General features: G+C 44.9%; 6 protein-coding genes and 3 long non-coding RNA genes across 33 annotated transcripts; 3 read left to right on the forward strand and 6 right to left on the reverse strand.

The window, feature by feature from the left end:
* Nucleotides 1-13,533: 13,533 nt before the first annotated feature.
* Nucleotides 13,534-102,629, reverse strand: PSMD1 (proteasome 26S subunit, non-ATPase 1). The gene is made up of 25 exons (XM_017679753.3): nucleotides 102,446-102,629; nucleotides 99,592-99,635; nucleotides 98,896-98,969; nucleotides 98,541-98,710; nucleotides 95,073-95,278; nucleotides 92,836-92,979; nucleotides 90,582-90,808; nucleotides 85,686-85,746; nucleotides 84,612-84,740; nucleotides 83,225-83,313; nucleotides 82,726-82,804; nucleotides 81,934-82,107; nucleotides 80,247-80,358; nucleotides 79,514-79,710; nucleotides 78,443-78,538; nucleotides 77,545-77,609; nucleotides 43,115-43,229; nucleotides 39,784-39,900; nucleotides 32,796-32,898; nucleotides 28,960-29,129; nucleotides 27,151-27,243; nucleotides 25,614-25,700; nucleotides 24,882-25,028; nucleotides 15,296-15,451; nucleotides 13,534-13,748 (listed from the first exon to the last, which is right to left on the reverse strand). Exons 1-24 carry the CDS (start codon nucleotides 102,459-102,461, stop codon nucleotides 15,305-15,307), a joined length of 2,862 nt encoding a protein of 953 aa, XP_017535242.1. The 5' UTR covers nucleotides 102,462-102,629; the 3' UTR covers nucleotides 13,534-13,748; nucleotides 15,296-15,304.
* On the forward strand, nucleotides 54,280-77,519 carry HTR2B (5-hydroxytryptamine receptor 2B). 3 transcript variants are annotated; one of them, XM_017679754.3, is made up of 4 exons: nucleotides 54,280-55,467; nucleotides 56,408-57,014; nucleotides 66,642-66,842; nucleotides 70,321-77,519. In XM_017679754.3, the coding sequence occupies exons 2-4, from the start codon at nucleotides 56,597-56,599 to the stop codon at nucleotides 71,214-71,216; spliced, it is 1,515 nt and encodes a 504-aa protein (XP_017535243.3). In that variant the 5' UTR covers nucleotides 54,280-55,467; nucleotides 56,408-56,596; the 3' UTR covers nucleotides 71,217-77,519. The 3 variants fall into 3 exon arrangements, with proteins under 3 accessions (XP_017535243.3, XP_073074096.1, XP_073074097.1); XM_073217995.1 differs by having other exon boundaries at nucleotides 54,282-55,467; nucleotides 56,768-57,014; XM_073217996.1 differs by having other exon boundaries at nucleotides 54,283-55,467; nucleotides 56,955-57,014.
* LOC140844925 (uncharacterized) lies at nucleotides 63,241-66,631 on the reverse strand. The gene is made up of 2 exons (XR_012123468.1): nucleotides 65,061-66,631; nucleotides 63,241-63,660 (listed from the first exon to the last, which is right to left on the reverse strand). It is a non-coding gene; the product is annotated as an uncharacterized lncRNA (long non-coding RNA).
* Nucleotides 102,630-110,740: 8,111 nt separating the features above from the next.
* C12H2orf72 (chromosome 12 C2orf72 homolog) lies at nucleotides 110,741-116,960 on the reverse strand. 3 transcript variants are annotated; one of them, XM_036997811.2, is made up of 3 exons: nucleotides 116,129-116,960; nucleotides 114,813-114,923; nucleotides 110,741-112,746 (listed from the first exon to the last, which is right to left on the reverse strand). In XM_036997811.2, the coding sequence occupies exons 1-3, from the start codon at nucleotides 116,958-116,960 to the stop codon at nucleotides 112,607-112,609; spliced, it is 1,083 nt and encodes a 360-aa protein (XP_036853706.2). In that variant the 3' UTR covers nucleotides 110,741-112,606. The 3 variants fall into 3 exon arrangements, with proteins under 3 accessions (XP_036853706.2, XP_036853705.2, XP_036853707.2); XM_036997810.2 differs by having other exon boundaries at nucleotides 114,813-114,926; XM_036997812.2 differs by lacking the exon at nucleotides 114,813-114,923.
* LOC108409281 (uncharacterized) lies at nucleotides 116,913-127,339 on the forward strand. 2 transcript variants are annotated; one of them, XR_012123469.1, is made up of 3 exons: nucleotides 116,913-117,051; nucleotides 120,683-120,803; nucleotides 126,753-127,339. It is a non-coding gene; the product is annotated as an uncharacterized lncRNA (long non-coding RNA). The 2 variants fall into 2 exon arrangements; XR_001856187.3 differs by lacking the exon at nucleotides 116,913-117,051 and adding an exon at nucleotides 118,232-118,663.
* Nucleotides 127,340-139,044: 11,705 nt separating this feature from the next.
* SPATA3 (spermatogenesis associated 3) lies at nucleotides 139,045-154,454 on the reverse strand. The gene is made up of 5 exons (XM_036997782.2): nucleotides 154,431-154,454; nucleotides 153,459-154,209; nucleotides 145,553-145,724; nucleotides 143,213-143,356; nucleotides 139,045-139,236 (listed from the first exon to the last, which is right to left on the reverse strand). The coding sequence occupies exons 1-4, from the start codon at nucleotides 154,452-154,454 to the stop codon at nucleotides 143,251-143,253; spliced, it is 1,053 nt and encodes a 350-aa protein (XP_036853677.2). The 3' UTR covers nucleotides 139,045-139,236; nucleotides 143,213-143,250.
* Nucleotides 154,455-166,898: 12,444 nt separating this feature from the next.
* GPR55 (G protein-coupled receptor 55) lies at nucleotides 166,899-219,045 on the forward strand. Of its 19 annotated transcripts, none has more exons than XM_073217997.1 (3): nucleotides 166,907-167,016; nucleotides 203,178-203,294; nucleotides 215,295-219,045. In XM_073217997.1, exons 1-3 carry the CDS (start codon nucleotides 166,989-166,991, stop codon nucleotides 216,266-216,268), a joined length of 1,119 nt encoding a protein of 372 aa, XP_073074098.1. In that variant the 5' UTR covers nucleotides 166,907-166,988; the 3' UTR covers nucleotides 216,269-219,045. The 19 variants fall into 19 exon arrangements, 6 of the variants coding, with proteins under 6 accessions (XP_017516307.1, XP_073074098.1, XP_036853695.1 ...); XR_001853180.3 differs by lacking the exons at nucleotides 166,907-167,016; nucleotides 203,178-203,294; nucleotides 215,295-219,045 and adding exons at nucleotides 188,028-189,055; nucleotides 189,509-189,567; nucleotides 190,079-193,580; XR_012123471.1 differs by lacking the exons at nucleotides 166,907-167,016; nucleotides 203,178-203,294; nucleotides 215,295-219,045 and adding exons at nucleotides 188,028-189,055; nucleotides 189,509-189,567; nucleotides 191,414-193,580.
* Nucleotides 166,909-187,869, reverse strand: LOC108397453 (uncharacterized). The gene is made up of 4 exons (XR_005055751.2): nucleotides 187,532-187,869; nucleotides 169,123-169,503; nucleotides 167,446-168,489; nucleotides 166,909-166,984 (listed from the first exon to the last, which is right to left on the reverse strand). It is a non-coding gene; the product is annotated as an uncharacterized lncRNA (long non-coding RNA).
* A 23,844-nt stretch (nucleotides 219,046-242,889) lies between the features above and the next one.
* On the reverse strand, nucleotides 242,890-255,567 carry ITM2C (integral membrane protein 2C). 2 transcript variants are annotated; one of them, XM_017680065.3, is made up of 6 exons: nucleotides 255,337-255,565; nucleotides 248,106-248,246; nucleotides 246,313-246,501; nucleotides 245,201-245,311; nucleotides 244,529-244,679; nucleotides 242,890-244,046 (listed from the first exon to the last, which is right to left on the reverse strand). In XM_017680065.3, exons 1-6 carry the CDS (start codon nucleotides 255,460-255,462, stop codon nucleotides 243,955-243,957), a joined length of 810 nt encoding a protein of 269 aa, XP_017535554.2. In that variant the 5' UTR covers nucleotides 255,463-255,565; the 3' UTR covers nucleotides 242,890-243,954. The 2 variants fall into 2 exon arrangements, with proteins under 2 accessions (XP_017535554.2, XP_036853687.1); XM_036997792.2 differs by lacking the exon at nucleotides 248,106-248,246 and having other exon boundaries at nucleotides 255,337-255,567.
* Between the last annotated feature and the right edge of the window lie 24,588 nt (nucleotides 255,568-280,155).

Genomic DNA, 280,155 nt, shown 5'->3' on the forward strand with positions numbered 1-280,155 from the left:
ACAATGTATTGCCCACACGTGTGTAATGAGCTAGCCAGCCAGGGCCAGGTGAGAATCCTGGCCACAGGAACTTTGATTTTATTCACAACAACACATAAAGGAAGAGGGTGCAAACCCCCAAAGAGAGTAAGTTGGAGAGGGTGAAGCCACCTAAATTAAGCCCTGTAAGGCTGAGCCTCTCAGATAAACCTGGGAGCCAGCGGCACCAGCTTGTCCCAGAGCTCCTGCAGGGGGCGTTCAGACCAGGAACCTGTTTCTGAGCAAGCACAGGGCCTGGATCTAATCGGCAGGTTGAAGGAGGAACACACTGAAATACCAAGTGCAAATTAAAATGTAGAGATGCTGCTTTAGAAAAAAAAAACGGCCAACTTCCAGCAAAGTCTGGTTTTGGTCACTGCCCAAACTCATGATGTGTGGGGGATTCAGATCTCTGCCTCCCTGGTCTAGAGTCCACGTAGAGGAGGAACTGAGTCTTGGTATCTCCTGAGGGCTACTTGATTTGTTGCAAGGAGATCACCCTGGGTGGGAATATATAGCCCCCAAGGGAGCTGAGAGCAAAAAAAAAAAAAAGCGGGGAAGACTGGGAAGTGGTGGAGACCAGACCATCTATCCTGGCCCTGAATGTCATCCTTCCTTGCCCTGTCCCAGGGATGTGAGTCACATCACAGCCCCCAGTAGTTCTGTGGCCTGGATGAAGTTGGCAAAAAGACCCAGGCCTTAAAATGGACTTCCAGAAGAGCAAATCTGGTTCCAAGGTCATTTCAAAGCAAGCACACTTCTGCAGAGATTGGTGGGACTCTCCTCTGTGGTGTTCATAAACACAGACACAGACATGGATACAGACATGGATACAAAAATAAGATTTTTAGCCAGGAATATCACTAATTTTCTAAGCAAGTTAAACACTGTACATTGCATGGCATGTGAAGTGAGCACAGAGCAGAAATGCTAAAGTATTGGGGTGGTTTCCGGGCAGGCTGACACACCCTGAGGACCAGCAAGACGTGGCACCCACAGATCTTTTGTTACCTGACTGCCCCTGTCTTTTGGATGGAAAGCTGCAGAAGGGATTCCTGTGACCCACTAAGCATGGCCTGGCCTCAGTGCTGTCAGCCTGAACAGCAGTCCTACTTGCCCCAAATCGCCTTTTCATTATGATTACTGCTTTCACTGTGAGACCTACATGTGGACTAGAGGGGAGTGTGCGACAAAGTGGGCTCCTAAACAAATCATTGATTAGTCTTAACAAACAGAATGCTTCAGGAGGCGCATTGTAGTCACATCAAATGTTTTTACCTTTCTCCCCACCAATAATGAATGACCCATGAGCTCAGGTGAACCTGAGGTCAAGGCTAAGATGTTGAAGGATGAAGCCCTTTACTGCCAACAGACATGCCAAACCCAGAGTGAGACTGTGGTTGGTGAGGAGAGAATTTATAAGGACGGGCTCCGGCATTCCCCAAATGTGCTCTTGGGAACTTGTTAGAAATGCACGTTCTCAGGCTCCGTCCAGGCCTGCTGGCTCAGAAACTCTGGGGTCCAGCGATCTAGACGACTCGGTGGGCTCCCCAGTGTGGGGAACCACTGGGCTGAAGAGTCTCGGGCAGAGCGCAGGGAGCGTCTGGGGCCCCGAGGCCAGACCCGCGGGGCACGGCGGGCAGGGCTCCGGCGGAGGCAGCCCCGCCCGCGGCCCTGGAAGAAACTAGCAGGGCAGTTTTCTCCCAGGGGCCCGAATCTTGGGGGCGAGGGTCGCCACAGTGACCTCCGGCTAGGAAGGACGGGGCCAGCGGCGGTCTGGGGCAGAGCCTTAGGGAGCGGCAGTCCTACCGGCCCGGCCCCGGCGGAGATTCGGCTCCTGTCTGGGCCGCGGCAGCGCTGCCTCCCCGCCCAGGGCGGCCACTTCCAGGAAGCCGGACTCGGCGGTGCCCGCCCGTCGGGCCGAACGCGGAAAGAGTCCCAGAGTTCACACGCGCTCGGGAGCAGAGACAGTCCCCGCGCGGGAGACCTGGGCGCCACTGTGTCCCTCCCAACACCCGCCCCCAGGCCACCAGCTTCCCACCCTGCCAGCCCCCAGCCCCTGACCCGAGAGGAAGCTGGGGCAGGGACACTGGAGCTGCCTGGGGGCAGCAGCCCGAGCAGACGTCCGCCTTCCCCATTGCAAGCTCTCCCTTTAGTCTGGCCACTGCCTTTTCCCTCCCTGCCTCTGCTCCTTACAGGCAGACCAAGACTCCTCTTCTCCAGTGACAGAAGCCCGGCTGGAAACAGCCTAAGCCAAGAGCGACTCGTTGGCTGGAATCAGTGACGTGTGAGGTGGAGTTGGCCTGGCGCAGAGCTTGAAGCAGGGCTCCAGCAATGCCTCCAGCTCTGCGCTGGCCTCTCTTCCCTTCTGGGCCCTGCCTTTGGCTTTGTGTGGGACAGGCCTCTCTGTGGCTAGGCCTGTAAGGTGTCAGCCCCCGGGGGGCAGTGGTGGCCTGCACTGAAATAACCCAGTGGGAAGGTTCTCACTGGAGTTTAGGGGCCATGGGTGTCTGCTTCCAGTCCTCCCAGAGGTGGCTGCACCCTGCCCTTGCCTTTCTGAAATACCTGTGTGTAAACAGGGTAAAGCCCCCTTCTTTGCCGAGTGTGTTCACGCTGATCATTTCGCTTGCAAGGGGTAGTCTGGACCTGCACAGGCATCCTGGGTGGCCCCTTCCCAGGCCTGCCTGCCTACCCAGGAGGTGGAACTCTCCAGCAATAGGACAACAGGAGGGGCATGGCCCCATGCCCCGGCCCAGCTCTGCCACCCCCTCCTCCTTCTCACTGCCAGTCAGGAGAGTGGCCTGGTTCTCCTCTGATTCCATACTGGGCCAGGTCCCAGGAGGGCTCGTCAAGAGCCAGTGGGGAGGTGCCAAAGTAGGCAGAGATGTTGGACTAGCATCTTGTCCAGGCTCAGGAGCTTCTTGTAAATAAAGTTACGTTGCCCACTCCCCTGAGTATTTTCAGCCTCCGCTTTGAGTTGAGGCTCAGAAGCTGTCCAGGAAATGTGATATGAACCCTGTCTATCTCGTGGGTTCAGGCAGTATGGTCCAGCTCAGGGCCTGGTGCAGAGCCGACAGGTCAGCCTGCAGGAGCCTGGGGACATCCTGGACACTGATACCATAAAGCTGGGTGTGAACAGAAGGGGCAGTAGCACCGGATACTGCAACAACCCGGGGCTTGGACAGCTGCTCTCTGGGCCCTCGGTGTACAGGCAGTCACGACTTGCACAGCAAGAGTGTGTGCCCCACCATGCAGGGGAACACTTGGCAGTTGCCTTCCAGTTCCATCTGCTGTGGCACCCCAGGTCCTTCCTCAAGGAGGAGCCCTAGGAGCAGAGCCATCGTGGAGCCACAGGCCTCCAGGACAGCGGACCAAAGGTTCTGGCGTCAGCGGGACCACCTTAAAACACACATGCGGAGTGAGAGAAGTCCATGGGAGGGGACCTCCTGCTGTCAAGGGCCCCTAGTCCACCCCTCTGGAGCCCCCGGGCAGGGGAAGCATGAGCGGCCCAGGCTGGGCAGTGCCCTTGCTCTGGGCCTCTTGGCTGACGGGGGCTGACGAGGAGATCCTCTGAGTCTGTAGGTTTCCCTGCTGGGCCGTGAGTGGTGAGGCCAACCAACCAAGGCCAGCCAGGGAGAGGACAGGGTCCCATTTGCATGGAGATGAAGGACATTTCTTTCTCCAGATTTCTTTTGTAGGCTGAGCACTAAGTTTTTTAGGAGGAACTTGGATAGGTCCTTTGGGGCGAGGGTGGGGTGAGGAGCGGATGGAGCTCTGCTTTCCTAGGGGGTGCTGATCCCCATGGCCTTTTTTGCATCTGAGCACTGTGGCGGGTGCAGGTTGTGGGGTCAGGGTCAGCTGGGCCTGACCAGAAGTGCCCTGTAATAGAAAGGGATTCAGAGTCAGGGAGGAAGGGAGCCGGCAGGCAGGGTGCTGCTCTGGAGAGGATGGCAGTGCTGACTTCCTCCGAGAGGATTTGGGGGCCGGAAGTGTCTAAGAGGCAGGATGGTTACTGTGGGGCGGGCAGTATTGTGCCCCAGTGTCCTTTCTCCCCTTTACTAGTAGTAATAACACCTGGGCACATGGTTCCCTAGCTTTAGCTGTGTCACTCACTCCTTCTCTGCCTCTGTCAAGACACAGCCTTCTTTCCGTCTGGGTCTGTGTCCTTGCCTCTTCTACTGGGCGGTTCAGCTCTGGCCACGGGGATGAAAGCAGAAATGACGTGCATAACATATGGGAAGTGTCCATTGGGAGAGGGTTGTGCCCTCTCCTTTGTCCTTCTTGGCAGCTAGAATGCTGATGTATGGTTGGGAGCACAGGCCCCACGTGGGACCTGAGAAAGGACCCCATGCACAGCAGCTCTCTTAGTTTGCTGGGGCCACTGTAACAAATTTTCACTTAAGAAAACAAATGTGTTTTCTCACAGTTTAGGAGGCGAGAAGTCCTGAAATCAGGGTATCAGCAGGGCTGGTTCCTTCTGGAGGCTCCGACAGGGAACTGTTCCGTGCTTCCAGCTTCTGGTGGTTGCCAGTGATCCTTGGCGTTCCCTAGCTGTAGTTGCATCACTCACTCCATCTCTGCCTCTGTCGAGACACGGCCTTCCCTCTGTCTGTGCCTGTATCCTTGTCTCTTCTTATAAGGACAGCATTGGGTTTAAGGCCTCCCCTACTCTAGTGTGACCTCATCTTAGCCAGTTATATCTGCAAGGATCCCAGCCTAAATAAGGTCACCCTCTGAGGTTCTGGTGAACATGCATTCTGGGGGGACACTATTCAGCTCAGTACACAGCACAACAGGATAGAGGAAGCATGCGTTGCAACATCACCGAGGCACACCAGGCCAGCCTGGCCCTGACTATCTGCAGAGCTGATGTACAGAGGGAAACAAACATCTGTCTTATTTAAACTGCTATCACCTTGGTTGTTCAGAGACATGTGGTCAAATATAATTCACATCAATATAGCTCCTCAGAACCCCTCATACCACTGACATATTTCTTTGGGGGGGATTCTGGGTGAGTGAGTCCCCTTTATAGATGGGTGCAGGTTGAAAAATGGGGACAGAGTGCCTGGTTGCTGGAGCCTGAGGAGGAGAAGGGGCAGCTGACATCTGCCTGGCCCCAATCTGGCCGCAGAAGCCCTCAGGGCTCTGGTCTGTCCTGACCCACATTTTCTGACCCGTCTGTCCCCTGGAAATGTGTGTGCACCTGTCTGGAGGGTTGTGGACAGGTAATGTTCCTTATTTGCACTTGAAAGTCTGGCTTGCTCTGGATCCTCTCATCAGGGGCTCCTGGGGGCAGGGGGCACAGTGGAGCTCCAGCTCCAGCAGGGGGCCCTCTCCTGGGAGGCTGCTCTACCCACCCCCTCCACAGCCCCCACGCACCTCCCTCTGGGAAGCTGTGAGAGCTGCAGGCGCCAGCCAGGGGAGGGCATTCATTTTCTCTGCCTGCTCAGCCCTCTCATGTCCTTATAGGGTAGAGGCTGCAGCCAGCGGAGGCTAGGCCTGCTGGGAAGAGCAGAGAGGCAGACGTCAGGGGGGTGGCTGCCCTGGGTGGTGAGTCTCCACCTTCCCAGACCCCCTTAATCACATGCTCTGTCATATCCTCTTTCCTGTCCTAAAATGAAATTCGCAGATAATAAAACCTACTTACCCACGTAATTTTAAAATAATCATTACAACGCTTTAACCATAATAAAAAGAAGAAATGAAAGGAAAGCAATTTATTAAAAAATAATATGTATTTCCATGTGGAAGTGCTTGGGCCAATACACGAGAAGACATGAAAAGAAGTCTGATGCGTGTGGCCTGGGCCGTCACTGCCGCTGGAGGGCCACAGGGGTGCGGTGGCGGCCGCTCAGGAGCACACAGCTGATGTGTTTCCAAAATGATGAACAGCTCTGGGTAAAATTCTGAACTAGACCAAAACCAATCTTAGTCCAGCTGCACACTGCAAGGCATCCAGTGCGGGGGGCTTCCACAAGCAGCCAAGCGGGTTCCCCGGTCGTCGTGGAAACTCAGATGTCCCCAGGGTGGAAAATGCCTCCTTGCTAGGGGAAGTCAAGTCATGCGCCTGCTGAGAGCCTCTGCTCCAGGCCGTGGGAGTGGAGGGATCAGAGCACGAACTGACCAAGGCCAGCTCGGGAGCTAACAACCTGGGGCGGGAAGAGCACGGCTCCTCTTCTAGTGCCCTTCTTGCGTCAAATGCCAGAAATTCAACTCCTAGTGGCTTGTGTTTTGCTTAAGCAAAGAAGAGAACTTGTTGCTCAAAGAACTCCCAGCACGGAGGGAGCAGCACAGCTGGATTCAGGAATCACCTGACGCCTCCTGCATTTACCTCTTAGCTCGGCTTCCTCGGGGTCGGTGTCACATTTGGAAGGTAAAAAGCGTGTGGTTCCCAGTAGCTGGAGCAGATGTCCCAGAATTGGGTCTTGTGGTTGGGATTGGCCCGACCCAGTCACTGTGGCCTGTGGTTGGGATGTGTTGACTGCTGTCTGGGCCCAGCTAGAAGGTGGCCAGTTCCTCAAGGAGAAATGAAGGTTACCAGTTACCAGAAGGAATGCAAATGGTGGCTGGGCTGCCACAGTTACAGAAGTTCACCAGAGAACAGGGGACTGACGAGGGAGGGAGCTCCTCAGGTCCTCTCTGACGTGGTGTGGAAGTATCCAGTCATCAGCGCAGTTAACTGTCACAGTTCGGGGTGGTCCCATCAGCTCTGCTCTCAGATGCAATGCTTTTCCGTATTCCTTGTCTGTATCAGCTCCATGGCCAGAGCATAATTATTTGAACCAGAGGCTTGAGAATGCTGAGGGACTGAGCACAGATCACAAATCTCTGCTCGGGGCTGGATTAGGACCTTTAAAGACTCTAAGCACTGAAATGATTTTGGTGCCTCCACTCCCCTCTCCCCTTTCCCCCCTTTAAAGATGGAAACATTTCTAAGCCACAAAATAAATGTAAGGAAGTCTAACAACTTGTTCATTTTTCCCATTAAAAATATTTCAATTGCAAATATATGTTGATCAAATTATTTTAAGAAAAATGAAATTTTGTCCTGGGCCTCTGCTATGCTGGCTCCAGCAGTGCCCTGCCTGCTGACGGGAAATCAGGCCTGTCTCGCTTGACCCTGCAGCATGGCCGTCTCACCTTCCCCTTGCTGCTGGCCGAGGTGTCCCTGGACTGACTGAACACAGTTCCCCTGAGAGCACCGAAGAGAGGGGAGGCTGAGGCACCCTCAGCCCGAGGGGCCAGCCTGCAGCCTGGGTTCCCAGGGCAAGGACGGACTGGATGGCGTCCACACACAGGTGCTGTCTGCTCGGGTAAATGAGATGTGCATGGATCTCCCTGGGTCACTGGGGGCCGCAGAGCCTAAGGTTGGGGGCCGCAGTGCGGGGCTTCCCAGAGCAAGTGGTCATCATGGCTGCCTCTGCTGGCTCTCTTGGCCTCTCTGCTCCGTGGTTTGCCCATCACAGGGCTCTGGGAAAGACAGCAAGAAGTATCTCGTACAATGCGCTGCTGCCACAGTTAGACAAGTTCCCAGGCCTTTTTGATGGTGCATAGCAATCACCGGTGGAATGTAGGCGAGCCTGGAGACGGGGAGCCAGCAGGCCTGCTGCCACATACTACTTGCACTACCGAGAGACTGTGCCGGAGGCCACAGCATGACATGCTCCCGTGTCTTCTGCCCCTTAGTCCATTTGATTTGGGTTTTGGAGTCCTTTCGTTTTGGGAGCATGTTGTGTCTGCAGGTATGTTGACACACCGTGAGTAGTGAGGTCTGTTGTTACCCCGGAGACCTCCATCTTCTGAGGAGGGCTTTTGCTGATGGCTATGGTGTTGGAGGGGTGCTGGGGTCCTCACTCTCCTCATATCCACACCCCATCTAGACAGCAAGGGGACTCAGGGCTTCTGGAGGCAGCTTTGTGTAGGACAGTGTCTCAGGACCATCTGTGTCACAATCACCTGAGGGCTGGCCAAACTGGCTGGGTTTCTGAGCTGGACTCCAGATCTGCTGAATCACTGGCAAGGTGGCTAAAATATAAGCAAAAGCAAATGCAAAAACAAAAGAAACAGGTATAGTGGCCAGACAGACCTGGGTTTGAATTCCAGTCTTGTAAACTATGTGTTCGTATCCTCCCTAAGCCTTGCTTTCTGGAAAATGGGGATAGTAATACTTACTCACAATACCACTGTGAGGATTGAGAATGGTGATGTGAAGAGTTGGAGCGGAGAGTGGACCCCAGAACCCCGAGCAGCATGCCCCACTGTGCCTGGTCTGGTCACTGTCACTGTGACCGCCACAACAGCCATGAGCAGTGAGGCAGAGCCCCAGCGGCTGGCCCACCCTCACCAAGCTGGGCACTGGGCAGCAGTGGCCCTGTCAGTGGGACAAGGTTATTGCGGTGAAGGTTTGGGGAACAGCAAAATGGTTCCATGTCAGAAATGGAAGTGGTGTAATCAACAGGAGCCACACAAAGGAAGATGTATTCGTATAGCAGATTGCTACCAGGAAGAGTGACTCCAGGAAGTGTTGCAGGGCAGAGGATGGAGAGACTGGAGTTTGATGTGATTGAAGGAGAAAGGTTGCAGAGGCAGATGTTAGGGACTGGGTGGAGTTCCTGTGCAGGGCAGACCATAACCATTATGGACACTGTCCATGTTGCAGCGCCCTCCACACATGACCTTCAGAAATACCAGAATGGCAAGAGTGTGGAAAGAATGAGGGGCTGGGGCATGCCTGTGGAGGCTAGCGCACCAGTGCCACCCTATGACCAGGGGGCTGTCCGTTCACCTGTCTGTCTAATACTAAGTGTCTACAATGAGCCAGGAACTGCTCCGGGCACTAGGAATACAATAGTCATCAAAAGCAAATCCCTTGTCCTCATGAAGTTACATGCTAATTGGGGGAGACAGACAGTAAACACAAAGAAACACCATGGATAAAAACAAGTCAGGATCAAGGACATCAGACTCCCCAGGCTAAAGCAATTATTTAATCTGAAACCAATAGGCATTATTTATCAAACACTGTAACAGGGACTTTGAGGGATACTTTGGGGATTGACCTTAAGGACCTTATTTATAGACTGGCTGGGAAATGAGAACCCTATACACACAGGAAACCATTGCAGATCCACGAATTGCCTTGCCGACCATGTGTCGCACATGCCTAACATCTGTGCAGAGGAGAGATTGATCACTGGGGCTGGTACTGAGATATAAGCAAATACCCGCATCAGACTTCTGACTCAGGACAAAGAAGAAGGGAAATTACTAAGGGACCCACCACCCACCCTTACTTTGGAGAGGTTAGTTCATACCCAGCATAACCAGAAGACCTTGGATGCTTGTATACCTCTTAAATCCTTAGAGCATGAATCAGGGCTTCTGATAGATCCTGGCACATAAGTAAGAGACTGTCACACCAGGTCATGGGAATACGACTTGATGGGAAACTATCTCTGTCCAGCTGTTTGCCAAGTCCTAGCTCTGTGTAATGCCCAAGATCTTTGAAGGTAATTATCTTCTGGATACAATTTTATTATAAACATATAACTCACTGATCTGAAAACACGGAGTGCACGCACCAGAGCAACTGCCCAGATCATAGCAAACAGATGGGAAATGCCCATCAACAGTGTTGTAGAGACTGTGTATTTGGAAATACTGCTTTTGTTGACAATCCCTTTCTGAAAAGGCATCCTGGCTGGAGGAAGACACTGACGTGGAGCAGGGAATGGATCCAGGATAGACAAAGGAATGGCATTTGCCATTTGTCTGTTGCCCTGTTGGATCAAACAAACCCAGAAAATTAATAGGCCACAGACCAGCTTAATGGAAAGATGAACTGGAAACACAACTGTAAAGATGGCTCCGGCTCTTGATGTTAGACAGGTGGTGTCCTCATGTGTAAGATGAGGGGTTAGGGCCACACCATTCTGATTCAATTAAAATTTAGTGAATGCCTACTCAAGTGCTAGGTTTTCTTAACAACTTATCTGAAGACAATAGAATCTACCTCATAGAGTGGTTGTGAGGGTACATGGGATTCTCAGCAGAGTCTAGCACACAGTAAGCATGTAATAATTAGCTATTTTCTTTTAATACCCCTAACAGCCTTGAGGTAAACATTATTCTCTCTGCACAGATGAAGAAACCACTAAGGGACAAGATCAAGATCTGAACCAAAGCCTGAGGCCAGAGTCTACCATTTCCCCATTTTGCAGTTTGGCTCAGAAGGGCTCTTATATCTTTTAATTGTTAAAAATGAGAGGAACTTGAAAAAAAGCCTTGAAAGAAGGAATTTGAACTCTAGAAACAATCATGCTAAGCTACTTCTAAGGGATTTTCTGTGAAGAGTCAAGTGTTTCCTTGATGATGAGGATAAGGAGTCGGGAGGGGTCTGGGACAAAGCCTTAAGAGCCGGTTGGCCTGGGATCATGTCTTCTCAGGTCAGGCTGGTTATAGGTTTCAGAGGCACGATCTTGCCTACACACACAAAGAAAAGCCAGGGCTCCCAAGGGTAGAACCAAAATGGAAAAACAGTCCTTAGCGAGAGAGTGTAGTCACTGCAGGAGAGGAGTAAGAGCCATTCAGACCCCGGGGAGGGCAGCATCTAGACAGATGAATCACCTCCTACGTGCCGTGAACTGCTCTGCTAGTGCTCAGCTGTGGCTCTCATTCTCTGCAGGTAGTCAATGAATATGTCATCACACACTATATGCTGGAGAAATAACAGTGAGGAAGACAAATGTAGGGGGGGAGACGGGCAAGTTAACTCATCAATGCATGAAGATACGGTGTAATAACAACACTAGGGGCAAAACTGGATGCCAGAGAGAAGGACATTGTCCAGCTCTGGAGGGGGAAATTGCGGAGGGTTTCTTGGAGGAAGTCTCTTTAAGCTGAGACTGAAAGAACTGGAAGACTGACCAGACCTAGAAAGAGTGGGTGGCAGTGAAGAGCCAAGGGTAGTTAAGGCAGAGAGGGAATAGTATGTGTGAAGGCCAGGAGATGACGGAAAGCCTGGCCCCTTGGAAGAAGTGAAAGTGGTTCAGAACATGAGGTGGGCGAAGAGTGAAGAAATGGGAGACTGGAGAGGTGAGCAGCAGCTGAAGCCTTGTATAGCTATGTTATATTAAATATTAAACATATTAAAGAATTTGGGCATGACTCCACAAAAAACCAGTGATGTTAAGCAGACCAGTATGATTTGCTTTAGAAAGGTGTTCGGAGGAGTAGAGTGGGCCAGGTCTCAAGGGAAATAGTTATGTACTTGAACTAGGGTAGTGAACAGTGAGTACGGAGAATGGATAAATTGGCGAGATACCTGAGGAACACCGAGTGAAGAGTGCAGTCTGGGTCTCTGGTGTGGACCACCAGATGGAAGAGTTGTCATTAGCCCCAACGAAGAGAAGGGAGGGATGCTGGATGTGCTTTGTATGCACTGTTTAAAGTTGCCTGTGAGGCAGCCCAGTGTGGATTCCGAGTGGCTGTGCGAACTCAGATGAAAGGTATGGGAAGGACGTGGACTGGGAGTCATCAGCACAAAAACAGTGAATGCAGGTGTGGGATGGATGAGGCTGCTTGGAGAGTGGGCAGACCCAGAACACCAAAGACCAAATTCTAAGGAAGACGAGAGTTAAAAAGTAGTCAGGAGGGGGCCTGCCAGAGCCCAAGGGTCCCCGCACAAACAAATGCTCAAATAAAGATAAGTATTTGTTCAATTCATTAAATGAAGAGGAGGTCAGAGACAGGAGGAAAGACTCGCCATTGAGGCCCGGGAATGAGTACTTTTAAGACAGTCAGCAGTCCTTTATCTGCAGATGGGTGGATGAGTGGATTCTAGGATTAAGTCCAGTCTAAAGTCAAGTTTCTTCTAAAGTCAAGTTGTGCATCCCACTTGCCTTCACCTCTGAAACCGTGACAATGCCCCAATGACAACACCAGGGAGTAATCGCTGCCATTCCCTTTTCTGCATCTTCTAGTGAATCTTGTCAATTCTAGCTCCTATCCTGTCTTCATATATAACTTTATTTCATCCTATTCTGTTTCATTTTGGATTTCTTTGCTCCTTGATTCTCTCTCAGTGCTATGCATATCCTAGGAAATCTCCTAGGAGAAAAAAAAATTAGGAAAACAGATATAATCTGATCCAAGTGACCAGTTTACTTTATAGCTTGCATTTTTTAAAGCTATAACCGCAAGCCTTAAGACCAAAATTCTAACCTGCGAATTCTAAACTGCACTACTGGGAACCACTGCTGACTGCTCTCTAAAATGCAATCTGTTATTTTGGAAGGAATTTCCTAACTGGCCAGATGCCAGTGACTGTATCATCTCTCACATTCGACTCAATTTTGGACAGTGACATCACTGAGATACTTCTGTTTTTTAAACATTTCATATACTAAGGGAAATGTTAGAGATAACTGTCTGGAATCCAAGCAATTTTAAGAGCTTGAACAGGAAGAACATAGCTAATGAGAGGATAGGAAATGAGATAATCTCTTTTATACAATCATCAGATATTGAGGAAACAAATTTACAAAGGAGGGAAAACAATGAAATTAACCAATGAGTGGAGCCACCCTTTGGGATCAGTAACCTTTAGACCCAGACCTGACCACAAAGCCGTGGTCCGTGAATGTATTAGAGCTGACCTATCCAGGAGTTTGTTTCCTTGAAGAATACATTTTTTTCCACTCAGACTATATCCCAAACTAAGAAGTGAAATAATCAAGGTTGGAGCAAAGAGCCATTCATGTACAAATGTTGGAAACTACCTACTTATATTTTATTATATCGAAGGCCAAGATACACACACAAAAAACCCAAACCCCCAAATCTGGCTTACTGCCATGTCCCAGTAAATCAGAGAGGTCCATTTCATATGCCAAGAACACAAGAAGGGGTAGTTGTCAGAGTACTGATCTTGCCTGCTTATTTCAAAAGCCCAGCATCCCAAAGAGGCCTGATAATACAGAAATCAAAATTGTATTTGTCAAAACACATCAAATTGTATACAGTTCAAGCTTCTGCATTTTTATTATATTTAAATTATACCTCAATAAAAAAATGAAAGAAATGGAAAAGGAGAAAGTACATTATCAGATCCTGTGGCTAAATGAAACTAAATTTATATCTATTGTCCCAAACAGGGTGAAAAGCAGGAAACAATAAGCAGCTTATTTAAAAAAAAATGCTCTGAGTTGCCTACATGGACTGCATTTCCCCTGGATTATTACAGGGGGCTTGTTTAGTTAAAGTGATGGCACCCTACACCCTCAATCCTATTTAACAACAACAAAGGATTCTGGGAGTGATGAACAAGGGCTATTTTTTTTTAAATACTCTATTATAAACTAGTTTAAGTTTTTCATCAATATGAAGGTCAAGCATACTCATCCTAGCATCAGGGATTTAGCTCTCTGAGTTTAGGCAGTTCATGGTGGGGGAAAGGGTATAAGATGCATTTATTTAAAATCCAGCTGGAAAACAAAAGTCTTTGTCCATCCGGAGATTTTAATATATTTATTTGAAAACCAAGTTCTGTGAAAGAGCACACTAAATAGTCATATATTTTCTCTTTGACCAAAGACTTGGAGACAAGGTTCTTCAGGTCAGCGCAGAGGCAATGATACATGCAGTGAACAGCAGGTCTCAGCATGAATTTCCTCACAGGCATCCCCAATATGAGCCTGGACAATCTTCTTCAGAAGAGCAATGAGATCCTGGGGAAGGGGGGAGAGGGGAAAGCTAAGGTCATTCTTTAACAATATTCCTTTTTTTTTAAAACTACTAGCTGTTAAGTCTAAAACTAGCCCCTAATCCTGTTTATGTAGCCCTAATATGCCAGTTTATGCTGAGATAGATTACATTTTTCAGACTTCTTTTGGACTGAGTATTTTATCCTTCTGAAAACCTAGTAAGAACTCAATTTCCAACTTAGTATTTCTAAGCCATTTTGTAGCTGACTGCCCTGAAAGACTTAATCAGGGGGTTTTCAATAAGGTATTGTGAGTGGCTAATGTAAGTCATTTCAGTTGTGCATAGAGACTGCGCATCATATTAATATTATTATTAATATTACATAATAATACTGTTATGGGTTGGTTGGGTAAAGCTTAGGAAACCATCAACGGCTGAAAGATAATTTTCAAAAGTAATATTAGATACCAGGGAAATAAGTTATAAATCTCTCCCTCTCTAAGGTCCAAACTGTCTGTCAGAGGCTTGAATATATTTTCCACCTAATGGCAACATTTCAGCCTTCATATCTTAGATTTCTGTAAAAGTTTTCATTAATTGCTAGTCAGTGCCTAATATTCATGTTGCTAGATTTGCAACCGGACATTCACGTGTATTTTTCTTTGGTCAAATGTAATGATACTGTTCTTATTTAAATAGTAGAATAAATTCCTTTTTATTTTATTAAAAAATACAGTGTATTTTTACTAGGGTGGAATTGAGAACCTTGACTATATAGTTTATATGCATGTTAAAATGTGTGATAACTAAAAAAAGGGGGGATGGGTGGGGAATAGGAATGACAATTTTGTGAAACCAGATTATTCTAGTCTTTTGCACCTAAAGCCCCCCTTCAACATTGTTGGAACACTAGTATAATAATTATCTTTATCAACTGGCCAAAGTTCTTCACTACAGTCCAAGCAATCCCAAAGTACATGTAAGCACTGTCCCACACACATTAGTCATTCAACAGCTTCACTGAATAAATGAATATTACGCTTTTAGTGCCAAAAGTATTGTCAAGGAAGGGAAGAGAGAGAATTAAGAAGTTGGATCTGTGCTACTCAAAGTATGATCTACATACCAGAGCTCCAAACGCTAACTGACCCGCAACAAGGAGCTTACATCAAACTGTAAATCAAATCTATCACTGAGCAAACTGTCAGTTCAGCTGACTTTTCTGGGGGTTAGGGGGTAGAATGGCTTCTTCAATGAAGGAAGGATTGATTTAGATGTACATTCTGGAGCAAGCTCCCTACCTCATGGCCCTCGAACATAGTCTGTAGACTAACCACTTTGATAAGCATTGGTAGAACACTAGAGCATAAGAAAGTCAAAGAAGAAAGAAAAAAGAATTGATGGTTATGAATGTAGGAAGAGGTCAAGCAAGGGGGGAATTTTAATACTATTTAGTTAAATAGGGATTAAACACAAAAGTAATAGAAAGATGAGAAAATAACCCTTCATAAAACATTTGTGAAGTATTGACAAAGATTTCCTTTGATACAAAACTTTGTTTCGCACATACCTCTGATCTTTAATCATCAATATACTCAAATGGTTCTGGGGGTTCTGGTTCTTGTTCCTCTTCCTCAATTTTTGGGCCATGGGCTGCCACAGGTTCCACCAGCTCTTCAGTGTCTTCACTGGTGTCCTTCAGAATGATAATGCCTCCAATGGAGAGCTATAAACACAGAGCAGAGAGTAAAGAAGCATGAGCTCCACTCCTACTTCCAGGCAGCTCCAGAATCCAGAGTGAATATTTGTTAAATGGCACCTTAAGACTACTTGAGTGATGTGGAAGTAAAGAACTGAGGTTGAACTACACTTTCCTAGATCAGAGTGAGGAAACTGGGGCATTTGTGCCTGTGTGATCCTACACCAGTGATTTAACCAGGCCACTCAAGGGTAAGAAGGGGCTGATAAGATCTTTGCACCTATTCCTTCAGGTTAGTGTCAGGCCTGAATGAGGGAAGCAATGTCAATGTGCATTATTAAGGATAAAGATAGCTATAATCTATAGAGTATTTACAAACTTAACCCAGTGGCTCTGGGTGGTAGAACATTTGGTACTGTTCTATTTGGATGATGCACCCCAATTTAAGAAGACTAGTCCCCAGTATCAGCCTCAGTCTGACCGTAGGAAGAATGTTTACTGTCCAAATATGGTATTCTAATGCCTTGCTACTCAACACATGGTCCTGGACCAGAAACATCATTATCACCTGGGAGCTTGTTAGAAATACAAACACTTGGCCCTACCCTCAATCTACAGAATCTGCATTTAACAAGATGCACACTAAAGTTTGAGAAGCACACTAGTCTAACGGACACTTGATTATTTGTGAGAAAACTATACTTTTGGACACAAAAGCAATCTAGGATGAAAGGCCAACTTTTAACTTTTCTCTAGTAATTTCAGAATGACAGAGAGAACACAAATATCAGAGGCATCTGAGTGTTTTCCACTTTTAATCTACAAATCCAAGTGACGCACAACAATGAAGAAATAATGAGAAACAAAAAGGAGGTAGAGAATAGAAGCGATTCTACTAAGCTCCCTCCTAACCATACCAGCAAAAGGTAAATTCAAACACCAAATGATTCAGCCCTTTCTCATGTGCTAATCTTATTCTATTTGCTTGCCTGTGTCAAAGGAAATGGAAGGCTGCTCTGTGTAATTAAATCAGTTAACAGTGGCAGGGCACATCTGGAAAAAACATATTTCTGCCAAACCACATTACTGGGAAGGAAAAGCAGCACAGCACATTAGCTAAATGATTCACGTGTGTATAAGCATCCCTTCAGTTCAACCTAATCTGATTTTTACTCATCAGAACTCTGTCCTGCTATGCTGTACAAATGGTGTGCCTTTGTGCATTCTTTTTATTTCCCTTTCCTCAACACACACACAACCACACACATTACTTTCTAATTCTTCCCTTAAATAGTTCGCTTTTCTTGAAGAGGAGCCATTTTATGAGTGGACCCTGCCTTTACTACCAATATTCACCCAAGAACAATTGGAGTACATGGCTATTATTCTAAACCTCCACAGCCTAGTTTACTTGAACCTTCTAAAGGACCAAATGGAGATGAATCTTCTACCAGAAGAAAATACCCATGTTCCCAAAAGGACTTCCTATATTTTGGAAACATATGGCTGTGGGTTACAACGGTACTATTTCATGCTTAACTCGAATGAAATAATCCAGATTCTGCAACATAATTAACGCATACAAAGAGGTTTTTATAGCTACAATGGTTTAGGTTTATTAATGGCTTGTATGTTAGTAAAAGTTCACACTCTAAGCAGAGAAGATAAGACATTCTGTTTTCTGAGAAGGCTAGGGGTAACTGAAGACACAGGTAATGAGACACTTCCTCTTGATAAGCATCCTGCACACCCTGTGAGGCATCTTTTAGGACGGAAGGAAACAGAGTGGGAATGCTACTCCACCTTCAAACCTATAGTTGCCTCTTTCAAATGCAGTGTCTGAGAAGGGTCTCATGACCCTGCCTGTCTGCCACTGAGGGTACAGGAGTAAGCTGGGGAAAACCCTTTTATCATTGCACATACACAGAGGCAGTCTTTTTAAACTGAGATATAATTTATATAACATAAATTAATTCTTTTAAAGTATACAATTTGGTATATTCACAGAATTGTACAACTACTTCCACTACCTAATCAAGGACAAAATTAATCAATCCAAAAGGAACTGCGTACCTACTAGCAGTCACTCTCCATTTTTTCTTCCTCCCAGCCCCCATCTCTTAACTTCTTTCTCTATGGATTTGCCTATCCTGGACATTTCATGTAAATGGAATCATACAATATGTGTCCTCTGTGTCTGACTTTCTTCACTTAGCATAATGTTTTCAAGCTTCACACATGTTGTAGCATGAGTCATCAGTACATCTTCTTTTTTGGTGACTAATATTTCATTGCATGTATCACTTTTTCTATCCATTCACCAGTTGATGGAGACTTAAGTTGTTTCTACTTTTTGGCTATTATGTACAAAGCTGATATGAACATTAGTGTACAAGTGTTTGCTTGGACAGTTTTCATTCTCTTGGGCATATATACTTAGGACCAGAACTGCTGGTTTGTAGAAGTCTACATTTAACTTTTTGAGGAATTGCCAAACTGGTTTCCACTGAGGCTGCAAGTTTACATTCCCACCAGTACTATATGAGGGTACCAGTTTTTTCACATCCTTGCTAACTTTAATTTGCAGATCTGTTGTCTGTTTTTTGATTACATCCATCCTAATGGATATGATATGGTATATCTCTTTGTGGTTTTGGTTTACATTTCCCTAAAGACTAATGATATTAAACATCTTTTCATGTGTTTATTGGCCATTTGTTTATCTTCTATGGAGAAATGTCTACTCAAATCTTTTTCTCATTTAAAAAGTTTGTCTTATTATTAAGTTCTAAGGGTTCTTTATATATTTTAGATACAAGTCTCTTATTAGATAATGTTATTTTAAAATATTTTCTCCTATTCTCTGGGTTGTCTTTTCACTTTCTTCGGTCTTTTGCAAGCAACACAAAATATTTTCTATCTGATAAGGCCCAGAATCTTTTTCATTGTTGTTGCTTGTGTCTTAGGTATCATATATAAGAAAACACTGCCTGATCCAAGATCATGAAAACTTACATGTATGTTTTCTTCTAAAGGTTTTATAATTTTAGCTCTTAACATTTAAGTCTTTGATCCATTTTTCAATTAATTTTTATGTATGATATGAGGGAGAGGTCCAACCTAATTCTTTTGCAGATGGTATCTAGTTGTCCCAGCACCATTCCTTGAAAGGACTTTTCTTTGCCCAGTGAATGGTCTTAGCATCCTTGTCAAAAATCAGTTGACCATAACTGTATGGGTTTATTTCTGGACTCACAATTCCATCAATCTGCATGTCAACCCTTATGCCAATATCACAGTCTTGGTTACTAAAGCTTGTAGTAAATTTTGAAATGGAAGTGTGAGTCGTTCAACTTTTTCTTTTTCAAGATTGTTTTAGCTATTCTGGATCCCTTGCATTTTCACATGCTCTGCTTGTCAATTCCCACAAAAAAGTCAGCTGGGATTTTAATAAAGATTGTGCTAAATCTGTACATAAAATCTGAGTACTGCAATCTTAAAAATATTGAATCATCCAATCCAAACATCAACTATTGATCTGTAGTTTTCTTTTTTTGTGATGTCTTTGCCTGGTTTTATTATCAAAGTAATATTGACCTTATGGGGCGTTGGATAGTGTTCCTTGCTCTTCCATTTCTTAGATTTTGTAAAGGGTTGGTGTTAATTTTCTTTAAGTGTTTGACAGAATCAACCAATTAAACTATTTGGCCCTGGACTTTCCTTTGTACTTTTTCTGATTATTAATTCAATCTCTTCATTTGTTTTTGCTTCATTCACATTTTCTATTTCTTCTTAAGTCAGTTATAGTAGTTTGTGTCTTTCTAGGAATTTGTTCATTTAATTTAATTTATTGGCATACATGTTATTCACAGTATTCTCTTACAATCATTTTTATTTCTGTAAGATTTATAGTAATGTCCCCTCTGTTTCCTGATTTTAGTAATTTGAGTATTCCCTCTTTTTTTTGATTAAATAGGAATCTGCCAATATAGTAAGAATAATTATAATAAACATTTATTACATACATATTATGTGCCAGACATGGTTCTAGATGCTTATATGAATAACTTTATAACATGCCTGGTATAAATATCTACAATATTTATATTACTATAGATAGTAACATATCTATAGTAATGAATTACTTTGAACAATTATTATTATTATTAACCCTCATTTTTATAGAGGAAAAAATAGAATCATAGAGAAATTAAGTAATTTGTTAGCAATCCAGGGCTAATACAATTTTTTTTAGTCTTTCTTTTAATAGACTTTATTTTTAATAGCAGCTTTAGATTCATAGCAAACTGACTGGAAAGTATAGTGATTTCCAATGTATCCCTGGTCCCACTAATGCTTAGCTTTTTAAAAGACCCTACCATAGTGGTATATTTGCTATAATTGATGGACTTACATTAATACAACATTATCACTTGAAGTCCATAGTTTACATTACGGTTCATTCTCAGTGTGACATGTATTCTATGAGTTTGGACAAATATATAATGACATGTATCTACCATTATATTGTAGAGATTAGTTCTACTACCCTAAAAATCCTTTATGATCCACTTTGTTATCCCTTCCTCCCATCTTCTCTCCTTTTTTCTTGCTCAATCTAGGTAAAAGTTTGTCATTTTGTTGGTCTTTTTATAAGAGATCCAACTTTTGGTTTTGTTGATTTTCTGTTGTTTTTCTATTCTCTATTTCATTAATTTCTGCTCTAATTTTATTCCTTCCTTCTACCTGATTCTGGCACAGTTTTCACTTCTTTCTTCTAATTTAAGGTGGAAGGTTTATTTATTGATATGACACCTTATTTGAGATCTTTTAAAATATAGGTGTTTCTAGATATTTTCCTCTAAGCACTACATTCACTTAATCATCTAAGTTTTGGCATGTTGTATTTCTGTTCCTCCCAAAACACTTTCTAATTTTCCATGTGATTTATTCTCTTACTCACTGGTTATTTAGAAGTGTGTTGTTTCATTTCCACAAGTTCGTGATTTCACCAAATTGCTTTCTAATTTTGTTCCACTGTGGTCAGAGAACAAATACTGTGCAACTTCAACTACTTTATTTAAATTTATTGAGACTCGTTTTTTGGCCTAATATATGGTATATTCTGGAGAACGTTCTATGTGCACTTAAGAATGGGTGGGTGTTCCATAGATGTGTTTAGGTTTAGTTGGTTTATGTTATTTAAGTCTTTTCTGCCTAGTTGTTCTATCCATTATTGAAAGTAGGGTACTGAAGTCTCCAACTAATGTCTATTTCTCACTTTACTTCTGTTAGTTTTTGCTTCAATGATTTTGGCACTCTGTTATTAGGCATAGATATTTATAACTGTTTTATCTTCCTGATCATTTTATAATATGTTGTGTATCTTTTGCAAAAATTTTTGTCTTAAAGTCTATTTTAGCATAGCTGCTCAGTTCTCTTTCAGTTACTGTTTGCATGGGATATCTTTTCCCATCCTTCTGCTTTCAATTGATTTGTGTTTTTGAATCTAAAGTATGTTTCTTGTAGAGAGCCTATAGTGGGATCATTTTCTTTCTTATCCATTTGGTCAATCCCTGCCTTTTAATTAGGGTGTTTAATCCATTTACATCTCATGTAATTACTAGTAAGGTAGGATTTCCTGCTGTTGTTTTCTGTATATCAGATATTTTTGTTCCTCTATTCTTCCACTGCTGGCTTCTTTGGTAAATAGATATTTTCTAGGGTACTACTTTAATTTCCTGATTGTTTCTTTCAGTCTACTTTTTCAGTTATTTTCTTACTCAATTAAGAAAATTTGGGGTTGCTTTGGGGTTACAATTAATATTTTAATCTAATTTGAAAAATTAGCAACTTAATTTCACTAGTATATGAAAACTGTACTCCAGTATAGCTAGGTTTCCCCAGTCCTTTGTGTTGTTATTGTTAAAGACTGGATGTCTGTGTACCCTAAAATGTGTACACTGAAATCCTAACCCCCAAAGTGATAGTATTAGGAGGTGGGCCTTTAGGAGGCCAAAGTCGTGAGGGTGAAGCCCTCATTAATGGAATTAGTGCCCTTGTAAGAAGAGACATGAAAAGATCCTGTTTCCCCTCTCTCTGCTGTCATATGAGGATATGAGGAGAAGAAAGTCACCTATAAACTAGGATGAGGGCATCTACCAAGAACCCAATCATGCTGGTACCCTGATCTTGGATTTTTATCCAGCCTCCAGAATTTTAAGAAATAAGTGTTTGCTCTTTAAGCCACCCAGGCTTAAATGGCAGGTGGCAATTTGCTATAGCAGCCAGAACTAAGATATATTGTAATTCAAGTTACATTTTTAAACAGTGTGTACATGTAAACACAAATTTATGAGTTTCTTATTTCTGTCTTTTAAGTCAGGAGAAAAAAGGTTACAAAAATACATTTATATTACCTTTTATATTTATCTCTGCAGTTACATTTTACTGTTACTCTTAATTTTTTCATGTGGATTCAATTTACTCTCTGGTGTCCTTTCATTTCAGTCTGAAAGGTTCACCTTATTTTTTTTGTATGGTAGGAATTTCTTGTATAGCAGGTTGGCTAGCAACAAATTCTCTTGGTTTTTATCTGGAATTGTCTTAATTTTACCTTCATCTTGAAGGACAGTTTTGCTGGATACAGAAATTTTGGGTAAGAATTCTTTTCTTTCAGCACTTTGAATCATCAAAGAAAGTCGTCCTACTGCCTCTGGTCTCCATCGTTTCTGATGACCAATCAGCTATCGATCTTACTGAGGCTCTTGATACATGATGAGTTGCTTCTCTCTTGCTGCTGCTCAAGGCATCCCTTTCTGTCTTTTAAGAGTTGGATTATGAGGTATCTAGGTGTAGATCTCTTTGAGTTTATCACACTTGGATTCACTGAGCCTCTTGGATATGTAGATTAATGTTATTCATTAAATCTGGGAAGATTTAGGTCATTATTTATTCAAATATTCTTCAATCCTTTTCTCTTTCTTTTTGGGACTTCTGTTATCCCATTCTGTGTATACTGTTACGCTTGATGGTGTTCCACAGGTTTCCGAAACCCTGCTCACATTTCTTCATCCTCTTTATTTTTGGCTATTCCTCAACTGACCTATCTTCAAGTCTGTTCAAATCAGCTGTTTAGCAACACTAGTGAAAGTTTCATTTCAGTACTGTATTAAAAAATTTTTTTTTTACTCTACTTTTCAACTTTGGAATATCTTTTATTTTTTATAGTGATTATTTTTATAAATTCTATCTTTTTGCTGATATCACAATTTGTTGAGACATCATTGTTATACTTTAGTTCTTTGAGGACATTTTAAATAGTTGATTTAGTCTGCCTGTTAAGTCTATTGTCTAGGCTTCCTTAGGAACAGTTTGTTAATTGCTTTTTTTCCTGTGTATTGGCCACATTTTACTTTTTTGCAGGTCTTGCATTTTTTGTTGAACACTGGACTTTTAATCATATAATGTGGCAACTCTGGAAATCAGATTCTTCCTCTTCAGGTTTATTGTTGTTTGCTTTGTGACTTTTTTGAACTATTTCTTTAAAGTCTGTATTTTCTGCTTCATGTGACCATTGAAGTCTCTACTCAGTTCAGTGGTCAGCTAGTGACCACAGAGGGATTTTCTTAAACAGCACCAGTAAGTCTCCCAATCTTTGGTAAGGGGCTGTGTATGTGTTGAGGATACCTTCAACATTCAGCCAGGCAGCTGGCAATTCTCCCCTAGCTTTTGCTTCTTGCTTGTACAGAGAAAGGCAGTCTTTTGACTCAGAGATGGACAACTGTTACAGCTTCCTCTGACTTTTAAGTAAATATTCAATAGTTGTGTGCTAATATATCTGTTCTGTCTATAATTGCACTTCACCTGGCAAGAGCAGTTTCTAGATGGTGAGTATATATTCTCTATACACATGCCACTTAGATGAACTAGGTTGCAGATGAGACAGCGACTGCATTTAAGGTGTCTACTGGTGGTTCTATCAATTCACTCATTCAATACCACAGACCAAGGAGTTAGATCCTAGTAATGTAAAACAGGAGGTAGGAGAAGATCTTCTTCAAGCTCTTCTCACCTTCCTGGCTTGACTGCTGCTACCTATAAATGTCTGGTTGGTTTGTCATCAACACCAAGTACAGCTGACCCTTGAACAACATGGGTTTGAACAGCATGAGTCCACTTATATGTGGATTTTTTCAATATATTGGAACATTTTTTGGAGATCTGCAACAATTTGAAAAAACATTTTCTTTTCTCTAGTTTACTTTATTGTAGGAATACAGCACATAATACATATAATATAAAATATATGTGTTAATCAACTGTTTATGTTATCAGTAAGACTTCCAATCAACAGCAGACTATTAGTAAGTTTTTGGGGAGTCAAAAGTTATACATGGATTTTCAACTGTGAGTCATCAGCACCCCTAACCCCCATGTGTTTAGGGGTCAACTGTTAATATTTATTGAGGGTTTACCATGTGCCAAACATTGTTGTAGGTATTTTACATATAAAGACCTATTTAATCTTTATAACATTATCACCATCCCAATTTTATAGATGAGAAAAATGAAACACGAAGACTCGTCTCAGTCACACAGCTAAGAAATGGCAGTCAGAATACAAAGTCAGTTCTGCCCAATCCCAGCTCTTTGTCAGTAAGTACAGCCATCATTCATTCCCTGACTTTGTATCCTCTAGCTGATAACTTAGTCAGGTGAGATCTTGGTTCACACTTGTAGGTAAGAATTGCCTTCCACTCACAACCATCAGGGACCACCTTCAAGCTGATGAAAACAGGTTTTATTTTTTATAAGGATCTAGAAATCTCATCTATGACATTTTAGACAGGCCAGGATCTAGACGTATTAAATATGTCTACTAATGGCTCTCTAGTTTTCAATTTACAACAACCTGGAAAATAAAGACATTATCATGCTCAAATTTCTGATCAGTATTTATTTCTAATATGAAACATTCTGCCTTAGCCTGAAGATCCTTTTCGAATTATAAAATTAAGTGCTGTAAGTGCTTATGTATTAACTTTATTACTCTGTTCAGCCTTTGCCACACTCCTGTGAGGTAGGGAAATTCTTATTTTACGGTGGAGGAAACTGAGGCAAAGAGAGGTTTAGTATACCTGATCTAAGGTCACAAAGGCTATAGATGGTGAATTAGGATTCTAACTCAGTATATCTGCTTCTAGAGTCTTTGCTCCCAATCATTGTGCTGTATTAGGCTTCAGCTTAAGCCTCTGGTAGATTTAGGATTTTTACAGGATTACACAAAGAAAAGAAAAGCTCCCCTGAATCTATGGAATGTTCTCTCTTTGGCTAAGAGATTTATTAAGACAGTTTTCTCTAACGCTTTGGAGATTTATCCTTCTCTATCAATATTCCACTGTCCTATGATTACTGTGCCCCTAGTATATATAGCTAAGGACCACTGATAACTTACTGGTTTGAAAGGCTGGTATCTGCAGGTCTCTGGCATGGTCAGGACCTTAAGCTGCGCAGGCATAACTCGGGCTGGGTTATCCAATAACTGGAAGTTTGGCTCAGGTTCTTTTTTCTTCTCTTTTTCTTCCTTTTTCTCTGCCTCATCCTAGAGAATATAAAAAGATAGCCCAGTAAAGATTCGTTTTTATTCCACATTACTAAATAAAGTTTGGTAAGTTTACTAAGCAGCTATTAGGTGCAGAAAGTAGTTAGGATTAGATATAATGGAAGTACAACTAAAGTGAAACCAGACTCATAGGATGGAGAGGTAACCGTGCTTGGGGTTGAGGGTGGTATTTAAACTTGGCTTTAAAGGATGAGAAGGTCAGCCGAGATCAGAAAAAGAGGGTCTATTTCAACAAATGATACCTTTGACTGAAAGGGCCTTTCTTCCACCATCACCTCAGCTGTCTGCTGAAAATCCTACTCTGCCCTTCAAAACACCTTTAGTTGTCATTTCCTCCAAGTTCTCATTCCTGTTTTGTATCCTTCTATTTTTCCCACAATGGATATAATTTCTAAAATCTCTTCCAATTAAAATTATATGAATCTCTATGCTTGGAACACAATAATTATTTAAAGGAAGCTAAGAGCAAGATACAAGAATGTTTAAGTATTAGATGCTATTGGAAAATCTAGACCATGACAGAGATAGACATATCAACTCATATAACCACTAGGCTGTACCTACCACTTCCATCTTCTCCTCCTCCTTTTTTTCTTTTTCTTTTTCCTTTTTTTTAGCCTTGGCAGTAATTGATAACACAGCAGTAGAAACCTAGAAGAAGTAAACAGGGTAAATGGCTGTAACCTTACCTACATACAAATGTATAAGCCCAAAGAGACTCAGCTATACAATATTGTTCTGTTTCCTAGCAGTAAGCATAACAAAGAACAAAGTAATCAAGGAATAAATGGGAAAAGTAAGCAGGACATATATGCACACAATTTACTACTACGGTCATCATGTGAACCTTTCATTCCAGTAAGTTTTTTAATATAACTCTAAGTTTTAAAACTGTAGCTTACCCCAGACATGGATTTGCTATCATGAACTTCTAAGACAAGTATTTGGATGCTCTATACTTTTTTACTTAACAGGGAAAAGTACTGAAAGATAAAACTTTTCTTCAAACCTAGTAATAAAAGCTATTCTCACTGGACTAGATGCTGTAAATGGTAACATGCAGTGGGTGAGTAGCCTGGAATTATCCTCCTTGATGGGTGGGTATTACTGAATTCAAAAGGGAAACAAGAACTATGAAAGGCAGGGCAGTATTGGTTTAAAGCTGACTTTGTTTCAGATAAAAAAGTGGGGCATCTGAAGCATAACTAATAACATAAGATGTTGTTAAAGGATATTCATCACCCACCACCCTCAAATTTGGTCAATCATAAAATTATTCCTACTTACACATAAAATTTATAGCAAGTAATCAACTAGCTAATACAGAACATTATCTTGTGAGAAAGAATCATTTTCCTCAACACAGATGTCATAAAGGATAAATTTGCTGAGAAAATTTCAGGGACAAGTGCAGCTCTCTAATTCACCACAGTTCAATTTAACACATATGAGTGTCATTATAGGCTATTAGAATATAAAGGAATATAAACTGGTTATATCAATTCTGAAAGGAAATTGAGTTAATACATATAAAAAGTGTGCATTACTTTTGATCATGCAATTCCATATATCCTATAGATATACTTGTACAAGTACACAGAATATACATATATGAAGACTCTTAATCCAGTCTCCTTTGTAACAGTGACAAATGTGAAATAACCTTCAATGTCCATCTGGTAAGGATCTGGTAAGATAAATAATGGTATATACATAAGGGCTTTGCTCTGCAGCTTTGGAAAAAATGATATCCAGACACATTGAAAGTTTTGAAGATTAATTGTTAAGGTGAAAACAGTAAGATGCAGAACAGTATGTGGAAAGTAATTCTATTTGTGGTATTAAAAAGTATTGATATATGCAGAAAAAACATTTGGAGGAATTCACAAATTGTGACTTCTGCAACATGGGGCTTAGAAGACCAGGAGAGAAAAAGGGCTTTTACTTTATATTCTTCTGTAATGCTAGATTTTACCATAATAAGTATTACTTTTAAGATAGCTAATTTAAAACATAATAATATTCAGAACAAACCAAAGTAAAACATTAAGCAGCTCCTTTATATAAGCACAAATGCTGCTCAAAGGAGCAAAGAACCTACCTTTTCTTTTTCTTTTTCTTTTGGAACTTCCAGAGGGGCAGGATACGCAAATGTGGATGGTTTACAGTTTGATTTATACTGAACTTTTGGCATCTGAAGAAATGAAAGAATATTCCCCCTTTATTAAAATAATCAAAATCAAGATTTAAGTACTCTATGCTCTTAACAAGCATACAAATACAAAGGGATGCCAGAAGTTTCAATCCAGGCTAAATATTCAATTATAGAGCTATTTAATTATATTATCATTCCTCCCTTAAAGTATCTCTCTTCTTTCACTGAATTAGTTTTGAGGTGCTTTATGGAATTACCTGCAGTTCCCTATACTTTCCTGAAGCTCTGTGCCTTTGAACAGGCATCCCTGACCATGTACCCTGTTTCCATGGGTTAAGCCCAATTCATGGTGTGAGAATGAGATAAACTCTTATCTCCTTTGTAAAGTGTTACTGGTTATTAGCCTGAATATTTAACTTACATGTCCTTTTCTTGTATCACGCTAACAACCTATATGAGTTTGTATATAGTTTCTATACCATATAATCACTCCTTATAAGGGTCTACCATGAGCCTGCTGTAAAAGTCAGCTTCACATTACTTAATGACCAGGTTTAAAGTTCTCTAGTCTGAACTTCTATTTACACAAATTTCATTAACAGAGAATGGTAATAAGCACGTAAACATTTACTAGGACAAGAAATCTTGTGGTTGCCATCCCACTTTCATTGTAAAGAATGGAAACAGAGATTCTAAAGTTGTGTGCCAGAGGAAAAGCTTCCTAAAGATTCTACAGGATGTTTAACCGCAATGTTAAGGGTTAGGGATTGGGAAGCCAAAAGATACTTGTTTTCAGAGATAAAACTGCTCCACATTTACAGATGTGAGTAGTTTAATACTGAAACAGTTAAAGGATAATCGTTTGTACAGCTATACTGAAAAAAATCAACTAAATGAACTACTACAATATTCATCAACCACTTTTTTGCCTAAAATTTTTCCACTGTGAATATTTAACAGAACGTTTTAACAATAGTGATGATCACACATACAAGAGTTCTTTAAAGGTCAAAGGGCCTCTGAGAGGATGAAACATGAGGTGAATAATCAGACTGAGAAAGACTGAGAAAGACTTAAGCACAAACCCCAGAAAGATGGGGTGATGTTAGGGGATATATATCCTTAAGTCTCTTGACTTAAGTGACTAGTTTCTTTCTGTCAGATTCCCTGGCTTCTCCTCACTGAAGGTCTTGTTTTCTGCTACTATCAACGGGACATCCTCCTATTTTATTTTTCCCTTTAGTAACAATCCTTCTTCCATCAAATACTCTAGCATCATGTAACTCTGAAGCACATCCCTGTCTCAAATCCTTACTAAGATTTACTTTAGGTCCTTTTCTCCTTGCCCCAGTTATTCCAGTAGTTTAGCTTTTGGACTGACAGTTTACCAGAATATTGTTTCTAGAACACAAATGTCATTTATCTGCACAAAATCCTCCAACAGCTCCCACAGACCTACAGTATCAAATAAAATTCATCAGAGTGGTCTATATAAAGCCTTTTCATATTTTTACATTTTACTCCCTTTCTCTCAATTGATTTATCTATATAGTTAGAAAGGAGACTTGATTTTCCAAACTTCTACTGATATAACACATTTCACTCAACAAGGTGATGATGCAGTTTGAAGGGGAAAAACTTTACTGATGAGATGCCAAGTCAAACTTTAAAATTTCATGAAAATCCTTTTGAGTGGGTGGTGAGTAGGATATGAAAAAGAAGATATACTATAAAAACTAGGTCTCACAAACATACCTTTAAGTCCTTGTTAAGGCCAATGACACAGGTAGGGGTATAAGCCAATGATAGGAAGTGTGAAAGAGGAAACCAGAACCAAAATTGGGTAAAGACAAGGACACCAACCACAGAAGGCATATGGGTGTGCCCAGTCCTGGACTGTAAGGAAATTGTGACATTATGGCCACCTGTAGAAAAAGAGAGACACCATGAACATGTAGGGCAATAAAAAGATTTAAGTACCACTACAGGGAAACATTTGGTGATTATCTTAGGGGCACAGTTCAAAAAACCTTCACAGAATTAGCTAGCCAGTAGAATTAGACATTAGTGAGCTAACTAGGGTCTCCAAAGCTGGAAGCACTGTATTTTAACTGGACTCAGGTTAAATCTAGACCTTCTTTCTATGCTAAGTTTTCTATGCCAAAAACAGCCTGAAGGATATAAAGATTATATGCTAAATTAAATATTAACCTATATTATATACTGGCTTTTGATGTACTAATAAAAGTAAAATTTTAGGTGTAAATACATTGTATTTGCAAACAATAGCAAAGAGGCAAAAGTAGATATATTTGTTTAGTTTTATTCATGTCTGAATGTAGGCAGCTTCAACCTTACTAGCCTTGTGATCCTGGATAAGTCACTTTATCTCTGGAAGTTTTTTTCCCATTGGCAAAATGAGGGATTGAACTTGAGCACTTAACTAGAACACTACCACTAACAGAATAAAAATTTTAATCTCAGTTTTTGGTCAAATTTCTTTTTTGAGGAAGTACAATGAAATCAGAGCTAATTCTATTTAATTAAAATTTTTAGGCAGTTGAGAGAGTATATGGCTTGGAATCTGGTCTATTCACCTACCTCTTACCATACCACCTAGACTATCCCTTGAGGAACTATAGAGAAACACAGTTTGAGAGGTAAGATCCAAGCATTAGGTAGACAGCTGGATCTTTACTGGGCCCTTGTAAGGCTGAACCAGTCAGGTAAAAGAATTTGAAAAGCTGGACTGGAAGCAGTGGGGACTGAAACAAACTGGGAAGTTCATGTTCCATTTAAAGAAAGGACATATTACTAGGAGTTCAGGTCTAGGGTCACTAGGTAATTTTGTTTTTAAAAGTAGACTTTGGTCTGGGTTTTATTGAAAACTTTGCAAATTTTGCTAGGTAGACAGACCAAAACATGTATATTTGGCCCAGGAGCAGCTGTGTTGCAATCTTTGGTCTATATGGTAACAGTGTTAGTGCGGGACCCAAAACTTTGAGATATAAATCTTTTAGTTAATATAATATAGCCTATAAAAATGGGGCTTCTTTGTGCCTTTCACAATCCTATTTTGAATTCCAATTCTAGATTCCCATGGCTCACAATTCACTTTTCTTCATCTCAGTATGGCACAGATTCCTTCCTGTTTTTCCTGGAGTTAGGTAGTGAGTACTAACTTTACTGAAACAAAAAACATTTTAATTTTTTTTATAGGAATCAGGGTTATACTGTTCAACAAATAATTAAACTTTTTTAATACTCCACTACAGATATTTCATTTAAGGTTTTATCTGGGGAAAAAAATCAGGTATATTTTAATTTTATTTTTCCAACAGGGAAGAGTTGTATGCATTTATTGTCTACTTGTACTCTTTCCTACTTGAACCCCCATCTTTGAATGCTTATTCCATACTGAGAATTTTGAACAAAATGCCAAAAAAAAAAAAAATACCAAGGAGCCTCCAGTCTAAGGTAACTAGATAATTAGAATAAGGTATAAAGTATTATGATCGATAAAAATCTGGGTACTGGTGGGAACATACAGCTAAGCACAGTACCTAAGCCAGGGTGAGGGGTGGGAGGGGTAGAAAAAGATGGGGGAAAAGGCTTCCTAGTGAATGTGATATTTGACCTAAGTTTTGAAGTTTCTGAATTTTTTATTTCAGAGAAACCTATTTTCCCCAGACTTAGAAACTAAACTAGCCCTTTGTTCTACCAGTCTGAGATTTAATATAAAACTAGGGAGAATTTATCCTATTGATACTGTTTACACAGTTTTATAAACTTTGGTCATAAACCTTCTTAATCTTTGGCTTTTCTCTCTAAAGGGACCAAATCACTGAGTGAGTTCTCATGAACTTCAACTTCACTTATTCCTTTGAAGTTGCCCTCTCCAGATTTTCTCTATTTCCATTAACTTCTGCGAGACAGACTACAGGATTATAATTTTTATAATGTAGTTGCAGCACAGTTTTGTAGGAGCATAGGATATTAACAAAGTGAAAAGGTATAAGAGGATAATTTTATGCTCATAATAATAAACATGCCAGTACAGAACTATGTACCAAATAACACTAAAATACCTAAGGCAAAAACCATTATAAATAAACAGAGAAATAGAAAGCAGCATCAGAAGTTTATTGGTCCATGACAAATCAAAAAGATATATAAAGAGAGATGGAAGGAAGACAGACTGCAAGAAAAAGGAAGGAGGGGAAAACAGAGAGAGAGGACTTCTAGTAAGGATGACAGAATAAAGCTTAAAACATAGAATTATCCTCCCCAATCTTAACAAATAGCTCCAATATGCTAAAAACCAGCAAAAAACTGTAGTAGTCAGTGAACAAGTAAAGGGCTGTAGTCTAAAACAACAAACACGAAAGAATGGCAGCTAAAGAAAAAAACAAAAGATTACGGAGTAGTAAATTGTTATGCTAAACCATATTTAAAAACAAATTACCAAAAGTGACCTATCTGCAACGACTATATACTATATGATTCCAACTAAGCAACATCCTGGAAAAGGGGAGCTATAGAGACAATAAGGTCAGTGGTTGCCAAGGGGTTGTGGGGAGGAAAGGGATGAAATGCGGAACAAGGAGGATTTTTAGGGCAGTGAAACTATTCCATATGATAATGTAATGGTGGATACATGTCATTATACATTTGTCAAAACACATACAGGTGAACCTCAGTATAAACAAGGGACTGATAAGATGTTCATCTAATAAGAGAACTACTATGAAAATCTTGAGATACTATCCTTCACCTTTCAAGCTAGCAAAGATTAGTAAAAAAAGATTGTATTCCACATGGCTAGGGTACAGTAAAGAAAAGAATCACATACTTCAAGAATGAATAGGTATGCTCATTTCCTTTTACTCATTTCCTTTTGCTCATTAGTGACTGAGATGTCACTAATAATGGTTAAGGAATATGTCAAATGAACCCCAAGTCCCAGGTACTAAAGCACACCATGCGACCTTGGGAGGGGAGCCTGTCTCTTGAAATAAACCATGGTGTAGTGAAGAATGTGTATTTGGGAAACAGATGGCACAGTGTGCTATGCATTTATTAGGCAAATATTCATGTATCTTAGGATGATCTGGCTTCTAGAATATGTTTTAAACCTGATTTTTTCCTCAAAAAACTTCCAATATCAACTTGTTTAAAACTGAGATATATTAAGAAAATTAAAGAAAAAAATAACAGCCAGCACTCATTGAGCACTTACTTCACTAAGTGACAGGCATTATTCTAATTGCTTAACATGTAGTTTCAATCCTCCCAATCCTATAAGGTCTAGACTTTATAAGACAAGAAAGCAGACAGAGAGAGGAAAATAACTTCTTAAGGTTATAAAGCTGGCACTGGAAAGGGACTGAGATCCAAATTTGAAGAGTCAACATTCTTTTTACAACTTCACTAAATTATTTCTATGAACTGTAGGTGCCACATTTTCTCCAGGAATAATTTGCTCCATACTCAGTTTTTACTATGCCTATATGCCATACCAGTCAGAGCAGATAATTATTTCATTGGATTGAGTTTAAACAGAGAAATCTGGAAGACTCAAAAACATTTACCTGCATCTAGTATGCCCTGGGCCAGAATAGCGCCAAACTTGGCCATGACATCATCATGTTTATCATTGATGACTTTGGAATACAGCTGTCTGAACTGATTCACCTGAAGGAACAAGAAAAAGAATTATAGTTGAAACTTACTTTTTTGCTGTGTCATTTCAGAGCAGGCAACATATTGTTCAAATGGTAATGAAACATGAGTTTTGAATTTCACAACATTCAAGAGAGGAATATGGACCAGATTTGAAGATTTCCATGGTTGAAACCATGGCTATCATGACTTTTCTGGTGTGGGAGCACCAGTTCTGTTTTCAGTCCTCATTCCACGGTGGATGATTCAGACTTGAGGGAATGTGGAATGCAGTTTCACACTGCACCACCGCGAGTAAGCAGGCTTAAACTGTTCAAGCAAACGCTAAGTCTTTCATCGCGCTGCGAATCACAGCTACTCTGCTTCCTGTCACCCTTACAGATTTTCTAACAGTCACAGTCCTTCGATTCTACCTTAAAGTAAACTACCCTTCACTGAAGCTGAGAGGCGTATTTTGGATTTGGCGTATTCACATAAAAAGATTTTCATTATGCCTACACATGAATTTTTTGAGGAATGTCTTAAGAATTACTCTTACCAAAAGGAACACTCCAAAAATAGAACATGTGCTGACTTGTTTAGGGTGAGATTACTGGTAATTCTTGTTTGCTTCTTAATTCTTCCCTGTATTTTCTACAATTTTAATACATACTACTTTTTCATTAGAAAATAATATTTATAAAATATATGCTCTTATGAGAATATCTGTAATTCCTTTAAAACTGGGTGACAATAAGGGAACTATTTCATGCTTCTTCCACATCTTCCACTTGTTTTCCCGCAGTGCTTTTTAAGTGGTAGGCACCCAGGAAGAGGTCTGCTTATTCAAGAAGCACACAATCACGGAGCTCCCCAAAACTGCCAAAAGCAAGAAATACCAAAGTTGAGCTGCCTAACATAATGACTTTATCTGTTTTACATATATTTTCAGAACCTCTTCTCCTCTTCATTTTGTCTGGGTCTGGGAGGCCACCCTGTGTTGGAATACAGAATCATATAACCCTGGCTTATGAACACCTCTGCTCTTTAAGCCATCTGGGTAGGTTACTTAGCTTTTATGAGTCTCCGTTTCTTCATCTCTACAGGGCTTGTAGCACCTACCACATATGGCTGTTGTAAAGATTATATGAGGTCATGTATATGTAATATAACATGTAAAAGGCATTTTATAGTTCAATTAAGCATGGCTGTCTTACCATACCAGGGCAGAGTACTATACTAGTCCTCCCTGACTACTCTCTCTGCAACCTACATACAGCCAACAAAATGATATTCCTTAAACATGGCTCTAATATTTTATTTATAGGGAGCAAAAGAATGTGAAGGGACAAACAATGAACTAACTCTGTTACTACCCAGCATATGCCCATAAGAAAGCCACTTACTTTCTCTAACTATACAATCCAGCATGATTAGGTCATCACAAAATTCCCTTCCAGCTTAAAAAATCCTAAGGTTTGATACTTTTACTCTGGTTCAACAGGTCAAATTCCTTTGATTCTGAACTTATTTTAGATGAACACTTACATTACCTTATATAGGATGGAAATTTTATGTTCTAAAGGTTTACGAACTATTTCATGAACTTACAAAAAGAAACACTGGACAAAGCGTACGTTATAAGGAAGAATTTAAATATAAAAGGTACCCAAAATAATAGGAAAATATCAATGAAACTGAAAGATAGATTTAAAAAATGCAAATATATAATGGGCTTATCCAATTAAGTAGACTATTTAAAAAGCTAGTTGCTGTATATTATTTAAAAAGTTTTTTTCCTCACAATTTAATATTTAAGCAGCAGTAACTTAATTCTCATTATTAACATTCTTCATAAAGAATTATTGTTAGTAGCTTAGGATAGTAGGTTAGTAGGTTAGGATACCACTCTTATATGTCAGATAGCAAAATAAAGGATGGGGAGAAGGTAATAAAGCTCCTTGGAGTCATTTTTCTTGGTACCCATCACCTGGCCATGTCTCTTCCTGTCTGTTTTTTTTCTGTTTTCCTGGATATAGAAATGTAGCTGCCTATCAGGGATCAGTTTTAGAGTTTTTTTTCTTTTCTCTTGTTATGACATTATACTTTCTTTTAATATTTCAACTATAGGACTATAATTCCTTCCATGAAATCCTTGAGGCAAGATGAATTTTGGAATTCAGAATTTAGAAAGCTAACATGGTGTACATACTGTAAGTTATGACATACTCTCAGTGGAATGTGGGGGCAACATCCTATAATCAAACAAATTAATATTCTGAAGCAGCATAATGACTAAATATTTACACTATATAAGCTAAAGACTATAAATGAGTTCACAATAGGCCAGGTTCTGTGGCCAAATTAAACCTTAAAAACAAACAAACCTCTTCTAGTGTTCAGAGCTTTACAAGTTTTGAAATTGCAGATTAAGGGCTATGAACTTATATGATTTCTTTGTGGCTAGCTCCTAAATCTTTCTCAGTTCTGGCTTTTTTCATAGGCTCTCATCATATTTCCAGCTGATTTGCTTTCATCTCAAACTCAACATGCCTAAAATGAAGATCTTTATTCTTCTCTCAAGATATTCCTGTCAATGCTGTTATGATTTACCCATTATCAATATCCCAAATGATGTTTTCAGCTCTCTTGTCAATTTTATTAATATTATTTTGTTCATGGTAGTTGCTTGCAGCCCTTTCTTTACATTACCACTGACACCATTTGAGTCCAAGTCCCTATATTAAGGCAATAGTATGGTAACATAGATTACTATTTACAAATGTGTTATGCCATAAAGTATCACCTCTAATATAAAATTTCATGCTTGTAATTCCATCTTATAAGATCACATATTTCTCTACAGAAATATTCCTAGGTTACCATGATGGCTCACAAAAGCCTAATCTACTCAAACTGTAATTTATTTTAGAACACAAAAGCTTATCAGGGGTGGCCATATACAATCCTACTTCCAAAAGGGTACGTATCAGTGGTGGAAGTTTCGCCTGTAGCAAGCCTTAGGCCAGATGATATTAGGCTAGAAAACAGCACCAGAGCCTATTCTTACACTGTAATATTCTAATCTGATTCCCTATATAATACTTATAATGTACATGTTCAAATAACTGCTAAAGGTGTATTTCATTTAACAAGAAAAACAATAGGTCCTTCATAAAGAGTAGAATTGGGATCTTGAGAGAAAATAGCTCCAAAGACCTACAGAAGGACATTATTATAACTAAATCATTCTGAACTTCTGGTCTAAGGGCTTTCTAAATTGTGTTTGTAATCACAGACACACGTATATGGGGATGTATGCATGTTTCTGGGTTTTTGTGAGAGTAAGAAACTGACAGAACAAAAGCAACGTTGTACTGGACTTACTTAAACTAAGACCATAATGCATACATTTAAGTGTTAAGACAGCAATCTATAAAAGGATGTGACACATATTGTGATCACATAAAAAAGATTTCCTTTGGAAATTTCCATTGTGGATCTCATAAAATATCTCAGAAATGTCCCTTCTGGATTCTTTTCAGGAAGGGTTATAATCTTGAAATTAATACTTGATCTTTGATTTCAAGGCATTTCCACTTTACTGCTTGGACTGGCTTGCAACCTTGTGACTAGGACCCAGTATCCTTCAGAACTTACTTCTCTTCAAGCTTGTTAACAGCTTTTTCTTTTCCCCAAAATGTCACCTACCACCTCAAAAGAACATCAATGTTGTCTTGTTGGCAATTATCACATAAAAGAGAGATGATATAAGTTATAGTCCACAAATGTCTTTACCATGTGGCTTGATAGCAGAAAACAATGAAACAACTTAAAGAATTCATGAGCTGATTATCAATTTCACTCTAAGGGATAATGTTTCCTGAAAGAACAATTTAGTTCTACAGCATCACACACACTTTTGCTTTTACAGTAAGTGGGGAACACACTTAACTTTCCCCACCAAGTTAAATTAATGGCAAAGGCTATCAGCCATAATTGCATTTCAACATTCTTAATCAAAACCCAAGATTCTGATATAACCTGAAGATGAAAGTGTGCCCCATAGATTCCTATCAGTTAAGATCTGGTTTAACAATATTTCATGGAATGATTTAAAAAAATACTAATTATTTTAATTGCTATATATTTTTATTTTTTCTAAATATGAAAAAGTTTTTTTTTTTTGAGAGGGCATCTCTCATATTTATTGATCAAATGGTTGTTAACAACAATAAAATTCTGTATAGGGGGGTCAATGCTCAATGCACAATCATTAATCCATCTCAAGCCTAATTCTCGTCAGTCTCCAATCTTCTGAAGCATAACGAACAAGTTCTTACATGGTGAACGAGTTCTTACATAGTGAATAAGTTCTTACATGGTGAACAGTACAAGGGCAGTCATCACAGAAACTTTCGGTTTTGATCACGCATTATGAACTATAAACCATCAGGTCAAATATGAATATTCGTTTGATTTTTATACTTGATTTATATGTGGATCCCACATTTCTCCCTTTATTATTATTATTTTTATTTTTAATAAAATGCTGAAGTGGTAGGTAGATGCAAGATAAAGTTAGAAAACATAGTTTAGTGTTGTAAGAGAGCAATTGTAGATGATGAGGTGTGTGCCTGTAGACTATGTGCTAATCCGAGCTAGACAAGGGCAATAAAACATCCATGGATGCAGAAGCTTTCTCTCAAAACGGGGGGGTGGGGTGGGGGTGGGCGGGGGAGGTTCTAAGCTTCACCACTGTTGTTCCCCGATTTCTCACCTGATGGCCCCCCTGCGACTGTGCCTGTCTTAGGTTGTTCCTCCCTTGAGGAATCTTACCCGTCTCTGGCTAACCAATCATCTTCCGGGGCCATACAGGGAAATGTAAAGTTGGTAAGTGAGAGAGAAGCCATAAATATGAAAAAGTTTTAATTATTTGTTAGAATAAATGAATAAATAGTTGAATGTTTTTTTCAAACTACAGAGACTACCTTTCTCTACCCTCATTTCAAAGGACTCTGCCATTGCTGGTTGAGAGCTTATGTTTGTAAAATCCGTGAAACCCTATAGCAAAGTATGGAAGGTTGTAAAATATTTGTCTTGCTCACAATAAAAATAACCTGAAAGCAGCATGTGAGGTGTCCGTATATATTATCATTCGGGAGGTACATTCCCAAACATCCTTCTTTAATGACGTTACTAGGTTGGATAACCTCCTGCTGATAAAGGTCAGTAGATCAAAAGGAGAAATAAAAGATGCAAGAGCTACTCATATTATAACTGCTGTATATAAAAACAAAAGCCAAGAAGAAATGTGGTCTGTTTGAAAAGATGTTTACATTCTAGAAGATAAAATATATTAAGTAATATGTTATTAAAACAGATGAGAAGTCTGGTTCTATCTTTGTAATATCCAATATTTGGAAGTCTTAAAAATTATTTTGCCAGAGAAAGCAGCACTGGATAAAGTAAACAAAATGATAGCAACTGTTTAGAAACTGAAATCTATTAAACAAAGTTCCATAGAATGAGAATGAATAATCAATGAGTTCTGGAAATTCTTCTCTTTCCAACCCTCTCCCACCCATCTACTTGACTGAAAATAGGGTGTTTCTACATCTGCCTGAAGAGGCAGAAGACAGTTATGCCAATGCTGTTTTTTCCATTGTCAATTTTTCTGACTGCTGCTTATACAGGTGCATAATTAATGCCGTAACTTTAAGAAATAAAAGATCTGAAATTACTGCATAACATAGGCACACCTATTTAATACATCAAACATGATAATTTTTAGTAGATGTAAATAAGATCCATGCATTTTTCTGTTTCTCAATAAAATAAGAAGTTTTGGATGAGGTGCCAAGATTGATTGGGTATCAAACACTAACATGAGATCTGAGAGACTGAATTGAGGAAATTTGAAAATAGATGTCTCAACAGAGAATAACTGTACTATTTAAGGTGAGGATTTAACAATATAAGAATATGGGTAACTGCTGAACCACTGTGTTGTATACTTGAAACCAATATAAGATTGTATATCAACTGTACTTCAATAAAAAAAAATAGATGTCTCAAAATCTGTTATGAAGTCATCCTCATGTTATGTGAGGACTGGATTGTAGGAGGATGTGTGAAGAGGATTTCTATGGGGAAAGCTGGGCTGAGTCTTTCCCTCTCACTCCAAGACTAGAGATGGCTTCAGAGAGACCACCTGGAGAGTTTAATATGAGCAGTGGTCACTGTGCACTGACATCTCGCACATGTGAGAGGCAGTAGCTACTGACTGAGGCACCAGCAGAGAGACAGACACACAGAGAGGGGCAGAGAGGGAGAGAGAGAAGGAGGGGCAGGCATTATACTCCTACCTGCAGAAAGAACAAAACATATGCGGACAGATGTGGATCAAGGGGGAAAGAAAGTCATCCTGGAACCACCTGAAACGCTGCTAAGGAAGAAATGATATTCTAACAGAGAACCTGGATGTACTCATTTCTCAATGGAGACTGTAATCACTAAATAAACTGATTGTAGACTTTTTATTACCTTGGAATGATGGGTCAAAAAAGTCATGGACCACCTGAGTTTGCATCCTCCATTAGAGGAACAAGTTACGCACTGAATACATTTTAAAGGGAGAGTAGGAGGCAAAAATTAAAGTTAACTTTTAATATTTCATCAACCCATGAATTCTAATGTTTCAGGTATGGCTATATAGTTGAATTAACAAAGTGGCCTTAAATCTGCAAAAAATGCAATTAAAGAGTATTATACATTTAAGGTTTTTCCATTCTCCTATCTCTTTGCTTCCTGTGAGTTTAGTTGTCACTGTATTTGAGGTAAAAGTGTCCTCAGAAGAAGACAAGTTACTAAAGAAAAAACCCAGCTCCTTTCTAGAATATTTTTTTGTTTGCTCACCTTTGGACAAGTGATTTCAGTCTGCTGGATCATGATAAGAGCTGAAGCGATGAGAGCTCCTTGCCTCACATAGTTCACAGGGTCATTTGTCATTGGTTCCAGCAAATTAATTGCTTCCTGAAAGCATTAAAAAAACCCACAAATTTTGAAAGTTGATATAGCTGGATTTTCAAATTAGTTACTGTCATTCTCAGCCTATATTTTCATCTAACATTGTAATAAGTTAATTTGAGACTTGGAAGTAATAGTTCAAAATTTGGCATGCTAAAAGTTTCAATATAATGGATAGCAAGTAAAAAGGAAGCTTATAGAACAGGAGTGCTCTTGTCTTAAGGTCAAAGAGATCAAAAAGAAAGTAAGAGAAACTGGGATGTCTGATAAACATCAATTCTTTTCCAGGCCCAGTGGTAGGTATTTTACATCTTTTATCCTATATAATCCTCTTAATCCAAAAAAAACACAACCCAAAAAACCCAAAGCCACCCCTGCCCCCCCAAAAACAAAACCCAACAATACAGAACAATCTTTGTAACAAAGAAATAGGAAGGGGAAGAATTTTCCCCAAGTTCCATAAGTAGTAAACTCAGGCCAGTCTGATTCTGAAACCTGTATCAAGTATCCAACTTCCTTTAAATGGGTATGGTAAAGTCTTAGATGATTTTTATAAGACCTATTTAAAAACTAAATTGAAACAAAAAAAACAACAACAAAGGGAAACAAAACTCCCAAAACAAAAAGGAAGATAATACTTGCTATAGAATGGTAAAACAAATTAAAGCAACTAGGACTAGAACTGATGTCATGGTTACACTTCACAAAGCCACATGTGATGGGATTTTCCAAAATGTTTACCAGGATTTCCCCAATATTGTGTTCTTCAGAATATCAGTTCTATGAAAAAAGGATTCCTTGGTTAAATAAATTTGGGAGCTCTTACATTTGTCTTGCAGATTCAAAATGTATGTAGCTTATTAAAGGCTCTAGGAATCAAAAGCTCCAGGAAGCCTTATTAAAGAAATTATTCCAACTTTATCCCAGCATTTGTCCACTGTACTTGACCAAACACTCTTTTGCCCCATACAACTTGTACTTATACCCTGTAGGACTTTTGTTAAGTACCACTTTATAACACCCCCTTATAAGGTCGTTAGGTGGGTATAAATCTGGAGGAACAGAACAATGGGCTTTTAAGATTATCAGATTTATTTCTTAATACATTATGTCATTTCTCAAATATCCTTTGTTTCAAGGTAAAAGGAAGAATAAATTGAATCCTTTTATTGGGAAAATGACTTCTTTACTTGTGGATTACTGATTTATTTTTAACATCTAAGCTATTCACAGATTTTCTTTCTCCCCATTTCACTGAAAAAATGTAGTGACATGTGCGACATTGTACAACAGTTTTTCAAACATTATTCACATATTGACAATATTGTTTATGAAGCAGTCCTAGTAAAAGTATAACCAATTTTCCAACTTATAAAAGACATTAACTTGGCTTTGGAGGTATGTGGTATAACCTCAAGGATATATTTTAGAATAAAGACAAGTTTCAGGTTTTTAAGAAACAAAAATAATTAAAGCACTAAACCTCAGCTGGATAGGTATTGATACATAGACCATGCAAACTACCTAGAAATAAAACAGACTTGTTTAGTATGAGTAGTAAGACTTTTTAATTAAATTAACTTGTCAGAAGCTGTGTCTCAAAGAACATTTGCTCCTAGATATCATATTAAGTTCAGAATAATCTGGAAAGAAAAAAATTTAATTTACATTTAGCTTATGAGGCCTGATACAAACGCCTACCAAAGACCTGATGGGGAAAATATTTAATAAAACATCCAACTATATTTTCCCCTTGTTTATAGAACAGATACATCCAGGGAAAAAATGAAGGGCAATTTCTATAAAATACATTTTATATACACAATGATATTCTAATAAAATTTAAGATAGATTCTCACATAAGAAATTCTCCCCTAAGAGAAATGAAAACATTTTAAAAACAAAACTCTTGTGAGGGTAGAAACCATGTCCAACGTGTTTACCATCATATCTTTAAATGGTCTTCCCTCTATCAATTCATTCGACAAGTATTTACTGAAAATTTACTATGCACCAGGTCTGACTTCAGACTTAGCAATGAACATTCCGTTCTCAGGCACTTTGTATTTCAGCATAGAGGAGACAGACATTAAATAAACAGATATAAAATATGTCATGTGGTGATGCTGTGAAGAAAAATAAAGCAGGGCATGGAGAATGAATAAGAGTATTGGGAGGGGGTATCTCCCTATAAACTTTCTTGTCACATGCAGCGAAAATGCCTATTTTAATTCCTAGATTCAATAATGTTTTATTTGACTAGAAAAATTTATTTGTATCTAATCTAATACCCTTGGAGAAAAGACCAAGCAAATTAAAAGTTAATTCCTAGAATCAATCAACAGATTAATAACTGTGCTTTACTTTAGACAAGAGATGATAAAAAAGTGACTCCTCTTCTCTGGTGTAAAGACCCTGGGCACATAACCTGCATATGCTCTCGTTCTTTATGCTCCCATTGTTGTTATGCCCTCTCTGTCTCTGGTTAAAAGAAAAGTTCACCTTTTGGGGAGGTGGCCAAGGTGAGTGAGTATGTGCTATGGAAGGCAAATTTATGATTATGTCATTGCTGTGAATCAAGAATATTTGCTCTTTAAGCAGTAATATACTTCTTTATGAATCTCATGATGAATTATGTGACTAGAAAAGTTTATTTGTATTCAATCTAATATGCTGAGAGAATTTTTAAATCATCAACTTGTCTACCTGACTCTCTTGTCATTTTAAAAATAACTGGTTACCTATTATGTTTGTGATGAAAAAACAGGCAAATAGCAGTTATGTGATTTGCTTAAAATGGAAAAAAAAAATAATCAAACTGAATTGATTTTGGTGGCTTCAGACAACCTTTATTTCCACAACAGTAATTAAACAAACTAAACATGTGAAATAGCCATGTAAAATGACCAGAGTAATTCTTTAAAGAAAAAAATATTCTATCACCTTTTTTTTAAAGAAATCAATGTGTTCAAAAAGAAATTCAGCAGCATTGTTTCCAGTATAGACATACATGTAACTTTTTTTTGTTGGTGATTTGTTTTTAAACAGCTTTGAGCAATTCAGCGTAGTAAAGTAGGGAAATTCTAGGAAACTTTGTGGGGCAAGTTGAATCTTGCAGATCACAGAACACTTGCATTTTTATAGCTGTTACATAAACTTTTCTGTAAGGAAAACCAGTCTGGCGCCAGGAAAGAACTGACCCCATTGATTTGGGCTTTACCTTGTTTCCTGTACCGGCACAGCAGATGCCCAGGGCCATGGCAGCTCCGTAGCGCACATGTGGGTTGTAACTCTCCGACAACAACGACACAACACTGGGGCACTGTTCAGGGGTCCTGATTAGAAATAGAGAAAGTGAAGGCAGTGTTACAGGTAACATATTTTAAATCAAGAGGAAAGAATTTCACTAATTTTTAAAATGTTCTAGGAAACACAGTTCTATTTAACACAGAAGTTGCAAAATTAAAAATCTCCCACAGAATACTAATTATTGATATTAGAAAGCTATCTTCAACATTCAGAGAGTAAATGCAGAGAAAGAGAAAAGTTATGGTAATTCCTCAACCACACAATTCTGCATTATAGCATTAGTCACCCTCTAGTGCCTCTTACCTAGTGGGGGATAACCGTAACGGTGTGAGGGGCACACAGCTCTACACTCTACACTCTCCATTCTTACACTTCTGCTTACTCTGTGTTTTCTTCCCAAAGACAAGAGTCATTTATAATGAGACCCCAGGATATTTTCAAGGCTGCATGAGATTTAAATCTCCTAGAATTACTCTGTTTGAATAGCAAACTGGTGAATAAGCCTTGGTAATAAGGAAATTCAATTTTTTGTGTGGGTTGGTAAGAATAGGGAAATTGTTTTTCATCCATTTCATACTTGCAGCAAAGAAAAAACAAGACAGCCTTGATGAATGAAGTACCTGACCTCATCTTTAAAAGACCATCTTGTTAAAGTGGTTCCCCTTGAGGGGCAGTAGGATGAGGGTAGTAACTACGAGAGTGTAAGGGGAGTTTTTGGAAGGCTGGTAATGATCTTGGCAGCACAGCTGTGTTCAGCTGTGAAAATTCAAGTTGCAGGCTAATGATTATGTGCATTTTTTGGATGTATATTAATTACACTTCAATTAAAATAAAAAAACACTATCCATATATTACATTTCAATGGTTTTTTTTAAAGACTATCTTGTGAATGAAGGCAGAAAAAATATTCTATCATCTTTTTTTAAAGAAATCAATGTTTTCAAAAAGAAATTCAGACCAATTCAAATCAATAATTCTATGACGGAATTGTCCTCTAGCCTCAAACTCCAGTGAAGTATAGCCAACTTAATAACCACTGTCTATAAAAGTGGAGTTTTGTTATAAGGGAAGATTGGATTATTTCCTCTTATAACAGATGCAATCACTCTTTTTCAAAAATGTTCTCAGTGTGACTAAGCTATTTAGTATGAGTAATTTGGAAATAATACTGATGGCAACAATATACCAGTTTGGTGTTGTGAAAAAAGTGACAAACTAGGAAACAGAAGATCTGGGTTCTAGTCTTCGTTTTGCTAATTTCTTACTACTTGATATTGGGCAAGTCACATTTGTTTTCTGTAATTAGAGATAACTTGACATTCTAATGACAGGAATAATACAAAAACAAATGGGAAAGTAACTAAAAATACAGTAATAAATATGGCTTTCAGTTAATACATACTGAGGTAAATAACATAAGTTAATAAGAAGCCATAAAATCAAAAACCCATGTTTCTGGTTTCTGCTCTGTATCTAAATAATTGGGATCATTTAGGTTCAATTAATCAAACACTCTGGAGTCCTTTCCCCATCTGAAAAAAGAAGGAATGGGACTAGAAATTCCATAAGATCTGTAAAATAAGTTTACAATTCTATGGCTTTTAGAAATCAATCAATCATCAAGGGATTTACTTACTTATTTATTTATTGTAAGGTATCACTGATAAACAATCTTATGAAGGTTTCACACGAGCAACATTGTGGTTACTACATTCACCCATGTTATCGAGTCCCCCCCACCCCCACCCCATTGCAGTCACTGTCCATCAGCGTAGTAGGATGCTATAGAATCACTACTTTTCTTCTCTGTGCTATATTGCCTTCCCCATGACCCGCCTACATTAAGTGTATTAATCATAACGTCCTTTAATCCCTTTCTCCCTTCCTCTCCACCCCCACCCTCCCCTACCCCCTTCCCTAGTGTCTGTGAGTCTGCTGCTGTTCTGTTCCTTTTGTTTTGCTTTGTTCTTATACTCCACAAATGAGTGAAACTATTTGGTACTTGTCTTTCTCTGCCTGGCTTATTTCACTGAACATAATACCCTCTAGCTCCATCCATGTTGCAAATGGTAGGATTTGTTTTTTTCTTATGGCTGAGTAGTATTTCAATGTGTCTATGTACCACACCTTTATCCACTCATCTACTGATGGACACTTAGGCTGCTTCCATATCTTGGCTATTGTAAATAGTGCTGTGATAAACAGGGGTGCACATGTCTTTTTGAATCTGGGATCTTGTTTTCTTTGGGTAAATTCCTAGGAGTGGAATTCCTGGGTCAAATGGTATTCCTATTTTGAGTTTTTTGAGGAACCTTCATATTGCTTTCCACAATGGCTGAACTAATTTACAATCCTACCAAAGTGTAGGAGGGTTCCCTGTTCTCCACAGCCTTGCCAGCATTTGTTGTTCCTTGCCTTTTGGATGTTGGCCATCCTAACTGGTGTGAGGTGATCTAATCATAAAAGGTTTTAAATTGGTGTTCATTATTATAAGATATTACCTCATTAAGAAATACTCTTATGAAATAAAAATAAAATTTAAAGTGATTATTATTTACACCAAAGAGGTTGAAATTGTTCCACAGCTTGTAGTTGATAGCATCATTATTTACCTTTTATTTTTCATTCCTGTTAGGCTAAGAACTTAAAGCTCTGTCCATAATTTGACACCCAAATCCTTTAACAAACTAAAGCATTTTGGTCACCTGATTACAAATAAAACTACTTAAAACTGAACAGGTCTCAAGGGCCAAGGGCTGAGATTATATCTTCTATTATTTTTTATTGCCCATAAATTATTAGCACAATACTAGATATTAAAGATAAAATAATTTTTACTACTTAGTGAATGACAAAGGGAGCAAAACTAAGTTTTTATTCTAAACCAACAAGTATTTTCTACTAGGTTCGAGTCCTATTGGTTAACCAGTGGGAAAACTATCAAGCCCTTCCCTATTCTCCTTGCCCCTCAAGTTTATAACTCAGCTAGATGATCAAACAAGGGAGAGTTAACAAGTACCTGTGACTGTTACTTCATACAGGCTGAGTGTTTTTTAAATTTTATGTGCTTTCAAGTTCCCAGCAGAGACCAGCTAGGGAAGGCCTGCTTTAAAAAGTGAAACACACACTGAAGTAACTAAGTTCTGATTTGCTATTTTAATAAAATTTGTTGGTTTGCGGTGGCTAATAGTCATCTTGCTATGTTACTATTTGTACAAATCCTCCACAGAGCAGTAATTGTGCAAGGGCATTGCACACATCACTGCCATATCATCCAATAAACGGCACGTATGAATTCCTTTCTTTCAATATACTGGCTATTAACTACTGATTTTGTGCATCCTCAACATTAAATCGTATTAATAAATCAAGGTGCTTTCAAGCATATGGCATCTTTTTTCTAATCTATCTTCACTAGAAGAGGAAAAATAGAGCAATGTATATATAGGCAGAAACACTGTTATAAGCACATGGGGTCCCATCACAGTGGGAATTTGGTGAGGCCATAAATCTCAGGGTACTCCCTTGGCAGAATTACAAACTTATAATTCTCATTAATTAATTAATTGCCACAGGATTAACATAATGACAGTAATTTATAATACAGCCCTTTCTTTTACATCCTATCAACACATCAAAAACCTGAGCAGCATCCTGAATTTCAAAGTGCCCACTGAATGTCTTGAGCTAAATATACCACAAACACCTCAATCAACATACAGAATTTCACAGCAAGAGGCAACCCTCCCTAACCTGCTTCTCTTCCCACCAGGACCAATTCATCCTGCACACCCAGGAACCTCACTTCTTTCATCATTCTATTCCCTCACTCACCACATCTTATCTGCCACTAAGTCAAGTGAAACCCTTAAATTTTATTGTTTCCATTGCATGTTTCAGGCTCTAATCATCTCTCACTGGAAATAATAGTGATTCCTTAAATGATCTCTCTGCCTCCTTTCCCTCTGTTTTCAGTTTGCTGTGGTAGAGAGAACATGGGCTTGGAATCAGAAAGACCTGGATTCCAATTCTAGTGCAGCCATTTATTAACAGAGAGGCAATCACTAAATTTCTCTGAGCCTTAATTGTTTCATCCACAAAATGGTATCTACTCCATCTTACTCACACTGGGGAGAGCTGGTATCGTGACAAAACAGAATACTATAGCATAATCCCTGAAATCTGGATGCATAACTAAAACTGCCTTTGGATCAGAACCAGGAATTTGGTCACTACTGCTGCATTATGGGCTCTTATTTTTAAAAAAGGTAAGGTAACTCATGCCCAAAAGTTCATTCAAAACAAAATAAAACAAGCTGGATATTAACCCTAGAAAGCTGGTTAATATTCAGGGTTCTGACCTCCAGATGTCCTCATCAACTTCTAGGGGACTTACGGTACACAGAACACTTACCTGCTGCTTGGCTGTAGCAAGGGAAGGATATTCTAGGGAAAACTGACTCATAGCAAAGAGCTTATCCTAAATGTATTTTAAAACTTCATTTATTTTATGATCCTCACTTGTTAAAAAAGTATTACACTTAGAATAGGGCATTAATAATTTCATGAGGTTTAGAAAAAATTTCACTGGGGAACAAATATGCTGGGAGCCTAATGTAGAGCTTTACCTAGTTGACTACCATAAAGACTGAAAAAGGCTGTGAGGGCTATAAACTCAAAAGCACATAAAAAAATTCTTGTAAGTTTCTCAGTCTAATAACAATTCCAACTCTGATAGATTCTTCAGAAAGTGTTAAGACAAGAAATGACAAATTCCTTAATAAATTAGCTTAGACATTCAATCTTTTCAAGGGCACAATAAAACCATAATATTCTATGTTTACTTCAATTTTTCAGCAGGCAGCTCTAAAAAGATTAAAGAATCTTTCTAAGCAATGATTAGTATGCAAACATTCACTGAAGGCAAAATTTTTCCACATTAATCTTTATCCAAACATATACATATATACAATATATATGTATTTTACAGTTAATAAATTACAGTTAATAAATGAAATATAATTGTATCATCACCATTCTGCAGCCTGAAATGAATTAATGGACCCCAGCATAATTATCAGTGTGTACTAGCATCATGAAAAGAGAAACTAGACCTATGTGTACTGCAAGCCCTACCCCTCCAAAAACAAAAAAAAAAAAAGAGAAAGAGAAAGAGAAGCAAGAAAAAGTGAACCTGGATGCTCAATGCGACTAAGCCTCTAGATCCAACCATCAATTTACAGGAAATATAGAAGACCAAAAAACACATATTGTTACACATAGGGATGCAATAAGCAACATCCATGCTGTGGAAACTTGACAGTAATAATGGACTGATTTCTTCAATAAATATACTTTAAGGAAGAAAAAAAAAAGTGTCAAGGCAAGGCAAGAGATATATTACAAATTAAAAAAAAGTACACCAAATATTTTATAACAGTCCATTAGGCTTTCTTTCAATTATTTTAGATAATTCTGACACTCCCTAAATCTTAGTTTTTCTATATAAACATTTATATCTTAGATAACATCACAAAATAACTCCTATAGTTTGTTATAATACCCTTGGATCAGCATTTACAACAAAGTATTTAAATAACTAGTCCCTATCAGCAATAAAAGCTCATCTCTATGTGTCCAAGAACATATTTAGAAAAATAAATGTCTAGAATGGCCAAGTCACAGGATAACATGAGTTTTGTTTTACTGAGTGGGGGAAGGTAGAATGCAAGGAACTCAATACTTGGGAAACAATTTTACTAGCATAGAACGTGTTACCTATGACTTAGCTTTTTCACATATTTGTATTTTGATACGTTGAATGTAAAAGTATATTTACTGAGACAATTACAAATTTGCTGGCTATATTTGTTTTTAACAATGCTTTGAGTGTTTTGGCAACTTTCCTTGGTCTCCTCTATTTTTTGGTTAGTTTATAAAATTAAAACAGTGTTGTGCTCATCTGGGGGATGCTCCCTTTCCCCAAATAAGGTGGACATAGAGGTTAAAAAAAGTGTGGGGAGATATTTTTTGAACTTTGCTTTCACCACAATATAAAACAGAGGCATGAAATATTCATTATCAGGAAAATAACTAAGAAAGAAGAAAACAGTTTTGTTTCCCAAACTTGCTTTTGTCCAATGAAACTATATTCTAAGCTACTGCTATTTGTACTTTACTTTCATCAGTTTAGTACTTACTGAGAATCTGTCTACTATATGTAAAGTACCATGAGGAAAACAAAAACAAAACCACACAAATCTTGCCCTTAACCTTATAAACTTAGTACTACTTTTAATACATATATATCTTTTACCATCTTACTGGACTTTTGGAAACTAAAAAATTAGTATAGTTTAGAGAAGCTTTTGATATATGTCCAAACAGATTAACAGATTCTTTCAGGTGCTGCCAAAATAGGGCAAAAATATCTCAAAGAGGTGGGAAGAAGGATTTATAAGATATATACAAAGAAACTCCTAATTCAAATGTTTTTTCAATAATAAACATGGCTCTTAAAAATTTCAGACTGCATTCCTGGGCTGTTATCAACTTGTAGATTATTACAGACTTTACAAGTATTTTCTTGATTTTATAAAAGTGAACATAAATTACTTTTTTTCTCATCAAGCTTAACTCATTTCTGATATTTAAGTGTCCTGATGAAGAAAGCCCACTTCTAATAGCTGATGACAGTGATTACTGAAGAATTCTAGAGTTGAGCAAATTTACACCAAAGGTATTCGGGTCCTTTATGATCATGAACTCTAACTCCAGGTATAATGATTCTTTTGATTAAGGACATCATCATCATTTCAGCACATCAAGCTGTGCTACAGAGTTTCACTGACATTTAAAAAAATATCTCATTCTTTTGTTCTTGACAAAAGCATGTACAGTATGAGCAGCTCTCTGGCAATAACAACCTGGCAAAAACTGTCAGAATCAACCTCACGGAACTATGTAATATAGTCAAAAACTTCCAACAACCAGGGGGACAGCTTAAGGAAGCATGCTGCTTGTTTTAAGAGATCTCTGTGACGTTTAAACTGCCCACGTAACATCCCTACTCCCCAGTTTGGCAGGTGACAGGGGAGATGGTAGCAAAGGTGCTAGCATGTATTCCTGGTGCAGGCTGCTAATGAGAGGTAGCAATACGGGCCTTACTTCCACAGAATTATGTTTCAACCTGTGTGGAGGCTCCCTGAAGGACCAGTACAAAAGCTTGCCTTTGTTTCACCCAACTCAGAGTGTTCCCAGAACTAGAGTAACTTTCCAGGTGACATTTGTGAGAGACATTTAAAGGCAAGAAGTACTAGCTGTAGCACCCTGGGGCTCGGGGTAATAAGTCAGTCAGGTGACAGACAGACTGAAGAGTCTGGAAAGGAACAGGCTGGGAAAAGAGATATGTGGGGTATTAATAAGGGCTTTTAAAAGCTCCTGTTTCTACCAGGGGAAATGAGAAGACCACATGCATGCTCATGGTTGGATGCCTGCTCAGGAAAGGTCTGAGAAGACCCTCAACTGTCACCTCAAGCTCTGCATAAGCAGGAAGTGAAGGCTAAGGCAGTAGACGACCTGGCCAAGCCTTGGAGAAGTGCCCCAACACAAAGCCAATTTGAAAGAGGAGGAGAATAATTTTCTTTTCAAATTTTTTTTCTTTCCTTGGTTCTAGGTATTTAAGGAAACTGTCAAAACACCAGCTGACCACTAAGCTAAGAAAACACAGACTTCAGTGGCCATACATAGAATACAGACTTTATAAAACTACTTTGGAAAAGTCATGAAATAACTAACCAACAATTCACAAGCAGCAGTAACAAACCATTGGAGGAAGGAGAATCTTGATTTCCTCAGTCGCCACATTATAATATTAAAAATGTTCAGTTTCCAACAAAAATTATGAGGTATGCAAAGAAGAAACATAGCCCATTCACAGGAAAAGGAGAAATTAATAGAACCAGCCCCTGAGGAGGCCCAGGTATTGGACTTGAACAGTATCTTACATATGCTCAAAGAGCTAAAGGAAACCATGGCAAGTAAAACTAAAGGAAACAGGAGAACAATGTCTTATCAAGTAGAGAACAACAATAAAGAGGTGGAAATTATAAGAGGAGACCAAATCGAAATTCTGGAACTGAAAAGTACAAGTGAAATGAAAAATTTGCTAGAGGGTGTTCAAGAGCAGAACTGAGCAGGCAAAAGAAAGAATCAAGTTAAGTTAATTGAGATACAGTCTGAGGAGCAGAAAGAGCAAAGAATGAAGAACAATGAACAGAGACCTGTGGGACACCATCATGCACACCAACATATGCATAATGGTCCCAGAGGAGAAGGAGAGGGCAAGAGGGGCAGAAAGAACATTTAAAGAAATAATGGCCAAAAATTTCCCAAATTTTGATAAAAGACTAGAAACTCAACAAATTCCAAGCAGAACTCAAAGAGATCAGTGAACAAAAAAGACTACATTCTAGTAGGAAACAGGCATAAATAATAAATGATAAATTAAGTAAAAAGATAAAATATTAAGGAGAATAAAAAAAGTAAATCATGAGAGTGGTACTGGAGCTAGGAGAGGAGGGCATAATCCAGTATTAATTAGTGTAGTTAGGGCAGGTTTCAATGATAATGGGACCCTTAAGCAAAGACAGGAAGGCAGTGAGGGAGAAGCCAAGTGGCTATCTAGGAAGAGTGTATTAGGTAGAGGAAACAGCTTGTGCAAAGGCCCTATTGTGGATTGACGCCTGCCATATCTGAGGAGCAGCAAGGAGGCCAATGATGGTTTGAGTGTAGGAAAGAAGAGGAAGAATAGTTGAAAATAGGGACAGATCATTCAGGGCTTTATAGGAACTTTTGGCTTTTACTATGAGTCAAACAAAGGGGCATCAGAGGATTCTGAGCAAAGGATGATATTATTTGATTAATTTAAAAAGGTTATTTTGACTGCTCTACTGAGGATAGAGGGCAAAGGCAGAAGATCAGTTAAAAGGCTACCTATAAATCCAGTCAAGATTTGATGGTGACTTGGATAAGGTAGTAGTAGTACATGTGGTGGGAAAAAAGTCTGAATCTGGCATATACAGTTGACCCTTGAACAACACATCTTTTGAGGTATGCTGGTCAACTTACAAGAGAGTTTTTTCTTTCAATAAATATGTTGGAAATTTTTTGGAAATCTGTCAATTTGAAAAAACATTTTCTTTTCTGTAGCTTACTTTATTGTAAGAATACAATATACAATACATATAGCATACAAAACATGTTAACTGGCAATTTACGTTATTAGTAAGGCTTCTGGTCAACAGTAGTTAAGTTTCTGGGGAGTTAAAAGTTGATGTGAATTTTCAACTATATAGTGGTTGGTGCCCCTAACCCTCATGTATATATTGAAGGTAGAACCAACAAGATTTCCTGATAAAATTTCTGCATAAAATACAGGATGTCAGAGAGACTAGAAGGTGCAAATGTTTTTAACTGAGATAAAGAAACCAATGGAGCTCATATGCAAGTAAGGAGAAATTCAGTTTTGGACATTTTAAGTTTGAGATGATTTTTAGACATCTAAGGGAAATACTGAGTAGGTAACTGAACATAAGAGTTTGGAGTTTGAAGGAAAAGTCTAGGCTAGAGATACAAATTAGGGAGTTTTAGTACATAGACAGTTATTTAAAGCCATAAATGTTTAATGAGACCACCATGTACAGCTCTACCATGTCTGTATTATAATTACCAATATACTTGTTTGCACCCCTGATAAGGATATAAATTACACACGAGCAGAAAATGTTTATCTTGTTCATTGATTTATATTCATGAGCAAACTGAACTTAAAATGAATATTTCACGAATGAGTATGTTCTAGACACAATCTGCATATTATTAAAAATTCCTTATGGTTAATGTTTGATAATGATTATGACCGAGAAGAAAAAATGTCCTTGTCTGATATTTAAGCTGTCTTCTAAGACCTGTAAATGATATCAGACTGGCCTTTTAAATCAAAGATAAAATCTATTCAATAAATTAAAAAGGCATCAGGGATAAAGCTCAATTTTTTAGAAAAAAAATGCACCAATTAAGTTTTTTGGTTATGGTCAGATTAGAGTCTGATTTTCAAGCTGCTTTAGTAAGAATTAATTTATCTGGAGTTCTTTGTAAATGAGATATTCTACATAAATGAAGTTTCCAAATATTTGAAATCTCATTCTACCATTAAGAGTCATAATCTACCATTTTGGATCGGAACCTTTAAAAAATAATGTATTTCACATACCCCTGCTATCCAAAACAGAGCTGAATAAAGATGATTTAACCTTCTAAAAAATATGTGGAAGTCATCACTATGATATCAATTACTGTAGTACATAAGATTGTGAAGGGCTGAGTTATACAAGAGCTACAAGCCTCTATTCTGAGTAGACCACATGCCTATACTTTTAAATTCTGGTTTCTTTAGTTGACCCTGTTTGCTTTTATCTAAGTGCTTATCCTCCATTTAATTTGTTACTCTACTCTGGAGTAGGCAGGGAAATGTGTTAAAACTGTCTCAGTAGTACATTTATCACTAAACGTTCTTTTGTATTATTGAGATTTACCACCATGTGCAAACATTATTTTCATCAAAGGCGGGGAGAGCCAAGTTTTAGTGAGGGAGTGTGTGGAGTTAAAAAGGTTAGTGGAGACTTTTAAAGGTTGCCTTCTAACATGCATGGGATTTTAGAGCACAGGTCTTAGTTATTTGCCCACTTACAGATTCATCTACTCTTTTATTTACTTCGTTATTATTTGACTTTCTGATTCTCAGCTATGCTTCTAAAAAGTTGCCAAATAAGTAGTTGTTCTAACTGATTATGTCCTTCACCATTAAACTAATTTAAAAATACAAAATTAAAAGTAATCCAAGTACCAATTGTAAGTACTTTTAGTTAAGGATAAAAAAAAAAAAAGTGAGTGAATGCAGATAAAAAGGGTTAATATTGGCAAAGTATTGCAACAATAATAATTGTCATTTTTATAATATATTCAATTAAATTTTTTATCTATAAACTTGAATCAGTGAAGGCTTATTTCATACAAGTCTTTTCACTGAATAAAATGGTGCTATTTTCAGTCTGACATTATTTGTTTTACAGATCCGCAAATTTGCCTGCATAAGCATAGACGCCAAACTGTGATTCAGAATAAAGCAACATTTAAAAATATTTCCATATTTCTGAAGAGAAATTCAGGTACATTAAAATCCATCTGACTGCTCTTGAGTATTATTTTGTTTTCACCCAAAAATTTTAGCACCTATCTTTTCTAAAATATGAATTTTGAGTTAATAAAAACCCCAGCAAATACTGAATAAAATTTGAAGTGTTCAGCAGAACTGAAATGAACAAAGTATTTTCCAGTGCCTTTCACACAAGCTAAGGAATATAAATTTGAAACAGTAAGAGGGCACAAATGCTATTGCAATTCCAGAAATAATTAAAATATGAATGATTTATGATGATCTGTTATAGCATAGCTGTTAGGATTTTTACACTGATTTTCTGAAATAAAGCAGAAATATGTATTTCATTACATATCGTATACTCTTCCCAATATATGTGAGAAAATAAAACTGCCATGAACCAACTGCCAAATCCAGAGGTTATCTATTTAGAAACAAGGAATGAAAAAGTTTTTACTAAAACCTATGTATACATGTACAGTTCAGACCTTTCTGTGCTCTTCTATAAAAGGTTGCAACCAGAGCAAATTAATTGTGTTCCACAGCAAAGTATTAAAAAAGCTGGCTAAGAATCTTGTTTCACTACTATAAAATAGAACTCTGGAAATTCACAGGGCAGAATATTCACAGAATGAAAGCTGCAGAATCTCTAGACTGTATTTTATTTTTCTAAAGGAAAAACAGCCCAGGGTTAATTCAAAGAACTATCTTAAACTAAAATGACAGAGTTTACTACTATTCCCAAATAGTAAAGAGAGCTCTCAAGAATACAACTTGAATACAGGTCAAGAACCGGTTCAACATACTTAACTGGTAGTTTTATAAATTATAATGAATGCTGCTACTCCCTAAAAATGAATGTATCATAGAGGAAATAACCTCCTTGGAATGCCTGCAGTTATACAACACATTTGTTTTATTGCTTTCAAGCACCAGTGCTGGAAGCTCAGAATAAGTCTATGGGAGGAGGACTTCAGTCACAGCAGCAAGCAGGTCTACTGAGCAGATAAGATGATATGCTTGGGGAAATAACAAGCAAATAAGAGGTAAGTATTTAACAAATAAATACAGAATTAATCTAAAGGGCTTTTTTGTTCTTCAAAAACTGCTACCATAATCTTTAATTTCTATTCAGTGGTTTAAAAACTAAAATGAAATTTTTACCAGTGTTAATGGGGAGGTTTTTAATATGGCATTTGCAGATTTTATGAATAAATGGTTTAATTTTCCTCTTAGCTTCCTCTCCTTCCCAAGGAAGTTGGAAAAATTAAGGAAAAAAAATACTACTTAAAAAAATAACTGATTCAAATATGGCACCAAGTGATAAATTTAGAAAATATCTGTTGCAGAGACTTGCTTTCCTTGAAAGACAAAATTACTAAAAACAATTGTTAGGATCCTAGTTATACCCCTTTCCCCCGCTTCTCTCAAACTGAAGCAATTCTCAAATGCTTAAATGACAGTTTTATCAGTTTTAAGATAGATCTGATCAGACCCAATTACAAATAAGGATTCCTAGCTGGTATATCATTTATTTAGAACCTTGGAGTGTTTCTAGGGGGGTAGCCAGTGTATCCTAAAAGTTCTATTTATAATGATTTAGTGTTCTGAAATTTCTGTTCTGTATGTATTCTAAAGTAAAGGTAAAAAGACATGTAAGGGTCAGGGAACACTTGGATTTTTACTATAACCACCGAAAGAACTAATGTATCTCCTGTTTCATTAATTGAATCATATCAGGAATATATTTGTGGGGACTGGCTGCACTGTCACAAATGCAGAAGAGACCTACTGAAAAGGGAGGGGCTATTAAGTTCAAGTGTTTGCTTTTTAAAAATAAATAATGTAATCCATATATTTAATATTTAGGAGGAACTCTGGTATTCAAATTCAAATGACTCTACCACTCAATTCTTAACTACCACTACAGCAAAAAAAAAAAAAAAAAAGAGAGAGAGAAACTAATAAATAAGTCTTTTTTCACAGCTATTGGTTTCTTTCATCAAGCCTTCTGAAATCTGAACCTCTGCAGAATACTAAACACATGAACCTTACCTACAGACATGGACAGATGCATGAAAGCTCTCATTTTACCCAACTTGAAATTCTTCTAAAAGGAAGGAGTCAGCTTTGGCTTTGAATATTTGGCATGGGTACAATGCTTTAAAAGAGCAGATGACCAGCTTAGCTACTGACCATGCTGACCACTATCTGGAATCAGATCAAATCACAGAAAAACAGCGAATGGCTCTCTCTTATAGAATATCAGAACAAAGCACAATTCCTGAGCAAATTTTGCAAAGCTCATTTGATCACTTTATCTCTTCTAACTGGTCTGGATTACAGACAGAATCGATACCAGAGGAAATGAAACAGACTGGTGAAGAACAGGGAAATAAACTGCGCTGGGCAGCTCTTCTGATACTCATGGTGATAATACCCACAATTGGTGGAAACATCCTTGTTATTCTGGCTGTTTCACTGGAGAAAAAGCTGCAGTACGCTACCAATTATTTTCTAATGTCCCTGGCAGTGGCTGATTTGCTGGTTGGACTGTTTGTGATGCCGATTGCCCTCTTGACAATAATGTTTGGTAAGTATTTCACTTTGTTCCTGCCATCAAGCCACAGAACTATGATATGCTATTAGAGAAAGGGATACTCATTTAATCTTTTTTTTCATTTAATCTTTAAAGATAACTTGGATTATTTAAAGATACAGTTAGTAAATGGTCCTTCATTTTTCATCATTTTCTATGGTTGGTGATCAGTTTTAAAGACCAAAAAAAATACTTTTAGAAACAATTCTACTCCCTCCTCAGCCATCTAATAAAATCATTTAAAAAGTCATTCAAGTTAGCAATGCTCATAGTTTCTGCATACATTACCTAAAAATTACAGTGAAAAAAGACCTACACTTTCACTTTCTCATTTTCAGTACTTTTTTTCCTTGACAAAGCAATAGCTAGGACACTTCTGTGACAGTTACGTACTGGGTTAATTATTAGTGATATGGTTGAATTACTCAATTCAATTTAAATCACTAAACCCCAATTTAAAATTGAAATTGTTCTAAATTGAAATCTCTTTACAGTTTTTGTACTTTATAGAGTTAAACATAACTCTTACAAGTGTCATGTTAAGAAAAAACTATGTTTAGCTGCTGAAGGCAATGATCTGACTCAGAGTCTTCCCAGAGATGATACATCTGTTTAATTTCTATGATTTTTGACTGTCTGGGTCTTTGATATACGTAAGAGGACTATCAGACCTCTCAGCTATTAAAATAACTGACCAAAGCCTGAGTTACTACAATAAAAATACAGTTTGAAATCTAAGTTTGTTATAATAAAAAAAGAAGTAATTTCTGATTCAAGTAGATCATCTCTAGTTATAGAATCTGGGTAAACATGAACAATTCTGATGAATTATGAAAGCTCCCAAGAATCAGCATAGAGGATATTAATTTATTCACTGCTCGGCAGAAATAGAATGTATATTATAAGGTGAAGAAAAACTGCCACTCAAACTACTATTTTCAAGTTTAAATGCTACACTTTAGTAATTTTTATAACTAATTATAGAAAGATATTTAAAATTAAGTACTTGATCTCTCAAATATAATCAGATGGTAACAGGTTGAAGAACTTACTTACCATTTATGTAAATCAACATTTATCTAGGTTTTAAATTTTGTGGCAAGACAAGCAGTAATGAGTAAGGTTCTACTGCTTTAATAGTTTCTAATCATTAATATGACTATCTCCCTCCCTTTTATAAATTTGTAATCCTTTCAATAGTCTTGTTCTACTGGTAACCATGGAAAATAATTAAGAAATTTTACTCTAAAGGAGAACATAAAAATTTCTTAATTCTGAATAAAGTTTAAATGAAAGTAGGAACATTTATGAATATCTGGTGATTGTACAGCCATTTGATGCAAGCTCTCATCTCCATGCACTCAACAGTAGCTAAATGTGTAAAATCACACTCTTTAAACGGTGATTTGCAAGGCAGACAGAAAATATTAAAATGCTCACCTCATACTAACATAAAATTTAATTGATACATCATGTTGAATAAATGAAACTGAATGAGTTATGTAGAATTTTAACTTTAAAAATCCCTAAGTTTGTAAGTATCAAACACCTACTAGATGCAAAACCCTGTGGTAGATACTAAATTATCAGTTAACTAGTTAAGGAATCTTAAAAAGTTCTGAAGTTCCTTAAAGTAAGCTAACAAAACACAAAAACAGGTAAGAGAGATCATTCCATGTTTTCTATAGGAAAATAGACATCCAGCAGTAGAAAACTAAGCTTGCATTGCAAAACACAATCAACAGAACAGCAGTAGATTCATAGACACTGAGAAGTGACTAGTGCTTGCATGGAGGAGGGGTTGGGAAATAGAGGAGCACAAAAATTCTCAATCGTAACACAAGTTGGCCACGGGTATAGTAGGACAGCACAGAGAATATAGCCAATGAATCGGTAATATCTTTCTATGTTGACAGATAATAACTGCATTAGTGGGGGTGAGAATTTAATAACATGGATAACTGCTGAACCATTGTGTTGTATTATTTAAAACCAATATAAGATTGTTATCAACTGTACTTGAATAAAAACAGAAACAAAACCAGAACAGAAGAAAACTAGGCTTATATTAACATTTTTGGGGCCTAGGATATTCTTGCCACAAAGCTGAAAACCCAACATATTTTAATGTAAGTTATTTGGAGTGTCTTCCTATTTATGTCCTAAATAATTATATTTTAACCATGCTTCTTTCAGACGTTTACTTTTTAATTACAGAATAAAATCTTTCATGGCCCCAAATACTTTTACTATTAGTAATTAAGCTCTGTAGGGGGTTAGTAAATTTTTTAAAAATGAACATGGGAACTTAGCCACTATTTAAAATATTATTGCATTAATTACTGAAAACATTACTCTATTTCTATGCGAAAGTGTATGAGAAAATGCATGCTGTCCTCTAAAAACTTTCAAAATGCATTCATAAATTGGGGACTGCAGATATAAATGGGGACCTGACTTAAAATACAGATCTTTTCGATAGACTTTCACATGTTAACAAATACTAAGACTTCCTAAATTAATGTATTTGTAATAATTTCTGATAACTTTAAAAGGCAGGAGTGGATTTTGTGTATTTTTCCTTGCATAGGCATAATCTTCAGAACTTCTAAAGTTTGTACAAACAAGTGTACCTGGTTCTTTAAACATAAAAAGTTAACTATCACTATGAGTGATTTTAGTTATCTCTGGGAAATGCAATTAAAGTAACAGAAACTTTATACTGGCTAGTATTCTAATGGAATTAAGTTTTAAAAAAGGGGAGAACAGTGAAATTTTAATAGTGGCTCTTATACTGAGCAATATCACCAATGATTTATATAACATCTGAATATATAAATTGTTTGAATTCCTATTTTACCAAGATTAGGATAACTGGCATAACATGGCCTTTCAAATAAATTGTGTCATTTCAACTTCCATGCTGCTTCTTCCTTTCTAGGAACAGTGGAACTAAACCTTTACTTTACAGTTCTAGTTTTTTACTGTCTTACCTATAGTTCCTAAAATCCATGACCACAAAATAGATGCTTGTAACATAAGGTTTAAAAGTGCCTATGTTAACCTAAGACAGGCACAGTAGCAGGGGGGCCATCAGGACAGAAATTGGGGATCAACAGAGGTGAGGCTTAGAACCTCACCCCGTTTTGAGAGAAATCTGCTACATCTGTGGATGTTTTGCTGCCCTTGTCTAGCTTGGATTAATACTTAAGTCTACAGGCACACACCTGGTCATCTACATTTGCCCTCTTACAGCACTAAATTATGTTTTCTACCTTTATTTTGCATCTACCTACCACTTCAGCATTTTATTAAAAAAGTAATAATAATAATAATAATAAGGGAGAAATGTGGGATTCACATATAAATCAAGTATAAAAATCAAATGAATAATCATATCTGACTTGATTGTTTATAGTTCATGATGCGTGATCAAAACCGAAAGTTTCTGTGATGACTGCCCTTGCACTGTTCACCATGTAAGACCTTATTCACTGTGTAAGAACTTGTTCACCATGTAAGAACTTGTTCGTTATGCTTCAGAAGATTGGAGACTGTTGAGAATTAGGCTTGGGGTTGATTAATGATTGTGCATTGAGTCCCCTATACAGAATTTTATTATTGTTAACAACCATTTGATCAATAAATATGAGAGATGTCCTCCCAAAAAAAAAAAGTACCTATGTTAGAAATACTTGAGTGGGATGCAAAGGAAACTAGAACAAATGCCAACATAAGTAAGACAGGATGTTCACAGTTTAAGAACGCGTCTGAACTTTCCATATCTCATCAAATAAATACATGATTAAAAATGTAAAGGGAGAGAACATGGCATTTGATCATCCACTGGTCATTACTTGTTTATTTATAACTTAAGGTTTAATCCACATCTCATGAAACAGTATTTGTAGTGCAACTGAAAGGGCATAAAAAAATAACTGAAAGATGAGGGTATGACACAAGACACCCCAGGCTTTGAATACTGGTTCTTCTGTGTTGGCTTAGGTAAATCACTTTTATCAGAGTTGGATCTCTTTGTCTATAAAATAGGTATGCTAAATCTTACATCATAGATACCTTGTGAAATTGTCAAGTAGGGCCCAGCACTAAAAACTGGCAAGTATTGGTAGAGTATGCAAAGGGTTTATACACTGAAATATGTGATTTAGTTTAGATATGAGTCTGACCAGAGATGAAATAGATACATGGCAGTAAAAGAAAATATCAGGTACTCATTTATAGAGTGAAATGCTGCCCTACCAATTCTTAAATGAGGGAGCAAGGCAATTAAAGGCACTTCTTTTGGGAAAGTGGAAATTTTAAAAACCAACAAAAATTTTATAAGTATTAAGTCAACTGAAACATTAAAACACTATCCTATTAGACATCTAATCCAAGCATACTTCATATGCTCAAATGTAGTGGGAAAATAACAACAAAAACAAAACAAAAGCTCCGTAATAAAAATTTAGGCACTGATCTATGTCTCTCTTCTGGAAGATAAAAAAATATATATAAGAATCTCTGAGATTAAAAAAGTGTGTACTCATATACATAGGTCAAAATTCATCAAACTGTACATTAGGATTTCTGCAATTTATTGTACTTAACTAAAAAAAAATGTACTTGAAAACTGTGTCCTTTTTGGATGTCAGGGCTTTTAGGATTTGTCCTCAGTACGTTCATGAACTATTTACCTTGGTGAAAACTACAGACACAGTCCTCTTGGAATGTCCTTAAAAGTACCGTCTTTCAAATTCTCAAAAGCATATATATTATGTCCCAGACTTATAAATAATGTCAATTATTTTCTGAACTAATGATATAACTCAGATTTCAAACTAAAAAACTGCCTGAAGGTAAAGCAGCTTTCAGGTAAAATGAGTCTATCTCATTAAGAAACAGAGTTTCTGGTGACAAAAAAAAAACTCAGAATTTTGTACCAGTTAAGAATGCAAAAAACACAAAAAACCCAAACAACTAGGCATGGCAACGCACATAAGTTATTTACATTTCTTTGCCACATATACATAAAATAAATTTCAACTTTAGTAGAAGGCATACTTTCATGTCAAATTTAATTAAAAGTTAAACAGTTAAACATGTTTTCATGCCTTTTTTTCTTTGAAGTACAGCTTTAAGTTCAACTGGATGCATGCATTCTTGGTACAGCAGGAAGGAAGACAAATTTATTTTACACTGATGATAATGGCTTATTGTTCCTAAGTAAGAGTGTTTTAATGGCTGGGCTAGTTGGTTAGTTTCTGTCAAACAATAATAGTAATTAAGAACTAACATTTATTGAATGTTTTCACTATGCTATATATTGTTATAAATACTTTTCATGCATAACACTCAAGGGAACCCTATAAAATTGGTAGTAGTATCATCCCCATTTTACAAGAGAGGATACAGTAATAAATAAATGGCAGAGACATAATTTGAACCCAGAAGAAATGACTCTAGAATTCACACTCTTGAATCTTTATTACTCTGCTTTCTCAAATGAAATAAGAAATTTTATCAACCCAAACTATCATATTTGGCAAATAGCCAACATTTACATATTAAATAACTCTAACAAGATGACCATAGATTTTTTTCTCTAAGGGCAAGGCAGAATCCAGCATTTTTTAAGTTATATTTTATATTAAACGATACAGAATTATTTGGGTCTTAACCAATACTTATGTCAATACTTGAGACAATTGCCAGACCTCTTTTCTGAGGAAGATATTATCTGAGGCCCATTTCCTATTAAGTTGTTGAACCTTGTCTGGGAGACAAATAGAAACTTACATAACCGAATGGTAATTCTACCACCCCTTAGGAATAGTGGTATTTAAAGCATACAAGTCTTTATTTTAAACAGCAAAATATTTGTGCGAATATTTTTAGATAATAAACTGTCTATAACCCAAGACTCACCTAAATCTTGTTTTGCTCATGTAATTATCAATCTGTAATTATTTTAGGTGCTCAGAGAAATTTGGAAGTAGATAGAGGAAATAGGTAAAAAATGGGACTTGTGTTTTCAGATAAATTATGTTTTTTTTCTTTTTGTGGGACAACAAACACTACATAACTTAAAATTTTCCACCTCCTGTCTTAGGTTTTATGAAAAAGTTAAATTTTGAGACCCCCAAGCAGCAGTAATTAGTTTAGTTCAAATACCTGATAATTTCCCTTAAATTGACTTTTAGATACATTTTCCTCTTTCTTTTTATAAATCTATAGCTTCCATTTTAAATAATAAATTAAGTTCTAAGGGAAATAAGCTGGACATAACATACAACAACACATAAATGAACTTATAAATTCTTAAAACAAATTAAAACTCCTAATAAAATAACAGTTTTAAAATAGTTAACCTAACTCACTGTAACAGCTTAACCTCCTTCAGCTATTCTGAATAGTAAGAAACTTTTCTGATCTTCAGCTTATCAATTTAATACTAACTGAAGAAAACAATTTCAAGATGAAAACTACTTGAACTCGGAAAGGTCCCTTGAATGTCAAGAATTGTTTTTAATTTGTATAAATTCTTAGATTACCTGAATCTACTTAGGCAGTTACACCTTTTCTTCTTTTTGTTTTGTATAAAAGATTTCTATTAATTTAACGCAGTCGTTCATTACTTCTGTTAGTTTAAAAAAAAAAAGTCAATTTGTTAGTATTTCAGGAAACTTGAATCATAAAGTCCTATCTTTCTTAACCTGAAACCTTATAATGTACTTTTTTCTTAAGAAAATTCTACCATGTCTCAATATTTCTACTGTTAACAATAAGAAAGCGCTGACTCAAATAATAATAGCGACCTGCATTAATACCCACTTTGTTCTAAAACTGGAGTTTATAAAACACATTCATTCTATTGAAAAGCAAGGCTAAAACAAAACTTCATAGGCTTAATTAAATCAGAGCTTTCCTTTTAGCCCATAATTAGGAGTATGTGGATCAGAGAGTCTAATTCCAAAGACATGTACTTTTTATAGGAGAGTTCTGTTGTGACTTCCTGCTCACGGATAACTAGATTTATGACTAGAATTTTCCGAACCTTAATTTTTAAAAATGCAAACCATAATTAGAAGAGACAAGTTTAAATGATTAACAACCCATTTTAAAGATGATGGCATGCATTTAAAGAAAGGAAATCTAAGATATAAGACATGAATTATTTGCCTTTTAAAATCTTTAACTATGATCAACATCTGGTTGTAGCTCTAGATTTGAGTACTTTTCTACTTTCTACTCAGTCCTAACCTTTTGATTCAGGACAGTTCAGAATGAAGCCTCACTTTCAAGTATTTTCCACTGTTAACAGTTAAACATAAGTGATTCTTTTAACTCTATTTAAATTGTTAGTTTGCTTAAGATCAGATCAAAGAATACATCGCTGCTTTTGACTGTCCAAGATCCTTTTCCACTAATTACCAGAAAATCTGAATACTATGACTAAGAGGAAGAAAGTCTAATTCATTAGATTGTTTCTAACCACAGATTTCTCTGCCATGCTTTATTCATTCCTTTATTTTGAGAGGTCTCCCGTAAGTTCTTTTCTATAAGGCATTCTGAGTTGCTTATCTGATAACAGAGAATGTAGGTGCATCTTTTAAGATTCAAGACACAACCTTTCCCAGTCTTCTAAAGCAGTGCTTCTCAAACATTAATTTGCATACATAAGGCCAGATTCCCTGTGAAACTGTAGTCTGACTCACTGATCTGCAATGAGGCCCAAGAGCCTGCAGTTCTAACAAGTGTGCTGATCTAAAGGAGCACACTTCGAGTAGCAAGGTTCTAAGGAACACTTTCAATTTACACTGAAGTTTTAATAAATAAATGCTCCCTCTCATATTCAAAGACTTAATTGTACCTGAATTTACTCACCTGCAAAAATCAGTGATGTAATATTTAAGGTCCCTTCTAGCTCAATGACTCTGTAATTTATCATCTCCATTCCTTAATCCTCACCTTCCACCCCCAATTCAGTGACGTAGGAAAAGTTTGATTAATTTTCTTAATAGTATGAATTACTCCTACCTGATGCTTTAATCCTTTTTTAAGAAGTTGCTGAATACAGACTCAAGTGCCAAGCAACATTTATCCCTTATGAATAAAATTCATACTGATTTTGTTCCTATGAAGAAATAATTTAATATTTTGTTTAAGAATGATACACACCAACTCTGGAAACAGAAGATACCAAAAAGTGGATTTGTCAGCCTTTTTAAATGAAATATACAAATATTTTTCATTGAAATCCTACTTTACTCTTAAAAATTCAAGTCTTTCTAAAACTCTCTCCCTAAATAACAGTTTTTGTTTTTTTTTTGGTTTGGGATGCTAACCTCTCTGCCCCCAGGCTTCTTGAATTTAGACAGTTAACAACTGAAGGGTCTCTTGGTGCTCTGAAATCCTGAGATGGTTATCTTGGTCCACCTTCAATTATTCTAATCATTTTATACCTCTCAAAGTCATATGTACTTGGAAAAAAAGACAAGAAAAGAGGTTTGCATTTTGTCAATGGACATAAAACAATTAAACCACAAAAGGGATTTCGATAGCTCCTATGTATACCATTTGTTTCATGTAATTTGCGTTTATAGCAAGGTCTAAAATGTGTGTGTGTGTGCATGTGCGTGTTTTGGTAAAATGGACTGTAACTGAAATATTCTAGGGTGAACCCTAAAACAAATTTAAGCTTTTTTGAAACTACAAATGTGTAGATAGCAGATGTATGTATAGTGCATAATGTATCAAAACCACGTTAAGTGTAGATATTTGTCTGAAGTTAACTTTCTGTAAAACTATGTAGAATACTCAGTATCAATCTGAAATTTAAGAAAAGTTAATATTTCTAAAGTGTGTTAAGACTGTATGACATATGTAATAAGTGCTATTTCATACAGATTTGTTAAATAAAGTACTATGTCTAAATCCTGAAGTATCTTTTTAAGCCAAAGTCTATATTGCTTAATTATATTTCTAGTGCCTAGAATAAATGAAGGAAAATAGGATAATAACCCACTTCTCCTCAGAATAATTGATGTCATTCCTTTCACAAACTTTATTCAAGAACTATTTCTGTCAAATATCCCCCCACATCATTCCACTTATCTCCAAGTGAGGGTTTGCTATCGACAAGGATCATGCTGCTAGAAGAAAGCCAAAATTCCAGGCCTCATCAGACTCCTATTTGAACACTCTTTTTGCCACATTATAGTGTGTTTTCTCTTTTTTATGCACTAGCAGCTTAAAAATAAATTTTATTTGAATAACGAAGTTCAGTTGCAACCTGTGTAAATTTTTACAAGATCACAAAAGGAACAGACAAAAGAGCAAAGGTCAAAATGCTAAAAATGTTAAGCTGCTGATTTAGATAAAGGATTGTAATTATTACACAAAACAGAAGATGTATTTAAAAGGTATCACCTACAGAAATATATTTGATATTACTGACTCCATTATCTGAAGTTAAACATTATCTTATGGAGGTTAAGCCATAATATTTCAGATGAATGATTAAATAGGTTAAAAAATACGTATTACTTTAAAAAGAAAGAGCAGATTGAAGATTGCCATTTTGCAGAATATGTTTTTGTTTGTTTTTCTTTCTTCCAGAGGCTATGTGGCCCCTCCCACCTGTTCTATGTCCTGCCTGGTTATTTCTTGATGTTCTTTTTTCTACTGCATCCATCATGCATCTCTGTGCCATTTCAGTGGATCGTTACATTGCCATTAAAAAGCCAATCCAGGCTAATCAATACAACTCAAGAGCTACAGCACTCATCAAGATTACAGTGGTGTGGTTAATTTCAATAGGTATGTGGGGAATGTCAGGGTGTGGGGTGCTATATACAGGTTTTGGTTCCACTTAACTAGGAAAATACAAGGTCTTGGTAGGCTGTGAAACTCAGCATGAGAGGTCAAGGCAGCCTATGGACAGATCAACACAAGCTCCTTATGCCATTACATTCATCACATAGCTTCTAAATCATACTGTCAGCTAAAAGTGTGAAAATGCAGAAGCACATGTCCTCAGAAAGAACTATCTTTCCAGTATTCACTGGATATCATTCTACTTTGATTTTGACATGCAGGAAAACTAAGTCTGGAAGCAGTTTTCATATTTGGCAACAGACCATTATGGTAGGTATCATGCAGAATCCTGAAATTATACTAAAGTAACAAAAACTGAAATGCATCTTAAATCACACCTGAGAAGATAAAGAGGAAAGGAGAAAAAAGGAAAAAGCAAACTAAACATTTTGTATGCAGGTCTCAAAGATCATAAATTCATCTTGGAAGTCATATGTACAGACTAAAGGCAGGAAATGTGTTTTGAATATGTTTAATCAGAAGATTTTAGAGAGATGCAAATGATGTTCAGAAATGATTGGTAGAAATCATAGTTCTGTTTTATGCCCCTGTGCCATCTTTAATGCTCAAAGATAGCTGCTATTATAATCTTAGCATGAAGTACAAAATAAATAACTCAAACCACTCATAAAGTTAATATCAGAAAAACAATTACAATTACTATGATCATTAAAAATCTGACCAGCAGATTCACTTCTTCCTAGTAAAAAAAATTCAAAGAGGAGAAAATCAAGAGAGACCTGGAATGCTAAAAAGGAAGCAAGAAAAATATGTTGACTTCTCTCTAATCAGTGTAAGACCACTAGGACAAAAAAGCAGGAAAGCAAGACACTGAAATTGACCTTAATATTCCTGAAATAATGATACCAGGGCAAAGTATGGAGACAAAAGTAAGGAATGTTATTATTCTAGCTTGGGAAGAAATAAGGGTCAAGAAAAAGTCTATTCAGAATGGAGATAACTGCAAGCAGTGAGAAAAGGCTAGTTTGGGGGCAAAGGCTGACTGACAAGAGCATAAGAGGCCCCCCAAAAAAGGAAGCCAAGGAAAGGGCATGGGCAATAATGGGTGACAATTACCAAAATTTAAAGTGGAGAGGGGTAAAACTAAAGTAATTCAGGGCAAATGACACACATTTTTTTGGTAAGCTCACGGCAATGAAGGAGAGAAAAGGGGACAGTATGAGGGGTGCATATTGGGCTAGGGTAGGGGGAGTAGAGCAAAGGCTGGGAGGAAATAGGAAAAATGAATCCCTAAGAATTAAAACATTTGAGACTGTGAAATACAATGAAGTCAACAAACAAACAAACAGCCTCTCTAAGTGGTACCTCATGGATAACATGAATTATAAATTGATCAAATTTTTACTGAGTACCTATAATGTGCTAGGTACTACTACAAAGATGAATAAGAAAAAGAATCTTTACATTCAAGGACGGCAGATATGTACACAAATTAGACTAATATAGAATGTTAAGTATGCAGGAGGAAAAGAATTAAAAGATCCCCGATTTAGAGCTTTGGAAGGGATCTTATAAATCTACTTTTTCCTTTTATAGATGAGAAAAGAAACCTAAAGATTTAAAATACTTGGCTTAAAGACTATTACAACTTTTCAGAATCAAGCCAAAATCAATGCTCTTTTCATTTCATCACACTGTCTTACAGAATCAGTGACAATTCAGTAATTTTATAAATGGAAAAGCAGATGATGGGGTTAGTACAGTTTTTTCATTCCTCAAAGTGTTAAAAAGAGTTCACGTTCTTCTTCTGGATTTATGGTTATATACTAGGTAACACCTGGCAACAGTAAGGTCTGAAAGGAGAATAAGAGGGTAAGGGTATAAAAAGCATCAGTGAAAACTTAAATGTTATGGACCAACAAGCTGGTTGAGAAGGTAATGTGAGCCTTGATGGTGGTTAGCGGAATCTGGAAATAGAGAAGGAAGGATGGACTAGTGGTCTTAAGACAAGAAAGGGAAAAACCAAGAGTTCATGATTTTAGATATGGGATAGTTTTAAATGAACTTATGGATGCTTTAAGTTATAATAATAATATAAGTTAAGGAGTTCAAGAAATATAAAATTAAGGTATTAGAAGGACCATCAATGGGATAAAGTCATGGAAGATGATAGCAATGGAACAGTGGAGATGAAGACCACTTCAAGGTGCTGATACCACTAAGGAAGAAGGACAAGTGTCCTGGAGGTTGCAGATGACCTGGACGGAGATTAAAGTGCTATAAATGGATTAAATAGACTTCAAAACGGAAGTGTTTGGGAGGAAAGAACAGGGAAATTATTACCTGGAAGTAACAAGGGTCAGTCCACTAACTTTTTCTGCAAAGGGCAAGATAGTAAATATTTGGGGCTTGCAGTCTATGTGTCTTCTATTACAACTACTCAACTCCGCTGCAATAGTCCAAAAGTAGTCATAAACAATACATTAATGAATGGGAATGGCTGTGTTCTATTTACAAAAACAGAGGGTAGGTCAGATTTGGCCCTTCAGCTGTGGTTGGCTAATCCTTAATGTAGAACACTAAGTATACAGAATCCACTTTCTGACCTTGTACTTGAAGAGAAGTAGAAAAAGCAGTGACCTCCACTAGAGAGGTTTAAGGAAAACATTCTTGTCAAGGGCTCAATAGTTACCATAAAAAGGCTGTGTACATAATGGAGTACTTTAAGATTCATAAAACAATACAATGATTCTAGAGGTGTGTAAAGATCAATTCAGACTTACTTTTAAGTATTTGCTGTTTCAAAGGGAAAGGATTCAGACTAACCCTTGTGTATCTGATTTTCTAATAAGCTACTTCACTACACAAGATAATATTTAAATACCTACTTCATGGTATGTAAAGCATTAGAAAATTAAAATGAGATATCTTCCTTTCATATCTATTAAAGGAACCCTCGATCTTGAAGTCACAAGGAAAAGACATTCACAAATGTTAATATAATCTCAAAGATAATAAAACAGATATGTATTCAGAATCAAGATATTGCATGAGTGTACTCTGAAGTTTCTTTAGATTAAACTACATTGATATTAAGATAAAAGCAGCTTCTTTTCTGAATTCCTTTTCCTTAACCTGGGGTAGATGAACAAAAATAATTATGAGAAATGAAGAACAAATACAGCTGTAGGGAAGCTTTAATTATAAACCTGAAATCACTAACCAATCTATTTAAAAACACGTTTCTTACTTGGTTCTACTTGTCAAATCTTCCATTGATAAGTACTTTGACGGATTCTGCATTGAGAATACCAGAAATCACAATACACTGGGTTACTAAGTCACTAAATAACTCTAAGTAACCAACATAAACTCTAGACTCTAAGATAAACTCTAAGACTATAATCTAAGGGTCAAAGGTCATAGATTAACTCATTTTATCCTGTTTTCTCTTCCTTAGGCATTGCCATCCCAGTCCCTATTAAAGGGATAGAAGCTGATGTGAGTAACCCAAACAACATCACTTGTGGGCTGACAAAGGATCGTTTCAGCAATTTCATGCTCTTTGGCTCACTGGCTTCCTTCTTTATACCTCTAGTAATCATGATTGTCACCTACTTTCTCACTATCCATGCTTTACAGAAGAAAGCTTACTTAATCAAAAATAAGCCACCTCAACGCCTAACATGGCTGACTGTATCCACAGTTTTCCAAAGGGATAAAACCCCTTGCTCTTCACCTGAAAAAGTGGCAATGTTGGGTGGTTCTCACAAGGACAAAACTCTGTCCAACTCAAGTGATGACATACTTATGCGAAGAATGTCCACAGTTGGAAAAAAGTCAGTGCAGACCATTTCCAATGAACAGAGAGCCTCAAAGGTTCTAGGGATTGTGTTTTTCCTCTTTTTGCTTATGTGGTGCCCCTTTTTTATTACAAATATAACTTCAGTTTTATGTGATTCCTGTAACCAGACTACTCTCAAAATGCTCCTGGAGATATTTGTGTGGATAGGCTATGTTTCCTCAGGGGTGAATCCTTTGGTCTACACCCTCTTTAACAAGACATTTCGGGCTGCATTTGGCCGATACATCACCTGCAATTACCGGGCCACAAAATCAGTAAAAACTCTCAGAAAATGCTCCAGAAGTATCTACTTCCGGAACCCAATGGCAGAGAACTCTAAGTTTTTCATGAAACATGGAATTCGAAATGGGATTAATCCTGCCATGTATCAGAGCCCAATGAGGCTCCGAAGTTCAACGATTCAATCTTCATCAATCATTCTACTAGACACACTTCTCCTCACTGAAAATGATCAAAGTGACAAAACTGAAGAGCAAGTCAGTTATGTATAGCAGGAATGGCACAGTTTTCACCTAACTAATAATGAAGCAGATATAAATGTACCAAGAATTACACACAGAACTTCATGTCATATTATCAAATTATCTCTTTAAGAGTTGTGTGTTAAGATTATTCAATTTTCTTTATCTGGACAAAAATGCCCCATGAAAAAGAATCATTTTGTACAGCTGCAAATTAAAACAATCCAGCACTCTCATTAAATGTTAAGGTATTCAAAAGAAATAAAATTAAATAAATCATAAATTTCAGGCTAAAAAAATCCAATGTCATCCTAAGGATTTATTTTGTTCCTGTTGTATGGAAGGCTGTGCTAAGAATGAAATGAAACAAAAATAAGCACTAACTCACTCATGAAGGCCTTAAAAGTGTAAAGCATAGCACAGAACAACAGTGATAGTAACAGAAGACTAAAAATCAGTGCATAAAACAATGATCGCATCTGGAGGTAAGTTAAGATTGTCATTTATAGTCTGGCTTAGTTAAATGTAGTCATGATTTTGCTTTGATCATGCAACTGGATGGATGGTAGGGGTAGGAAGGACAGCCATTATTACACAAAATAAAAGGGTCTCAGAGGGAGAACTTTTTATTAAATGGCTGATACCAAACATCTACTTAGCAGAGGTGGGTCTACCAGAGTAAGAGAATGCAAATGAAATCACTCTAGGGTACCTGAACCTCATAAAGAACATGTGCAAACTGGAGACATGGAAACTTAATCTAGCAACCTAAACTTAAATGATCTCATAAACTGAGATCGTGGCTGCCCAAGCTTGCCCAAAGACTTGGTTGAACTTCTGAAGCAAAATTTTTTATTCAGCCTTTTATTATTTCATTTTGTATTGCTAGATCTGGGAATAAGTCATCTATGTTACCTAATAGCTAACTGATTGCATTTACAGAAGATACTTAATTTCTGAGCCCCCATTTCCTCACCTATATTTGGTAGGTTCTTAAGAGGATGAGTGCATGTGGGCACTCTGCAGATGGTAGTCAAATTCTATTTACTTTTGATATTTCATTTTCATACTACTCCAAAAAATGACAAACAAATTTAGGGTGAGGGGCTCTGCAGTAAAGTGTGTAGCTTAGCCTTTCCTTTTCAGGTTGGCCCAATCTATGCCTCGACCTATTGCTGTTCTATCACTGTCCCCTCCAGGAAACTCGGTTTAAGAAAATTACTTCAAGAAATGCCTTGGCTATGGAGCTCAGCATAAGTGAGCCAGGTACATACTCTCTAAATGGCAGAATCCTTCCCTCGAACATGGGTCTAAACGTATGGTTCTATGTCATCTGCCAGAAAGATTGTATATTCCAATTTAATTCCTCAATCATTGAAGCTTTAGGTACTTTTTCCCACTAGTCCTTTTTAGTAGTCTTAAGGGTGGTCTTACTCAGATAGGAGGCAAAATAATTCACATTCCAAAAAAAAAAAGTCATTATTCTCTATTTTGGTTCCAGTCTCTAATACAATGGATTTGGCTCATGTTAAAATTTATATTCTTGCCAAGTCATACGAGATTAAGTTTCCAGCTATTATTCTAACAGTATCCCAAACCGCATTTTATGTATCTGAAGGCATATATAGATAGTTGTTTCAGTAAATCAAAACACTAGAGATGGCAACCATACTGCCAAAAGTCTACCCCTAGACAGTCTAGATGAAAAGGTCTATCTTCCATATGCTCTACATTAACTCCTAATTTGTGAATATGTTTAAACATATACACACCTACAAAATTAACTATAAGACCTTAAACTATTCAGCTTCAATTCCTGGAAAAAAATCTTTTTTGCTTATATTTATCTGAGATCTTTCTACAGTTAATAAGATCATTCTAGTATTTCATAGTGACTAGAAAATGAAAGTCACTAAATATACATCTCCAATACAACACAAAACTTTAACCACTGACATATAACTGATACTGCTATTTAAGAATACTTTAAATCCATAAATCTGAAGCAAATCTCAGAAGTTAACCCCACCTATGGCAACAAAGGGACTCTACTTAATAGTCTTACTTTGAAAGAAAAGGAATAGCTTGTACCTCTTTAGAAGAAGAATAAAAAAAAAAACACATTTAATTCTATTTCACATTTGTTAATTAATGGAGAGGGGAAGACAAAGGTGTAGAGAAAAAAATGAAAGAGACAAAAATAAAACAAGGACGTTACAGCATCCAGAACAAAAACACCAAGATACTGAGGCAGAAACAGAAAACACTGGAGAACAGGTTATCATATCCTTAGTAGAAAGGAGAGAAACTTTCCAAATATCTTAGTCATTGAGTTATTGTAAAGATGATTCATGTACTTGGTGATAACTAGTTGATTGTTATCACAGCAAAGATAACCAGGGATTTCTTCAAATTCTGAGCATCTATAATGAGGCAACATTTTTACATTCCAGGAACCATTTTTTGTGGTCTAAAAAACATCTGCACCAAGAATCTCCCTCTAATCTTGTAAGATCTACCCATATCTGAAAGCACATTACAGCTGACCCTTGAACAACATGGGAGTTAGGGATTCTGACCCCCTGTGCAGTAGAAAACCTATGTACAACTTTTGACTCCTCCAAAACTTGTATTAATAGCATACTGTTGACCACAAGTCTCACTGATTACATAAAGTTAGTTAATACATATTTTGTGTATGTATTATAAACTATTCTTACAATAAAAGTAAGCCAGAGAAGAGAAAATGTTTTTCCAAATTGTTAAAAATCTCCAAAGAATTTTCCAATATATTGATTGAAAAAACCCCACACATCAGTGTGCCTGTTCAGGTCAAATCCATGTTGTTCAAGTGTCAACTACAATGTATACATTGAGAAATATTTAGTTTCATATTGTAACAGTTTAAGTCACAGCAAAGATAACCAGGGACCTCCAAGACTATCTAACTTTAAAAAAGGTCTATTATCAGATCATCAATTTGTTCAGCATTATAGCAACTTAATTTCAACAAGTATGTTAAGACCATTGCTTTTTTTTAACTTCTTTCTTCATTTTCTTTTCCAGTGTTGACTTAGAAACAGATTCTATTCAATTCCAACTGTATTTCAGCCAGTGCCTAGCACAGTACTGTACAGTTGTAATAAAATCTGCTGACTAGACTGATAACAATGGGACCAATAATCACCTATTTATTAGATAAAAAATGTACTACATTTATTTCATCTTGGTAAGAATGTTTTTCAACTTAGTTTTCTATTTTTATCACACACATTACAATTAACCCACAAACCACAGGAGAAAGAAATATTGAAAATACAACAATTCCCTGGACTATCTGAGAGTGAAGGAGTTAATTTACATGAGAATTTTTAGTTTCCCAAAGACAATTTTATCTTAGTTGCTATATCTATTTACTGACATGTTTTCAGTGTTCCTCTCCAATAAGTACTTAAAAAGTTTAAAAACTTAAGAAGAAATAAATCCTTAAAACATGGTTCAAGAAGGTGGAATGTTTATAGTTATTTTGAAAGCAACATCTAAAAGGGAAGAAATGTAAAATGGAGCACACATTAAGAAAGTAAATGACACATCAGAAACCATTTACGATTCTTAGTAGAAAGGAGAGAAACTACGAGGAAATTTCAGCATACAAATATTCTAAAAGAGCCACTCAGGTAGTAGTGTATCCATCATGAGACCTGTTTGGAATTTCAGTTCTACCATTTAAATCTATGACAAAGAGAATTTTATTGATTATTGTTTTGGGATTCAATTTCCTTCTCTTTTAAAAAAAATGAGAATATTCATTGATTTCCAACTTTCCTTCACCTTTAAAAATTCTCACTCCAGGGAAATAGCGCTAAAAAATTTAATGAACTTGGTTTTTGCTTCCTAGACAAGGTGATCACATTTAATTTTCTTCATCTATGAAGAAAAAAATCATCTCTCAAGTCTTTTCTAGTTTCTACTCCTTATAAGCACCATATAATGAAAGAAAACTCAGAATAGTCCCTTAGAAATAAGAAGCACATGAGCAACTCATTAGCTAGATGTGACAGTCCTAGATAGTAAGAGATCTTAGTAAAGCCTAAAGGCAGCTCATGGGAGACATCTGCTGCTGAACTGGGAATCTGGCATGTACATGAGCTACAGGAAATACAAAGGCAGACATGAATTTTGTTAATTTCATAGCAAAGCACTGTCACTAAGGAAGGAAAAGATAAATTTCATAAAGTTCAATTTCCTGTGACAGAATACACATACTACTCCACTGATTATATGAAATATAAAGTCACTAATAGTAAAAATTAATGGTTGACAATGAAGAACAAAACAAAGGAAGAGACCATCATGAGGATTCTTTATACATAAGCCCATAGTTACTATGGGTTCACCAAGAAGAATATACTTATTATCTAATTCTCTGATAAGAATTAAACAAATCTCTTTGGGTGACAATAATAAACCATTTTATTGTTTTTGCTCTTCATTAGTGTCTAAACTCTAGAGCAAAAACAGGAAAAGGTTGAGGTTACAGTCTGGCAAGAATGACATGCCAAGATGACTGGGAGGAAACAGAACCATTCCACTTCTATTTTGTTTCTATCTTTTAGCTCACGAGAATGATTTTTAGATCAGAAAGATAAAAAGTAACGTTGTTATGACTGACAAAAATGCAAAACAGGTGAAGAGACTGGCTGCCTTAAATGAATGCAAGTCTCTAAGCTAAATGAACCAGCTCCCTGAAATAGACCTTGTCAATGTAATTATGGTGCCACTGCTGACAAAATTTGAGGAAAAACAGAAAATGGCAAAGTTATAAAAAAGACTGCAAGTGGCAAAATATTCCAATGTTCAAAGACAGGAGAGGACTCCAGAAATTAAACGTATGGACTGCATTGCACATCTTTTGAAAAGATGTAGAATAATTTAATATACAAAGGTTTTATATCTTAGAAAAGGAATCAATGAACACCTGACACTTCTATGGGGTTACTAAAAAACAGTAATTATCAAGTAAGCACATATCCTGTATCGAAGGTACCAGATTAGTAGATCTGTGTAAATATTAGTCTTCAGGATTTAGTGAAGGCTTGCTCATTAGCATCTGTGAACAAGTTGGATAAATGAGGGTTTGAGGGTAACACAGTGAAGCAGTTTACTATTTGGCTGAAGAACTTCACTGAACAGAACTGCCTAGTGCAAGAAGATATCTATTAGCATGACATACACATCTGTGCTTTACTTTGCTCCTTTTTGCTTCCTCCGCTGGGATGATAGATGTTACAGAGAAGATCCTATAACCAGTTCACAGTGGATGTCAATAAAATATTTGTTGAATTATACTACAATTTTTACAACAAAGGTTCACTCCCAGGAACTTGGTATAGAAAATCAACACCAGAGATTAAAAGGACATGAGACTCATCTAACATGTATCTGGGGAACTTCCTTTATTGTATAATTTCATCATAAATAAGCTATAACAGGCTGTGTCCAAACAGAGCTAAAAGAAGTACTTTTAATTTTCCTTTGTTGTATTTTAAAAAGTACCTGAACTAAAACAAACAATGGTATTTGAGATTGGTGATAACCAGACAGTAAGAACTACAGCAAGAATTACTACTGCATCTACCACAACTAGTACAATCACCACTACTATCACAGGCTTTAAATAGCACTTACTAGTGCCAGACACTGTTCTAAGGGCTTTAGATATACTAATTTTCTTACTCATCAAAAACCACTCTTAAATTGGTACTTATTATCATGTCCATTTTACAGATTAGGAATCTGATGCTCAAAGGAGACTAAGTAATATGCCCAAAGTCATGTAGCAAGGAAATGGCATGGCCAAGATTTAGCAGATTGGTTTCAGATTATGTACTTCTAATCACAACTATAACTACTCTACCAAGAAAATCTCCAAATCTGTGAGTCCAAAATAATTTTTTAAATCTGCAAATTTTCACTCTTGCACTCAAAGCCTATTTACTCTCATTAAGGAGCTTCAAGAGCTCTACAAAGCTGAGTAAGAGACAGCATTCCATCTGAATTACCCATATACATGGAAAGGGGAAGTGGTGAAGGTGTTAGACTTGGATTTAAAAAATTAAGTGCATAAGCAGAATATTATGAAAAAATAAACAGAAGTAGTAATTCATTTTACTACTTCTCAAACAGGTTCTCAGATTCTCAAGATAACTCGTTTCTTTTTCAGTTGAACATTATTCATCTTACTGTTGAACAGTCCTCACTCTGAACCTGTATGTATTCCTCAACTATTCAGTTTTTGTTTAGTTACTGACTACAAAAAGAAATGGAATAAATAGAATCAGAAGTTAGAAATTATTACCTGAATAGGATGAACCCAAGCGATTCTACTGCGGCCCTCCTGACATCATCATTAACGTCACTGACCTAAGAAAAATTTAAAAGGACAATTACATTATACTATGCATTTTATTACTAGAATAAACTGATATATGAGGGCCACATTCAAATTTAAATTAGAACTCATCAACTTATTATTCCTTTATTAGAATATCTTTCCCCAGTTTAGAAAAGCTCATGAGAATTTATTTCAGGGCTTAGAAGCCTTAAAACTTGGTGAAGGTAAAGATGCAGGGCTACTTCTAAAGACAACTTTAGCTGCACTACAGCTTTTGTGGGCCATAGTGAACATACAACTATTCCTTCAATATTAATTAAAAAAAAATTACATCCCAAATTCAAGCAAGATACAAACATTTGGAACATTTCACATGCTGCAATTATAAAGGAATGACTTAAGTGGAAAAAGCCTGGGAAACATGGCTAGTGGCTTTTCTGTGCAGTGTCTCTTACATAACAGGGCATGCCCCTTAGGGGTACCTGGAAACTAACTTTCAGAGGCTATAAAAAGAAGTGGTTCTACTTGTTCATTAGATAGATGTCCCTATTCCATGGTGGCTACACAAACTCAAGTGGTCTTGTTCCTTGCATATAAAGGTGCCCTTGGAGTAGGGTTTCAGAAGTTGTACCCAAATGACTTTAGGACTTCCATTCATACTGACATATTATGATTCTGTACTACATCCTTCTGAAAATCTAAGTAAACCTGGTGCTAGGTTACTGTGTCTAGTAAATGAGAATTTGAACCTGAGACCACTGGCGGTGGTTATATGGTATGGGTGCTGTAGTCACTTAGACATTCAGTGTCCATCTACAAACTTTCCCTTTCACTCCTATCCAAGAAAGGTCAGAGTACTTACAGCAACATGTAGCAGGCGCCGAATAGCTTTGTTGTTACCAGAGCCACAGTAAGCCATGGCTACAGTATACATTCCAGATCTTCGAAGAATTGGGTCCTAAGAAAAAGTAATTCAACATCAATCAACAGCATATCATTTCAAAGAGTAAAATTCTACAGTCTTACAGGCATAGCTGCATCTACCACGAGAGTTGGTTTTAGGTAGGAAATGATGAACTCAAGGAGATCTACTTTGTGGTTGGTAGCTTTTCTAAACAAATGGGGAAATAAAAAACATTTAATACAGGAGGAATTAATTACTTTTAATTGTCAGTATTCTGTGCAACATGCCTATCTTGTCTCACACTTCCTAGGCAGTATAAACTCAAATCTAATGCTAATCTCAGTGTCCTATGACACTCAACTTCCATTTATCAGATGAACTACAAAGAAATTTGCTTCTAATTCCACATTCTAACTTCCTTTTACTTTATCATTTAATTATTGGGCACTGAGCAGTGAATGGAAGGGATATGGGGACTCGTAGTTGAGCAAGAGTTTTGCCAATCAATGACAGCAGTGGTTCTTTTTATCAGATCATAGAGGACAAGTCTGACTTACCACTGACTACCTACCACACACAAGACTATTATCAGAACAAAAGGCGATGGAAAAAACATCACCCCAATAAGTAAGTATATAGACTGGCAGTGGTTTTTGATGAAAAAGCAAGGAAGTCAACTTTGTCTTATTAAATAAATGATTATGGAATCACTCCCCAAATATAATTTTTAAAAGAAATCAACTTGCAAAGTTAAAAAGAACTTTCCTGGATCTGTTTATCTGAAAATCAATGATCTGAAGCCTTGATTAAATTTAAAAATCCTCTAATTAGTCCTGTTCACCTCTTCTAATCAGTGTTTTTCTTTCCTACATTCTATTAGGCTTTATAAATTTTCCAAGAAGTTTTACCAACAAATGCTAGGTGTTCTGACAGGATAAGAGAGAATTTCCACTGAAGTTAAATGTTTCTGTAAATACCAGAGATAACTGGAGGGTGGGGAGTACTAGGAAAAAAGGACAAATATCTCACCTTATCACGGCAGAGAGATTCAATGAGAGCATCAGCTTCTTCCATCCTTCCATACATCACCAATGCAATGCCTACTGCAAGGCCACGCAGAATCTTCTCATGTTGAGTTTCCTGTGCATAACCGACCATGTCCTCAATAGCCTGGGCATTTTTAGAGCCCAACATAACCAAACCTAAGGCCAGGCCAGCTGCTTCCCCTAGTGAGTAAAAAGTAAAACATTAAAGAAAAAAATTATGTATGTCAAGTCAATAAAACATACTATCAGAAGTGGCACCTATTAGCACCAACTATTAGCTTCTGATAGTATTTTTCCAAACCATCTGCTAAAAAGGAAGATATTTTATGTGGAGTACATCCATTTGTTTGTAACTATTTTCCTTTCACATCTTGACAGAATGCCCCATCAAATTCTACAGTTACTTCAAAGGAGGCTATGACATTTTTCCTACATTATCACCAAGCAGTATAGATAGCCCTATAATACAAGTAGATCACTCTAATAAATTCCTACTTGCAAAAATACAGAGAGATATACAGGATATTTCATTTAAAAAAGCCTATATATCACAAAATATATTTTCATAAGATGAGCTTGATAATTGGGGCAAAATCCATTCCCTCTACAAATAGAGAAATCCATTAGATTTTTAAGAGGCTACAAGATAGAGGTAGAAACAAATACGTTATATTTATTAACCCCAAAGTTTGTTGCCTTTGGAAAGAATCACCTACCTGTCACAGCATCGTCCTGATAAAGGTTTGTTTTTAGCAAATCATACACATCCTGGCGAGCGGTCCCCATGGCAGCCAAACCAAGGCCCAGACTGCCACCATGTCGAACGATCTAGGGAAAAAGCACGGGCTCCATTGATCTGGTATGCTGTACTGGTAATCCATGCTTTTATTCTAATTTAAAGATATACTGTGATATTAAACATGCAGAGCAGCAGACCTAGTGAGAATGATCAAAGGATTTGAGAATCAGAAAGCCAGTGGTAACCCCAGCAATGGTGCTTGCTGATGAAAATAATAATGACTTGAGAAGTAAACGAAAGAAAAGAAAGTGGAAAGACAGTACAGTCCTCTTTCTCTAAGTTTACATGAGGAGGGGAGAAAGATAACAACATTAAGAGGAAAGCTTTTTTTTAGGATAGGTGAGAGCTGAATATGGTTCTGGGCTGAGGAGAAGGTGGCAGCATAGAGGGAGACTGGAGAGAAAGAGAGAAGGAAAAGATCTAATGGAAAACAGTTGCGAAGAAAGTGGGAGAAAATGGGGTCAAGAGCAAAAGACTGTCTTTATTTGAAGAGGGACACTTTAGTGACCATCTGTCATTTTTGAATGCAGTCTCCTTTTATGGTGGTGACAGCATCCTAGTCTTGACTAGGGACTACTCCTCCCCCACTGGTTTGAGTCTTGGTGGAACTGTCGTTTAATCAGCTCTCACCTCCCATAGCCGAAGTGCAGTCCTGTGACCCAAGACAAGTCAAGTAGATACTCATTCTCAGAATTAAAATCTTTCTTAAGTGGAATGACCCAAGGACCAAAAACATTTCAAGTTCATTCATCCTGACAGTAGAGAACTGGAGAGACAATTGCATTGGTTCCTGTTATCAAGATCCCTAGAACTGCCCTGCCTCTTAACCTATGTGAGAACTGGTTCATCAGCTTTTCCTTTACTTATATAAGCCAATTCCTACTAAACCCTTGTTTAAGTTAGTCAGCAGAGGTTTCTATTTCTGGCAACCAAAGAGCTCTGATAAACTTTTTACTTGAGACCAGAGGATATTAAATAAAGGTAACTGTAAATGTATGTAAGATTTGTGGATAGGGGGCTCATCAGCTGAGACAGATCATCCTTTTGGCCTCAGTATCTTTTTACTGAAGTAGGACAAAATTTTCTGACTCACTTAGCTACTCTCATAATAGCCTTCTAAAACAGACTATTCTAACATGAAAGTTAAAGTCTAAAATCCTACTTCAGGGTTCCTTAAAATAAGAACAGGGTTATATAATGAGTTTTTCCAAAAGAATTACATTTAAAAATGATCAAATATCAAACAAGCAAGAGTCCTGATTCCTGAGAGAGTATATGCAATTTTTTTGGATCTTAGTTTCCTGTGAAATAATAGAATTAGAGTAAATGATAACCAGGGTCACTTATAGTGTTTGCAAAACTCTAAAGTATGGAACTATAACATGTATTTTACAAATACCTGGTACTTTTATTTTGCTTATCCACACAAGGTTTAAGAGGACTGAGAAGCACAATTTTTAGCTTATGGAGAAGGAAAGGAAACTGCCTTTAAAATTCATAGTCTTACAAAATTTCTATTCACCAAATAATTTAGAAAATTTAGAAATATACATTTTTCTGGGCTCTTAAGTAATGGAAATTTACTTTTCCATTCTAATACTTACATCATTGCTGGCATTCTTAAGCTGGTTAAGCAGATAGTCAATTATATCACCACCATGATTGGCGTGAATGAGACCTAATGCATAGAGACCTCCACCTTCCTGATAGGCTGATCCTGGAGAGGTGTCCTTGGGAAGGTATGTTGCCATTAACTGTAATGCTTCCTTCTCATGGCCCTGTAAATTTGAGCCACCACAAAGGTGTAAGAAAAAAGTGAGAGAAAAAAGATGTAACATTTTCTGTGACTACTGCCTTTCTCCAGAATGTCCACTCGCTGAAAGAGAATGAAGTGGGGCTCTCTCTTATACAACTTTACCACTCAAAGAAGACACCCTTTAAAAGAGTCACAGTGACTGCAATGGGGGGTGGGGGAGGACTTGATAATATGGGTAAATGTAGTAACCACAATGTTGCTCATGTGAAACCTTCATAAGATTGTGTATCAACAAATACCTTTAAAAAAAAAAGGCTCAGTCACATCCTGGTTAGAAATGAATGCTTCAATTTTTTCCCCCTTATTTTATAGTATTTCCCCAAATTCACGATAGAGAAATATACTTCAATTCATTCTCTGAGAAATGGCTTGGTCTTCACAGGAAAGGGTTTCTGCCTTTTATTAAAACAAACACACAATATGTATTTAAGTTTCTTATTTACTTTATCCTTCTCTGTAAGAGGATAGACTGATCCAATTTATTTGGATTTGTCACTGAATTAGAGCAAACTTTTATATTTTTTCTTAACTCCAGAAAAATTACTTCTGATGCCTACTTGTGCTTATCAGTGTATAGTACCTTATGAATTACACCCAAACTGGCTGTAGCTGTAAATTTGGCCCAGTTAGTAGCTCTGGCCAACCATTCCAAGTTATCCCTGTAAAAAGATAAAATTTAGTGATATTACTGAAATGAATTCCATTAAAGCTTTTTTATGAACACTGAAGTCAAAGCATTAAAATTTTACTTTGAACTATTACAAACTGTTTTACTTTAATGGACCTTAAGTTACTGATTTTACCTCCTAAGTTGTTCTTAATATTCTGAAGACTCTTTTTTTAACAAACGATATGTAATTCCACTATGAACAAAAGCAAATTTGTATTAAATTTCTGAGCTTAATATATTTCATTCAAAAGGGTAGGCATATGCAATAAAAAATATATAGAATAGCAAAAATAGAACCTGAAATTCAGGACTGGCAGGCAGGGGAAGCTCTCTGTATCCATGAAACAATTTCAAAAGAGTCTGTTACAGATGATCTTAAACCAAAGTGGAAATCTACAAGTATATTTACCTAAGAAACTGGTCACTGGTAGTCCCACAGTGCATAAAAGAGTTTGCTATAACGGTTGCTGTGTGACATACAGAATTCCTTACTGCATCCTACAATAACAAATATAGATTTTTATCATTGGCAAAGTATTTATACACATGCAAGCTTGCACAGGAACACAGAGAGACCCTCTTTGTGGTGAAAACATGAATAAATGAAACTGATATTTAAAATATGGATCTTAAGTATTTCTTTATAAAGATTAAACAGCTAGTTTATAAAAACAAGCAAGTCAATTTTATTTGTGGTCTTAACTTGAGCTCAGGAGATTTTATATAAGAATTTAGGTAGATTTCCTGTTTTTTTAGTTTCTGAATAGTTTGTCTTTTCTCTTCAGCACCCTGCCCAAAGTGTTAGGGTGATCTCAAGTGCAATGCTGCACCTCTGGCTGGCACTGCACCTTGGGCACTCATCAAGGTAATTTTGTGTATTTTTTTTTTTTGGTAACAATATAACTTTGTGTATTTTTAATGAGACTGTATTACAAAGATTAGCCTTAAATAACTGTCCTAAGTGCAAATTATGAAATTCTCTAAATTTTTGCCATTGTAAAAATTATATTAAAACTTTGGAGAAGCATGATTACATATGCTTCAACCAAATAACTGTTTAGTAATGGCTATGAAGAAAGAATGAATATGCAACTAGCAAAAATTCATGTAATGTGACAGAATACTTCATGGTTGTCACACGTTAAATTTCACACAACCAGTTCTTCATTATTTTGATTAAAAAAAAAAAGAATGAATGACCTTGAGAAAGCATACTGGATAAATATGACAGGAAAGGAAGAGTTTTTATACACATCTTTTCATTTTAGAACATTTTTGAACCAGATGAATATATCAGCTATTCAAAAATTAAAATTGGTAATTGTTAGGATCAGTACTTCAACAAAGGTAACAGTATCAAGTAACCTTTGTAAGGTTATTGCAAAAAAAAAAAACCCCAAACTATAAAAAAAAAAAATGAGTAAGACTGCTCTCAAGAAGTTCACAGTTCAGTGGGAAAGCAGACACATAAGCAAACGGTATTAATGTTCTGATTGTGTTATTTGTCCAAATGCTACATGTATATATTAAAAATAAAAGTTAGATTAAAAGCAAAAAAAAAGAAGCCACTGAACTTTCTGACAAAAGACTAGCAAAAAATAGAAGCCCAATCAATATATCCCCTTCTTCCTTGACAAGTACAGTTGTTTCTCCCATTATTTTCACAAAAACTTTATTTTCATGATCAGGAATAAAATGCAACAAAGTATTCAATAGGCAATAAATATAGGTACTTACATTAACAAAGAAATAAATATGAAATAAAAAGTCTCCATTATTGATGAATATCTACTTACCTTTGTGTTTTTTAGAATCATGAGATCTGTGTTATTGTTTCTTATTAAAAACTGTAGATGTAACTCAATAGCCATTTCACCACTTAAAATTTTAATCATTTTCAAAGTCTGGTCTTTGGGCTCTGGATTCTGCCAAAACAAACAAACAAACAAGAATGAAAATTCATACATTACTGAAACCCACTAAGCCAACTTTAACAGCCCAAAACCAGTGAAATTCACAGTCCATACACAGAACAAAACTCCCATTTTAACAGTAGGATCTAGAAAACTCATGTATCATTTACTTGAGAGAAAGAATAATTTATTAGATGCCACTGAGATATGACAACAGCTTGATGGAAGAATGCAATTCATTCTGAACTACCTTCCAAAAATAGTATCTTAATACTCAAAAAAAAAACCCAAACTATAAAAAAATAATTGCTGATCATATACAAGGAAAAATACTTTATATAGAGTAAACATAGGCAAGAAGCTATGTTTCTTTTAATCTACAACATCAAGGTAAGACTCTCTGCTCTCAAATTGAGGAAAATGAAAGCACCTTTAATCAACACATATATATATATATGACCTCATGAACTACCAAGCCATCAACCCAACCTTCTATCCCAGTGAAAAACAGTTGAAGTTTCTATACCTGAGCATCAGAAACCAAAAGTCCTGATGGACCAAGTACTTACATCAATCAGACCCACTGCTCTAACACTTACCCCATTCTTCCATACACCAGGAGTATTAAAAACAGCAAAGACAACTAAACTGTCCCCCTCTGTGGTAAGTTGCCATTTATTTGTTAGAGGCTATACTTTTTTCTCACCCTGTGACAGGTAATTCAGAGTTATTATGGACAGAATTCATTCTCTGATAAGGATCTCAGCTAAGTGCTTTTGGGGTCAGTCTTTAAAATTTCACTTTTTTATAGAAAATCCATTTTTATAAAAATGACTTTGGTATCAAATTTAATAATAAGCTCCATTAGAAAAGGTATATAACACTATTAAAACAATTTATAATAGACTGTGGGAATATATGTTAAGCCTCAACCTCAACTTCAAAAAGGACACGTACCGCTTCTGGTGTCTTTCCTACAAGTACACTACCTGCCTTTTCTTCTGTTTCCATTGAGTCACTAAAATGAAGAGAAACAACAGTTACTAATCTGATAAATCTTTTCTGAATAATATGTGTAGGTGATTTGTTATCAAATTTAAGATCTGAAACATGTCCAAATTAAGTATTTTGCAAGGAAAACACATTTATTTTGTAAATATTGCCATTATGAAACAGAAAAGAATCTATTAAGATGGAGGGAGTCCAGGTCATTGCATTTCCTCCAAATAAATTCATAAAACACCAAAGCAACTGACTAGGTTAGTAAAAATGCATGGACAATACAACAAAACCAAGTGACAAAAGTATCCCCTAAGTGTCCAAAACAGACTCAGGTGGAGATAACATCATCAGCTACAAGACCAGTTTGAAGTGGAACAGTTGTGCCCCAACAACTTTTAAAACTAACCAGCCAACACTCCCTTCTAGGTCAAAGCACTATACTGAGAAGAAAATGCTGGGCACAGAATATAAAGTAAGAGAGCAAAAACAAAAGAAAAAGAAGTCCTCAATAAAACCGGGAGGGAAAGGAAACAGAGTCAGCAGACCTCAGGAGAAAGACAGCATTTTGTTTAATCCTCCACAGACATAATAGAAAAGTTCTAGAGAGCAGTGAAATTAGGAAAACTATCCTAAACTAGCTTCCTTTGTAAAAATGTAGGAAAACTAAGTTCAGTAAAGATAAGCCATAGAAAATGACCAAAGTCAAATCTGATATAGTATTGTAAGAGAAAAAATTATGTCAAGAAAGATAAAAGAAAAACTATTATACAGAATATAAAAGAATATATTACAGAAATGAATAGAACTAGAGAAAAATCAGAAATGAAAGAAGGTAGTTCTTTCAGAAATGAAGACTATCACAGAAGGAACATGACAGCAAATAAACGCAGGGGCAGAAGGTAAGAAGAAAAACTTTTAAATCAAAAAGGAAGAAATCAAATGCTATCCCCCTAAGATCAGGAACAAAGTAAAGATGTTCACTCTTACCACATCTATCCAATAATGTACTAGAAATCCTAGCCCATGCACATAAACATGGGCATTAAAGTTATAAAAGAAGTAAAATTCTCTTTCTTCACAGATGATATGATTCCTATGTAAGAAAATTCTCTAAAAAGGCCTATAAAAAATTATTAGACCTATGAACTGATTTAAGCAAAACTGTAGGATTCAACATTAAAATAAAAAAGATCAATTGTATTTCTATATATTAGTAACAAACAACTAATTTGAAATTTAAACATGCTATAACAACAGCATCAAAAAGCATAATACACAGGAACAATTTTTTTTATTTCTAAGTCATAAGGATTGTTTTATTTATTTACTTATTAAGGTATCACTGATATACACTCTTATGAAGGGGTTTCACAAGAAAAACAATTATTCACCCTTATTATCGAGTCCCCCCCATACCCCACTGCAGTCACTGTCCATCTGTGTAGTAAGATGCCACATAGTCCGTATTTGTCTTCTCTGAGCTACACTATCATTCCCCGTGACCCCACACACACCATGTGCACCAATCATGATACCCCAAAATCCCCTTCTCCCTCCCTCCCTAACTCCTCTCCTTTGGTAACTACTAATCCTTTCTTGGAGTCTGTGAGTCTGCTGCTATTTTGTTCCTTCAGTTTTGCCTCGTTGTTATACTTACACAGGAACAAATTTAAGGAAATCTTTGCACTGAAATCTATGCAACAGAAAAATTAAAGAAAACCTAAATAAATGGAGAACAATACCGTGCTTATGGAGACCCAATTGTTAGATTATCAATTTGCTCCAAATTAAAGCAGTTCAATTCAATCTCAATTAGAATCCCCATGGATTTATAGAAACGCAAAAGAGCCCAGTGCGGAGGCACTGGGAGCAGAGCATGGGAGCAGGACCATCGGCTCCCTCCGCCCAGGTTTAGGTGAGTCCTGTTGGTGGGGATGGGGGATGGGGTGAGGGGCGGGAGCGGCGGCGAAAGCGGCGAGCCACCCTCCCCGTGGAGCCCAGGGTTGGGGTGGGAGGCGCGGGCGGCATGACCCCAGTGCCTCAGTGTCCCACTGGGGCGGGTTCTGCTGTTGGGCCGGGGGTCTCCAGGCACCATGCCTTGACCAAAGCCACAGCAAAGCTAGTGCGCTGGTCCGTGGCAATGTCGGCCACCCACCCAATCTAAGGAGTAGGCAGAGACAGAGAGTTCAAAGAAAGACAAAGCCAGGTAGGCTGAGGTTAAAGGGCTCTTTCGCCCCACTGAGGAAATAAAGGACTTGGAGGGCTGAATTTCGTCATTGAGAGACATGCAGATCATGGTACGGCTTATTAATAAGTTCAATAGTTCCAGCTCCAGCCTGGAAGAGAAGATGGCTGCACTCCTTGTTCTTGAATATTACATCCATCAGATGAATAATGCAAAGGACCTGCTTCCTTCGGTTGCCTTCAAGTGGCGATCAATGGGCTGAACAGGCAGAATCCCCAATGTGTCAGTTCATTACTGGCTGTCTCATTCTTTGAAATTTTTTGTAGCAAGCATTCTAAAGCAGTATGGTGCCGTTTAGGGCTCAGGTTGATCTGCTGGGTCAAATCCTTCATGGCTCTGAAGTCCTTCTTCATCTCCTCAGGGATGCCAGTCATGAAGGAAGCTCAGGCAGCAGCAGGATGTCCTTTCAGCGGCTTCCCTTAGGTTATTCTGTCTCTCACTGGGCCTGTGGATTAGCAGTGACTGGTCCCCTTCCTTAACAGTGATCCTATGGTTTTTGCTGTAGTACTCCAAGAATGTGATCTCCTTCCCATTAGACACTGTGAAGCTGTCTTTTGGAATCTTATTCCAACCCACACTGTTGTTGCAGGTTATGACAATATTGTCAACCAGAATCTTTTGAGCATTCATCCTGGAAGTTTTCTTTGTTCTGCTGATACATAGCATGTATGATGTCTAGCACAGAGTCATCTTGAAAGACCTTATGGGCGACATCAGCTAGCAGGCAAGGCCCAGCCCTTGGAACATGGAGACCAAACCCATAGACTCTCTTTGTGGTGGCCCACTCTCTGGCCTTGGGTCCCCTGGCTTTCTGACCAGGTCCTGCCCTGTCCAGAGCTAAGTCCAAAGGTTTAAGCACTTGTGGCCAAGAGCCTGGCATCTGTATACTCTGAGATGGGTGCACAGAGAAGAGTCCCTGAAGGGTGGGCAGACAGGTTCCACTGAAAGACTGCAGAGTACATGGGCATCAATCTAGTTTTGGTTACTAACCAGGATGTGAACCCTTGCCACTCCACAGGGCCTCAGGAAAAGCCTGAACAATCTTAGGGGAGAAAAAAGTTGTAACTGTATGTTTTCCATTACCTGATTTCAAGATTTACCATAAGGTTTGGTCCATAAAGATACTGTGGTACTGGTATAACGAAAGACAAAGAGATCAATGGAAAAGAACAGAGAAATCTATAAACACATATACATGGAACTGATTTTTGTCAAAAACTCCAATAAGGTAAGGACAGTCTTTGAAACAAATGGTAACATCCATATATTTAAACAAACTCTTTACCCCTACCTCATAGCATACACAATGTTTATAGCAGCCTTCTTTTTAATAACTAGTAACTAGAAACAACCCAAAAGCCCGTCAGTATAAAAATGAATAAACAACGCATAGAGATACACAATGAAATGCTACTCAGCAACAAAAAGCCATCAGTTACGGAGTCACTTAAAAACACAGATATGTCACAGACATTATGTTGAATGAAAAAAGCAGAAACAGAAGAATACACGTTATGTGATCCATTTTTATGAAGTTCAAAAACTGGCAAAACCAATCTGTGGTATTGGCAATCAAAACAGTGGCTGCTCAGAGATGGGGGGTAGAGGGTAGGGGAGGTTGCCCTCAAAGGGCAAGAGGGTAAGTTTCTGGGATAGTTACACAGGTGTTTATATTGTCAGAACACACTGAACTGTATAACTAAGATATGTGCATTTTTCTGTATTTAAATTACTGTTCAATTAAAAGAAGAAGAATTGAAGAGCTGAAAGAATTCAAAAGAAAGTGACAGATACAGCAGATAGGCAGAGAAAATCCAACTTACATATATGCCAAAGAAAAACAACTGGAGAAAAACAAAAACTTTAAAACTCAAGAAAAGCTTTGCTAAGGCAGGATTTATTTTTGGCGTTTTTGAGAACCATAAAGCAGCCAGTGAGATAGGAAGGCAGAGTGAGTTAAGGAAAAAAATAGTAAGAGATGAGGTGAAGAGTATGAGAAGACAGAGCATATAAAGCTTTATAGGCCACTTTCAAGATAGAAGATTTCGTATGAAATGTGGTGGTAAAGTATCAGAAGTTGAGAGGGTAGTGACACTTAGGTTTCAGAAGGATAACTCTACTGCTATGTGGACAACTTTAAAAAGAAATAAGAGGCATAACAAAGACACAGTTAAGCATTTTTAGTAAGTGGTCCAAATGTGTAACAAAATACAGGAAAATAAAATCTAATACTATATCAGCCTCAGATAAATATATATTTTAGTTCTAATAAAAGCACAAAAACTGAGAATATTTCTTACTTTCCAAACATTAACCCAAATATCTAAAATCTAGCTCACCTCCCTGTTTGCGATTTTTAATTTACTTGGTTAGATAGCACATATGTAATCTGGCAAGCCCCCTCAATCCGATAATCACTTCCATTTCTTTCCAGAAGAGTCCATTTCTTTGGTTTTCCTTAAAGCAGAGTGCAAAACAGAGCAATAGCCTTAATAAGACTTTATGAATCTATGAAAGCTAAGGGTGAAATTTATTTTTAGAATATGCTATGAATATTCCACCTACTCTCAAAATGAAAAAAGACTGTTCCATTAAGATACTTATACCTGTCTTTCTCTGATCCTGGAACGGTACCCGTATTGGTGGATCCGGGCACAGAAGCAATAGGTGTGCCAACAGTTCGAAGATTCTGGATTACAGACGACAAAAACTGCTGGCTAGCACTTTCATACAAATCAAAGCATATCTGATAAGCCATCAGGAGGTTGTCTTCCTTTACCAGTTTTTCTAAGATATCACTCACGGCCTGAGGATCATCTAAGAAAATTAAGCACTGAAACACAGATAAACAATTACACAATATTTGAAAACTCATCTACAAAATATTTAGAGAGTGACAAATAATCAACAGCAATAGGAAACGTTAAGCTATTAGCACAGGCAAACTGGGGCATAAGCAAACTAGTCTAGTCCAGCACTCCATTTCTGATCCCGGCACTAGACAGTTTTCCTGAAAATGGCATCTGCCTTCCTTAAGATAATCCATACAAATTATATTTACAACTCCTAATACTGTGCCAGGCATCAGCAGTATTCAATAACTGGTTGAATAAATCTTGGTTTCTTTAAATCTTAACCATAATTCATATCAAGTGCTCCTTAACTTGTATTTTCTGCTTTACCATAAATTGTGTGAGTCATTCATTCATTTAACACACATTGTATTGTGCTGGGTCAGGCCAAGACACACTAAAATGGCCATTTTGAAACATTTCTCTTACTACTCTTTTGATCTGCCATGTTTTAACAAAATTATCCATTAAATTTAGGATTTTCTTTTAAGAATTCGATGTAAATTTTCTTGCCCCCTTAAGTAGCAAATAACATTTCACAATAAACACAGTAATTGAAGTTATTATAATTGAGAACAGGAAATAATGGAAACAAAATATTAATGACCAATAATAGGGGAATGTTAAGTAAGGTAAAGTACCTCCACTGAATGACTATGGCACAATCAAGAAAAAGAACAAGAGTTTATGAAGAGTTACAACATGGAAAATTGTTGAATCGAAGGACATGTGTGTGGCGCGCACACACACACACACACACACACACACACACACACACACATATACACACACACACACACATATATATATATATATATATATATATATATATATAATTGATTCTGTTTGCTTCCAGAAAGGGAACTTGGGAGCCAAAAGAAAGGAAGTGGGAGGATGTTTCACTGTATACTCTCTGGCTCTTTTTTGAATTTTTAATCATGTGAATGAATTATTACCTGTTTAAAAAATATTTTAAAAATGTAAAACAAATTTTAAAAATATTTTAAAGGGACAAGGAATAAAAAGAGCTAAAAGAAATAAAATTGCCTTTGAGGACTAAAACTGAAATACACAGAGGAAAAGGGCAGAATACTGTTTTTCATTTAAGTTTTTAAAACTGATTAAAAACTATTAAGAAGCAAATAAAACTCCAGAAACCTCTACTGAGAAAACTGAAAGCAATACACTAAAACATTAAGTTGACCTTGGATATAAATTTGGATATTTTTCTTCTGGCTATTGCTATTTCAAACTTGCTTTAAAAGGTATTTAAAAAAATTTTTTAGAAAAGGATACATTAATCTAAGTTTTATAAATGTACAGAGAATGAAAACACATAATATGAACACATTATAGTGATAAAATGCTATGCTCTAAGCAGAATACAATTAATTTACACAGTATGATTAATTGTTAAAAAGCAAACCTACGCACTTCTAGATAATAAAATACAACATAGTCATTGAAAAGACATGTGGCTAATAAGTGGAAGACAAATATCCATGCATAACCTTTGGGAAAAGGCCCAGGGAAAGGGAAAGATACAGTTTTCCTTTTATATATTTTTTGTACTGTCTTAATTTTAAAATGTTAAAGCAAATTTCTACATGAAGAGATAAAATATACCCAAGTTTTGGTTGTGCCTGGGCAGTGAAACCAAAGATAATTTTTAAACTTGAATTTCTTTTTAGAATGACAACAAAGGTACTGGTTTTATTTTTAGTTCTACCTTTTATTTATTTATTTTTTTAACCTTGTTTCCAAAACTTCCATAAGTGCTTGAAATACTTTCAAAATGAAAAAAAGAACATAAAAAGAATGCATTATAACAAAATAGTTTTTTGGTTTTGTGAGATTCAGCTTATCAGTAAAAAGGAAAATAAATACATACCTTATCTTCTCAAGACTGTTGTAAATATCAGTTGAGAAACATAAGAAACCATTATAGCAATGTAACATAATGAGGCACAGCCCAGCAGAGTAGTGTAATGTAATCTAATGTAAGTACCTGACAAACATTGATGAAATCGGGTTTGTCCAAGTTCATGTAGATTTTAACTAAAACTCTTAGTACTTTATTCCGAAACTGTTTATTCTGCATTAAAGACATGCAAAGCTTGAGGCTATAAGCTAGCATTCCTGGGACATCATTCTGAAAGAGATAAAGATACATCATTATGTGGTCACTGAAACATTATGTTTATTTAGAAATTGAGTTATTTTAATCTAATTCTTGAATAGATAATTTTAATTAATTGAATTCTTTAGTCATTCTAGGCAGCTGAAGATTTGCTACTTAAGCAATACAACTTAAATTTTAACCATTTTAGATAAAAATCTTAGAAGAAATTATCTATTTCCCTGTCTTTATGAAAAATGGGTTGAAAACAATTTAATATTTAGTGATCATCCAGGATCATCACTATATGAACATACAGTATACTGTAATAGAGTAATGCTCTTATTATATAAAAAGATACATGAACTGTCCATATACTGAGTGGCTCTGTTTTTAAATTGTGTCTTCTGAAGTCCTGCCTCCAATCATGTTAGTCCTCATGACTTACTGCCTACCCTTGGTGGCCAGGAACACAAGGAGAAAGAACTGTTCTCCAGCTCTGAGTGACAAAAGCTTTGAGCGCTGTCAGTTCTTGCTGGTGCTTTCCCTGAGGAAATTTTGACTCCATTTTTTTGTAGTCCACCTTGTAGTTCTCCAAAGCCTATCCCGTACTGGAGATATGAACCTATAAAGTCCTTCACCATGAATAAGCATACTGGAAAGTACTACAGCAGTTATTTCTCAAAAAGCAAATTGTTACCTATCAGTATATAATGAAATCAACTTAATGCACTTAGCATTTTTTTGTAATGAAATACAATTTTAAAGCATCAGAGTTATATCACAAGTAGTCAAAACAGGTATTGTTTCATAAAACTTAAGTTATATCTATACGTATATGTGCACTGGTATGCAAAGTAGGATGAGTTTCTTATTCTGCTTTATTCTTTCTTTAAACATGTATCACTCCTTTACCTTCCATGTTTATCCACTCAACTCTCTATTCTCCCAGTGGATTGTTCCACATGGAAAGGAACTTTGTTCGTCTTGTTTGCTATTATATCCAATGTGCATTCAAAAAGTATTTGTTGAATGAATAAAAACAAATATTTTAATTCTATTCACATTAAGACAAGGGAAGGCTACAACCGCACACAGCTGAAACAGTAAAAAAAGGGCCATTCTACGACATTGGGTCGTTCATTCATTAACTCATGTAAACAAATCATACCACATTGCCTTAGGCTTTGGGGACACAGTGGTGAGCAAGGAACAAAGTACCTGTACTTATGGAAGTTATAATCTGGTGGGAAAGACAATGGTAAATACCTATTATTACAATTAATTAATTACTATGGTGGGGAACACTGAAAAAATACAGGGATCCAAGAAATTAACAAAAGATTTGGATCTTGTTTTGCAATAGGGGCTGAAGAGGTGGCTGGGATTGATGGAAGAATCTGTAAACAAGTGACAGTTAAGCTGACTGTGAATCTTGAATAGGAATAAGGTAGGGAAAGGAAAGAATATTTTTGGCAGAGGCAGTATTTTTGGCCATAGGAGTGGGGCAGGGAACATTTAAGAGCTGAGATAAGGTCAAAATGACTAGAGTGCAAAGAGCTAGCTCATGGAGGATAGGTGATGAGACAGGCAAAGTGGGCATGAGGTTCAATGTCCATTTACCTCAGCCTTGCACCTTTCTTACCACTTTGGTTGGTGATTTACAATTGTCACGATTATTGCCAAATACCACCAAACCAGGAATTGAGTTTGTAGATTTAGGCATAATAAATGTGTTAAATACTAGTTTGTCGATACAGTCATCTTAAAAAGGCAGGGTAATTTAAACAACTTCCACATGCAAGACCTCAAAGGAATACATGTGGTAAGATAAAAGCACATATACAATGACCATAAAACATAGCCAAGGTTCATATGAAAATACAAAAATAAAATATTTGGCAAAAGAGCACCTTATTTCTAAACTAGGTTTGTTTGCTTTTTTAAGACTAGAAGACAATTTAATTTAGCTAGTTGGAAGTATACTCTGAGAGAGAAAGCTCGTGGCCTGAGAGGTCAGGATCAGCTTAAACTAGATTTTTTCCACTTTCTATGAGATTTTTAGTTTGAATAATTTGTTCTGCTTATTCCCCAACAATAACAACTAAATCACATCATCTACCTACCGACTCCAGTATAGTCTTCTCAAAGATGTCCAGTCTTCGTGTCTCCAGAGCAATGCCAATAGCTTGCTTATACTTGTGATCATCTAGACATCGCTGGAACATTTTATTCACAATGCCTTCCAATCTCTGGTCAATTGTTTTTTTTTCTCCTTCAGGCAAATCTGCATTTTCCACACATTGTTTCGTGTAGTGATCAATGCATTTTGCTATGGAGAAAATAAAGTAATTCTGATCATCTTGTAAACTGTGCTAAAGGACAATGTGCCTAAATATTCATAATTATAAACATTTATGGCATGTGTAAGGCATAATAAGCAAATTTCAACATTTTTAAATGTTAGAAATTATACATTCAAATTAATATTTTTCACTACATAGTGGTTATACTGGAGGGCTTACATATTAATTCTAATAAATCTAACATTAACTAAAACATTTCTATCTTGTTACTTTATTTTGACCAAGCTATATTATTTAACTTGACTAGACAGACTGCTTATTGGCTATAAATAGCTGTTTCACTTTCAAAAATAAACATTTGTCATTACTGAAGACAGTGAAAAAGATCTATTTAAGCACTTATCACATGGCAATAAATTATTAGACTTCTTTACATTAGCAAAACAATTAGCTCCTTGAGAGTAGGGACCATGTCTGAATCACCTTTGTAGAATGGTGAAATGACCTGAAGTGTGTCACAGGTTCTAAATAAAGGCAATTTCAAAGATCTCCAAAAATTTTTCCAGCAATTGTAGCACATCACTTGAAATATTCATTGTCTCAATGTGAGGTGGGTGGGCCCTATTACACAGCCTCCCTCCCGAGGAGCCTGAAAATTTATGCAATGGTGTATGGGCACAGTTTGGCTTTCACCTTTCACAATGACTTGGGCGAATGGGGAGGATGACACAACACACTGAAGGGTGACAACAGCACACTTGATGAGAAACAGCTAAGTCTGTTTACAACTCATACTACTTCAGAAGCATACCTTAAATGTCTTAGGAACAACCAAAAAAGAGAATTTCCCTAAATCTCTTCCACCTTCATAAGGAAGACAAATAGCCACCCAAGCTGAATGACGTATACAGTAGTTATCCTTTCTATAACTCACTGGCTTGTTACTCTCCTTTTCAAAGAGAAGAAAGGGTACAAAGATTTATTAGATGTAAACTATAGCCCTAGGAAACAAATGATCTGAATTAACAGAAAGAATTGCTAGCCCACAGACTCCGAGACTCCAAGAATGAACAAGTGGTTATGAAAGGGGAGGGGTGTGGGAAGGCGGGTAGGGAGGGAGGGAGAAGGGGAAGGAGGGGTATTATGTTTAGTGCACATGGTGTGGGGGATCACATGGAGAACAGTGTAACACAGAGAAGGCACATAGTGGATCTGTGGCATCTTACTACACTGATGGACATGACTACATTGAGGTATGGGTGGGGACTTGACAATATGAGTAAATGTAGCAACCACATTGTTTTTTCATGTGAAACCTTCATAAGAGTGTATATCAATCATACCCTAATAAAAAAAAATTGCTAGCCCACTAGGTGACCCATGTTAAGTGGGACTATATTTCGAGGTGAGAAGACTCCACTAGGTCCTAAAGTGAGCTTTTTGAACTAAATGTAGTTAAGTGAGGAAACACTACTCCTAACCCACCAAAGAGGAATCTCAGAAATACAACATTGGGGGAGTTCTCCTTAGATCATAACTGAGGGGGAAAAAAATGTACCATCCAGGTTTCAAATGAGATTTCTGCTCTCACCAGGTTATTATCATAACTTTATCCCAGAATCTAGCCCCACTTCCAGCTGAAGTCTTACCATAACTGGGAGATGATTTACTAGTCTCAAATTTTCTGGATGTAGTGTTTATGATATTAAGATCCCAGAAAGTCATTCCCAAATTCTATTTTGTATATTCTTTCACAAATCTCACTGACATTTAAAAAAAAATCTATTCTAAGAGTCCCTACAAAACTAGAAAGATTAAATCCTACTTCCACACACAAAAAGAGCAAACAATACAGTGTTCAGACAGGGAAGGCACCTACTAACTCATAGCCCTTAATAGACTAAAAGTCCTGTTTAAGAGCATGACTTGTAAAATGGTAGTGCTGCAAGCCCTTTCAGATCACCTTGGAAAAAATGATCAACATTCATCAAAAAAGAAAAACCCTTCAAAGAAGAGAAAAGAGATTAGTGTATTTAACTCACCATTTCTAACTTAATGTAGGGAAAGTGCTCTGGTTTCAAATGATATCTATTCTTTAAAACCATCTGTTCTTTCCAAAGTCACAGATGAAAACTCCAATTCAATGAGCCCCAACAGCAATAAAAGTTAAATGCAACATTTTCACAACACCATGGCAAGAACTTAAAAATATGTGAACACAGAATCTACTTATAACTTCAAGGACAATTTAAAGTACCCTTTTGGACCACCTTGAGCAGCAATTTCTGAAAGAGAATATATGTTCTTCTTTTATGGGTTTAGGTGAATAATGTAGATTTCCTCTTTATCAGCAATTCAAACAATTATCTATACTGTACAGTCTTGACAGAGAACACACCCTTGGGCTTTCTATAACTATGAGCTAAAGCTTGATATTAGTAAAGGCATGTCTGAAGGACATGCAGCCCCTTTTTTCACCTACTAGACAGGACTTTTCAAACATTTTTAAAGCTACAAAATCTCCGAACAATATCTTGTAGAGCTGGTTTGACTTACAGATAGAAAACCCAAAGCCTTGCTTAGATGCTACCCTCTCACTTGAAAAGTAAAGAAACAAATGAGAAAACAATGGTTACCAGTAAAAACCGTAGTTTTAGAGTAAGTCTGAGTTTTAAAATTCTGACCCTCCTATTTAGTTAGCCATATGTCTTTATCATCTTGAAACTTGATTCTCTCATTTGTAAAACAGGGTGAGCTCCTTCCTCACAGGGCAGCTATGAAATAAACCATGCTCTGAAGAATGACTGACACAGTGCCGAGCACTGTGTTGGAGATACTCAATAATGGTTTCCTGTATTAGAAACAACTCTCTATATTGCTACCATTTCATTTCTGTTGATCATTATAATCTGAACAAAGTTTTTCATGTGATTTTCTTTGTTCACTGGAGTAGAGATACCCATAACCAGAGGTAACTCTCTTTGTGTTAAAATGGCTGTTTCTAAATAATTTCTTAGATTCATTCTTAAAATGTTTTGTGAGGGGCTTCATTAATTATTACTGCATAGATACAACTACTGTTCCTTACGACAAAAACCAGTAAAGCACAGGATTGGAAGGCAGATCTAAAAGCTCACCTGCATAAAATTATTGCAGAAAGATATGAACTTCTAATTAAAATGAAATTTGGCAGTAACACCAGAAAGTAATTCAGAAAAACAGAAAAAGTGATATGCACTACAGCAAGAAGCCAACAAGATAAAGCCTTACCAGACAGAAGATAATTACCTATAATAGTCTCCACATATTCAGAGTTATCATTGACATTGAAGAGGTCACCTGCTCCAAGTGCATAATTCAGAGACTCCTCAAAAGCCCCCAGGTGATAAAACACTTTAGATGCCACCAAGGCCGCAAATTGCCTACTTCGGAAACCTTCATCTTCATACAAAACTTCTCTGAAAGAAATTAGGAAGTATAGGCCTAGTTCAAACTGCAGTTTTCCTTAAAAGTCCAAAATCTAAATATTCAAGCCACAATTTAGTAGCAGTACATTTCTAAATGAATTCATAAGCCACAGACCCACATCCACAGATAATGAAGTTGATCTACTTTATTCTAATTTATAGAAATAATTTCTTACATTTTGTCTACAGACTCAGAAATTTCTGCCCAAAAGTCGTTGACAACTGCATTCAATTTGTGAAGTGCAAATTCCTGTAGAAGATAAAGCCAAAATTCAATTTTGAGACAGACTTACCATTATACACTTCCTTAAAAAAAAGTTCCCAACAAATCAATGACCAAATTTTCACTCATATTTACTAAAATTTTTAACCTACGACTAATATAAACATTTACCAACTAACTTCTATTTCCCCCAGGTTTATACATTTCCTGTATACAATTACAAATTATCAGACTAGCTACATAATGTCATTTCTTTCATAATGATAATTTTTCTTCTGTGAATATGCAAGATTACTAGTTTGGATATAAATGAATTCGGGTGTCCAGAGCCATCTGAAGTATATTCCAAACTCTTGCCAAATGAAATTAGTTTAAAAATATGTGACACACAAGAAACATTTTTTTTTGGTGCTGTTGATAAAACAGCTGGGGGAGGGGCTCTTCAGATGTCACATTGAGGTCTGTCTGAGCTTTGCTGAACTCCAGGAAAAACCAACTGGTGTTGCTGAAATACTGTCCTCTGGGGCTAGATTTCCATGACCAGGTAGGATGGCTATTTTAAATGATGTAAGATAACACAGATACCACTAAATTCAAAGTGCTTCATAGCACTCATATTAAACCCAGTTACTTTTTCTTCAACTCATACCTTAAGCTGTGGTTCTTCTTCATCCAGAAGAGAAATAATTCCAGCTATAAGGCAAACGGTATATCATGATTATGAAATATATGCTAAGACAGAAATTAACACTTAGTCAAAATATACCATAGTTGGAACAAGTAAGTATTTTTTGAGGGGTTATTCATTAGAAGAATGATTATTGTTCTTTAAAACTGTAAAGGTTTATATTTTGAAGTTTAATAATTAACTATGTTATTAAACCATTATAACACCACATATATCACATTATTTGCCTAATTCAATGGTTTTAAAAGTGTGGTCCCTGGACCAGTAGCATTAGCCAATGCCTGGAAACTTGTTAAAAATGTAAACTCTTGGGGGTGGCTCCACTTTCTTCCACAGCCAAACCTCCTGAAAAATTTAACAGTACATGTTGATCTCTTACTTGCCACTGTGTTCTTAGTGCCTAGGGAATAAACGGATGAATAAACTAATACACATTGGAACCATGATGGTACCCTGTTTAGCACCTGGGTCAGATCCTAAGCCATTGTGAGCTAAAGAATAGGAAACAAGGTGACAAAAGGTTTGGAGCAGAAGCTAGTAAGTAATCCAGTAAATGTAACAAATATACTTGACCCTTGAAGAAGGGTTTGAACTGTACAGGTTCACTTACATGAAGATTCCTTTCAACAAATATATTGGAAAAGTTATTGGAGATTTGCAAAAGTTTGAAAACATATTTTCTTCTTTTTGGCTTACTGTATTTTAAGAATACAGTATATAACATACAACATACAAAGTATATGTTAATTGACTATGTTATCAGTAGGGCTTCCAATCAACAGCAGGCTATTAGTAGTTAAGTTCTGGGGGGAGTCAAAAGTTTTACATAGATTTTCGACTATATAGGGGTTGGTGTCCCTAACCTCTGTGTTTTTCAACTGCACATTATATACTATCATCACAGAGTCTCAGAGCAGGAACTCAAAAATCACTACTCCTGCCACCCTCAACTGGTATAAATTCTCTCATATTCCCACCAACTGCTTTTCCAGCCTCTACCTAAAATACTCTAGGGACTGATTTACTGATTCGATTAGCTAACTAATTTTTTCATACAAGACATACTTTTGAACTTCTGCTTGGCAGTGTTCTAAGAATTATGAAAACAACAGGTTCCCCAGCCAAAGTTCTACAAGAGAAAGACAGTAATCAGGTACATAAACTAAGTAATTACAGGGCTGTGATGAATGGACGGGAAAGCTAAGGGGGAGAGAGGCAGCATGTTTTAAAAGATTGATCAGCAAAGAATAAAATTTGAGCTGGGACTGAAGATTGAGAAGCTAAAGGAAAACTTGAGGAAGAAGAGTCTAGAAAAAGGGACGAGAATGTAGAAAGGCCCTGAAGTAGGAGAGAAATGGGCATATTTAAGGAAGAAAAAAAAGGCCAGTGTGATGAGAGTGGGTGTAGTGAGTGAGGGAGAGTAGTACAAAACAAGGCAGGGTTTAGATCATGCAGGTCTTTCATTATAAGTCTGGACTTTATTCTAAACACAACAGAAAGCACTGGAGGATTTTAAGCAAGGAATGACATTATGTGATCAGTTTTAAAAAGAACACTCTGACTCCCAACAGTAATGGACAGTATAAGGCAACTGGATAAACATAATCTTAAGGCTGTTACAGTAACCCAGGCAAGAAATGAAGGCGGTTTGGGCTAAGAAGCAGCAAAGGTAAAGGATAGATTTGAAACAGAACACGGTCTACATTTCCAAGCGGCAAGAAACCTGATCAGAAAAGCTCTTTCTTATATTGAACTAAAACTTCTCCTGAATCTTTGCAACCTTTGGGGATAAAAGTCTAATTCCAGGTACCGGTGACTGTCTCCTCAAGGCTTTGAAAATAACTTAGTATGTCACCAGAATCTCCACCAATTTCTTTAAGCAATCCTCCTAAATAGACGGTTTTTAGTTCCTTAAAAGTGCAAGTTACAGTCTTCTGATCAGTTTGTTTATAACAAAGCACTTGTGGGACAAGTGTGGAGTAAAACAGGACGAGGAAAGGGTGTGTAAGCAGACAAGAAAACAGCGCACCAGGGCTGTGGACAGATACTGCACATCAACCTGTAGTGTGTGTGTGGTGGTGGTGGGGCTTGATTTCTACAGCTTATCCCATTTCAGAAGTCATTGCACGAATCTATGTACAACACGATTAAGTAGAGGAAACTTGCTCCGCACACCCACGAGTTCTTTCTTCAATGCAGAGTATTTACTGTGCGCCTCGCCTCAAAACCATAGGCTGGTTCTCAGATAACGCTGTCCTCAGGGTGCTGTCTTCTCTCAACACAAAGTTCTGTGGGTGCTTTAACTGAATACCCTTGGAACACACCCAGAAACCACCTCAAATCTAATTTCAGAGTTCACCCTAAGGAGAACGGAGCTGGGCCGGGTCCAGAAGCACTTACGGAGGAGTTCGGCTGCCTTACTGTCAGACTGCACAATCGAACATCCCAGGCCAACAACCTGCGAAGGGTTTAGACCGGGCGGCCCCACAGGGCCAACCTCGGGAGGGATAGAATTAAGGAAAATGCCTCTAGTCGGAGAAGAACCCAGAAAGCCCCTCGGGGCCGGGCACGGGGGTGTGGCTGAGCAGGGATGCCCAGGCGGCCGGCCCCGCGCGATTCCCCCGAGCCGGAGGGGATCCCGGGGCCCGCAGAGGCCCGGCCAGGCTGCCAGCCCCCGGCCCGGGGGTGGGTGCGGAGCAGCGAAGGGCCGCGCAGGCCGGGGCCCCGCCGGGAGGTGCCCAGTCACCGGCCCTGACTCAGCTAAAAGCCGGCGCGGCGGCTCCTCCCTTTCGGCGCCGGCTGCGGTCACACTCACCGGCTGAGGTGATCATGGCTGCGTCCCGCACTCGTCCACCCGCTTGCTTGCCGTCCCGGCTGCGCCGTGTATCTGTCAGCTCCCGGCCGGTGCACTCCACTGCGCCTCCTCGCTCCCCGGGTGCGCTGCTCAGTCAGTAGCCTGCTCAGGCCGCCGGCTCGCTTCTCACCCAGGACCCCGCCCGCCCCGAGCCTGCCCGCCGCCCTGCCTGCCACCCGGAGCGAATTCTCTGTCCTCCGGTCCTCGTGGTCCGGTCCGCCACTGCCGCCTCCCCGCCCTGCGTAGAAGGGTGCACAGAGAGATTCATTGTTTTCTCTAACTCTCCCCGAGGTCAGCGCTACCGCAGGGTTGGGGGACAGTCGTCAGCACGTGGGATCAGGCTTCAGAATAGCCACCCCTAGAGAGAGGCCCCCTACCGTCACCGGCCATTGCTGAGAGAAAGGGTGTTGAGAGAAGGTGCTCGCGGTTTTCGCAGCGCCACCTGCTGCTTGGGCGGTCTCCCTGTAGTGCCCCTTCCCCTCCCAGCCAAGCCCTTGGGGTATCGGTAGGGCAAAGACAAGTGATTTTCAAATTTTTAAAAAAAACAGTCCGTCTTAAAAAGAAATCTTCATAGAAATAATTTATTGTCATAATGAATCCCTAAGTGATCACTGGTTTATAATAAAGGTGAACAATGAAGGTTTTTGTTTACATTTGGAATAGTTAATAATAATAATCAATAATAATAGTTACAATTGGAATAATAATGAACAGTGTTCCAAAGGGAAAATTTTTTTTCCCCATTTTTGTCTTCCATCTACCCATATCCTCCCCCCAACACACATCATTGTGTTCTTGGTTTTTAATATATCTAATTTGAAGTGGCTCTTGTGACCACATGTGCAGTCTTATACCAACTTCAGTAGCCAACTCAACGGTCAGTACTCAGAAAGCTATAAGAAAGATTGGTGACAAAAGGTAGCATTTTTAAGCCAGTAACCTTGCATTGTCAAGCTACTGTCCCAGTGGATGGTGATCACTAGAGATTATTTCTGAGGCTTTCTCAAAACAATGCAGCATCATGGCACAAACCAGTATTTTGTGGTTGAATTAAACTTTGGTCAACAATAACGTATTTGAGCATACTGTGAATTTTTTTTAAAAAATTAGTATTCTTAAGTTATTGTTACTCAAATAAATCAGACATAATTATTGAACACTCTTGAAGAAACTGTACCTAGGATTTGTAAGACACTTTCCTAGGAAGCATGCATGAAAAATAAATAGGAGGGCTTGGGAATATCATTCACAGAGACACTTGGGCTGATCTCTGACATAAAGACACCTGTGTGCCCCAAACTCCTAGAGCAATCACAAACAAATGCTAACAGGTAATGTAAATGAGTGAGTAAGTCCTAGTGTAAGAAAATGCCAGTTCAACAGGCTGGAGACTGGCAGCTGAGTGTCAGGGAGGTAGTAGGGGGTGGTGGTGACTGTGACAAAATGAAGAGTAAGTGTCCCAGCTAAAGAGAGCAGTGGTCGCTCAGCTCCTGCAGTGTTGCCGTGAAAAAAATGTGGAGCTACCCTTGTGAGAGCTTATGATTTTTCTAAGAAAAGCCAGAAATCAGAAGTTCATGTGAAATCTGAATTTCAAATGTTGGAAACTTCGGTGAAGTGGGTGAAGGGGGTCACAAGGTACAAACTTATGGTTATAAGATAAGAAGTTCTGAGGATGTAATGTACAGCATGGTGACTATAGCTAACAATATTGTGTATTTGAAAGTTGCTAAAGAGTAAATCTTTAAAGTTCTGATCACAAGAAAAAAATTATAACCATGTGGTGACAGATGTTAACTACACTTATTGCGGTAATTATTTCACAATATGTGCATATACCAAAGCATTACGTTGTATGCCTAAAACTAATAGAATTCTATGTCAATTGTATCTCCATAAAAATATATAAATAAAGCTGGCAAACTAATTCAGAATATTTTAAAACAGAGAGGTGGCCAGTTTGCCTTCTCTGCTCTTCAAAGAGAAGACATTACGGGTGGACAATAGTGTCTCTGGCTTGAATGCTGTGTTTATAATTGCCACAACCTCATCTGAGCTGCAAGAGAACTCTGTGAGGCACCCCTTGCTCCTTTGGGACTCTGTTCCCCCACCTGGATGGCTGCCTCAGGCCTGTGGTTTCTCCCTCTCCATTCCATTCTGCACTCTTTAGTCAGAGCAATCTTTCAAAACTCAACTCTGACCACTGCTCTGCTCCTCGAAACCCTCAGCTCTTATCTTGGGCTTTATTCTTATGCTTTGTTCCTCTGTGTTTGACTCACACACCTACCAGACATCTCTGCTTGATTCTCCTTAACTCTATCACCTCAAAGCTGGACACACTATCCACACCCCACCCCACTCCCACTCCAATGCGGGTCTCCTGCCTCGATTTCAGTGTGGGTGCCCACCAGCTATTGAAGCAGGGTCCAGGGGTGTCCAGATCTGATCTCCCTAATATCTCTCACAGCAGCCCAGGATTGCATCTCAGTTCATTACCCACGGGTCTTGGCTGCCCCTCTTCTTTCCTGGCTACAACAGCTGTCAACAGTCTTGGCTTCCTGCTTACCATTTCACGATTCTCTGGCACATTCTTCATAGCCAGCCCAAAGCTTGATCAAAACCAAGGAAGACTAGGACTCTATCCTCCAAGCTCTTCCAATACTTCCATCCAACCCTGCTTACCATTCATTTTTATGTCCAAAGCCCTATTCCCTGGAATGACATGCTTTAGTCACCTGGAACTGCTGGAGCTCCCAGAGCAGACATGCAGTCATGTACCTTGTCTCTGATCTGCTCTTCCCTCTGTCTTCAAAACTTCCCCCACCTCTACCACCAACACATGACTTGAGTCCCAGTCAAGCAGCCCTCCTCTAGGAAGCCTTCCTTGATCACCCTATCCATATGTCTCCTTACAACCTTTACCCCACATAGCTATAATCACATCTCTTTGCCTATGTCCCAGTTGTTCACGGAACTACTCAAGGGCATGGTCATATCTTATTCATCTCAGTGTCCCCTAACTGCAAGTGTTAGGCACATAGTAGGTGCTCAATAAATGTTTGTTGGATGAATGGATTAATGCAGGGTCAGTTACTGGCACAAGGCTGGGATTCAGAACTATGTCTCCAAAACCCTTGCCCTCTCCAACACTTTAAAAGAGCTCTTTTTTCAGAGATTTAGGACATATTAAAATCACAGAAGAATTCTTACTCATTACTTGGCTGATAAATAACTATCTTCCTCCAAACTTAAGAGTGATACTAAGACAGGGACCGTGGGTGTAGTCAGAGTAGGGTAAGGGCCTCCGGAAAAAGACCCCTACCAAAACTCCTATTAAACAATTAAGCAAAGTCAAAGTCACATTAATTCTCTAAAGTAAAATATCAAACTAGGAACAAAGCATTCTTCAATGAAATTAGTTAAAACTAAAAAGCCAAGAGCAACTTGACCTAGAAGTTTTAATACTCCCCAGATAAAAAAAAGTATCTCAGCATAGCCTATATTTTCACTGTGTCAATTAAAACATACCATTGTAGGATGTACTTTAGCAGCTGCTCAAAGGCCCAGCTTATTCAGGAAGAATTCTATCTTAAAGCTAAGATTGCATTTTAATCAAACGGACAGTGGCTCAGCCCACCTTGGAGGCAAGGCAGTCTTGATTAATATGCTTCCAGACAGAAACTGACATCCTAAAAAAAAAAAATCAAAGCAGTAAATTTCTTGTGTAAAGCTAACTTTGAAAAATAACCCACTGATAAAAAAACTTAGTATCTTTTCAAAAATGAACATTTTGGGACCATCTGGCAGGTCTGCAGCCCTAGCCTTTTGTCTCTCAACCGCCTATAAATCCCCTGGACGACACACCACCTCGGGGCTCTCTTGTCCCCTCCTGGTGCAAGCCAGGAGCTTTTTCCTCTTATTTTATCTCTAAATAAAAAAAGCCTCTCACTTGCTCTCCTCCTTTGAGTGTTTGCGAGGTTCACTCTTTGACTCCGTGAGCAAGAACCGAGGCATCAATACAAGACATCTCAAAGGCCACCCGCGGTCAGCTGCGTGCTCCCACAGGTACTGGCTGGGCAGGGGCCTCTGGCAGGTGAGGAGAGAAGCCCGCACCTGCTTTCCGTGCCTGTGCGTCTCCCTTGAGGCGGATTCCGTCGCAGTTCTGCCGGGAACAGGCCTCGTGCGGCGCCCTCTAGTGGCCACAATATTCCCCAGAAGGCGGCGAATCCGCGAAGCGGCGAGCGCCCTGTAAGCACCCACCTCAATCCCTCAACCCCAGCAGCTTGGCATTTAAGTCCTGGCACTTAGAAGGGCTCGGTTGTCCTGTCGAGAACCGGGCTTGATTGCTTTTTGAGCTGCAGGGTGATGGGGTGGAAAGGACAGGCGTCGGAGCCAGGACATACGGGATCAAATCCCTGCGCTGCCACTTCGCCCTGCTGGGGTCGTGGGGTCGTCACCTGAGCCCTGCCGTAGTAGGGGCAGGTCCACCTACCTGGCAGGGCTGCTTGTGGGGGAGGGGCTCTAATCAGGGTTTGGCCTAGAAGAGCACTCAGTAAACCTCAGAGCTTCCGGCAGGCACTGGCCACGAGGCTGGAAGCTCTGGAGCCACATGCTTTCAGAGGAAATGCTTTGCTCATGGGAGCAGAGCTGGGATGCAGCCAGTGGCACCGACCTCCTGGGGTCCGAGGAAAACGCCTGGCTGGGGCTGCAATTGGCCTGGGTGGACTGAGGTGCAAAAGACCCTGGGAAGCCTTTGGAGACGCTGGGCTGCATTCCTTTTAAGTACGATGTTCAGGAAGGCAACTCCTATTTGGGGCAACCAGGAGGCTGCCCTGGACAAGCTGAAGCTAGAAACCACTCTCGCCCCACTCCTGGGGTGTCTGGGATGACCAACCAGCTCTGGTCAAGTGCCTGGGATGGGAGGGGCCACAGTGAAACCCCCAAGACAGGCCTCCTACACATTTCCAGAGTTCTAGACCCTCTCTGTCCCATCTGTTAGCCACTAGTCACAGGTGCTATTGCACATAAAAAATGTGGCTAGTGCAACCTAGGAACTGATTTGTCGTTTCACTCCATTGAAATGTAAAGACCCAATTTAGTTTTTAGAAAACTTTTAAGTATATTTGGAACAATCTGAGGATGTGAATCTATTTTTTCAGCTATACCTTTAACAAAATCTGAATACAGATCAAGTATTTGGGAGAAAAACTTAGTATCTGAATTGGGTTGTAAGTATAAAATTCTCACAGTATTTCAAAGATGCAAAATGTCTCACTAAATTTTTTTATATTTACAGTTGAAGTGATACTATTTTTGCCATACTGGGTTAAATAAAATACATTATTAAAATTCATTTCACCTATTTCTTTTTTTTCTAATGTGGCAGCTAGAAAACCTAAAGGTACATATGTGCCTAGTTCTCTTAGGCTGGGCTGATTTGGACCTAGCTGAGGTCTTGTCCCTGACCTCCCATTCAGGCCTGGCCCCGTGGCCTGGTTCACTGGTCTTGACTGCTCTTTGGTGCTGGTGCATGCTGGGCTGACGGTGCCTGCTGTCAGAAGTAGAACAGTCCGAAGGGGAGGCGTGGAGCTGAATATATGTACAACTCACTCTGAGAGGACGCCCCACGTTGGGCGCCAGATGTAACGTGCTGCTCATCTTCTTTGGGGGAAATGAGAGAACAAAAAACACAGACAGACAATGGCTGCAGCCCCGATGTGGCGCAGCACCTTTATTTTTATACTGCCTTTCTCGGACCTCAGCCAAGTGCTATAAACATCTCTTCCTTCTCAGCGGGGACAGGCCAGAGCACCTTGTTGATTTTCTTAGAAGCTGCCTGGTAAGCAGGGGCGGTGTTTTCACATATCCTCAAGGTCTCCCTATTCTCAGAGTGAGGAGTCTTGGCTCATCTTCGAGGACAAGATATATTTTTGTGGGCAGATAACTTCCAAGGACGGCACCGGTTGTTCTCAAGCCTGTGCTTTCCCGTGCTGCGTTCAGACCTGGGGGAAGGTGCTTTCCCATTCTGCCTACAAACATGTGAGAAGACAAAGGCCGTCCCCTACACTGGGCCCAACCAGACCAGGGCTCAGACGTAGCAGGTCAAGACCCACTCCTATCAGGGAGCAAGGGGCTGGGAGTGGCTGCCCGGGCAATGAGAGATTCTGGAGCAGGCAACGTACTTGGGACAGTAGGTGGCCATGGTTAGGGTCGTCTGGGGCTGGAGTAATAATCCGAGGCAACACTCTGCTCTGAGAAGACCTTGTTATCCACCGAGGGACAGATGGGTAACAGGACAGAGACCCAGTTTCTGCAACCAGGGCTCAGAATGAGGGCTTGGTCACCAGGACTAAGCTGAGTACCTAATTGCTCCAAATAAGCACAGAGCAGGACAGCAAGTAGCCTGACTTCACACTTAAGGTCTGAACTACTCCCCTAGGGTCTCTGAATTTCACCTGCCAAGGAACAAGCAGCAAGAGCCCCAGATGGGGCTGTGGAGCTCAGCGAGGAAGCCAGGTGGGGTTCTCAGTCTTGCCAAAGCCCTGGCACTAGAGTGGGCCCAGTGCCCAGCCTGACTTTGGACCAGAGCTATCCCACACCCTGGTCCCTTGGAGTTGGATTCTGAGATCCATGTAAACCAGTATGAGACCCAGTGGGGTGGGCTCTGCCTCTACTCCCAGGTAGGCAGCTGCACGTATAATGCAACCGGCGGGCTCTGGCTCAGGAACCGAAGGCATCGAGCATTCGTGCAGGATCTTGGTTGGCGACCCGCCTGCGCCCTGTTTCCCCTTGAACGTTAAGATTACTCAAGTGATAGCCTGTCCAGGCTCACTCCTTGATCCACTAACATACAAAACAGGTCAGAAGGTGATTATACACCCTTGGTTACAAAACAACCTGCTTCCTTCACTGTGCTGGCTGTGTCTGCCACCCGGACAGGACAAAGAGCAGGCCTCCTACACACATGGGAGCAGCCTGGCAGTGTGGGTCCGCTACACTTGGAAGTATAGAGTGCTTTCAGGTTGACAAGGCTGTCATCAACCTTCCCCAGTGAGGATGGGTCTTAGATCCTCTGCGCTGGGTAAGAGGGGCTTGTTTAGATCACAGGTTTGGGGGTCTCAGCCCTTAGCCCCTTTGCAAGTTTGTTCTATTTTGGGTTTGACAACCTATGGACTCCTCTTGTTTGGTAAGTCTGGGAGACAAATACTTTGAGAGGAGAGAAACTGTGACACAAATATTACAAAGAGCTCTTTGAAACTCAGTTAAGACCATTTTGTCTTTTAGATATGCGTGTGTGTGTGTGTGTGTGTGTATGCACACACACACACACACACACACACACACACACTCTTAAATGCCAAGCTAAATGCTATCTTTTAAAAAAATCTCTTTTTAAACATTTACTTTCCAGCTCATGTTTTCCAATCCCAGCCAACAGGGTTGTGGAGATGTCACCCAGGATGGGACTGGTGGACTTTCAGGCCAGACTATTCCAAAAGCTCCCACCACTTGCCCAGATGCCCTGCTCCCCAGGGCTCCTGTAAGAACACATTCTGAGAATAAAGGGGGAGATCCATTCTGTTTTCGGTAAGACAGCAATGAGGTACTGTTTGGTTTTATTAGATATAAATTACCAATTCAAGTCAGAAGCAGAACAACTAGTACCATATTAAAAAGATTAGTATCCAAGAGCCCAGACTGTGACCTGACTGGAGGCCCCTCACCAGTGGCTCCTGGTACCACTGACCCAGGCCAGGGCCTCTGCCCTCAGACAGGCCCACCAATCTTTGTGTTTTGTAAGGGTCTTTGGGGAAGGAACCCATCCCCAAGGCCATCCCTTCTGGCACTTAAGCCTGTCAGCTAGAAAACTGCTACTAGACTGTTTCTTAAAGGATGGTGCTTATCTTAGCCTTGGCTCAAAGAAGCCACAACAGGCCTCTAGGGATCTCAGCCCTGTGTTTATCAGTTGGGAAGCAGAACCTGAATCTTACTATTTAAAAAAGGCCTTCTTTCTAACAATTCACAGGAAATACTGAAGGTAATGAAAACACCACCCTTTACACCAGAGGCTTGTAAATTCAAATGCCCACTGGACCAGAACCAGGCAGGGGGCATGTGTATGAGCGAAATACAGTAAAGGGGTGGGATAGGTGGGCAGGAAGGGGGTTTAAATTGTGTGTGGGGGAGACCATGACATGTCCCATCCTCCACCCAGAAAACTAGCTTTTTTAAAATCTGCAATCTCTCAAGTTTCAAATGTTGGCACCAAATGCAAAAGATTTTTAAACACGGCAGAGGCTGCTGCCTTGTAACTTCTGCCATATAAATTTCCTGACTTAAAAAAAAGCTCCCTTCCCTCGCCAAATAATATAACTCCAACCAAATGATTACAATGAAATTAACAGAGAAACAGAAAAACACAGCGGCTTCAAAAATACCTCTCCCCATTTTTAAAACAAAATCAACAGTGATTCATTGAGTTCATTCTCGTGTAGAAGGAAGTCAGCTGGGTGCCTCTATTGGTGAGACAGCCTTGCATTATTAAAATGACCCCTGCTGCTAACCAACCCCAAATAAAATGCCATCCTGCTTGCCCTCACACTAGCCCCGTGGGGCAGAGGAGGGATAGCATTAGGCTTCTTATTATAGAGAATAAATTGAGACATGGGTAGGGATGGCCCAACCTCGGTATCACAGAGCCCCTCAGCCACAGGAAGTTTCCCATTTTGGCGCTAGCAGAGAGAGAACCAGAATAACTAATGGAAGCTGGGCAGCACCTTGCAGAGCACTGGGCACACACATTACAAAACGCTGACCGAGTCATCCATGGATGAATGAATTCAGCCCCTTCCAGGGATGGTACTTCCTACCAGAGAAAACCAGAGGCTGCTCTTGCCATTCCAAAGACTGGATTTCTCCAGGGGCAGGTGACGAAGGCAAGGGAGGTAAAGCAAAATTCCCTCTGAGTGACAGATGGCCTTCCTAGCTTTTAAGGGAACATCACTGACTCTGTCTGACTTATAGACAGAGAAAAATGGATTCAGAAACTCGGCACCTCTGGGCTGGGTTTGCTTTGACCTTGGGCGAGGGCCTAAGATCTACAGCAAGTCCTATGTCATAATCCGTGCTATAACTTTCTTTCTGTTTGGTGCTGTGGGCAGTTCCCAGCATCCTTATTCTCAAAGAACTTGGCACAGAAAGTCAACATCAATAAGAAGAAGAAAGAGGTCCCTTTCTTCTCATGGTATGCAAGGCTCTTTCTCTCCTGGGCCTATAGCACACAGATATCTTGGCCCTGGCCCAGCAGGTTCCCACGGCAGTGGTATAGTCTGTATTCTGGCTTGCTCTGGAAGCCCAGGTCCAGGAAACCCAAACTTCCCTGCTCTGGAAGGCTCTTCCTAGAATTTCAAAAGGGATTGGCTCATTCAGAGCTTCTCCAAGAGAAGCTTTTTGAACAATTAGCGTTTTGAGTAGAACGATTCTTTGCTGTTGGAGATTGTCCCACACATTGTGAGATGCCTAGTAAATGCTAGGGGCACCCCATTGTCACAGTGATCCCCCAGTACACACAGTCACATTCACATACTCCACATACACAAGTTTCTAATGCTGCTTGGAGGAGCAACCTGGCCCTGGTTGACAGCCACCAGACTGGCAGACCTGTCATGTGTTTGAGTAGCAGAAGCCCCAAAGGTTGAGTGACATGTCCAAGGCCACCCCTCCACATCTGGTGACTTCTAGTCCACAGTTCTTTCCAGCCACACTTGAAATGATGGGTGCTCATGCAAGCATGCCACAGGGTGTCACAGCACTGCAACGTCTCAAAGCAGATAGCCACCTGTCTCAATGGCAAGGAGAAACTGCGGTACAGAGAGACCAAAAAGCCCTCAGTGTGATTGAGAGTGAGCAGATCTGAGGAGGGGGTGCAGGTTCCTAGGTACAGTTTCCTAGGTCCTGCTTAGCTTAGTAAGTCCCCCTGTAGCTGGTAACTGTCAGTGCAGCAGCCCCGGCAGCTGGGGCCTTCGCCGTTACCACCAGCCCGAGGTCAACATGGAGGCACGGGGGCTCATGAGGAGCCTGCCTCCAGTTTGTGGATTAGAACCCGGGCAGCCCAGGGGGCCAGCCTCATCTTGAGTCTCCAGCAGGCTCAGTAGGAGTGTGGACAACTCCATCACAGGCTGAAGACCCCTTTCCAAGATCCTCAAAGTCTCCGTTGGGAAATAAGGCTGTCAGGGCCAGCTCCTCCTCAGGGGCTTGGAAGTTATCTGGAACATACGAGAAGGAATCGCCCAATCAGATGGCAAAGTTTATGACTGAGTAAGTGAGCAATGAAAGGGATGAAGTGGCCCCAGTGAATATCTACTTAAAAAACAGAACAAAATGCATGTCAAAAACCTTAAAAATGTACATATCCTTTGATCCAGCAATTCCACATCTAGGATTTTATCCTGAGGAAATAATTAGGAATAATTAGTGGAACTGCAGCAGCCATCTTGCTACCAGCCTGAGGAGGATGGCCCAGCAGAGAGAAGGAAAGAATCCTGGTCTTCGATGGGGTCACTGGGTGCCTGAATCAACCAGCCTGGAAGCTGACTCCACCTCTAGATTGTCTTCTAGGTGAGATCATGAGTGCCCTTGCTGCTTGTGCTAGTTTGAGTCCTGGTTTCCTAAGCATCCTGATTTGATGTCCAACAAATAGATTGGCTCACGCACGTAATGGGATTCAGGCATTAATGTATCATCATTATTAATGGCATATAAAATTCCAAAAAATTAAAAACACACATACACACAATACAAGTAAAATACAATTAAGATCTGTGGATTGTTTCAATGTCAATATCCTGGTTATGATATTATTCTATGGTTTTCCAAGATGCTACCGATGAGGGAAATAGAGGGCAATGTGTCCACAGGATCTCTTCATATGACTTCTTACAACTGCATATGAATCTGTAATTACTGTGTCCCAAAAAGATAACATGTTGTTGATATATAATTATCACCAGGGAATATTGCAAGTCACAATGTTATTGATGAAGAAAGAGGATTCTAAACAAATATATAAACTTTATGTATATATGTATGTATAATCCCACAATATATATATTATAGATGTACATGTATAGTCCATAAATGCAATTGCATTTTAATACATCTACTTCTACATGAAATTAAATGATTTATTATATGCTACAAAAAGGGATGTTATCTAAGATTTATATAGAATTGATTCCTTGCTTTATTATTTTTTTCTGTTAGCTTCCAGATATATCCAAAATGATAATGGAGACATTGAATTTACCTTTTTGCAATTAAATATTTTAAATATCCGATGCATTCTGCAGGTGATTTGAATATTACACAGAAGTGAATTTATTAAGATCTAAAGAGCACAAGGAGATACAAAGCTACATGGCTCAGGACACGTCAGGGGCGGTGTGGGGTCCATGCGCATCCAGCTGGATGTGACTTGCTCATGAGTACTTCCTTTCTCCGCCACACAGCCTCAATGCCTCAAGGGCTTCTGGGGACCTGGCAGACCTGTGTTTCCTTTTTCCTCACCTCCTTTTAGCGGCCTGATGATTCTACCCCAGGAAAGGCCTCGAGATGAGTTTCTTCCTATCGGTTCCAACACTTCCCTGGTTGGGTCCAGCAGCCTACCCACTGTCCCTCCTGGGACTACGCAGGCCCTTCCCAGCTGGGCTCTGCCTCTGGTCTCTCCCTGATCCTATAGTCCAGTCACAGCTCTAAACACACCCCTAATCTTGACACCCTTGCTCAGAAATCACCAGTGGCTTACTATTGCTGAGAGACTTGGGTCCAGAGCCCCATATGGTCCCAACTCTCCCCTTCAGCTTCCGCCCTTCCCAGTCTCCTTCTGTTCCTCAGTCTTGGGCACTCCTGACAGGGGTCCCTTCTCGGATCAGGGCATCATGCTGTCAAGCTTTTGTTCATGGTGCTCCCTCTCCAAGTCTCCCCATTTCTGCCTAAGACAATCTTCCAACCCTAGGTTAAATGTCACTTGCTTGGGATTCTCCTGGGATCCTCAGGGGGAGTTGGAACGTGTTTGACTCCATGTGTCTCACAGTGCATGTGGCTGACACCTGCATTATAGCCCTGCCCACATGGCCTTCATTAGTCAGAGGCTCATGGGGTTAGAGCTCTGCAGAGTGAGCCTGTAGCACCTCATGTCACTCACCCCCACACCCTGCACATGGCAAGTGCTCCATAGATATTCATCCATTTTATCACTAAGGTTCATGGCCACTTCTATTATCCCAAACACCTGGCCCTGGGGTCCAGGAGGCCAGGAAGGTGACACACTCACCCTGAGCTGGGCCACTGGGGAAGGCGGCATCTGGGTCCTTCCCCCGACTCCAGGGACCCCAGGAAAAGCATGCAAGCAGTGCCGGGAGGCCTGGTCTCTCCCAGGCTTCTTCTGCTAAAACAACACAAAGTCCCAGAGGCAGTGGGTCAGAAGGTATTTGACAAGATAGAGATTTTCTGTTCAGCAAACCAAGAGCTTCAACTGTCAATTGCCCTAGTTTCAAATTCTTCCTCACAGACTCAAAAGAACGGAGTTGTACGCATGGGGGAGTGTGGTGGGGGTGGGTGGGGGGGTTAGGGCAGTTCTACAGCTGAGAGGGATGGCCTTTACCCAGGCAGGTCAGGCTGGCATGTGGGTCTATGTCATTTGTGATGTCAGAGGCACCAGTTCTGGCTGGAAAAGGCCCCTCTGAGAATCTGGCATCTTCCCGTTGCTGTTTAACACACTAATGCCCAGGGAGGCAGGACACAACCTCTGTCTCCGTGAACTTTTTAGCAAGAAGGGCTGGCAGAGGCTGCAGGTGCTGGGGAAGTGTGGGTGGTGAGGAATGCCGGGAGTGCAGAGAGCACTCCAAATGCCCCAGCTTTGCCAGATTCAGGGAAACTTCAATCCATGTTTTAATCCTGGGACGCTTGGAAAGCTCCTGCAAAACGGTTTGTACCCGGCCGCAGGAGAGTGTGACCGTTCTAGGAATGTCAGTAGGCACCCTCCTCTCCGCCCCATACTTCAGGAGAGTGAGAAGGGAAGGGATACACAGCAGTGGGTGCACGGACAGAGCGGGTAGCCAAGGACCAGAAAATTCTGTGCCGTTAGTGCCTCACACCCTTTCCCCACACCGCCAAGTCGCGGCATCTTATTCCTGGCTTTCTTCCCGTGACCCCGCGGCGCTTCCACGCCGAGCCTCCCGCAGCATCCCAAGCTGCACACAGTCCAAGAAACTCCCAGCGCCAATACCCCTAGTCCCACTTCTGTCCCTTCCGCCCCCACTTCCCTTGTCACTTGCGCACCCCAAGGCTTTCCCGTGCCTTCTCTCTCCCGGAAGCTCCTAGATCTTTGCTCTGCCGAGTCCATCCTCTCTCCACCAACCACCCCTGCCCTCAGGTTGTCTAACCCCCTGCATCTCCCGTGTACTCGATCCTTCCCCGGCCCGCCCCGCGCCATCTGCGAGGCCTCGCGCTAGGCACCTCCCCTTTGTGGGCCTCAGTTTACCTAAGTGCTCAACGAGGGGGGCCGGCCTAAAGGGTTACAACTTGGGGCCTTCTCCCCCGCCGCCGCCACCCCCGCTCCGCGCCCTCCGGGGCCGCGCTCAGTCTCACCTGGTGACACGGGCCCGGCGGCTTGCAGAGCCCTGCAGGCGGCCGCCTGGACCGCCAGACTGGAGGCCGGGTGGCCCGGGCAGTAGGCGGCCGCTTGCACGGGGCCCCCCGCCTGGCGGCCGAACACGGCGCGCAGCAGCGCCTCCAGGAGCCGCAACCCCGGAGCCTCCGCGTCCTCGGGGCCGGCTTCGGCCACCAGCACCCCGACCAGCGCCGCGCCAGCCCGCCGCCGGCCGCGCACGTCCCTCAGCATCTCCCGCAGGCGGCGCCGCGGCTCCCGGGCGGCCAGCGACGACGCGCGGCACAGCACGAAGACGAGCGGCGAGCGGAGGGCGCGCGACCCCGCTGTCCCGGGCGCCCGCTGCGCCCCCGGCGCCGGCGCCGCGGAGCCCTCGGCCTCCGCACGGCCGGGCTTGCCCGCGGCTTTCTCCGGCGGGAACAGGGCGCGGGCGAAGTCCCGCAGCAGGGCGCGGCTCTGCTCGCGCTCCCACAGCTCGCCCACCAGCAGCACCTGCCCGCGGCCGCCCGCCGCCTCCACCAGCGCCTGAAAGGGCGGCGCCGCCGCGCGCGCGGGCCGGGCTTCCAGCTCCTCCAGCTCGCGCTCCATGCTGGCGCCGCCTTCTCTCTGCCCCGCCGCGGTCCTGCTGCGCCCCTGGCCGGCTGCTCCAGGCGGCGGCGCCCGGGCCCGGGAGGACACGCCCCCAAGGGCCGCGGCCCGCTGGACCCCGGGCCCGCGGGGCGGGCGGGGGCCTGGGGCTTCTCCCGAGCCCTCTAGCGGGGCTGCTCCCCTAGCCCCTGTGGCGGACGCTGGGATCCCGAGCCGGCCCTCCATCCATCAGCCCACCCGTTCATCCGTTCAACATGTGTCGAGCACCTGTTAGGTGCAGGGCAGCCGAAGGTGGAGGAACACAGAAAATTACGAGGTGAACAAACACACCTTCACAAGTTAGATCGGTCTGAGACCTGGCGCAGATCTTTCTGAGGAGTCCCTGTGGTTTGGGGACTGTAACTTTTGGAGGCAGGGCCTGCCTCTAACTGTGCCGCTTTGGAGTTGGGGGGTGGGCAGGGGCGGGGGTCCACCAGAGAAGGGGGTAGGGAGGTAAGAAAAGAAGAGAAGCGGGGTTTCTTCTGTTCCTCCTGCCGCTTGACTCACATGTGGGACCTTTAGCATGTACAAAAACTAATTGAGGGCTCATTATTTCAACAAGTACTTATCACCTGCAGGGCACCGGGGGGGGATGGGGGGCTGAAACCCAAGGCAGAGGGTGTTGCTCCCTTTGGAGCAGAGACTCAAGGGGAGCCAGTGTGAAGTGCTGATGGTGCTTTGATCTAGTTCGGGGGCAAAGGGGACAAGAGGAGGTCAGTAGTCCAGGTCAGAAGCAGGAATGCACTTCCTTTCATTTCAGAATCTAGAGCAGCTTTGCAACAGAACATTCTATGGTGATGCAAATGTTTTATATTATCTGTACCAATGCAGTAGTAACTAACCATGTGTGGCAATTACTGAGCATGTGAAATCTGGCTGGTGCAGCTGAGGAACTGAATTTTACATTTTATTTAATTTCAACTAAATGCAAATAGCTGGATGTGGTTAGTAGTTATGGCATTGGACAGTGCTGGTCAAGACTCTTTACTTTCTCTGTTACACAGTATAGACCAAAGGTCCTTTTGGGTCAAGAAGATGATAATACTCAGGTCTCTCCTCTATGTAATTCTCAATCTGCTCTTCTAGTAACCCTGTGTCCTGCCCCCTATAATTATGCTGAAACATCTCCCCTGGGAGGATGTATGTCCATTTGATAAAGCAATCCTTTTTTGAGCCTCTACAGTGTGCAAGAAGCAGGGATTCAAAGATGTACACACAGGCTTGTCCTAGGGCTGATCACCCAGCAGTTGTTTTAGCCAGTGTTTGGCGGAGGGGCCCCAGATCTTTGTTGGGTTTCTAGTTAATATGACCTTTTGCCCCTGTATACCATCTTTGTTCAGAGTGGAGATCCAGGGCTGGGCTGGGAAAAGCCCAAGATCTGGAGCAAAAAGCCCTGGGCTGGAATCAGGGTTGGGGCCCAGCACCAGCTCACTAATTCGGTCACTCAGCCTGTGTTTATGGAGCATCTCTGCCATGCACTCCTCCTGTACTCTCTGACAAGGCTTGCCTAAACCAACGTGCTCTGTCTCTCCAGGTATCTATTCGCTAGCTCTAAATTCCCAGGTAACAATTCCAAACTTCCCAGTAGTGGGATGGAGGATGGATCAGAGAGGCGTGAGTGTTAAACAAAGGTCAGAGTCCAGGGCCAGTGAAGTTTATCTTTCCTTGTGTTATTTGCATGGCAAAGGTTCAGGTACTAAATTAACAAGAAGCTGCAAAGACCTTAAAAAAAAAAGGCAGGAGGCCAAGAATATTCTTCCTCCTCTCTCTCCACGCCCTGGAATATATCTTAAAACAAATAGGCTTCTTCATATTTCTCTGGTGTTCAAAGGAGATGTAGAGTGAAGCCAGGATTTCTGAAACAATGTGCTTCCAGCCGAGCATGGCAGGTAGAGTGAACCAGAGGTGCTGACGGGAAATCACGGGGTAATCTGGGAGTTGCTTGTACTTTCTTTCTCCTTTCCTTATTCCTTCTTACGCGATGTCTTCTCCTCCCCTCCCCTTGTCCGCACCTTTGCCTCTTCTCTTTCCCATCACCCTTTCTTCCGGGGCTGTGGAGGCTTTAAGGGCTTCCTGGGGAGCCAGATAGAGGGAGAAAGATCTTAAATGTGAGGAAGATCATGGAGGAGAAGGAAATTGGGGGAGCCCCCAGGACCCACAGAAGAATGAGGCTGGGGTGGAAGGAGGCATAAGTCTGACAGGGGCTGCGGCCGCCCACCCTGCCGCTCAGTGGCCAAAGAGGCACCACTATCCCTGGGGTGGAAAATTTTCCTTCTCCCTTCAAGGTCCTTTAGCCAGTCTAATAATTAAATTGGCCTATGACAGTTTAATAAGACATCAACAAAGGTAATTATGTACATTTAGGAGCCCCACAAAGACGAGACCCAAAGGCAGCGGGCAGTTGAGGCTTGTATGCCATCCGGAGCCAAGGGCTGGGCTAGGGGCTGGGGCTGCAAGGGCGAGGAGGGCCGTTCACAGGAAGATGCGAAGGGCAGCTGTTGGGTAATCAGAGGTTTCTCCTGTGATGCAGGTAAAAAAATGATCTCTGGTAGAAGCTGTCCTTCTGGGCCAGGGCCCCTAAGTGAATTCTCTTAGGAAGTTAAGGGAAGTGAAAAGCTTTTCCGGAGTCGGCTGGATCTTGATTGCCTTCAGCTGGAAATAATCCACACGCCTAAGTGGCACATTTTGTGGTGGTATATTCTCCCCTTCATGACCTACCTGGCTAGGGCCGAGGACGGCAGATCTCCATGACAGCTGGTGTTCATATGGGGGTCAATCACCTCAATTGTACCTGAACTTTAGGGGTCTAATGAAGGTTTGTTAAGAATGTTGGGAGGAAACTCTGTGAGTCAGAGTCCCTGGCTTTAGCACCTGCTGTACCCTTGCTGGGCCAGGATGGGGAGAGGGGGACAGGCCCTCCAGGGCACCCCTGCCCTGGCTGAGGGAGTTGGCAGGGAGGCAGTCTTCCATCAGCAGAAACCTGTTCTCAGACCATGCTTGAACCATCCTATCCCATCCTATCCACCGCCGCCATCTGCTGAGGAGCACATGGACCTGGGAGTAATGATTGAAGGAGCATCTGTGCAAAGCAGGACACCAGCCAGTTCTGCTTGGCATCCAGGAGCAGGCGGCCAGCTGACCTGAGCAGAGCAGCATGCTTGCATCTTCAATCCAGTGCAATATTGGCAAAATACAGCCTCAGCATGCAACCCGGGAAAGGGTGTCTGTACCTGCTGCCCTGGCTGTGGCCTCAGGGTGATTTCATGAGGCTCTGTCTACATCTGAGTCTCTGGTAGGCAGGAAGGGGAATAGCAGCTGACCTATGCTATAAGCAGGTACCCTTGAAGCCACTCAGCTTGGGCCTCCTTTAAAATCTGCCTGGCCTGATGAAGTCAGAGCTTGAGCATGAGTCTCTCAAGATCCAGCCTTGCAGGAGAATGGTGCTGGCCTAGAGTGGCCAGAAAGTAACTGTGGTCTCTAAAAGCTAAATGGGACCTTTACCTCCCCCAGGAATGAATGTATCGAGCCTCACCCAAGCTGGCAGCCTTAATTGTCAGGCCCCTTGAGGTTAGAGTGGATGAAAAGGCAGTTATCACAGGAGGCATCCCCATTTCACAGCCACAGCTCAGAATGAGCACCCTTTTATAGACCATCAAATACAATGTCAGCTGTGTCCATGGAGTGGACCTGAGGGCCAGTGCTTCCTGTAGACTTCCTGCCCTGAAACCTGTGTGTCTCATTCTGTGTACTTTCTGCAGCCCTAGTTCCCTGATGATGAGATATAAGAGGTATGTGTTTGGACACATGGGCCGTAGGTGAATTCATGATCACTGCTCACAGGGTGCCTGGTATAGGACAAGTTGACCATTAAATGTTGATCTTGTGATAACCCTACTTGCTCTGTCCAGCTCCTGGCCACAGCCTCTCCTGCCCAGAGAGATGGACCAAGGATTAAGTCAAGATGGGCTCAATGAGACCGTGAAAACAAGGGTCTCATTACAGACCTGGGTGTTGGATATGACCCAGCAGGTAAGAAGGCTTCTGTGACTGCTGGCTTGGAGGAGCCTCAGCTCGCCAGTCTCAGGTTGTGCCTGGTGAAGGCATGGGGAGTGGGGAGTGAGGACAGGGAAACCCTTATTTCATGGCTGTAGGGGAAGCCTCTGGATCACTGGGAGTCACACAGCAGGAGAAGCAGTGCTTGCCAATAGAACTCTGTGTGATGGTAGAAGTGTTTTAGGTCAGTGCTGTCCAGTAGAGTAGCCACTAGCCAAATGTAGCTGCTGGGCACTTGAAATGTGGCAGATGTGACCAATGCACTATATTTAAATTTTTATTTTCTTTTAATTAATTTTAAATTAAATTTAAATAATCACATATAGTCGGTGGCTTCTATATTAGGCAGCACATGTCTGGAAGGTACACTATCATCATTCTCTTGCAAAGATGATGTCTGTGGCTTTACTGACAACTTAGTTTGGATTGATTTTCAACATTAGATGCTGACAGGACAGAAGTACTGGCTGTGGCAGACACTGCTGGTTCCCTACTCATTGCCACTAGGCTTACTGAAGCTGATTTTGTTACAAAGGCAATGGGCCCTACCTCAGGAGTTGAATCACTATTTGATCACCAGCAGATCACTAGTAGAGGTTGAATCTCTCCTGTTCCTTTTTGCCAGTGATTGGTCTTGGGTTGGGTATGCGACTCAATTCTAGCCAGTCTAACATAAGAGGAAGTCCTCTGGAGAGACTTCTGGGAAAGATTTTCTACCCTGATTAGGGAAAGTGAATAGCCCTTTTTGGCCTGTCATCTTCCTTCTTGCTTGGGACATTGTTGTGTGAACTTGACATTTTGAGCCATGGCAGCCATTTTGTCATCATGAGGGAGAGGCCAAAGAATCAATATCTTTCCATGAATTGTTGACAATATTTGGGAAAACTCAGTGAACCCATGTACAGAGCATCTCAGGTACCTCACCAATTCTAGGTATGATATCATCAGTGCAGTGGACCAGCATGATGACCTATAGAATAGTGAGGTGGTCAGGTTCCATCCAGCACAGTGCCCGGAAGCCAAATGGAGGAGATGTACTCCCTTCTTCTGCACTGGCCAGATGGGCCAGTCATGTAGGCTTGTGAGAGGAACCGTCTGCGACCATCCTTCCATCCTGCCGACAACACTGCTCCCCTTCCCCCCACCCCGATCCACATACCTTGAACACATTCACAGCGGTATTAAAATCTGTGCTCCCTCTCAGGTTGCAGTTTTCCTTTAGATTTGCTATTTGTTGGGGAGGAGGGCTCCAAGGGCTTCCCCTTTCTATGATAATAGCCCTTACCTTTTGGATCACAGAGCCAATGTGGGGCTTCCACCTGAGGGTTAGGGCATCTATTACAACTCTATTTCCTGGCCCTGGAGGAGTAATGGGTTCAGGATTCCACCAGTACTACTGTGAGCAGGACTCCAGTTAAAGCTCCTTTTATCACCCAACCCAGTGTGTCCTAGTCTCCGAATGATTAGTGTTAGTTCAAGTTAGTGTCCCAAATCCCCTGGAAGATCTGGCTCATTCCTTTCCGCAGAGCACAGTTTCTCTGATGCATGTTAAGATCCTCTGTGGAAAATGCAGGAGTAAGACAGAATATATATATTTAATGTTATTGCATGGTCTTTTTTCAAGAGGACTCAGTCTCCATTTATTTCAAGGGGCTGCTCAGTGACACATCAGAAAAGTGACTGTCACTCTAGGATCTTCTGCTTAAATCAGGGAGACCATTTTGACATGGTGTTATCCCCCCAGTAGTAGTCAACTTGGAGCATCAGCCCTGGCATTATTGTTGCTGGCCCCTCAGGATTATGCTGTGAATTTTCTCTGACTGACCACAGAGCCTTTGCATCACTCCTTTACCATTAAAAGTCTTTGGTAGGGGTACCCAACTGGTTAAGTTTAGATTCAGTGACGATGTACTAGTTATAAAGAAGCTGGGAGAGAGAATATTTGATTCCCCTTTGGCTTCTGTACAGAGGAATAGATAAGAGCTTTGCCTTTCATCTGCCCTAGAGGCTGAGCAGCCAAATTGTTGGTGATTTTTATCTCCACTTATTGCTTATCTAGGTGGTTGGGTTTTCTTTCTTTTTTTTAATTGAGGTATAATTTTAACATTATATGAGTTTCAGGTTTACATAATAATTTGATATTTTTATGTATCGCAAAATAATTACATCTGTCACCATACATGGGTAAAAAATTTTTTTTTTCTGCAGGGAGCATTTAGTACATGTGTAATTTTGATAAAAGGGGAATCTGTCACTTTACATATTTTTCAATCAACCAGGTCCAAAGTTTCAATTTTACACACATTTGGAGAAAGGGGCTTTAAAAATGGTCCTTGTACCTGAAAAGTTCATCAATACTAGCCTAAGAACCTGTGGTTCTTAGTCATGTGTGTGTAAGGGTGTAACTAAAATGGCCTGTCTGGTTCCTGCCTGGTCCCCTTCTGTGGTATAGCACATGTCTGGAAGGTACGCTACCATCATTCTCTTGAATGCTGCTATATTCCAGGACATAACAGTGATTTACACAGAGTAGGCTCTCAGTAAATATTTGTTGACTATAACAAGTACTTTGTTAAAAACCTGGATGACTAACCCCCTAGTTGCTAATAATAGGAAGCTGGGCAATATTTTCTTTCTCTTTTTTTAAATTGAGGTATAATTGTAACATTATATGAGTTTCAGGTATACATAATTATTTGATATTTGTATATATCACAAAATACATCTGTCACCATACATGGGTAAAAAAAAATTTTTTCTGCAGTGAGCCTAATGGCTCCATTCAGGTTTCTTGACTTTCAGAAGAAGTTGTAAACCCTGCTCCCATCTCAGCTGCCTGTTCAAACATTGGAGTCTGCACTTAATCACCAACATTGAATATTCTAGTCCTTGTCAGATCAGAGCCAAAACCTCAAACTCACCCTTGGTTCATTCTTAACAAACATTTTGTTGAATTGAGAAACAGTTAGAAGACGTGTCTGAATGACAGTCATTCATTCATGCATGAGAGCTCTTGTCCTTGTTAGCATTTACTTTGGGATTGAACACTACATCTTGGATGAACACATGCTTTCCACCCCTGGTAGGATTATTTTATTTGCACCTACATGAAGTCATGCCATCAACTTAAATAAGGCAGACCATCAACATCAAGGCACTCTGTTTTATTTACTATAAAGATGTTTCTAGGACCTTTTTTACTAAATCCCACAGGCCCTTTGGATGAAAACATATGGAAGAAATTACTTTCTGGTCAGATGTTTAATTCCAAGATTAAGCATCTGATTTGTTTTTATGTAATGGATATTGTGAATAATACAGCTGATCTTGTTTCTTTTTTTGCACTGACATCTAGGAAGCTCAGAGTCAAATTGTGGTCCATTTCTAGCAAGTGTAGAGGGCTTTTATGGCAGGCATTTTTATATTAATCTTATCCCTGGCCTTACATTATTTCTCCTAAACTTAATTTTCCCTTCTTCCTAATGTCCTCTGTGACTTTTTAAAAATATATTTTATTGGTGTATTTTGTAAGCAAGCTTTAATGTTTTTTGTTTGTTTTAGTCAGGAAAAGATTAAAAATAAAGAAACACATAAAATATTTAAAATGTTACATTTTCACTGGGACTTATACTGAACTCTGTGCCATTCTCTAATCTGGGGAGCTCGGGGATTTTATCAGGTTTGAAGTTTTCATTTCAGTCTTTGAGAATAATAATTTTGTCACCTCCCCTGGCTTACTGTTGTGGAAAGAATTTTCATCCACTTGCATTCTTTCAAAACACCTCTTCTTCCATCTGATGTTTACTTGATACCAGATACAATAATGATTATCTTTATTTTAAAACATTTTTATTTTCTGAAGAGTGGAATGGGGTTCAGAAATTCACGTCCTCATGCAGTTCATAATCTTCTAGAAAGAATTCCAAGAATTTCTAGTTTTCATCCCTTTTTTCTCTTTGGGCATGGATGTGGGACAGATCAACATAAAAAGGCCACACAGAGGCAAACTTGTCTCAGAGGCAATCTTGAGAAGACCAATCTGCAGTCAGGGAAGCTCAGTAGAGCCTCTGTTGGCCTCCAGCTCCCTCAGCCACCGACAGATACAACAGGGAGCAAACCCCCCGGTGCTGGCTTGCAGAGGAAGTTACGTATTCATTACAGAGTCATGCTGAAGGCAGCCACTACGATCCTCTTCTCGGCATGTTTGTTGTAGAAACAAGAAAATAAGGCCAATGAAAAAGAAAAAAATATTGTCCAGCTTCCTATTATTAGCAACTAGGGGTTTAGTCATCCAGGTTTTTAACAAAGTACTTGTTAGAGTCAACAAATATTTATTGAGAGCCTACTCTGTGTAAATCACTGTTATGTGTGGAATATAGGAGTATTCAAAATGAGACACAGTCCCTATTCTATGCCTCCTATTATAGATCTCACACTCCATGACACATTAAGACAAATGGCATTACACAATGGGTAGTATTCTGACACTTGCTTTTTTCACTGGACCATATATTCTGCATCTCTCTACATAACATCTATAGACTGACATTGTCATTTCAAAGGGCCAAATACATATAGTATTATGTATATGATTAACCATACTTTATTTTAATCAGTGCCCTAATGTTGTGAACTTCTTTGCAATTATATAAAGCACTTCTGCGCAAAACTTCCCCATCTAGACTCACGCAGTGAGGATTTCAGAATATTCCTGGTCATCTTCAGATGCACCAGTGTGGAAAATTGGCCCCACATCACCCATAATCTTTTAGGCTTTTCCAGTTCAACAACCTTAGCTACACCTGAATGATCTTTTTGTGCATGAAGGCTGACTTGTTCGCATTTAGTCTAGCTGCCCAGGACTGCTTAGGAGATAACGGAATAGAGTGCTGGGCTCCATCCTTATAACTGTGACCTTTCTTTTCACAGTGACAGCATCATCTCACATTGGTCTTACAGTTAATAATTGCATTGCCTCATCACTTCTGGTGGTGGAAGAGGTCAACTTTATTTCTATTTATGCCTTGCTTGAGACCTGGCCCCCTCTTCCTGTATGATCCTGGATAATGATCCTTCATTAGCTGTGCATATGATAGATGAATGCGTCAGTAAGCAGATTCCAGGACTGGAGAAATGGTGTCAGTGACAGACAGTTCACAGGTAGGAGGGGAGAGGCAGGCTTGAGTTCAGTAGCATGGATAGGTTAAAGATGTATGGTTTTGTTTCTAGAAAAAAAAAAATAGAAACAATACCCAGAAGCTTAGCTAAAAAATTAGTAGATGAAGTAAATGGCATAGTAAATGTTACTCAATTCACCCAAAATACAGCAGAGACAGGGTGAACAGAGGAATAAAAAACATTTAGGACAGCAGAAAAACTAAACCAAGATGGTAGACTTAAACCCAACCATGCTAATAGTTATTTAATATCAATGAACTACTTTTATGTAAAAAACAGGGATTTTCAGATGGTATAAAAAAGCATATAGAACATTCACCAAGACAGACCATATGCTGGGCCATAAAACAAGTCTCAATAAGTGTCAAAGGATTGAAAAGATCCAGAGTATGTTAGCTGAGGTATTGAATTAACCATTAATCACAGAGGTATTATGATTAATAATGAATAACAATAAGATATTTAGAAAAAACTCAACTATTTGGGAATTAAGCAATACACTTCTGAGTAACATCTTAAAACATCACACATGAAATTAGGAAATATTTTAGTTGAATAAAGTGAAAACACTAAAAGTTCTGAGATGCAACTAAAGCAGCATGTAGAAAGATTTCTTTGTGATAGCTGTGGGCTAGGGATTATTTTGTGCCTCCTTTTCCCTTCAGCTCTTTGAATGTTTCTTGTCTCTGTCTTACTAGTATTTGTCAGGTGGGAATTGGGGAGATAACTGGTGTTGGTAATTCCCAGGTCTCGGCCACGAACCATATCTGAGGGGCTGCACTGGAGGGATCACACCTGGAGAGTTTCATCCCACCGAGATCTGATTTGGGGGTGAGATCCTGGGCCTCAAGCCTCAGAGTGATTCAGGACTGGAAAGATGCTTTGGAAGTTTTGTTGGTTTTTGTTTTGAGGGGATGACTATTGTGCGAGTGGCTCTGTACCATTAGGAGCTGAAGGGCAGACTGGAGATTATTACATGCGTGTCCCTGGTGAACCATGCCTCGCCTCTGGTATTCACATCCTTGTGTGGCCTCAGGGCTTGCCTAATGTGGCAGCAAGAACGGTGCATGCACATCCTGGTAAGTGCCTCTGCTTGTCCTCTCGGAACATGCCTTGGGATCCAGTGGCCACGTGTCAAGAAGCCCATATTATACGAGGCAACGCGGAGAGAGACGCTGGAGGATCAAAGACCACCTTGGGTGCTCTGGCTCCCACCAGGCACCCAGCCGAAGGCAGCTGCCTGAGTGACCTCAGCTATACCACGAACCGTCTAGCTGAGTCCTGACAACCCACAGAATCATGAGAAATAACAAATTGTTGTTTTAAAGCTCTAAGTTTCAGTGTGGTTTGTTCTGTAGCAATAGATGATTGGAACACATAAGAAGCTTTGGAGCTGGGGTGGTCTTTCAGAGTTGCTTAAAATGAGACACAGTCCAGGCCTTATTATGCCCAGATTAGACCCAAAGGTGAGCAGAATATGCCTCCCTAAAATGTGCCACTTTGAAATGTGGATTATTTTGAGCTGAGGGCAGTCAACACCCAGCAGACTCAGAAAAAAACATTTATCCCTTCCTTAACTGCCTAAAATTTTTAGATAGGGAGCCTGTACCAGAAAGAGAGCTACTACTGGAGATGACTGGGTTTTTTTTGTTTGTTTGTTTTTTTATCGGTATCATTAATCTACAACCACATGAAGGACACCACGTCTACCAGGCTCCCCCCTCACCAAGGCCCCCCCAATACGCCCCCACAGCTGGAGATGACTGGTTTTAATCTGAAAGACGTCAGCATGGCAGGGCAAACAGCTGATTACCAAACATCTGCTCTTCTTGTCTTCCTGTGAACCGCCTTTCCCCACCTCGAAGCCCTAGGCCCCATCCCTTTCTTCGGCTCAGATGGTCTTCATTGTCTGCCTTTGGGTCTGATATTTTTATAGGCTCCTGTGCATATGGAATTAAATTAATTTTTCTCCTGTTAATCTGTCTTATGTCAATTTAGTTATTAGACCAACCAAAGAAACTAGAAGGGAAGAAGAGCAAATTTTTCCACCTCTACAGATCTGTTACTAGATTCATGATGCCTTTGGGAGGTGGTAGGATCTTGGGTGAGGCAGCATTTTTTTTTTAAGCCAAGGGCAATTCTCACAGCTGTGAGCGGTCAGGTGCCAACATTTCTGGCACCAGGGGGAATGAGTGCTTTGATCTGGGTAGCACAGAATAGCATTTACTACAGTCATATTTCTGTAGACTTCCACTATTTTCCCACTGGTCAGATACAGGAAAGGGGCTACAGATAATTTCTCTGATACAACCTTCTGGCAGGATGCGCCTCCCTTAAAGGAAGGAGTAAAGAATTAGTCTAAAAACACATGGTAGGTGGGCCAAGAAGTGTATCTGACCAGGACTTCTGGTCCTAGGGGCAAACTTTCCTGGTTGCTGTGGAGCGGGATTTCATTGTCACGTGTCCCAGGCCTGACTCCTTGCTGTCTTCATTACTCAGGCTATGCAGGTAAAGATAGTGAAGTTGTCAGGCAGTTTTCTCTTGGGGAACAAAACATGAAGAGAGAGGTGTAAGGCCAGTCTGAAGAGGGTCTTGGGGGACCTGGAAATCAGAGGAGAGTGGCATTGAGAAGGAATATTATGCAGAAATGTATGTATCTTCAAGAATGTTCATTTTAGCACTGTTAATAACAGTAAAAGATTAGAGAAACATACATCCATCATTAGGTGGATTGTTAAAAAAAGGGAAAACCAGTATTGGGAATGCACATGTGCTGATCACCGTCTCAGGTGATTCTATGCTTCCTTAACTAAACTAACCTAATTTTCATTCCTATATTCTGCCTTCCCTCATGCAGTCTATGCAGGGGAAGCTAACCCCAACCCCACTCATGGGAGCCCTGGATGGCCCAAGCCAATTAGGTCTTTCCAGTCCCTGGTCCCAGTCACCGGTGGAGTGAATCACAGGACTCCTGCTTGGAATGCCGGGAAATGTGCAGGCTTGGAGGCCCTCTCTCTGGATGTGGACAAAGACCCTTTGCAGCTACAGGGGAGGCAGCATTTTCCCTCTGCCCTCTTAGGGGTTTTCAGCTGGGCTTGAGAATGAAACTGACATATGACAGATTCACAGGAGAAAAAGCATGCAAATTTATATACATTTTATGTGACTGGGAGCTCTCATAAGGAAATGAAGACCCAAAGAAATGGTAAAACCTACGTGTTTTTAAATAAGGTTGGACAAAGAGGCAACTGTGGAAAAGTTACTAAACTATGTGGGGAAGCTAAAGTATTTTAACAAGGTCTGTTGTACAGAATTCTGTTAATATCTTGTCCTTGATGATAAGTCTGTTACTCTCCTTCTGGTACAGGGATGGCATCTTTCACATGGGAGTTTTTAATGTGCTTTCAGGAAGAAAAGGGGAGATTTTGTGCCCTTCCTGCGTCTGCTGTTTTTTAAGTGCTTTTAGCTTTAAATAATCCTTAGGCCAAAGTGGCATATTTTGGGGTGGCATATTCTGCCCCCCTTCGTAGCACTGGGTGCTGTTGGCAGCCACCTCACCACCACAAGAAGAGTCAGTCTTAGTAGGAAGCTGACTTCATGAGAGACAGAACATGAAGAAGGAAAGAAGGGGGATCTTTGTGTCACGCCCAGCGCAAAGCCTGCTCTCCCTGTACACTGCACAGGTCATGAGCCGTTTTTTCCTCAGTGTCAAAGCCGATGGAGCTAGGTTCCCCCTTCCCTGGAAATGAGCCTGACTGCTATCACAGCCAATATGCACTGGGCATACTGGGAGCCGGCCTGATGGTGAGTTCTGCGGTCTCATTTGATCAGTTGTGAAGCCATTAAAAATACTGCATGGAAAGATTTCCGTGAGAAGTGAAAAGAGTGGATAACAAATATATAGTATGAAATCCTACATAATCAGGGAGAAAAACATGTCCTTTGTAACCAACCGTCTCTTAGTAGGGGGTGGGAGAGGTAGTGAGAGGAGAGAAGGAATCCCGTTTTCCTGTTATCTCAGCTTGACTCTTACTTGATACCTGAGGGAGAAGAGGGCACCCCACCCCCACCTCAAGGGAGAGCCTCTGGGGGAGGCAGGGGCACCCTGGGAGACCTGACTGGAGCTGGAGCTGGAAGCAAGGTGAAGTGGGGGTGGCAGGGGATGGGGGGAGGAAGGGGCAGACACCTGTCTGCAAATACAAGGTGTAAAACGCCCCATCACACTGACACATCTGCTGCCCCAATGATCTGCTCCTCGGATGAGGGCCTCAGACCAGAACCTTCTGATTCCTTGGGGTGAAGGCAGCAGAGGCCCAGGGCCCTCTGAGAGGGGGACGTTAGCTCTTTTAGAAGCTTGTCCAGCTCACTGGATTTGGGTTTCTGGTGGGCAGCACTGCCTTGTTGTGGGGTCCCCAGTCACCCAGGACTGATGTGGGCACCTGTGCAGGGCAATACTGAATGAAGGCGGCAAGGCCGAGGTGGGGCGGGGCACAGGCAGCAAAGGGGGGGGGGCTTCCTCCCTGCATACCCCCAGAGAAACTGGGCTTCCACCTTGTGTTGTCAAACCTGACGTCAGAGCTGCTAGTTCTGTTTTCTGGCCATTTTGGAAGTTTCTCCTTTAAATGCAAATATTACTTTTAAGGAGTCTCCTGCCCATGGAAGGCTTTTAACTGCTCCTGGTGGGACTATACAACTTTAAAGTGTTTGAAAAGAATCGACTTCTGAGGAATTTACATTTTCAGACAGCTTTCAATAGAGGGCAAGCGAGGGAGCCTGTGAATAAGGTCTTTTTGTGTTTGCTGCTTCATGTGCACAGAACAGAAGGAGTAAGAGAAAGGAGGCACACCGCATTCCTCACCCCCCACCCCCTCGGCCCCGGCAGCTGTGGCTGGGCTGTGGGGGGAGGCAGATTGCCAGGAGCCCTGGGGATTCGGGGCTGAGTGTGTTGAGTCATCTCTCCCCTGGAGGTTTCCAGGGAGCTGGTTAGCATGAGGCAAACACGCGACCTGATTTCCAATTCCAAGCGCCACTGTGCCTTACTCGGCAGCCTCCTCTTGCCCCAAAGATACGGCCTTGTGGGGGAGGGGCAGGGTAGCCTCGTGGGCGGCGTTGTGGGGGGAGGGGTGTGGAGCCTGGCCTCGTGGTGTGTATACGGGATTCAGCCCCACTCAGAGGGGGTTCTTTTGCAACCCTTCTCACTTCAGTTGGGACCAGTGGCCGCCCCAGCAGTCAGGAGACCTTCTCCGTGTGGTTTGCTGATGCCCCCTTAGCCCCACCCCAGTTCTGCCTTCACACTCCGAAAAAGCTGCGAGACAAGCCATGCGAAGGAAGGAAGCCGGCTCACGGGAGCTTCAGAACCGGGTGCAGGAGACCGTGGGGGGTCCTTGGCTCACCGCAGAGAGCTCCCCCTAGAGGCCACAGTGGGAAAGATGGGGTGTTTACCATCACCTCTCCGGTACTCCTACCCCTCCACACCTGAGTCCTTCCCCCTGCGGCCTGTGGTCAGCCTGTTGGATGTGTCCTCTTGGAAGGACAAAGACCATCAGAGTGCCAGAGGAGCCCTGGGATTCTCTGAGGTCACCGTCCCCATCTTGCCCCAGGTCTTGCATGTGTACTTGGGATCAAAGAGCTGAGGGGGTCCAAATGTGTAACTTCAGGATGCCCCTTGAAGCCATGACATCCATGGGACATCATTTCAGGTGACCCGGGAGCCTCCACAAGGAAATGAAGACCTAAAGAAGGTGTTAAACCTGAGCCTTTTTGTGCTAAGTTTGATGAAGAATGAAAAGTTGTGGGAAGATGTGGTAGGATGTCTGTATCTTAGAGATAAGGATGCTCCTGGTCTCAGGGCATAGGGAGGGCACCTCTCACACAAGGGTCTATGACTTGCTTCAGGGAAGGTCACAGAGTCCTTCCTGCACCTCCCATTTATCAAATTCCTTCAGTTTAAGGTAGCCATGGACTATCAGGGGGAGAGCATGCCAGGCAGGGGCCCACCAGCACGAAGGCCTAGTGCAGAAGGGTGCCTGGCACTGGTGAGAGACAGCAGGGGGGCTTTAAGCTGGAGTGGAGTAGGCAGGTGTGACAGAGGCGCAGTCAGAGAAAGGAAGGGTCCTTCCAAGGACCAGCATTTGCACCGAGTGAGGGAGAGAGCCACTAGAGGATTTTTAATAACACTTAAAATTTAAAATTTTAATAATACACTGACAAGGACTCTCTCCTTGACTTAATTCTAGTTAGGTACTTTTAGGCCCTGATCTTGGGCCCTTTTCTTGGCCACTTAGTCTGGTTTTAGCAGGAATCCTGCTGGCTCTGTTTAGTCAGAATCCTCTACCTTGATATCTGATTACCCTCAGTATCTGATCAAATTCCTCACACTCATGCCTGATATCTTATCACCCAGTCTACCTTCGGCAAGAATCCTATCGAGTTTTGAGCCAGAAGTCCCCCTTCCCCCATTTCCTCTTAGTAATTTTCCATCCACTGACCCCATTCTGCTCCTTGAATATAAATCTCCAGTTGTCTCTTTTTTGGAATGGAGCTCAGTTCTATACTGGAGTCTTTTCCTCCACTGCAATAGTTCCTGAATAAAATATGCCTTCACTGCTTAAACCTCTATCTGGCTCTGGTCTTCTTTTAATACAAAAGTAGAGAAAAGTGTGATGAACTCAGCAGGTGCCAATTACACAGCTTCTACAATGATCAACTCATGGCCAATTTGTTTAATCTCTATCCCTATTTCCCACCTCCCTGACATCACATCGTTTCATCCATAAACATTTCTGTAGGTATCTCTAAATGAAAGGGACTTTTTAAAAGCCTAACTGTCTTGCCTGAAGGTTTCAGCCCCAGGCAAGTTCACTATGGATTTAGTAGGACCGAGAAATGACAACTGAACATTTTTGGGTAAAAGGGTTTATACCTGGCTTCATTCTCCTGGTGGCAGGCCAAGCACTAGAATCACATCTGCACCCAGCAGTCTGCAGGTCTGTAATCCACCTCCATCTCTGCCTCCACCCAGAGCCCTCGGCAGAGCTCTTTATATAGTGACTCAGTCAATAATACTTATTGCCTACAGGTGTGGAAGCATTAGCCTAGCAGTAGGCCAATGACATCATTAAGTAGTTTAGGGTCAGGTTAGGATCCTGGCCATAGGAACTTCCATTTTCCCCACACTACCATAAAATCATTTTCACTCCTAGATATTTATAACAGTTTCTTGATATAATGAAATATTCAGTCATTAGGCCATTAGAGGATTTTTGTAGAGGAATGACAAGCTCTGGTTTACTTTTCAAAATGGTCAGATTGTGTGATACACCTGAAACTCATATGCTGGTGTGGGAGGGGCAGACAGTGCACCACTTTGGAAACCGGCATGGCAATTTCTTATCAGGTGAAACATATGCCTACCTTAGGACCCAGCAACTTCATTTGTAGGTGTCCTGCCAATGGGTTTCAGACCTGGGCAAGTTTACTCTTAATGTGGTGAGACCAAAAAATAACAAGGGAATGTTCTTGGGGTTAAAGGGTTTATCCCAACTTTATTCCCATGGTGGCTGGTCAAGCACTAAAATCCTGTCCCCGTCAGAGTAAGTCTGCAGGCAGCAAGCCGGTCTCTGCCTCTGGGCCCCTCTGCCCCCACAGCCGACTCAGTCTCTGTCCTCGGTGCTGCCATCACTCCAGCCTCTGCTCTCCTGCAGCCATGAAGCCCAGAGCCCTGGACGGAGCTCTTTATATAGGGTCAGTAATAATGAATTGCCCACATGGTGTAGTGAGCAAGCCGACCAGGGTCAGGTGAGAATTCTGGCCATAGGAACTTTCATTTTCTCTACAGTAGGTATTTGCCAAAGAGAAGTGAAAACTTTAGCCTGCAAAAAGAATTATACAAACATATTCATGGCAACTTTATTTTAAAATCTCCAAGTTGAAAACAATCTGAATGTCCATTAGCAAGTAAATAGATAAACACATTGTGGCATGGTGCGGATAAAATGAAAGGTCCTGTGGCCAGGATTCTCACCTGGCCCTGGCTGGCTCGCTCACTACACACGTGTGGGCAATACATTGTACTGACTCTATATAAAGAGCTCTGCCCAGTGCGCTGGGCGACACGGTGGCAGGGCTGCAAGGCTGTGTGAGAACAGAGCAGAGGCTGGAGCAGTGGCAGCGCTGAGGACAGAGGCCCAGAGGATGGCTGTGCAGGCCAAGAGGCCCAGAGGCAGAGACCTGCTTGTTGCGTGCAGACTTGCTCTGAGTGGATGGGAGTTTAGTGATTGACCTGCTACCATGGAAATAAAGTTGGGTATAACCCTTTTACCCCAAGAACGTTCTACTGTCATTTCTTTGGTCACACTGAATCCATAGTGAACTTGCTGGGGGCTGAAACCTATTAGCAAGATACATGGTTACACAAGGAAATATTCAGACAGAAAAAGAAATAATAAACTATTGATATATATATATAAGAATGTGTATTAGGTTCAAATATGTTGAGCGAAGGAAGCCAGACACAAGAGTGCATGCTGGTTAATTCCACTTATATGAGTTTCTAGAGCAGGCAAAATGGTGTGTCATTCTGTTTATGGTGATGGAAATCAAACCAGTATTTGTCTTGGGTGACAAGGGTGCAGATACTGACTAGAGAGAGGCTGGCGGGTAGGGAGACTTGGGAGGCTTGGGAGGTGTGTGGGAGGTTTGAAGACAGAAGAGTTTTGGGAGATGTGAGGTGATTTGATCCCCATCAGCACTGGTGCCCACCTGAAGCTCAAGGTCATGAATTAGTGATTCTGGTGGCATGTGGGCCTGTGCTTCCCCAAATTCAGCTGCACAAGTCCACATTCGTGGGAGATGGAGAACTGGATTTAACCAGGGTGTGGTTTTGCCAAGTGAGTTAGGTTAAGGGAGATGGGCAAAGGAGTTGAAATTCCTTAGACCAAATCAGTTCCCAGTCCCCTCAGAACAAAAAGACCTCGTTTTGCTTGTTCCCACAGAGAAAGAAATGTCATATGTGCATATGCACAAAACACCAATCACCAAAGGCACAACGCAGACCCTAGACAATCCTGATCCCACCCCTAGTCAGCTTTGTCCAGCTCAGGGGCTCACCCAGGGCCTGCCGGGAGCCGGGACTCTTTGAGCAGCGCAGCCTCGGATTCTCACATGTGCATCACCTCCCTGAAGGTGGCTTTTTGGTGCCTGCAGATAGCGCTCCAAAAGATAGAAGTAAAGCCCGGGGTCGTTCGGCAGCAGGCCACCGTCCAAACGCTGATGTCCAGGTGTAGTGGGATTCCCCAGAACATGGTGCAAGCAGTTCACTCCTGACCAACAGAGGTGGGTGGGCAAGAGTAGGGTGGAGAGGATGAGAAAGGCAGAAAGGAGAACACAGCTCCAGGGATTCGGTGTCTTCACCCAGCATCCAGTGGGAGACAAGTGGGTTTTCCCACTTGTCTGCTTTGTGCACCCCTTAACTGGGATCAGGCACCCCAGACTCAACGGAACCCTTCGGCTCAGCCTCCTGGATGAGTCTGAGTCTGCATCCCTGGCTCATCCCTGCAGCTGGGACTAGAGGGCCCTCTTCCCGGGATGCTCTCCTCCTTGGCAGTCAACAGTGTGACACTCCTAGCAGGGAGGCGTCTCAGGGCTGCTTGGTCGCCGTCCTTTCCCAGCCTATGGCTCAAAAGGAGGAAAGTTCCTCCTGGCTTTGGCCAGGAATGCGTCATGAGACACTGACAAGTCCCTGCTCCGAGTCTCTGACTGGCTGTGTGAGGTGTGGTAGTGTTTATTAGCTGCATATTAGTTATAGACGTGCTGTCCCTGTGTATACAGAGGAGTAGTTGCCTCGGGACAGTGTCTTCCGGATCTTCAGGTGAAGTCAAAACTTGTAATAACTGCATGAAGAGCTGTCCTACCTCTGACAGGTTACCAAGGGCTATAGGCCTGGTTTACTGCCCTGCCCAACTTGACACTGAGCCTGGTACCTGGGCAGGAGATGGACAAGGCTGCACGTGTGTATTCCACCTGAGTTTTATGATTGGATTTGTCAGTTCAGTTCCCTGGATCCTGGTTACTCTCTCTACCTGTAACCCACCAGGCTTCATGGCCAGTGGGAGAGCCACTGTCCCCCAGGGGTGGGCGGGGAAGGATGGAGACCAGAGTAGTATCTGAAAAGCTCAGGACCTTTTTTGCTGTCCCTGGGCTCTTGGCACCAAGGAGCTGGTTGGATCAGACTGAAGGAGGATGGGCATCCTGAACTTGGCTCAGCCTTTCACCTTTGTGTGCCCAGCCCGTGTCCCTCTCCCACCTGTGGATGAACCATTCCAGTTGGATAGACTTCACTTGCTCAATAACAACCAATGTGTGGTCTGGAGACCACATTCAGATCCAAGGTCTGAGTTCAGCCTGGTGAAGATGCCAGACCCACGGGCCCAGTCACAGTCAGACTGTCCCCAAACTCACAGCCAAGGCAGGCTTAGTCACTGCACTGTGTTCAGAAATATACTCGGTCATGCTTCTTTCTAGCTTTAAACTTTTCTCAAAAGCACTCATTGGAGCTATTGCTTGACATTAGAGATAATTAAAATAGTTAAATCCAATGATTGCATTTATAAACCACTCTGAATACAATGGCCCAAACCAAATCTCAACTTGTCTGAAAATGGTCCCGGTGGTGGCGAGTCTATTCATTCGTGAGATTCTATTATGTGCTGGGAAGGATTCAAGAGAGTTTTCCACCTGCTCTCTGCCTCCAGGATCTAATAGCAGAGGGAGCAGGGACATGGTAACAGCTGCCCACAGCAGGATGAAGAGCGAAAGGGCCTGTTGGCTTGGCGTGCATGGTTTCCACTCTGCAAGAGGGGTGCCTGCGGTCCAGGACAAGCAGTACGGATGAGAACCGTGAGGCCCAAGGCAAGGGCAGGGTGGAAGAACACCCACGGACGCACCCCCGTGGCGAGTGCCAATGAGAGAGTGCCTTTGGCACTTTGCGTGGCTTAATTCTTTGGTGTGTGGGGCTGTCCTGTGCATTCTTGGCCTTCACCACTAATGCCCATAGTATTCCCCAGTCACTGCGACACCAGCACTGCCTACACATTTCCCTGGGGCTGGGACTGTAGTATTGCCCGGAATACCGCTGCCCTGGGGAATCCAGCCACCAAGGGGCCATGGCTCACGGCAACTGTGAACTCCCAGCTCCTGGCTGCTCAGGAGCTCATTCTAGCAAGGTGGTGGGGTGGAGGGGAAGAGGGCCAAAGCAGGGGGCAGCACCCGGGCCTTGCGCTGGCCCAAACCCACCTGGAGTGGGTATCTTCTGTTTTAGCTGCTTAGCATCCATTCCTATTTCTCTTGCTAACAAGTTACCCACATTACTGTTTTGTCTCTTCTGTGCTCTCAGCCCATATGCTTTCTGTGGAGCTGACCCTCAATTCCTAGCCTGGCCAGAGCACTGCATTCTCCGGGGCACAGCATGGTGCCAGGAGGGACACAGGACCTAATCAGAGGCTGGTCAGAGGCCTTTTGCTGTGGGAAGACAGGCTGCCTTGCCTGCAGACTCGACCTGCGGAGACTAGAAACAAGCTGGCTGCACCATCCAGCCACCTTGTGCCATCAGTGCCTGCCTGAGAATGGAACTGATGTTGCCAAGCAGATGGAGGGAAATGTGTTCTGGGGGTGTGGCCTGCGCCCCTGGAACAAGCCCCATCTGAAACAGACCTATCTTGACTTTTACATTCTCAATATGTTCTCATTTTGCTCAGGCCAGTTTGGGTGAGGTCGTCTGACATTTACAACAGAAGGAGATCTGAGTGGTACACCGATAAAGGTGCTAAGTATCTCCAGTCAGAGGAGCCTGGCTGACCCGAGGCAGCAGCTCTGGGGCCCCTAGTCCCTCCACCGTATCCGGGGCCCCTTCATCCTGTCAGGACAGGAGCTCAACATGGCCTACCCTGCCCTAGAAGCCAGTGTTCTCAGGAGGCTGGTTTTCTAGAGAAGGTTCCCTCCCCTAGGGGGTCCAGAGGTACCCTCTCCCAATCTGCCAGCACCTGTTTAGGAAAGGAAATCCTGGGATTGGGAGGTGGGGGTCCAGGGATCTCGGTAATGGCCTGGCCCACCTACCCAATCCCACCTGCGCTGTTACAGGCCGACTAGCTCCCTTCCTCGCCAAGGACTGTCCTGCTGGTTCCCAGAGGGACCAGCTCTTAGAGGCACAGCAGTCACTGGGTGTGGCTCTTTGTACTCTTTACTTAAATTCCGGGCTGTCCTCACCCGTTATCCGCTCCCTGTATGCCCCGGTTATGCTGCTCAGGGCATGCTGGACTTCCAACCGCAGCCCTGTGCATTTCTTTGATGGCGGCTTCCTCTGCAGGGGAAGGAACCACCTTCCCGGCAGCCCTTAGCTGGTGACTGACAGGACGGGTCTTCCCCGGGGCTGGGATCGCTCTGAGGTGGGCGCTCTTTCCCAGGGTTGCCCTCGGTGACCACTGCACTCTCCTGAGTGCGCCCCCTTCCATTTCCCACCCCGCCCCCTACTGGTGTTTCCTGGGATTGCCTTAAACTAAGACCTCTGTCTCCACTGCTCAGGAGCCAGATGTGAAAACCCACCACTTAGCTGGGTACACCAGGCTGGATCACAAGGCTGCAAGTCATGCTTTGGTCTGCCCCGGCCTCCCCCATCACAGGTGAAGCGAAATGAGGCCATTTTCCAGAGACGGGGTTCCCTGGGCACAGGGCCTCGGTTCCCCAAGGCCTGGAAAGGAGCCAGCACCTTCTCCCTGTTCCCACTGACTGGGATTACCACTGGGCGGAAGTGCAGTTGACAAGTATGTCAGGTTGGGTGATTCCTGCTTTTAGAGTGGGAAAATCTGTAACAGTTTGTTCTGTGGGTTTGTGCAGAGAAGGTTGACCCTCCTGGGTCTGTGGTTCTCATTAGGGATGGCAGGATGGCAGGACTCCCCTTGGTTTACCTGGAGCTCACAGGATCACCAAGGCCCCCCCGACACAACTCCCAACCCACTTCCAAGACCAACCTTTGCATCTTGGATAAAACACACTAAAGGAACAGATTTCTTTTTTGGGGGGTTCTATTTTGGTGACAACAGAGATCCTTGGTGGAACTGGATTTGTAAGGAAAAGGACAGGCCATCAGCTTGGACAGGCCATCATCGCTCCATGACCCCAGGACTCCAGTGGCTTTCCAGTTTTACCTCGTGAGTGAGGGTTCAGCAGCTAAGTCCTCCTGTGGAAAAATAGTTTAGGATTCAAATATCTTCCTTTCTTCCGTCCACTCATCCTTTCCTCCAAATACAGCCACACGAAGACTTTTCCTCTTTGGGCTGTAATGTGCTCACGCGAAGGGCCCGGTGGCTGCGTGGCTCCGTCAGCGCCGGCATATCCCTTCTCCTCCTTTCGCCCACAGCCCCGGCTGCGGAGGTGGGGCCTGGCTCCCCGAAGGCTAGGCTGTGGTGGTAATTTTACTACATTTGTGCCCCAAAGGACAGGGAAAGCAGCCCCTTACTTTTAGTGTCTCATTGTTCACAGGTGGGATGCAGAGAGAAAGGCTCCCCAAGCTTTAGGAAAGAAAACTCTAGAAATGTTTTTTCCCAGAGAGGAGGCTTTGCCACTGGTCCCGTATGGTTCTTCACCCCCTGGACTGAGGACACCAAACTGTCCATTTCCCTTCTGTAGGGTCTACTTCTTGAGCCTATGAAACTCAGGGTGACTCAACGTGCCCCCACAATGCACCCACATCCTGCACACCCTGGTGGCCTTCAGTGGCCAACGCACTTCTCCAAGCCAACAGGTCTGTGCACTGGAATTCATCTTGTGTATCACCTTTGAGGAACGCTCAGGTGGGTGCTCCTGGCTGTTGCTGGCTGCTCCCCCCAGTTCACTTTCCCTTCTTCCTGTGGTCTGGGTACACCCACTCCTTTGCCCAGTAAAGGGAAGTAACTGCAGCCCCAGGCCTGGGGTAGAACATAGGGGTAGATCTAGATTGGTCTAACCCAGTCATGATCATTTATGCCGTTAATTTGTTGGAGAAGGGAAATGAGACTTAATTCAGAGGCATGTCACCCCCATGATAGGGCCAGTGTGCTAGGGGAGGGGACTTCTGGGAAAAGTTGCTTGACTCAAAAAGAGACACCAGGAGAAGGTGGCCTTTCCCCTGCTTCTAGCCATCGGGGTCTGAGGATGCCATTCTGGGAGCTCCTCCATTCTTCTGCTCACAAGAGGAACTAGCCCCCTCCTCTGCTGAGGGTGCCGGATTTGAAGGCTAGAAAAGTCCCTAGATCTCTGATGGCACTGCTGAATTCACCAGCCCTGACACTTCCCAACTGTTCTGTTATGTGGGATAATTTCCTTATTACCATTTTGAATGAGGTTTTCTGAAATTTGTAGGATCAAGTAATCTAACTCATACTCCACTCATCAAGTCAAGTCTTATGATGCCTCATGGCATTTGGAAACCTACCAATTCACACTTGCATTTTATAATCAAATTAAAAAGAAACACATCAGAGAGGAACACTTCCCCGTGTACCAAGCACCTTAACCATGGGAGACAGGCAAATTTCATTCAACTGTCAAGCTAAGGAATTTTTCTCATGAAGCAGTAAAAACTTTTTGCACCAGAAAGGGTAGGCAGTGAGAGCAATGGCTGAAATCCCAGGATGCCTGGGAAGGGGCTCCGTAGTACCTGGATTGGCACATCCAGTCAAGAGGCAGTGAGGCCATAAACCTGGCTTGTCAGTGGACTGGTTTGTCCACACCCCACTGTGTCATCATGTCTCACAGGGCCTGGTGCGGTGCTGGGCACATGGTCAGTGCTGACATGTGACAGCTGTGCTGACCCACTTGCCCATTTACGTAGTTACCAGGGGTTTGTGTGGGGGCCATTCGGGAGTTGGAGTGGGAGATACTACGGTTGGCTAGTGTCCAGGAAGTGTGACTACAACTTGGAGGCTTCCAGAAAGGCCTCCCCGGACCCCAGCTGGAGGTGCCTTACTCAGACCCACAGACTCACAGTGACCACTGAGCAATGTGGGAGATGACGCAGCAGCCTAGGCTCTGGCAGAGGCAAGTCTGGAAGAAGCTGGGGCCTGCTGACGTCAGCTGAAACACATCGCAAGCACCCCGATAATAACAAGCATTGACTCCAAGCAGTCTCTGGAATAGCAGCTTGGCAAAGGCAGTGGGTCATGTGGGGAAAGGCCACCTCATCAGGATCTCTGGGCAAGGGCCCTGGGGCCTGGGGAGGACCCTGCCTCAGGCCACTACAGGGGGTGGAGTGAGTGGCACCGTCTCCCTCTCCCTCCAGAGAAATTAGAGTGGCCATGGGACAGCTTGATGCGGAGAAAGGAAGTCTGTTCCTGAGAGGACCAACCTTTTAGGACAAAGTTCTGTCCATGGGTGGTTTCGTCTGGTCCTGAGAGAACTTTACCCTCAACCTGCATCTGGGGGAAGGGCCTACCCCAAGGAGACATAGGAGTTGCCCCTCAGAGCAGAAGAAAGAGGCCGGGCTGTGTAAAGTCTGCCCACTGGATGTGCTTGTCAGTGACGTCAGCAATGCCAAGACCCCAGATCAAACCCCACTGGCCACTTGAGTGGCCCACCCCCAGCGCACAAGCAGGTTCAGTCTCCGGGGAGGCTTGTTGGTTTTGCCAGCCATTCAGACTCTCAGGGGAGGGACCTAGTCCAGGCCAAGGGTGGGTTTCCATTCCACTTCCGTCCTTACCGCCCCACCCCTCCATTTTTTCCCTCCCCATCCCCGTCCCAATCTTATCCCCACTCACCAGGGCTCAGGGCTGTGTGAGCAAAGGTATGGGTGGGACATGCACACCTGGTGGACACTGAAATGCTTCAGGCGGCACTGGACAACACATTAAATGACCTGGAATCACTGCCCATTCCTGGTGTCTTCCAGCTCTGACGTGGAAGAGAGCGTCTCACGTGATGCTGGCCTGCCTGAACATCCAACATTTGCCAGATCTCCTTTGAACATCCAGGGCATGGCCTTCAAAGCCAAGACTATTTCAAGCATCCCTACCAGCTAGAATGCCGAGACATTTTGTGTTTATATTTACTGTGAGTCTTTCTATGGCAAGTGATTGGATTGTCCATGTGTGGCCAGACTTAAATTTCCATTTAAAATAAATGCATTTAAGTTAAAAAGTAAGCTAACTTAAAGAAAAATAAGGGATATCACAAGTGTCCCATGTCAGTATAGGTTGGAGAATTCTGAATTAAGCGTAATGATGATGCATAATGATGTAGCTGCTCTATGCTGTGACTTAGAATGCCTGTTCTGTGCCAGGCCCTGTGCTAAGTGTTTTACATGCCTATTTTTCACCAACAACCCAAGGAGAGCTGTACTATTATTACCTCCACTTGGAGTCAGGAGTTAAGGAACTTGCCCCAGGCCCCAGAGATACTGGGTGTTCAAGGGGCACCTGGCTCCAAGCCCGCTTACCTGTGGAAGCCAAGCTCATACCCGTGGGCTCTGCTGTAAGAAGACTGTAGGGCACATGCTTTTGCTTAGGGGCATTCTTGACACTCCTAGTCACCACCATCTGCCCAGCCCCTGTGACCAGGCCCTGCTCATCTGCACACCCCTCATTTAATCCTCACAACCATCACCCTTGAAGTTATTATTCTCCCCACTTCAGAGGGGGACACTGATTCTGACAGAAATTAAGTGACAAGTCCCCTAACACCCAGCTACGAGGTGGCATAGCCAAGACTGGCACCAACAGCTGTGTTGTTCTCAACGCAGTGTTTTTCCAACCAGCCCCACCATGACAGTACCAAGACCCTCCAGTTGGACAGTCTGCCCTCCAAGCACCTTATCTCATGCTCCCAACCACCTCGGGGGGAAGGTACTGTGATTTTCCCTATTTACAGATGAGGAAACTGAGGCACTCAACTGCTAAGGTCTGTAGGTTTGGGGAACTTGGTTTTGACAGTCCCAATGATGGGTCTAGTATTGTCCAAGAGTGTTCAGGGCAGCTTGCAAGAGCCGTGCTGATGACCCTGAGCACAGGAAGAAGTCACTCGATTCTGAAGCTTTCTCTGAATCGGCTTGGTCCACTCGTAAAGACCTCCCACAGCCTGCGCTGGACACAGACACTCCTTCAGCCCCGTGCTGAAGGGTGGCGGGCCGGTGGGTTTGAGGACCACTTCTGCAAGGGGCAGTAAGCACAAAGGGGTCTACATACCTTCCAGACAATGGACCTGGGGGTTTGTTCACACGGATTCAGTGGTGAAGTAGGCAGCTCCCAGGGCCCCTAGAGCCACAGCAACAGTCCCCAGGGCTTGGAGCATGAGAATTGTGATGACTGGAGTGTTTTCTTGTAGGTTTTCTGTAAAGCAAAGCAGAAATCCCACAGGTTGGGGGAAGTTGGGCTTCCATGCCTGTATATGGGCAGGGGAATATGGAAATTGTGGGGTCCCCAGAGGACTGCAGGAATACCCATCTCCTCCCCACCAATCCTCCTCTCAAGGGAATACAACTCCCCCCAGCCCTTCCAATAAATAAATCCCTACTACAAGATCACCCAGGATCTGAGGATGGGACGTCAGCCCCCTGGACACTCGGGACCAGGTTAGGGAGGTGGTCAAGGCTGCTGTGTGCCAGGCCCTGCACCAAACACCTCATAGCTCGTGTTATCTTCAAGCCTCACAGCAACCCTGTGGAGTAGATTCTATCATGTAGCTCCAACGTGGAGATGAGGAATCAGGGATATCACACCCACCACAAGGGCAAGGAAAATAACCTGTGAGGCTAATAATCACGAGGAAGGCTTTCACAGAATGCAACATCTACTTTGACAATAATCCTGCTAAATTAGGGATTCTTACTTTATGTGAATGTGTATTTAGAGCCAGCAGTCAACATGCCACTCCACTGAGAAATGTAAAGATTATGGGAGCAGGTGCTAAATTTTGAACAGAATTGAGACTACGTGCCTTACTCTGGCTAGACTGGTCCCTTTCCCCTTACTTCCTCTTTTCATTGTAAGACACTGAAGTTCCCAAGATCCTTTGAGAATCAGCTCAGATGCCACGGACACTACAGTCTGCCTGGATCCTGATTCAGGAGTGAGTACTTGGTCTTTCTGAAGCTCTCTGAACATCTCCCAGGGGACACATCACTTTCTGGCTTGTACCTTTGTTTCTAATTGCACGTGCCTTAGCTTACCATTAGGACTGAACAGTTTTTAAGGGTAAAGTTCCCTGTTCTGGTTTCCTGCAGAGTGCCAAGGTTCCTATGCAGACTAGGTGTTCCTACTTGTTGGTTTTAAAGTGGTATGAGTCCATGGCACAGCTTTGCACCAGATGGGTGGTTACAAGGAGAGCCCTGAGATGGGTAGGAACTTCTGCCCCCACCGCCCCCATTTCTTTCTGTTTGGTATCTGTGAGTAATCAAACATCCCTGGTCTGTAGGTTTGGGGAACTTGGTTTTGACAATCCCAATGATGGGCCTAGTATTGTCCAAGAGTGTTCAGGGCAGCTTGCAAGAGCCATGGGAGGAAAGTCAATAGTGGTGCATGGCGGGCAGGCCCTTCCTCTATGGGACTTACCAGGTTGTAGAGTATTTTTAGTTCTCCCAGCACACCTGGGTATCTGCTTCTCTCTATATGTCTGAGAAGCAGTCCTTTACAATGATGGACAGGAGAGGGGATTTGGTGAGGGAAGGGCCGGGAGGAGGAGCAGGACAAGGATGGAGGCCGGGAGGGCTCTGCTCCTGGGTTAGGGGTATGAAATCCCCAGGTGGAAGGCCTTTTCTGTGGACATTCGTGAGACCGAGTGCTGGCGGAGCTGCTCTGGGGCCCAGAGCTGGGGGTGGGTGGAGGCCCCTCTCCCTGACCTTGCAGATAGCCCTGCTTCCCTGGAAAAGCACAGTAACACCTTAAGTCCGGTTCCCTGGACAGGAGTCTTCCCAAGAGGAGAAGAGGCCTGGTGGTTTCACGGAAGAGGAAAAGAAGGGCAGATACTGTGGATGAGCCATAGGGCATGTCCCCTATAGGGACTGCCAGAAAGAGCCTGAGACCCTCTGAAGGGGGTGGAGGTCTTGCTGTAACCAGGGGGGCATGTGGCTTACAATCAGCATTTATCACTAAACTCTGGGGAAACTTTATATGCAGGCCAAAACCTGACACTCTCAGCTATGGTGTGAGCCACGGAAGGAGGCCAATGGTCAGAGAGTTTAATCACAAAGCTTCCGAGTGACAGGGGATTTAGGAAGGGCTGAGAGGTAGTGCACTCTGAGGAAGGAGGCTGTCCATGGAGAAAGGAAAAATGAACTCCCAAAGCAGCCATTCCTGGTCAGGAAGAGAGCCGGCAACTTTCTGTGCAGGTGAGGGACCCTGGAGGGGTGGACCTGGTCAGAGAGGGCCGGGTGCCAAACTTGAGGAAGTGGTCACCCAGAGGAAGATGCTTTCTTGGGCCTAGAGGTCCCAAGAGGAGGTTGCACATCACTGCTAACATGGTCCTGGGCAAAGCCTGGCCCTGTGAACCGTAAGCCCTGAGGCTCCAGCCCCCCACGCGTCCAGAACCTGTAGAAGGTGAGGAGGTTTGGGGGTCCTCTCCCCGGCATGGCCGGCCAGGCCCGAGGAAGGAGGACATCGAAGATGCGGGTGTGGCACAGACCCAGGCGATGCCAGCAAGTAAAGCTGCTGGGCCAAGTGGAACAGGAGCAGATGTGCAGGCCTGCGCGAGTTAGAGACCCTGGGGAGACAGAAAAGGGGAGAGGTGAGGGACCCACCTGCCTCCAGGAGGCTGGGGAGAGTCTGGGAGACACAGGGGGGAAGCTGAGCTGCGTGGGAACCTGGGTGTTTATAGAGAGGTACCATCTGGGGACAGCACAAATGATAGTGATGCAATATGGTACATCTTTCGGGGGCTCCATGCTTCACATCAATACCCACTCTGCAGATAAGGAAACTGAGGCTCAAAGAAGAAAAGGGATGTGCCCTTATAGCAAGTCAATTCAAGGAGTGGCTTCAACCTAGATTTTCTAACCCTTCAATTCCATGTTCTTTTCACAGAATTTCCAGGAAATGAAGGTAGCAGGTGACTGTCCCCTCCATGAGAGGTGGCACTGAGATTCCTGCAGCTGCAGCTGCCACATGCCATATTCCTGGGGGTTATGGATCCACCCAGAAGACTGTTGCGCCTCCAATTTACAGTCCTTGAATCACTTTCCCAAACTGACCTCCTTTTCTGCCCACCTCTACAGATCCCAGCGGAGCTCAGAGCTGGCACCCTATTTTGTTACACAAGACGACTTCTGGCCGGATTCCCTCAGGTGGCTAGTGTGGTCCTAGCTTCCTGACAGGGCAGCAGATTCTTCCAGTGAAAACTCCATCAGCCTGGCCGATTCAGCACGCTCCTGCTTAGGGCTGCCCAGGACAGATGCTTTCACTGGGACTGGGTGGGAAGGGAGTCTAAAGGCAAGTCTTATCTTCTTTCGTTTTTTAGTTTTAAAAAAAACTTAAAAATGGACATATAGTTCCCATATCATAAAATTAAGCCCTTTAGAGTGTTCAGTGGTTTCTAGTATAAACAAAGGTATACAACTTGTATTAATTCCAGAACATTTTCAACTCCCTTCAAAGAAACTCTAACCATTAGCACTCACTGCCTATTCCCCACTTCTGCCAATTCCTGGTAATAAGACACTTAATAAATGGAACCATACAATATGTGGGCTTTTGGGGACTAGCTTCTTTCACTTAGCCTAATGTTTTTGAGGGCCGTCCGTATGGTAGTGGGTATTGGTACATCATCTCCTTATTGCCAAATAGTATGTCACTGTGTAGAGATACGACTTACTGTTCTTCCATTCATCAACTGATACTGAGTTGTTTCCACTTTTTGGCTGTTATAAATAATGCTGCTTTGAACATTTGTGCACCATGTCTTGTGTGGTTGTTTTTAATTCTCTTGGGTATGTACCCAGGAGTGGAACTGCTGACTCATACGGTAAGTTGTATAACCCTTTGAGGAGCTGCCAGACTTTTCCATGGCATCTGCACCATTTTCTATTCCCTCCAGCAGTGTATGAAGGTTCCAATTTCCCTACAGTCTCACCAACACTTGTTATTGTCCACCTTTTGACTGTAGCCATTCTAGTGAGAGACTTGTATTTTCCTGAGCTACAATATTTTCTGCCTACAAAAAAAGATTTGGGTTTTAGAAAATGGCATCCTTTCTTCAAAGGTCCTCACCCATCATCTCCAACATTTCTTCCTACTCTGGCTCAAAGGGAGAAAACCCCTCTTGTAGAAGAAGAGTAGAATGCACACCACAACCATTGACAACATACCACTGTTTCCTGCTTTGCCTCCTGGGTAAGCAAGACTCTTCCCTGGGGGACAGGCACATGCATTCATGAAAAGATTTGGGAATGGAAAGTTTTGCTTTCTCCAGATATTAGTTCTGAAGGCCATAATCCAAACTGTTCGTCAGTGGCTGACAATCATCATAATGCTCAGAACCATTCCTATAGGTTACAAATGAATTGATTCTTAGCCACGGAAACACTGTTGTCCCAGTGATCCCTTGGGTCTAGCTCTCTCACACCTCACATTAATTTTATGTCCACACCATCCCAGAAGGATCCTCTGTGGCCCAGAGAATGTGGCCTGCTCAGGACCACAGAAGGACTGGCCCTGACTCATGGTGGATCCAGGAGAAGCTTCTTCCTCTGGAGAGACCTGGACCTTTGGGGATAAGAAGATTAGACTGCAGTTATGAGCAAGGGTTCTGGAGTCAAAAGACTGAAGTTCCCCCTCTAGTGCTACCAGTGGCTGCGTGAGAGCAAGTTGTTTGATTTCTTTGAGCCTCTGTTTCCCCATGTAAAAAATGGAGATGATGATAGCAGTACCTCCTTTATAGGACTGTTAAATGAGAAGATTAACATAGACAGCTGAGCTGAATGCTGGATACACAGTCCATGCTCAGTGATAAATGTTAGTTAGCTATTAATACCATTATCAGTAGTGGTAGTATTAACCAGCACACTCCTGAACTACACTTGAACTTCTTCTACACGATCCAATGCCCATTTAGACTCCGGCCATCCAGGAAGATGTGAAACCACTTTTCCTGGACAGCTATTCCATTTTCAGACAGAGCTAATTATTGGAAAATTTTAAATGTTGAGCAGAAATCAGCCTGCCTATAGTGCCTTCCACAGGTAAGGTTGCCATATTTAGTAAATAAAAACACAGGATGCCCATGTAATCTTCAGAACACACTTATACTAAAAAATTACTTGTTGCTCATCTGAAGTTCAAATTTGACTGGGTGTCCTGTATTTGATCTGCCAACACTATCTATGTACCTATAGTCAGATATCGGAGGACAGTGTGGAAAAGTCAGTGTGCATCGTCTACCTAACAGATTTCCTTCAATTCCTTCAACCAAATCTTATACATCAAATGGTTCTTCCCTCCACCCACTTCTCTCATCCTCCATCAACCTGGACCGTCTTCTTTGGGCTAGATTGTTGGACATCTTTTACAGCACACAAGAATAGCCTGATGGGAGGAGAGTAAAGCAGTATGACCATCTCTCTTGTCCTAAACCATATTCTTCTATTAATGCATCCCTGGTTTTTACTTTGTGCCAAGCAGCCAAATGGCACTTCTGACTCCTAAAAAGCTAATTACCACCAAGCCAAGTTAAATGCTAATAATATGTATATATGTTTGTCTTTGCTGAGACTCAGGATGGTGAGGAATGACAAAACCCAGGAATCATGGCCTCTTGAACAAAACCTAGAACCAGCAAAGTCCACAAGCACATCACTACCAGATAAGAACCAGCCTCTAGGGTGACCGTGGGACTCCATTAGCAGGAAGGCTGGAACTGCTTGAGCTAGAAGCCTGCCCACCTGTTTTCTTGGAATGAGGGGTGGCTTTCATGGTAGTGTCCTGAGATGAGAGACCCTGAGTTGAGCAGCTGACTTTGGTCGCTGGGGGAGCCCGGAACACAGGTTGCTTTGGGATGGACTCAGGAATGGGCTGAGCAGCAGATTCAGAGCTGGTCTTCGGGGTGGACCTGGGAGGGGACTGCTGTATGGTGGACCCGGAGGCTGGCTGCTGCAGGGTGGACCCGGAGGTTGGCTGCTGCAGGGTGGACCCAGAGGCTGGCTGCTGCAGAGTGGACCTGGAGGCTGGCTGCTGCAGGGTGGACCCAGAGGCTGGCTGCTGCAGAGTGGACCTGGAGGCTGGCTGCTGCAGAGTGGACCTGAAGGCTGGCTGCTGCAGGGTAGACCCAGAGGCTGGCTGCTGCAGAGTGGACCTGGAGGCTGGCTGCTGCAGAGTGGACCCGGAGGCTGGCTGCTGCAGGGTGGACCCAGAGGCTGGCTGCTGCAGGGTGGACCCAGAGACTGGCTGCTGCAGAGTGGACCTGGAGGCTGGCTGCTGCGGGGTGGACCCAGAGGCTGGCTGCTGCAGGGTGGACCTGGAGGCTGGCTGCTGGGTGGTGGATCTGGAGGCTGGCTTTTGCAGTCTGGGTTCAGCAATGCTGGGCTGTGGGGAGGTCTCAGAGGTCTGCTGCTGTGGGGTGGATTCGGAGCTGGTACTCTGTGAAGTGGAGCCATGGCATCTGGCCTCTGGCTTCTCCCTCTTGCCGTTCTGCATGGTGGGTCCTCCCAGACTAACTGTGGGCCTACATGGGGCTGTCTAACCTCTCGGCTCCCTTCCCAGAGGGGCCGTTCGCCCCTGCCCTGGGGGAAGGCTCTGGCTGCCCCTCGAACCTAGGCTGCCCAGAGAACACTCCCCCACACCCCTCCTGTGAGGTCACAAAGGCCACAAAGGTCAGTGGCTCCTATGGCAGGGTTCTGGGGACAGTTCTTGGGGGCAGGCTGCCAACACCAGCCTGACTCCTCCCAGCTCCCTGGCTGCTGGTGGTGCACAGAGCAGCTGCTGGGCCCCTGCCAGAAGTGGTTAGCTGCAGGGCCTGTGACAACCCGGACCCCCACAGTGTGCCTCCTCCAGGCACCTCTCTGCTGGTGTGTCCCTGGGCTCCTGTGTGCTGTTTTGCTCTAAGACACCTCGGTTGGGGTGCTCAGCTCTGTCACTGGTTTCCACGTACCAAAACAGAGAAACAAAACTGCTTCGTCACGCATTCGGTGGGTTTTAGGTAACTTTACTGAAGATTTGGGGCCCATGGAAGGCCCCCAGCCTTCTACCATCTCAGTGTTTTCCCCTACCCAGATTATTCCACAAACACAGTAGCTTCTCCTTTCTTCCAAAGCCTGCCCCCCCCCCACTGTGGGAAGGAGCTAGGCGACCTCCAACTTTAAGAACCCTTGCATTTGGTGAAAGACTTCCTCTGAAAACACAACAGCTGTTCGGAAAACTGTATTTTTCTTGAACTTGTTATGCCGACATCTACAGACTACTTCTCAAACCCCAGACTCATGCGGACTCATCAGTTAGGGGACGATGAATCTTTCTCAGAGTTAACAATGTGATTTTCCTTTAGGACAGAAGCAGAAAAAACATTTAAAATAGACAACCTTAAACTTTCACACTTTGACTGCAACATAGACTGTGTTCACACTAGAATCAACCTTTACGATTAATGTATTGCTTAGGTGGGTGAGGATTCAACTGTTCACCCATGCGCACCAGGGGAAGGGTTAGGGAAGGCCAAGCTAGAAGGAACTCCCACACAAGGCCAGACGCGATGTGAACTGTGAAATGACAGGAAATGTTTTAGGGAATCTAGAACCTGAAAAGACCTTAAGATATGAAGTTACAAGAAGCAAAATCACCTTTTCAATGTCACGCAAGTGGTTGGAGGGCTAAATTCCCATTTCAGAGTTCTTTCTTTTCATGACTCCAGAAAGCAATAGTGAGTGAGCTAATTATATAGGCTTTAAAATTAATGAATTTTTTAAAAAGTCCCTTGAGTGAGATGATTGAAGAAAACTGCGCAAAGGATTAGTAACAAAAGGAGACTCAGATCGGTAGAGTTGGGTTGAATTGGTTGGCCCTTGGCACAAGGAGATTTGGAGAATAGGTGATTCCACAAGAGGGTGGATCCCTCAGGGGAATTTGATCTGACTGGAAACCCCAGTCAAGAACTCTGTCCAGATTTAGCAGTCAGGTCAGGAACTCCTAAGGCATTTATCTTTGTAAAATTAGATTTTCAGGTACCAGTGGGCTTTTGATTGAGGGTCTCAGCCTGGTTTAAAAAAGCATTTCTCAACCTCATCCCTACTGCCATTTTGGACCAGATAGTTCTTTGCTGTGGGGCTGTCCTGTGCACTGTGGGAAGCTCAGAGCCAGTAGCAACTACTGCTCCCCCTCCCCTAAATTGTGACAACCAAAATTGTCTATAGACATTGCTAAATTCCTCTGTGTGTGTGTGTGTGTGTGTGTGTGTGTGTGTGTGTGTGTGTGTATGAGTGAAAACTGTCCCTGGTTGAGAGCCACTGGTTAAAATGAATTAGACAGGGGCAAACAGGCATGGCCAGGATTTCCCGGTAGCAATGAAAGGAATATTCCATTTCACACCAAGGAGCCAAACGGCACACAGCAAACAGGTCCCTGCTTTCAGGGAGAGACATGGAGGACACACAGCGGGTCAGGCTTTGGGAGTGGGGAGGAATTTTTCTATGGCAGCAGAAAATATATGTGTGGGTTCTTTAGTAAGGGTGGTCCCAAGAAGCAGGGAGAGGGCACCCGTGGAGTGAAAGGTTGGCCCAGGAAGGTGAGGAAGAATAGTGTCGCGATGCTCTTTGTTAAGGTCTTCTGTGGCCGCCTCTCCTTCTGACTTGATATCAGTTCCTAGTCTAGAAGACTGACTCCTCTGTAACACAGTCACAGCCCACTGTCCCACGCTTATTGATGACCTTGCAGTGGCCTGTGTCGAGCACTAGCCAAGCATGAACCCTGGAGATCTGTTAATACGCCTCACACTCCTACATTTGTGCAAGACTTCCCCCTTCCCCCAACCCCCTTCCCTCTCTGGGAAAACGCTTCTCATCTTTGAGATTCATCTCCAGTGGACCATCTCCTTGTAAAGCCTTTCTTGAGACCCCCAGCTGGAAGCAATTCCCCCTCATGAGCCCCAGATCACACCCTGCCTGGTGTTAGGGTGATTTCTATCCTGGGCTTTTCTCTCAGTGCCCACTCCCGAACTGTGGGGACCACAGAGGGCCAAAGTCCAGGGAAGGGGTGCGGTGCAAGCTGCTTGAGGGGGAGAGTAGGGGGACAAAGAGTGCAGGAAACCACTGAAGGCAGGCTGGGTGTGGGTGATGGGGGACAAGGCCCCTGGGAGACTGCCTCACTAAGGGGTTGTTTTCATAGATGGGCTGGGGTCTTCTGGCTGTGGTTGGAACTGTCCACAGGCAAGGGGCCTTCCTAGCCAGGCATGCCAGCTGTGGGAAAACCATGTAGACTTTTTAGGAGAGTGAATAGAGTGCTTCTAAGGGGATGCCAAGTTAGGTAATCATGATAAGATCCTCAGGGTGTTAAGACCTACACCCAGAAGGTCCTTGGTGGTTCTGAACCTAGGGATGCGTCTTGGGTACCCAGAACAAGTGTGTCAACGTTTATCCTTAAGAGCGGGATGGCACCTCAGACACCAGTTGGCCTTTAGTCCCCATATGTCAGGAGGGTAACTAGTCTATAGAGGGTACAGCCTGCTCTGGTCACCAGCAGGATGGTGGCAGAGACTTGAGTGACCCAGCTTTGGACTACTTCACCCAGACTACTTCCTTCTCTCACTGCTACCCCTGAAAGGGGCATCTGGAGACAGAGGCACTGGGTGCTTGTGGTAGAGCCCACTGCCCAGGCTCTAGACCCACGAATTAACCCTCTGGGGCCACAGGTCTGGATTCCTTGGGAGGAGAGGCCTCAAGGGCTATGAATAAGAATTCTGCAGCAAGCCAGCTACTCTAATACAGTCCATTCCTTAGAGAGTTGCCAGGATGAGACGTTAAAAGCCCTTAGAACAGCACCTGGCTCACAATAGGCATGCTTTGATGTGATTGTGACTTGCTTGGAGGAGGAGACTAAGGACCCTGCAAGGAATAAGTGGATGTGGACAGGAGGGGGCGGGCCCGGTCCTCCCAACTCCCAGATCTGTAGTTTACAAAAGCGAGGTTTGGAGTGTGGGCAATACCCCTGCACTCCACCTTTTCCTGTCATGGCCAAGGGTCTCCGCCCGCTGTGAGTTGGGAAGTGTTACTCTACAAATTAATGTCATTCGAACACTTTGACCCGAGATTGGCCAGTGAGCACCTGGGGTGAGAAATCTAATTCATCTTCACCAAAAACGGTGTAAGTGGAGGCTTGCTTACACTAGGAGGGGGACTGTGGAATCCACTACCCCGGACCAGCAGGGTCAGGCGCAAGACTCCCTCGGTATTTGAAGTTCCCCACCTGGGGACGCCCGCAACAGCCTGGGGTCCCCATCCCCCGCCCTTGGGCCCCTTACCATCGGTCTGTGTCTCGCGACCCACCGGGGAGGCGCAGCCTGGCTCTGGGGCCTCGTGTGCTCTGCCGCCGGCGGCGCGCTGCAAGTCCAGGGTGCCCTCGGGGCGGCTGGGGCAGAGCACGCCCCTGTGCACCTCCACGGCGGGTGCTGTGCGGGTTTCCTTGCGGCGGCGCGCCTCCGCCTCCTCGATGCTCCGCGGCTGCACCACGACCCGGGCGCACACTTGCTGCGGGGGCAGCTGCAAGCACAGCGCAGACGCGCGGCACAGCACCAGGAGCAGCCGCGCGCTCCTCTCGGACGCCGCCGCCGGCTGCCACGGGTCCGAGTTGCCCGACGCTTGGTTCTCTGCCAGCCCAGAGTCGGGGGTCCCGGCCGGAACCCCAGCAGCCTCGTGTCTGTGGTGCGGCCACTTCTGGGCGGAGCGCCTGCACTTGGCGGCCGGGCAGTCGGCGCAGTTGGACGAACTGTCCGCGGAGCGCTTGGTAGGCCGCCTGTTGCTGGAGGTGCCGTGATCACTTGTGGCTCCAGTGGTAGAGGGCCTGGCGGGCTGATCCGTCCCATCTGGCTCCAGACTATTCTGCAGGGCCAGGCTGCACTCATCTTGCTTCCAGAGCCCTCCAAGCGGCAGCACCTGGCCGTGGCCCTCGATGGACTGGGCCGGGTCCTGCTGCTGCGGTTCGGCCTTCCTGTCCCACCGGGCCCTGGAGTGCTGGGCCCCAGGCTCCACGTCCCGTCCCACTCCCTTGCCACTCTAGGCCAGGGCCTTCGTTGGGCAGTAGGAAAAGCTACCTCTCCCTAGAGCATGTCACAATACCCCTGCACTCCACCTCTTCCTGTCATGGCCAAGGGTCTCCACCCGCTATTTCTTGGAGATCTTCCAACACCGGGAAGTTGCAGTTAAGCGCTGGTGTACCGCCAGCTGTGCTTAGCTTCTGTATCATTTTGTGTATCTTTGGTGTCAAAAAGACAAACCTTTTTATCCGATGGATGAATCATTATGCCCTACTCTCCAAATAAAACAGATTTTTGTGCACCTGGGTTATTTAAAAAGCAGTGGACTGGGATGCTCACTGTATCTGGAACATTTGAAAAGCACTGAGGAACAGAGGTGCGTCCTGGAGGGAAGCTGCCGGAGAGGTGGCGCTGCCTGGGTTCCCAGGGACTGCTCTCTGGATGATCTGGGAGCCAGAGACCTGATAGGGCTGCAGGAGAAGGTTTGGGGTCCCCTCAGTTCCAGTCTTCAATGGGCGTGTATTTGAAAGACCCAGTCTTTCCCTCCTGTGTGTCTCCTTTACTTCTCACACAGAACACTTCACTCTGACACTTCTGGTTCACCAAATGTGTGGGGGTTTTCTCCACGCCAAGCAATTCTTTGACACCAGCTGGGTGTCATACAACTTTGTTCTGACAGCATCTACCTGGAGGTAGGATCAGATCACACAGGTTAAGGGTGGTGTCCACCCTGGTACCCGGCCCCTTTCAGGTACCACTTGCTAAGTCCAGGTTGTTACATGTGCTTCTGACCATTGAGTATAAGCCTGGGGTTCCCACAAACCCCTCCTTGGGTTCAAGTAATTTTCTGGAGTGACTTGCACAACTCAGGAAAACAGTTTCCCCCTCATTTACAAATTTGTTATAGAAAAATATGATAAAGGGTACAAGCTGTGAGCACCCAGATGAAAGAGGTATGTAGGGCAAGGTGTGTGGTGAGGGAGCTCCATGTCCTCTGTAGGCACACCAGGCTCCCCAAAACTTCATGTGTTTACCACCCTGGAAGCTCTCCAAACCCCCTACTATTGGGAATTTATGGAGGCTTCCTCATGTAGGCATGATCTGTTATTAATCCCATTTCCAGCCCCTTTCCCTCCCTGGAGGATGGGGCTGAAAACCCCAAGCTCCTAACCATGGCTTGGTCTTTCTGGTGAACAGCCCCCAATAGCGAGCCATCCAGGAGCCCCCAGAGTCACATCATTAGAACAATAGGCACTGCTATCCACCCAGGAAACTCCAAGGGATTTAGGAGCTTCGTGTCAGGAATGGGGTCAAAGACCAAATATTGGAACAAAAGATGCTGCTCGTGCCCGTATATCACTCAGGAATTTTTAGGAGTTTTTGGAGCCCTATTAGAGGAACCAGGGGCAGAGACCAATATGTATATTGTTTCTATTATCTCACAGGGTACCAGAGGCCTGCCAAAGTGCCAGAAAGATCTTCAGGAAAACAAAAGGCATAAAAACTCCTTATTTGCCTGGCAAGATGGGACAGAGGCACCTAGGACAGCCACAGTGACTGGGAATTCAATGGTGGAAATTTTTTCCAGTTGTTAACTTCCGTAAAAAAACAAGTTTTACCAGGTGGTTTAAAACTATTTTTAAAAATATAAAAAAGATTCTGAAAAGCAAGCTCTCAACCAGAAAACCCAGAGCTGGAATCCTGCTAAAAGCTCTAGGAGCCCCAGGCCAGGGAGCCTTGGGATGCCCAGGGAGAGGCAGAGGGCCCCAGCAGCCCCCAGGATTTGGGGGAGCCACAGAGCAACTGTCTCTTCCCCTGCCTGGGTTTTTAGCCTTGGTCCAACCAGACTCGGCTTACCCTCTGGCTGGACAGTGCGGTCAGAACACTGCCAGCCCCTCCCCTTCTCTCAGCAAAGGTTAGACATTCAGTGAGTGTCCTTTCTTTGGAGGTGCTATTAAAAAACGATGCTAGTTTCTTGAGGAGGAATCAGAGCTGCCAGCCCCAACACACTGGGGTCAGCCTTTTCACAGGCAGACCTGAGGGTGGGAGCCTCAAGACTGAGCTTACTGTGGGAGGCAGGGGGCCCTGTCTGGGCCTGGGCTTGTCCTGCGCTTTCTACACAAGCTTTTATCAAGTCCTGAACTTCAGAGCGCCAGTTTGGGTCCTAGACTCAAAGGGAAGCTTACTGAACTCTGGCTCAGCATAGGACAAATCCCTTGCCACCTCCTAAAGACAGGGTGACCTGGCGTCCAGTGGCTCCTTGAATCTGCATGGCATGGGAACTAAGCCCCTAACCACCCCAGGATCTGGGGGAGCCGCAGAGCACTGGATGAAGTGAGATTATGTTCTGAGAACTTCCCAAAGCAAAGAAAGGAGATTTTCAGGCGGGCTGCTAAAGAGCACAGTCGTACAGCTGCAGGCCTGTCCTGGTCACCCAGGCAATGGGAACTTGCAAGCCCAAATCAGACATCGCAGTAGCCCCTCCCTACTTGTCTGAGTAAGAAGAGAGAGAGATGACTTCTGCTTAAGTCCAGAAAATTGAATGAAATAGCGAAGTAACAAAGACACCACTGGAAGAGCACAGAGATAAAACGCAGTAAATTGGGCAGTGAGAAGTCTTTACTTAAGGCAAACAGTACACACTTGAAGAAAGCAGAGTGTGGGAACCTCAGAGAGGAGGCACCCTTAAGGGCTTAGGATTCTTTTAAGGCTTTCAAGAATGGGGCAAAGCGGCAGGGTGTGTGTGTGTAGGCTTGACATGTGGTCTCATGATGTCTGTCTCCAGTGAGAGATATTATGTCACTATCCATCATCTGTCCTCTAGATATTCTGTAAGATAAACATAACACAAGGAATTTCTTGATCCTGTTCCTCTCCAAGATAGTGGTTACTCTTAAGTAGTGGGTACATATCATTTAGGACTGCTTGTCCGGCCTTAAGATAGGGTCAGTTATTGGCTGTTTACCATAAAATGTTAGGAATCTTATCTTCTAACTCCCTGTTTTTTAAAATGGAATCTTAACCTTAAGATGGAGCGCCTCCTATTCTTACTATACCATTTATATTAGCATTTTTCATCATAGGCAAGAAAAATTATTGATGCTTGTCCCCTGTCCCTGCCCTGTCTCAAATTCACTGATTGGACAGAATACCTTCATATTTAGTCATCTGATATGGCAGATTGCACTTCATCAGAAGGTTAGGACTCGATTGCCATTGAGTGCCATCTAACAAAGGGTCCTGCCTAGGCCATGCCATGGGCACCGTGAAGCCACGGCATGGGAAGTGGAGCAGGGAGGTGGCAGGGCTCAAGTGGGACCCTACAGAGCACGGGGAATGAGGCGGGAGTCCAGCCATCTTTGGAGTTCTTCAGGCCCAGCCCCTTCAGGGCCTTTTTGGTGGTAGGGGACAGAGACTTAAGGCAAGACTAAAGCTAGGGGCTCTCTGTGCTGGTGTTAAAAAGTGAGTTCTAAGGCTCCTGAGCACATACTTTGAAGGGGAACAGAATATGCCATCCCATAACGTGTCACTTTCGCATGTGGATTATTTTGAGCTGAAGGCAATTAGGACTCAACAGACGCAGAAAAGCTTTTTACCTTTCCCTTAACTGCCTAAAAGAATTCAGATAAGGAGCCTGGCCCAGAAGGAGTGGTATAACCAGAGATAAATTTTTATGTGAAAGTTTTACCTGCATGACAGGGCAAGCCTGTTTATCCATCCGCTCTTCTCATCTTCCTGTGAATCACCCTCCTACCCCATGCAGCCCCAGCCCCTAGCCCAGCACTTAGCTTAGGATGGCATATGAACCTCGACTGTCTGGCTGCCTTTGAGTCTCATATTTTTATGGGGCATCTGTACGTACAAAATTAAATTTTTTCCCTATTAATCTGTTTTATATCAATTTAATTATTAGACCAGCCAAAGAATTTAGAAGGGAAGAATGAAAAGTTTTCCCCTGTGATAACTTTAAACTCCACTGTTCATCTAAGTTGATGCAGCAAAGAGATCAATGCAAAGACATGTTGGCTTAGAAATATCATTTATTTCTTTGGAAGTCAGTGATCAGAGGTGGGAGGGAGGCTTTGCCAACCTCAACAGGTGTTCCCATTCTTGCCTCCAAAGCAGCTGGCCCAGGACCTTCACCTCCCAGCCACTGGGAGGACAGAAAGTCAGGAGGGAGGGGAAAGCACCTTCCTTTCCAGAGTGTGACTCAGAGGTTGGATGAGTCATTTCTGCCCACATTCCATTGACCAGAAGTAGCTACGTGATCACTTTGACTGGAGAGGCTGGAAAATGTGGCCTCTGCTTGGGTGGCCAGGCATCCAAGTAATCCTTTGGCACTCTTGTTACAAGGGGTGGGTAAGCAGATACAGTGGGACATTTAACAAAATCTCTTTTATCTCATGATTGTTCCCATTAATTGGGTCTTTCTGTGTGTTGGGTGTTTATATGTCATCTTTACTGCAACCCAGCAATGCAGAGGGCACCACCCCCAAGTTCCAGATGCAGAAACCAAGGTTCAGAGAGATTAAGTATCTTGACCAACTTCAATCAGCTAGTGAATGGTAGGTCTGGGATCTAAACTCAGGCCTGACTGGCTGCAAATTGTAGGTGCCTTCCAGAACATAGTAAGTACCACAGCATCCGGAGGCTGAGAGGCAGGGCTGACCCTCCATCATACCTGCTTCTGGAGACCAGTCCTCACTGGGATGGGTGGGGGTGGGGGGGCATAAGGAGGTAAGGGGAGAGGGTATGAGGGGTGGAGGACAGGGGAGCACCTGGGACAAGCCTTCCACTTGCTTTAGGCTCATGGGGCGTAAAACTTTCAGGTATACAGTTTACAGAGCACAGTGAGAAAAGGTTAGAACTTCTGTTCTAACCAAATGACATCCTTCCTTCCTTTGAAGGTTGGTAACTTTCTCACTAAAAAGATTGTAAAATAAAATGCTTTCATAATAAAGGTACATTGAGAGAAAAAGACTCCAGGGTGCGGAGTGGGAAGGGGAATAGTCTTTTTACCATTTCAAATCTCATAGAAGCTTTTATATCCAGCTTTGTAGAGTCAGGAAGGTCCTGCTCAGATAAAAGGTTGAACCCAGACATCTGTAAACCAAGTTTTGAGAGGTGTGTAGAAGACCCCTGTTGGGCCCACTGGAGCCACCTGCCCTGGTAGCTGGTGGCTGTATTGGGATTCCCTGAGAAATTGTGTTCAAGGGACAGTTTCCGCTGATAATGCTCGGAAACTTCTGAAATAGATCAGACTGAGTGATACTGTGGGTAATTTTTATTTATTTTGAAAAATTATTTTGAATAGGTAATATGTACCCATTTTAAATAGGTCATATAGGTATATGGCTAGGTAAAAAAAGACATTGTGGCTTCTATTTTGCTCTCTTGAGGACCACTCCCTCTGGGGGCAGCCAGCTGCCGCTTCTTGAGGACGCTCAAGCAGCCCTAGGGAGGGATCCGCAGGCAAGGATCCGAAGCCTCCTGCCAACAGCGACCAGAGGAGCCGTCTTGGAAGCTTTCAGCCCTAGCCAGTCTTTCAGGTGGTAGGAGCCTAGGCTGGTATCCTGACTGCCACCTTATGAAAGAGCTCACACTAGACTACTGAGCTAAGCTGCTCCTAATTTCTAACCCTCAGAAGGGTCAGAAATAGTGGTTTGACAGAAATACTGTCAAAATAATACTGTTTTCTGCCACTAAGTTTTGGGGTAATTTGCCACACAGCCATAAATGACCAATGTAATCACCTTGCTAATCCCTGTGGTAACCATTGTGGGTACAAGAAATGGACTCTTGGAGGTTATAGAATTACTCAGTGTCCTGGCCCCCCAAAGCTGCCCACATTCTGATCCCTGGAACCTGAGGCTTTGTTAGGTTACCTGGTAAAGGTGAATTAAGGTTTTGGATAGAATTATGGTTGCTAATCCCTGACCTTCAAGTAGGGAGATTCTCCTGGATTATCCAGGTAGGGCCAAAATAGTTACAAAAGTCCTTAAAAGGAAGACACAAGGGGTGAGTCAGAGGGAGATGTGAAGAATGTCAGTGCTGGCTTTAAGGATGGAAGAAAGGGGCCATGAGCCAAGGAATGTGGGCAGCCTCTAGAAGCTGGAAGAGGCAAGGAGTCTGTCTCTGTCAGCTTGCACTGCTGCACAGTACACCACAGACTGGGGAGTTTATAGAAAACAGGAATTCCTCATGGTACTGGAGGCTAGGGAGCCCAAGATCAAGGCCCTGGCAGAGTCGGTGTCTGGTGAGGGCTCACTTCCTGGTCCACAGATGGCCATCTTGCTGTGTCTCCATGTGATGGATGGCGTGGGGAATCTCCCTGGGGTCTCTTTTATAAGATCACTGATCCCATTCTTCAGAGCTGCACCTTCATGACCTAATCACCTCCTAAAGGCCCCACCTCCTAATACCCTTGCACTGGGGAGTTAGATTTCAACATGTGGATTTTGGGGGACACAAACATTCCGGCTATAGCAGAAATGGATTTTCACCTTGCGCCTTCAAGGAAGACTGTTCTGCCAACACTTTGATTTTAGCCCAGGGAGGGCTTTCAGGCTGCAGCCCACAGAATTGTCAGATCGGTGTTGTTTTACACTGCTCAGGGAGTGGGCATTTGCAGCTAAAAGAAACGAATGCAAGGCGATAAAGGCAGAAAGTGGCTGAGCAAGGATTCAAGTCTCTTCTGTCTGACCTGAAGACCTTCCTGTCCCGCATTCCACCCGGGCTCCCAGACACTGGGGAGACTTTTTCTCATGATGCTAATGGCTGAATTAAAATTACCTGAGCAGGAAGTGTGGGGAGCATTACTGTGGGCACAGGGCAGGTAGGCTGATCCACTGGTTAGAACACAGGTCACATCTGTTAAATTAATTCAACAAGGAAGCCATTAGACTGATGTGGCTCTAAAGCCGTTGTGGCCTATGTAAAAACCGAAATCTAAACCTGTAAATGCCTCGGGGTTACGAAACCAAAACGCTAAAACAACCAATAGTGAAGAGCCAACGGGGCTTTAAGCTAGGGTCAAAGGATTTCCTTTCTCAGCTTCAGCACTTTCTCTGCAATGTCTTTCCTCTGCTCTATCCCCTGAGGGCTCCTAGCCACTTCCCAGTTTGGTGCTGCCCAATTTGGGTCGATTTTTGCTCAAATAGTCTTAACATTTTCAACATGCCTGAGTTTATCTTTTAACAGATCCTAACAGCACTGCACTCAGTCCCCCAGAGTGGACAGTCACACTCTTTCCTTCCATGGAAAGCATACGTCGTTTGTTCAGCACGTGTTTTTTGAGTGCCTACAATACACAAGCATTGAGCATATTCTCTAAGGATGTAGGGGTGACGGGATAGACATGGAAGTTTCTTGCCCATGTGGAGGTTGCCATCTAGTGGGCAAGAGAAAGACTCGCTCTACTCTTACCACCAGCCCCACTATACAATCAAGAAGGCTTGTGCAACCACGTCCCAGGCCATGGGGCTATTGATTGAGGTGTAGCAGGAGAGGGGTTTGACCCTACAGTCTTAATTCCTGAGCCACACCCATAGTGCTTCTCTGAGGGAAGGCTCACGTGTTACTTGTGTTGCAGAATTCAGATGGGTACCTGCTCCCAGTGCTACAGATGGCCAGCAAGCACGGGCTCACTTGGTGGTGGGTGGGGGAGTACTTTCCAGAAACCAGGGAAGGATCAGGGCAGTGTGGGTGTGGGGAAAAAAGATCAGGGGATCAGGAAACTATCATCTCCAGATGTCTAAGATTCTTACATTATGTCACCATGGAAAACTAGTCTATAAAAGAACACTGATGCCATGAAAAGATGTTTATGAGATGTTATTAAATGGAGAAATTAGGTTGCAAAACGGTCTATCTTATGAGCCTCTCCCTCATTTTTTGGGTAGAAAATATACATAGAGGGATAAAAAATGCTGTATAAATACAGCACAATGTGTTAACTAGAGTGTAGCTAGGTTATGGGCATAGAGTTGCCAGATTTTGCAAATAAATAAATATACTAGACATCCAGTTAAACTTGAGTTTCACATGAACTGTGGATAATTGTTTAGAACAAGGTCCCATGTAATTATTTGTTGTTTACATGAAATCTGAATTGAATGGGATGTCCTGTGTTTTTTTTGGCAACCTGACATGTGGGATTTTTCTTTTGGTTTGTCTACGTTTTTAAAAAATGAATGTACAATATTTTTGAAATAAAAAGGGGAACCAACCGGAGTATGTTAGCGTAAGAAGGATCAGATTTAGAGGTGTGCACAGTGGATTCCTAGATTCCCACGCAGCAAGTCAACTAAAGTAGAAAATATCTCTCTCCTCCAAGATAAATCTGTCCCTCCCACCCGGGCCAGACAAGGGCGGCGTTTCCCGGCGCTGGCGGAGGGACGCCGACCACCAGGTGGCGCTGCCGGGACGCGGGGCCCCGCCGCCAGGGATCGCAGTGTCGGGGGAAAGGGAAAGATCCCGAGGCCTTCTCGGATCTTGGTGACCCTGAGGAGTCTCCAAGGCCAGGGGTGCAGGAAATGCTGGGTGCAAAGTCGGAGCGCTGCCTCCAAAGCACATCCCGTGCCCCTTAGTCGTCTGCAAAGCCCGGAACTGGTGTGACTGTGGATGCTCCCGCAGTGGAAGCCACCTGTGGCCTCCTGTGCGTCCTGGTCCCTTCTCTCCAACTAGACGCCAGGCATCTCCTCACTGACTCAGCTCATATTGCTCCAGGGACGGAAAGGAACTCAGTCCCTGCCCCGGCACACCCAACTGTGGGCAGACTCCAGGAGACAGGAGGGAAGTGGACTCCTGGACTCAAGGAAGCGATGGTCTAGCTCCCAAGAAGAGAGAAATGAAGGGTATTTGACATGTGTGCCGAGATGCTCGGGAATTGTAAACTGCTGACTACCTGAGTTTGTACCACCCCTTGGCACAGCATGTATTGAACAAAGGAGAAGTTCAGTAAATGTTTCTACCCAATCAACAAATGCTCTGAGCCCCTCTGTGCCAGATACTGGGCTAGACTCTGAGGATGAAGTCCCTGCCCTCCTGGAGTCAATATTTTGGCAGGAGAAAGATGAACAGTAAAAAGATAGAACAATACTATGATTTCAAATGGTGCTAAGCTCTAGAAGAAACTAAAGCAAGAATATGGACTCCTAGTCTAATTCTAATCTTGTTTGCTGCTGGCCCAGGCTGGCAGTGATGTGGGGGGTGGGGGTTGGAGAGGAGGAGACAGTGGGGGATGCAGGGGAGAGGAGGAGACACAGCCCTGTGGGCACAGCCAAAGACCCTTGATTCCTTCCAGGGGGGCTTTTGGAGAAAATATAATTTTGGGAGCTGCCCAAGTGTTGAGATCTGCCTGGCTGGAAAGAGAAAGGTCCAGGAGAGAGGAGTTCAAGTCCCCCAGGGCCTCTTCGAGTAGAACAGGGCAGGGGAGAGCCTCAGAGTCAGCCTAGCCTGGAAGAGAGTGGGCAAAGAGATTGACAGGGAGAACCCGACCCCTCAGAGAGCCCCAGAGGGCCTCAGCAAGGCAGGGGTGGGGACATGTGATGGTTAATTTTGTGGGTTTACTTGGCTGGGCCATGATACCAAGATGTTTGGTTTCTGTGAAGGAATTTTTAGATGGTCTTAACATTTATCCTCCATAATGCAGGTGGGCCTCACCCAGTCAGTTGAAGGGCTTAATTAAAAAATGACCTCCCTCAAGAGAGGGGGAATTTGTCAGTGAACTGTCATAGGACACAAACTGCAGAATCAACTCTTACCTGGGTCTCCAGCTTATCCTGCAGACTTTGGACTTGCTAGCCTCCAAAATCATGTGAATTCCTTAACATAAATCTCTCTTTATATATATATATACACACATTGTATTGGTTCTGTTTGTCTGGAAAACCCTGACTAATATAGGGTGCCTCAGGTGCCCATCTGATATTGGCATGTCTGAGAATTTCCCGAGACATTCAACAATTTAATGAACATCTATTATGTGCAAAGTTCTATGTTAGGCACTGGACACAGTAACTGTTTGCACAAGCTACCACCTCAGACTACAGAATTGGACAACGTGGGCCTTGTCTGTCCCTATCATGGCTCTGGATGGATATTTGACCCAGATGGAAGGCACTCAACCTGGGCAATGAGATGAGAAAGCCCTCTCTTAACAGCTCACCCACAAATTTCCTTTTGGCAGGAACAACCTCTGCTCGGGACAATACCTTAGAAGTGCCTGGAGTAGTGAGACCCACAGGAATGACATCACCACGCCTCTCCTCCCACCTTGGTGACTTGATCCAAACCTGCTCTGCCAGCCCTGCACAGGTTGCTCTCTGGCCCATTCAAGGGGAGGTGAGGGGGCTTCTTTCTGCTCTCAGGGAGCTTGCAGTCAGGGTGGCTCTTGCAGGAGAAGAGTAACACAGCAAGTTGCCACACAACATACCCATAACTTTGGAAAGCTAACTATAAAATCTGGAGATGAAGAAGTAAAAGAGAAAAACCTTGTTAACATGTTTCCCCCTTCTCTCTCTTCATCCCCATTTTCAAACTGGAATGTCTTAGGGCAGGGACATCCTACCTACAGTGCAAGGGGATGCATTGATTTTTGCTTTTGAGCTTTATGGTCTGGCTTTTGATGGTGTAATGGTGATCTTTGAAGGCTGTTTTGGCTAGAGGAATTTTAGCTTCTTGGACTGACTTTTGAACCTCCCACTCACCCCCACCCCCTACCCCCAAAACCTGGGACTTCACAGAATCAGTACAATGCTAGCATGCCAAAGCCATTAACAGGATTAATCACCAAATTAATTTCTTCTTAAGCCTGGGTCTGACCTACAGTGGCAGCCAGAATGCTTGTCCAGGGGTTCAAACAAGATCCATGCCCAAGATCATAGGGTCCCATGTGGGACAAGAGAGCTGGGGCCTGGGGTGACCAGCAAAGGGACCTCAAAGCAGGGGGCTTGGGAATGGGCCCAGCAGAGGGAGCATCATTTGCATAGCTGGGAAGGAATTTGGGGCCCACCAGCACTTCCCAGAATGCCTTCTGTTTTCTTCTCAAGAAGTGGCAAGAGCCTGAGGGAGTGATGAGTCTCAGGGTAGTTCTAGCATGACCTTGACGACAAGACTCTAGTGCCAGGCCAGAAAGAAAGGAAGTTTAACTGTTTCCTGCCCCTATGTTCTGTGGAAGTCTCATCCTCGGGCGGGTTGAATGTGACCCTCCCGAAGATATGTCCACGTTATAACTTTTGGGAACTGTGAATGTGGCCATATTTGGAAAAAGGGTCTTTGCAGACGTAGCTGGAGATCTTGAGATGAAGAAATCTGTGGGATTACTATCTAGATGGACCCTAAATACGGAGACAATTGTCCTGATAAGATACACACAGAGGAGTGTGACACAGGCAGAAGAGGAGAAGGCCGCGTGAAGACGGAGGCAGAGGCTGGAGCCACAAGCCAGAGTACACCTGGGGCCTCCAGAAGTTGGAAGACCCAAGGAACGTAACCTCCCTTAGAGCTTCTGGAAGGGAGTGCGACTCTGCTGACACCTTGATTTGGGATTTCTGGCATTCAGAGACGTGAGAGAATAAGTTTCTATTGTTTTGAGTCACCAAGTTTGCGGTAATTTGTTGTAGAAGCCCCAGGAAACAAATATACATCCCAACCCACATTTTCTGGGCATTCCCGAAGGTTTGCACCCCTAGGATTCTTCTTCCTCATGTACTGTTTTGCTTCATGTCCACCTGGAGGTGAGCCTTAGCACCTCCTCTCATTCCACATAGAATGCGCTTACACCAGGCATTTCTTGTTTTTAGGGAACCGTGGGTTATGGGAGGTGGGGAAGAGAAGCTTCCATTCTTCAGTGTGTACTGGGTTTTCCCTTAACCAACTTTGGGCAAATAAAATGACCTCTAACCTTTACAAAGCTGACAGAATCATGCATATGAGTGTGTGTGTGTTTGTGTGTGTGTGTGTGTGTGAGAGAGAGAGAGAGAGAGAGTTTGCGTGTGAGTTGGGCCCTGTTCCCCTCTTCCACGTCTCCCACCCTTGCTCTCAGGGGAGAAAGGAAAGGCCAGAGGGACCCTCTCACCTGGAATATGAGATGCCTCCCCAAATCTGCTGCTAAGAACAAAGGCAAACCAAAGGAGGGCGTGCCAGATTACCGTCTGTCCTGTTCCTGTGTGTCCCTCGGGAGTGGCAGATGTTCTGGGAAGGGCCAGGCAGGCTCTGGCTACACAGGGCCTCTGTGATGACTCACAGCCCCACAGCAGTGTGGACTTCCCCTCCGTGACTGAATGTCACACGGTGGCCTGTGTGGATGGCTGCTACCTGCACCCCCACCCACACTGAGAGTCTCTTCCAGGTTGTCCCAGTGAAGGCCACCACTGTCTATCCAGTTACACAAGCCAGAACCCTGGGAGTGTCCCTTGACACCCGATTTCTCATTGTCCCCCAAATACACTCCTTCTATAGAGTCTGTGGATTATATTTCCTGCTTGTCACTCAATGTCACCACAGCAGTGCCCCCATTACCAACTCTGTGGCACCCTGTTCCTCCCCTTTGTGACACTTGTCATGGTGGTGGTTTGCCTGTGAGCTCTGGGAGGGCAGAAACCATGGCTGCTTGTTCATCGAGATGTCCCTAGAGCCCAGAACAGTGCCTGGGACTCAAGAATCACTTTTAAATAATTGAATAAATGAAGGAATGAATGAGCAAATGCAATTCTGAGTCAGGATGGTGCTGGAAAGGAACAGAGAGCCTCCCAGCAGAGCCCGAAGTCCTCTTACAAACGGTTGCAGCTGTCCTAGATGAGAAGAAAGGAGAAGCTCTGGCATGGTAGGTGAACCCCCCCAGCCCCTTCAGCACATACACAGGGCACAGGTCCCTCTCAGGCCTCGGGGGTGATGGGAGACTGCTTCTCCACCAGTGTGCTGTTCGCTGGGTGTGTTTTCCACTCTTTAAACTTTGCCAACAGGTGCTGGGTTCAGAGTGCCTGCAAGTGGCATGGGTTTTCCAGCTGCTGAACAGGGGCAAGGAGGTTCAAGGAACATGAAATGTAGACCCTTCCTTCTTTTAGGAAGATTTAAAAGAAGGGTTAGTCTGGTGTAATTTAGGGAGCTGTTCTAAACTCCGTGTAGGTGGCAGACTGCCTTGGGCCAGGCAGCAAGTTCTATCACAACCTTCTCTGTCCACCCTGCCAGGGGCCCCCCACCCCAACATTTTATTTTGAAATTGTCAAACTATGGAAAATGGACACCTCCTTACCTTCCCTTGGATTCTCCAACTGCTCACATGTTGCCCGATTTGCTTTCTCTTCCTCTCTCATCTGTGTATTTTACATACTTTATTTTGCTCAAGGTTTGAAAGCAAGTTGCTGACATCTTGATGCTTTGCTTCTAAATATCTCATCATCTCCTAATAAGGATATTCTCCCACAAAACCACAAAGTTGTTTTCGTAACCATCTGTACTCAAATCTCTACAATTGTCCCCAAATGTCTTTTATAGCTGGATTTTTTTTTATCCTATCCAGGATCCAATCAGAATTCATGGATGATATTTGGTTATGTCTCTTGAGTCATTCTTAATTTAAAAGTCTCTCCCCTCTTTGTTTTTGTTATTGCTATTCGTTTTTATGACATTGGCATTTTTGAAGAGTCCAGGCCAGGTGTCCTGTAGGAGTCCCACATGCTGGATTAATCTGGTTGTTTATTCTGTTGATTAGATTCAGGTTTAATGTTTTTGGCAAGAGTACAATCTAGGGGACATTGTGTGCTTCTTAACTGTCATTTCAGGGGACAAACAATGTCAGGTTGTGTACTTTTGGTGATGTTGAGTTTGATCACCAAGCCTCTCTCCATTTTCTCCTTTGTAATTAGTAGGTGATGTGTGGAATGGTCACATGGGCACAGGATCAACTGAATATCCAGTTCTCCCAACAGTTTGAGCAATCATTGATGAGGCTTGCCTGAATGAAGCACTACCATGGGGGTTGCAAAGGGGTGGGTTTTCATCCTTTTATTCCTTTCTCATTTGTCACATTTTTTTTGCTGTTCACATTGTCCCTCACTGTGCAGTAGGAGCACCCTTGGCCAGCTCCTGAATCCTGTCTACACCATCACGTGTATCTTTGCATACTTTCTGCTTTCTGGCACAAGACATTCCAGGCTCAAGTTGTACATTTTCAGGCCCAGACCACAGATTGACCATGCTTTCAGGAGTCCTGGTTCCCTCAAGTGAGTGATATGTAGAAAACAAGAACTTAGAGCTAGAGGTGCTTATTGCTGCAGGGGTGTCCTTGCCTCTATGCCTGACCAAGAACAGAACCAGGAAATACATTAAAAAAAAAATTAGTTCAAACGGTTATTTCCACCTCAAATTTAACATTATAGGGTTTTTCTTGAACTTCTTTATCTTATTACTAGAATCTTTTTACTCTTAACAGTAAAGTATGTATTTGCTTACTACTATATTATTCATAAAAGAGTTTCAGAATTACAAGACCAATATTATTACTAACACTGCCCCTACTAAGGACAGTATAGGACAGTGTAAGTTTTTTTTGTTCTTAGATCAGATTTGTTAGGGATGTACAATCAGGGTACCTGAATTAATTCCTTGCTCTGTGAGGTTATGTTGTCTGATATATAGTCAGTTTGTCTTGCCCCGGTTTGCATTCTATAGAAGGGTTTGCTTTATCCCATCCTTTCAAAGTTATATTTCATTTTTTAATACATAAAACATTTATGTGATTCAACATTACAATGATATAAAAAGGTATATCAGAGAAGCCTTGCCACCTTTGTTCCTTCTACACTGTTCCCTCCTACCTCCATGGTTAATGTTTCATAAGTTTATTTCATGAAAATAACACATGTATTCTCATTTTTCTTCTTTCTTATATAAAAGAGAGTATGATGTATTTCCTTCTTTTTCATATTACCTGCAACTCTGTTGCTGATGTAAACAGACCTCTGGTGCTCACTTTAACTTCTTCCTGTTTTAGAATGTTCCATCTTCACGTGGAGTCCATTCACTGTTGACCTTTGTTTAATCAATTGATGCTGAGATTTTGGGAGGACTCTATGATACCCCTCAATGCCAGGGCATTGGAAAGCCCTGCATCCTTCTGGGGCTAGCATGACCTCCAGATTCTGTGGGTGATGAGAAAGCAGTAGGACAAAGGTCCAACTCAGGGGCAAAGGTCATGCTGCAGGCTGACCTCTCCTGTGGGGCCTTCAGCCCTCAGGCATCTCTTGGGATGTGCATGGCTTTGGAGATGGATTTTGGAAAAGGGGCTTCGACATGGGAGGATCATGAAATGCTGCAAGGAGAGAGGGAGTTTCTGTGACAAACACTTGCCTTAGTCAAAGTACACACTTCAAAAAAAAAATTGAGGTAAGATTAACATAACATAAAATTCAACACTCTAGCCATTTTAAAGTGTACACTTCGTGGCTTTCAGTATATTAACAATGTTGTAAAACCACATTTTTAGCACCTCAAAAGGAAGTATACCCATTAGGCAGTCGCTCCCCATCTCCCCTCCCTCTTAGCCTGGGGCAATCACTAATCTGCTTTCTGTCTCTATGGATTTGCCTATTTGGACATTTCATAGGAATGGAATCATACAATATGTGCCTTCTGTGTCTGGCTTCTTTCACTTAGCATGTTTCCACGGTTCTTCTCTGTTGCAGATGTATCCTTATTTCATTCTTATGACTAAATATGCCATTGTTGGAATATATGACAGCCCGTTTATCCATTTATCAAGGGATGAACAGCTGGGTTCCTTCTACATGTTGCCGCTTGTGAAGGGTGCTGCTATGAAAGTTCTCATCCAAGTCTTTATTTGACTTTATTTGTTTTCCATTCTTTTGGGTATATATCCCAGAATGGAATTGCTGGGCCATATGGTCACTGTGTTTGGCTTTGAGGAACCACCAAAATGTTTTCCATGACAGCTGCACCATTTTACATTCTCATCAGCAACATATGGGGGTTTCAATTTCTCCACATCCTCGCCAATACTTGGTATTTTCTGTGTTTTTGAGTATAGCCATCCTAGTGAGTGTGAAGTGGTCAAGGTATACACTTTTTTGACACAAGTTTGAGATGTTGCATTATGTGCTGTAATGTTGCCCTTTGGCTTCATGAGGCTACTTAAAGCATCCACTTTCCTGTAAATAAGATTAGTCTTCGTTACCTTTACATTATGTTGGTGACCCCAGGGATTCATGGCTATAGGAGGGCAATCCTGGTATATATTATGCATGATTTAGCTGAATGTATGCAAAAAACCTCAAAGAAGCCAACTTTTTACAGCATATAGCCACACTCACAATGTACTATGGGAAAAACAGAGGTGATATTATTAACTTGGGTAGGGGTGTGAAATACTTAATGAGACGGGCGACCTTTAGCACTCTTTTTAAAAATCTACAATGATTATGTGTGATCAAGGTAACCTGGCCGAGGCCTGCAGCATCCAGGCATCCTGACAAAACCACATGAATGGGGAGAGCAGCCCTTCTCACGACCAGCTCTCCCCGCTCCCCACCACAGGGGAATTTTTCATCCAGGCATCTGACTGTATTGCTCAGGGCCTTAGTGACAAGGAGGCCAGGCCCTGGGGGTGGCATACCCCAGTGAGTCAGAGCCTGAGCCCTGGGAGGGTGAGAATTACCACTTCCTGTATATGAAAAATATGCAGAGGAATGTTGGTTCCCACCATGGCCAAGAATTAAATCAAGTTCTTTCTATACTGCAGCTTTAAGTCCCCTACAAACTCCTAGAAAATCCAAGGTACTGCCCGAGGAGTTTTACGTGGGGGAGGTCCGAGGTAGTTTTCCTTTTGGCTGGTCAATGATTTTAAGTAGGGTTATTTTTCAGGGTTAGCAGCTAAGCAGATGTCAGCAACATTCACTCAGTAATCTAGATTCTTATCTCATGTTATCCTCATGCCAAGGAACATTTCACTGAAGTTTGGGAGTGGGGCAATTCCACCTCGTGGATCAAGAAAGGCTGGACAGATGAGGGGACATTTGTGGGGGATGTACCTTAAAGGATGGATGGGATTGAGATGGAAGAGGCGGGGGGAGGACGGGGAGAAAGGCAAGAAGGTAAAGGTGGGCCCCATATTCACGTACTGATGACTGTGCCTGGGAACCAAAGGTGAAGGTCTTGGAATAGAATGGACTTCTGAGATAAAACCATAAATCTGAAATGTATCTGAAAATTATGGTGGCAAATTTATTGTAAAGGCTTAGTGGCCAAAATTTAAAAGTTTGAGGCTATGAAACAGCAATCATTATTTCTTAGCACTGTTGAATGTGAGATTTCTCCCACAGTTTCTCTACCGGATAGTTGCCAGAGTAAAAAGACCCTTCTTTTCAACTGAGCTAAGAGCAGGAGATCTGGGACCACCCGGGCTACTTAGGACAGTCACATTTACCCCTGGTGTCTGCGTGTAGTTATTAAAACCATCTACTTTCACAACCCAAAGCTTCCCAATTTGGTCAGTTAATTATAATGTTACTGTATCATGGATTTTTATTATTAGTTATGTTAGAAATTGTGGAAAAATATACAAAACAAAATTTAACATTTTAACCATTTTTAAGTGTATAGTTTGATGGCATCAAATACATTCTCACTGTGTGCAACCATCACCACCATACATCTTCAGAACTTTTTTCATATTGTAAAACTGAAACTTTGTGCTCATTAAATATTAACTCTCCATTCCTCCCTCCTCCAGCTCCTGACAACCACAATTTGGCTTTCTGTCGATGAACTGACTACTCTATCTACCTCATAATTGTAATCATACAGTATGTATCTTTTCGTGACTGTTTTATTTCACTTAGCAGAGTGTTTTCAAGATTCATCCACACTGTAGCATGTGTCAGTTTCCTCCCTTTTAAAGGCCTTATATTTCATTATACATGTGTGTGTGTGTATGTACCTTCTCCATTTATCCGAAGATGGACACTTTATCTTATTGCTTCCGTCTTTTGGCTATTGTGAATAATGCTGCTATAAACATGGGTGTACGAATATCTGTTGTGTCTCTGCTTTCAGTTCTTTTCAGTTCCAGAAGTGGAATTGCTGGATCATGGTAATTTTATCTCTAATTTTTTGTGTAACTGCCATAGTGTTTCCAATAGCAGCTGCTCCATTTTACATTCCCACCAGCAGTACAAAAGGGTTCCAATTTTTCCATATCCTCACTTATACTTGTTATTTTCTTTTTGAAAAAAAAATATATAATAGCCATCCTAAAGGGTATGAAGTGGTACCTCAGTGTGGTTTTGGTTGCATTTTCCTAATGATATTGAGCATCTTTTCATGTGCTTCTTGACTATTTGTATATCTTCTTTCAAGAAATGTCTGTTTGCCTATTAGGTTGTTTATTTCTGCTTGTTTGTTTTTTGAGTTTTAGGAGTTTTCTATATATTCTGGATATTAATCCTTATCAAGTATTTCATGGATTTTGTTTTACATAATTTAAAAAATTTTCTTTCTTGTAAAATTTTGAGATATCCACAACCTGGGCTATTACTTGAATAACTCATAGTCTAAATGTATACTTGAATTGTGTAACTAAAAATTAGATAGCCATCTTAAGGGCTATTTCATGTTACAAATGCAAATAGATCAAACAATTTTACAATGATTAGAATTGTGACAAAATCTGATCACTATTATTCTGTTTAATATTTTCATTTAAATCTTGACATGATGTATTGTACTATAAAGGATATCTTGTTTTTCTTAAAGTTAGCTAACTAATACATTCTCTTCTACCCATCAGTCTCCTTCCTGATTTATCTATTGGGAAGCTCTTAATAATTAGTTCGGTACATAAAATAAATGTCATTCACATTCATCATTAATTCTTGCAGCATTTTACTCTGGAAATTGTTATCATTTTTCCTTAAATGTTTGGTAGATAGAATTCACCAGTGAGAGCACTTGACTGCGATGTTTTCATTTTTTGAAAGGTTATTAATTATTGATTCAATTTCTTTGAATAGACTTATTCAGAATTTCTATTTCTCCTTGTATGAGGAAAAATACTTTTGGAAGAGTGTGCCTCTTAAAGAATTGGTCCATTTCATCTAAATGATCAAATCTGTGAGCACAGAATTGCTCATAATATTCCTGTATTATCCATCTCATGTCCATGCAATCAGTAGTGATTGCCTCTCTTTCTTTTCTGATATTAGTGATTTGCATCTTCTCTATTTGGTTAGGCTGGCTAGAGGTTTATCAATTTTATTGATTTTTTTTTCAAACAGCAAGCTTTTGGCTTTGTTGATAGTTTTCTATTAATTTCATTGATTTCTGCTCCAATTTTTGTTTTTTCTCTTTTCTGCTTGGTTTGAATTTATATGCTCTTCTTTTTCTAGTTTCTTCAGGTGGAAGCTTAGATCACTCACTTTAGGTCTTTTTTCTTTTATAATATGTGCATTAAATGCTGTAAATTTCCCTCCAAGTGCTGCTTTTGCTGCATCCCACAAACTTTGGTAAGTTTTATTTTCAATTTCATTTAAAATATTTCCAAACAATTTTGTCTTTTCATACATCTTTTACCCATATGTCACTTAGAAATACATTGTTTAATTTCTAAGTAGTTTGGTTTTACAGCTATCTTTCTGTTATTGGTTTCTAGTTTAATTCCACTGTGGCCTGACAGCATAATTTATATGATTTCTATCCATTTCAGCTTCTTTAGATCTGTTCTATGGCCCAGAATGTGGTCTATCTTTGTGAATTTGAGATGGATGTGTATTTCTGTGGTTGTTAGGTGAGGTATTCCACAAATGCCAGTTAGATCCAGTTGATCGATAGTGCTGTTCAGTTCAATAATACCCTAACTGGTTTTGTTTATGTTTGTATCCCTATGGGCCCTCTCCCCTTCTTAAGAGGCCATCAGTTATTGGTGTTAGGGTCCACCCTAATCCAGTACGACCTCATGTTAATGCACCTAATTACATGGGCAAAGACCCTATTTCCAAGTAAGGTCACATTCTGAGGTTCCAGGTGAACATGCATGTTGGAGAGACATTCTTTTATCTACTGCACTTACCACCACATCAACAGACTGCAGTATAGTCAAAGTAGATTACAGCCCAGAGAGCTGTGAGACACAGGCTCTCTTTAAGATGGAGTGCTTGGGGACACCCAAAAACAACAGTGGAGAAATAAAATAAAATCAGGAATCTAGAGGAAACTGAAGTCTCTGGCACTGACAGCAACATCAAATATTAAATGTAGCCTAGATCCCAGTCAAAGTAACAAAAAAGCTTCACACTAAAGGCCTGGTTTAGCTCAGGTCCTAGTAGCACATACATCATATCCAGCTTTCAACAAAAAGTTACAAGGCATGATGAAAAGGCAATAGAACACCCAGTGGAAGAGACAAAGCAAACATCAGAACCAGACGCAGCTATGACACGTATTTTGAAATTATCAGATAGGGAATTTAAAATAACTGTGATTAATATGTTAAGAGCTCCTAATGGAAAGAGTAGACAGCATTGCAAGAACAAATGGGTAAAGAAAGCAGAGACAGGAAGGCTGGAGGGACGTTGCCCTTCCCCCAGAACAGATAAGGCTCTGGTAAAGCAGTTTCCCTAGACGGCAGGCCTTTGTTAAAGAGAACAGAATGCTCTGAGTTTTCAAAATGGTTACATTTCCCCTGAGCTTATTTAAAAATGGTTACGTTTATCAGTTTACTTTTACCATTGCTCCAGGCAAGGGGATTTTCTTCCTACCTTCCCAGTGAGAACCTGGTGCGGCTCCTGGAGGTAAACCCCAGGAAAGTGTGGGGCCTTCACACCGGGACTCCCAGAGTTTTTCACTCTCCAGCTAGTCCACACTCAGCCTCCAAAAATTCATCAAACCATTTCAGTGTTCCTCCCAGTGGTCGGCTCCAATGGCGGCTTTTGTTCCCGGTAAGTCATGATTCTCTGTGTTCCCCTACCTCTCCAGATTTCAGGGTGGTGGTTTGCCCTATGACCTCAATTCTCTAATGAAGCTAAGAAAAGTGGATTTTCAGTTTGTTCAGCTTTTTTCTTACGAGGATGTAAGTAGCTGACCTCCAAGCTCTTTACACTGAAGATCTGCTTTACGGTGGCTTTTTGTTATTCAGAATTATACGTGATTTTACACTGTGATTCAATCTCCCTGCTGACTGTTTTTTCCATTCCCCCCACCCTCTGCTGAAGACGGTAGGGAAACAGACAGAGGGTAACAAAAACAAGAAACATAGGAAAGTTACAAAAGCCTGGAGTCTTATAAAATATCTCAGAGTAATGACTTTTTGGTCTGTGATTCTGACTTCCTTTCTAGAAATGTCTGGGAGTCTCAGTAACCTCTCCTGTATCTGTCCTTCGCCAATGATGGGCAACCCTCTCATTCTGTTGCTGAGCATTTGTTACCCTGTCCCTCTCAAAAATTATGTCTCATGCATTTCCTGCTGTTACTTTGTAGACACGAAGTCCAAAGCACAGTCTTCTCTGTCCTTGATAGCTGCCAGACTCTTGCACAGAGCAAGTCTGTGAATAGGACTCTGGGAAAATGGAACATTCGTTGAATTGGATTCTTTCTTCCAGTAGGTTTGGGGTAGAACGAATCATTATATATATATATATATATATATATATATATATATATATATATATCTCACTAAAATGCCACTTACTAGTACATAAACCCAGGTATGTGCCCATGTGCAAAACCTATGCGCCTGTCTCTAATTAAGACAGACAACCCTTAGGAAGAGCTTTTCTGAGTCTGACAACTAGAAACTTGCTCAAACCATCGATGCATATTTGCTGTAGAAAACTTGGAGGATACAAATAAGTCATGAGGAAAATGAAAATGATCCATAATCCCATTGTCACTATTTTGGTCCAATTCCTCTGGCCTTTTAACTATGCATTGCTAATACTCAGGGGTGAGGATCAAGAGTTCTCTAGGAATCAACGGAAGTCGAGGATTGCTACTGCCTGGATTGTTATACATGTGTACAAGAAGTGCCAACACAATGTTTAGGAATGTGACTGGTCGGGAACACAGCCTTTGCAGTCAAACGTACCTGGGTTCAAATCCCAGGTCTGTCGTTTACAGATGACCCTGGGCAAGCTGCTTCTCTGCATTTCAGTGTCCTCATTTGCAAAATGAAACCAATACCACCTACACCCTAGGATGGTTGGGAGTACTTAGAGATCCAATGTACATAGAACACTTAATGCGGTGCTGGGAACAGAGCGCACGTAAGTGGAGCAGTTGGACAGAAAGGAGTGTGAGAAGGAAGTTGTGCTTGCCGTCGCACTCCCGGTGGAAGATTGCCGGCTGTTTTAAATGTGACTTGACAGTTAAAATCCCAGATTTCAACAGTCTTTACAGAAGAATGTCAGCTAACACATAAAGCAGTAATGGTAGAATTGGAAAATCATTTTGTAAAGACTTGCACAGTAACTGATTCAGTCAATATCATCAACAGATGCTAAAGCCATCAGAGAAGTGGGGAGGCATCGTCAGGTACATGATGTTCACACAGTATCAAAGCATCGCTTTGCAGATTATGTATTGATTACAGTGGAGAGATCTGTCAGACATAACCTTAACTAAATGATCAAAATTAGATTTCTAAATAATGGGACAAACTAACATTCTGTGCCTTCTCATATGATGTATTAGGAAGCACACACCATCACTAAGTAGTATTCTTGCCAAAAATTGTTCTTTTGAATTATTTCATGAGTAAGCAATTAGGCAAATAGAGACTGGGGATTAGTCCATAAGACTCTTAAAAAAAAATGTCAATGTCATCAAAGAAAAAAATGTGGGAACAGCTGTAGATGAAAATATATTAAATAATGTATGAACTTGGATTGGATACAGGATAATAATTTGTTTAGAAAGGTTATAAAGAACAGATAATTGGGGAGATTTGAATAAGCACTGTCTATTAGATAATATTATTGCACCCAAGTTAAATTTTTTGCGTGTGATGATGGTATTGGGGTTATATAACAGAATATCCCTTTTCTTTTAGTAGAAGCAGGTTGAACTATTTAGGGGTGACAGTGACCTTATTGGCAACATTTTGTTTTTCAGTAAAAAGTGTATGTCTACATGTACATGTATGTGTGTATATATGAAATTGGTGAGGGGTAAATGGGTGTTTGTCTTTCAAATTTTTTGCAAGTTTGATGTCGAAAAAAATTAGAAGTTAGAAATAAAACCCAGCTTTCAGATTAATGCTAGGACAAGACCTCTCACTGGCCTAGGCATTGGGACTTCCTCTTAAGGAAAATTAGCCTCTGGGTTAAAGACACGGGCATAATCTTTTCTGGCTGCATTTTCCCATATGTCTCCTTTGTGGACATCTGGTCTACCAAGGGTAAGTGTGCTCATTCTCTACTCTTAAATTATGTTTGGTTTTGCTTTACAGTTCTAAGAAAATTTCCATTGAACTGATGGTTATAGGCCCCTGAGTAGTGGTTTACTAATGTGCTACTAAATTTAGACACTGGTGCTGTCTTGAACAGGCTTAAGAGAAAGTGCAGTGAGAAAAAGCCTGTGTTTAGGTTGTAAAAATTTCACAGTTATGTGAGGAGAACTGGAGTCTGTGTGAAAGCCACTTTCTGTCCTGAGTATATCTCATCCACTGTCACCCAAGGAATCAGACCTGTTGTCACATCAAGGAAACATAGTAGGAAGTCAAGGTCTTTTGACTGGGTGAGCCCTGAGGAAATAACACATATTCATTAGACAATATTGGTGTAGGGTGGTTTGTATTCTTTTACATAATTTCCATAGTAGACTATGAATTATTCTTTGCTACTCAAAGCAGATGGAGATTATCATTTTGCCCGAAGAATGAATGAGATGGATGACAGCACTTGTTGATGGAGAAAATTACTGCCACATAGTAAAATGGTTAAGAACAATGGGGGGCGTATAAAAGAGGAATCTGTCCCTAACTGCCATTAAATCAAGGGATGGCACATCCGGTGTTCTTTTCACCTGACAATTCCAAGTTTGATGAGGCTGCGTAGGGAGCTATGTTAAGAAGGATTCCTGACTCAGGGAGAAAGGGTGCAGTTACTGATTAGTGGTGTCCTGGTTTTTTGAGAGTATAATGGCGTGCATGCCGGATTTGCCATCTTTGAATTCCCAGAACCAAATTAGATGCTTGAAGAACACTAAAGTTTTCAAAAAAGCATTTATGTAAGTAATTATGATAACAATAGCTAATATTTATTAAGTACCTACAATGGGCCAGAGACAATACTCGAAGTGCTCTGTATGTATTAACTCATTTCATCTTCACAACGATTTGATAAGATAAATACTATCATCTGCATGTTATAAACAAGGAACTGAATTCATCTTCAGGTCTTTACTCACCTTCTCAGCGTGGCCTTTTCTGGCTATTGTATTTCATATTTCAACCCTGATCCTGCCACTTCCAATTCCCCTTCTCTGCTTTAATTTTCTCCTCGGTGCCTGGCACCACCTGACCTTGGATATATTAGCTATGTGTCTGTTGTCTGTCTCTTTCCACTAGAATGTAAGCTTCTGAGGGCAGGGATTTTTGTTTGTTTTGTTTACTGCTATTTCTCTAGCAACTTTCCTAAGTCACTGCTTGGCACTTGACTGGTGCTTAATAAATACTTATGGAATGAAAGGAGGTTTAGAGGAGTAAAATGCCTCATTTCAAAGGTCAGCCAGCTGCTTAGTGGTGAAAGGTGAGCGGGTGGGGAAGGATCTCACCGTTCTTTCTGTTGGGATGTTGAAAAGGCTGCCAAATATGATACTGATGTCCAGGAGCTCCAGAGAATGTGAAGGTTATAGATTCTGAGTGTACAGTGTAAGGGGACAGCTGGTCTTCAAGCTAAAGAGGCTTCTAAAGTGACACCATAAGTGCAACTTGGGTATGAGGCGCTGTGTCACCTACACTCATCAGGCTTCTGTTGAAGGAGATGACGTGGGTAATGAGGCCTCTGGGGATGGAGGCAAAGGAACCTCCCAGAGGGGTACCCAGAGTCATTTTGGGGCCCAGGCTGGTCATCGTCACACACCTATCTCCAAGGATTTTTTTTTGTCTCAAGAAGAGATAAGTTGGGAGGAGGAGTTGTCAGGGCACAGAACTACTGGGCGGCTTCTGCCAGTGACAAGAAATAAAGGCAAATAACGTTTTTCTGAAAACTAAGCTTTAAAACCAACAGATAATAGGCCATGAGAGGGCTAAGCTGAGCCCCCCTCAGGAGACAGGATGGCTCCCAGGCCAGGGCAAGGGCTTGGTTGTTGCCATGGAAACACTGAGAAAGGACTGTCATGGATGGACATTGGCACTGCCATGTACACTCTGTCAGGGGGTGGGCCAAGGGGCACCAGGCCCCAGGACACGTGCAGCCTACCTGGGGCTACTAGGGGCAGCTATCGTGGATGTGATTGTGTCATCCTGTTACTAAAGGCTTAGGGAGAACAGGAGAGCATTCCAACACAGAACGCTCGAGGCAGTCCCCAGGTTTTCAGGGTCCCGGCACCCACGGGGCTCCCCCACACTTCCCCCTCTCTATAGGCCCTGGCCTCCTGCTTGCTGGAGGACTTGCCTTTGAATATGTCATCTCCCCCTGAAGTCCAGTGAAATCCCTTTACTCTTCTCTGGGCACAAATCCCTTCTTACACTCGCTTTTCAGGATCCAAGTTGAATCTGGCGCAAAGTGGAGCTGATAGATGTTTATGTCCCTCTAGGTCAAAGACCAGGCTATTTTGAGGCTCTTAAGGCATGCTGCCAAATCGCCTTCTAGAAACTGAGCAAGCATGTCCTTCTCTGTAGACTTCTGCCAGCCAGCACCAAGAATGGCCGTTTAATAAATCTCTGCCAATTTGATATGAAAAAAATCTCATTTTCATTTTCAGTTGACTGATTACATGAGATGTGTTTTTAAAGTACACATTAGCTCTTTTGAACGGAATGAGTAATAATGAAAAGCCTATTTCACATGTCATTAAGTCTATTTAGGTACAGGGGAAAAAATTTCGATTCATATGAAGAAGGCTAGGTGGTATTATCAGTGCCGCTTTTGCTCTGAGAGTTTTGGCCAGGGGGAGGGGGAGGGAGAAAAGCCAGGAAGAGAGGGTGGGAAAAGCAGAAGAAATAAAGATGGGGAGGAAAGATAACAAGGAAGAAGTGAAGATTAGCTTTGCATCTTGTCCTAGATGCCTTGCCTGAGACACAGGCTGGAAGGTGATGGTCAGAACAAGCCACACGCAGCTGGCCCTGCACCCTGCACCCTGCCACGTTGGGTCCCGGCCTCCAGTTCTCCAACTATGGGACTTCAGGGCTCCTCTACACTATTAAAAATTATTAAGGACTCCCTCCCCAAAACTTTTATTTATGTAGTTATCTCTCAGTATTTACTATGTTATAAATTAAAACAAAGTCTTAAGATATTTACATACATAACATTTGTATGAAAAACAATTACATTTTCCAAAACAAAAAAAAATTTAGTAAGAAGAGAGGCATTATTTTTACAGTTTCACAAATCTGTCTGATGTCTGGCTTGATAAAAGATGGTTGGCCTTTCATTTCTACTTCTGCATTCAATCTGCTGTGATACCACATATCATGGACCTCTGAAAAACCCTAGTGTATACTCGTGATAGGAAAAGAGCAGAAATGGTTAATATCTTAATATTATTATAAAAATACTTTTGACTTTGTGGATTCCCCAAAAATGTCCCTGGGACTCCTCAGGGGTGCCTGAACCACACTTTGAGAATCACTGATCCAGACAGGGGAATTGATACAAACCCCCTCTCCATTCCCCAGGAAGAGATATCTAATAATATGTATCAAGGGCCATGCAAACAATGCCCTTTGATACAGTGAATCCTCCTTTAGGCGGCATATTTTAAAACAGTAATTCCCAAAGAAGGAAAAACTGCCTAAATGATATACAAATGGGTAGTTGTTAAATAAATACCGGTACATACACTTAATATATTGTGGTTTTAAATTATAATTATGAAGGTTATGTACTAGGGTGGAATGACTATATATATATATATAGCCCTAATGAAAAAAAGCAAATTATAAAATGGACTCTATGTGCTCACCAGTCTCGGGAAACTTTGGCTGCTGGAGGTAAATCCTTGAAGGGAGCAAGGGAGAGGTGGGCTGTTTGATACATTGAGCATGGGCTTATGGGAGAACGTTTTCTGTTTTTGTCCATGTTTATTTGGATGTTTGCTGATTTTCTTTTTCCCCGACAAGAAACAAAACTAAGGGTTCTCTAAACTGTCCTGTTCTCCTGGCTCAGAGTGGTCAGGTAGAAGCAGAGAGCAGAGTCAGCTAGGGTCCCTGAGCAGGGAAAGAAGGGGGGCAAGGAGGGGAAGCTTGTCAGGTGGGGGTGGTGCTTCAGCTCATTCTGTGATGCCCTTTCAGTGGTGACAGGAGAAACCTCTGGCTAAGCAGCTGTGATCAAAGGCTTCCAGGGAGACGACAGAAGACCAGGTAAAGGGGGCAGTGCTTCACTTCACAAAGGGAAGGAAGATGCCGGTGAGGGCAATGGCAGGGCCTGAGACATCTTGAGAGAACCAAGAGCGAGGGCCACCCCCTGTCTAATGGGGCTGGGTGAGGGCAGCCAGAAGGCAGCCAGTGGTTCCTGGTTCTTGGCCCACAGGGCGTGTGGACTATAGGGCCCATTGGGAGTTTAGTGGACAGCAAAGCTGCCTGGCACTTGCTGCCCAGACAGGACCAGGGTCAGCTCTGTATTTTAGGAAGCCCTCACTGGGAGTCATGGGCAGGCTTTGTTAGACTTGGTGAGAGAACTAGTTGAAGTTGAACACAGCAGGATTTAAAAGGCAGCACTTCGAACTGTATTATAAAGCTATAGTGACTAAAACAGTATGATTGGCATTAAAAACAGACACATAGATCAATGGAACAAAGTAGAGGCCCTAGAAATAAACCTGTGAATATATGGTCAATTAATTTACACCAAAAGAGCCAATATTATACAATGGGGAAAGGACAGTTGTTCAATAAATGGTGCTGGGAAAACTGGACAGCCACATGCAAATCAATGACACTCAACCACTCTGTCATACCATACACAAAAATGAACCCAAAATGGATTAAAGATTTGTACATAAGACCTGAAACCATAAAACTCCTAGAAGAAAACATAGATGATAAGCTCCTTGACTAGGTCTTGGTGATGATTCTTTGAATCTGACACCAAAAGCAAAAGCTGCAAAAGCAAAAATAAATAAGTAGGACTATATCAAACTAAAAGGCTTCTGCAAAGGAAACCATCAACAAAATGAAAAGGCAACCTACTGAATGGGAGAAAATACTTGCAAAACATATATCTGATAAAGGACTAATATCCAAAATATATAAAGACCTCATTCAGCTCAATAGCAAAAAACCAAACAACCCAATTAAAATGGGCAGAGGATCTGATTAGATATGTCCCCAGAGAAGACATACAGACAGCCAACAGGTACATGAAAAGATGCTCGACATCACTAGTCATCAGGGAAGTGCAAGTCAGACCACAATGGGATGTCACACCCACCTGTTAGAATGGCTAGTATTGAAAAGACAAGAAATAACAAGTGTTGGTGAGGATGTGGAGAAAAGGGAACTCTAGTGAACTGTTTGCAGGAATGTAAATTGGTACAACCACTATGGAAAACATGGAGGTTCCTCAAAAAATTAAAAATGGATCCACCATATGACCCAGAAATTCCACTTCTATTTATCCAAAGAAAAGAAAAACACTAATTCAAAAAGATATATGCACTCCTAAGTTCACTGTAGCATTATTTACAATAGCCAAGATATGGTAACAGCCTGTGTTCATCAATGGATGAATGGATAAAGATGTGGTATATATACACAATGATACAATGGAATATTACTCAGCCATAGAAAAGAATGAATCTTGCCATTTGTGTCAACATGGATTGACCTCAAGGGCATTATGCTAAGTGAAATAAGTAAAACACAGGAAGACAAACACCCTATGATCTCTCTTATATATGGAATCTAAAAAAAAACAACAACAAACAAAAAACCAAGCTCAAAACTCAGAGAAAAGATTAATGGTTACCAGAGGCAGGGGGTGAGGGTCGGGGGAAACGGTGAACTGTTTTTTTTAAAACGCTTTTTTGGTTTACATAATTGAAGGAGGAAAATGTTTTTTTCTCTTAAATAGAGTATTGGAAAGGAGGGAAAGGAAAATTATATTACTTGATGTTGTCATGGTTGCAAATAGTACAGTGAACTGAAAAAAAAATTAGCACTGAATCAAGTCTAACAATAAATAGACTCAGTATTAGTAGGAAAAGCGTAAGGAGAGTGGGATGGATTCTGTTTCCCGCTGAGTTGAAAACAGAACAACATCCCCAGTGACAGTTTGCAGCTTAGGCTCAGTCTGCATGATTGCACACGTGCTCTTTGTGTTCTTGTCCACTCTGGGGAGTGGTTGGCTGGCTTACGTCCAAGGGGCAGCTGACTGAGGCTCAGGGTGGGCTGCTTCGGTACCTATCATGATTTCCATCTCGGTCTTGTCTGCATTGTTGCTTCCTATCACTGGTGTCAATGCTCTCACTTTCCCACTTCACATCTAGAGTCATAAAACAACACGGACTAACCTCAGTGAGGTAGTCCCATGACCAGCAAAACTATGGCAATACAGACCAAAAGAGGCAGATGCCCGAAGAGCTCATAGTTCAGTGTTGATTTGACAGCTAATGGATCTCTCTGGATTGGAGGTGTGAAAGGGGTGGGTGTGTTGGTCTGTTTGTGGCCAAGGCGATGGGGCCATTGGGAAGTTGAGTACACCGAAGTCACCATGGGAAAGTTGATAACAGGTTAGAGGTCAGCCAAGGGTAAGCATGAACCTGTGATAATCTTACTTTTGGGGTTCACTAAAATATGTGACTAGGATGTTCTGCTCTCCAGTTTGGGATCATGTCTCAAAGAACTCCAGTGAAACCTAAACCACATTGAGTTCCCACCCACCATGGCCCTAATAGGCCCAGGAGGTCCCCAAGGGGCTAGACCTGCTTGCTTCTGACTCTGTCAGAGCAGAAACCTGTTTCCCGTTGCAGCCCAGTCCAGTGGTGGCTTGCAGGGGGGCCTCACCGTGCCCATGGAACACCCTGCGCAGCTGCCACATCAGCTCCCGCCCACCTTCTGTGGATTGCTTCCCCACCGCCAGCCCCACTGACTTCATGACAGCTCAGCCTAACATTACAGGGTGCATCTCTTCTGTTAAGGACACTTTGATGCACCCACCATGCCACCATCACGCTAACAAAATTAAACATCATTTTTTTGTATTACTTGTCACTCCATCCATACTCAGACCATCTCAATAGTCTTAAAAGTGTCTTTACAGCTGGTTTGTTCGAATCAGGTCAGGACCCAAATGAGGGCACATGTTGCATTCTAGAACAGTCTCCCTTGTCTTTTCTTTATGTCACTGGTTTGTTGAGGAAACTGAATCACTTGGGAGTACATTCTCAAGGCCCGGTGAAAAGTTGAAATCCTCTCCCCACTGACCCTTGAAGTGCACTCTACACAGAACGCAGCTGCCTCCCAGAACTCACTCTTTCAGTCTCTCTCACTTTCGCAAATCCCAACCACCCAGTCCCCCTTCCCCAGTTTAGGCAGTAGGGCTTCCATCTCCCCAAGCTCCTGCCACTGTCTCTGTCACAGATTCCCTGAGTCTCTCTGTCCTCCTTTGTCTGTGACCCAGGGCCTGGGCCAGCAGGTGCACGTTCCCCGCTGAGAGGCTGGGGGAGGGGAGAGGGCTGGCTCCTGTCTCCCGGAGGAGGGTACAGGCATCTTATCTCCTCGGTATCTGCCTCCTCGACCAGGCACGCCTGTGGTTGGAGCAGCACCTCGGCTCCTCGCTGCCTCCGTAGGGCCCAGCACAGGGCTGCCACTTGCAGGGCATCAGGGCCTCCTGAGCACAGGCAGTGGGCGGCCTTTAGCTCTGGGACCACCCCCCCCCACCTGCGCCCGAGAGGTCATGATGAGCAAGCCCAGGGTCATGTGTGACGGGGCATTCAGTCATATCCTTTCCTCTCCTGATGGCCGTCTCCACCTCTGGCTGAGACACGCGCCCGCCTGACCTGAGCGTGGAGTCACCCTCAGGGGCGTTCCCACGCCCACTCTCGTTCTCACTCTGAACCCTCACTCTCGTGCCACACCATAGTCATCTCCGCTGTGGACTAACCGCAGTGGTTGCTGGAAGCCAAGTCCCCCCATTCCCCTCTGTAAGCTTGCTTCCTTTCACCTCTAAACTTGCGGGTACAGCACCCAGGGTCCAAGCCTTCCCTCTGATGAGGCGGGTCACACCCCAGGTCATAACCTCAGGTGTAATGGGCTCTAGCTTCTTCATTTGTTCCAGGACTTGATTACTGTTTGGAGGACCCTTAGTCTTGCTTAAGTCAGGGTTCTTCTCTTTCCCCAGGATTGCAGAAGGGTGGGGAGGGTGGGGCTCAGCATCCAGGACCCAGGGGCTTCCTGGATCTGTACTTGACATCGGGAAAAGCCCTGCCCTGACAGCCTGGGCCAGCGGCTCCCACTGGCTGCACTAACCACCTAATTCCTCCCTGCCCGCCTCCTCCCCCGGCCCTGGCTCAGGGATCGTTGTGTGGCCCCTGATGTAGAGCCCCCAGTGCTGACTGGAGGGGGCGCCTGATGGCTCCCCACCATCCTTAGGTGCACGGGGGTCAGGCAGGCGCTGCCTTGCCAAGCTGGGCCACTGCGGGTGCTGGGAGGCTGGACCCGCTGCCCCTGTGTCCACCAGGGCAGGGGGAGCAGTGCCTCTGCCATCGTGGCTTTGGGACCCCACATCCTGCCTGGGGCCCAGTTGCACTTTCCCCGAGGGCTCTGCTCCCTCACTGTGGAGCAGGCATTGGGCCTCTCTCAACAGCCAAGGGAGACTTTTAATGAGGCAGGTGAGGATGGGAGGGGGTGGGGGCTGCTAGGAGCTGGTGGAGTGGGAAGCATGGTGGCCCCAGGGCCTGAAGCATTGCTGCAACAGGCTCAGAGACCAAGGAGATGGGGGAGGGCATGATGGGATCTGACAGGGATGGCCTGATGGCAGTCGGGTATCTTGGGCATTTGCTAGAAAACGAGCATATAGAGGAAAGGACGTGAGGGTCGGCAGGATTCGAGAGGTGAGTCCCCCGGGACCCCAGAAACAGTTTCCTGGTCTTGGGTGTCAAGCTTTGTTGTTAATCATTCAGCCCCGTGGTGAGGATATTGACTCTCCCCTTCCCACGTCAGGTTTGTCCCAGTCCCGTGTCCAGACTTAGGTGACTTCCAGGACTGTCCTGGGAAGTGTCCCTGGGGCCATTCCTGGGGTCCAGATAGCACAGGGATGACCAATGCTGTGTGAGAGATGAATGGCAGGAGCTGTCTCCCAGAGAGGCTTCTGGCCTGTCAGCAGGGCCCTTCCTCCTGGGCCTGGGGGCAGTGGCCTTGGGCACCAACGCCTGCCTCGCCCGCCCGTGACCCCGGGGGGACTCTGAGACTCTTGCTTCCTGGCAAACACTCCGTTGTTGTCTCTGTTTGCCTTGGCCCTGCTGGACCAGGGATGTCCAGAGACAAACTGTTCCAGAAAATTCCTGAGCCCAGACATTTCCCAGACACCCAAGCTCAGGGACTGGCTGAGCCTCCTGACCCTTCCCATGAAGGAACTGCTGGGAGAGGGAGGGTGTGCCTGGGCAGGAGGTGCCAGTCTGGAGCACCAATCAACCATGCTCCCAGGCAGTGACGGGGCAGGAAGCCAGGGTCCCCAGACGCTGACCGGGGTCTCATATGGGCTGGTTCAGGTTGTAGAGCGGCCCTGCCCCGGGACAAACACACCTGGTTGCAGCCTGAGCACCGCCGCAGGTCATCTCCGCCCGGACCTCGGTTCCCTCATCTCTGCGGTGGGCACAGGGGTGCAGCAGGCGGGGCTTCTGGTTCTCTCTCCCTGGAATTCCCTGCCTGTGAGGTCACGGGACGTATGCAGAACTCAGAATCCCCTCCCGGCTCTTACTCCGTTCCTTGGCTGGAGGAAGAGAGCGCAGCCTTGCTCTTACCCTGACCCCTGGCCCACTCCCTGCCCCCCTCTCCCTTCTCTTCCCCCTTCCCCTCTACCCTTACTCAGGTGCCCCCACTCGGCCCCCCACCTGGAACTCCCTCCCGCTCTCCCACCTGTCGTGCCTGAGGGGTTCAGCCCCGGGCAAGTTCACTGTGGATTCAAATGACAACAAAATGTTCCTGTGGTGAAAGGGTTTATACTCACATTTATTCTCATGGTGGTAAATGGAGCAGTAGGATCACGTCTGTATCCAGCAGTCTCCAGGCGCATAATCCACCTCTGTCTCTGCCTCCTCCCAGAGCAGGGCAGAGCTTTTTATATAGTGACTCAGTCAGTAATAGCTCATTGCCAGCGGGTGTGGGGGCCTTTGCCTCGCAGTAGGCCAGTTACATCATCAAGTAATTAATGGTCAGGTGAGGATCCCGGCCATGGGAACTTTATTTTCCACCCACCTCACCCAGCCACGTTCCCGTCTCTCGCCAGCTGTCCCCTTCTCACTTTGGAGCCCATAAAGCCTGCTGCCTGCACAGACACCCTGGCGTCCCCTGCTCTGCCAGCCCCCCTTCCCCTCCCTCCCTCCCCCCTGACTGCCTGGCCTCCCTCTCTGTCCTCCACTCTTCCTTTGCCTGGGGCCTCCGTTCTGGCCCTTCTCTGGCCTCCAGCCGCCTGGGCAGCCTGCTCACCTGCCCCCTCCCCTCCTACGCAGTCCCCTTCTGCCATCTCCCCTCCCTTGAGCCATCCTGCTAGCAGTCCCAGGGGCCAGGGGCCCCTGTCAGCGGGCATCTGGATCTCTTTGAGCTTTGGGTGTTGGGCATCTGCTGGCAGGAAGATGGGCAGCTGTGGGGCAGCCCCTTAGGCCCTGGGGCCCAGTGGGCAGCTGTGGGGAAAGCCCAGTGGGCCCTGGGGCACTTCAGGGAGCCCCCTGTCTCCACAGTGAGTTCTCAGCCATCTGGGGGTCTGGCCTGTGTCACTGGGTGGGTGCCCCTACTCAAGATGGTGCACAGGCCAAAGAAAACATATGAAGCTGTTTTGTGTCCACACTGGGGCCCCTCTGGGCTCTCAGCCACCACTAGAAGGGCGTGGCCAGGCTCAGTGGGCTCAGGGCACCTTTCCCTGCAGGCCTTTCCCCACTGTGTGCTGAGCACGGCCCTCCTCTTTCAGAAGGAACCTGGACACACTCCACCCCCCAAACCAGCCTCCCAGGAGGCACTGCCTGGGGCTCCCTTTGGCAGAGGAAAGGCTGTCTGGAGGGAGAGGCTGTGGCAGCAGGAGGGTGGAGCCCTGCTCTAAGGCATTGGGGCGTGGAAGCTGTGGGGAGGGCTAGGCCCCCTGTGCGGGCAAAGTGCCCTGCCCACTGTGGCTCCCGCACACTCAGGGTGCAGTGGCTCAGTGCTGTCGTTGGGGCTGGCTGTCAGCTCCAGCCAGGTCAGGACTGCATTCCTGCAGCTTCCCTGGGGCAGCTGTAGGTTCCTGAGGGGTGCTGGGGAGAGGTGCAGTTGGAGGTGAAGGCTGTCTGGGGAGCTTCTCTGAGCCTCCCCCGCCCTCCTTTGCCTCGGTCCCCATGGGCCCCAGCGCAGCAGCGTTACTCCTATTTTGCACCCAGGACAGAAGCAAGGAAAGGCTGGACCAGCCAGAAATGCGGGCACTCCCTGTTTATATCTGTCTGCCCAGCTGGGCCAGACTTCGAGTTGCGGTGGCCAAAAAGTAGCAGTGTGTCCTGCTAGGAAGGTGAGTCCTGGGAGTACTGACTGAGTGTGGGGAGGGCCAGCTCCTGAGAACTCACCAACAGGGCACGGCAGCCTGCCTCCTGCAAGGCAGGCACAGCCTGGTGTGGTCAGGGCCCAGAATTAGACTTTCTTTTGGTCCCTGTAGATTTCTGTCTTGGTAACCACTTTCCTGTGCTGTTAAGAGTTCATGCTCTGAAGAGAGACCCTCCGACTGCTGCCCCTTCTCTCAGCTTCATAGCATTTGTGGGCCCGGGGAGCCCAGATCTTCCCCACTGATGGCCTGAAGTTTGCAAATGATTATAAAATGAATGCAGTCTGCAGGGAAATCCCAACCTTGAGTTCTGAATTCTAATGTCGAGTAGGGGGAGCTGCATGAAGTGTGAGGACCCCCCTCCACAAGACTCTTCCTGAGTAGTTGGTCCATCCTCTCTCCCACCATCTGCCCTGGGAGTAGGTCCTACCTGGAGCAGAACCTCTGCTGGGCCCAGGTCCTGACACAGGCCAAAGAGCCAGGTAAGAACCTACTCCAGGGAGGTTCTGGCTTCCCCAGGCCATTTGCATGCCCCTGGTCCAACATGGCAGGACTCTGGGGGTACCACCCAGTCCAAGGGTGGGAGGACTTGCTCTTCCTGGAGCCCAGCAAGACACCTTGGCCCTGGGTCTGCTGGAAATAGCTCCAAGAGCTGCTGGGGGTGGGAGACAGGCCAGGGAGATGTCTGGAGGGTGGGGGTGGATGGTCCCCAGATACATCCTCACCCCACAAGGACCTGACTGATGTCACTTTAGTGTGTGGGCCCCTCACTGCTGTAGCCTGTTTGCTGCCTGGGTGGGCAGCACTGACCCTGCTTTCAGAACAAGGATCTGCCCTGCCCGCTATGCCCACTTCCACACTTCTGCACCTGAGTCGTGACCCTTAGCTTCCTCCTGTCCATCGTGTGCACACATGCACACACACCCACACCACATATATGAGCATGCACAGCAGTTCTCCAGATCAAAAGGGGGACCTCTCTGTTCACTTCAGGCTCTAGGTGTGCACTCCTGGTCTCTCCCTCTTCTAAGTGAGGTAAATGGACACATTTGGGCCCCTGTCATTGCCAAAGACCCTCAGACACCTTTACGTTGATGTCAGAGGGCCACCAGCCTCTCCTGTTCATGTGCTCTAGGAGATGCTGCTATGAATGTCCATGGAGCCCCAGACTTCTGTGGCCCTAGGGAGCCAGGCAGCATGAGGATACAGTCTTCTTGGGGCAACAGAAGTGGACTGCTTCTATGAAGAACATTCCAGACCACTCCCACCCTTTTTGGTTTGGAAACTTCTCTGGGAATCATCTGGGGCTCATCACTCCCAGGCTCCAAGTTGACCCATCCCTGAGGACTCTCCCTTCTTACTGTGACCTGTGATACCTCCCGGGTCCCCTGGACACCAGCATCTCAGACAGGGCTGACCAAGGACAGAGCTTGCAATGTCCACGCAAGGAAGGGAACCAATGATCCTGTTCCTTGGACCCATGGGAAAGGAGCAGTGTCCCCTGGAGTTCCTCAGCCCCTGCCTGGGGGTAATGGTAACAGTGAGTTCCGAAGGCTCAGCCCCGGCCCCAGGGCTGCAGGCAATGGAGAGATAGGGGGAAGACGATTCCAGAGAGACTCACTGATGGCCAGTCTGCCACCCTCCATCTTGCAACTTACCCATTTAAGAGAGCCCTCTGTGCGTGATGCTTTTGACCCCAGGTGAGAAGGTGGGAGCCATGTCATAGCTGATTTTCCTCCCCAGTGCTACTTGGGGACAATGTTTAATGAGCCCTTAAGAAAGGTCAGTCTCTCCTACTTAGCTAAGAGTTCTTTACTGAGCTCTGAACAGATGCAGCTGGAGTCACGGTTCTTATGAACAAGTCATTGAACTTGGAGGCCTTATTTCCTCCCACCCAAAATATTACCCTTCTGCTGTCCAGGGGAAATGAAAAAGAGGAAAGGCTGTGAGACACCATGGAACGCTTATGGCTGTCCCAGTAATGGGAGACTGTTGGGTGCAAGGGCCCAGAGCCCGCTCCAGTCTCTGCACTTTGTCTGCGGCTTGGATTCCGGAAGAGTTTCATAATTTCCAGAGCTGGTAGAATTAAGATGAAAGTGTATTTTCACGCACTCTCCTGATCCCAGCATCTGCAACACCAGCCAGGCTGCCCCAGCTTTTCCGGCATGGGACACCCTCAGGAAATAACAAATTTTCTCAGAGCAATTTAAAATATTTAAACCATTTCATAGAAAAACAGGGCAAAAGACCAAGGTATGCAGGGCTGGCTCAACCGTGTTTTGGTGGTTACAGAAAGAGAACTTTGATTATGCTTCTTATATATTTTAGAAGGAGTAAACGGAATTACATGGGCTTTTGTAAAGAAAATCAATTCTCTATGAAGCCCATCCTGGTCTCACTTCCTCAAGCGGCAGTACAGAAGGTCCTTGCCTGCCAGCATTTTATGAGAGGTTTCACACGACGCTCCAATTATTGATATGAGAACAACTAACTCAACTTTAAAAGATTCAAACATCTTGCTTCTTTGGTAAATTTTTCTATTCTGTCTGGTGATTCTGATGGCATCTGTCTGTGCTGCACAGTTTACAGGTTTGGGGAAGTTAGCATTGACCATTCTCCTCAATGAGGCCTTTGCGACATGATGTTTTTTAAAACAAGTCAGGGCAAGACTTTTTCAATTTCTCACATTTTAACCCAGAAGCCATAAAACAAGAAACTGTAAATTATTATATAGTTGACCCTTGAACATCCTAGGGGACTAGGGGCACCAACTCCCCCTACAGCCAAAATCTGCCTATAACTTTTGACTCCCCCAAAACCTAACTACTAATAGCCTACTGTTGGCTGGAAGCCTTACCAATAACATAACAGTTAATTAACACTTATTTTATATGTTGTGTGTATTATATACCATAATCTTACAATAAAGAGAAATCAAAATGTTTTTTCAAATTGTCAAAAAATCTCTGAAAAATTTTTTCCAATATATTTATTTTTAAAAAGTATTCATATAAGTGGACCCATGGCAGTTCAAACCCGTGTTGTTCAAAGGTCAGCTGCACTGCATTTTTACTTAATGCTTCCAGAATATGTTGTAAGGCCCAACCTAAAATCATGGCCATCTTATTCAAGGAAACCAATTTAAAATTTGTTAAACTTGTGTTTAATTTGTTAACATGTGTTTTAAAATGTATTAATACACTTAGAAGACTAGGGAAACTTTTTGTTGGCATCGGAGATCTGGCTCAGTTTAGACCAAAACAATCGCTATTTATATTCCTTTATATTATAAGCATAAGTGGAATCATCACAATTGATTCCTTTCCATTTAGCTTCCAGCCAAACCACTTAATAAGCCCATGATAACTTGAGTGATAACTCAAATGAGATTCTAATAATTTACTTTTGTATTATGATATGCTTCAACTAATTTATTCTTAGGGATCATCCTGGACCCAAAGTTTTTGTAGACAGTTGATCCTCCGAACCGCCCCTATGGCAGCTCCTTCACGGACGGTGCTGCTGTCAACAAGATGTTTGATGTTGTCACATAAGACTTCGTGCTGGCCGCCGGCTCCCTGCCAGGCTTCTCCACATGCTGGCTGGCACGTGGCCTCCGTCTTTCCTCTGGCTTCTGTGACTGGCAGCCCTCCCTCCAGCCAAATTTTTTCTGCCTTCCTGGTCCCTCTCTCTCTGCCAACCCCTTCAAGAGTTCTCTTTCCCATGTGAGCTCCTTGATTATTTCCTCATACTACACGGTATTTGCTACAATCCCACAAGCTTCCTCCACCATCCTTACACTGACCATCCTCACTCTGGCTCTCCATGGTGGTGGGCACAGCATCTCTGTGCCCTCTAAACTCTCAGGTCCACAGTGGAAGTGCTTTCCCCCAAGCCCAGCCTCGGAGCCCTTTGGTCCTGGCGCCAGAGACCTCAGAGTCACTGCTGACTCCACACCCCTTCCCTCACCTGCTTCATTCGGCTCCCTTGCCCATCAGTTCCAACCGCTCCTGAGATTCACGTTTTCTTCTTTGTGTCTCTGCCACCAGTTCAGACCTCATATTCTCCAAGAAGCCTTAGAATATAAGGAATGTTTTATTTATCTTTGCATCCCAAGGGCTGTGCACATAGCAGGTCCTCAATAAATCTTTTTTATTGGTGAACTGAAATGAAAAGTTGGACTTTACTGAAATGGCAAACTAGCAGGAGGGTGTCCTCTTTTACTGAGTCAAACTCAGTAAATCTGCTTCTACAAAATTCCACTCTGTTCTGAGAAGAAGATATCTGAGTACTTGAGGTTGTAACTTTATTCTTTGTGGCTATATTTAATTTTTATTTGCCCGTTTTACAGAAGCATTGGAAAAATGAATTTGCCACTCTCTCATTTTCCTCTCTTCACTAGCATTTTCTTTCCTATGTATTTCCTATTAGTGCATCAAATGCTTGTTTGTTTGCGGCCAAATTTTGTAGTAAAAAAAAATTCTTTCCAAATTAATTTTCTTAGTTATATTATTGCTTATGTATTATTCCACATAGCTAAAAATCAAATACAACTCTTTCACGCAAGATACACCATCATTAACCACGTATTTCACTTCTGTAAGCAGTATGTTCTTCATTTCTCATGTATCATTCTTCATAGGATTCGTTCCTTAGTTGTTTTATTGGGTTTGGGACTCTTTGAAAACCTTTTAGGTTTAATGACATTCTGAATGCAAGCTTGCAACAGTATTTTCATATTCTTCTCCAACTGCATCCTAAGGTGGTTGGGAGGTCTGGGGGCTTCACCCAGGCCTGGGGCGCCATTCGAGGGAACCTTGTGTCTGATAGTGGGAAGCCAACTCTCATACCTCCCTGTCACTGGCTCAGGCTCTGTACCCTCGCTCTGTTCCCGCTGGGTGTCACTCTTGAGTGACCTACCACCTTTTCTCCTACTAAGGGCCTTCGGTAAGGGATGCCTGGGGGGCCAGGACTGTGGCCATGGGGAGGGAAAGGAGATAACGAACCAGCCAGAGGTGATGGAGCTGCATGGGGTCTGGGTGATCAGGGTGTGCCTGTCTAAGAGTGTGTAGTTCTGTGGGGGTGGGGGGATATTTTTCTGACTTGGGATCTCCTTACACATTTGTGTGATTTGTCTGGTTGTGATTTTGTGTGATTTGACAAATTCTTGTGTTTTCGGATGTGAATGTGGCTGTGTGTGTCTGCAGAAGCATAAGCTTATGTGGGTGCCCTTTGTGTGTGTGAGTCCTCGTGCCTCTTATGTGTGCACGTATCTTTGGACGTGTTTACGTGTGTGTCTCTAGGTTAGGGTATGTCTCTGTTGTGTGTGCCGCCGTGTCCATGTGTACATCTGGGTGTGTGCATCTCAGGGTAGAAGTGTACAGTCCTGGCCGTGAGCCTGTGGAGGTCTGAGCAAAGACCACAGCACACACTACGATCATTCTGCGTGCTGGAAGTGGGCAAAGCCCTGTTTATGGCAAGGTGGTGTGGCACCCGTTTGAGGCCCCCTAGGGGCCACTTAAGAAGGAAAGTCTTCCTGGCGGAGGAAGTACTGAACAGACTTGTGGAGTCCTGTCAGTTCTTGCTGCCTGGGCCCCTCATCTGGACAGGAGGCTGGGTTGGGGCTGGGGGTGGCTTATACATTCCTTTCTTGAGACTGGCCTGCTTCATGTGGCCTGAAGCCCCTTCTCTGCTGTGTCCCAGACAGTTCCACATACGGACAAAGAAGGGACAGCCCAAGGAAACACACAGCCCCTTTGACCATGGCACCGGGAGGCTTGGCTTGGAAATGTGGTCACTGTGCTGTTGAAACCCGGTGCCTGTCGGTCTTCTGTGAGGGAGAGAGGAAAAGTGCCACACCTGGGCCAAGCGTCTTTTACCCTCTCTCAGACCCAGGCATCTCCACAGTGAAGGGGCCTGTGTGTGCTCATCTGTGCAGGTGGAGGAAAGAGGCCCCCCTGCGCACCCGGAGCCTCGGAGGAGCAGGGCCTCCTGGGCACAGGCAGCTGGAAGCAGGGACCTGGGCTGACCACCCAACAGGACAGTGTCCTTCCCTGGGGGCAGAGTCTGGGAGAGACAGTCTCGGGATGAAGAGAGGGGCCGGTCGCCACAGCTTCTCAGCCCTGCAGGCCAGCTCGTTCCCTCTTTGTTGGGACTTGTCCTGGTTTTAACGCTGGAAGTCCAGTGTCCTGGGACTCCCCAAAGCCCTGGCCACCCTCTCCCACCCCAGGTAACAATCTGGGGCCTCCTTGGGAAGCTGCCTTTTGCCCAGGGGGCGACCTCAGATGCCTGAGGGCTTTGTGTGGGGACCTAGAGCCGGATGAGTTTGGGGGATTTTGCTCCCCACCCTACAACTGGCCAAGGCGGAGTTTTCCCACTACTTCTGGCCCACGCCCACCTTCCCTGGCACCAAGAGCTTGGGGCTGGGGCTTTCCATGGAGACTGGTGCAGGTAACAGCGGTAGGGCACCTCATGTTTGGTCTCCATACCCACCTCCCAGAGGTCCTGAGGCAGAAAAAGCTCAAGTGGCCAGGGGGCTGAGCGTGTGGGACCCAAACATTTAACTTGAGCTTATTGCACTGTCTGTTGGTGAGAGAGGTATGGGGAGGTCCTGATCTGTTATCAACCAAGGTTTATGGTTCCAGAGCCAGGCTGCATGAGAAGCCACCAGGTTCTGTCACCTGGGGAAAGAGAAATTAGCCTTTTGTGTTAAAGGGGGCAGTGGAGAAGCCGGGCAGTGAGGGGTTCCCGCACACCGAGGCTGCCCCCTGTTGAGGCAATGGGGCTGTTGACACTGAAAGGGAAAGTGTATGAGGTGGACAAGGAAAGAGCCTGACCGCAGGTGACAATACGGGCAGGCAAGGTGGGTGGGGGCGAGGTGGGTGTCCAGAGCCTGGCCCAGTACTTCCGGGGTGGCAGGATGCTTGAGGGTGGCTGTAGGTGTGACCTCAGAAACCTAAATCAGGAATTTCTGAGGCTGAGTTTGGGCAGCAAGGGCCTGGGAATGCCTCCCCTGAAGGACCCAGGCTGCCCACCCACCCGGCTCCCTCCAAGCCTCCACCAGCCAATTCCTTGGAGCAGGGCTCGTCCCTCCTGCCACCACAGCCTCCCCAGCCAGGCAGCCGGTCCCCCGCCCAAGGGAGGCCCCGTCACTGCCTTCTGGGAGGCTGGTTTGGGCAGTGGTACGTCCCAGGCACAGGGCACCACTGCTCCTTGTGAATGGGAGGGCTGTGCCCAGCCACAGGGAGGGGCAGAGCCTGCAGAGCCCCAGTCCACTAAGCCCAGCCGCCTCCTTCCGGTGGTGATTCTGCAAGCCAGGGGGGCCCCAGGGTGGACACGAAGCAGTTTGTATGTTTTCTTTGGCCTGTTCACCGTCCTGAGGAGGGGCACCCACCCAGTAACATGGACCAGACCCCCAGATGGCTGAGAACTCACTGTGAAGACGGAGGCTTCCTGGAGTGGCCCCAGGGCCTGCAGCGGCCCACCGCGTGCCACTCCCTGTGCCTGGCAGGTGCCTGACTCCCGAAGCTTGGAGAGGTCCAGGTGCCTGACACGGGCCCCTGGCCCCTGGCCCCTGGGACTGCTAGCAGGATGGCTCAAGGGAGGGGAGAGGGCGGGAGGAGGGGACTGTGTAGGGGGAGAGGGGGTGGGTGAGCAGGCTGCCCAGGCAGCTGGAGGCCAGAGAACGGCCAGAAAGGAGGTCCCGGGCACATGAAGAGTGAAGGGCAGAGAGGGAGGCCAGGCAGTCAGGGGTGAGGGAGGGAGGGGAAGGGGGGCTGGCAGGGCAGGGCCATCAGGGTGCCTGTGCAGGCAGCAGACCTGTGGGCTCCGGAGCAGGGAGGGGGACAGCTGGCGAGAGACGGGAGCGTGGCTGGGTGAGGTGGGTGGGCAGGAGGAGGTCCAGGCCGAGGGCCCAGAGTGGAGGCCCGCAGAGGTCAGGGGGGAGGGTAGCAGGTAGGGAGGAAGAGGCAAGGGGAGGGGGAGGGCAGGGGGTGGGGGGCTGGAGTGGCAGGGTAATAGTTAGACGGCTTTCTCTTCCTCGTTGCCCATGCAGCAGGTTCCATATGCCTGTTTCCTTAGCACTCAGGATCAGGTACTTCTAGAGAGAAAGCAAGGTCGTGGGGAGCTCTGCCTGCAGGGCACGGTGTCCACTGCAGAGATGAGGAAACGGAGGCCCTCACGGAGGCTATCACAGGCAGTGCTTGGGCCAGAACTAGGTGTGCTTATTTGCAGGAGTCCAGAAAGTGATGGGATCAGGGAAGGAGACAGGAGTCCTGGATGGGACGGAGGGAGGTCTTAGAGAGCCCCAGGCTGCGGAGCCTCTGGGCAGCTTGAAGATGTCCGAGCGGGTGAGACTTCTGGCCTCCCATGGAGACGGTCCCTGTGATGAACAACTTCTGGAGTTCAGAACTCCGAGGTCTGTCTAGTGAGGCCTCTGGGCTTTCATCTTATAAATATTCATACCCATGTTCTTTCCATTTAGAAAAGGTGTAGATCCAAGTATTTTAATGAACACTGAAAACTTTCCCTTCCACAATAGCTTTCCCTACGTAACATTATGTGCGTTATGTAACAATTTAATGTATTTTTACAGAAATCTGTGTCATTTAAAAATTACATAATACATAAATTAAGACTTCTGGTCACCTTAGATTACAGAACAAGTATTCATCCAATTTGTGAGTATTTTTCTACCTTCAAAACCAAGAAGAGCATGGGTTTTTGTTCTTGTGACATCCTCTAACATTTCCTCTGCCCTGTGGACACCCTCATAAACAGCAGTGACAGCCTGACAGAGCAGACCCCCGGGGGCAGGTGGGATGGGCTGCAGGTGGGAGGTGAGTTTCTCAGAGCAGCAGAAACACCTTGTGTGTAGACTGTGCCAGTTTTTAAAAGGTGCCTGAGGTTGCTGCCTGACAAGGTAGATTTGCTCTGTGAAGCTGGAAGTAAAGCTGTGGTGGGTGGGGGGATCTGGGGTGGGACTGACTTACCAGAAAGGGGTGCTGGCACTCCAAGACCACCGTTTTGCCTGGCCCCCTCTGCCCCACAGGAGTGGTCTGCATTGGCTCAGTAGCAGGAGGGTGGAGTGGAGCAGGGGTGAGGCGTTGACACAGGCTGGGGATGAACTGGCAGCATGGGGTGCCACCCACAGTGGGTGGAGGGAGGCCTTCAGGGCCGAGGGACTCCAAGACATGCTTGTGGCAATTGGGGTCCAAGGGCAGGAGGTGCGATGGAGGAGGTCGCACTGTGAGGGCAGAACATGGATATAAGGTATCGTTACATTTGACGCCTTTGGAGTCAGGCTGGGGTGGTTGGCATTACTGCTCGGCTTCTTGATAACTGGGTCATCTCAGGCAAGTTGTTTAAGCTCTCAGCGTGTCCCTTACCACACCCATAAAATGGGGTGCTCACAGGCCCTGCCTCGTCAGGCTTTGTGGGGGCTCAGTGAGGTGGTGCAGGTGTGCGCCCTGTGCCCGCCTGGCAGGTACATGTCCGTACTCACTGGGCAATCGCCAGGCCAACTCCAGCTCTGCTCTGTGCCCCTGGTGCACATGTGGCACGTGACTCATCCTTGCTGTACCTCAGTTTCCTCATCTGTAAACAGGTCTAATGATAGTATATGCCTCATAGAGGCCCTTGGGACACAGTTTTGCATGAGACTAGGAGTGCAGGCCTGACTCGGAGGAGGGTCAGGGCTTGGCCTGGGGCCTCCCTTAACCCTGACCTGCCAGGCCCTGGGAACTGGACTTTTTTTTTTTATCCTCCAACCCAAGATGAAAAAATAATAATGATCATCATCAAAATTAATTCAAACATTTCCAGCAAGGAAATGAATACCATACTTACTCTACCCATGGAGGCGTGAGGGTGTGCTGCAAGACGATTCATGAAACAGAAGGACCCATTACACCCACATTCCCTGGAATTTCCATGCAGCAAAACCAGGATAAAAGTGTGTGTGGGTGCGGGAGGGGTAGAAGGAAATGAGTGGGGAGAAAATGCTCACAAAAAATAAATAGGATGATTAATGACCAAACTGTGAGAATATTAAGCTCTCCATGGACACATGGCCTGTGGACACAGTGCATTTTATGCAACAGGAAACACGAAAAGAAATATTCCACTGTTTACCCCCACCCTAGCACGTCCCCAGGAAGCTGTGACCTCTGGCAGGTGTCAAGGAGCTCAGAGAGACCAGGGGTGAGAAGCCCCGGGGTCCAGTCAGAAAGGGGTCTGGGGCCCTGGTTGCTGGTGGAGGAAAGGCCGGCAACCTCCTGCGAAGGTTCAGCCCAGGATGCTGCCCCCTTGAGGGCCAGACCTTGAAAGGGTCTTGGAGAACCTGGGCAAGGCAGCCGGTTATTAACGTAGGGACATTTATTTAGAGTTCTGAAGGCATTCAGAGGCTCCCTCGAAGTGCTGGGCCTGCTTATATAGATTAAAGACTCTTTCCTATCCTGCGTTCAGCAGGAAGGGAAGCTTGGATGTCCACCTTTTCCAGAACCTCATGGTCTTCATAAGCTTTGCGGTGAAGGTCTCTGGAATTTCTGGCTGGGAAACCACCTTGGTCTGATTCCTGCTCACTCAGGGGGACTCCTGGTCCCATTGGGCCATAAATGGTGATAGGTAGGACAATTTGGGGGAATAGGGAGTCCTAAAAAAATTATAAGTTGTGACAGGAACCCAAGGAAAACCCACACTCAGATGTCGGGACACCCAAAACTTTTTGCCCAAACCTCACTATTACACCAGTGCAGGCTGGGGCGGGCACGTAGGAGGGAATGGGTGGATTTTAAAAGGTTGCTGCCCCTTGTGCATTTTACTCCGCATACCTTGATATAAAGGTTGTGGCCTTGATGCTGTCAGCCATCCACCTGTTCACTTTCAAGGAGGGGACATTTTCAGTTACTGCTGATGGCCAGTAGGGTTCAGTGTCTCTGCGGGCAACTGAGGGTCAGGGTGGGGTGGGGGACGCAGTCCTCTGGAACTTGGTTTGGATCAGAAAAGGGCCTAGTTTGGGCTCCAGTGGAAGATGCTGGCTAAGGGAGCTTGAGGATAGCGCTGCCTGGGGGTTTGGAGCAGAGGGCGGGAGGCCCCGAGGGCGGAGGCCCAGCTCCCCTGCCCCACCCTCCCGTCCTCTGTTGAGGCCTCCTATTATTTCTGGGACCTCACCCCTTCCATCAGGAAGGTCCCATTTTCCATGTTGCTCCTTTTCTTTTTTTCTAAGAGACCCTTGAGACAGACATAACATCAGTGGGGACTGGTGGCGGCAGATGTCTCAGAGTCCCCAAATGCTGACACTTGCTGGGTGTTCTTAGCCCTGCTCTCATGCCAACTGCTGAAAACAGTGTTTTTGAGGAAGATGCTATTGTCTGTCTTGACCACCGCTGCCTGGCAGGGACGTTGTTGATTGAATGAGTCTGTGACCCCCCATTTCCAGAAGTAAGGCCAAGCTTGTAGAGTGGCTACATGGGGGAGGGGCTGCTTGAACCTGGGCCTGCCTGAGAGTCTCACTGGATCAGCCTGCCCCAGAGGACAGTGGCCCTTCTCTCAGACACCCCCACGCCCCCGTCCTGTTCTGGCTTTTTCCTTTTACTGCTGTTGCCCTGACTCCACCCTGACCACCTGTGTCCAGCCCTGATCCATCCCATCTCCCTGTGGCCAGTCCCGGTTTGCATGGGTGTTAGAAGAAAGTCACTAACGAGGTTCCTCTTTTATGGGGTGACTTCCTTTCCAGTGCAGATGCTCCCTGGGACCTGAGCACCCCTGCTCCTGTCTGCCAGCCCTCAGGCCTCCGCTCCTGCATTCCACGCATACCCCGGCCCACATACTGAGCTTGTGCCTGTTCTCAGGCTGTTCCCCGGGCCCTTGGCACCTTCCTCTGTCACCTCGCCCCTCACCTCTGGTCCCTGAGCAGCTCCCCACTGCCAAGCAGGCTGGGGGCCATCGTGCATCCCCCTGGCCCAGCCCTTACACGCTGCACTGTCCCGGTGGCAAGTTTTCCCCCTGGAGGGCATGCCCCACTAGTGCAGAGGCCTTTGATGGCAAAAGGAGGGAATTTAAGCATCAGGAGAGGGTGTGGCGAGTCCTCAGTGCTGGGGAGCTGCTCTGTGGCAAACTGGGTGGCTTGTTCCTCATCCCAGAAGGAGCAGAGCCCTGGAGTTCAGTGCAGCGCAGAAACCTTGGCGGGGTTGGAGGTGCAAATTGCACCGGTCCCCTCTCCTGGGCTCCCCAGCCGGCAGGCAGGCAGGAGCCCCACAGGCTCCCAAGCCTGACTTGTTCCGGGTGGTGAGAGGGTAGGTGCTTCTGGGAGGTTTAAGGGAAATCTTCGGAGAAAAATCTTCATATTTATGACTTCCAGAGCTGTGCGGGGGTGGGGAGAGGAGAGAAGCTGAGGGAGGGGCCCAGCTCTGCGGGTGGCCGGGGGCAAGTCCCTGCCTGGCTTTCCCTTGGAGTCTCTTTGGCCCCCACTCGGCCCAGCCAGGGGTCCACCATTACTCCTTCAATAAGGTTCATTAACAAGGCTCCCTCAGAAAGGGCGGTGGAAGGTGACTTGTGTGCAGAACAGGCCACGTAGGACTTGGTCTTTTATGTTAAAAGAGGGAGAAAATAAGAACATGAATGTATACACACTGGGACAGAAACTGGAAGAAGTGGTCATCAGCACCCACCTGAGGACAGCTGGGTGCTGGATGTGGCTGTCAGAGGTGGGGCAGAGACACATCATTATATGCATTTACATATGTATTTGAATATGTGCATGTATTCAAAATTTTAAATAAAAAGCAACCACAATAAAACAGACATTTGTATAAAAAAAGAAAACAGAGCAGGAGGTAAGCAGGGCTCCCTGTGAGGAGGGGCTGAGCAGTGAGTGTGTCACTCTCTGCAGGCTCCTGGCTGCCTGCAGCTACGCTCAGGATGCGCTGGCCGGGCCACCTCCCCTCTGCTGAGACTGGGCCTGGGACTTGGGGGTGCCACACTTGGGGAGGGCCTGCCCAGCATCAGGCCAGCTTGGGGCTCCCTGGCCTGGAACAGTGAGTGAACTTGGTTCACACAAGCACGGGTGTGGTCAGAGTCGGACATGGTGGAAGCTTCAAAGGCTGTCATTGTTCCGTCAGCAATTCGTGAGGAAAGCCATGTTCTGGAGGGCCGGTGACTTCCCCACAGTCATACACACGCTGTTATTTCTACAGAGATGACCCACATGCAGGAAAAATGAATCACCCGGACCCACCTCGGGGAGTTTCTATTCCTGCAAACACCTGAAAGTCACAGCAGCCCCGCCTGTAAAAATAGCCCATGTCTTGATCTCTAATGGAATCTCCTAGTCCCTCCTGGGCGATGGAACTGAACCTGCCAGGCTGTGTTTCAACCCAGACTTTCCTGAATGGCGGGAAGCAGCACAGGTTCCCTGCTGAGAGCTACCCAGGGCCCACGGGTGAGATTCAGCACTCCCAGCCCTGGAGATGGGCGGTCCTGGGGAAAGCTCTGCTCACAGGGCCCTTGGGTGCTCTTCAGTCCATGGCTAACCCAAATAGCTGTGGAGGCCTGGCATGGAGAGGCCAAGGCCAGGGAGCTTAGCAGCATGTCCTCCCAGCCGGCCACCCCCGCCACACCGCTGACAGCCCTTGGAAACACACAGGCAGGGGACTAGGGGTCCCCTCCAGGCTGGGCCTGACGCTTTCCCAGGCCACAAGGCCTCCGTATGAAGGTGTCCAGCACCATCCCCTTTTCGGGTGGGAGGCCGTTTTGAATCCTGAACCCCAGAAGCGCTGGAAAGCATGACAGTCTTTTAGACGCTGGCTGCCCCTGGGCCGCATGGCTTTAGGAGGGTTTGCAAAGCCTTCTCCAAGGCTCTCACCCTGCTGCTCATGCAGTCACTCCTGACTTTCCGGGGGGAAGCTGGGTGAGCCTGCAGACCCTCTGAGAAAACGCAGGAGGGAAAGCCCCCTTCCTGGACACATGCTCCATGCCACCCCTTCTAGTTCCACTCACAGAGCCCCGCTCCAGACCCAGGAAAAGGAGCCCCTCAGCCCGACAAAGCGGATGCTAGAGCCACTTGAAAGCATCTGGTCCCACCCCCTCATTTCAGCGATGAGGAAGCTGAGCCCCAGAGAGAGAAGTGACTCTCCCCAGAGCAGGCTGGTGACCAACCTGGGAGGACAAATGACATCTCAAAGCCTACTCAGCTGCACCGGACCACCAGCAGGTAACAGCCCTTGAGCCACTTAGAAAAATCCAGGCACAGAACTAGACTGACCTTGCGCATGTGGACGGCAGGTGACTTTCATGAGGTCAGCCAGGCCTTTGTGTCCTGGGCTCTGTCCACACCTGCCCAGACTCTGCAGGTTGTCCCATATGGCGGGGGGGGGGGCCGCGGCAGCCCCCAGCAACCTCCGTGACAATAGTAGCAGTAGGCAGAGGGGGCTGGTTTGTCCCTGATTATTGGTGACATTTTCTATGAACCCTCAGCTCCCTCCTGATTTGACTCAGGGTTGCAGCGTCTTGCCGGGGTGGGGAAGCCTCACTATAGATAGCCTTCCCCAGGGGATCTCGGCTCGCATGCCATCACCCTCTGCTGGCCTGGCTGCCTACATCCCCAGAATAGTGCTGGGAAAGCACCAAGAGCCCAAAACTACACACTTTCAGGAATCACCCCACAGCGTGTGAGCAAGGTGTTCACTGCAGGCCAGGCCAACGCTTGGAAGGTCAGGCCCACCACCTGCTAGCTGTAGAACTTCCCCGGCCTCCGTGTACCTCTCTGGAGAATGGGAGCGATAATAGTTTCTTCCTCACAGGGCTCTTGAGAGCAGTAAGTGAGTAAGTGATGGAAGTGCTTGTGCCCCGATAGGCCCCTAGGGAAGCTTTAGCTACTACTGTACGTGATAACTGGATTGTTCCCTATGTGCACCCCTATGGGTCACAGATGACTGTTAAAGGCCACACTCGGCCACAGCAGGGAAAACTTAGCAGATGACGCAGGTAGATCAGGGAGGTGGGCATCTGAAGGGAGGGGTGACATTTTTAGGAGGGAAGGTGACAGCAAGGGGAAAGAAGCGATGTCAGGCAGAACAGGGCGCACAAAGTGGGGGAGCTCTGGATATACTGGGTGTTCTTGCTGGTGGGGGGGTCAGGGTAGCAGCAAAATGGAGAGACTCAGAATGTGATTCCAGTGAGGCCCCTCACTACCTGTGTGACCTTGAGATTCTTTAGCTTCTGTGAGCCTCACTGTCCTCATCTGTAAAATGGGCGTAAATCACAGCAGTGTCCTAGGAATGTACCAAGTTCCCTCCGTAGAGCATTTAGCACAGGGCAGGCTATGTCTCATGTCCTGAGCCAGCCCTCCACTCCCCCAGCCCCATGCCAAGCCCACCAAACTTCAGTGCTGCTCCCCCAGAATTCCAGAGGCAGGAAGCTTCTGTGTGCTCCGCCCCTCTGTGTCCTGTTGCTTCTTGCCTTGTGTCTCCCAGAAGCCTATCTAGATGCAGACGGATGAATTTATTCACATTACAGTGTTAGTGGCAGATAATGGCATCCAAGTAAATATTTATATTCTAACTGCAGCATTGAACACCGCACCCCCAGAGGAGACTGAGATGTCAGGGGAGGAACTCGGGTGAGACGACCCTGGCACAGGAGAGTGTTCCTCCTCAAGCTATGCCCCTCGGACTGTACTAACTGCTCAGCCACAGGCTGGCTTCCCCTTCTCTTGGGTGGCTCCCACCACAGTGCTCCTGGGAATGAGGGGTTTAGCAGCATAAGAGAGGGGGGTCACCTTCTTAGCCTGCAAACCCCCTACAGTTGGATTCTTTCTACTGCTGCTGTTTTCTGGGAAGTCCAGCCTGCTGATGGAAGAAAGGCTGCCTTGGTCTGAGCCACACAGCTGGGTTGGGGCAGACACAGGCTTGGGGCTGCCCCAAGTGGGACACTGGATCCTTGAAGGCATGGGCAGACTGGGTGCAGGCGGCTGCAGAAATCACAGCTCAGAAGGGCCAAGTGGGCAGTCAGAGAGCCGGCTCAGTGAGGCCACCGGCTCCCGCTTCTCGAAGCTGAGCGGTTTGCTATGGCACCCGGAGCCCGTTCCTTTTACAGCCGGGGATTCATACAGCGGAGTATGTCCAGCACAGGAGGGTGCCAAATTGTCTATTTTTTAATAGACTGTGAGCAACTCTAGTCCTGTCCAAGTGTTCTAACCCCTTCCCAGCCCCTCCACATGCTGCCCCTGCAGCCAGCAAGCCCGCAGGGCACGTGTGCTCAGAGCAGCTCCACGGCTATTGTCACCCACGCTCTCATCCAGCTTCCTGAAGGGTAGCCTGGGCTCACCTCATTTCCCAGTCTGTCCTGTTTGCAAGAATGCTTTGGAATTCCCATTTTCCCTTAAGCTGTGATTGCGTCTGTGTTTTGTCTATTAATATTTGTTCCTTTTCAATTTTTTCAGTTATGAACTCCTCATTGTGTCCCTGACTCCCACATTCTTTAAGACACTACTTGAGGGAATGCATAAAAATGCCTGTTATATATTATTAAGATCATGATTGTGTTTTCTTTGTGGTCTGAGAACAGAAAGGTACAATCACTGCTACCTTGGAACACTTGGCTAGGCCCAGGAATGGGGTAAACTTGACGAAAGACCCTTTCCTCTCCCAAAGAGCGTGTGTTCCCTTGATTTACGGTTTAGTCCCCACGATCTGCCAGTTCTAGCTTATTAACTGGGCTGTTCAGAGCTCTGTTGACTTGGTGGATTATATTCTAAGAGGGGAGTATTAAGGTCTCTACCTACAATTATATTTCCATTTCTACATCTTTTTGCATTTCTGCTATGTTTGAATTATGTATTTCTTTGCTATGCTCATTGGAACATAAATTGAGTATTTCATGTTTTAATTATTTATTGAGGCTTTTACTTTTGTGTAGTCTCTGTGTGACTCTCTCAATTCTTTTTACTAAAAAAAAATTTCTTTGTATATCTGTTCTTCTTGTGTGTTCTGTGTGCCTGATAAACCATAGACCATCCAATCATTTTACTCTGTCTATGCCTTTTTCTTGTCAGCAAAAGATGATTGGCTTATGATTTTTTTTAATGGGTGACCATTTTTATAGGGAGTATCACAATCGTTGGGAAATATTACAATTGTTTCATTTGTATAAACCTCCATGGGGATGTCCCCGTGCTGTCTATATTGAGATACTGCAGTTTCTCATTTTCAGTTTCTAGTGTGAATTTTGTCTTGCCTTTTGTCCCTTTAAAATAGAACCAGATAATTTAACCTAAATATCCAGTTTAGCAAACATGTAGTTTTAACTTCTGCATTTGTTTCTATTAACAGCTCTCTAAACTTGGGAAGAATTTTATTTCATTATCTTTCCTTCACCTAATCTTCATTGTTAATGGGACATTTTGAGTCTCTTTAATATTGTACTTTACTCCTTATGTGATACACGGTTTTTCTGACGTGATGGCTGACCGGGGACAGATGAAGCTTCTCTTCTTACTACGGATCGGGGTCTCATTGCTATTCTCTTGTCTCTTGGATGGCACCTGCTTTCACTTGTCACTTCCAGCTGTCACTGCATGCTTTCTTCCCGAGTCCATCAGACGCTATATGTTGAAACGTTCATCTCTCAACTGGCAAGATTTATGCCTCATCAGCTGAGCATTGGCTAATTCAATGCATTTCTTTCAATTTTGTGTAAACCTTCCTCCCACCCCCAGTGTGGCTCCAACACACACCCAGACTTTTCTTATTTTAAGGGAAAGTCAAAAGCTATTCTTATTTTTCTCCTTCCCCTCTCCCCCATTTAATACAATTACAAAAAATTTTAGTTGTTTTCACATTATCATTAATTAATTAGAAAAATACACCCTAACTCCCTTCCCCCCTAAAAAAAAAAAAACAGAGAGAGAGAGAGAGAGAGAGAGAGAGATAACTAGAGATGAAAGATTTAAAAATCCCCGACCATCTAACTGTTAGAATGCAACCAGTGTTTGGCACATGGAAATTTTTTTCTAGGTTTTTTTCCCCACTATATGTGGTTTTTAAAAAAATCATCTGAATGTATAATTCTGTAGTTTGTGGGTTTTTTACTTAACATAGTCAGCATAAACATAACATAGAGAAATTTTCCATTGAGTAGATTTACCACTGTGAAATTAAGCTCTTGTTGGCATTTAAATGTGTGTATTTTTTGCTATCAGAAAAAAAAACGTTAAAGTGAACATATTTCTGCACACAAGTTTTCCTTCTTTTGCATAATTTACTTAAGTTAAATTTTCAGAATCACTGGATGAATGACAAAGATTTTCATGGTTTATAAATTATCAAATCTCAAAAGCTGCATAATAATTTGTATGCTCACCAGCATATCGGCAACTGTTTCACGGAACTGTTGCCAACTTCTTTGTTAAATTTGATAAGCAAAAGTTTTATCTCTTTGTAAGTCCTCTTCTGGGAACTATTAGTGTCTTTTTCCGGGTTATCTAATGCAGCGCTTGATATTACGCATTTTTTATACTCTTCATAGAGGAAAAACATCATTTATCGAACATATATGTTGAATTTTCTTTCCTTTAGGATATTATTTGATGTTACAATTTTTTAACAAAAAGACTTTTTCTAATTTTGTGCAGTCAAACCTGTCCTATTTTCTGATTCTTTTGCTTTTCAATCATTCTAAGTTGACAAAGAGCTTTTCTCTGAACTAGCTTTTATAAGTTGTCCCCAAATTTCATCTATTTTTCCTATGGTTTGATTTTTTGAAATTTGAATCATTTGTGAATTTAGAGTGTCTTTTGCTATATGGTGTGAGATGAGGATCTAAATTGGATTTTACCTCCAAATTGCTCACTGAGAGTCTCAATATCAGTTATTGACTAAGCCTTCTGTTTGTATTACTTATTTTTGGGAATGCCTCATTTATTTTTCTTATTTCTATTAATTGTCTTATCTGGGGCTTCTAGGTGTTGGCAAGTGCCTTATTTATTTATTTTTACCATTAAACACAAAGTCGGCCATTGATGTGAAAAGGTTAGTCTTTATGACGCATAAGAAGTACCCTTCTATTCCTTCATTTAAATGACTTTTGTGGAAAAATTATTCATTGATACAATCAGATGGCTTTTCCTTTTTGCTTTAATGATATAATGCACAATATTAATAGATTTCCTAACATTGAAATGGGCTTAACATTTCTATGGTCAATCTAATTTGGTCAATAATGATTTATAATTGCAATACACTGAGTTCTAGCTGCTATTTTCTAATCAGGATATTTGCATCTGCCACAAGTGCATTTGAGCAATTGTTTTATTCTTTTGTGTTACATTTGTCAAGTTTTGGAATTTGGGTAAGTTAATTTCATAACAGAAATTCATTAATATTATCTTGTGATCTGAAATTATTTATAGAGTATGGGAATTACCTGTTCCTTGATGTTTTAAATAAACTAGAACCAGTTTAAGAGTAATTCTTTGGTAATAGTCTCAGTTTCTTTCATGGTTGCTGGTCTAATCAATACTTCTTGTATCAACTATTGTATCAGTTGTGCTAAATTATCTTTTGCCCCCAAACTGTCAACTACATCAAGGTTTTTTAAACGGATTGACACACAAGTGATAAGGTAGTTTCTTCTTATTTTTTCTCTCATCTCCATTTATGCTTAATGCCTTCTTTCTTATTCCTAGTTATGTTCATGTGCATCTTCTTTCTCATGGCTGTTAGGGATAAATGTGTTATTTAGCTTACTGTTTACCCCCACTTCCCCACCAAAGAACCAACTATTACATTTATTAAGTCTGGTATTTTCCTCTTTTCAATCATTTATTTCTGCTCTTCATAAATTTTTTTTGTTGAATTTTCTATGACATTTTAATTTCTTTTTCCCTAATGCTCAAGTTAAGTGCTTAATTCATTCATGTAGTTCCCTTTTAAAAAGAAATATTAAAGTTGTTAGGGCCTGTGTATTTATCCCTGAGAATAGTTTTGGCTGCATCTTGTAAATTTTTTTTTTCACAACTCATCCAGAAAGTTCTTGTTATTCTTGATTATATTTCATGCATGTTGTTGTGTGGTTCTGACTTCACTTATTTTTAAATAACCAGTTTTATCTTTTCCTAGATTTTTGTGTATTGTGGTCAGAGAATATAGCCAATATAATTTCTGCTTATTTTTTAATGGAAGGTTTTGTACTTGGTAGGCAGATAATTCATTTTAGTAACTGTTTCTTGGATACCTGAGGAAAAAGTGAATTGCTCACCTGCTTAAAACCAAATCTAAGAGCTAGTAATTATATTGTATTCATTATATTATTTATATAGTTCTATAGCCTAATTATATTTTGCTTACTCAACCTGTTCAAATATATAGTACATTAAAGTCTGCCACTGCAATGTGTTTTTGCCAATGGCTTTTTGAATTCTGAAAGTTTTACTTCATGGGCTTTTAGACAGTGGCATTTAGTGGATAAAACGACTGTATTTGCTTTCACCAATTTTCTTTTATTAACACAAAATAAACTTCTTAATCCTAATGTGCGCCTTTATGCTCAAATTTTACAGTACTAAGTATGAATATGGCCACTCTGACTGTCTTTTTATGTTTGTCTGCTTTATCATCCTGAGACTTTACATTTGACTATTTCTCTGTCATTAAGTGTGTCCTTTATAAGCAACAAAGAGTTGAATTTTATTTTGAAACTGAACTGAAAAATGTGAGTTGATAAAAGGAAGTTGGAATCGTTTGTATCTGTTGTAATTTCTGTGCTCCGTTTCCTGTTGCCTTGCTCCTTCGCCAGCTGGCCTGATTTGTTTGTTTGTTTCTCTTTACCTTCCTCAGTCATTTTGGAGACGGGCATCCTGTTTTTAATAGTCCCTGGCTACATCAGGTTTAAAAAAATCTTACACTTTCTGTAATTATCAAAGTAGAAAAAAACCTAGAACAATAACTTTTAGTTTTCTTTCATGGAGTATTTGCTTCATCTATGTCCTCTTGCCAGCCACCATCCCTGCCCCCTACAACCCAAGAATATTCTTCCTTCTTTGTGAGTTTATCTAAGGTAGCACGTCTTGTCTTTTTTTCAAGGACGAAGGTGGTTTCTTTAACTGTTTCTTCCTTTTAATTTTCAAGTTGTAACTGTAGCTATCATAACTTAAGCAGGTTTCCTGCTTTTAATGCTCAGCTCCAAGCTCTTCCACCCGACGTTTTCCTTCTTCATTGTTATTATCTCTTGGAGGTTGCAATTTTTCCCTCTTGGAGGCAATTTTTTTCTGGACGGCACATACACTTGAGGGTGGCTTTCCATGATCTTTACACCTGAACGGTCATCCAGTTGGGTAGGAAAGTCTTGCATCCAAATTTTCTCTCTCAAACCTCTTCTGGCGTTAATCATTTTTTTCTGAATGGTTTTCAAGAAATATGGTTTATTTATTCACTGATGTTTGTAAGGCTCTATATTAATGACATTTAAAGATGTGAGTGGAACATCTGGGAGTGGCTGTAAATTTTGCATGAAATACGGTTCCTCTAATCCAGCATGTCATCTTCTCTGTTGTTGGGGGGTTCAGCCCCACCCGCCAGGCAGCAGGCTGCTGGTGGCCAACAAAGGCCATCCTGGGCCCCTGCGGTCTACTCCCAGGCTGGATTTGGTAGACCCATGCCCTTGCCCCATTCGATTCTATTTCCTTCCTGGCATGAGGCTGGGACCAGAGCCCATTGAAATCCTCCTGTGAGGCAACGGACCCACTATCCCCGCTGCAGGAAGATACCCTGCCGATGGTGCTGCTGGGAATGGTCACGAGGAACCTCCTCATGTTGCCCGTGACATGCTCAGGAGATTTTGACATGAATGGAAGCACTGGGACAGCCCCTGGGGTGGCTATCAGGTGGCTGCTCCAGCCTGCCTCCAGGAGACCCTACTGCTTGCTGGGAGGACAGGGGACTGACAGTCCAGCTCTGCCCCCTCAGCTCCGCAGTGATGTTGACCCTGAGGCCTCTCTGTCCTTGGGCTGCAGAAGTAGGAATCCCGGTTGATTCCTGCTCAACCTGGGACGTCTCCAACGGGGAACCCGTGCCTAGGGACTCCCCACCCCCGGGCCGAGGCGTTCTCAGAGGGGCCCTGCAGTCTGAAGCTCTTCCTGCCCAGTCCTGCCTGCCCTCTCTCTGTGGCCTGCAGGCTCTCCCCGTCCAGTCCTGCCCCTTCCTTTTCCCTTCACAGCCATTTCAACCAACCTCTCAAATGCCTAACACTGTCTTAGCATCTGCTTCTCAGCCTCCCTCCCGTCCCCCTTGCAGCCAGTGTGGGCATTGGTGTGGATCCGGTGGGCTAGAACAAGAGCTGTCGATGGCCCCCACTACAAGTGGACTGGTTTATACTGGCAGGCCATCTCTGAGAAAAATGACCGTTTTATCTCTTGCTATTTATCTCCTGGAACCTTTTAAAATCTCATTCCAGTGAAGTTCTTGATCTTTTTTCAAAGATGGTTTCCTTGAACTTTCAGAGGGAATTCAGAGGATTAATTTTTCAGATTCTCTGCTCATTCTGCCATTAGCTGGAAGTATGTTTTTTGAACCAAATTTCTTTTGCCAGCTCGTGGAGTGCTTCCTCTTCAAAGATTACTATTTGAAAAGTTCCCATTTGATGTCTATCAGTAATTCAAACATGACCTTTAGGATTGTCCTACTGGAGGGCACTGATGGCTGACTCGTGTCTGTCTCCCACACATACACCTGTTTGGACACAGTCAGTTCAGACAAGTCCCAGCATCCTAGCATGTATACCTTCCACTGGACCATTGTTTGCCCTTTGCTTTTCACTGGTTTATTCAATTCAGCCACATTTCAGGTTTGGGTTTGGGTTTATCTTTGAGCATCGCTGACTTTTTTACTTGGCAGCTTTATTCTAGGCTTTGCGTCATCAGCAGCGTGCTGGCTTTATCTGCGGAGGGTGCCTGAGCATGCCCGAGCCAGAGGCAGATGCCCCAAGCTCCTTTTTGCTGCCGTGGTGGATTTCTTTGAGTGTACAACTTGTATCGCTCTGATCTTTGTGGTTCCTGGTTTTTCTGCTACTTCTGATGTTGAAGGTGACTTCTCTAAGCTGATTCATTCTTCCTGTTTGGGTCGTAATGCTTTTCAGTTAGACTTGGATTGGGTTTTTGCCTACTTTTCTTAGTATTTTTGAAATTTATCCTTTTGGTTTCAAGTTACTCTAGCTATTTTTAGAGATAGGCCTGTGCATATTTTGGCGTATTTAGTCAGGAGGACGCAGCCTGCCAGCTTGCATTTATTCTAGGCGTCCAAGAGCAGAAGCAGCGGTACCTGGGGGTCTGTACAGCACAAAACCACGGGCACCATTCATATAGACCACAGGCAAAGGAGGAAATGTGTTTTCCTAGATCTTTCATGACATAAACTCATAAGAAAAGTTAGCAAGTAGGAAAGCCACCAAATTAAATAATAAATGTTAAATGTTTAACATTTGTTAACATGGTTCTCAGTGGATGATTAATATATACATATCTTTTGCTAGAAGTTAGAAAGGGTTTGAGAATGGTATTCTATATAGCAAATTAAAAACACCCAAATATTTCCTTCCCAAAGGCTTTCAAGGATGTTGCAGGGACTAGACACAATAACAGAACAGGAATTCCCTCAGCGATAGCTGAGTAGCAAAGAACTTAAGTCACAGGGATGTTTATTGAGGAATATTTTGTTTACCAGTGAAGTTCTATGAAATCTAAATGTTCACCAATAGGCTGATTGAGTTGTGGGACAGGCACACAATAGGATGCAATGGGGCCGTTAGAAAGAAAAAGTCAATTCCCAGATGCTGATGTGGAACAATTTCCAAGAAACATTGTAAAGTGAAAAAGCAAAGGACAGAGCTGTAGGCATAATATTTTCTAAACTAAAAGAAGAACTAAACATATATGTGTGTGTGTATGTGTATGTATATATATATATATATATATATATATATATATATATGCATATACTTGGACAATTTCTGGAATAAATATGCACAAAACTTAACCATGGTTGCCTCTGTAAAGGACAACAGAGGCCCTGGGGTATAATGGAGGCTACTGTCCTTTGTTCATTTGTACTGTTTGAATATCTTATTATGTGCATAGTATATATCTCAATTAAAAAGAAACGAGTAACACAACATACGCTCAACCAACAGCCACACTGGTCACCAGGGCAGGATTCTCTGTGAAAGGTCACACGGGTGCCTTCACCCTGCTGTGTCTGCATCTGGGACCCCAGCCCCTGCTGCCAGGGGTCACTGCAGGCAGGGGAGGCACAGTGAGCAGGCTGGGGCTGCACTTGCTCAGCCAGTTGCCTGCTGGTGGGGCGGGTAAGGAGGAGGCCAAGTGTGCATGACCTCTCATACACGTGGCCATGTGCATCCATGGGCATGGCACCCTGCACATTGCACACCAGTCAGGTCAGCAGATGGGCCCTATCTCGGGGGAAGAGTGGGTGAGAAAGGAGGGTATGGGTGAAGTTTGGTTGTATTTGAACTCTCTGTCCAGCAGCACCGGCTCTGGAGGCCTGGTTTTGGTTGACCATCTGGCTGGGATCCGCTCTAGAACCGCTGTGATGGGCTGAATGCTTGTGCCCAGCCCACTGAATGCATACGGTGAAACCTAACCCCCAGTGTGATGCTGTTGGGAAGGGGGACTTTGGGAAATGATTAGGCCATGAGGTCGATGCCCCCATGAATGGGGTTAGCACCCTTATAAGGGGACCTTGGAAGGTTCTCTCCTCTTTCTGCCACGTGAGGACGCAAAGAGAAGTTGGCAGTCTGCAAACTGGAAGAGGGCCCTCACCAACTAGCTGGTACCCTTGTCTCAGTCTTTCAGCCTCCAGAACCACAAGAAATAAATGCTGTTGTTCATAAGGCCCCTAGTCTATAGTATTCTGTTATAGCAGTAGAACTAAGACAGCCACATACCCTGATATAAAGCTCTACAATGGCATGCATGCCCCAACCCCTAAATTGGCCAGGCTCTTAAATAAGACTCTCATCTTTGGTCCAATCAGGAGCCTTGACTTGAGACGCCCTTCTTGTCTGCTAGAATCCAGCATCTCTGGGTGGCCACACCTGCAGCCTTGTTGCCTTGTCCCTGAGACCCGTTCTCATGGTCTCCTTGTCTGAAGGCCTTTCTTGGCTTTGTAGAAATCTCAAGCCCTCACTTCCTTCCCTCTGGGAATGTGCTTTCTTCCATGTTTCTCCATTTTCTGTCTGGCCTTCTCCTCGGAGTGGCAAGAGGCTGTAGCAGCTTCTCATTGCCTCTGCATGGGTTTTTAAGATGCCATGTAGAACACCATTCCCAAACCCTTTTTAACTACTAGCAAAAATACATATATATATTAATCATCCATTGAGAACCATGTGTTAAACATTTAACATCTATTACTTCATTTGGTGGCTTTCCTACATGCTAACTTTTCTTATGAGTTTATGTCACGAGAGATCTAGGAAAATTCATTTCCTCATATTTCCTGTGGCCTATATGAATGGTGCCTCCTCGCATTGTGCTGTATAGACCCCCAGGCGCAGCTGCTCTTACTCTCGGGGGCCTTTGCATCCCCAAACCTATGAACAAACCAATCATTGTGTGCAGGGGAATGTGATGTGATGCACTGATTTTGACCAGTCCTAAGGTCAGGGGTGTGGTCCTCTCTGTCCAGCCTTAGGGGCTGTGGGCGGGGAGAGCAGAGACTGTGTATAAACAGGGGCTGGGGCCTGGAAACAGCATATGAATCCCTGAGCAAGCAGCAGCTCAGACCTCTCCTAATTTTCATGTTTTCAGTTTTGTGAAATTCTTTTGTTGCTTCCATCAGTTTGGCTGAGAGTTTGTGTCATTGTTACTACTTTTAACAGAAGGAGTTCTGATTGCAAAAAAAAGGGACAGATGTTCATACATAGTTCCATTTTTGTAAAAGCAAAAGGCACACATGTGCACCAGTGTGTGTGCAGAGAGAGAGAGAGAGAGAGAGTCTGGAATGATATATATAAAAAAGTAACAGTGATTATATCTGGGCAGCAGGATTAGGGGTACTTTTTCTTTCTGTGTTTTCTACTTGTTATTCGCTGAGCATGAATTGCTGTGTGATGAAGGGTGTTCATTGTTCTTGACAAGGTCGTTTGAACCCATCACTTCTAGAGAGCGAGAGGAACGTCCCCTAATCTCCTGTTGGTGTTGCAGGGAAGAACATGAGCCTGCTAAACAAGAGCGAGAACTGCTCCTTCAGGGACGTGGACGAGCTGATGAAGACCGTGCAGCTGGCAGTCCACATCCCCACCTTCTTCCTGGGCCTGCTCCTCAACCTGCTGGCCATCCGAGGCTTTAGCATCTTCCTGAGGAAGAGGTGGCCGGAGTACGCTGCCACCTCCATCTACATGATCAACCTGGCAATCTTCGACCTGCTGCTGGTGCTCTCCCTCCCGTTCAAGATGGTCCTGTCCTCCGTGCGGATCCCCTTTCCTTCTTTCTGCACCCTGGTGGAGTGTCTCTACTTCATCAGCATGTACGGGAGCGTCTTGACGATCTGTTTCATCAGCCTGGACAGATTCTTGGCCATCCAGTACCCGCTCCTGGTCAGCTACCTCCGGTCCCCCAGGAAGATCTTTGGGATCTGCTGCACCATCTGGGTCCTGGTGTGGGCTGGGAGTATCCCCATCTACAGCTTCCACGGCAAAGTGGAAAAGTACCGGTGCTTCCACAACATGTCTGACGGCACCTGGAGTGCCAAGGTCTTCTTCCCGCTCCAGGTGTTCGGCTTCCTTCTTCCCATGGGCATCATGGGGTTCTGCTCCTCCAGGAGCATTCACATTCTGGTGAGCCGTCGGGACCACACTCAGGACTGGGTCCAGCAGAGGGCCTGCATCTGGACAATCGCGGCCAACCTGGTTGTCTTTGTGGTCTCCTTTCTTCCAGTCCACCTGAGCTTCTTCTTGCAGTTCCTGGTGAGGAATGGTTTTATTGTTGAGTGTAGAGTTAAGCAGAACATCAGCTTGTTCTTGCAATTGTCTATGTGTTTCTCCAACATCAACTGCTGCCTGGATGTTTTCTGCTACTACTTTGCTATCAAAGAATTCCGCACGCCGTCACGGATCATGGCCCAGCGGCCTTCCAGGGTCCAGCTGGTCCTCCAGCACACCGTGATCACCAGGGGATAAGGAGAGGAAGACCTGCTCAGAGGAAGGAAACCCAGCCCTAATTCCAGTAGTGGAATCCCGTTCCAAGGTTCTGATATGGTGGGATGATATGTGGTGCATTTACTGGTGTGTTTTTCCTTTTGATGCTCTGTGAGTGCTGTCTTTGCTCATTATGCCCCAAGGACCTTTCCCCAGCACCTAGACAGCTCAGTATAAATCACCCAGTGTTTGGGTGATCTCTGAAGCACTTAAGAACCAGGTGAATTCTTGATTTCTAAGTCTAAGGCAGGAGGTGGAAAACTTGAGGAGAATGAGACCATCTGAGCGAGGCTGTTTCCCAGTCCTTCCGTTAAGACTAGAAGATTGTAGAAGGATGAGAGAGAAGAGTTAGGAGAGATAATCAAGAAGGTTGGTCATGGTGGAAGGTGTCCTGGGCAGAGATGGAGTGAGAGGAACTGATCAAGCTCCTTTTTAGTTTGGGGATCCCAGGGTAGAAGAGACTTGTGTTTTCTGGTCCCTTCTTGGGCTCTGTTGGGCAACAACCTTGCAGAGACGGCAGCAATTGGAGCAGAGCAAATATGCACAGATAAACCCAAGTTTTCTATGGGCCTTAGAATGCCTTGGAAGCCAGCCAAACCCCCTGGAGCCCGCGAGAAGGCTGCAGAAAGACAAGGGACGCTGGTGAGGCCTAGGCTGTGGTGCGGCTGTGTGAAAGTGAGGACAGACCAGAGGGCCCTGGTGACACCTGAGGGCCATGAGGGCATAGGATGCGCCTGGGGAAGGAAGGAATCAGGCCAAGGGCTGGAAGGGGACAGCTCCAACCTGCTGCCATCAGGGTGTCCATTGCCTGGACTTTAGCACCACCCCGGGTGAGGTGGGGCAGCGGAGACAAGCCGGGAGAAGGGAATTTCCTGAACACGACCCTTGCTGTCTTGAACAGCCTGGGAAGTTGTAAATTAGACTTCATTTCCTTGAGAATGAGGAGAAAGAATCAGGTTTGATTTGGTTCGGCCGAGGAGAATAAAGAACATGTGTTGCCTTGCCCTCGCTAGCCGCGGGCTGGGCAGCTGGCTACGGTGGCACTGTCCGCGGGGCTCTCCAGTGGAGGGAGAGCATGAGTCAGCCGGGGCTGGAGGAACCATCTGGAAAGCACAGGCTCTCAGAGGTTCCTGTGTGGATGCTGTGAACCCCTGAGCCATGGCCTGAAGAGGGCTGCTTTGTGGATCTGGAGGAGCTGCAGCTGAAAGGCTTCCAATGACTCAGCTGCTCCCCAGAGTGAAATGATTGTAAGGACAAGTTGTGGGGTGGTTTTGCAAGACGGGATGCGTGGGATGGGATGTAACATATGAGACTTAATGTGAACAAGGGGTACGTCTTTAGGAAGAAAAGCAGCCGCCTTCTGCCTGCAGGATGAGAAGCTTCCACTGCCAAGTGGTGGATGGCGGAGAGGAGGGTCCTCCAGTGGGGAAGCAGGCGATTCTGATAAAACCTTGCCGGAAGGAGGCAGAAGTGGGGTGATTGCCCCAGCTGTGAAGCTACCAGCAGGAAGGATGGAGGGCAGAGCGGCTTCCTGCCTGAGCGTCCTCAGCCTGACTGAGAGCCGCTGAAGGGCTGGAGCCCTCCCTCCCCCAGCCTCCTGCAGGCTCTCAGCGGTCAGGTGGCGCTCTGGGGCTGGAGGGAAGGGTGAAGAAGAAAGTGGCCAAGAAGGGTGGAAATGGTGCTGAGAGTGATCATGACCAGGACCAGCGGCTCCCCCCCACCCTCCCCACTGGGCCTCAGGAACCGGTGGCCAGAGTCAGGGGCTCTGCTGACCCAGAACAAGTCCTGCCCACGGGCTGCACAGTTCTGTGGCCGCCCTGGACAAGGCACACCTGTGCTGCTCTTAGAAAGCCAGCCTGGTCCATCCAGCAGGACATTCGGGCTGCGCTGAGGTCAGAGCCTATGGGTGTCCGAGGGGGCCGCCCATCCTCCAGACTCTCTCCTTGCCCTGGGAGTTGGTGGGAGCCCCCCACCGGGGGAGTGCGAGGCCTCGTCCAAGCTGAAGGTGCATCTCCCACTGTGCTGAGGGCCGGATAGGCTTCCCACAAGAGAAGGGACAGCAGGGCCCTGACCACCTGCCATCGCCAGGGATATTCACAAACATAAAATCCTGTCTTGTCTCTGCCTGAGCCAGGTGCCAGAGAGGGTGAGCGGGGAGCCTAGCGCCCTGAGCTGGGTAACTGTAAGGTGCAGGCCTGGAGGGGGTATGGCAGTCTCAAGTTGATGTGACAACTGTGAACCTGGGGATGAGCCTTGGGGACCCCCTGAATGATCTTCACACAGTGTGGAGGAGGAGATGGGCCTCTTCTCCCTCTCCAGGGGACCCATCCTGGCCTGGGAGCTACAGAGGACTCGTCAGGGTCCATGCAAGGGGTGCAGGCCCAGTGCTTCAGGCCAGGCTGCTCTGCAGGAGTGGCCACACCCAGGGCCACGCCTGGCTGCTGATCCGCAGTCAGGCCCAACAGGCACAGAGGGGCAGAGAGCCGGGGCAGGGGCATCCAGGGACCCACTCCTGGAAGCAAGTGGCAGCTAGGAGTTGAGGGAGGCTGAATTTAGTTGTGTGAAAGGCTGAAATTCCTGCTCCTAAAGCCAGTGGAGGCTTGGGGATGTTATTTGCCATAAATATGATGATGTTATTTGTACTCCTAGTCTGGAAAAACCTGAGATATACTTTTAAATGTACATGAATGAAACCATCACAATTAATTGGAAAAAATAACTTGATTAATCTGATTTTCCAAATAAACAGATTCCTGTGATATTGTGTAACTTCTCTTGGGGTACATTTACTGGCTCCTGAGAAAAGCTGGCTTCTGATGGGACTTACCAGGTGACCCAACAATCTTGGTCAAAGGGACCAAGAAGGGACCAGGTCAAAATATGAACTGGCCCAAGTGTCAGAGCCCAGGGAGCCATCCTTAGACCTGCCCAGGAGCATAGCTCAGGCCTGTCCCCAGTGGCCAGGAGCCTGCAGGGTCTAGTTGCAGCCCCTACATACACTTGGATACTTGGTTCTCTGTGGTAGCAACTGGGTCACACAGACCCCACATACCCTGCTGTGGTCTCCCCAGTCCCAAGTTCACCTCGCCCTGCACCTTCCATCTTGCCCCACTTCCACCATGACCACACGGTCTGCTTCTGCAGGCTGTGGCTCCTTTGCATGCACTGTGTGGCCCAGCATAGGAAACCTACTGAGCACAAAGGGGCTGCAGACATAGGGCCGGTTTCCAGAAGTCCTGCTTTGGTGACCCCTCCCTTCTCTGACGACCTGTGGAGGGAGTCTGACTCTGTAGACTGTGTTTTCCGTCGTGGCTCCTCACACACCAATCCTGCTAACTTATCCAGAGCCCCTGGAGAATGTGAACTGGCAGGCACTGGCCTGGGGCCACCTGTTTCTCCTAAGTTCCCCACAATCCAGAGCATAGTCCAGACATGGCCTGGGTGCTGAGGGCTGACCAGGGACATCCTTGATCCTTGACAGTTGCTGTGGACTGAATTGAGTCCCCCCAAATCCAGATGTTGAAGCCCTAACCCCCAATACAATGGTATTTGGAGACAGGAGCCTGTGGGAGATACTCAGGTTTAGAGTGGTCCTCATAATGGGATTAGTGCTATGGGAAGAAGAAACGCCAAAGAGCTTGCTTCCTTGTGTCCCCGCTGTGTGCACTGAGGTCACGGGGAGAAGGCGACCTTCTGCAAGCCAAGGCAAGAGCCCTCAGCAGATGCCAGCCTGGCTGGCACCTGGGTCTTGGGCTTTCAGCCTCCAGAACTGTGGGAAATAAATTCCTGTTGTTAAAATCTGTGGTATTTTGTTATGGCAGCCCAAGAAGACCAATATAACAGCCATCTCCTGCTGGTCCAGACACCACCTCTGTCTTGCCTGAGTATTTCAGCCCTGGGCAAGTTCACTATGGATTCAGTGAGACCCAGACGTGACAAGAGCACATTCTTAGGGTAAAAGGGCTTATACCCGGCTTTATTCTCACAGTGGTAAGTCGAACACTAGGATCACGTCTGCACCCAGCAGTCTGCAGGTCTGTAATTCACCCGTCTCTGCCTCGCACAGAGTGCCCGGCAGAGCTCTTTCTTTGCATAGTGACTCAGTCAATAACAGCTCATTGCCTACAGGTGCGGAAGCATTAGCTTAGCAGTAGGCCAATTACATCATTAAGTAGTTCAGGGTCAGGTGAGGATCCTGGCCAAGGGAACTTAACATTTTGCCCACAACTTCACACCTGGGCCAGGTCCCTTTAGGGCTAAGGACTGACCCTCCTTTGGGATATCAGCCCCCAGGGAGGATTTATGTGGAGAATGTGAGTCCACAAGCTTCATAGTCTTCTTGAGTCCCTCTCTGGGGACCCTATGAAGCTGAAAGTCATTAGTGCTAAATAACATTAGAGTTAAATAGCAGCTATGGGATACTAATAACATTGGGAATAGGAAGATAGCAGCTTGGTAGCAAGTTGCCACAAATGAATAGTAATTACCAAGATGCTGGAAATGGCTGAGACCTGGTAGGCGACTGTAGAGACTAATAGAGGTTAAAAGGATTTTGCTAAAAGATCAATGAGGAGAGAAATGGAGAAGAGCAACTGTGTGGGTGTGAGGAGAGCCTGGTGTGCAGAGCGGTCACAAGGTAGGGATAGAGGTGTCCCCATGCAGGAACCACATGGAGGTGGTGGGGACCCTCACCTGCTCCACTGAGCCTAGAGCCTGTGCTGTGGACAGTGACCTTCTAGGGCTAAGGAAAGGTGGCTCACGCCACTGTGAGAACCCCTCTGCTGAGGGCGGTGGGGACTCAAGACTCACCAAAACCCCTCCAACTACGATGGAAGCCAGCTCTTGCTGTCTCACACCCAGGGCTGGCTTCTTTAGGGGCCCAGGACACAGCTGCAAATGGGCATTTAGGGGAGTGTGCATCAGGCCAAGGTGGCCTCTGGGAGCCTGAAGTGGAAGGCCAAGCCGACGCCCCCTACCCAGTTCAGGCCTGAGCATCCCCTCCCCCACCAAGAGCCTGCAAGATGGGCCTCCTCCCAAAGCTGCTGCAGGAGGGGCCCCGAGGCGCCTTGCTTGTGAGCCTCCGGCTTTGAAGTCTGAAAGAGGTCAGATCTGAAGCAATGTCACTTCAAAGCCTGACATCAGTTCTGCTGGGTGCAGTGGCCCTGGGTTCACCCTGGAGCTTCAGACAGCCTTTGTTCTTGGGGCCATTGCTTGAGCAAGTGTAATCAAGACCTCCCTGTGGGGTGGGCTGTTGACACCTAGGGCTCAGCAGGGTGCCTACAGTCATGCAAAAGGCACGCAGGTGTGGCTGTTGCCAGTGGAGGCCACACAGAATCCAGGCAGGGATCTGGCCTGGGCAAGCCATGTATGGGCAGGGGTCAGCACCGACCAGGGTCTATGCAGGCGCTCTAAGGAACTGATTCTCGTGGATGTTGCATTTAGGTGAAATGACCCTGACTTGGGAAACACTTGCCATCAAAACCCAGTGACTGTCATGTCAGGTCCAAGGCCAAACCACAGCTCTAGGAGTGGGTGGTGGGGTTTCCCTAGGGTGGTTAAGGTAGGTTCCAGAGGACTGGCACCAGAAAGGTGAGGAGACCTCTCCCTCTGCAGGATGTGCCAGATATTGCTGGGGGTGCTGAGCTCTGGGGTGGCCACCTCCAGCAGCAGGTACAAGCCGCCTTGCTGTGCTTTTCTTCCCGTTTTCCTAAGTCTTAGGCACAGAAGGTATAGCTGGGGCTCAGCTCTCACTGATGGGAATCAAGTGCCTCACGGAAAAGCATGGCATAAACAGAAAAACAGAAAGCATGTGGGGGACTTGTCAGCCTGTCCTGGGGGCAGGAGACCAAGAAATACCTGGGGAGGGGGAACCCAGCAGAAAAATGGACTTCTGCGCTAACGGAGGGTGGAAGCAAACCGACCATTCTTGGAGTATTAAAGAACAATAGACTGCAGAGGCTGGGACATTCAAGTCACATGGTTAAAATAGGGATGAATATCATGGTAATAGAGCTGAAAACTGTTGATCTGACTCCCTGGGGTCTCATACTGCAAAAGCTTCCCCATATGGCAGGTGGGGTGTATCAGCCTATAGGGCTGCATAACGGAACACCACAGACAGGGGGCAGGGGGGCGGCTTCAGCAACCAGCAACATACATTTATTCCCCACTGGTCTGGAGGCTGGAAGTCCAAGGTTAAGGTCCTGCTGGTGAGAGCCCTCATCCTGGCTGCACATAAGCACCTTCTCACTGTCCTCCTGTGGTGGGGAGAGAGAGAGCAAGCTCTCTGGTGTCCCTCCAGTAAGGACACTACTTCTATCAGATCCAGGTCTCACCTTTATGACCTCATGTTACCTTAACTACCTCCTAAAGGCCCTATTTCAAATACGGTCACAGGGCTTCAACATACGAATTTGGGGACACAGTTTAGCCCTTTGCATACATTTACTCTGTCACCTGGAATAAAAGAAATATGCTTTTCTTGTTTCTTCAAATCAATTGTAACCTGCTCTCAGCTCATCAAGGTTTTCTGTAGGATATTCTGGCTTCATCATCTGGGGCTCCTACCCTGTCCCAGGACCCTGCACAAGTCCTAGGGGCAGCGTCCCTGGATGGCTACACTATTTGCAGAGGCCTCTGGGTCTCCATTCACACTGGCCACAGCCATGGTGTCCACTTAGCAGGCCCTCCAATCAGGTGGCTGTGTCACACGTGGGCCTGGAGCTCATTCCTGGGGCCCCTGAGACCTCAGTGTGAAGTGGGCTTTCTCCTCCAAGCCCAAGGCTCCCTCAGTGATGCTGCCGCTCTGTGGGGAAGCAGAGGCTGGCCTCGGCTTTTCCTGGGAACCACAGTGGCCCACACGTTCCCCGGCTTGGGGAGCTGGCACTGACTTCCTGATTCTAGCCATATTCCTCCATGCCCCTGCAACACTCCTGCAGGGCTTTCTCCATCTGACCTCTGGACACACAGCTGAGCTTCCTTTTCGGGCTACAGGAAGGGAAGAGGCTCCTACCAGTGGACCCCATGCCTTGTGGTCATGATGGGCAGTGCCTCCCGCTATCCACGGGCTGAGCCACTTTCTGCTTCAATTCAATTCAACTGGCATTGAATTTCCTGAGCAACCAGTGCATGTCCACTCCTGTGTACAGCAAGGACAGAACAGGGGGCTCACAGACCCTCTGACAGCCCAGTGAGTACTTGGGAGTGGGGAACAGGGCGATTCCCCAAGCCTCCATGTGGCATCTGGTTCTAAGGCTTAAGGTTCTAAACTTAATAAGCAAAAAAAAATCACTTAACAGCAGTTTAAATGGTGGCCTGTTGTGTAAAATACAGACAGGGAGCAACTCTGGTGGGTGGGCCCCTGCAGCCCCCCACCGAGGTCCCCACCAGCTGTGCTAACCTGTGGGCACACAGGAGCCTCCTGAGGCCTGGTACCAGCGGCCCCCACTGTGGGGTCCAGTGATTGACACCCATGTGTCCTCCCAACCCCAACCTCTCCTCCTGAGATGACCTGGTTGCCCAGGGCCTGCCCGCCGGTAGGGCTTCCTGCAGAGCAGACTGAGATGGAGCCTGGTGTGCGAGAGGCTTCTGGGAGTGCCCTGGGAGCCGCACCTGCGGAGGGAGGGCACGCACGCAATGTGGGCAGGTGGAGAGGTCGAGCTGGGCTGCAGGCCCACCAATAGCCTCAGAGAACCCCTGGGAGACCTCTGCTGCTCCGAGGTCTGCTCCAAGTTGTCCTGGATTGGAATGAGGCCCCAGGCCAGTAGACCCCTCATGGCCCAATCTCAGATGTGAGCCTGGGAGAGGGTGTGACCTTGGATAGATGGCTCCCTGTGCTGAGGGCCTGAGCTCAGCCGGGTAGTAAGTCCTCATTGGAGGGGCGTCCGGGCTGTACCTCATGGGATCCACCCAGGGCTGAGCAGGCACGACGCTTGGTCAGCAGCTCAACCACTTGGCTGGATCTACTCTGGGGGCCGCCTCAGTCCTGAGAGGAGTGGTTGGGGGCACATGTGTGGCCAGCCCCCGGAAGTAGGGTGGCTGAGAGTGAGGCAGGGCGTGAAGCCACAGAGGGCAGAGGGACTCTCCTTGTTCTGCAAAAGAATGCAAAGTGGGCCGCTGGGGAGAGAGAGTCCCTGGGAGCAGGGGCACGTGCAGCCCTTGGTGCCCGGGTGCTGGGCCCTTCGGGAAGTCAGACCCAGTGCCTTTGCTTGAAGCTCCTTTGAGATTTTCCATGGGCCCAGAGTGTGTTCAGCAGGGGTGGGAAGGGCCCATGGGGGTGGGACTGGGTGGTGGGCTTTCAATGCCCATCTGATGCTCCACAGCTCCTGGCAACTGGATGGCACAGGGAACCAGCTGAGAAGGCCACGGTACCAACCATGTGAATGAGTGACGTCCAGGCAAGGGCCAGGTGTGCCCATCGCCTACCCAGGGCTCCCTCCCCCTTCAGCCGGGGTTCTTGGGGCCTGTTGCAGACTGACTGACTGTGCCCCACTCCCAGCTTCAGATGTTGAACTCCTAAGCCCCAGTGTGATGGGGTGACTAGGGCATGAGGGTGGAGCCCTCCTGCGTGGGATTAGTGCCCTTCTAAAAGGGACCCCCGAGCCCCCTTGCTCCTCCTGCCCCATGCAGGCACAGTCTCTGAGCAGGAAGAGGGCTTGCCCCAGACCCAAGCCTGCTGGCTCTCTCAGACTCCTGGCCTCCGCGGTCCTCTCCGGAGCTGCAGAAAATAAATGTGAGCCATTTAAGCTGCCCCACCTATGGTGGTTTGTTACAGCAACCTGACTAAGACAGGACCCGATTTAGTAACTAGTTGTTAGTAACTTTGAGACAAGGTTATCTACCAAAATCATGAGCAATGACATTAAGGTGTCAGTCAGGCTTACCTAAGCCTGCAAAGGGCAGGGAGCCAGGGTGGCCCTGGGGGACTGAAAGTTGCTTGGTGCATGTGGGTTCAGAGCAGGCCATGGCCACCCGCACTGGGCTGAACCCTAGACTCCCCAAGACCACCTCCCTCCCCTGTTCTGAGCTGGCCCTGGGAGGTGAGCTCCACTCAGGTGGGGCCGCCCAGGGCCTTGGAGGCTGCCCGCCTGAGAATGTGGAAAGTACGGGTGCTGGGTGACTCCCGGCTCCACCCTGGACCACTGCGTGCTCATGGCCAAGTCACCCCACTCAGGGGATTAGGTCTCAGCTTTAAATGGAAATGACAGCTCTACCTCTGAGAAAATGGCTGACACATGGTCAGGGCTCCATAAGTTTTGCTCTTAGAATTGTGTTGAGCTCTTTTTTTTTAACGAAAGTAGTGGCCAGTTGGTTTCTGTGTAGGTCCCAGGTCTTGATCAGTTTTATGCCGTGGCTTCCTCCTGCAGTCTGGAGAAGCTTGTGGACTTCCCCCCAGAGTAACAGTTTTAAATGGGCAAAGTAAAATGCATAGTATTACAAAGGAAATCTAATATATTGATATAGTTATCAAAATTTACAAATTGTGACAGAGCAATGTATGCACTTCTTTAGGCTTTGGGTGAGAAGGCTTGTGACAGATTTGTTAACTATTGTAAGTTTGAATTAGTGATGAACTGAGCTGAAACAATACTTTGAAATATCAGTAGCAACTACAGTGTGATGTGAAAAAGCTCTGATTTTTGTTGGTGACAGGCCCAGGAGCTGTCTGGATGTGTGACGCTTACTCACACAATGATAGAAAATGCTGGTTTCAATTGGTGGTTTGTGTGTATAAGTACATAATGTGTTTCTCCAACAGTCATGACTCCCATGAGCTCCTCTCCTCATCTCCAGCTTAAGAACCCCTCGGTTAGGCAGAGACATGGGACACTCCAGGGAAGGCACCCGATGAGGTCTAGCCGAAGCCGGCCTGCCGAGCTGGTGGGCAGCACTACAGGGTGAGGCTCCCTGGGCTCTGGAGGCAGACACCCATATCCCACCTCGGTCTCTGGGATACAGTCAGACACTCCTGTCCAGGTGCGCCGTGTGACCCAAGGGGCGGTGGTGGGCAAGAGCAATGAGGCCTCAAACCAACCCACCTTGAGCACAGAGGGAGCTTGGCTGACAAGCTGCTCTCATTTCAGAGGGGAAGGCCTGACGTGTGGCTGATGCTGGATGCCCTGAATGGCCCTTCCCACCCACCCACCCACCCCAGGAGCCATGCATCAGGACCTGGCGGCTCAGCTGGGAAAGTGGACTGAAAATCGCTCCCCACCTTGAGGCAGCGGCATCGCCGGTGAGTGAGCGAGCTTCAACAGTGACACCTTGTGACAGCAAGGAGCAACAGGTGCACCGGGCTGCAGGGACCCTGGTTCTCCCCGTGCGAGGAGGCAAAGCTGACCTCACCGCTGGACCGAGGAGGACCCTGGAGTTTCGGGATAATTTGGGGCAATGCTCCTGCCCAAAAGATGCACAGGGACTAAAGCAATGAATTGGGGCACCAAAAGATATGGGAACATAGTTGCAACCTAAGTTGGTGAGGAAGTTTTGGTATCATATTATATATTATATTTTATTCTTATGACTGTTCATCCCCTGTTTTGATCTAATAAGTTCCGTTCTCAGAGGATGACCTCACCTAACTTTGCGTGAACGTTCTTGGCGGCACCCTATTGTCACCCCATAAAGCGTCTCCAAGGCACACCAGCAGATCCAGCCTTTGGCACAATTGTGAATCTGGTTTCCCAACTCCTCCTCTCCCTCCAGCACCCCTGCCCCGTGACCATGACCCTCCCCACCGAGCATCGGCTTCCTTCCTCTGCCCCTTCTGCCCGTAGGAGCCCCAACTCCTGGTACATGCAACTGCTGGCCTCGGGGTTCTTCTGCCTTGGGATATTTACAGCGAAACCGGGAGAAAGCTGTAATTCAAAGAAAGAATCAAGAGAGCAAAGGGGAGATGCTTTTAGAAATATCTCCTGGGCATCCGATTGTGTCAAACAGCTTGCACAGGTGAGATGCTGGCCAACTCCCAGGGCCACGGAGCACGTGTGATCAGCAAAATGGAGGGGATGGCACAAGAGAACGAGAAACCCCTCGGCAGAGGAAGGAGCTCAGATGCGTGATAATCCATCTGCATCAGTCGCGGCCTTCCACAAAGTCTCCCACACCCAGTAGCCCCGTGTCAGCTGTCCTTTGTGGGAGGAATGAGTCAGAGGTGTTCCATGTGGGGTCGGGCGTGAAGACTTGCAGGACCCAGGGCTAGGATGGAGAATTCGGCCGTTTCCCCTGAGACTCATAGGTCTATCGTTGGGGATGCCAGCATCCCCACTGAATCGGGGATGAAATCACAACCCCTCTTGTTTGGAGATTAAAGAAAGGCTGAGGCTAGAAACAGGGGCAAGAGACAGGACCTGCCTTCAAAGGGAACTCTTACGGGTCTGGAAACAGAGTGGCACCAGCTTTCTGGTTCCCAAGGGAGAGCTCTTTCCATGACCCCTGCCTCCCTCCCCACTCCGAGATGCTCTCAGGGCTCTTCAAGAGCCACCACTGGTGACCTGTGTACTCTCCGCAGAGATTGGCACGAGCCCGCCCTCCAGCCTCTGCCTGATCAGCACGTGGCCAGAGCAGATCATTCTCCCCATCTGCTCTGCTTCGCTCGGCTCGCCACCACACTCCACGCCGGGTGTGGAGCTCTGTGAGAAGTGGTCCTTCTTAACTGTGACTCATAGTGAGGTCTCACAACCCCTCTCTGTCCTCAAGTGCCTGGCACAGGCTGGGCGCACAGCAGAGCCTGTAAATGCCTGGTGATTGGCGGCTGCAGCCACCACTGTTGCCTCGCTTCAAACCAGGGGCCAGTAGGCAGCCCGGCCCCTGTGTGCTGGGCCCGGAGCACCCGCTGGAGGTAACAGAGAGCCAGGGTCCTGACCAGATCCCCGTCCCTCGGCCACCCTGGTCGGAGTGATGATAATGCTGGGGTGCCTGGTGTGCCCCACACCTCTCTTAAGGTTCAAATAACAACTCCAAGCCCCCAACATGATGGGAAAAGACTCATGCTGAGGATAAACTTTCCAGTGAGAGCGTCACACAGGGATCCAGAAAGTAACTTGAGACTCGAGGGGAGGTCGTGTGTTCTGGTAGCCCTGGTGACTTAAACTGTGGCCCGAGGGATGATGAAGACACAGACTCTCTAGATGCTGGTGAAAAGCTGAGATAGAATGTTCCATGAAATGTGCATGTGGAAAGGGGCAACATTCCCACATTCATGTGCTAGTTACCTTCTGTGGAATTAAAGTAGGTTCTTCGGATGAATGCACGAAGCACTGCATGAGACATTTAAACAATGGCAGGCACATCCCTAATGGTCTGTACATTCGAGCTGGATCTCATTTGGAAAAGGGATCTTTTTTAAGTGTGTATCTTCTCAATGGCCAAGTAGAGGTTGCCTCATTCTAAAGAGTTGCCTTACCGTTGGGCATATATGGCATGTGCCATGGTTCCTGGAGAAACCTAGGTGTGGGTAGGTAAAGCACTTCCAGATCCTTCTCATGGAATTCGGAAGCACGCTGAGGTAGCGTTCACCCTGAGGCAGTGCCTGGGCTAAGGCCCTGGCTCCCTGCCACAGCTGAGTGGCACAGGGGGCATGCAGTGGGTAAGACCGCGGAGCCAGGCTAGGGACTCTAGCACCCAGCTGCCATCAGCTCTCTCTCCAACAGGGAAGCCCAAGGAGGCGCGAGGTGGCTGTGGTCCCCTGGAGGCAGGACCTTCAGCAGCCCCCTTGCAGCTTAGAGCTGTTCCTTCTTTCCCTGGATTAACCCCAGCTGGTCAGCACTGCAGGAGCAGGCAGCCGGCCCTCCTGTTGGGGACAGGAGGTTTCTGCTCCAGACTGTAGAAGGCTAGTTGTGTGGACAGGGGAGGGGGCTTCTGGGTGCGGGAGAGACGTGGAGATTCTCTCTCTGAGGGGGCTCAGGAAGGGGGTATGGTATGAACAGACCCTTCCCACCAGCCTCGGAACTACAGAGGTGAGCCTTTTTGCTAATCTCACTTTAATTCTGTGGGAACACTGGCTCAGGACCCTTTCCTGGATGAAAGCCTCTGAGGTGGTGCAGGCAGCACGGCGCCATCCCCCCCGGGGGGCGGGGCGGGTACAGATCTTCCCTTCCTTGGGAGGACTAGGCGGAGGCCTGCAGCGTGCCTGCAGACTCCTCGGAGGGCCCCATCCCCGGAGGTCAGGGTGGCCTCCACAGGAGGGTGTGGAGGGAACGGGGAGCTGCTCTGAGTTTGCTTGGTGCTTGTGAGCAGCATCTGGCGGGGCGTTCAGTCTCCAGCACAACTGCTGCCAGGGCCACCTAGTCCAGAGGTTGGCACCTGGCAGCTGCCACCTGAAGGTCAAAAAGGTGGTGGGAATCTCCCCCTCCCCCACGTCTCCTGGACGGTCTCTGTCCTTGGGTCTTGGCTTGGCCACACCTCTCTCTGGAAGCCTTCCGACTCCAGACCCCTTCCTGCGTGTCCCCATGGTGTTCTGGCTTCTCCCACAGAACAGCGGTGTCCAGGGTCCTTTAGTTGCAAGAAACCCACTCAGATCCCTCCAGGAAAAAATCATTTATTGCAGAGACTGGGTGATGATGGTAGTCAGGCAGCTTAATAAATTTACTAAAAATTGCTAATTGTTAAACAAGGAAGGAAGGAAAGAAGGGAGAGAGGAAAAAGCTGGACCCTTGTGAGGACCTACACGGAAATATAGATGGCAGGACGCTCAGCTCCCCTGCCAGGCTGCCCAGCTGGCCGGCAGGATCACCTCCCGGGCAGGGCCTCCCGGGCCTGGGGCTCAGCTCAGGCCTTGGTCCCAGACACTCTACACATTCTTCTCTCCCGGCCAGGCTTTCAGAAGCCTGTCTTCTGCCACCATTGCTCTAGCCACTGGCCACTGTCTGCACTGGCCAGTCCACCTACATCAACTGCTGGCAGCCCAAGGGTGGGCTGTCGGAGGATCAGGTGCTCACGCCGGTCCAGTGTGCTACGGGGCTAGCTCGAGCTGCTGCCTTCAGCAGGGGACTCACAGGCGGTCGGGGGCTTTGGGGGTCTGTTTCTGCCTCTAAGGCTGCGGCCATCACCTATACAGCCTTAATGGAGCACAATCTCTCCCTGTCTGGCTGCCTTCTGTGTGCCTTGTGTGGCTGTGACTATACGGCCTGTGGCTGTGTTCAAGCTACAATATCAGACTTGGGTGGTAATGACAGAGGTTGGAGGGTCTGCACATCCACAAATAATTCTGACCTGGTCCTTCACAGAAAAGGTTTCTTGACCGCTGCTCTGAGCTATGAGTTCTTGTTCATACCTGGATACCCAAAACTTAGCCGAGTGCCTGACACATAGTGGGAGCTCAGTACATTGTGTTGAGTAAGTGCATTGCTCCTGGGCTGAATCTGTGCAGTCTGTGCCCCTCACTTTAGAACGAGCTTCACCTAGGTGGCACCCTCCTCACGTTCCCATCTGCTGGACACATGGTGCCAGCTTGCCCAGGACTGTGGGTTTCCCAGGACATGGGTCAATCAATGCAAAAAACTAGGCAAGTCTTGGGCAAGCCCAGACGATATGGCCACCTTATGTTGAAGGGCTTGGCCTCCTTCTGTGTAGAAGCATCTGCCTGCTGCCTTTTGGCTAATTAACCCACCAGGGTTTGCTGTGTGGGTCCGAATGCCCAGCAAAACAGGCACAAGCATAGGAGCCTCTGCAACAGAGACAGATTTGAGAGACCAGGTAAGAGACAAGGCAGTGCCCAATCATTGTGGGACTTCTGGACGTCCCCAAGTGACGCAGCTGAGATCTCGCTGGGCCCAGATGATGAAGAAAGGCTTCCTGAGAACTGGAGACCAGGTGCGTTGGACTGAACAAGGAGGGATCTGTCACTGGAAGAGGAGAGGGGAAACAGTGACCTTACTGGGGTATGAGGACCCTGATACCCAAGGCAATACCAAGGAAGCGGATGGGTCACAGGGCTAATCCTGACCTAGTTTCTGACCAGCCAGTGGGTCATGCACTCATCTCAGAGGGGTCAGTGGGGCGCCCACGGCAGCACCAAGAGCAGCCTGTGGAGTCCTAGAAAGGAAATTAAGGTGGCTTGTTTTGGATTCCTGGAAAAGCAGAGCAGGCTGTAAAGGCTCGAGGGCTGCTCCTTTGTTAGGGAGGGTGACCCCAGGGCACAGGAGAGAGGGAAGGTGGCGTGCAGTGGGTAAGACCGTGGAGCCAGGTGCAGAGTGGTTCTGGAGATGGCCACGGCTTGGCAACGCATGGAGCTGACTGCTCAGCCTCTCGGGGCCATTCTCTGAGAAGGTGTGCAACTAACTGTTTCTCTGCACAGTCCTTCAGAGGAGGTGAGAAGAATTTGTCCACAGGCTCTCATCCCATGTTGGTTCACCTGTGGGGTGTTAATTGCCCGGACTTGCTGGTTGCACATGGGGGGTGCAGGTCTCACTCCTTCATGCCCAGGAAACCCCAAAGGCAGGAGTGCACAGCCTGGCCCGAGACCAGAGGCTGCTGGGCTGTGCATGGGCAAAGCTGGTCCAAGTCCACGCAGAGGTGGTGGTTTCAGCAGTGCCTGGGGCTGGTGGCCAATGGCCCAAAGATGAGTGAGATGGTTCAAAGCAGCACAGTGTAGAGTGAGATAAAATCAGAGTGCCCACTGTCCTCCTCCAGGCCATCTGGTGTCCTGCTTCTAATTGAAGCTGAGACCAGGGCTGCCTAGTGCTTGCCCAAAGAGATAATCAGGCCGGAGCAGTCACTAGGTTGAGGGTAGGTCACCTGAGGGTAGTGAGAACCAGGGGACAGTCCTTGCCTCCAAATAAAAGAAAAGGCAGAACGTGCTCCTCTCTGTGGAATCCAGAGAGGTCTTAAAAGGTTGCTCAGCAAATATTAATTTAGCCGAAAGAAGATATAAACTCTAGACCCTTGTCTTCTTGTGTGTAGCAGAGAACAGAGCATGTGGGTATGGCAGCTGGGGAGGCCAAAGTTAAACAGTTAGGTTTGAAATTTTGCCAGAGGACCTGGAAGGGTGGCAAGCAGATGGGTGGCAGAACATCCCGAAAGAACCAGGGTCCACCCAGCCCCAGCCCATAGCTGAACGGGGGAGGAAGGATTTGGTCTCAAGTGTCCATGGTGCAGGAGTCCGCTCATCTCCCCATGTCCTGAATCCCACCCAGTATGCTGGGTTCCATCTCGGCCTTGAGACCAGGTAAGGGAGATGGGCCTTGGTGGCTGTTTCTGGGGCTCAGTCACCATCTACTTGCACAAGAATGATCAAAGCTTCTGTAGTCTAATGGGAACTTGGCCAAGGTCAAAAAGGAAAGTTAAAAGAATGACATGGAGATATCACAGAGCTATGAAACATTTGGCCTTGATGATACAGGATGACATTCAGCGGGAATCCAACGCATAGCTCCCCTGGACACCTGCTCCCCCGTGGTGCCCTGGACCTCCCCATCACAACACTTAGTATACTGCCCGATAACTTCTGGTTTGTCCTACCCCACCAGACAGTGAGCTCTGGGAGGGCAGGGTCTGCGTCTTGTTCACCATCTCGGGCCCAGGGCCTGCCGTGCATGGCTCTCAGCCACGCTACAAAAGCCTGTGTTTTGTCTCATCTAGCTATCAGGTCTACTCAGGCTGGGAGGCTGGCTCTCACGTCTCTGAGCCCCTAGAAGGCAGGACTTACGTCTTGTTCATCTCTGTACCCATTCCTTGTACAGAGCCTAGCTCACAGTAGGGCTCAAAACCATTCGCTGGATGACTGATGGGCTTCACTTCCTCACTCTTTACCTTTTTGGTTCCACCCCAGTCTGCAGCTGGAGTGAGCGGAATGACGGGCAAAGAACTTCTCTTAACAGCTTGGAAGACTGTGATGACACCCTCTGTGCAGAGGCAGGAGTGGAGGTGGGCCTCCCGAGGACACCAGGTGTGCTGTGTTTTCACCTGCTGGCTCCCACCTGCCCTGGCTAGGGCTGGTAGTGCGGCGGCCCTACTGAACTAGTTAGAGACAGCACTCCTGAGCCAGGGAATCTAATTCCCTGGGCTCTGGGCTGCCTGAGGCAGGCCACTGACACCCTGGGACTTGGTGCAAGTCACCGAACTACTGTGCATTCCACCCAGAGTTTGGCCCACTTCTGGTCAAAGCGAGTTCTATTATCAGCAGCTCCAGGCAGCAGCACAAAGGCAGAGCGGGAGAAGATCCAATGGGAATCTTTCTTGGTCTCAGAGGCACAATCTCTGCTCAGCAGAGCCTGGCCAGGAGCCTTGGTGACAGCAGTCTCCTGGGTAACAGTGGGCCAGACAGGGAGCTGAGGCCCCACTGGGGGGGTCTCTGGAGCCAGCTGGGCAGGCCATTTGGGCAGCTCTGCTGAGGGGTTCACCTGGGATAGAAATAACTTGGGTGGTCCTGGGGCTGCATCCATGCTGCAGGCCTGCAAGGTGGGTGAGCCTGGGGTGCTCAGGGCCTACAATGCCCTGTGACCCCTGGGAGAAGGGGGAATTCCTGAAACAGGGTGCACCTCACTCCCTCCACCCCCATATTGCAGGTCCTGTGATCACAGAGCCCAGGCATGCTCTGCCCACCCCAGCATATCTCCTCTCTGTGAACTGGGGCAATTCTGAGTATCTAGAGAATCAGGTTTTTCCATCTCTTTCGAAATGGAAAGAAAAAAAGCTATTGCTGCCAACTGCTTCTAATTGCCTGAATCCAGAGGACTGGGCCGCCCACCAGGATGGGTCAGCTATGCTCCCCCACAGGACGTTCCCCATTGCAGCATTATTCCACGGGCTAGGGGATGTGTCCCAACCTGGGAAAACTGAGGGCCTACGAGCCCCTCCTGTGGGGCCTGGGAAGGACCCTGTAGGAGTAAAGTGCAGACCCTTGGGTGCTTTGCTGCATCTCCAGGGAGGATGGGAGGAAACGCAAGGAGTCTCAGGTGAGGACACTAGATGCAGGGTGAGGGGTCAGGCAGGAGATGTCAGAGGCAGACGCCAAAAGGTCTAACAGTGGGAAAAGTTTCCCCGTCTTCTGGATACTGTGTGGGTTCAGGATTGTCCAATATTAACATTGGATTCCTCTGAGCTGTGGGCTATACTTACACATTTTTCCAACTGTTGTGAGGTCAAGTGAGAGCTTATTCAGTCCTATCATCAACCAAGTGAGACAGATATTCTTATCCCCAGTTTACAGAAGGGAAAACTGAGACTTGGAGAAATTAAAGAGCTTGCCCAGGTTCATGGTGGTAGCCAGCATCCAAAGGTGGCTCCAAACTACTTTGTCCCTCCCTGTACATACGTGCCACTTCTCCACTCAAGAGGTGGAGTGTATGTCCCCCTTTTTGAGTCTGAGTTGGGTCCAGATCTGCTTTGACTGTGGAGGAAATTATGTGCTGGGGCCTCCAAGCTCAGGCATTAAAAAGGCGTGGCAGCTTCTGCCTCCTCCCTTTTGGAACCCAGCTGCAGTGGTGTGGGGAAGCCCAGTGAGTCACGTGGAGAGGCCTCTGGAAGAGAATTGAGGCTCTGATGTGAGGCTCTCTTAGCAGTAGATCTCCTTGCCTCCATAAAGACACCCCAGCTGATGATGCACAGCGCAAAGACAAGCCATCTCCACTGAGCCTGCCCAAATTGCAAAATACTGAGCAAACACCTGCTATTTCCAGCCCCAAGGTTTTGCGGTGTTTCTTCAGCAGATCAGATAACCAAAGCATCATGCAGCCGGGAAGTGGTGGAAACGGTTAAAGCCAGGTCTGGTCGTCCAGAGGCCACTCTCCTACGGCCGTGCGGATGTGGAGGGCGTCATCCGGAGTGCTGACCCTTGTACCTGAGATGAGGCTGGGCAAACTTCCTTCTGTGTCCAGGATGCAGGTTGGGTGTTCTCAGCTTCTGGGAGCCCTGGAGTATCAGAACATTCCTCCTCACAACTCCCTGGGCTCCCCACCCACGGGAGGCTCAGACTCGCTGCTCTAGCACCTCCTCAGCTGCCTGCTGGGCTCCTGGGGCAGCCTTGAGGCCCAAGCCTGGGGAGATCTAATGAGGTTTTTCACCCATCCGCTTTCCCCACATTTCCCCTCCAAGTGTAGATAAAGATCCCACAAGCTGAGAGAAAAAGAAGTCGGAGAGGTGATGTCGCAGAGGAGGGTGTGGGTCCTCCAGTCCCATCAGGGAGCTCCAAGGACACAATCTGTTAGCACCCCCTGGGGGTCCGAGAAAAGAGGGGGACCATGCCTCCTAGCCACACATTCCAGAATAAAGGACTTGCAAAGGAGATGGCCCCAAACCAATCCTGCAACTCTTGCCCACCCCCAACTCTGGCTCGCTAGGCTGGCAGAACGTTTCTAAGGAGAGAACAACCAGAGTCCCATGAACCATGCCGCTGCCTTTTGCCTGCTATCAGTGGCCTCCATGAGACTGCTGGAGGGCTTGATATGTGCCCCTTGATGTTGGGGAGGGGGCCTGAGGACCCGGTTCGTGACAAGCCCTGGAGGAAGCTAGTGGTGACAGGGTGTGGCTGGAGCTTGGCGCACAGAGCGAGGAGAGATGGCTGTGCCAGGAAGGGCCCATGCTTCTGGAGCTGGTAGCATCAAAGGAAGTGGGAGTGTTTCTGAAGCTGGTCTGAGTTACTTAGATCCAGCCCATGAAGACAGCTGGTGAAGCGCTCACCTGCCAGACATGCAGCGGGACGGAGGAGGGGGTATCAAAGCTAGTGGCGCCAGCCACCTCCCGGCAGGTGCCAGGAAATACCTCTCCCGCCCCTCCTGTCTGGAACCAACCCTCACCCAATCACGGAGTAGCCTGGTGAGGGGAAGGGGGTGGAGGCACCGGGCAGGGCGTGGAGAAGAATCTGGCCAAGCTCTCTTCTGCCCGCTGCAGGCTTCCATGTGGTGCAGGCTCAGGGTGGAGGGGAGCAGCTCAGCTGCAAATGACCTTTGCTTTTTTTCATAAGTAGACATTCTAATTACTGAAATCAGATTTTTGTAGCTAAAAGTGACCCGACAAATTTTTATTATCTTGGATTGACCTCCAAAGTGAAAGAACTTAGATTCCCCTACTCTGTTCATCCACGCTGTGGGGAGAACCACACTCACTGAGCAGGTTTGCAAAGGAAGTGGGGAAGGAAGAATGCAGTTGTGTTTTGATTGTATCCCACAAAGCTCTCTTGCTCAGTAAAACTGGTACACAAGCAGCAGGAAGAATATGGCTAATTTGGCCCAGAAAAGGATTTTTTGGCAGGACACAGGATAGCTCAGAGAATCACTGCTCGGCTGGAGAAACAGCTTCAGCAACTGTGAACTGGCGAAGAGAAAAGTAGGCTATGGAAGCACAGAGGGGATGCTGCCACCCCCCTCTGCCCACAGGACCCTAGGAGTGGTTTGCTGTCCTGCATCCCACTATTTCTGGCGATTATAAAAGGAAGTGGCCACTGTTGCCCAGCATTCAGATGTTGGGCCTGGGTGCAGGTGGGACAAAAATGACCATCTCCTGAAAGGGTGAGCCCTTAATTGATGGAGCTAGAAACTGAAGTAATGGCTGAGTTTACCCCCAAATGACCAAGATCACACTTGCTGTCACCAGACTAAATGGGTATTTGAAAACTAGATTACTATGCAAAATAGATTATTGTAAAAAATAAAGGTTTGTTTTTCATGTCTGAGTTTTTACCTATGAAATTCATACTCAACCCAGAAATAATGCAAGAAATGAAAAAAATAAATCATGAAAGCCCCTGGCATACACTTGAACATAGAGGGTCCCTGCTCAGTGTTGGAAAAGGACCCAGTCAAAGTCTGGGGCCTCCCTCCACACCCCCCGTTGCCACTGACACCCTTCTTCCCCTCTCCTCAGTCTTCCATTTGGCACAGAGCCCTCGATCCTGCAGGGCCAGACAGGACACGTCAGCGTCCAGTGGCAGGGCTCCCTCTCACAGGGGGGAGGCTGGCACTGGGACCTTCACCTGCTGTCGGCTGCTGCGGTGTGGACAGCACGTGGCAAGGATGAGTAGCTGCCAGCGCTGGGCAGCAGTGCCGGAAGGCCACTGATGCTTTGGACCCACCCTCGTGGGACAGCGCTGCCCATCCCTGGACCCTGACCTGGACTCCAAACCTCCCTTCCGGCCCTCGCCCACCTCAAGGGACTCCAGGAGGGCCATAGGCACTAACGCACCACACCTGTGTCTCCTGTTGCATTTTCTCCACCCCCTGTCAGTGGTCCTCACCATCTTCCAAGCTCAGATGAATCCCCAGGAAGCTTGCGCTGTCACTGTCGGGTCTCTCCCTCCTCTGAGCCCCATGCTGCCTGACCACATGCAAACCATGTTCTTAAAGCTGGAAAAGACCTTCAGAACGACTTCGTCCAAACTCTCTGTTTTGTAGAGGGGCAGGTTGGAACCCAGAGGCAGTTAGCCCTCCACAGCTGTACAGCCCCACTGGTGGTCTGTGGCAGAGTCCAGACCCCTGGACCTCCTGACACGGGTCCCCACTTTTCACAGGGGACAGGGCATACATACACCAAATACACTGCTTCATATATGCTATGCCTCCCCACAAGGACGCTTCCCATGGGGACGGGCTCGCTATCCTTCTCCAGCAGGTGGCTGGTGGAGCTCAGAAGCCCCAGCCCTCCCTGGGGTGGGCAGGCCAGTCCATCATTCCCTCTCTGGGCATTTATTGAAGCTCTGAGGCCCTGATAAGTAAGATGCCAATACCAGTGGGTGGTAACTCCTTCAGGCAGGCTGAGAATGGTTTCCATGGAGACCGCCCAGGCTCTGGTTTCCACAGCAACACTTGCATGAGGTTACAGAGCTTCCTATTTATGTCAATGTAACATTTCCAACTGTTCTATTCTTCAGTCCAAACCTGGGCCTAATACAGAGCTTCCTTACTAGGATGGAGACAGGCCTCAAGGGACAGAGAGAAAAATGGGCAAAACAGTGTGCAGTGAGCTGCCAGTAAGGATGCCTCCTCAGCCAGCAGGCCCTCCTCCATCCCACGAATGTGACATACACACATTTAAATTATAAGAAAAATACACCTTCACAACATGGAAGGATACAAAGTCCTACACCACCATCTCACCCCTGCTCCCCAGTGATAACTGGTGTGGCCTTCCAGAAATAGCATATGCACATCTGCAGAGCTATCTTTTAAAAAATTCACTAATGGGATATATATTCTTGTTCTGCCACCTGCTTTACCCTAATTATAGGTCGTGGAGAACTTTATGCATCGGCATAAATAGATCTACCTCATTCTTTGTAATGGCAACAAAATACCTGAACTTTTTAAAAACTAAGTCCCCAATGGAGGGACTTTTATTTTTAGTTTCTTGCTATTATAATAATAAATATTTTTATATCCTTGTTTGAGTGTATCCACAGGATGAATTCCTAGCAGTGAAACTGCTGGGGCAAATACATTACATTTTAAAGTTTGAAATTTTAAAATTTGATTCTTGTCAAACTAATATGCTGCCATTATTAACACAAGAGGGCTTGTACACTTTTGAGGAAACTGGGTATTATTAAATTTAAAACATAACCACAAAACTAATCTCCTCAACTCATTCTATGAGACCAGTAAGATATTAATATACATCCTGACAAGGAGAGAGTGAGAAAAGAAAATGACAGGGTAGTCTTACTATAATAAACATACATCTGAAACTCCTGAAAGAAATATTAGCAAACAGAATCCAATAGTGTAGAAACAAAATTATACATCATGACCAAATTAGTTATCAATGTTCTGCAGCACATTACCAAATTAAAGATGGATCATATTGTGATCATATCAAGAGGTGCAGAAAATACATTTGGTGAAAGAATTCCACATGCATCCCTGATTAAAAATGAAAGCTAGGAGTTGAAGACAACTTCTTCAATTAACCTTAAAAGGAAGATTCTCCCAATATCTAAAGCTAAAACTATACTCAAGGTGAATTCCCTTGAATCTCAAGAATAAAACAAGATTTGTGCTCATCACCATGGTACCAGAGCTCCTAGTCAGTGAGGTAGGATAAGAAAAAGAAATAAAAGTTACAATTATTTGAACAGAAAAAAAAAGAGTCTATTCATAATCAATACAAATGCTTACATAGAAAACACAAAAGGATCCTCAGATAACCTCTCAGAACACAGAAGACAGCTTGGCAAACTCGTTGGATCAATACCCAAATGTAAATTACATTTCTATACAGTAGTAACAAAGAATTGCAAGAGCAACAGAGAGAAGAGACTGAGGACTATCCATCTGATTAATGAGAGATTTTTCAAGGCCTCTGAGAAAGTACAAAATTGTATTGGAAGATATTTAAGATTCAAATAAATTTTTTAAAAATACCATGTTAATGGATCAGGACACTCGGTATCATAACAATTTCAATTCTCCCCAAGTAGATCTGTAGATTTGATACAAGTCCAATAAATGGTATCTAAAGTACGTATGAAAACAAAGGGCCAAGAATAGACACAGCACCTCTGGAGAAAATCAAGGTAGGAGATCTGCACTATCAGGTATCCAGACTTACATTAAGTGTGGTTATGGCCCAAAGGATAGACCCGAAGGGCAGAACAGGAAGTCCAAAAATAGATCTTACACATATGGAGACTTGATCACTGCAGACACACACTGCAACTCAGTGAGGAAGGGGGACAACAACCAACACAGAACAAATGGTTATGCTCACCTCACACCACACCAGGGGATAAAATCCAGGGGATCCTAAAATAGAGCATACGAAATTTTAATAAAATTAGAAGTATAGGATAATACCTCTTTAGTCTAAGGATAGGAAGGATTTCTGAAACAAGATACAAAAAACCATAATCATAAAGAAAAAGATGCATAAACCTGACTACATAAAAACCAATAATTTCTGCTCACCAAAGAAACAACAAAGAAAATGAGAAGACAAATTACAAACCTGGGTAAGCTATTTGCCACACATCAATGACACAATACATAAAGATTATATAAAATACATAAAAGAACTACAAGTCACTAAGAACAAAATGAAGTATAGTTTATTATAGTAAGAAGTAACAAAGAATGGGCCAAAGAACACAAATACACATTTCACAGAAAAGAAAATTTGAGGGTCCAATAAACATAGGAAACTTGCCCAACTTTCCTAGTAATCCTGGAAGTGAAAATTAAAATCCTAACAAAATGCTATTTTACTCTCAATCCTTTGGCCAAAAACATCCCAAGGGTTGTTTAGCAAGCGTTGGCAAGGATGTGGAGCAGGAGCACACCGGCAGCACAGGTGGGGATGTAAACTAGTTCAACACCTTACCAAAAACAATCGGGCAGGATTTCGTGAGGTGAGCATGTGCACGCTTGCGACCCAGTGCTTCCACTTCTAGGTGTAGATCACACAGAAACCCTTGCACAGGTGCACCAGAAGCCTCATGAAAAAAATGTTCATTAATGCACTGTTGTGATAGTAAAAAATTGGACAGAGTTCAAATATTCATCGTTATGATCATAGGCAGTTACATTGCACATTCGCATACTGGACTGACATAGCAGGACAAATCAATTAAGTAATATTTTAGGCTTCAACATGGCTGAATCTTAGAAATATGAGAGGGGGGAAAATCAAGTCACAGCAAATAACGTATTTTCTTACTACTTTTAAAATATTCAAACCCAAGCTAAACTGCATTAGGGGTTCATACATACGCAAAACTGAGAAACTCAGGAATCATTAGTTAGCCTGGATTGGCTAATTAATACACACAGATAGGCTGATGTATGGGAAATTGACATTTTCATGATTGTCTTTGTCCCTAAGAATAGATGTACCTTTAATGTCCCTCACAGAATGTAGAGGTGGGGTGGGTGGAGGAGACGGACTGGGATGAGGTGGGGGGTCTCCGCATACAGAGCCAACAGTCCCCTCATCCTTGAGCATGGTCCTCCCCTCATTTAGAGGTGGTCTACTTCTCTTCACTTAAATCAGGGCTGATTTTGTGACTTGCTTTGACCAACAATGCAACGACGTAACGTTCTGGAACTTTGCATTCCAGGTCTTATGGGGACTGGCAGCTTCAGCTTCCCCTCTTGGAGTCTGCTTGCCGAACTGTAAGGAAGCTGGCTGTTGAGTGGAGGCCATGAGGAGCAAGGCTTTGTACGGGAGGGGCCATCTTGGATGTTTTTGCACAGCACAGCTCCTAGCTGAATGCAGAGCAGGGGTGAGCAGCTAGGCCAGGAGAGCCAAACGCAAGTCGTCTTGCAAAACCAGGAAAAATATTCAACTTTATCTCTGGGGTGGTTTGTTATGCAGCAGCAAAGGGAGACACATGCAAGGAATTCAGAGGTATTGGCAGTTTTGTTTTAAAAGTTGGCTGGTGGGTGTCCAGAATCATATGGTCATTATGCTTTATAACTTTCATACCAGTGATTTACATATAGTATTTGTATTTAGTAAAGCTTCACAGTATAAAATGTGTAGCAAAAACAAAACAAAACCCCTAACTGGACATACAAAAATCTCCCTAGCTTTGATTTGTATTTCCTATGTAACTATGATTAAGTCTTATGCTTAAACAATGATCCATTTGTATTTCTGTGAACTGCCTGTCCGTATTCTTTGCCTATTTATCTATTGGGTTGTTCGTTTTTTGTGATTTACAAGAACTTTGCGTATTAAAAAAAATAGCACTTTGTATGCCCTGCTTGAAAAACCTCTCCCATTTGCTGCTTATGAAACTTTGTGTGCCAGTTTCTCAGAGTCCAAGTTATTATTGGTGGGTGTCATGCTTAGAAAGGTCTTTCCTCCTCCAAGACTCTTTCAAATCATCATCTCTTTAGGTACTTCTATTGCTCCATTTCATACTTAAAACCTTTGATCCAGCCCTATTTTTGTTACAGGGTAATAGGATCCAGGTTAATTTTGTCAAAATGGCTAGCCAGTTGTTTCATTAAAATGAACCCACGTTCACCAAATTCCTTGTTTGTCAACTTCCAAGCCCTCCTTTGACCTTTTCCTTTGCTACACAGAACACTTTAATGATGGTAGTCTCCGTTTCCTATCTGGAAGGTGCTGCTCCTTTTAATTGTGATTACACTGCCTTTAAATGATTGACTTCTTTGCAAGATTGCCTTGGATCAGAGAACAAGGTGTTCTGCGCTCACTTGACTCTTGTACGTCCCTTGCAGGATTACCGAGCTGGTGAATGGCACCAAGGGCGTAGCACCTATGCTCACCCCGGTCCCACCTCCGGGCAGCTCTCCCCTGCTTCCTTCTCTGCAGAATGTGACCTCAGGCCAACCTCAACTCAGATCCACTGAGATGTTTACTAATGGCCCAGAAAGTGTGAACACTTCATCCTTGTGCTTAGGAACAAGCAATAATGTCATCCTCTGTGTACAACTGAATGGGTGGTTTATAGGCACCTGAATGTAGCACGACCTTGGGCAAGTTGCATAAGGTCCCAAACCCTTCCCTCCTCCCTCCCCTGTAAAGTGTGAATCTACCTGGCTCTCAGTGGTGGGTCGATAGCAATACTGAAGGGACCATCCATGGTCCTTGGCTGAGCCGAGACAACCCGATGCCAAGGCCTGCTGGCCTCCCCCTGCCTGCAGCCCCTGGTATATGTGGCCAGCCTGCCCACACCCACTCCTCCACATGCCACTCCCAAGTCAAAGTCAGAAGTCAAAAGATTTTTATTGTTCTACAGATACTTCTGAAAAGAGATCTAATTGAGAAAATATACAAAGCATTTATGGGATTCATCTCCAAGTCTGACTGGAGGCGTCGAAGCCCTCCTCAAGGCTCAGGGCTGAAAACGGTTAGCATATTGAACGATCAGTAAAAACATGCAAAAGTGAGAAGGAAAAAAGGAAAAAACACTGCATTCCCCCAAAGCAGAGGGAACAAAATTTCAGAACGAGGAGGCAGCGGGATGTCCAAGTACCAGGTGGCTCTCCCTTCCCCCTGTTATCTTCTAGAACAGCTCCAAGCTTGGAGAAAACAACCAGCCCACCCACTCAGCAGGCCCTGCAGGCCCGCGGCCCCGAGGACGGGCAGAGGCGATGCCCTTTGGGGGCTGCGCCGGGGCCCTGGTCCTCCCTTCTTTGGTTCCACTTGGAGAACTGATTGTGCTTGACAGACTCAGACCCACCCCCCAAAGCCCAGGCTCCCGCTGGTGGGCTAAAGGCACTGACAGGGGTCCTGGGGTTTCCCCAGGACGGCCGTCCCCCCTTGTGCTCTGGGTGGGAGCATCTGGCACGTTCCCTCCTCCTCCGCCCAGACCTGGGAATCAGGACACGGGAGGACGTGTGCTGTCCAAGGAAAAAGCCCTTCGGGATTTTTCCAACTGTGCAGACTTTTCTGAACCCCATTCCACACCCTATCCCCCACCCCCACCTTGCCCAGGACCCCCCACATGCCCGGCCCATCCATGTATCCTTCCCCTGGGCTGCCACTGCAGCTGTGGGCCAACCCCAGTGGACCCAACTTCAAGATGGTGATCACAGAAACTATCCTGGGGTGCCCCCCCCACCCCCAGACCTGGGAGGTCAGAGGTGGGGCCTCGAGGTCACAGCTCTGGTACAGGGAGACAGGCAGGGCTGGAAAGGAACTGGGAGACACGTCACGTCTACAGAAAGGTGTCCAAAGTACAAGCTGAGCAAGGGGAAGGAGGAGGGCCAGGGAGTGGACAGAAGAGAAAAAGAAAGAGGGCAGGGGCGGGGCCGGGAGTCGGGGCGGCCTCACGCCACCCCGCAGATGCGCGTCTCCACCACAAATGTGTTCTCAAAGTGGCGGATGGCGTTGCAGTTCTTGGTGCCTCGCTTGTTAATCCCTAGGGGGCAACAGAGAAATCCCAGTGAGGCTTGTGTCCTGGCCCAGAACTGGCTGGGCCACAAAGGCCACCAGACTGGGGGCCTGACTCAAGACCTCAGGACCCGGAGTAGAAGAAAGCCCAGGAAATGGCACCCAGATTCTTCCCCAGGGGCAGCGCAGTGGAGGGGGGCTCAGGAGCCAGAGCCAGCCTGCCCAGCTCTGCCGCCTTCCTGCTGATCTCGGGGGTATCACTTAACCTCTCTGTGCCTGTTTCCTCTCTCAAAGGGACAGTGATCCTGACGACAATGACAACTCACACTCTTTTAGGCCATAAAGAGCATGAAATGGCCTGGCACAAGGGCTCGATGAGCGTTAGCTGTGAGTGCCGCCGCTGTCCGGCCCCTGATGCTCATCTCCAGCTGTGCGGCCAGGAGCCGCCAGAGCACGGCTGAGGTTCGCAGCTCAGGGCAGGGGCCCAGGTGGGTGCAGCTGACCACTCACGTCTCCGGGTAGCCCGGCGCCGCAGCCGGTAGGTGTCCTTCCCACTGCACAGGTGGTAGATGAAGGAGCCCAGGGCCTCCTTGTCGCTGACGTGCTCTGTGACCACCATCTCCTCCTGGATGATGTACGTCTGCGGGAGGTAGGTCCCCCTCTGCCAAGGGAGTGGCCACGGTGCCGGATCAGTACCCAGGGCTCTCTGCCCTGGTGTCCGCTTGCCCCCTGCCCACGCCCCTCACTGCCACCCTGCTCATTCAAGCCAAGTCCCCCAGTGTCTGAAACCCCTGGGCACACACGCCCACCTCCCTCATCCAGAAGATCAGCCCCAGGCACTTCCTGTTTGTGCCAAGTGCCTGTGCCCGCTCTGCATGAATCACATGTGTATGCGAGTCTGCTCTCCCACCCAGGGTGGGTGCTCCTCGGGGGCAGGGCCCCATCTGCTCCTGCACGGCCCCCATGCGTGCTAAGGAAGCTGGTCCTGGGGTTGGAGAAGGGGAGATGTGGACCCCGGATGTGGGAGAGGGACATGGAAGGAGGAGGACCCATCTGGGGTCTTGGGCCCAGCTGACAACAATGTCCCTGGACCCCCAACCCCCACTGCAGGAACCTCCTTTGCCCCAGGCCTGGCCTCCATTGCAGGGGGGAGACATTGGGTCGCTAGGGCGCCCCGCTCACCTTCACGTTCATGAGGAGCTCCCAGAAGTTGCGAGGGGGCAGCACGATGGTGGTGTTGAGCTCAATGACGTAGCACTTGTCCAGGGAGACGTCGTGGTAGGCTGTGAGGCCCTGCACAGGAGGAGGGGCCATGTCAGCCTCTGTGGGTGAGGACCTGGCCAGGGCGGAGCTGTGCGAGGCCCTTGGCCAGCAGAGGCACCAACTCTACCTGCCAGTACAGGGCACCCTGGCTCCGGGGCTGCCTTTTCTTGCTCCCTGCCTAGCCTAGGGTTGTCAGGGGCTCCATTACTAGATGAAAACGCCAGCTGCTAAGTGTCTCAGTTGTCACAGGGCTCTTCTCTCGGGGTTGGAGTTGAGGTTTGGGGAACGCAGCAGTGTCCCCACAGTGCATTTGCATCAGACCTTGGAGGTCCTGCCACCTGTGGACAGCCTGGATCCTCAGTGGGAGACGCCCCATCCCTGGCCCCTGTTTTTCAGCTGCAACAATGTCCAGGATGTGGAGAGAAGGGTTCGGGCTAAAGAAGCCCTATGCAGTTTTGGGAAGCAAGTATGAGAACGAGTCAGGCGGCCTGTGTTTCACTGGCTTCAAAACTCTTGCTGGCAACAGAGGTGGGAAGGACGGTCACCTCTGGGTGGGGGTATGACTGGGAAGGGGCACAGGGAACCGTCTGGAGTGCTGGCAGGGCTCCAGATCTTCATCTGGACGGCGTCTGCTTATATGTACACCTCCGCAGACCTCCACTAAGCTGCACTTGGTGGTAGGCATGCTACGCCTCAATAAAATGTCAGCATGGAAATACCTCAATGAAAAGGAACACTGGCCTCGCCTACGACAGCCAGTGTTCTGCAGCTGTCAGCTGGCTCAGGAGAAAACCAGCCACGATGTGTTTGTATTCAGTGATGACCACATTACCTATATAATAAAAGCAACGTCTTCAAAACCCTGGTAAGCCTAAACCGTGGGCGCCTACTACACAGTTTACAGTCAAAGAGACTGTGTGAAGGGACCCGTGTCTTTCGCTCCTCTTCTTTCTCATGGCTCTTAGTGGAGGGGGACCTAGGTCCCCAGGACAGCACCCCCACCCCTTACTCCAGTCCCTGGCGGGCCTTACCCGCTGGAAGTCGTGGATGATGTCTGCAGGGTCGCCCCCGCCAAACCGCGGCACGGGCACGTTGATGCGCTCGTAGTTCTCATCGAGGTAGATCTTCACGTCCTCCTCCAGCTCCATCCGCGTGTGGACCTGGGAGGACAGCGAGTCCTCGTACAGCACGCCGCAGTGGAAGAAGTTGTCTCGGGCCAGCTGAGCAGGGGGTGGGGGAGAGACAGACCGGTCACAGCCACGCGGGCAAAGCCACCGCCACCGACTCAACCACCTCCCATCCTGAAGGCCTGGGGGAGCAGAAGGGCGGGACTGTGAGACCCATTTCACGGAGGGAGAAACTGAGAAATGTGGGGAGTCAGGGAGGGTGAGCTGGGCCTGCCAGTTCCTAGGTGGCCACTCTCTTTGGGCCTCAGTTTCCCCATCTGCAAAATGAAGTGACCCCTCAGGTTTCTTCTGGCCTCTGGGTCCATGAATGTGACTGAAATGGGATGGCTCCACAGAGGGGGCCCTCCAGGGACACCTGAGTAAGAGGCTTGGGGGGGCAGGAGGGCTCTCGGGCACAGGGCTCTGCACCGGGCCGGGGAGAGCTGCGGGGTACCACCCTCCCTGCCTCCAGGCAGTGCTCGCCCATCCATGTTGTCCCCTGCTGTGGGGCCCTGCAGATCTTGGGGACACAAGAGGGAGAGAGTTGCTCAGAGGCAGCCCCGTTAGCTCCTGGAGGCACCACATGGCCAGCTGTCATCTCACGAGCCCCACCACCTTCCCTGGACCTGGCGCCTCATGGGAAACCTTGACAAGCACTGTGTTCCGCCCCTGAGCAGCCGGCCCAATGGCCCAGTCACTCCCATCCATCAGGGAAGGGAGGCAGTGTGACCTGAGGCCTCAGACGGGCAAGCCCAACAGCTCTGGGCCTGGGCTGCTGGCCTGTGGGGGCGAGGGGCGGGGTTCCCCTTCTGTTTTAAGCTCTCGGAGGATGAATCATCACAAGTGAATCATACTTTCCTAGGCACAGAGCCAGAGGCTGCTCCATTCCCTGGGAACTGGGGTGAGGTGAGGAACCCCAGGAGGGTGTGCATGGGGCCTGGGAACAGAGGGGACACGGAACCCAGGTGAGTCCCAGGGAGGGCCAAGGACCGGCTCCCACACAGGAAGTGAGGTCGGAAGGCTGCGGAGAGCCTGCCTTGGTGGGGGAGGAAAGGGGGAGCCGTACAGAGGGGGGAGCAGGAGAAGTCAACAAGAGGAGCTCGTCAGCAGGTGTGTGGGAGCTGAGGCCTCCGGAGCACATGGAGGACAAATTCTTCCGCAACTTCCAGCATGGGAAACCGGGGGACAAAGCCAAAGCCCAGTGTCTCAGGGTAGGAGGCCCCTCGGGGCATCGACGACTGGCAATCCCTGACCGTCTGTCACTCCAGAGACTCCCCGTTCACTGTACTCAGGCTGTTCTTTTGAGGTATCTTTAAGTTAACTGCCTTCAGTTCTGAGTTGGTGGTACCGCCTCCCTCCCCAGGGTCTGGATTGACCACAAGGTCACTGTGACCGTGACCAGTTCTCTCAGCCCAGCTCGCTGCCCTGAGTGGCTGTGCAAGCAGATAACTGGGGGTGTGACTTTCAGTGGAGGCCACCCTACAGGAGCTAGAGGTGACATCTGTCCTTAAACCCACCCTCCACCTTTGTTTTGTAATCCTGAAAGTCCCCAGCCCTGGAAAGTGAGTCCTTAAGGCGTGACACGCGGGCACAGGGTCTGGGCTCCGGAGGGATGGCAGAGTTCCCACTGCTGCGGTACCTGAGATTCTGGTCCTCACCTGGGCAAGGAAGAAGTATCTGTAGATGTAGACAGAGGCGAACACGAGGCCCATGAGCAGCACAACCATGCCCACGGACAGGTAGCACAGGCCGCCCACCGAGCCCCCCTTCCTGTAGCGGTGGTAGGGCGGCCGCTCCTCCTGTGGACGACAGTGCTGGGTCAGCCAGGCGGTGCCCCCGGGAATCGCCCGACCCCCGTCCCAGGTGAGATGTGGCGCTCTTGGCCGGGAGGGAGCCTTGGGGTGAGGGGAGGGAAGGACCTCACTGGGTACACAGAGCTTCCTCTGCAAAGGATGCCCAGCAGGGTCTCCCCGGGCTCCTCCATCCAAAAAGAAACTGACACCCACCTTGAAGCCACATAAAATGACCCACTGGGATTAAGTGGGAGCATCTGGAAATTACCCATGACAGAAGCCCCCCTCATTACCCCAGCTGTGACCACAGTACATTCTTTTAAATGTGGAACACACAGACATGCCTTAGTAATTGTGCCATACCTAGGAACCTAGAGAATTGGGGCACAGTGGGCAGGGTGCAAGCTGCTGCTCTGGGCACGGTGGTGGGGAGGGGGTGGGACTAGTATGGAGGCCAGGAGATGGACTGCTGGGCTCTGCCAAGGAGGCCGAGGAAGGGGCTCTGGGAGGCCCACAGAGGCTGGGCACTGCTGCATCCCTCCAGCCAGGCAGCACTGAGCCTGCCCCATGCCAGGCAGAGCACAGCCTCTCCAGGGCAGCAACGGCCCCACACCGGCTCCGGCCGGCAGTGTCAAGCAGGCTGCCAAGAGCGGAGCCTGCAGGGCGAAGTCTGGTGGCTTCTGGAAGCCAGGGCGCTTCTGCTGGGAGGGAAACGTGGCTGTGGCGGCAGAAGCCACCGTCAGGGAGGCCAGGGCAGGAGGCTCCTGGACAAAACCTGCTCTGGGGAGTCAGACTTGGGCTCAGGACAGTAGCTTAAGGGCCAACAAGCAGCAGCAAGCTAACCTTCCCAGCTCTAGGCTGCACGGAAGGAAGGGCCAGTGAAGGAAGGACTCTGTGTGTAAAACTCAACACTACCCCACCCAGAGCACTGGACTGAGAGTCTAGTGATTTGGGCTCTTAACCACCTGCATGGGCTGGTCACGGCTCGTGTGTATGCCTGCCTCCCTACCCTGGCCCTAACCCTGGCCCGCATCCACCCTTGGAGCTGTTCCAAGATCTGCAGGCCTGTCTCTGCCTCCAAAGCCCTTCAGTCTCCCCTCCACTGTGTCCAGATGCAGCCAGGGTGAGACCAGCCCAGGGACAAGCCCCCACCAGCCTCAAGGTGCTGAGGCAGTGCTGGGGGCGCAGGGAGCTTCTCACACTGCCTCTGCCACTACCTGCCTGCTTAGCCCTTTGTGCCATGTTTCCTTTCTCCCTTCGGCCCAGGAGTGGAGGAGGTGGGGTGGCGTGGCACAGGGTCATGTCCGAGTCACCCAGGATAGGCCCTTGTCTCCAGAGCAGCACTGGGGGCCCAGCCTGTTCGGGGTGGGGCATGGGGCCTGTTGTGCAACTCAGGTGGCACCCACAAGGCTCCCTGGCTTCAAGCATATGTTGGAATGGGGCCCAGGCCTCACAGAGCAGAGGTGAGTCCCATCACAGGGCCACATGTCTCCCTTAGGCTCTCCACCCTGACCCTTAGGAAGAGGACAAAAGTGCCTAGAGGACCCTCACCACCACTGGGCACACTCATCACCGGAACAGCTGGCCCCCAGCCTCTGTCCCTGGGATGTGGACAGAGGACAGAGAGGTGCCCTGGCCCATCCTGTTCCCCTGCACCCGAGTTTGCCCTCCAGGGTGCTTGCCTGGCAGAGGCAGGAGGTCAGGCCTGCGGCCCCTCACTGTCTGAGCCCATCCACAGGTCGGAGGCCTCTCCCCACCCCGGCCCAAGCCAGAGAAGCAAGCCTGTGAGACCACCCACCTGGCTGGCTCCCTGGCGGCACAAACCAAAGTCGTTCTTAAGAGGGGCACAGGGACAGCTGGCGGCCAGAGGGGCGGGGATGGGGCTGCAATGGCTTTGACCTTCCAGTGGGTTCCCAGGGGCAGCACACGGCGGGGCAACTAGCATCCCACAAGGAACAAGCCACCCAGGGACGCACACAGATGAGGCGGTGACCTTTCTGCTCCTCCGGTGTCATGATGGGTCCTCAGGAAGGGTGGCTGTCCCAGAACACAGGCCAGGCCGCCTGTGCCAGCTGAGAGTCCTGCCCTGGGGGCACGACACTTGTGTTTAGTGAGACTGTGGGGCTGCCAGGACCCAGGGTTGAGAAGAGCCAAGAAGCCACCCAGCAGGGGTGGGGGGCCCACGTGTGGGGAGCATTACAAGTCCCCCTCCATGGGTTCTCATTTGAAATGTGAACAGATGCTTCCTGACAGGGTTTTGTCAGCATTAAAGGAGACAAGGAACCTGAAAGCCCTTTGTACAGGATAAAGTGCTAGATAAAAACAGCAGATCTTTATGAGCTGAACCTTTTAGGGCCACTGCCAGTGGACTACTGTTAAGCCTGCACAGTGACCACGATTTTGCTCCTACATTTAGGAAAACCAGAGAAGCAAGCTTGTGAGAGTTACTTTAAAACAAAACAAAGTCAGTTGCCTACAAGCAGAGCCCAAGGGCCTGCTCCACAGATGAAGTTCAGGGACAAGGTGAGGCCTGCTAGTTTTACAACTGCCTTTTTGCTTCCGGTTGGGTCAGGTGTTTCTAAGTGCTTGGGGGAAAAGGCCAGGCAGGAGGGGTGGCTAATGTGGCTGAGAAGGACATGGCCTCCAGACAGGACCCCTAATGCCACCTTGTGTCCTCACATGTCTCTGTGGGGGTCACCATGATCACTAGATGTTCAGTGGACATACCCCTCACAGGGCTGGGACTAACAAATGGCTCTCTGTCCCGCCCCTACTGGTACCCCGTAGTGCACACCCAGGGTCCCCATCCTAATCCACACCCCTTCCACCTGCAGGGCTGAGCAGCAGGGCTGCATGGGAAAGCAGCCGTGCTCAGAGCCCACCACTCCACAGTCAAGACCAATGCTTAAATTCCAAAGCCCTTTGCCAGCCCATTACCGCAGCCACCACTGCTTCTGGGGAGTTCAGTCAGTCTGGTGGGGCCCTGGGGATCCCTAGCTTTCCCACTCACACACGATGGCTGAGGGGCCTGCTTCCTGAGACCCTCAAGCTGCTTCCCTGGTCATGCTGGAGACCCAGGAAAATGCCACCTGGCCCCCTCCCCATGGAACAGTCAGCGGCCACCAGGCATTTGGGGGCTTCCACTTAGAAAGTAGAAAATCACGGCAGACTGTTTTCAAGGCAACTGGGCTTTCTGAGCACACGTGCCTTGCTGTATACCTGTGTGGGCCACGTGGTGGAAGTCCAGGGACTGGAGAGGGGCCTGGGTCTCTGCCTGCCTGCTTCAGTGGCCCGCAATAGCACTCATTCGGTGAGTTAGCAAAGCCAAGCCAGAGCAATCAGGGGGAACCCAGCCAACTGGAGCATTAACTCAGCAGACCCCCATGGCTCCGAGAGACAGCTCCCCAGCCATGTCCCTTAGTAACAATGTCCAAATTAACTGCAAGCGGATTAAACTACAATTGTAGACTGCTCAGAGGAGGCTGGCAAGGGAGCCAGAAATACACTTGCTGCAGGCCCAGGCTGACAGCTGGAGGGGGAGGGGGTCTTATCTGCCTCCCCAGCATCAGCCCTCCTCCTCAGCACCTTTCTCTGCTGCAGACTACAGATCTGCAAGGGTCTGCAAGTCAAGGGCACCAATGTGTGTGTGCGTGTGTGAGAAAGATGGAAAGATCAACTAGTGGGAGGTGGGGGGCGTGGGCAAATGCCCACCGTCCACCAGGGCATCTGAGGCTGTGTTTGGATGTACAGATACCAGCTGCCCACAGGGGTCATGGATTCACCTCATTCCTGTCATGTGGCCCAGTGGCGCCCGAAGTGCGTGCCCTGAGAACTCTGCTCAGCTGGGCTGGGCTGATTCTCTCATCTCTTCCTTTCCTGACAGTCAAGATGAGACTCCAAAGAACAAAGGCTAGCAAGAGAGAAAGCTGGCTGCTGGAAGCGGTCTCCTGGGGGGAGGGACTGCGGAGGGTGGGGGTAGCTGGGCTGTGCTTCCGTGATTTTACCATAAACACTTTTCTCAGTAAGAGAAACTCGTCCTCCCTGGCAGTCTGCTGACAGCCCTGAAACATGCAAGACCAGCCAAGGGGAGAATTGAAAAGGCAGGGAAACAGCGGGGAAGCAGGAAGGCCACTGCGGTGCAGGCCCAAATGCCAAAGCCCCTTTGAGGGCGCACAGCAGGCCAGGAAAGGGACCACCGACGTCCCTGTGCCGCCGTGGGCGGGAACTGGGGCTGGGCTGCCTTCCCACGACGGACCTTTCGGCCCAGCCCTTGGGGCTGGCGGCTGGCAGGGGACCCCCCTCCCCCAACCAATCCAGGAGCTCCAGCTCCCTCCTGCCAAGGGCCTGAGGCCAGGACAGGGAAAGTGAAATCTGATTCCCAGGTATGCAGGCTGTGAGAGGGGGCAACGCAGGAGCCACTGATCAAAGGCAAAAGCCAAGGAGAAAATTACCAGAGATGACTATATTGAACCTATTCTCTCCTTCTGCGCCGCACAGCACCTCCCAAGCCCCTGTCCCGCCCATTCGAGCTTGTACTTGCCCACACCTGATTGCGTGTACGCACGCAGGCACAGGACTGTGGGGAGAAGGGAGCTGCACTAAGAGGCGCAGGGTTGGTCAGTGGGCCTCTCAAGGGGCAGAATTGTCTGGCCAGAGGGTGCTAGGAGGGGGTGTTTCCTGGCCAGCCCACTTAACAAGCTAACTTCTCGCCAACCCCACCCCCCACCCCCATCGGCATAGGCTTCTCCTCTCAGAGGCAAACACCAAGGAGAGGGTGGGTGGCTGGAGGCCCAGTTGGGCCCTCACCCCCATCCCTTCCCGGCCCACTGAGGCACTTCCTTCCAGCAGCAGGTCTGGGGACAAAATCGTCCTTGTGTCTCAGCTTTTGCCCAGAAGCAGGGGGAGCCCCCGCCGTGAGGGTGTTCCCACCACCTCACCCTGGCCCCTGGCCTGAACACAGGTCGACATTTCATTACATCAGCCAGCAGGGGCCTCACTGCTGAAAGGCATTCAGAAACTCTTCTGTTCATCAAGTGGTCCTTTCAGGACTTTAAACCTTATTTGAGTGAAGGTTCTCAGGTCACACCCAGCCAGAAGAAACCTAATAAACTTTCCTCCACATCCCCAACAACAGGGCACACAACCCTAATGCTCTGTCTTGATAAAGCAGCTCGTGGGGTCCTGCCACCCTCTCCTCCGGGCCCTAATAAATGGCTGATGTCCTGAGCTACATCTGTGAATGCTGGGCGCCTGCTGTGCCCGAGGCGGAGGGACATGGGAGCTGTGCTCCTTGGCCAGGTCGGAGGCTCATGGCAGTGCACTCTTCCCAAGGCACCAACTAGCAGCAGAACCACCATGGAACATCCAAAGGTCCCTGAGAGCCCGGGGAGCTACGGGAGTTTACTCACATCCTAAAGGTACGGATTCTCTTTCTCCTCCTGGTCATTAGGAGAGAGAGGGGACGCTGCCCAACTGACTCCACGCTGAGCAGGCTCAAGGCCATTACAAATAGCACCAGGGCCATGTTGGTATTTCCACTTCCTGCTGGGCGAGAGGCAAGAGAGGCCGCGGATTTCAGAACCAGAAGCTCAGTTGATGCCAAGGTGCTGCTGGCATCTGCCATCCAGCCTGACACTATCAGAAGGCTGCTGCTGGGAACTCCCCCATGTCTGGCTGGTCCTTCCTCTTGCCCGAATTCTACAGCTCTTCGAGGCAAGGTCCCGTGTTCCAGGCCTTGGCTGAGAGACCGACTCTGGGAGAAGCAGGGGTCAAGGCCCCATCCCTGCTCCCACCCAGGAGGGGGCAGAGGACAGGCTTCCTTTGGTGAAGGGAGGAAGGAGGACTAAAGAGCCCCTTGTAAACTTTCAAAGGTGCAGACTACCCGTCGTCACATATGGAGTGCTGGGTCCCCACCTAGGCACCTGATGAAGTGGGCGCTGCTCTGCTGGAGGGTGCACAGCGATCCCTCACCCCAGCCTGGGTGGTCGCTGACGCTGCTCGCCAGAGGCTCCTGCTCACACTCCTCAGGGTTTTTACTTGGGCCTGACACCCACCCCGGGCCACTCTCCAGCGGCCCAGTGCTCCAGGGGGGCCCCTGGAGCCTTGGAGATACTTTGGACAATACTCTCCACAAAACCTGGGGAAGGCCTTTGTGGCTGAGGAGGGCTCCTTTGAAGGCTGCAGCAGGAAGAGGAAGGGAGTGGACAGAGTCTTTCGAAGTCCAGTCTCCAAGTGGGGGCCAGAGGCTTGATGGGCCCCAAGACCGCCAGGGCGCGGGCTGCGTAGGCCTTTGCCGGGGCAAGACACAGCCGGGCTGGACCAGCTCTCCCTCGCCTCGCCTCCCTGCGGCCGCGCGTCCTGCCCGCTCCGGCCCTCCCCGGGTCAGACTCCACGCGGCTCAGGCAGTTTTCCACCGCGGAAATGCCTTCTTCCCCCCAGGCCGGAGGGAAGGAGATGAGGGAGGCCGCCGGCGGGGGCGGGATGCACCGAGACCCGCCCCCACAAAGCTCGTCCGGGATGCAGGGGCGCCGTGGGGGCGCCTCCCCGCGGGATGGAGGGCGCTCAACTGGGCCAGACCCGGGTCAGGAAGGAAGAGGGCTGTGACTCGCCGGGAGGCACCGACGGCTGGGGGCGGAGTGGGATCAGGGCGCCCCGCCCGCACCCCTAACTCCGAACCTGGAAGCCCGACTGTGCGGCCAGGCGGGCTCTGGTCTATTTCCATTTCATGACTTTCCGACCCACTAATTCAGGCGCAGGGCAGCCCGCTCCCCGTCCCCGCTGCTCCCCGTCCGGGATGGGACCAACGGCCTCTCCCCCTTCGCGGCATCAGACTCCCCACCCGCCTTCAATTACCCGCCAATCAAGACCCACCGCCCTACTGTGGGGAAACGACGTCCAGCCTTCCTCCCATCCCCCACCTGGAGACTCGACTCTCAGCCCCTCCGCCCTGATTGGAAGCAGACGCACACCCCCCACTGACATTCCTCGAAGTTCTCCGGACCGGCGCCCTCCCTCTCGCTTGGAGCCGGCCGCCAAGAGCGCCCTCCACCTCTGGACGGGCCCTCGCTTCCGCGCCCGGGCCCTCGGCCCCTCTCACCCGAGCCGGCGTCAGCAGGATCTCCGCGGCGGCGGCCGGCGCCGCGGCCGAGGCCGACGCCGAAGCCTTGTCGGCCTTGTCGCCCTTGATGCCGGCCACGGCGGGCTGGAAGCTGATCTTCACCATGGCTGCGACCGGCCGCGCGTCCGCCCTGCAGCCTCGGCTGGTGCCGGCTCTCTGCGAGCAACCGCCGCTCCGCGCTCCGCACGCACCGGAAGCTTGGCTGCCGCTCAGGTCGCTTTCTCTAGCCCCACCCCCAGCTCTCCCCGCCCCCGCCCCCTGCAGGAGAGCCTGGGCGCCCTTCTCGCCGGCGCCCCCTCTCCGCCCTCGGGGCGCGCAGTGACCCCTGCCGGGCGCGCTCTCCGACCTGGAGAGGACTGATTCCCTCGACCACTCGCTCGCCCGCCCACTCCATCCATCCATCCATCCATCCATCCATCCATCCATCCATCCATCCATCCATCCATCCATCCATCCATCCATCCATCCATCCATCCATCCAATCAGGCATGGACTCAGCCCTCTTCGCAGCTTTACTCCTTCTGGCTTCGTTTCCAACACCAGCATCCCCACAACACAGCCTTTGTTTAAAGTGTTTGCTAGGCAGATGCAGCTTCTAGACAAGTACCTCATCTCCCCTTCCCGACTTCGTACCCTCTTCGGAAACTGTCGCCTTCGCTGCACCTGCTGGCCCTGCACCCTCCTCCCATCTGGGCCGGGGCCGGGAGGAGCCTTCAAGGCCATGTGCCCAGCAGCTTGCCTGCATCCTGCACCCATCCACACCTCTTTCATTCTCCATCATCCTTTTTTCCTTCATGCTTCATTCCTGCAGAACGTTTCTGAGGATCCTTGGGGGGTTCATGCTAAGGACGCTGGGAGCAGCCTGAGCCTCCATTACTGACAGGCCCTGTCGCCCACCTCTCATCCATCCAGGAGGGTGGCAAATGTGGTGGGAAGATCCTCATGGCCAATGTCTGGAGGCTTGGGTTTGGAGTTCCAGTCAAGACTCTGCCCCTGCAAAGCATCACAGGGATTGTGGAGTGGCAGGGCCTTCTATTGCTGAGGCATCTCTTGGCACCAAAACCCTGGATCTTTCTTCACTGTCCTTGGTCCACACTGGACTGGGGACAATACCCAGCAACACACACACACAGCCTTGGGCTGAAACCCAGCTTTGTTCCACAGTTGGACTGACAGGGGAAGGCAGGGGAGTCTGAGGCCTTGTTGACCCCTCCTGTCATGTCTCGGTCAGCTGCTTTGAGCCTTGGGTGTCCACCCCACCATCCTGGCCCAGACCTGGATGAACCTAGCAGCCTTGAGGACAGACAGGTTTAGAAGGAAGACCTAACTGATGCTAAGGCCAGCCTGATGGGGAGCCAGGAGGAGGGATGGGGATGTGAGGAAGATGGCTTGGAGGGGGTGCAGAGAACTTTGGTTGGATGAGAACCAGACCGGAAGATTATATGGACTGTTGTTAATCAGCTCTGAGAACCCCCAGGTGAATCTTGGTGTTTGGAAAAGCTAAGCTCCTGGCCCTTGGTTAGATTCCCACACAGTGACCCCAACATTCATTCCTCCACTCAGAAAATGTTTTCAAGTGCCCCTGCATGCCGAGCATTGTGGCAGAAAACAGAAAGCCCCGAGACAACCCAGAAGCCAAGGGCTTGATCACGTTAAAACTTCCATCTCTGAATTCTTTCATGTCAGTTATCTCCTCTCACTTCATCCCAGACCCCTGACCTACCATTGCCCACATGCTCGTCATGGAAAGCATTTAACTAACCCCAGGTCACAGGGCCAGTAGGGCACAGATCTCAGGTGGGTGAGACAGGACCACATGGCTGACACATCTGTGTGTCAGTTGGCAGGCGTGAGCGCCACCTTGCCCTGAAGGCCTTCTCTGAGCTCTCCGCCCTGAGTTAAGTCCCTGTCTCCTGGGCATCCTTCATGTTCTGTACATCACCCGCATACCTTTCTTTATCCTGACCATGGGCCTCACCTCAGCCAAGTGCTGGGCGCACATCCTACTTCAGTGATCCTAAGCTTTTTGGTTTCAGGACCCCTGAAGGGCTTTTTCTTATGTGGGTTATATCTATCATTTACAATATTAGAAATTAAGCTAGAAAAATTTAAACAAATATTTCCTTCACCATCAAAGTACGTCGTCATCATATATTGTGTATCCTCTGGAAAACTCCACTGTACGCTCATGAGAGAATCAAAGCGAGACAGGCAAATAACACCTTCGTATCACTGCAAAAATAATTTTCACCTTGCAATTCCTCTAAATGGATCTTGGAGACTTCTGGGGTCTTCAGATCACACTTTGGAACTTCTGCTCTGGTAGAAGCTCAAGAATCCATATTCCATGGATTCCAACACACACTTTTGAAAAATATATGTTGAGATCTCTGAGATCAAGATATCTTTTACAACTATAATTGACAGTGATTTTTTTAAAATTGTTTTTATTTTTTTTCATTATTTTATTATTTTTTTATTATGAAGGTTTCCCATGAAAAACATTGTGGTTACTACATTCACCCATATTATCAAGTTTCCTCCACACTCCATTGCAGTCACTGTCCATAAGTGTTGTAAGATGCCACAGAGTCTTCTCTGTGCTACACTGACAGTGATATTTCTTAATGTGCTTAAAGTAATGGTGTGTCTTACAACAGACAGAGTCCTCGAGCTGATGGGGTGCAGTGTAAGCAGGCACTGATCTAAGAGCTCCAGGAGGCAGCATGAGGTTCATCATCACCCTATGGGTTTTGTAAGTTCAGGTAAGAAGGATGGCAAGGTGAGCCTGGAAAGTAGGGGTGGGTGCAGCTGAAGCTCCATGGAAAGCACCAGGCTTAGGTGGGAGTTGAAGGGTGGGGCGTGGAAAGGTGACAGGAAAATGGGAGGTGTCCTAGTAGGGAAAGACAGCAAACCTGGGCTGGGAGCCCTCACCCAGCACTGCAGCAGCTGCCAGCCCTGTGTTACCCTGTCCTTCTGTCTGTATTTCTCACCTCAGTGACAGAGCGCCTCCTGCCCAGCTCTGTGATTCCAGGGCCTACTGAGGGGTCACTAAGTTCTGGTGGGGGAAAGTGACACCATCCTGCCGTTTGGAACCACAGTGCTACCTTCTCTTCCTTCCCTCTTCGCTGCTGAACTATCCTCTGGTGGTCCATGTGAATGGTGGCCCTCGGAGACTAGCAACAGGCTGGGTGTGGCTTCCTTCTCTAAGTCATTGTCACAGTGATGACTTGACCAGCAGCACCTGCAGTCCTGCGAACTTAGAAATGCAAACTCTTAATTCTGAACCTCTGGGTTCAGCTATCCCTTCCTTCCTATCAGCAACAAACATGCTTGTATCAACCTTCAAGAAAACAAAACACCTCCTTTGACCCCATGTTCCCTCCTTGGTACCCTATCTCTCTCATTTTCTTCCTAGCCAAACTTCTGGTAAAATCAAGGCAGAACATTTCCATAATTCCAGACAGTTCCCTCCCTCTCCTTCCCAGTAAACCCTTACTACTCTCCCTCTATTACCAACCACAGTTCTGATTTCCAACCTTACAGATAATTTTGTCTATTCTTGAACCTCATATAAATAAAACTGCAATCTGTACTCTTTTATGTCTGGTGATTTCACTCAACAGTGTTTATGAGATTTATCTACAATACTTTGTTATTTTTTATTGCTGAGTAATATTCTGTTTTATTAATATACAATAATATACTATCCATTCTAGTTATGGATATTTGGGTTGCATTCAATCTTTGGCTATAACGAATAAAGCTGCTGTGGAACATTCTGGTACATAGCATTTTTTGCTGACATATGTTTTCATTATTCTTGAGTAAACAGTTTCCACAGAGGGTAAGGCAGGAATGGCCCCCCCCCAGCAGGTAGGCTGATTTCATCACATGACATTGTTTAGAATGCATTGGTACATGGTGATAATATAAAGTAGACCAATTTTTAGTTGGCTTAGTTTTATTATTGTTCTTAAATTCTCCACAGGCATTGCACCCCCTGGCCGCCTGACCAGAGGCAGACCACTCACACCATACTCTTCCCACTTGGCACCCACTTCCTAGGAGTGGAATTGCACCATTTTCTATTCCCCCCAGCAACACATGAGAGCTCTAGTTGTTCCACAATCTCAGTAACATTTGGTGCTGTCAGTCACTCTAATGTTAGCAATTCTAGTTGATAGAACAAGTTGTATCTTATTGTGGTTTTAATTTGCATTTCCTTGATGACTAATGATGCTGAGCACCTTTTTATGTGGTATTGGCCATCTGCATATCTTCTTATATATCTTGTATATCTTGGAAGCATCCAAGTCTTTTGGTCACTTAAAAAATTAGGTTATATTTGGATTATTGATTTGTAGGAGTTCATTGTATATTCTGGATACAAGTCCTTTGTCATGTATATTTATTGTGAATATTTCCTTCTATGAGGTGGTTTATTTTTTTTTCCTTAGCTCTGTCTTTTGATGAGCAGAAGTTTATAATTTTGATGAAATGTAATATATCAATTTTAAATTTTTGGTTAGTGCTTTTAGCATCCTGTCTAAAAAGTCTTTGCCCACCCTGAAATTGTGAAGATATTCAAGTCTGTTTTCTTTTAGGTTTGTAGTTTTAGGGTTTACATACAGGTCTATGATCCATTTTTGATTGCTTCTGATGTGTGATGTAAGATAGGAGTTGAGGTTTCTTTCTGTTCCTCATCATTAACTAGATGTTCAAGCCTCAGTTGTTTAAGAAGCTCCTTTTCCCATTGAATTGCCTTGGCATCTTTGTCAAAACTCAAGATAATGATTTATATGTTGGCTTATTTCTGGATTCTGTTCTGTTACATTCCTCTATTTTTTCTACCCTTATGCCAATTCCATATTTTCTTGATTGTTGTAGATTTCTAATAAGTCTTGAAATCAGGTAGTGTAAATATTTTTCTTCTTTTTCATATCATTTTGGCTCTTTAGATCCCTTGACTAGCTATATAACCTTTAGAATTGGCTTGTCCAATTCTACAAAACAAAATGTTAGGTATTAACTGGGTTTGAGTGGAATCTATAGATTGATTTGGGGGAAACTGATGTCTTATGATACTGAATTCAAATCCATGAACATGGTGTATCTCTCCATTTGCATAGGTCTTCTTTAATTCCTCTCAACAATGTTTTGTAGTGTCCAGAGTAAAGGTCCTGCATATCTTTTGTTAGATTAATGCATAAGTATTTCATGTTATTTTGATGTTATTGCACCATTATTTCCATTATTTAAAAATTCTTAATTGGTAATATATAGACATAGAATTAATTTTGGAAAATTGACCTTGGATCCTGAAACTTAAACATATTCACTTACTAATCACAGTATTTTAAAAATAAATTCCTTGGGTCTTCTAATGCATATTCATGTCATCTGAGAACCAGGACGGTTTTCTTTTCTCAACCTTTATGCCTTTTATTTCTTTTTCTTGCCTTGCTGTTTAGGTCTCCAGTACAATGCTGAATAAAAATGGTGAGAGTAGACATCCTCACATTATTTCTCATCTTACAGAGTAAGTGTCCAATATTGCATCACGAATGTTGCAGCTCGATGAATATTCACATAACTAACACACACAGATAACTAGCACCCAGATCAAGAAAAAGACATGCATGTTCCTCCTTCTGTTATCACTTGTGACCCAAGAGAAACTACTACCTGATTTCCTGCCCAGTGAGGAACTTTGCCTATTTTGAAAATTTTACATGTATGTACCACATAATATGTGTTCTTTCCTGATTCAACATCACAATTGTGAGAGTCATCCGTGCCAGGAGTATTGGTGGTTCATTCTCACAAATGTGTGATATTCTCCTGTGAACCACTATTGGTTTATCCATTCCGTGGTTGGTAGATATTTGGGTTGTTTCTGGTTTGGGGCTATGATAAACAGCAATCGCTGTTTGAAAAGTGCTGTACGAACATTTTTGCTCGTGTCATACAGGAGAACTGAGTTTCATTTTTTAATATGTGTTTTCCACTTCCCAGGCAAGAAGGCAAGCCTCTCTCAGCAGCAGGCTGAGTTCCGTACAAGAGCCTCTTGAGTAAGGTGCAGGCCAATGGGACAGAACGAAAGCTCTTGGTTGACAGCTCAGAATCTTCTGCCTGCCCTTTCACTTATCATCTTGCCACATGTGTCTTTAGGTATGACTCAAAGAGCTGGATTTGTGCTGTTAAAATATTTTGGTGGAAGGTATTTCTTTGGTGAGGTGGTATAGTGATTGGGCTCTGGAGATACCCCTCCAGATACACCCCAACTCAGGGGCCTCCTCAAATGAGCTTCTCATTCTCTCCTGGTATCTGGACTGTAGGAAGAGGAGACAGGCTTGCAATGACCCCACTAAGAAGGCTTCCAGCAAATCATCACACCACCTCAGTCACTTTGGGACGCACCATTGTCAATATAATGCACAAGACATTCTCTTCACAAGAGCAACTACCAATGTGACGTTCCTAGGACTAAGTCTTATGACCTATGTAAAGACATTTTACTGATGGCATAAAGCTTAAGTAAATGAAGAGACAAACCATATTCCTGGATGGGAAGATCATGAAAATGTTGATTTTTCTCCAAATCAAAGCAAATCCAATCAAAATTTGAATAGGTTTTTGCAGACAAATAGAAACACTATTCTAAAATTTGTCTTGAAAAGCCAATATAGTGCAATTGCCAAGAACTTTAGTAAAAGAAAAAAAAAATAATGATGACTAAAAATTTCAGCATAACAAAATATGATGTTGAAATTTAGCAGAGGAAAATACTGGTAAATATAAAATAGAGATTTTCTACAGGCAAGAAATCACGATGGAAAATTTGACATCTGAAAATACCATGAATGAAATAAAGAGGCAGATGTCACACTGGAAAAATTCTAGTTATTTCTGATGGGTGCAAGGGAGGCAGGAAATGTAGTCTAGGTAACAATGAGCTCCATTAAATGAGTTTCCATTTCTAAAGAAGAAAGAGAGTTAGAAACAGGGAATCAGAATTTCCTGCCAAAAGAATCCATAATTTAAAAAAATGAGAATTCATAGTATAAAAATAAATGACTTAAGTATTAACACCAAGAACCTAGGGGGAAAACAACCAAATACACCTGAAGAAAATGGAAAACAGAAACTAAATTAATGGGAAAATGGAAAAAAATGGAAGAACTGATAAGTATATAATTTTTTTCTTTTCTTTTCTTTCTGCAACATCTTTTTTTGCCCCAACTTTTTTGAGGTATAAATGACAAATAAAACTTGCATATTTTTAAGTTTTAAAGTGTACAATATAATGATTTAATATATGTATACATTGTGAAATGAGTGCTACAGTCAAGTTCTTGAGCACAGCCAACACCTCACATAGTTAGCTTTGTGTGTGTGTGAACACTTAGCAGCTTCTCTCAGAGAAAATTTCAAGTATACAGTATTATTAACTATCATCACCATGTTGCACATTAGATCCCCAGGTCTTATTCAATTTATAAATGAAACTTGATACCCTTTGACCAAGGTCTCCCCATTCTCTCACCCTCCAGCCTGTGGTAACCAGTCTTTTGTTCTATGAGTTCAACTTAGATTCCACGTAAGTGAGATCACACGGTGTTTGTCTTTCTCTATCTGGTTTATTTCACTTAGCATGATGTCTTCCAGGTTCATCCATGTTGTCACAAATGGCAGGATTTTCTTCTTTTTTATGGCTGAACAATATTCCATTATATATATGTATTATATATAAATAACATTTATATACATAAAATATTCTTTATCTATCACCACTTAGGTTGTTTCCATATCCTGGCTACTGTGAATAATGTACCAGTGAACATGGGAGTACAGAGACCATTTTGAGATACTGACTTCATTTCCTTTGGACATAAACCCAGTAGTAGAATTGTTCCATCTATGGTTGTTCTATTCTCAATTTTTTGAGGAACCTACATATTATTTTCTACAGCTATACCTGATATTGAAGAGATCTTCTGAAAACTTCAGTAGAAAGAGGCAAGACTCTGGAATATCCAATTAATAAATAAGAGAGAAAATATTAATTCAGTGAGAAAGAAGATATAACTACAGGTAAGGTAGATAGTACAAATTACAAAGTATTTTATATGCAATCATATTTAGTAAATACAAATACTCTGAAGTGGATGATTTTATGGAAAAGTATAAATGGCCAAACTGGACTCAAGAAGAAGTGGAATACATAATGCTCTATAATCAAGGAAACAACTGAAAAAAGGTATCAAGAAATTATCTCAAAAAATGATTCTGAACAGCCAGGCCACTTCACTAGATAGTTCAGTCAAATTAAAGGAACAGCTGATTCTACTAATGCTTCAATTAACTTTAGGTTATATATTCTGACACAAACATCTCACAAACAAGAGAAAAAAACATAATTTTAGTAATGAATAGAGATATAAAAATCCAGCAGTACATTAGAGAGAACAGTGAATTGCCATCAAGTAAAAGGTCTCCTAAGGATAAAGACACAAATTTCATGTTTGAAGATCTATTTGGGGAGAAATTGTTTTGTGAAAGAATGCTTCAAAGTAATAGCTATTCAACTTGAAAAGCATAGAAAAGCAAAAAGAAAATGAAACAACTATTATGACAACACCCACAAACCACCACCATGAATGCATTGTTACCTTTCCTTCAAAATTTTTTACACTGTGTGTGAGTGTGAGTGCCATGTTTTTATAAAACTGAAACACATTGTGTGTGTGTGTGCGCACGTGCACTTAACTGCGGATGATTTTGACCTTCAGGTAACGTTTGACAATGTTTGGAGACATTTTCAGTTGTGACAGTTTCGGTGGGGAAGGTGCTGCTGACCTTGAGGCGGTAGAGGCCAGGGCTACTGCCGAGCCTGTAACGCAGAGAATAGTCCCCACAAAAAAGAATTATCCGTCTAAGATGGCAGTAGTGCCAAGGTTGAGAAAATCTGATTGATAACCTGCTTTTTTTCTCTTTAAGGTAATTTCAACATTTTTCATGTAGTAGGCAGAATTCCTCCCCATTCTCCCTGCCCATCCTCTAATCTCTGGATCCTGTCAATTTGTTATCTTACAAAGTGAAAGGAAATTTGCTAAAGTAATTAAGGTTATGAACCTTAACATGGGAAGATGATCCTGGATTATCTGCATGGTCCCGATCTAATCACACGCATCTTTAAAAGCAGGGAACTTTCTCTGCTAGAGCGAGAGAGACCGGCAGAAGGAGAATGCAGAGAGATTGGAAGCGTGAAAGGACTGGTTGCTGTTTGAAGATTGGGGTGCGGATAACGTGACAAGGAATGCAGATACCGTTAAAGTGCTCAGAGAGACTCCCAGCTGACTGACGGCAAGAAAACGGAGACCTCAGTCCTACCACCATTGACCTTGAACTCTCTGGACAACCTGAATGAGCCTGGAGGCACATTCCCTCCAAGAGCCTCCAGATAAGGAGTTCAAGCTGGTTTGGTCACCTTGCTTTTGACCTTGTAAGACCAGGAGCAGAGGAAACAGCAGCCCCACGTGTACTATTGACCTACAGAACTCTGAGATAATGAGTTTGTGTTGCACTAAGTTTATGACAATATTATAGCAACAATATAAAATGAACATATCTGGTATGACCAAAACTCACATTCACCAACATCTTGGCGTGTAAATCTTTGTCCCCATCTTGTAGGCGGTTTTTGTAAATGTCACCAAGTTCCTTTCAGGAAACATTTTTTTCAATTTATCATTGGCTGTATTTGAGAGATACAGCTACACCATGCTCTTATCAACATTTAGTGAAATCATTGAAAACCTGTCCTTTAATTTCATAAGTAAAGATGTATTATCTGGGTATTATATTTTGTCAATTTTTTTGTTAAAAATAAAGTTCCAGATATTTGCTTATTATGTTTTTCCCCCAAAGAACTACTTCTTGGATTGATCAATTCTGTGTTTTTTTCCTGTTTTCTAATTACTTTATTTCTGCTTTTTAAAGAATTCATTTCCTTCTCGTCTTCATATGTGTTCTGTTTTTTCCCTAACTTCTTCTGTTACTAGTGAAGATGAACTTTTTCTTCCCATGTTCATTACACCTCTATCTACAAATTGGGGAAAATATTACCTATTCCATGGTAATAATCATTAAACAATATTAGGCTTAATTGTGACAATACACAGAGCAGAATCTGGAGGTATTATAACTCAAATAACTGTAACTTCTGCTGGTGGTGTTTGGATTGCGTCCAGTTTCTCACTATTAGAAACAATGCTCTGGGGACACTTCACTGCTCTTCACAAAGGGCATCTGCTTCAAACCCACCAGCTCTGTGCAGCTCCTGCCTACAGCCTCCTCAGTAAAGGAGACTTTTTTCTTTACAGTTGAAATGATTAAGAGTAATACTGTTTTATCTGCATTTTTTCAGAATACTGTTCAGAAAATAAAAATAATCATTAACAAGAATACAAATTTGCAATACACTTTGAAGCAAATTGTTTTTACCCAATCAAGTCATATCAGACTTACTTTTTAATCTTCTTTATTTAAAATGGAAATACTTTGCTTTTTTAAGGATAAATTAAGTGTGTTCATGTTGTAGAAATTTCAGACAACGTAGAAAGTCAGCTGTATTAGGGCTGCCGTAAAAAAGTCTCACCGTCTCAGTGGCTCAAATAACAGAAGGGTTTTGTCTCACACTTCTGGAGGCTGCATGTCCAAGATCAAGGTGTGGAGAGGGTTGGTTCCTTGTGAAGCTGTGAGGAAGAATCTGTTCCATGCCTCCCACCAGGTTTCTGCTGGTTTACTGGCAATCTCTGGTGCTTCTTGGTGTGGAAATAGCACCCTGACCTCTACCTGCATCTTCCATGGTGTTCTCCTGTGTGTGTGTGTGTGTGTGTGTGTGTGTGTGTGTGTGTGTGTGTGTGTGCCCAAATTTCCCCTTTTTGTAAGGACACCTGTTACACAGGATGAGGGCCCATCCTACTGACCTCATCTTAGCTAATTACATCTGCGATGACTGTATTCTTAAACCAGGGCATATTCAGAGGTAGTGACGTTTAGGATTTCAACATATGAATATTAGGGAGGCACAGTTCCACAGTAACAGCAGCCTTGTCCATAATTACAGTTCCCTAGGATAATTGCCATTATCGATATCAGTATGCAGCTGGTGTATATTCTTGAAGGCTTTCTCTACATGCATATGTACATTCTCAAAGCTTATTTTGCAAAAATAAATAAAAAAGGATTTTGCAGCTTTCTAATCTGCTTTTTTCACTAAATAAAGTGTTATGAACACCTTTCCATGTCATCATATATAGATAATATTTTAACGGGTATATAGAATTCTATTCTTTGATGCATTATATTTTTATTGATTGAAGAATATTTGTTTTTCCCAAATGTTTGCTCTTTCAAGCAAAGCAGAACAGAAGAAGGATTCTTGCAGGCAGCGTGCTTGATTCCTAGCTGCTATTTCCCTAAGATAACTTGCTACAAGTGGTTCTGCTTGTTTAAACGGCCTGTATCTTGCGAACTATTTTGACGCATATTGTCAACCTGCCCTTCAGAAAAGCTGCCACTCTTGATACTCCCCCTCCCCCTTCCATACCTGCTCCTCCCCAGCTTCCTGCGCTTCCGCGAGGATAGCTCTGTTCCAGCAACTGAAGCCAATGCTTGACGTCATCCTTGTTGTCTCTTTTTGCCTTACACCCCGCACTGAATCTATCAGCAAGCTCCCTGGGCTCAGCCTCCAGAGACTATCCAGACGGGCTCGCTTCTCCCACCTTGGTCTACGCCATCCCTTCACCTGGAACATCTCACCTGGTCTCTCTCACCTGCATGTTCTCAAGGTCTCCCCCCCCAGCTCCTCCCCGCCCCCCACTGCCCCACGAGGTCTGTTCTCCCTGCAGCTGACGGACGACACACTTCAAAAGGTAAATCGGACCCTGCCTCTGCTCTGACTTCAGTCATTCATAATACACCCCACAGCCCTGGTCAAGGGGCCCCAGAACCCGCTCCACAAGGCCCCGCCTGTGTTCTGTCCCAGTTTTCCTATTCGTGTTTATCTCCATATACAGAGAAGACCTCTTCGTATGTTAAGGATATTAGCTCTGTCGATAAGAAGTCACAGGTATTTTTCCATTTTGACATCTGCCCCTTCATTACATTCATGGACTGTTTTGATACATAAACCCCCTCAAATTTTTCATTATGCTTTCTTCCTCGCCATGTATACTTAGACGTTCTCCTCTTTAAATACATTCGCCAGTATTTTCTTTTAGCATCATCATATACAGAACACTGACATCGTTAGTCATTCATTTCGTTTTTCTTTGAAAGTTCTTGGCAGTTGTATTGGCTTCTCAAGATAAATTTTAGAATGATTTTTCTACTTGTGTGCAGAAAACGATAGGGATTTTTATTGGACGCTCTAATTTGGGGGAGAGGTGACATTCCTATCCAGGAATATGGTTCGCTTCTCTATTTACTTTAAGCTTTACGTTCCCCAGTAAACCTTTTGTGCCTTTCTTATTTACATAGGTCATAAAATTGATTCCTGAGAATTCGGTATTTGTTAGTTGTTATTGTAAAGGGACTACTTTGCCTCCTTCCTTTTCGTGGGGCCAGCCGGGCAGGCCGGGCCCCTTTCCCGCGGGGGAATCCAGGAGACGGAGGGACGCACGTTTGCAGCGCGAGAACCCGCGGGCGTTGGGCGAGCTCCGGCCTGGGAGCCCCCGGTGGCCACGCAGGGTCCACCCGCCGGGACTGCAGAGGCCGCTCCTCCCCGGGCGCGGGCGGCTCGGTGGCGCGCCCTGGTGGCCACACACGGGGCGGCGCTTCTGCTATTTTTCGATTCCACCTTAACATCGATTTTCATTCCCAGCCAGACGTTTGAGTCACCTTCCTTGAAGGAAGGCAAACGATTTTCAACATTTTAGATTCAGCAAAATGCTGTTTGGAAGATGAGTATGAAACAGTCTCTCTAAAGCCACGTCGACTCTTAAAAATGTAGCAGCTGTTTATTCATTCACTCAACACCTGCTGATGGAGGAATCTTAGGAACCAGGCTGTGGGGCTTGAGACGGGAACTAGCTAGACAAGGCCCTGCTGTTCGTTTGCATCTTATGTTCTAGGGAAAGGAGACAAAAAATAATCAAGTAAATAACTGTGACTATTTCCAAGAGCGTTAAGGGCATTGAAGACAATAAAACGAGTAGAGAGAGGGGTGGTGGTGGCCAAGATTGGCTGGTGGACAGGGTGGGCTTCTTGGAGGAGGTGCTATTCAAGTGGCGAGCTGAATGAGGAGAAGTCAGCTCTGGGAGATGAGTGTGTTAGACATCACTCACTTTTGGCAACCCCAGAGCCTGTATATTTTATAGAAGCAGAAATCCAAGTAGAATATATGCATCCTGTTACCTTGTCCTTTTTTATATTCATATGTTAGAGTGCAGTTATGTTTCACCCACAGGGAACAGTGAGGTTCCTATTTGTCCACATAGATAATCAAGATCTTCAGGCCCAGAAATGTATATTTGTTTAGGGAATGTGAGTGTTGGAGCTTCCGCCTGGGTGTGGAAGACATTTCTCTCTAGACCTTGAGCTGGCTTGCAGGCTGTGCTGAAGGACATTTTTTCTGCTGTAATTATTGTCATAAATACAGAAGAGCAGGCTAGGAATTAATAACACAGGGTTATGGGTTTAACTGCACAGACACCCCCACTCACATGTTGAAGTCCTAAACCCCCCAGTACCTCAGAATGTGACTGTAATTAGAGAGGGGATCTTGAAGAGGTCACTGAGCTTAAGATGAGGTCTTTGGGGTGTCCCCAATCCTGTAAGAGGAGATGAGAACACAGACACACACAGGGGGCAGCCACGTGAGGACACATCCAGAAACCAAGGAGATGCCACAGAGGGAACCTACCCAGTGACAGCGGGTCTGGGCCTTCCAGCCTCCAGAATGGTCAGAGAATAATTTTCTGCTGTTGAAGTGATCCGGTCTGTGATACTTGTTACGGCAGCCCTAGCTAATAGCTCACACAGGTGAATGTTATCATTAGGATGAAATTAAAACGAATCAAAGCATGAGGGTGGAAATAAATGATTTACTCAAATACATATTTGTAAGTATGGGCTTAGAAAGCTAGGAGCACCCTACTGGGTGGGGGCCAAGAGACTGTAATGTGGTAAAACCTGAGAAAGCCCCAGCACGAGCAGCCCAGCTGCACACGATGTGAGGAAAGGTCACGTTAACAGGGAGATGGGAGAACCGGGCGCTCAGAGAGCTGGGACCACACTGCTTCAGAAGCTCCTTCTTGCAGCTGGTGCTGAGTTGGCATCACCCACTTGATAGCAGATGGAGGTAAACCAAACCCACGGGAGAGACACATGAAGTTAGGAGCAAACTAGACAGCAGAGAGAGGCCATGACAACAGGTTCAGGCCATCAGCCTTTTCTGTCACCTGCTGAAATGGTCCCTTAAGTCACTCACCCCCGTTGGGTGCTCACAGGTTTTGACTTCCAAGTCCCTTTACCTGGGAAAGAGTGTCCAGCACCCACTCTGTGGCAGGCACTGGAGACACACAGTGAGGGATTAACAGGTCCCCTTTCAGGACAGGCTTTATATTCTGGGATATGGAGACAAGCAGACAGATTCAAGCTCTGGAATTAGGGTCCGAAGAACATGGAGAGCAACTGGAGGTGTGGGGAGGTGGGAAGGAAAGAGGGTCCTCAAGGGTGACTCCTAGCTTTGGGGCCTAAGCACCGGGATGGATGGAGGTGTAATGGGAAGCATGTTGGGTTTGAGATGCCCTTTCGGCAACCAGGAGACATTCAATGGCAATTTGATACATGTTCTGAAAGGAGATTGGTCTGGGATATAAATTTAGGGGTCAACAGTTTACAGATGGAACTTCCAGTCCCAAGACTGGATGAGGTCACTTAGGAATACTCCACAGAGAAGCCCAAGGCCAGGATAAATTCTGATTAGGTTTGTATTTTCATTTAATATTTTCTTATTTTCCTTGTGATATCTTCTTTGACATATGGATTATTATGAGGCATGCCCTTGAATTTCCAAATAATTAGAGATTTAAGAGAGATTTTTATAAAATTGATTTCTGATTTATTTCCATTGTGTGCAGAGAACATACTCTATATAATTTCAATCCTTTTCTTTTCGAATTTGTTGAGACTCACTGAATGGTACAGCATATAGCTGATCTTGACAAACATGCCATGTGCACTTGAAAAAAATGTGTATTGCAATTTGGGGTTTCAAGTTCTATAAATGCCAGTTGCAGCAGGTTGGTTGATAATGTTCAAAAGTTACCAGTTCGATAATTGTCAAAACTTACCATATCCTTACTGACAGTTTTTTATTGAACTTAATATTTTAGAATGGTTTTAGATTTATGGGAAAAGTTACAAAAATAGGACAGAGGTCCCATTTTCCCTGTTATTAACAACTTACATTTGTATGGTACTTGTACTACAATTAATCAATATGGACATATTATTATTGACTAAAGTTCATGCTTTATTCAGATTTCCTTGGTTTTTCCTTACTGTGCCTTTTCTGCTCCATGATCTCACCTGGGATCCCGCATGACCTTTACATGTCATGTGTCCATAGGTTCCTCTTGGCTGTGACTGTTTCCCAAGCGTTCTTTGTTTCTGATGACTTTGACCTTTTTGAGATGCTTTGCAGAAGGTCCCTCTAACGGGATTTGTCTAATGTTTTTGTCATGATGAGACCGGGGTTGTGAATTCTGGGGAGAACAGCCACAGAGGTAAAGGGCCTTTTCCTCACATCCTATCGAAGATGTGTCCATCAACATGACCGACCCGGGCGAAGCTGATGCCGCTCACCTGGCCGGGGGGCTATCTGTGTGTAATGGGGCATCCTGCAGTTTGCCTGGCAGCCCTCTCTAGCAGTTCTCTTGACCTCTGCCAAATGTCCATGTGGAACATCAGGAAAGTAAGGATATTCTGCAAAATATTTGAATTCTTCCCCAGTAGTTTTTGTCTGATGTCTGTCTCTTCATTCCTTATGTCATCCAGGCTTCCTCAGCCAGCACAGCGCTCAGTCCATCACCACGAGCGTGTTCTTCCCGGGGGAAGTAAGCTGGCTGCAGGAACAGCCCAGGAGTCTTTCGAATTTTTTTTCTTGTACTCTTAGAATTTTGGCTTGTCCTCTAGAGGCGTCCAGCACAGCTGATCTTGCCGTGTGCCTTGAAAAGATTCTCCGCTGATGTTAAAGGGTAAATTCCCACTAGATTGGATATTTGGAGAACGTGTGTTGATTTTTCTTGCTGTAATTCAGGAAGAACTTGAGTCTTTGAGTCACCTGGGGAGTCTCCGTTCTCTGGTGTGCCCATTATACCTGATTCCCAGCCCCCACCATCCACGTGGCCTTCTCCCCAGAGCACCCCCCAATTACTGCTCTTTAGCAAGTGACCACCTAGAGGCTTGATCTGATTTTCTTGAGAGCTTTCTAGCATTTTTTGTTTGATGCACCCACTCACCTCCTTTTCCCTACCTTGGCTTCCTGGGAAAGCAGCTTCCTGCATTCCTGAGGATCATCATTTTCATCCAAAGCATCTTTTAGTATTGTTTCAAGCTGTTCTTTTTCCCTTTCAGTGTATTTTGAGGGCTCTTTCAGTTGCAGGTACTTGATATTGGATATATTGTGATGCATTTTCTAAAGGCTGAATGTTTCTTGTAATGCTAGCTATTGGCTCAGCTTGTTCTGAATGTTTAGGTTTCTTTTTGATAAGGCCTTTGCTAAAAGCCTCTATTTTAAGCCCAGGTAAAGAGTGGGCAGTTTCCAGCTGCTAATTATGGTCTCCAGGTCTTTAAAAAAACTTTATTTATTTTTTAGAGCAGCTTTAGATTCACAGCAAAATTGAGAGGAAGGCCCAAAGATTTCCCATATACTCCCTGTTCCTCACATGCACAGCCTCCCCTGTTAGGAACACCCCCACCAGAGTGGGGCATTTGTTATAGCTGATAAGCCTGCATTAGCCAATCATTGTCACCCAATGTCCATAGTTTACATTAAGGTTCTCTCTTGGTGTTATACTTTGGACAAAGTGAAGGTTCCTAATACCAGGATTCTCGCTTGGCCCTGGTTGGCTAGCTCACTACACACATGGGAGCAATACGTTGCTATTGACTCTATATAAAGAGCTCTGCCCAGTGCTCTGGGCGAGAAGGTGGCATGGCTGCAGGGCTGCAGGGGTGCATGGCTGCAGGAGAGCAGAGACTGGAGTGGTGGCAGCACCAGGACTGAGGCTGAGACGGCTGTGGGGACAGAGAGGCCCAGAGGCAGAGGCTGGCTTGCTGCCTGCAGACTCACTCTGAGTGGATGGAATTCTAGTGACTGACCTGCCACTGTGGGAATAAAGTTGAGTGTAAACCCTTTTGCCCCAAGAACATTCCATTGTCATTGTTCGGTCTCATTGAATCCATAGTGAACTTGCCCAGGGCTGACACACATTGGCAAAATATACATATTGTATGGATTTGGACAAATGTATAATGACATGTATCCACCTTTACATCACCATACAGAGTAGCTTCAGCACCCTAAAAATCCTGGTCATTCTAATAGGTGCATAGTAGTATCACATTGTTGTTTTAATTTGCATTTCTCTGATGACAGAAGAGGTGGAGCACCTTTTCAGATGCTCATTTGCATCTCTGTATCTTTTTGGTGAGGTGTCTATTGGGTTCTTTGGCCCATTTTTCAGTTGGGTTGCTTGCTTTCTTATTGTTGAGTTGTAAGAATTCTTTGTATATTTTGGATCCTAGATGTGTCTTTGGCAAATACTTCTAGTCTGTGGCTTGTCTTCTTATTCTTTTGATAGTGTCCTTAATGAGAAATTTTAATGAGATCCTGCTAACCCATCATTTCTTTCATGGGTTATACCTTTGGTGTTGTATCTAAAAAGTCATCTAAAGGTCATCTAGGTTTTCTCCTCTATTATCTATCAGGACTTTCATAATTTTGCATTTTATATTTAGGTCTATGATCCATTTTTAATTAATTTTTGTGAAAGGTGAAAGTTTCTTTTTTTTTGTTTTGCCTGTTGATGTTCTGTCTCCATTTGTTGGAAAAATTATCTTTTCTCCAGTGTATTGTTGAGGGGTGAGGGCAAGACTTGTCCAGCCTAACAAGTAGCTTGCTGCTGTTGATAGTGAATCTGTAGGCTCTCGGGGGTTGACTGATTTAGGTCCTGTGACCTCAGCTGGGCTCACTCCTGGGTCCTGGGGGCAAATGAGAGTTGACTGATCTTTGCAGGCCTCTGCCTGGTTCTCATTAGCATGAATCTCAGGGTCTGCTGGAGGCTGGCTGGCTCTGAGATGGGCTGGGTGGTCCTGCTGATCTTGGCTGGGCTTGCTCGTGTTTCTCGGGGCTGGCTGGCTGGCTGCTGATGCGGGCAGGGCTCAGCTGGGTGCTCAGCAGTTCAAGAATGCTGCGGCTGGGGGATGAGTTTCCACACTGAAGGGAGCTCAGGTGGCCCAACCCTCCTGCTGCAGAGCCCCAGGCAGCACCTACTAGCCCCTCAAGCTCTGCCTCATCAAGCATCTCACCGCTGCAGGAAAGGCTGAAAATCATGCCTGCCTTTCTCAGACTGGTCTGCACACCCTCGAGGAGCCACATGTCTTTCATACTCCTCTGAGATGTCAGCAGTGGTTTCAGGGGCCTTTTCCTTTCTCTTCCTGAAGTCATCATCCTCAGAAGACTGCAGGTTTCTGAAACCAGGATCTGGAGCAGGAGCAGATCGCTGACCCTTTCTTCTCCCCACCCCACCCCCTCCTGCTCGTCTTCCTTCCCGGCAGCTCTGTTGCGGTATAGCTGATATACACTAGGCTGTGCATATTTAGTGTATACAATCTTTTGTTTCTATGGCTCACCTCACCAGACACTGAACAATAGGAAACACATGAAAAAAATCCCCAGTCTCCTGGGACTACAGCTAGTGTGGACCCTTCATCCTTGGCAGGAAGACCTTATCTCTGAAAAAGCTAGTTTTCGACCATTATAGTTTTCATGAAAGGCTAAGTCAACATCCACATCAAAGTCGCACATATTGATGTACAAAAGTCGTATCTCCTCCAAACCTCGTCCAAAGTTACAAGCCTTTGATTCTTGCTGGGAAGAACTCCAGAACCGCAGCCAACTGGACCTCCTGCTCTTTTCTTCTCTTTTTTCACCTCTCAGAGTCACTGGCCCTCCTTGGAAACTTCCCACCAGCCCTCCCTTGGGCTGGGCAGCTGCAGCAAAGGGCAGGGGCTGGAGAGCGGGGGCCTGTGGGGCAACACTGCTGTCTCCATGGCCTTTTGTCTGCTTGTTCCATCAGTTTCAAAGAAAGGGGTGTGTCTGTGATCTGATGCTACATTACAAACCAGCCCCAAACGTCATAGTTTAAAAGAGTTTATTATTCCCCATCTGTGGGTTCGCTGAGCAGTCCTTGTCAAGGGGCCTCTGATGTCGCTTGTATAGCTGCAGCCATCTGGACGCGCAGCCTCCCGGCACACGTGGGGCACTGGTCCTGCTGCCGACTAGGCCGTGACAGCTCTCCTCGTGGTTTCTCTGTCTCTGTCTCAGTATTCAGTTGTCTGGGCCAACATATTTTACGTGCAGCTGACTTCCAAGAGAGTAAAAGAGGACCTTTGAGGCCTAATTTAAGGGCCAGGCCTGGAACCCGCACAGCATCACTTCTGCTGCATTCTGTTAGCCCAAGCAAGTCTCAAGGGCCAGCCTGGCCCCGCCTGCGGGGACTGAAGCTACCCAGCGACTTTGGTTCATCCATCCAGTCACGGAGAGGTAGCCCCAGTGGTATTTCATGAGCACTAACATCAGGGCGCACTTTCCCCAGGACACTTTACTGCCACCTGCTGGAAAACTGTCAAATAGACAAACCTGGAAATGACATGAGTGTGAATAGCGCCCCCTGGAGGCATGTGGCTGTGGCTGCCCAGTTGGGATGGGCACTCAGCCGAACCTTTAGTTATGGCTGAGGACATAAAGGTGTGATACCTGGTGGCCGATCCTGGAATGCTCGTGGTCTGGCGGGGACAGTGCCAGATGCAAACAGGTACCTGTGTTACCACAGGACAAGGCTGGGCGCTCTGCTGAGAAGGGCTGCCCTTGGCCTTGATGCCAGGCTCCAGGGCCCTGTGAAGATAAGACCTTCCCAGGCTGGCCTGTGGGGGTGCCAGACAAACAGACTCTCCTCTTGGGTGTTTAATGTAACAGGTGGTCAGAGTGGGTGGGATTCGGAGACTCCCTTTGCCTTGATTATCTGTTCTTGACAATTTTGAAGGAGGCAGGAACTTGGAGGAGGGGTGAGGAGTGTTGGACTAAAAAGATGCTGCCTGCCAAGTCCACTTCTGGCTCTGTTGCCTACTGCTGCGTGGCCCTGGCAAAGTGGCTTACCCTCTCTGGGCCACTGTTGCCTCATCTGTAAAATCAGGATCATAGAGGACCCATCCATCAGGGTGCGGTGAGGAATGAGCCCATGTAAAGTGCTTGGTAATCATTCGGTCAGTACTAATGAGGGTTGTTGGCAGTTAATGGAGAACCTTCAAAGAATGGGGATCTGTTGACATGGGTGTTTTGGAAGACTTGATGGAGAAGGTTAGCAACTATTTGCCTACCAGTTACCAAAAAACAGAAATCAAATTGATACCACTTCTGTATCGTATCAACTCCTGACTGACTTTCTAAGTCTGTTGCCTACGAAGGGACAAGAGCTTTCTGATCATTTCAAATGGCTTGTTGGAATCGTTCCAAGGGTGTCTGGCTGGCAAATTTGCGGCTGACGTGTTCCCAGGCAGAACAAAGGATTTGCTGTCGATGGGACCGGAGAAGAGGAGTGAAGGCAAGGATTCCAGGATGATTGCCGGCTGCGGAACCAGAGCCCTGGGCTGGGAGGCCTGGCAGCGGGCCTGCGCGGCTCTGGTTTAGACTGGGTGCATCTGGGATTGTGTTGGAATCCACGGGCGGCGGCCACTGGGTGGTTGTGGAGGAGCTCAGTCCCCTCGCACCCCTGCAAACCACGTGCCTCTCACCTTGTATTCAGCGACACGTGCTTTTGACCACTTGTTTCCACCATTTTATTATGAAATATTTCAAGCCTATAGAAGATTGAAAGGCTTTTACAGGGAAAAATGATATAACAGGACAAAAGAGACATGTCTGCCATGAAGGAAATTCCAAATAATGGATGTGATGCTCATCGGGAAGTGGTGGCGCTTAATCCCCGCTCTCTGAGTGTGGGCTGCACAGAGCACTGCTCCCTAGGGCGTCGGAATACAAAGAGGGAAAACAGAAGAGCGGCTTTACAGTGGAGACTCTGCCAGCACGACCTCAGCCGGCGACCAGGCCTGACATCGCCAGGAGTCAGTCATGGTGACGGTGTGCGCACATGCAACGAGAGGTGCTTTCTCTGTGCCATCTTCCTCTCCCAGACCATAGTCTCGTCCTGTTCATGAGAAAAACACCAGACAAATATCAGCCGCAGTAGATTCTACAAAGTACTTCCTCAGAACCACCATTGAAAACCAGGAGCGTGCGGGAGACCACACAGCCAAGTGCAGAGACACGATGCCTGCATGTCACGTGGGATCCTGGATGGGCTCCTGGCACGGAGAAGGGACATCAGGGAAAAACCGAAGGAGATCTGAATAAAGCATGGGCTTTAGTTGATAGTAACACCAATACTGGCCCATTTATTAGGACAGATGTACCTTGCCTGATTGAGATGTTAATGATTGGAGAAACCTGGAACCCTCTCTCTTTGCAACTTTTTCTCCTAAAAAATAAAGCTTCTTAAGAAACAGAGCAACATATACCCACAGCCTACACAGTACCCTTCACGGTTTACTGTCTCTAGCACACATTACATCTGTATTGCACGTCTGTTCCTCCCTGTCTCTTTTTTTAACAACCTTCTTTTTATGCCCTGTCCGTCCTTTTTGCTCTAAATGGGCATTTTGCTCAAGAAGCCCAGGGCAAGCTGGCATACGACACAGCCAAAGGGTCTGCGGGCCTATCCACAGTTGCCTTGCTGGATTTGACCTAGGACTGCCCCAGGCCCGCCGCTGCTGGGACAAGGAGCTCTGCCGCCACCCAGTGGATTGTTTAAGAGTTGCTGCCGCAGAGCGGGAGGCGCCCTTAGATTGGGGAGCGTCTGTGAGCCCAGGATGCACGCGACCCTAGCCCCTTCGCCCCTGATCCTCATCCCAATTCTTATCTGGAGCTGCACATATGGTCTAGTTCCTAATTGTGCGACCATTTTGTAGGGTTATACTACACTTTTCAGAGAAGTCTTTTTTGAAAGGTGCAGAGAATGAGGGAGTTGGGGTTTTTCCAGTTTTTATGATCAGGAGGAACAATTCGGGGGCAGTGGGTGAAGCCGGTCCGGCTGCTTTCGAAATGAGTGTGGAGGCTTGGGCTGACTGGGTGGGCCCCAGGGGCTGGCGGGCGCGGGCCGGGGCCGGGGCGCTCAGGCCGCAGCAGCTGGGGACTCGAGGCCTTGCTGAGCCTCAGGTGCCTGGCGTCAGGTTTGGCCACAGGCTCTCCTAGATGTTGAGGCGAGGGGCAGGAAGGGAGCTCCCGAAGGGGCGGGAAGACCCCCTTCTAGGGGGAGGCCCGGCGTGTGGGGGACCACAGGGCGGCGGGTCACGCCGCCCGGTTAGGAGAAGGGACAGCGTAAGCGTGTCTTAGCCTGGGTTTCTCCGTAAGCAGAGCCTGGGACGGGAGTTTGAACGCTGCTCATTTACTTGGACACCATCCCAGGAAGCCCCGGTACAGAGCACACGAGCCAGAGGAAGGAAAGGGCCCGAGGCGTCGTCAAACCATTAACGAATGTGACTGTGCCGGCTCCGGGCCCGGAACTGCTAGGAGCACTGGTCCGGCCCAGCGGCTGCGGCTGCGGAGAGGGCTGCTCCTGCGGACGGTAGCTGCGGCCTTTCTGGGGCCCTGGGCCGCAGCCAGCAGCTTCTGGAGGACGAAGTGCGGGCCGAGGGGACGGGGCCCTGCAGGACCTGTGTGTGTGTGTGTGTGTCGGGTCACCACCCTGCGCTGCCCGCCTCACCCCGTGGAAGGAGGTCCCAGGAGCAGCTGCCTAGCTGCTGGGGAGAGTGCAGGGCCATGGGGGCGCTGAGCAGACAGGCACAGCTTGGGTAGAAGTGGGGCCCGCTTCCATGGGACCCCCTTGGCCCTCCACACAGGTGAGACTTGTAAGGCGGGGAGATGCGGAGGTGTCCAGTGCATGAAGGGGTCCGTGGGAGAAAGAGGGACCAGGCTGGGGAGTGGCCTTGTCTGGAAGCTTCCCCAGCCCCAGGCCCCCATTGTCCCAGTGGAACCTCCCCCAAATGGAAGACACAGCCACTGAGAAGTAGAGCCAGGACCATGCTCATTCCACAGAACAAGTATTTAGGTGGAAAAACGCATCACCAAGGAACAGGAGTTCTGGTGAGCTGGGGCTCATCTTGTGGAGAATGTTGACAAATATAAGTCTTTCCCCCAAATCCCTGGTGTCTGTCTTCCTGAAGCACCACCTAGAGGTCTTCACAACCTGCAGAGGACAGTCTTCAGCCTAGACACCTGGCGGTCCCTGTGCTTGGAGATGTGGATCCCCAGGCACTCGCCTCGGCAGGTGTGCTGCACCTCTGCCACGGCAGGCCGGGCAATGGGACGCCCCAGCTTTCAGTTCCCCTGAAGACCACTCAGGGGACCGAACATTAGAAAGGCCTCAGAGGTCACTGTGCACAAATACAAAGGCTTCCCACAAGCTTTGAAGTGATACGCCCTGTGCAAAGGTCGCCATCACTTTGAGCCAGCGTGAACGCTGGCAGGCAGCAGTCCCTGTGGGAGGCTTTGGAGGTGTTTTATCCCTATGACTATGTCTTAGGTTTTAAGTGCTTGGTGGAGTTATGAATGCAGGTTGACCAGGAAAGAAGTATTGGCGGGTGGAAGATGATGGTCATTCCTTAGCGGAGAGCTGAAATGGGGTGTGTTCAGACTGCTCCTGAGGAAGGTCTCTCCATGGGGTGGACTTTGGGAGCCAGACGAGAGGACCGTGGGATTGTAGTGTGGGGTCTTAACCTTGTCCTTACGCCTTCTGGAGACCACATGGTCAGAGAGAGGGTATTGGGCCCTGAACGGGGTGGTAGGGACACAGAAATGGCCAGGACAAACACCCTTATAAATCTGGAAGTAGCTGAAGGGCAGTGTGCCCTGGGCCGGCTGTCCTCTGTTCCTCTAAAACGCATTTTTGGTGAATTCTCCGGTGGGATTATTCATTACCTTGGGGTGGCTCTGACCTCCAGAACTGAGCATGGCAGCCCTCCAAGATCTTTTGCAGTTATCTTGTTTGGTCCTTATGAATATGCAGGCAGGGCAAGAACTGTTACCACTGAGCAGCCTGAGACTCAAAGTTTGTGGCTTTTTGTGGGTGGGGGCGATTGGTGACTGGGAGGAAGCATGAATCCAGCCCTCAGTGCACCCACTGCCCCCTGACCAGGAGTCCTGCGTTCACTCTCAGAGAACAGGCAGTCACAAGGCCTCACCCTGTCATCTGGAGCACACCCAAGGGGACTCAACGACCTGGGATGACACTCTCCAGACGGAGTGGTTTGGGCAGATGTCCCATGTCGTCACCCAGAGAACGCAGGTCCTGTTTCCTGACAAGGGCTGAAATAAAAATTGAGGCTGGGGACGGGGCACTGATGGTTACAGCAGCCGGAGGACAGGCCTGTCGGCATCACTGATGC

Source organism: Manis javanica, chromosome 12 (assembly GCF_040802235.1).
Source record: "Manis javanica isolate MJ-LG chromosome 12, MJ_LKY, whole genome shotgun sequence".
NCBI lineage: Eukaryota > Metazoa > Chordata > Mammalia > Pholidota > Manidae > Manis > Manis javanica.

Bases quoted from the DNA above. Each gene is read 5' to 3' on its own strand.
- HTR2B (XM_017679754.3), top strand. From the start codon at position 56,597: ATGACCAGCTTAGCTACTGACCATGCTGACCACTATCTGGAATCAGAT. The intron at 57,015-66,641 runs GTAAGTATTTCA...TCTTTCTTCCAG, and splicing joins CCTCTTGACAATAATGTTTG to AGGCTATGTGGCCCCTCCCA. The intron at 66,843-70,320 runs GTATGTGGGGAA...TCTCTTCCTTAG, and splicing joins GGTGTGGTTAATTTCAATAG to GCATTGCCATCCCAGTCCCT.
- PSMD1 (XM_017679753.3), bottom strand. The intron at 98,970-99,591 runs GTATGAGTTGAA...TATCTTCTACAG, and splicing joins AAGAAGAACCACAGCTTAAG to GAATTTGCACTTCACAAATT. The intron at 25,701-27,150 runs GTAGGTTCTTTG...TACTTCTTCTAG, and splicing joins AAGAAAAAGAAAAAGAAAAG to GTTTCTACTGCTGTGTTATC.
- C12H2orf72 (XM_036997810.2), bottom strand. From the start codon at position 116,960: ATGGAGGGCCGGCTCGGGATCCCAGCGTCCGCCACAGGGGCTAGGGGA. The intron at 114,927-116,128 runs GTGAGACTGAGC...GTGTTGTTTTAG, and splicing joins CGCCGGGCCCGTGTCACCAG to CAGAAGAAGCCTGGGAGAGA. The intron at 112,747-114,812 runs GTGAGTGTGTCA...CGTATGTTCCAG, and splicing joins CCCCAGTGGCCCAGCTCAGG to ATAACTTCCAAGCCCCTGAG.
- SPATA3 (XM_036997782.2), bottom strand. From the start codon at position 154,454: ATGATTCATCCATCGGATAAAAAG. The intron at 154,210-154,430 runs GTTTGTCTTTTT...GCCCTGGCCTAG, and splicing joins TTCATCCATCGGATAAAAAG to AGTGGCAAGGGAGTGGGACG. The intron at 143,357-145,552 runs GTTCTGGACGCG...TTTGCTTTACAG, and splicing joins AACCTCCTCACCTTCTACAG to AAAACCTACAAGAAAACACT.
- GPR55 (XM_073217997.1), top strand. From the start codon at position 166,989: ATGAGAAGAAAGGAGAAGCTCTGGCATG. The intron at 167,017-203,177 runs GTAGGTGAACCC...CCCTCATTTCAG, and splicing joins AAAGGAGAAGCTCTGGCATG to CGATGAGGAAGCTGAGCCCC. The intron at 203,295-215,294 runs GTAACAGCCCTT...TTGGTGTTGCAG, and splicing joins CTGCACCGGACCACCAGCAG to GGAAGAACATGAGCCTGCTA.
- ITM2C (XM_017680065.3), bottom strand. From the start codon at position 255,462: ATGGTGAAGATCAGCTTCCAGCCCGCCGTGGCCGGCATCAAGGGCGAC. The intron at 248,247-255,336 runs GTGAGAGGGGCC...TGTCGTCCACAG, and splicing joins TCCTGCTGACGCCGGCTCGG to GAGGAGCGGCCGCCCTACCA. The intron at 244,680-245,200 runs GTGAGCGGGGCG...CTCCCTTGGCAG, and splicing joins AGCTCCTCATGAACGTGAAG to AGGGGGACCTACCTCCCGCA.